Source organism: Anolis sagrei, chromosome 1, assembly GCF_037176765.1.
Source record: "Anolis sagrei isolate rAnoSag1 chromosome 1, rAnoSag1.mat, whole genome shotgun sequence".
NCBI classification, from domain to species: domain Eukaryota; kingdom Metazoa; phylum Chordata; class Lepidosauria; order Squamata; family Dactyloidae; genus Anolis; species Anolis sagrei.
The window spans coordinates 237,615,199-237,858,991 of NC_090021.1; the positions used below are offsets into that span (position 1 = coordinate 237,615,199).

At 41.1% G+C, this 243,793-nt stretch overlaps 10 protein-coding genes, 2 long non-coding RNA genes and 1 pseudogene across 20 annotated transcripts; 6 read left to right on the forward strand and 7 right to left on the reverse strand.

Annotated features, from left to right (window-relative positions):
• Positions 1 to 13,155: 13,155 nt before the first annotated feature.
• LOC132761890 (secretoglobin family 1D member 2-like) lies at positions 13,156 to 18,308 on the forward strand. Its single transcript, XM_060754936.2, has 3 exons — positions 13,156 to 13,263; positions 14,621 to 14,808; positions 18,056 to 18,308. Exons 1-3 carry the CDS (start codon positions 13,209 to 13,211, stop codon positions 18,104 to 18,106), a joined length of 294 nt encoding a protein of 97 aa, XP_060610919.2. The 5' UTR covers positions 13,156 to 13,208; the 3' UTR covers positions 18,107 to 18,308.
• An 11,455-nt stretch (positions 18,309 to 29,763) lies between these two features.
• Positions 29,764 to 33,554, forward strand: LOC137095951 (uteroglobin-like). The gene is made up of 3 exons (XM_067463224.1): positions 29,764 to 29,879; positions 31,462 to 31,652; positions 33,298 to 33,554. Exons 1-3 carry the CDS (start codon positions 29,825 to 29,827, stop codon positions 33,361 to 33,363), a joined length of 312 nt encoding a protein of 103 aa, XP_067319325.1. The 5' UTR covers positions 29,764 to 29,824; the 3' UTR covers positions 33,364 to 33,554.
• Positions 33,555 to 37,541: 3,987 nt separating this feature from the next.
• On the reverse strand, positions 37,542 to 52,432 carry LOC137096602 (golgin subfamily A member 6-like protein 7). The gene is given in 2 exon segments (XM_067466297.1): positions 37,542 to 39,118; positions 52,352 to 52,432. Coding segments are annotated over 2 exon segments (1,548 nt in total). The 3' UTR covers positions 37,542 to 37,651.
• Positions 52,433 to 77,652: 25,220 nt separating this feature from the next.
• On the forward strand, positions 77,653 to 82,116 carry LOC137095952 (uncharacterized). The gene is made up of 3 exons (XR_010909096.1): positions 77,653 to 77,740; positions 79,789 to 79,967; positions 81,925 to 82,116. It is a non-coding gene; the product is annotated as an uncharacterized lncRNA (long non-coding RNA).
• Positions 82,117 to 90,391: 8,275 nt separating this feature from the next.
• On the reverse strand, positions 90,392 to 94,210 carry LOC137095953 (uncharacterized). The gene is made up of 3 exons (XR_010909097.1): positions 94,118 to 94,210; positions 92,386 to 92,564; positions 90,392 to 90,608 (listed from the first exon to the last, which is right to left on the reverse strand). It is a non-coding gene; the product is annotated as an uncharacterized lncRNA (long non-coding RNA).
• A 24,336-nt stretch (positions 94,211 to 118,546) lies between these two features.
• CIMAP1A (ciliary microtubule associated protein 1A) lies at positions 118,547 to 133,194 on the forward strand. The gene is made up of 6 exons (XM_060754935.2): positions 118,547 to 118,655; positions 119,560 to 119,757; positions 121,535 to 121,636; positions 122,975 to 123,096; positions 129,555 to 129,692; positions 133,105 to 133,194. The coding sequence occupies exons 1-6, from the start codon at positions 118,547 to 118,549 to the stop codon at positions 133,192 to 133,194; spliced, it is 759 nt and encodes a 252-aa protein (XP_060610918.2).
• A 4,245-nt stretch (positions 133,195 to 137,439) lies between these two features.
• BET1L (Bet1 golgi vesicular membrane trafficking protein like) lies at positions 137,440 to 144,600 on the reverse strand. Its single transcript, XM_060770434.2, has 4 exons — positions 144,497 to 144,600; positions 141,150 to 141,241; positions 140,838 to 140,894; positions 137,440 to 139,810 (listed from the first exon to the last, which is right to left on the reverse strand). The coding sequence occupies exons 1-4, from the start codon at positions 144,513 to 144,515 to the stop codon at positions 139,643 to 139,645; spliced, it is 336 nt and encodes a 111-aa protein (XP_060626417.1). The 5' UTR covers positions 144,516 to 144,600; the 3' UTR covers positions 137,440 to 139,642.
• Positions 144,601 to 146,536: 1,936 nt separating this feature from the next.
• On the forward strand, positions 146,537 to 182,307 carry RIC8A (RIC8 guanine nucleotide exchange factor A). 3 transcript variants are annotated; one of them, XM_060770410.2, is made up of 11 exons: positions 146,537 to 146,637; positions 155,335 to 155,523; positions 160,120 to 160,167; positions 164,149 to 164,763; positions 166,521 to 166,615; positions 168,352 to 168,502; positions 170,705 to 170,800; positions 173,360 to 173,504; positions 178,684 to 178,828; positions 180,546 to 180,665; positions 181,052 to 182,307. In XM_060770410.2, the coding sequence occupies exons 2-11, from the start codon at positions 155,440 to 155,442 to the stop codon at positions 181,170 to 181,172; spliced, it is 1,620 nt and encodes a 539-aa protein (XP_060626393.2). In that variant the 5' UTR covers positions 146,537 to 146,637; positions 155,335 to 155,439; the 3' UTR covers positions 181,173 to 182,307. The 3 variants fall into 3 exon arrangements, with proteins under 3 accessions (XP_060626393.2, XP_060626403.2, XP_067318657.1); XM_060770420.2 differs by lacking the exon at positions 146,537 to 146,637 and adding an exon at positions 155,021 to 155,114; XM_067462556.1 differs by lacking the exon at positions 146,537 to 146,637 and having other exon boundaries at positions 155,130 to 155,523.
• Positions 182,308 to 183,933: 1,626 nt separating this feature from the next.
• On the reverse strand, positions 183,934 to 194,908 carry SIRT3 (sirtuin 3). 6 transcript variants are annotated; one of them, XM_060770340.2, is made up of 9 exons: positions 194,593 to 194,908; positions 192,133 to 192,228; positions 191,250 to 191,433; positions 189,818 to 190,015; positions 188,891 to 189,123; positions 188,605 to 188,705; positions 188,086 to 188,247; positions 186,472 to 186,681; positions 183,934 to 184,739 (listed from the first exon to the last, which is right to left on the reverse strand). In XM_060770340.2, the coding sequence occupies exons 2-9, from the start codon at positions 192,206 to 192,208 to the stop codon at positions 184,719 to 184,721; spliced, it is 1,185 nt and encodes a 394-aa protein (XP_060626323.2). In that variant the 5' UTR covers positions 192,209 to 192,228; positions 194,593 to 194,908; the 3' UTR covers positions 183,934 to 184,718. The 6 variants fall into 6 exon arrangements, 5 of the variants coding, with proteins under 5 accessions (XP_060626323.2, XP_060626332.2, XP_060626367.2 ...); XM_060770349.2 differs by lacking the exon at positions 194,593 to 194,908 and adding an exon at positions 194,481 to 194,585; XM_060770384.2 differs by lacking the exon at positions 194,593 to 194,908 and adding an exon at positions 192,422 to 192,499.
• A 57-nt stretch (positions 194,909 to 194,965) lies between these two features.
• PSMD13 (proteasome 26S subunit, non-ATPase 13) lies at positions 194,966 to 205,943 on the forward strand. The gene is made up of 13 exons (XM_060770396.2): positions 194,966 to 195,180; positions 198,281 to 198,359; positions 198,679 to 198,713; positions 198,810 to 198,865; positions 199,410 to 199,453; positions 199,694 to 199,780; positions 200,993 to 201,164; positions 202,118 to 202,197; positions 202,286 to 202,411; positions 203,025 to 203,087; positions 204,053 to 204,133; positions 204,430 to 204,546; positions 205,165 to 205,943. Exons 1-13 carry the CDS (start codon positions 195,086 to 195,088, stop codon positions 205,258 to 205,260), a joined length of 1,131 nt encoding a protein of 376 aa, XP_060626379.1. The 5' UTR covers positions 194,966 to 195,085; the 3' UTR covers positions 205,261 to 205,943.
• Positions 205,944 to 218,960: 13,017 nt separating this feature from the next.
• On the reverse strand, positions 218,961 to 233,454 carry LOC132771846 (veficolin-1-like). 2 transcript variants are annotated; one of them, XM_060770327.2, is made up of 8 exons: positions 231,828 to 233,454; positions 230,059 to 230,196; positions 227,605 to 227,667; positions 227,279 to 227,314; positions 224,006 to 224,139; positions 222,341 to 222,470; positions 219,756 to 219,890; positions 218,961 to 219,231 (listed from the first exon to the last, which is right to left on the reverse strand). In XM_060770327.2, exons 1-8 carry the CDS (start codon positions 231,928 to 231,930, stop codon positions 218,981 to 218,983), a joined length of 990 nt encoding a protein of 329 aa, XP_060626310.2. In that variant the 5' UTR covers positions 231,931 to 233,454; the 3' UTR covers positions 218,961 to 218,980. The 2 variants fall into 2 exon arrangements, with proteins under 2 accessions (XP_060626310.2, XP_067318659.1); XM_067462558.1 differs by having other exon boundaries at positions 219,150 to 219,231; positions 219,833 to 219,890.
• Positions 233,455 to 233,559: 105 nt separating this feature from the next.
• Positions 233,560 to 243,532, reverse strand: LOC132771838 (veficolin-1-like). Its single transcript, XM_067462557.1, has 8 exons — positions 243,371 to 243,532; positions 242,922 to 243,059; positions 242,241 to 242,303; positions 241,925 to 241,960; positions 240,156 to 240,289; positions 238,232 to 238,361; positions 237,595 to 237,729; positions 233,560 to 234,709 (listed from the first exon to the last, which is right to left on the reverse strand). The coding sequence occupies exons 1-8, from the start codon at positions 243,471 to 243,473 to the stop codon at positions 234,459 to 234,461; spliced, it is 990 nt and encodes a 329-aa protein (XP_067318658.1). The 5' UTR covers positions 243,474 to 243,532; the 3' UTR covers positions 233,560 to 234,458.
• Positions 234,716 to 237,035, reverse strand: LOC132771831 (prickle-like protein 1 pseudogene; annotated as a pseudogene).
• Positions 243,533 to 243,793: the final 261 nt, after the last annotated feature.

Consider the following 243,793-nt stretch of genomic DNA (forward strand, 5'->3'; position numbering starts at 1 on the left):
GTAATTGAATTAATGTTGCTGTGGTCTCAGGAAGTGAATGAAGGTACTGCAAGTCCCATCATCTATGGTCCATCCTCCTCCAAAGAGCACCAGGACGTAGAGTGGGCCTTGCGGGCTCTTTGTGTCAAGTTTGGTCTTGATCAGTCATTGGATGAGGTTCACAGAGGTCTCAGAAAGTGAGTGATGGTACTGCTAGCCCCATCATCCATGGTCCATCCTCCTCCAAACTGCTGTAGGATGTAGAGTGGGTCTTGCAGGTTCTGTGTGCCAAGTTTGGTCTGTATTGGTAATTTTCTGGCACAGCCTCAGCCCTTTTTCTCTCCTCTCTTGTTACCTTAGAATCTTGGAACTTTCAGGCTGGCCAATCAGAGACCATATGCAAATAGTACCACAGTGGCAGCCAATCAGAAAGCTGGCACATACACTGCCCTACGTCCGCCGCACTTCCGTCCGCCTCATACAAACACTGACTTTTATTATATACATAGATTTACTTCATTTCTATCCTGCTCTTCTCACCCTGCAGGATACTCAGAGCAGCGTACAACATACATCTAGGCAAAAATTCAATGCCTCATTACACAAACCAAATAAAACATAACATAAAATTACTAGAAACAATAGACATATGCAGTAGAGTCTTGCTTATCCAACCTTCGCTCATACAACATTCTGTATTATCCAACACAGTTGCCTCCCGTCCAGATCCACAGTTGTTTCAATACATTGCGATGTTTTGGTGCTAAATTCGTAAATACAGTATTTACATAATGTTACCGTGTATTGAACTGCTTTTTCTGACGATTTGTTGTAAAACATGATGTTTTGGTGCTTACTTTGTAAAATCATAACCTCTTCCTCCAAGCTCCCTGCTGCTGATGCTCTTTGACTCTCTTGGATGGTGCTGTGTCTCACTTGGATGGTGCTGTGTCTCACTACCTAAATTTTGTAGCATTTGCAATAACTCTATGGTGTTGTAGGATAAAGAAGTGCACCCTGGGGCTAGAGAGCCCAAGTTTAGGAAGGGTCTCCCATAGGATTTTAGATGAAACAAAGACCTTATTAGCAGGTTGATTTTTCATTGCTAGGAAAAAGGGTGGGTGCAGTAGGGAGGAGAGAGTCCAGTACTGGCTAGATTAGTAGAAGACATCCAATGCATTTAGTGGCAGTAGAATTTAAACAATATGAGATTTTAGCATTTTTAGAAACAACATGACCAGCAGATGGCCACGGTGGTACACGCTTTGGTCACATCCCGCCTCGACTACTGCAACGCTCTCTACGTGGGGCTGCCCTTGAAGACGGCCCGGAAGCTTCAGCTAGTCCAGCGCGCGGCAGCCATGTTGTTAACAGGAGCAGGGCGCAGGGAGCATACAACGCCCCTGCTGTCCCAGCTCCACTGGCTGCCGATTTGCTACCGGGCCCAATTTAAGGTGCTGGTGCTATCCTACAAAGCCCTAAACGGTTCCGGCCCAAAATACCTTGCAGACCGCATCTCGGCCTACGAGCCCACGAGGACCTTAAGATCATCCGGGGAGGCCCTTCTCTCGGTCCCGCCTGCCTCACAGGCACGCCTGGCGGGGACGAGGGAGCGGGCCTTCTCGGTGGTGGCCCCCCGGCTGTGGAACACCCTCCCTACTGAAGTTAGACAGGCGCCCTCCCTTATGGCCTTTCGTAGGAGCCTGAAAACATGGCTCTTCGAGCGGGCCTTCCATTGAGTGCTATATCATTGGAAATGATGACCGGAATGGACTATGACTATGAAATCGACTATGACCCCAGGATTTGACGAAGCGGATTTTTAACATAAGTATATGTTATGTAGTAGTAGATTGTCATGTACTGTTTTGACTCACTGTAAACCGTCTTTTCTATGTTGTTGTTCACCGCCACGAGTCGCCCTAGGGCTGAGAGTGGCAGTCAATAAGTGCAAGAAATAAATAAATAAATAAATAAATAATGGAGAATATCGGGGTTTAGGGGAGCTGCATAAAGCATAGTTACTATCAAATTTCAGCACTATGGCAACCAGCAGTGCTGCAGTCCCCCAAGGGTATGGAGAAGATCAAATCACCCTCTTTGATTATAGAAATGTGGAGACTGGAAAAAAATGATTTAAGGAAGCAGAATTCATATTAAGGGAACTGTGTTCTCATTTTGTCCTCTCTTAGTAGCCAGGACCCTGATTTTCATACTTGTCATGCCAACTCTACTTGCTTAAATTCCCTCTTCTGCACAAGCCTTAAAGGTAGAGGCATCTTGCTCTTTTTAGACTTGCAGTCTTATCTCTACCTCAGACTTGCTATGCCTACTTAAGGTTTAGACCAGACAGCACAAAGATCTAACGGAAAATCTGTCACTTGTTCAGCAACAATATTTTTAGAAGTGGCCCTGTGTCAGGCAGGAATGCAGCTTTATCTGGGTTTCTCATTGTATTCAGCTAGGCATGCTAAACACACCACTTCAAAGTTTCATGTTATGAAGGTCAAATGTTGAACTGGCACAGATAGGGACGTTGGCGAGGCAGGAAGGGGAATTATTGAATCTTAGAGCTGGAAGAGACCACAATGACCATCCCCTGCACTCATTCAACATCCGTTTAAAGACCTCCAACGATGAAGAGTCCACCACCTTCTGAAGCAGTCTATTCCACTGTCAAACACCTCTTATAATAAAAAGGTCTTCCTAATGTTTAGGTGGAATCTCTTTTCTTGTAATTGGATTCGCTTTCTTGTAATTGGATTCGTTTTCTTGTAATTGGATTCATTTTCTAGGCAGCATCAGAAAACAAGCTTGCTCCCTCTTCTAAAGCCAACTCAGGTGGTCATCATATCATCTGAGATTGTATTAACACCTCACCTTTCTTCCCTAACTCACACTTGTATGCATTATATGGAACATCTCAGGGGAGCCACAATTCCCCAATTTTTTCCCTCAACTTTAACATTAAAAAATCAAGAAGAGTTGAAAAGTGAATGGGTGTGACCTCTGAAGGTTTTTAAGATCAATTCAGGGATGCTGTGGTTTTGAACTTTCAATATGCTTGAATGGTTTTTAACTGTGAATTTTTAATACTGTACTGTTTATATTATTATTAATAATAATAATAACACTTTATTTATATTAAATTAAATTAATATTAAATTCTGGTTTAATGGGTTGTTGCAGGCTTTTTTGGGCTGTATGACCATGCTCTAGAAGCATTCTCTCCTGAGGTTTTGCCTGCATCTGTGGCAGCATCCTCAGAGGTTGTGAGGTTTGTTGGAACTAGGAAATTTGGGCTTATATATCTGTGGGAGAAAGAACTCTTGTTTGTTGGAACTAGGTGTGAATGTTTCAATTGGCCACTTTGATTAGCATTTCATGGCCTGACAGTTTTTAGGTGTGGTTTGTTCCTGCCTGGAGGAATTCTTTGTTGAGGGGTGATTAGCTGTCCCTGATTGTTTCTTGTCTGGAGTTCCCCTGTGTTTGAGTTTTGTTCTTTATTTACTGTTATAATTTTAGAGTTTTTAAATACTGGTAGACAGATTTTGTTCATTTTCATGGTTTCTTCCTTTCTGTTGAAATTGTCCACATGCTTATAGATTTCACTTGCTTCTCTGTGTAACCTGACATGGTTTAATGTTTGCATATTTGTATGTTTTAAATTGTATGCTAATGCTTTTATGTTAAGCCACTTTGAGTCCCCTACAAGAGAGATAACGTGAGGTATAAATACATATAACAATAATAATAATAGCAACAACAACAACAACATTTCAAGACGGTTTCTCAATGATTTTAACACATATGTTGTCCAGTAAATAAGGCATTTTATGTGTGGTGCTTTGTAAAAAGCAATGTAAAAAAGGAGATAAACAATTGTTTTTAGAATTTCCTTGTGAATTGTGAATTGTTTTGGAAGTTGGGCCTAACTCTGGGAGAAAGACAGCATATGAATGCAACAAACAAACAAACAAGGGGAATCATCAGTACTGGTGTAGGAATGTCTTCATAGCTTTTATGGATGGGTTCACTCACTGATGAGTATCAGCCCCTATATATGATTCAAGGATGGTTCCATAGAGTGCCTCTGACCACTTTCACAACAATTTGTATGCTCCCTTCCTTGGTGCCCCAAGTCAATTATTTCCAGAATCCTCTAAATGCCAAACCACATATTGAAAAACAGGCGTTTGAATGCTATTCTCCCTTTTTACATGTTGCCCATCCCATCACAGCAGGAGAGGGATGTTTCAGAATGTGCTTCTTCTATTTTTAATTCCCTCTTTGCCAATATCAGGAGCCCCCAGTGGCACAGTGGGTTAAACCACTGAGCTGCTAATCTTGTTGACCAAAAGGTCGTAGGTTCAAATCCGGGGAGCGACATGAGCTTCCACTGTTAGCCCCAGCTTCTGTCAACCTAGCAGTTCGAAAACATGCAATTGTGAGTAGATCAATAGGTACAGTTCCAGCGGGAAGATAACGGTGCTCCATGCAGTCATGCTGGCCACATGAGCTTGGAGGTGTCTACGGACAACGCCGGCTCTTCGGCTTAGAAATGAAGATGAGCACCACAACCCAGAGGTGGACATAATTGGACTTAATGTCAGGGGGAAACCTTTATCTTTACCTATGCCAGTATCAGGATCAATTCAAAGTGAGAGGATGGCACAGGAGAAATGGGTAGTCAATCTTTGCATTGCTATCATTGTGATGCGAAAGAAAAGTGAGGGAGGATGTTAGCCCAATTCTGTTGGTAGACTCTTATCTGAAGAACTGTGAGCTGCTACAATAAAGCTCTTTAGGTTTTGCGAGACATTGTCACCTCCATGTCCACTCATTCCATACACGTTGGAGGCTGTCTGTAGCAATTCCTTGGATCTGCATCCAGCCTTTTTTTAAGGAAAGTGATTTGAAAGGCTTGAAGTCTACAGTTCTGTCCTCCAAATTGTTTTTAGAGGCACAGAGTTACTCTTCAAAAGTTCACCTATGAACCATGCCATTATAACTCTTGAAAAGAAAGGAAGAGAAGAGAAGGGGGCATAATCTAATAAGAGTAATAATACTACCAGAAACACAACTCAAAGGTGAAAATAAAAAGTTGCCACTGCTGCCAGCAATGGCCAGAAAAGAGCCGTAGTCAGCAAAAGCCATCACTACATATTTATTTAAAACTCAAACACTGCAGTAATAAACACTAAATTCACTTGAAACATTTGCTCCAGCCAGAAGAAATATGGGCTTCTACATGTTGAAGACAAGAAGTCTGAAATGGAGGCTCATTGGGGACTCCCTGTATAGATGAAATGGCAACAACCATAATAATGGCAAAGTAGTCTTTTGAATAAATCTTAAACCAATAGGCAACAAGATAACAATGTGAATTATTATTGTTGTTGTTGTTAATAATTGGCCATACTAGCTAGAGTTAGTTGGTGTTTAACAATATTAGCTGGGCCCTATGAAGAAAACCCCACATATGTGATTGAGATGCATATTGGCTCATTGAGATCAGGGGTGCTTCCAGACAGCAGCAAATCACGGGTTTTAATCAGGAGCAAAAAATCCTGGGACTTCAGAAGAGGTTCACATACAGACCTGTTGGTCCTGGGATATCTGCCTCTGTCGTCCACACTTGCTGCTTCATTGCAGGATTTAGAAGCTCCCAAGATGGCTGCTGCCGGACATCTGTTTTTTAAAAAGAAACTCAAGATGTGAAGATGCAAATCGTTGTATAAATTCCATTCCTGGGTAATATAAGCTGCAGGGCTATCTGTGCAGACAGAGTGTTGTTCCTGGGTTATACATATCTGTTCCTGATTGCTCTTATTGTGGAAAAGATGTACAACATTGACGAGGGGGTCAGAACTTTGTCCTGGCCAGAGAAAATGTGTCCTCCACACATTTCATGAAGTTTCAGGCACACAAACAAAGTTTTTGCCTTCTACTCAACTGTCACCTTCTTTTTAGGAACCAACCAATCAGGAATAAACATCTAAAACATGGGGGGAAACCTAGATAAAAAATCCCGTGATTTCATAGAATCATAGAATCAAAGAGTTGGAAGAGACCTCATGGGCCATCCAGTCCAACCCCCTGCCAAGAAGCAGGAATATTGCATTCAGATCACCCCTGACAGATGGCCATCCAGCCTCTGTTTAAAAGCTTCCAAAGAAGGAGCCTCCACCACACTCTGGGGCAGAGAGTTCCACTGCTGAATGGCTCTCACAGTCAGGAAGTTCTTCCTCATGTTCAGATGGAATCTCCTCTCTTGTAGTTTGAAGCCATTGTTCCGTGTCCTAGTCTCCAGGGAAGCAGAAAACAAGCTTGCTCCCTCCTCCCTGTGGCTTCCTCTCACATATTTATACATGGCTATCATATCCCCTCTCAGCCTTCTGTTCTTCAGGCTAAACATGCCCAGCTCCTTAAGCCGCTCCTCATAGGGCTTGTTCTCCAGATCTTTTATCATTTTAGTCGCTCTCCTCTGGACACATTCCAGCTTGTCAATATCTCTCTTGAATTGTGGTGCCCAGAACTGGACACAATATTCCAGGTGTGGTCTAACCAAAACAGAATAGAGGGGTAGCATGACTTCCCTAGATCTAGACACTATGCTCCTATTGATGCAGGCCAAAATCCCATTGGCTTTTTTTGCCACCACATCACATTGTTGGCTCATGTTTAACTTGTTGTCCACGAGGACCCCAAGATCTTTTTCACACGTACTGCTCTTGAGCCAGGCGTCCCCCATTCTGTATCTTTGCATTTCATTTTTCCTGCCAAAGTGGAGTATCTTGCATTTGTCACTGTTGAACTTCATTTTGTTAGTTTTGGCCCATCTCTCTAATATGTCAAGATCGTTTTGAATCCTGCTCCTGTCCTCTGGAGTATTGGCTATCCCTCCCAATTCGGTGTTGTCTGCAAACTTGATGATCCTGCCTTCTAACCCTTCATCTAAGTCATTAATAAAGATGTTGAACAGGACCGGGCCCAGGACGGAACCCTGCGGCACTCCGCTCGTCACTTCTTTCCAAGATGAAGAGGAAGCATTGGTGAGCACCCTCTGGGTTCGTCCATTTAACCAATTACAGATCCACCTCACCGTAGTTTTGCCTAGCCCACACTGGACTAGTTTCCTTGCCAGAAGGTCATGGGGGACCTTGTCGAAGGCCTTACTGAAATCCAGGTACGCTACATCCACGGCATTCCCCACATCTACCCAGCTTGTAACTCTATCGAAAAAAGAGATCAGATTAGTCTGGCATGACTTGTTTTTGATAAATCCATGTTGACTATTAGCAATGACCACATTTGTTTCTAAGTGTTTGCAGACCACTTCCTTAATTTCTGAGTGCAGGGACATACAGACATTCGAAGATGGGGATTTTTGGCTCAGAACCGGGATATTCCTGCACCTGAAAATCTTGCGGTTTTTGCCATTTGTAGCTATTGCTTCCGCATTTAGAGGGAACAGCCTCTGGCCACCCTCCTGTTTGCTACGAAAGCTCCTGGGATAAAGGTACTGTCTGGATGGGCCCAAGTTTAGGGATGGAAAACATGGGGCTCAGCCATTGTTGTTAGACACCAACTAGCCCTAGCTAGTATGGCCAATGGCCCGGGGGAATAGTGTCACTAAATATTCAATAATAGGCAGGCTTCATTCAAATGAGACTTTGGACCTACCATCAATGGATACATTATGATTTTCCCTTCATACAAATAAAAACAACAACAAATTCCCAACAGTTTTTCATACATGTTTCACTTAAATTGCATATTTAGAAAATATACCTTCTTCAACAATCTGTTGATTGTATTTAAGCATACAATAATTTATATGTTAAAACTTAAATCCCTGGAGATGGATATCAGAGTATTCCTGTTGTTTTTATTTCTTCTTTGGTACTCTTGAGTGGCTGTAATATTTTAAAAGGGATCAGTTCTATCCTTTCAAGTAGTCCTTAAGATCCTGGATAAGTCTTTGCTGGCGGGTGGAGGGGGTTTGGGGACAGTCTATCAAGGATATGACAGGAGAAAAGTAGAGTGATGCAACTGACACCCCCTTGGCTGGATCATGTGATTTTCTAATCAAGCGATACATCCAACTCTTAGTAATGGCTCAAATAACAATATGGTTATATTAGCAAATTTTGGAGCTATGGGTCTCCTGAGCTAGATCGGAACAAGAAATATCAACCTAACCTGAAAGATTATTGACAGATTAAATTACTATGAACCAAGCTTTCACTCACCACAATTATGGCACTATGATTCCAGCCTTGGCTGGATCCTGGGTTTAGTCAGAGCCATAAAAAGAGCTCCTTGGCTTAGGATTTTGAAATTTGTTCAGAAATCTTAGGATTCCATAGTGTGTTGCCATGGATTTTTCCTAAGTAGTTCAAACCAGATTTGTGCATTTTGTAGACATGGGATCAATGACAACAGTATCCGCATCTGTTGGCACTCTTTACTAAAAACACAGACTAAGACTGTTATTTCCTTCCTATTCTGCATGTGGTGTTACATTTGAATCTGAGTATTGATATCATTGGCACCAACAATATTTGTTTTTAAACTTTATTTCATAACCATTGATGGGCCAAAGCTTGACAAGATGTTAATTATCAATTGCGTCAATGGCTTTTCAAAAATAAACAACAGGTGCGAAAGTCCTGATCTGGTCCTTTGTATGAACCTCATACTCACCAGGCCCCCTGGCAATCAAAAAGGCCCAAAATGGTGCTATGAGAGTAAGAGTAGATGAAGTCAGCGCGTCTTTTAATTTCTCTTGGGATGCATGAAGCTTTGGGTTAATTTTTTGAGTAAAATTTCTAGATTCATACACAAGTATATAATAATAATACACTTTATTTATATTCTGCTGTATCTCCCTGAGGGAACTTAGAGCGGATTATGGTTTACACATTTATAGGCAAAACACCAATGTGTTTTATACAGTATCTGGTATAGCAAAATTCCAATACAATTACAGGACAGGATGAAAGTCTACCTGGACATAATAACCACCTGTAATTAAGTAGACTGGGGACGGTTTCCCATCCGCATTATAGAAGAGGGTATCACCTGCCAATTGCTCTCTTATGCATGTAATTTTGGAGTAGAAGCTCACAAGCATCGCTTCTTGGCCAAGATACAAATAAATGTCTCTGTCCTATGCCTTTGCTTCACCGGTGAGTTTTTAATCTGGGACTTTGGCTATCAGTTATGGTTGGCATAAATGCTCACCAGGCTGTTCCCTCTCAATTTATTGTGGTCTAAATTCCATATCAATGGAAAGGTAAAGGTAAAGGTTTTCCCCTGACATTAAGTCCAGTCGTGTCTGACTCTGGGGTTGGTGCTCATCTCCATTTCTAAGCCAAAGAGCTAGCGTTGTCCATAGACACCTCCAAGGTCAAATGGCCAGCATGACTGTATGGAGCGCTGTTACTTTCAATTGATAGGAGTATCTATTTTGAGAACCTTTTTGGTTCTCACAGAGAACAGGAGTGAACGAATGTTCTCTTGGGAGGCAATGAGTAATTTTAGCTTTCCCCCTCTGTTGTCAGTTGTTGTCTATTCGTTCAGTTGCTTCCGATTCTTCATGACCTCATGGACCAGCCATGGACCAGCTCTCTCTCTCTGGAGGTCTTTTGAGCTCCCTGTTGGTCATCACCTCCCCCAGCTCCTTCAAAGTCAATCCAGTCACTTCAAGGATACCATCCATCCATCTTGCCCTTGGTCGGCCCCTCTTCCTTTTTCCTTCCATTTTCCCAGCATCATTGTCTTCTCTAAGCTTTCCTGTCTTCTCATGATTTGGCCAAAGTACTTCATCTTGGCCTCTAATATCCTCCCCCAAGTGAAAAATCAGGCTTTATTTCCTGAAGTATGGACTGGTTGGATCTTCTGGTGGTCCAAGGCACTCTCAGAACTTTCCTCCAACACCACAGTTCAAAAGCGTCTATTTTCCTTCACTCAGCCTTCCCTATGGTCCAGCTCTCACATCCGTAGCTTACTACGAGGAATACCATTGCTTTAACTATGTGGATCTTCGTTGCCAGTGTGATGTCTCTACTCATCACTATTTTATCGAGATTGGTCATTGCTCTCCTCTCAAGAAGTAAACGCCTTCTGATTTCCTGGCTGCAGTCTGCGTCTGCAGTCATCTTTGCACCTAGAAATACAAAGTCTGTCACTGCCTCCATGTTTTCTCCCTCTATTTGCAAGTTATCAATCAGTCTTGTTGCCATAATCTTGTTTTTTTAATGTTTAACTGCCACCCAGCCTTTGCACTTTCTCTGTTGTCAGAGAATCTATGAAAACTGCAGTTCTTGAATATTGTTTGCAATTTGGAGTTTATGCTGTGCAACATTTGTTCAGCTCAGAACTGAAACAAATGCTGGTCAGTTCCATCAAAGGCTACTTGGTAGTCTTTTAAAAAAAATGGTGGGAGGCAAATGAATTGGAGACAGACAAAGCAGATGGAAATGAAGTCCTTAAAATTGAAAGCTTGTTTGCATTTCAGGAAACTGCTATTTTGCCTGTGCCTAGCTTAGACATGATCTCCAACCAATCTTGGAGCTTTTTTGCTTACAAGAAAGATGTTAGGAAAGGGAGCAGAGTGTAGAGATAAAGTAAAAAAAAAAAAAAAAAGCAAACTGGTAGCATTATTATTTATTAGTTCTATAATTGGTATAATCCCATTGCTTGTTCTCTGTGTGTATTCATGTAAAATATGCAGGTGGAGGAATCTTTACAAATGACTCCTCTACATTCCTTGTGAGTTTCATGCAAATAGTGAGCTTCAAAAACACAAAACCAAGCACAGGTGCTAAGGCAGTAGAGATATAAGATGCTTCAAATTTCAAGTGATGGCTGTGAAACATAGCTTGGATATTACTCTCTGAATGATGGCAATCTTCAAAGGAACAGAGCGTATATTTCACTCAATGCTTTAAAAATAAAAATGTAAAAGTTATGAGTAGGATACAGGCAGGGGCAGCTCAACCATTACGCAAAGTAAGCATTTGCAGTATAGTTGATTTTGCCCAGGGGCGCTCTTGAGGTGCTCTTGGGGGAAAATAGTCCTTGACATATGCGAGTTGTAGTTCCTGGGATGTATAGTTCACCTACAATCAAAGAGCATTCTGAACTCCACCAATGATGGAATTGAACCAAATATGGCACACAGAACTCCCACGACGAACAGAAAATATATATCAGTGATTGGTTGGGGGGGGGCGCCAAAATTCTGTTTGCTTACCGTTGAAAATTACCTAGGGCCGCCTTTGGATACAGAGAAGCTGTAGTGGATTCAGAGAATGATAAGAAGTATGGAAACAAAACAAATGAGGAAAGGTTGGGGGATTTTCAGTCTAAGACCCAATTTTTGCTGACCATTTAATGGTTTCAAACCAGCATGGAAGAAAGTGGTTTCATTGTGCAGATGATTCCATAAGAAATCCTGAGGACTGTTTGAAACACAACCCATGGGACACTGGTGCACATTAAGGGGTTTATTTTGCACACTGTTTTGGGAGTTTGTTGTCTAGCTGTTACTGTTTGAAGTGTAGATGGGCTTAAGAATACATCTATACTGTAGAATTAATGCAGTTGGACACCACTTTAACTACTATGGTTCAATGACGTGGTATCATAGCAGTTGCCTTCTCTGCCAAAGAGTGCTGGTGTCTGACCAAATAACAACTGCTATAAGTCCATAGTATTGGGCTATGAAAATTAAAGTGGCGTTAAGCTGCAGTAATTCTACAGTGTAGATCAGGTCTGCACAGCATATGAGTAGTAAGGGGCTAAAATTGGATAGGCTATGCCTCTTGGGGCCACAAATCAGTTTTAAATGCCTCACTTTCTGGGGCAGGTATAATGAATTAGAATTGTTGTTTTTGTGTGCCTTCAAGTCTTTCCAGGTTTGGGGCAACCCTAAGGTGATCCTATCACAGAGTTTTCTTGTCAACATTTATACCAATGGCTTTTTATGGACAGCATGCAGCCTACATATGTATGTTATGCAGGCCTGGTACAGATGCATCTTAAGGCTGGATCTACACTGCCATATAACATAATCCAATTTCTGAATCCGGATTATCTGCTTTGAACGGGATTATATGAGTCTACAATGGCATCTAATCCAGTTTAAAGCAGATAATCTGGATTCAAAAACTGGATTATATGGTGGTGTAGATGGGGTCGATTTGGATAGAGGGGTGACACGATTGCATTCTTTAAATATATAAAGGACTGCCAGAGAGAAGAAGGTACAGGTCTATTCTCTACTGTTGCAGAATTAAACTACAGGAGAGAAAATTTCAGTTGAAAGAGCCAGTGTGGTGTGGTGGTTTAACTTCTTCATAGTAAAAACCATTCAGCAATGGAACCAGTTCCCTAAAGAGGTGGAAGAGTCTCTGGCAGTGTAGAATAATATAATCCAGTTCAAAGCAGATAATCTGGATTTTATATGGAAGTGTAGATGGGGCCTCTCTCTCTCTGGAGGTCTTTTGAAAAATGGCTACTTGCTGAGGATACTCAAGCTTCTGTTCTTGCATTGCGCAGGGGGTTGAACTTGCTGGCCTATGGGACCCCATCTAACTCTATGGTGTGTGATTCTAAATGTACTGTGTTTTCCCTAGTTGAAGAACGTGCCCCAGAAAGGGAGAAAAGAAGAATGGAAATTAATATCTGGGAATAACTGGGAAGAGAGGCAAAATGACAGCCAGTGCATCCAAGTTCTTCAGCTTCCTATCCATAATCTTGGAATCTCTTGCGTTATCCTGAAGGTTATACCCTGCAGCATCACTTGTTTCCCTGTAGACCAAAACGAAGAGGGCTTGACAAGTCTTGTCAAACTCTAAGTTACATTACAATTTGTGTGGCCCAAGGAGACAGCAATCAAGTGCAGCTGAGAGGACATATGACTTCCTTTGTTTGCAGATTATGTTGCAAAGAGACAACACTGAGTCTAAATTCTTTTGGCCACTCCATTCTTAAGGAAACAAGAACAAAAGGACATAGTCATAGATGTTTTGTTTTCTGTCTTGATAGCCATTTCATAGGAAGTACAACAAAAATACAGATTAGATTTCAGAAGATTTATGCAACAAAGTGAGCCAGTATAGACTCAGTTGGGCGGAACATCACAAGCACCCTCCTATATATAACAAACCTTAGTCGGTGAATTCTGAAAAGCGGGTCCACTACATATCATCTTCACCATGAAGCTGACAGTTGTCTTTCTGCTTGTCACCCTGATGGTGTGCTGCTATTCAGGTGAGTTGCCTACTACATTATATTTGGAAATATCACGTGGTTAGTATTATAGATGGACAAGATTTACATGTTTCACGGCTTGACAATGGCAAAGCTCTAGCATGAAAATGGAGGTCTTCTCTATGGTGTAGTTAGTGCATGGCCTCAAACCTTTTTAGCTTGACTGATGTAGTTACACAAGTTGCCTTCAATATTGTTTTCTGGCAAAACTCTGCTAAAACCAGATTTCAGTTTTTTAAAAGGCAATTTTGAAGTAATAAAGAAGCCTGAAATATCCACAAATGCAATCCACGTTCATGACGGCAGGTAGGTAAGATTGCAATTTGGGACATTAGCACCTGCTCTAAATATCTCTTGGGGAAGGAAGTCAGAAATGGGAATACAATTGTGTTACCTATAAAATTATCAAATTAATCTTTGCCTAAATGTTATAAATTTAAATTTTATGGTTATAATACAATGCAGACTATGGTACTGTTGTTAACTGCAGTCAATTGGTCTTCAATTGAGCCAGTATGATATAGTGGTCTGAGTATAGGGCTATGCATCTGGGGCTAGGATTCAAATCCCTGTTTGACTTGAAAACCCATTGGGTGACTTTGAGCAAGTCACAGAGGAAAGAAAGGCAAACTCCCCCGGAACAAATCTTGCCAAGAAAACATTGGACATAGAATTGCATTAAAGGTGGTTAAAGACACTCAAATGAATGAGGGATCTTTATGTTCTCTTTTTAAATAGCCCTGCTCAGCACGCCAAACTCAGGTTTGTACCTTTTTGAGACTTCCCACCATAATATGTACTTTCCCTATTGCCTTCTATTTTATCAAGCATGATGAGCCTGAGAGTAATATCCTTAGAATTGAGTGGAGTTTATTTGTGAGTAAATATGCATATAGTGGTCACTAGTATCTACCATGTTAGGTGCCAGGTGGATTCATTCTGGACCTTTATTCTATTTTTAAAAAGATTATGCAATGTGCAGAATCCTTTATAGAGACAGGGTTTAATACTGTGAATAATTCCATTACATTCAGACAAAAGAAGATCAGAGCAGTCATATCATTTGCTCAGGTTTATGTGTAGCCTCTGAGGGTTTTGTAAAGAAAAATGGTCGTTTGCAACATCTTGGCTTTGCGGCAAGATATTCCCCCTAATAAGTGCTTCCTCGTGGTACAACTAAATCGCCACCCACAAACTCACACATGAAAGTCGGTGTGATCTAGTGGTTTGTGTGTTGTATCAGGACTGGGAAACCTCTTCTGGCCAAGGCAATCTCACATTTCATTTAGCTTAATTTAGACTTGATTCGAAGAAACACAACAATAATGACCTCTTATTTTGAACCCTTGCATTCCAGATACTGCTGTAGAGGATTGTCATCTCAATGACATCTTCACCAAGTTCCTTACTGGCTCATCGGAGGACTACATGAAAGCGATTGCTCCTTTTTCATCCAGCGCTGATATGACTGAAGCAGCTTCACGGATGAAGCAATGTGCCCCTGAAACTCCAGAGCAAGAGCTGCTGGCAAGAAAGGAAGTGCTGGTAATTCTTTTCACAGTCACCTCACCACAAATGTGCTAGGGCAACACTTCCCTATTCACTGTTTTCGGATTTACAGATCTGGAGCTCCACCAAACTTCTGCTCATGCATTACAGCATTCGTGTTAGGTGGTCATTCATCTTCTAGCAAAGGAGAGTTAATAAACAACAGCAGTTCAGTTCCCATTGTTGGTCCCAATTTAGAAGGTAACCTCTGAGAGTGAGACCAGAAGAATCCTGTTGGCAGAAACCCAGACAAGTGATAAGTCTGAGCTGCCCCTTGTGAATCCCTACTGTGGCAAACATACAGATCAGCCCCGATTAGAATCAGCAGCAAAGTGAGAAGGGTGATTTCAGCCAAGGAAGGTTTTATTATCTGCAGATAAGATCCTAGCTTGTGATACATTCACAAAGTAGATAGAATAGCCAGAAAACAGAAATACAGCCTCTTTTATACACAATAATTTAAAATTTCCCACTGCAGCAACATCAGCTGTAGCGAAGCTCATTGGACAACTCTCCCAATTCTGACCAATCACAGAAAGGGGGCTTTGCTGAGCAGTTGGCATGTAAAGAGACAAAAGGCACTGAGTGGCAGTGAATGGGTTTCCCTTTATCTAACAGGAAAAATAATAAAAATGATAGAAGGCACTTGGCCCTACCCAGGAAAGTTTATTGTGTGCAGGATGGCCATGGCAGAACCCCACCGGGGGGGGGGGGGGGGGGCAGTGGTTCTGGATCACGGTAGCAAAAAGCAGGACATATTGACACATTCATGCAAATTGCAGAGGAGATGGGCATAGAAGAAAACAATCAGGTTTCTTTCGTGGTGAGGATCCCACACCCAAAGGTGCATTGTGAAGAGTAGCAACTTCCCCTGAGGCAGGCAGGAAAAAGGCAATGGGCCATCTTCCTGTCACTGGACTATTGTGTTACAGATGTCTAGATAATGTCCATAATATGGGTGAGACCAGGAACTGATTGAGAAATCCCCAGCTTGGAGTCTCTTCTCACAGGCTGTATGATCATATGGGATGCAAAGACTTCCTTTTGTGGTCAGGCATACAGTTTCCCATCCAGGGAAATGAACAGGAAATTTCAGACGCACAAAATATATTATTAACAAAACATATGAATACATAGCAAAGGGTACATGAGAGACAGATTTTTCCCAAGTACATACAGATATCCAAGCCAGACTCCCTTGTATGCAGATCAAGGCATGAGGAAGGGAAAATACATAGAAATAATACAATTCCATACTGGGGAAAAGGAAGTATGCAGAATGGGCTTTTAGGGGGACTTTGGAACAAAAAGGCAGGAAGATTACATATTGCAAGGATGGGAACAGATAAGGAAAACAACATTAGAACATATGATTATTCAGCAGGTAGAGTTCTTTTAACAGCAGTCCTGGGAGACATCGTTTCTCAGGTTTGGAAAACATAATCTGAGCGAGGGAAGGGTAAATGACCTTGAAGGGCCGTATCCGCCCCCCGGGCCGTAGTTTGAGGACGCCTGGCTTAAACTATCAAAGTTTTTCTAATGGGGGAACCAGCTACCTGGAAAGAGAAGAAAAGAGGAAAAATACATGATGGCTGGGAAAGGTACATTACAGCAAGGAAAGGGCAAGAGACGCACAGAGTTTAGGGTAACCAATTTATTGAGGGATCATAAGCAGTCTGTAGGTAGTTTCCTGATTGTCTGAACATGCACAGTGCCAAACAAGTATACTTTAAGTGTCTGCAGCCTTTGGAACTCTCTGCTGCAGGCACAAAGGGGACAAATAATAATTTTATACAACACCATGATTAGTTATTTTAATTCATAGTTATATATTACTGTTTGGTTATTATGATTTTTTTACATATTAATTTTTGCCATTAATATGTTGTGAACCGCCTTCAGCCCCCCCCTTCCCCCCCAAAGGGGTGAGAAGGGCAGTATATAAATACAGTAAATAAATATGAATTGCTATTAGGAAATGTCTCCTAATAGCCAACCTCTTTCGTAGGGTATATGTATGCAGTAGAAACAATGTAGTTTGGCACACTCTTTAATGGCTATGGCTCAGTGCTATGGTATCATGGGACTTTGTTGAAACTCCAGCATTCTTTGGCAGAGAAGGCAAAAAACCTTCTAAAGCTACAATTTCATAGCCCTGAGCCATGGTGGTTAACGTGGTGTCAAGCTGCATTAATTCTACAAGGTAGATTCATCCATAGAACTGAGATTTCCAACTATTCATTCAAGCCTTGCTCTCTAGAGTAACAAGGAACATGTCTGCTTTGTCCTTTGAGTAATGACCCATTAAACACAGCTTTCACATTTCCCTTTCCTAAGAGTAAAATGCAGGACTTTGTTTTGGATTTGATGCATTCATCAGAAAAATTCTAAAACTTTTTTGAAAATTTAAATCTCTTGCAAAGGGATCAGCGAAAGCACAGAACAATGATGTATGACAACTATCCAGCCAGTGGGGTCTCACCATTCAGCCACTGGGTCTCCTCCAGTTGGCCCTAACCAACAGCATCCCTGACATCATGTTACTTTTCAGGAGGAGAAATATGTCAGGTTCTCCTGTTGGTTCATGTCAGTAAAAAATGCATCAACTGCTTTTTGAAACCAACAAAGCCAGACATAAATTAATCTCCTAGATGTGGGAACTTTGTTCAAACATCTTCAGCATTTTGTATTTCTATTAGCCAAGACTTCAGAAGTGGATAACTGAAATTTTAAATGCAATAATGACGTTAATATTAAAATACAGTATTAAAATTATTTTAAATAAGGCAAGAATCAGAGGAGGTCTCGGGGGGGGGGGGGGGGCAATGTTTTGTAAAGAAACCACTCAAAGCCCTCAACCTAGATCGGCAGATTTATAATTTTACTTCTTCCCATGTTAAAATATATTGAAACTCATTTTTCTTCCATTGTGTTTGCAAAGAAATGTGTGAATGCTAGAACTTCTAATGGGGGAAATAATAAAAAATATTTTTATCTGACTTTGGGGTGAGAAAAACTCACCATTAACCTCCATGGGCCAATGTAGGATGAAACATTCCCCAGAGCCGAATGCCAGGAAGACTATCTGCCTTCAGAACAGATTGCTATAAATATATGTACCCAATTTACACAACAATGCGTTTATTGTGAAATATGACAGATCTATCCCAGCTGGAACTTTGTCCAGCCTTTCCCATTTACTGACACAATGAAACTCACAAATTATCAATATTCTTTGTTCCAGAAAAATATCCTGGCAAAGTGTGCAGAGATGCCAAAACTTCCTCTGGTCTGAATTTTTGAAGACTATGATGTGCATTGAAGTAGCAACTGGATGTGATTCCTTCTCACTAATTTTCATGATGCTGAAATCTAGAAGGGCCCTTTCTCTCCTTTAAAAAAAAAATAACAATAATATTTTTCATCGAAATCTGGAACTTCCAAATGCTTTCTCCATTTCACTTACTGTTTACTTAATAAACAAAAAGAGCATGTAATTGGTTTTTGTCTGATTCTTTTTCCTCATCGTCAGAACACAATAAATTGTTTAAAATAGCTAACCTCCATTAGTTTTAGTCAGAATTCGGAATATTACATTTTCAGACTGTAGTTTCCAAAGTGCAACAATGGCAACTTGTTGAATGCTTAAGGAGTTCTGGGAACTGTAGTTCAGAACAAAATAATTTCTAAGTTCTGGATGTAGCCAGGCTTTTACACTGTAGAATCAATGCAGTTTGACATCACTTTAACTGCTGTGGCTCAATGCTATGAAATACTGCGATTTGTAGTTCGTAAGTTGGTAGCACTTTTGGCAAAGAAGGCTAAAGACCTTGTAAAACTAGAACTCCAATGACTCGATAGCATTGAGCTGAAGTGGTGTCAAAATACATTAATTCTGTAGATATACCTCTTGTTACCTACCAGCTTTCAAGTGAAGGTTGTTTTCCTTCGTTTGCTTCAACATCCCCTATGCCTTGCCAGAGGGGATGTAGTAAAGAGAAATTCCTCCTTTCTCTTTACACCAAACAAGATCAGAGGCTCAATTGGAAATAGCAGCATTGTCACATTATTTTAATTTATGAGGGAAATAATTGCATCAGAAGGGAAATGTTACTAAGGGTGCTTCCAGACAGCACCAAAATCCAGGTTTAAAATCAGGGGATAAATAATCCTGGGACCTGACTGCAGGTTTCCATACAGATCTGTTACTCCTGGGACTGAGTGCTCCGCCATCCTCACGGGCTTCCTCTGTATCGGAACAAGATGTAGGGTGGACGAGGAACATCCGTCTGAAAGTTTTTTTTTTAAAAAAAAATCACACTGTTATGTGCTGGACCTCATATGCACACATACAGAAAGCAGAAAATAGTTTCATGGGTTCAGAAGGATCTTCCTTCATGTTTTATTTATGGGTAACATAAACGACAGGCAACATGAGACACTAACGTTGGTCTCAGGGCGTTTCCACACAGCCTTTTATCCCAGGAGCATCCACATTTAAAAAATGCATGATGTTCCTGGGCCCCTACTGGGACTAGCCAGGGAGAACATCTGGAGACCCTCCCCCCACCACCAAACCCCTTTTAAAAGTAAAGAAAACTTATCAGGCCTCCTTTACAGTGTTTCTGGAGCTCTCCTGGCGTGTAGAAATGATGTGCCAGGAGAGCAGGGGTAGGGAGGGAGAGGAAAATCATCCCTCTCCCCCCCCCCCCCCCCACACTCTCCTGGCGTATTATTTCTATGTGCTGGGAGAGCTCCGGCAACACTGTAATGGAGGCTGGGTAAGTTTTCCTGACTTTTAAAAGGGGGTTGGGAGCTTTGGGGGACTAATTTAGTCCTGAAAACTGTGGGAATGGTGTTTGGACTGCTGTCCAGACATTGGAAGTAGTGGGTTTATTCCACACCTTCCAAGAAGGCGCAGAATAAATCCTCTATCTAATTAATTCATCACAAACCAGGGTTTTCCTGGTTTGTGGGAGATTTATTGCGGGTTGGTTAGAATGTCAGGTGGGCAGTCCCCTTTTTGCTGTGGAAGTTTTTATTGTACAACTCCTGGGGGTTGTGTATGCCAAGTTTGGTTCAGTTCAATTGTTGGTGGAGCTCAGAATGCTCTTTGATGGCTGGTGAACTATAAATCTACACAACTGCAACTCCCAAATGTCAAGGTGTATTTTCCCCAAACCTCTCTAGTATTTTCTGTTTCTCCTGGGAGTTGTGTATGCCAAGTTTAGTTCCGTTCAATTGTTGGTGGAGCTCAGAATGCTCTTTTATTGCAAGTGAGCTATAAATCCACACAACTGCAACTCCCAAATATCAGGATCTATTTTCCCCAAACCTCTCCAGTATTTTCTGATGCTCCTGGGAGTTGTGTATGCCATGTTTGGTTCATTTCAATTGTTGGTGGAGCTCAGCATGCTCTTTGATGGCTGGTGAACTATAAATCCACACTACAGCAATTCCTATATGTCAGGTTCTATTTTCCCCAAACTCTACCAGTGTTCAAATTTGGACATATTGAGTATTTGTGTCAAGTTTGGTCCAGATCCATAGTTGTTTGGGTTCATAGTGCTCTTCGGATGTAGGTGAGCTACATCTCCTATAAATCATTGTCACTTTTTCCTAACTCACTCCAGTATTTTATGTTGGTCATGGGGGTTCTGTGTGCCAAGTTTGCTCCAGGTCGGTAATTTGTGGGGGGTCTCAGTGGTCTGTGGAAGTCAGAGCTGAATTGGTTGAAGGTACTGGCAATCCCAGTATCGGTTGTCCATACTCCCCCAAACATATTGCTTTTGTGATTAATCACTATGCTTTAAGTATGTTCAGTTTGTAACAATGAAAATGCATCCTGCATATCCGATATTTACATTATGATTCATAACAGTAGCAGATATGAAGTAGCAACAAAAATATGGTTGGGGGTCCCCACAACATGAGCAACTTTATTTAGGGGTCACGGCATTATAAAAGTTGAGAACCACTGCTGTAGAACATGGCCATATAGCCCTAAAAAACCTACAACAACCCAGTGATTCCAGCCATGAAAGCCTTCGACAATACAAGGCATTTTATTTATTTATTTATTTATTTATTTGCTATATTTATATACCGCCGTTTCTCAGCCTAGCCGGCGACTCAACGCGGTTTACAACATAATATAACAATCAACAGTAAAAAAGTTAAAAGCATAAAAAACATAAAAAACATAAAAACACAATTCATACATCAATACCAATCCAGTTCGACTCTTAACTAAAAACGTGATCCAGTTCGTCATCCATGTTGCCAGTCCTTTAGTCATTTTATATGTGGTGCTTTGTAAAAAGCAATGTGGAAAAGGTGAAAACAGGTTTTTTAAGAATTTCCTTGCAAATTGTGAATTGTTTTGGAAGTTGGGCCCAACTCTGGGAGAAAGACAGTATATGAATACAACAAACAAAGGGGAATTATTACCAGTGTAGGAATGTCTTCATAGTTTTCTGTGCTTATAGCCTGGTTCGCTCACTGATGAGTATCAGCCCCTATATATGATTCGAAAGGATGGTTCCATAGAGTGCCTCTGACCACTTTCACAACAATTTATATGCTTCCTTCCTTGGTGCCCCAAGTCAGGTATTTCCAAAACCCTCAAAATGCCAAACCACATATTGAAAAACAGACATTTGAATGCTATTCTCCCTCTTTATGTGTTGCCTGCCCCCATCACAGCAGGGGAGGGATGTTTCAGAGTTTGCTTCTTCTATTTTTAATTCCCTCTATGGCAGTATCAGGATTTATTTATTTATTTTATAAAATAAATAAATAAAATAAATAAGTATCAGGATCAATTCAAAGTGAGAGAATGGCACAAGAAAATGGGAAGTCAATCTTTCCCTTGCTGTCAAGGATTGACCTTGAAGGAGCTGGGGTGGTGACGGCCAACAGGGAGCTCTGGCGTAGACTGGTCCATGAGGTCACAAAGAGTCGGAAATGACTGAATGAATGAACAACAATATTATGATGCCAACAAGAAGTGACAGAAGGTCTATCATTGAGGGAGGATGCTAGCCCAATTCTGTCTGTAGACTCTTATCTGAAGAGTCTATAGCTCCTTAGGTTTTGTCAGCCATTTTCATCTCCATGTGCACTCATTCCATACATTTTGGAGACTGGAGCAATTCCTTGGATCTGCAGCCAGCCTTTTTTTTTTTTTTAAGGAAATTGATTTGAAAGGTTTGAACTCTACAGTTCTCCCCTCTGAATTGTTTTTAGAGGCATAGAGTTATTGTTCAAATGTTCACCGATGAACCATGTCATTATAACTCTTGAAAAGAAGAGAAGGGGAAGTATTCTAATAAAAATAATAAGACCGCCAACAACACAACTCAAAGGTGAAAATAACAAGGTGAAGCTGGTGCCAACAATGGCCACAAAACAGCCCTAGTCAACAAATACCATCACTACATATTTATTTAAAATTCAAGGACTACAGTAATAAACATTAAAACACTTGAAACATTTGTCCCAGTCAGAAGAAATATGCCTTTGATCCATTGGCCTCTACATGTTGAAGGCAAGAAGTCTGAAATGGAGGCTCACTGAGTGAGTTGGTACTGCAGAAAATCAGGATTCAGACTATTATCTTGAATGGGTAGAAGAGAAGGCAGAAGACAGTTTATTAACACAACACACTTTAGTAATGACCAAACAGAACTAGCAAAATGGATGAATTCATCTGGCATTAGAGTGCATTGTTTGAACCTATGCTGTAAATCAAATATAAATTCAGCTTAAGAACCAACCTACAGAACTTATCTTGTTCATAACTTGGGGACTGCCTATATACATGAAATGGCAACAACGATAATAATGGCAAAATAGCCTTTTGAATAAATCTTGAACCAATAGGCCACAAGATAACAATGTGAGTGGCCATACTAGTTAAGGCTAGTTGGTGTCTAAAATCCTGGAAAAGTCTTTGGGGGATGAAGGGGGTTTATTTATTTATTTTGGACATTTATATCCCGTCCTATCTTGACCTCCACTCAGGGCGGCTAACAAACCAGCACCCCATGATGCCCACAATGGGCAGTCTATCAAGGATATGACAGGAGAAAAGGGGGGTGATGCAACTGATACCCCCCTTGGCTGGATCATATGATTTTCTAATTTTCGTGGTACGATGTCATCTGTACGCGGATGATGTCCAACTCTGTCACTCCTTCCCACCTGCTACTAAGGAGGCTGTTCAGGTCCTGAACCGGTGCTTGGCCGCTGTAACGGTCTGGATGAGGATGAACAAATTGAAATTGAATCCAGACAAGACAGAGGTATTCCTGGTCAGTCACAAGGCCGAACAGGGCATAGGATTACAACCTGTGTTGGATGAGGTTACACTCCCCCTGAAGACGCAGGTTCACAGCTTAGGTGTGATCTTGGACTCATCGCTGAGCCTGGAACCCCAGGTTTCAGTGGTGACCAGGGGAGCATTTGTACAGTTAAAACTTGTGCGCCAGCTGTGCCCGTACCTTGGGAAGTCTGATTTGGCCACAGTAGTCCACGCTCTGGTTACATCCCGTATAGACTACTGCAATACTCTCTACGGGGGGTTGCCTTTGAAGACTGCTCGGAAGCTTCAAATGCTCCAACGTTCGGCAGCCAGGATACTAACAGGAGTGGCACTCAGGAGCATACAACTCCTCTGTTGTGCCAGCTCCACTGGCTACCAGTCTGCTACCGGGCACAATTCAAAGTGCTGGCATTAGCCTATACATCCAACACTTAATAATGGCTCATATAACAATATGTTTTATATTATAATTTTGAAACCATGGGTCTCCTGAGCTAGATCAGAACAGGAAATATCAATCTAAGCTGAAAGATTATTGACAGATTAAATTACTATGAACCAAGCCTTCACACACCACAATTATGGCACTGTGATTCCAGTTTAAATGCCTTGGCTAGCTCCTGGGTTTAGTCAGAGCCATAAAAAGAGCTCCTTGGCTTAGGATTTTGAAATCTGTTCGGAAACTACAAATTTTAGGATTTCATAGAGTGTTGCCATGGAATTTCTCTAAGTAGTTCAAACCAGATTTGTGCATTTTGTAGACATGAGATCAATTACAACAGTATACGCATCTGTTGGCACTCTTTACTAAAAACACAGACTAAGACTGTTATTTCCTTCCTATTCTGCATGTGGTGTTACATTTGAATCTGAGTATTGATATCATTGGCACCAGCAATATTTGTTTTTAAACTTTATTTCATAACCATTGATGGGCCAAAGCTTGACAAGATTTCAATTAGCAATTGCGTCAATGGCTTTTCAAAAATAAACAGCAGGTGCAAGAGTCCTGATCCAAAAATTTGGTCCTTTGTATGGACCTCATCCACACCAGCCCCCCTGGTGCTTACTGTGTTATTTCAAATCAAATGTAATTTTACCCCTTGAAATGGCAGGGGAGGGCTCTAGTATCTAGATCAGATCAAAACTGGCCTAGGGAATAGGAAGTGAGTAAAAGGGCTAAAGCCTCTTGTGCCCCTTTCCATGAATCAGCTGCGTCTGTTCTTTGCTTTTAATACTATGTGACCTTTTCACAAACATATGAAGTTGAAAGAGAGGAAAATGCCAATACCATCTCAAAGTGTTAGTAATCCTTGTTCACTACTGCCATTTCCCTGCCCATTCAAAAAGACCCAAAATGGTGCCATGGCAGTAAGAGTAAGATGCCAGTGCTTCTTTTAGTTTCTCTTGGGATACATGAAGTTTTTTGGTTAATTCTTTCACTAAATTTTCTAGATTTATACACAAGAATAATACACTTTATTTATATTCCGCTCTATCTCCCTGAGGGGACTTAGAGAAGATTACAGTATACACATTTATAGGCAAACAATCAATGCATTTTATACAGTATCTGGTATAGCAAAATTCCAATACAATTACAGGACAGGACAAAAGTCTACCTGGACATAATAACCACCTGTAATTAAGTAGACTGGGGGCGGTTTTCCATCCGCATTATAGAAGAGGGTATCACCTGCCAATTGCTCTCTTATGCATGTAATTTTGGAGCAGAAGCTCATAAGCATCGCTTCTTGGCCAAGATGCAAATAAACGTCTCTGTCCTATGCCTTTGCTTCACCGGTGAGTTTTTAATCTGGGACTTTGGTTATCAGTTATGGTTGGCATAAATGCTCACCAGGCTGTTCCCTCTCAATTTATTGTGGTCTAAATTCCATATCAATGGAAAGGTAAAGGTAAAGGTTTTCCCCTGACATTAAGTCCAGTCGTGTCTGACTCTGGGGTTGGTGCTCATCTCCATTTCCAAGGCGAAGAGCCAGCATTGTCCATAGACACCTCCAAGGTCAAGTGGCCAGCATGACTTCATGGAGTGCTGTTACTTTCAATGGAAAGTGGAGTCTATTTTGAGAACCTTTTTGATTCTCATAGAGAACAGGAGTGAACTAATATTCTCTTGGGAAGCAATGAGTAATTTTAGCTTTCCCCCCTCTGTTGTCAGAGAATCTATGAAAACTGCAGTTCTTGAATATTGTTTGCAATTTGGAGTTTATCTTGTGCAACATTTGTTAAGCTCAAAGAAACAGAATTATCAGAACTGAAAAAAATGCTGGTCAGTTCCATCAAAGGCTACTCGGTAGTCTTTTTTTAAAAAAAAAATGGTGGAAGGCAAATGAATTGGAGACAGACAAAGCAGATGGAAGAGAAATCCATAAAATTGAAAGCTTGTTTGTATTTCAGGAAACTGCTATTTTACCTGTGTCTAGCTTAGGCATGATCTCCAACCAATCTTGGAGCTTTTTCTCTTATAGGAAAGGTGATAGGAAAAGGAGCAGAGAGAGGATAAAGTAAATAAAAGCAAACTGGTAGCATTATTATTTATTAGTTCTATAATTGGTATAATCCTATTGCTTGTTCTCTGTGTGCATTCATGTAAAATATGCAGGTGGGTAAAATCTTTACAAACAGCTGCTCTACATTCTCTGTGAGTTTCATGCAAATGGTGAGCTTCAAAAACACAAAACCAAATGCAGGTGCTAAGGCAGTAGATATATATAATATAGTTCAAAATTCTTTTGGAGTCTGTTCAACATAGCTTGGATATTACTCTCTGAATGATGGCAATCTTCAAAGTAATAGGGGTGTATATTTCACCCAATGCTTTAAAAATAAAAAGGTAAAAGTTATGAGTAGGATACAGAGAAGCTGTAGTGGATTCAGAGAATGATAAGAAGTATGGAAAACAAAACAAATGAGGAAAGGTTGGGGGATTTTCAGTCTAAGGCTCAATTTTCGCTGACCATTTAATGGTTTCAAACCAGCATTGAAGAAAGTGGTTTCGTTGTGCAGATGAATTCCCTAAGAAATCCTGGGCTGTTGGAAATACAAACTACAGGAAACTGGTGCACATTAAGGAATTTATTTTGCACACTGTTTTGGGAGTTTGTTGTCTAGCTGTCACAGTTTAAGTGTAGATGGGGCTTAAGAGTACATCTATACTGTAGAATTGATGCAGTTGGACACCACTTTAACTGCTTTGACTCTATGATATGGAGTTATAGCAGTTGCCTTCTCTGCCAAAGAGTGCTGGTGTCTGACCAAACAACAACTGCTATAAGTCCATAGTATTGGGCCATGACAATTAAAGTGGTGTTAAGCTGCAGTAATTCTACAGTGTAGGTTAAGCGTGCACAGCATGTGAGTAGTAAGGGGCTAAAATTGGATAGGCTATGCCTCTTGGGGCCACAAATCGGTTTTTAACACCTCACTTTCTAAGTAATGATTAATTAGAATTGTTGTTTTTGTGTGCCTTCAAGTCAACCCTAAGGTGACCCTATCACAGAACTTTCTTGTCAACATTTATTCCAATGTCTTTTATGGACAGAATGCAGCCTATATATGTATGTTATGCAGGACTGGTACACATGCCTCCTAAGGCTGGATCTACACGTCCATATAACATAATCCAATTTCTGAATCCAGATTATCTACTTTGAACTGAATTATATGAGTCTACAGTGGCATCTAATCCAGTTTAAAGATAATCTGGATTCAGAACTGGTGGTGTAGATGGGGCCGATGTCAATACAGGGGTGATATGATTACATTATGTAAATATATAAAGGACTGCCAGAGGGGGGGGGGGGTGTTACAGGTTTATTCTCTATTGTTGGAGAATTAAATTACAGGGGAGAAAATTTCAATTAAAAGAGCCAAAGTGGTGTAATGGTTTAACTTCTTCATAGTAAAAACCATTCAGCAATGGAACCAATTCCCTAAAGAGGTGGTAGAGTCTCTGGCCACATCTTCACTGCCAGATAAAATCCAGATTATCATCTTTGAACTGGAATCTAAAGCAGTGTAGACTAATATAATCCAGTTCAAAGCAGATAATCTGGATTTTATATGGCAGTGTAGATGGGCCCTCTTTCTCTGGATGTCTTTTAAAAATCATTCGTTGCTAAGGATACTTAAGCTTGTGTTCTTGCGTTGCGCGGGGGGTTGAAATTGATGGCCTATGTGGCCCCTTCTAACTCTATGGTATGTTATTCTCAGTTTACTGTGTCTTCCCTAGCTGAAGTGCATGCCCCAGAAAGGGAGAGGAGAAGAATGGAAGTTTATAACTGGGGGCACTTCCACACAGCCTATAATTCAGGAGAGAACGGGTTAAAAGGGGGGAAGGCCAGATGATGTTTGTGCCAAATACATGCTCAGTCGCAACAATGGAGATAAAACCTATTTCAAAAAGGTCCTTCTTTATCCCATGAATATGTGGCCCTGCAGTCATGGAAAGTTTCGGATTTATCTCTTTACCTCCTGTAAAGACTGCTTTCTATCTATACCAGTTTTAAAATGCCCAAAACAGCTGATCAGCTTTTGGGCTCCCATGGAGACACAGCTGATTTCCAGCTGGTTTGAAGACAGAAGAAGTGAAGAGCCATTAGAAGTTTCTGAAAGTGTTTATTTTAGACTTTATAATATTAAATAGATTGTGAATAAACAATTGGGGAAAGAGGGAAATCCAGCAGCATTTTTTTAAAAAATCCTGCAATTATGCACTGATGCTTACATATGCACATAGGAATCTCTCCATATTTGTAGTAGGGTATTTGCATGTGTGCCTATAAGCATCAATGCATAATTGAGTGATTTTTTTTAAAAAAACTTCCAACGAATGACCCCCACCCATCCACCATTTTATCCAAGTCACAGAAGAGCTGTGAGTACTGCTGGGGAAGAAAGCCCGGGACCGGCAGGTCTGTGTGGGGGCCTGCTGTGAGGTCCAGAGTTTGTTTATCCCCCCTATTAATCCTGCATTTTGGCACTGCCTGGAAGCACGTTGGGTCTGAAGATGGTGCCGTTAGGAACAATTTGGCTTCTTGGATCATGGTCTGCGGTTTAATGAATGTGGATTTCTGGCAAGGGATATTGCACCTCTCAGCATTTGGCAGAAAGGTTTTTGCTAGCAGTATCTTAAGCGAGATCAGGAGGTCTTTAAACGGAATTATGTGGGAGAGGGCGACAGTATTCTTGAAGGCAGGAGTTCATCAGATGTTGGAGATAGTAACAGCAGTGGGAAGTCGGGGGGAGGGGGCTTAAATAGGAGCTAGGAGCAATGGTCCATGGTCTTTGGGATCTCTACACTAATGCACAGAGCATGGGAAATAAAACAAAGATGAACTCTTCATACAGTAAAGCAAATCTGATATAATAAGCATCATGGAAATCTAGTAGGATGCGTCGCATAACTGGAATGAATAATGGGTATAACCTCTTTCTGATAACTAGCTCAAACAGGAAAGGAGTAGAAATAGCATTAATTGTCAAGGATATTTACGCCTGTAAAGAGATCCATGATTTAATTCATACCTGGGTAAAAATTAAGGGAGAAATAAACAAAAAGAATATCATTTTGTGGGTCTATTACAGACCTCCAGACCACACTGAGGAGCCCAAATTTATCTTGCTTATTTCCCATGCTCTGTGCTTAGCATTGAGACATCTAAGACCATGGGTCATTCCTCCTAGCTGCATAGCAGTAGTACAAGAACCCAATTTTACTGTTGGGTTCTTGTACTACTAAACTATTTTTCTCTGTGATATCTCTAACATTTGATGAACTCCTGCCATGAAGAATACTGCCTCCCCTCAATAACTCAGTTTAAAGCCAGCCTGACTTTTAGCAAAAGGGTTTCTGCTAATGGCTATAAGGTACAATCCATTACTTGCCAGAAATCCATCTTTTTGAAAGTGCATGAAGTGAAATTGATCCCAGCAACACCATTTGCAGAGCTACTTGTTCATCTCCACCATTCTTATCTCCTTTTTTGATCATGTCCTTCAACTGGGAAGAGAGGCAAAATGACAACCTGCGCATCCAAGTTCTTAAGTTTCCTACCCAGAACCTTGGAATCCCTTGTATTATCCTGAAGGCTATACCCTGCAGTATCACTTGTTTCCCTGTAGACCAGTAATTCTCAACCTGTGGCCCCTCGGGTGTTTTGGCCTACAACTCCCAGAAATCCCAGCCAGTTTACCAGTTTAACAGCTGTTGAGATTTCTGGGAGTTGAAGGCCAAAACATCTGGGGACCCACAGGTTGAGAACCATTGCTTTAGACAAGTGTTAAGCCTTGATAAGCCTTGTCAGACTCTAAGTTAAATCACATTTGTTTGCCCCAAGAAGACAGCAATCAAGTGCAGCTGAGAATACATATTACTTCCTTTGTTTGCAGATTATGTTGCAAAGAGACAACACTGAGTATAACTTCTTTTGGCCACCCCATTCTTAAGGAAACAAGAACAAAGGGACATAGTCATAGATGTTTTCTTTTCTGTCTTGAGAGCCATTTCATAGGAAGCACAACAAAAATACGGATTTCAGAAGATTTACGCAACAAACTGAGCCAACATAGACTCCGTTGGGCGGAACACCACAAGCACCCTCCTATATATAACAAACCTTAGTCGGTGAATTCTGAAAAGCGGGTCCACTACATATCATCTTCACCATGAAGCTGACAGTTGTCTTTCTGCTCGTCACCCTGATGGTGTGCTGCTATTCAGGTGAGTTGCCTACTACATTACATTTGGAAATATCACTTGATTATAGATGGACAAGATTTACATGTTTCACGGCTTGACAATGGCAAAGATCTTGCATGAAAATGGAGGTATTCTCTATGGTGTAGTTAGTGCATGGCCTCAAACCTTTTTAGCTTGAGTGATGTAGTCACACAAGTTGCGTTCAATATTGTTTTCTGGCAAATCTCTGCTAAAACCGGATTCCAGTTTTTTAAACAGCAATTTTGAAGTCAGTGAAGGATCAAAGAAGACTGAAATATCCACAAATGAAATCCATGGTCATGACGGCAGGTAGGTCAGATTGCAATTTGGGACATTGGCACCTGTTCTAAATATCTTTTGGGGGAGGAAGTGAGAAATGGGAATACAATTATGTTACCTATGAAAATTTCAAATTAATCTTCGCATAAATGTTATAAATTTGATTTTTTTCTTACACATCTAAGTTTCCCTGCAATCATGCATATAGAAGACAGTGAGGTTTTTAAACACTCTACTGTGTGTGATCTCTACGTGATGCAAAAAGAGAAAGAAATGGGAAAAATTCTCTTATTTCCTGTTTCTTTATAATTTTTTAAGCTTGGAAAGATTCTGGACACCTCCTCTGACTTAAACAGGTGTACTAAAGGAGAAGACCACAGATGTCACAAAACACATAAATATCTAAAGTAAGGGGAATGGTTATAATACAATGCAGACTATGGTATTGTTGTTAACTGCAGTCAATTGGTCTTCAATTGAGCCAGTGTGATATAGTGGTCTGAGTCTGGGGCTAAGATTCAAATCCCTGTTTGGCTTAAAAACCTACTGGGTGACCTTGGGCAAGTCACAGAGGAAAGAAAAGGCAAACTCCTCCTGAACAAATCTTGCCAAAAAAATGTTTGACATAAATTTGCCTTAAAGACACACAAATGAATGAGTCCCTGTCATCAATAGCCCTGCTCAGCGCTCCAAACTCAGATTTGTACCTTTTTGAGACTTCCCATCATAATATGTACTTTCCTTGTTGCCTATATTTTATCAAGCATGATGGGCCTGAGAGTAATATCCTTTGAACTGAGTGGGGTTAATTTGTGAGTAAATATACATTCAATGGACACTAGTAACTGCCATGTTAAGTGCCAGGTGTATTCATTCTAGATTTTTAATTTTAAAAAAATGTAATGTGCAGAATCCCTTAAGGAGACAGGGTTTAATACTATGAACAGTTCTATTAACATTCAGACCAAAGCAGCCCAGAGCAGTCACATCATTTGCTCAGGTGTATGTGTAGCCCCTGAAGGTTTTGTAAACTAGAGGAAGAATGGTGGTTTGCAACATCAGGAGGTCACCTTGGCTTTGCTGCAAGATGTTCCCCCTAATAAGTGCTTCCTCGTGGTATAACTAAATCGCCACCCACAAACTCACACATGAAAGCCAGTGTGATCTAGTGGTTTGTGTGTTGTATCAGGACTGAGAAACCTCCTTTGGCCAAGGCAATCTCATATTTCATTTGGCTTATTTTAGACTTGACTTGCAGGGACACAACAATAATAACTTCTTATTTTGAACCCTTGCATTCCAGCTACTGCTGAAGATGTTTGTCTTCCTCTCATTGACATCATCACCAAGTGGCTTTTTGGCTCATCAGATGACTACATGAAAGCAATTGCTCCTTATTTAACCACTGCTGATATGACCGAAGCAGCTTCACGGTTGAAGCAATGTGCCCTTGAAGCTACAGAGCAAGACCTAATGGAAAAAGATAAACTGCTGGTAATTCTTTTCACGGTCACTTCACCACACATGTGCTAGGGTAACACTTCCCTATTCACTGTTTTAGGATTTACAGATCTGGAGCTCCACCAAACTTCTGCTCATGCATTACAGCATTCGTGTTTGGCAGTCATTCATCTTCTAGCAAAGGAGAGTTAATAAACAGCCGCAGTTCCGTTCCCATTGATTAATAATTTTAATTCATAGTTATATGCTGCTGTTTAGTTATTATGATTTTTTTAAACTTATTAATTTTTCTCCATTAATATGTTGTGAGCCACCTTCAGTACCCCCGTCCCGCCCCCTCCCCCCCAAGGGGTGAGAAGAGCAGTATATAAATACAGTAAATAAATATTAATTACTATTAGGAAATGTCTCCTAATAGCCAACCTCTTTCCTAGGATATATGTATGCAGTAGAAACAATGTAGTTTGACACACTCTTTAATGGCTATGGCTCAGTGCTATGGTATCATGGGACTTTGGTGAAACTCCAGCATTCTTTGGCAGAGAAGGCAAAAGACCTTCTAAAGCTACAATTTCATAGCCCTGAGCCATGGTGGTTAACGTGGTGTCAAGCTGCATTAATTCTACAAGGTAGATTCACCCATAGAACTGAGATTTCCAACTATTCATTCAAGCCTTGCTCTCTAGAGTAACAAGGAACATGTCTGCTTTGTCCTTTGAGTAATGACCCATTAAACACAGCTTTCACATTTGCCTTTCCTAAGAGTAAAATGCAGGACTTTGTTTTGGATTTGATGTATTCATCAGAAAAATTTCTAAAACTTTTTTGAAAATTTAAATCTCTTGCAAAGGGATCAGCGAAAGCACAGAACAATGATGTATGACAACTATCCAGCCAGTGGGGTCTCACCATTCAGCCACTGGGTCTCCTCCAGTTGGCCCTAACCAACAGCATCCCTGACATCATCTTACTCTTTAGTAGGAGAAATATGTCAGGCTCTCCTGTTGGTTCATGTCGGAAAAAATGCTTCAACTGCTTTTTGAAACCAACAAAGCCAGACGTAAATTAATCTCCTAGACATGGGGACTTTGTTCAAACATGTATTTCTATAATAAGTTGGTAGAAGGCATATGTGAAATGATAGTATTTATTTATTGCTTCTATTCGCCAAGAGTTCAGAAGTGGATAACTGAAATTTTAAATGCAATAATGAAGGTAATATTAAAATACAGTATTAAAATTATTTTAAATAAGGCAAGAATCAGAGGAGGTCTCCGGGGGACAATGTTTTGTAAAGAAACCACTCAAAGCCCTTAAGCTAGATGGGCAGATTTATAATTTTTCTTTTTCCCATGTTAAAATTGTGTTTGCAAAGAAATGTGTGAATGCTAGAACTTCTAATGGGGGAAACAATAAAATATATTTTTATCTGACTTTGGGGTGAGAAAAACTCACCATTAACCTCCATGGGCCAATGTAGGATGAAACATTCCCCAGAGCAGAATGCCAGGAAGACTATCTGCCTTCAGAACAGATTGCTATAAATATATGTACCCAATTTACACAACAATGCGTTTATTGTGAAATATGACAGATCTATCCCAGCTGGGACTTTGTCCAGCCTTTCCCATTTACTGACACAATGAAACTCACAAATTATCAATATTCTTCGTTCCAGAAAAATATCCTGGCAAACTGTGTAGAGATACCAACAGTTCCTCTGAATTCTGTTCTGAATTATTGAAGACCATGATGTGCATTGAAGTAGCAACTGGATGTGATTCCTTCTTACTAATTTTCATGATCCTGAAATCTAGAAGGGCCCTTTCTCTCCTTTAAAAAAATTACAATAATCTTGTTCATCGAAATCTGGAACTTCCAAATGCTTTCTCCATTTCACTTACTGTTTACTTAATAAACAAAAAGAGCATGTAATTGGTTTTTGTCTGATTCTTTTTTCTCATCGTCAGAACACAATAAATTGTTTAAAATAGCTAACCTCCATTAGTTTTAGTCAGAATTTGAAAAATTACATTTTCAGACTGTAGTTTCCAAAATGCAATAGTGGGAACTTGTTGAACGCTTAAGGAGTTCTGGGAGCTGTAATTCAGAACAAAACAATTTCTAAGTTCTGGATGTAGCCAGGCTTTTACACTGTAGAATCAATGCAGTTTGACATCACTTTAACTGCTGTGGCTCAATGCTATGGAATAGTGGGATTTGTAGTTCGTAAGGTAGTAGCACTTTTGGCAAAGAAGGCTAAAGACCTTATAAAACTAGAACTCCAATGACTCGATAGCATTGAGCGGAAGTGGTGTCAAACTACATTAATTCTGTAGATATACCTCTTGTTACCTACCAGCTTTCAAGTGAAGGTTGTTTTCCTTCGTTTGCTTCAACATCCCCTATGCCTTGCCACAGGGGACGTAGTAAAGAGAAATTCCTCCTTTTTCTTTACACCAAACAAGATCAGAGGCTCGATTGGAAGTAGCAGCATTGTCACTTTTTAAAAAATTTATGAGGAAAATAATTGCATCAGAAGGGAAATGTTACTAAGGGCACTTCCAGACAGCACCACAATCCAGGTTTAAAATTGGGGGGTAAATAATCCTGGGACCTGACCTCAGGTCTCCATACAGACCTGTTAGTCCTGGGACCGAGTGCTCTGCCATCCTCACAGGCTTCCTCTGTATCAAAACAAGATGTAGGGCGGATGGGGAACATCCGTCAGAAAGTTTTAAAAAAAAGAAATCACACCGTTACGTGCTGGACCTCATATGCACACATACAAATATCTGAATAGCACACAAGGACTCTTCTTATCTCTCTCTTTGCCGAATGCTTAATGCTATGTATAATATTATAAACTGTAAAATTAAGAATTTCAGAGAGTTCTAAGAGCGCTCAGTTTGTGCTTCTTTTAAATTAGCTGTGAGTCCGTTTGACAGCCCAATTAGTGCATCAGCTGTTTTGGGTTTTTTCAAAGCGAACATGTGCTAGAGCAGCCCCCACAGGGGAGAGGGAGGGAGGAACGAAAGGAAATCATGTGTTTTGCATGACTGCAGGGTTATAGCCATGCAAATATGTGCATTTTCTGGCCGAAATCGGGATATGAGGGGACCCTTTTATCATGTGATTTTCCTCTGTTAATGTGAATGAGCACTGGTGTCATTTAGACACCCTCTTTTTATCCCAGTAACTTCCACATTTTAGGTGTTGTGTATAAGGGCCCTAGAGTACCCAACAAGGGAGCAGAAAAACAGGGAACAAAGGAAGCCTCCTTACGCTGAGGCAGGTGATTGATCCATCTCAGGGTCTTTCTACACTTCCCTAAATCCTATAATTCTGAGAGCTATAGTTCAGAAAGTAATATTTCCAAACAGTGGTATATCTAGCCAAGAGACTTTCCTTTATAGAGGGCTAAACACAGATACATCTGCATTGTAAAATGGATGCAGCTTGACACTGGTGTTTGGTAGTGGAATATGCTACCTTGAAGCTCAATATCCCAGAATATCAAGGCAGAAAATCCCACAATATCTCCTTTGAATTGGATTATCTGAGCCCACACTCAGGTAATGTGGGATTTTCTGCCTTGATATTCTGGGATATAGGGCTGTCTGGAAGGGCACCTATATTTACAAGGCTTTTTTTTTGTGTTCTGCCAAAGAGTGCTGGTGCTCACCAAACTATAAACCCCAAACTACAGAGGAAGTGTAGTTCCTCTGTAGTTTGGGGTTTGGGGAAACTACAGACTGTAGTTTGTAGTTTGGGGAAACTACTGGCTGTGCTTCTTTTATATTTTGTCATATAAAAAGCCAAAGCAAACAGGAAAAAACATACCCATAAGAATAACAGAAAGCAGAAAATAGTCTCATGGGTTCAGATTATCTTCCTTCATGTTTGGTTTATGGGTAACATAGTGTCTCAGGCAACCTGAGACACTAATATTTGGTCTCAGGGCGTTTCCACACAGCCCTTTATCCTAGGAGCAGACACATTTTAAAAGTGCAGATGTTCCTGGGCCCCTACCCATACCCACTCTAGAAAGCACACAGTTTCTGTGGTGGGTGTCCAGATGTTCTTCTGGGACTGGCCCGAGAAAACATCTGGAGACCCTCCCTCCTCCCCGAAAGCCCTTTTAAAAGTAAGGAAAATTTATCCAGCCTCCATTACACTGTTGCTGGAGCTCTCTCAGCGTGTAGAAATGATGTGCCAGGAGAGCAGGGGGGGGGGGGAGGGGGGGGAAATTGCTCCCTCCCCCCACGCTTTCCTGGTGAATCATTTCTATGTGCTGGTAGAGCTCTGGAAACACTGTCATTGGAGGCCGGGTAAGTTTTCCTTACTTTTAAAAGGGCTTTGGGAGAGCGGTGGGATTTCCGAACGCATCTGCCGCTATGTCCCACCTCTTAAAATAAGATCATCTGGGGAGGTCCTGCTCTTGCTTCTGTCAATATTCCAAATGCGTCTGGCGGGGTTCCTACCTATGGAACGCACTCCCACATGAGATAAAGTCAACCCCATCTCGCCTGGCCTTCAGGAAGAAATTAAAATCCTGGTTTTGGGACCAGGCTTTCGGACAAGAGGCATAAGGAGCACTGTAGCTGGATATGGACTGGATTGATATTACGGCTCAGGATATTGTGATATTGTTTTTGTGGTTTTCACTAATGCTGTAGTTACTGTTTTAATGTTTGCTATTTGTATTTAACTGTGATTTTACTATTGTAATTCTTATGTAGCAGTTTTGTACCACTTCTAAATGTAAACCGTCTTGAGTCCCCCTTCGGGGGTAGAGAAGTGACGGGATAGAAATACCAGAAATAAAGGGTGTGTGGACTGCAGTCCAGACATTGGAAGTAGTGGATTTATCCCACGCCTTCCAAGAAGGGGCAGAATAAATCCACTATCTAATTAATTCACCACAAACCAGGTTTTTCCTGGTTATGGGTTGGCCAGAACGTCATCTGGACAGCCCCCTTTTTATTGTGGAAGTTTCCGCAATAAAGGGACTGTCTGGATGGGCCCTCAGACATATTTGAAAAAGGAGAGTTCTGGATTTGAGAGTTGGTAAAGCTTAGAAATGTTATTTTAGACTACCACTCCCATAAGTTTTCAGCTAACATATTAAAGTGATTCTATAGGGAGAATCTTACTAGTTGTCCCAACATATTTAGACTGCAATTAAATGAGAGTCCGGCCTGGCAAGCATTTCTGCTGACAAAGTACCAGATGTAAAACACATTCACCAGGGTCGAAGACAGAAACAGAGGCTTTTAGTTAATGTTCTGGCCAAGAATGGATGCAGTAGGCTCACATCCAAAAGTGCAAGCATAACCATATTGTGAAATGTAACAATTTTTATATTAAAGTTTCCATTTATTAACATTATAATCTAAATTAGATTTTTCCCTCTCTTGTGCCCAATTGGCTGAGTGTTGGGAGCTGGCTGGCACTGCCCGCACTCCTAATTGGTCAGGAAACTGACTCAAGCAAGGTGCCTTCCAGATTGGTGCAGACTCCAATGATGTGGCTGGGTCAGGTGGGGAAACACTGGGGCAGCTAATCTGTGGGCAAGGGTGTTTCCCTGGGAGGAGGGAAATCCCCATGAAGTATAGTCCATATTCGGAGACTTGTGGTATGATGAGTCAAAGCACAGTATGTTCAAATCAGGTGTGATAGGGTTGATATGCATCCTGTCAGAATTCAGTATGCATCCAGTCATTAAAAAATGCTGATATAAATGGAATATATACCAATGTGGTAAGAAAAGTAAAATATTCATTACTTTTTTGATATGCACAATTTTGTATGCCAGTTATAACAGGGAATAGCAGCTGGGATGCTTTTAATTATAATGACAAATACTGTAATTCGTTTTTCAAATACATAAAAAAAACCTCTTGTGAAGAATATAAAATGTGAAATCAACAGAATATTTTATTTATTAAGAAATCAATAAGGGAAACAAAGAAGCTGGTTCTGATTCTTGAGAACATAATGATGGATTCTTCAAAGCTTTATTATGGTTGCTATTGTTGCTGCTGCTGCTTCTATTGTTGCTGTCACTCCTGTTGTTGATGCTACTCCTGTTTTTGCTGCTCCTCCTGTTGTTGCTCCTGTTGCTGTCGTTGTTCCTCCTGTTGTTGTTGCTGCTGCTCCTGTTGCGGCTCCTGTTGCAGCTCCTGTTGTTGCTGCTGCTGCTGCTCCTGTTCCGTCTCCTGTTGCTGTTCCTGTTGTTGTTGTTGCTGTTGCGGCTCTTGTTGCTCCTGTTGCTCCTGCTCCTCCTGCTCCTGTTGCTGCTCCTGTTGTTGTTGTTGCTCCTGTTGTTGCTCCTCCTCCTCCTGTTGTTGCTCCTGTTGTTGCTGCTGCTCCTGTTGCGGCTCCTGTTGTTGCTGCTGCTGCTGCTCCTGTTCTGGCTCCTGTTGCTGTTCCTGTTGTTGTTGTTGTTGCTGTTGCGGCTCTTGTTGCTTCTGCTGCTCCTGCTCCTCCTGCTCCTGTTGCTGCTCCTGTTGCTGCTCCTGTTGTTGTTGCTGCTCCTGCTGTTGCGGCTTCTGTTGTTGCTCCTGTTGTTGCTGCTCCTCCTCCTGTTGTTGCTCCTGTTGTTGTTGCTGCTGCTCTTGTTGTTGCTCTTGTTGTTGCTGCTGCTGTTGCTGCTCATGTTGTTGTTGCTGCTCCTGCTGTTGCGGCTCCTGTTGTTGCTGCTGCTGTTCCTGTTGTTGTTGCTGCTGCTCCTGTTGTTGCTGCTGCTGCTCCTGTTGCTGCTGCTCCTGTTGTTGCTGCTGTTGCTCCTGTTGCTGCTGCTCCTGTTGTTGCTGCTGCTGCTCCTGTTGTTGTTGCTGCTGCTCCTGTTGTTGCTGCTGCTGTTCCTGTTGCTGCTGCTCCTGCTGTTGCTGCTGCTGCTCCTGTTGTTGTTGCTGCTGCTCCTGTTGCTGCTGCTCCTGTTGTTGCTGCTCCTGTTGTTGTTGCTGCTGCTCCTGTTGTTGCTGCTGCTGCTCCTGTTCCGGCTCCTGTTGCTGTTCCTGTTGTTGTTGCTGTTGCGGCTCTTGTTGCTCCTGCTGCTCCTGCTCCTGTTGCTCCTGCTGCCCCTGCTGTTGCGGCTTCTGTTGTTGCTGCTGCTCCTCCTGTTGTTGCTCCTGTTGTTGCTGCTGCTGCTCTTGTTGTTGCTCTTGTTGTTGTTGCTGCTCCTGCTGTTGCGGCTCCTGCTGTTGCGGCTCCTGCTGTTGCTGCTGCTGCTCCTGTTGCTGCTGCTCCTGTTGCTGCTGCTGCTCCTGTTGTTGCTGCTGCTGTTCCTGTTGTTGTTGCTGCTGCTCCTGTTGTTGTTGCTGCTGCTCCTGTTGTTGTTGCTGCTGCTCCTGTTGCTGCTGCTGCTGCTCCTGTTGTTGCTGCTGTTGCTCCTGTTGCTGCTGCTCCTGTTGCTGCTGCTCCTGTTGTTGCTGCTGCTGCTGCTCCTGTTGTTGTTGCTGCTGCTCCTGTTGTTGTTGTTGTTGCTGCTTTCCCTTTGCAAAACAACTTGCAAGATAATTTACCTTGATCAGAGATAAATGATATATAAATATTAGGCGATCAATGAAAAATGTTTCAAAACTCATTACAAAATTAGGGGCTGCTGAGGTTTTGTTTCCAAAGTGTTTTTAAAGTATTGTTAGTGGAAATTCTATTACTATAATGTGAGTAATGAAATTTCGTTACTTTTTTCTTATAGTAATTCTGCAAGTGGGGAAACTTCAAGATCTCCTCTCTCCCTCATTTTTACAGCTATTATGGGGAAACTTGTTACATTGGTAGAATCCATTTATCACTGTTAGCCCATAAAGTTTCAGAACATTTCACTTATCCATGAATATTTGGTGAATTTTCAAAAGTTTTTATAAATATATATTAAAAAGAACCTGAGTTATTTCCTTCAATTTTCTATACAATGACACAAGATAACAGGGGATCAGAAATATTCGTACATCTACTGGTTTTAGAGATTTAATTTTTTTTTGACAAAAACATTTTTTTAAAGCCACAACAGTTATCTCATTGAATGTCTCTCATATTAACCAATAGAACTTCCATTTACGGATTTATTCCTAACCCAGCACAGATATTTACTTACTAGAAGTATCAGTAAGTCCTCCTTTTGGCAGATTCAACAATTTATTGGAGCTCTGGCTGGCCGTTGCCACAGAGGGACAAAGCTCTCCCCTGTCCTAATAGGGGCTTTCTGGTGAGCAGAATTCTGGGAAATGTAATTTAGGGAAGGGCCTTCTGAATTCTCTGGCATAGGGCTCCTCATCTTCCCAAACTACATTTCCCAGAATTCTGTGCTTTCTCCGCTTTCTCCTGTTGCTTCCCTCTCCTACTGATGAGAGGCCATTAATTTAAAGAGGAATGGCAGTCTTCTTGGCTTTGCTTTGCTTATTTGTGCTGAAAGTGAAACTGACTTTGGGAGGCTTCCAAGGTTTACAAAATTCAAATGAAAAACTATTGGGTACATTTCAATTCTTAAGTTTTTGACATGGGCCATGCCCATGTGTTGAGTAGAATAGATATTCTCCCCATCCTGTCAGAAATCCATCAGAATATGTCTGCGAAACATAGCAGAAATGGTTATTTGCATATGGGATTCCAATCGTGTCTTTGGAAATACTACAGATTCTTCCATTGCTGAAGTGCTATAAGAAAATCAGGATGCATCCTGTCAGCAATTATATGAATTGTCATTGGGAAGCATGTCTGGGGTGGGGATCTAATGACCCCAGAATTTTTTTGATGGAAGCAGCAGCCATTTCTGTTTTGGATGCCAAAGAGGAAAGATCTCCAGGATTCAGGAAATCAGCCACTGCCACTGCCACTGCCACTTTCTCTCTCTCTCTCTCTCTCTCTCTCTCACCAGAATCTGTGCAAGTTCTTCCCTTCATTGTATTTGTATGTATAACAGAATGTTAGTGTGTAAATGTTACGTTATGTTTTGAGTCTTATTTTTGGTTTAAATATGGATCTGCAAGGGTTTTAGGTGGGTTATTTACGTATGTTTATGTTTATTTGTTTATGTATTTTCTTGACATTGAATGTTTGCTGACTTTGTTGTTCACCGTATAATAATAATAATAATAATAATAGCATAAGTAAAAGATTAGTTCAGCTGTACACTTGTCTTTTTATATCACAGAAAAACTTGGCAATGTAATAAAAATGTTTTAATACAGATATCATTGTTTCTTTTTGTTAATCAGCTATATTGCTACAAAAATCTCCCAAATTCCTTCTTCAGTTAGCATTGCCTTGGTGGTCTTTTACCATGTAAGGGCACCATTTGCATCAGTCATATAACCAGCAAAAACTTCCAAGTAGTATCTTTTATGACTTCTCACATGGAGAAGCAATGCTGATAAAAGTTTCTATTGCTTCTTAATTACCTCAATCACCTCAAGTTCAGCCTCATAAAATTGAATTACTAAATGAAGCAACAAATGAAGTGTGGTGGAGGCTCCTTCCTTGGAAGCTTTTAAGCAGAGGCTGGATGGCCATCTATCAGGGGTGATTTGAATGCAATATTCCTGCTTCTTGGCAGGGGGTTGGACTGGATGGCCCATGAGGTCTCCTCCAACTCTTTGATTCTATGATTCTATGATCAGCAAGAGATCTATTGTTTCACACAAAAAGGAAGCCACTAGGTGAACCTAGTCTTGCAAGAGTGGTAGTTTGAGATTTAGAGGCTATGCTACTGCGCAATCTTAGGGAAAGATTTCTTTTTTAAAAAAAAGGTCACAGAGTGACAAAGGGAGTCTTTCAAATGGATGGGGAGGAGATAGCCTTCCATAGTGTGATGTGTTAAAGCTCAGTATTTTCTGAAGGTAAGAATTGAGTATTTGGGTGTGATGGGAACAGTATGCATCCCATCTTAAAACAGTGTACATTCAGCCAAGAAAAAATATCGGATGCATACCAAGCATTTCTTAACGTGATTACCATTACTGCCATCTCTCATTTTTCCACTTGGGAATGCCTATATTGTACAATAGATGTCATTATAGGCATTCCCATTATAGGCATGTCAAAACATCTGGGCGTCCCTTGGGCAACATCCTTGCAGGCAACCAATTATCTCACACCATAAGCGACTTGCAGTTTCTCAGGTCGCTCCTGACATGACAAAAAAACAAACAAAAAAAACAATAGATGTCAAGCTGATATCTCCAGATTCTGCCTCAAAATGAGAGAAGGACAATTGCCTCCATCATGTATAAGCTCTGATAAGGAAATTTACAGGGCACGCATAACCTCCTGGACCCACCTACCAGCTTCAGGAATAGTTGGGATTGGGTTTATGCAGGCAACTTAAACTACTGAAACTTAATGGATTTTCTCAATCCCATTTGTAAAAGTCTCTCAGGAACAGAATTCGGTGTAGAGGACTTTTCAGGAATTTTCCCTTTCCCCCATCAATGCATTCTACCTTGTTTTTGAGGACTTGAAGCCCTTTAGGATAAAATGGTTCTAGTGCTGTAGAAGAAAGAAGAAATGGGGGTGGCAGTGAGTATCTCATGTCTCCAAGCTGCTACTGCAGGAGATCTATGACCATGGATGATGATGTCTGAATTCACTCCTATGTGTTTCCCTCATGTGAAGTAAATGTCATGTCCTGGCTGCTTCAGACATACCTAGTATCTGATTGATGGGGTCAATGTGGATAGGCACATTGACTTTTAGTTGTCTCATGGCTGTAATGGCAACTGGTGAATACACTCTGGGTTTTAGCATGAACTTCAAAAGCAAGTCAAGGTTCTCAACAGATTTTATAAATAGGATTAATCTCCTCTTTGTATAGCTCCTTTAAAATCTGGGTTAAAGTGAATACACTTCTGGGCTGCATACTGCACTACATTGGTAAAAAACCAACACACACACCATGCTGCTCTGTGAAGGCAATGCTTGATGCAGAAATAGAAAATCATGACAGTGACAAAGCAGACCTGCAATTCAATTAAACAAACAAACAAAAATCTTAAGAATTAGTGGAGTCAAGAAAATAAAATATTTACTTACAGCTGGAAGTTCTCACTGTCTGGTCACTGGAAGTTAAATGGCCACAGCTTGGGAATTGGAGTGAAGAAGAGATATGCCTGCTACTGCAGCAAGATTTACCCAATCTCACTGAAGCAGTGCTAATGACTTACTGGACAAATGTGAGTGTTGGAACAAAGTGCTTTCAGGAGGCTATTCATAGATTTCCTCCATACATTGAAAAGTACAACTAAACAACAGGAGCGGGGGCTGGGGGCTGGAATGCTACTGTTTTGAGATGACAATGCTATTAACAAGGCACCAGTGTGCACCCCAACACACATGCAATGAGCTCAATAGAAGGCCACTACTGCCACTACGTGTCTGGGGGATTACTTTCAACTATTTCCCAACAAAAAGTTGACTTACAAACAGTTTGAAATGTGCTGCTTCCAACCGAGGTGAAAGTCGATCCACACATTGCTTTATCTTAGATGCTGCTTTCTTCAACAGAGGAGTTGTTGCAAATGGAGCAATTGTCTTCATGTAGGACTTGTATGGAGCACCAAAGTAGTGGGAAAGAACATCAAGGAGGGCAGGGCAAACATCAATAGTGGTTTCAGTAGCTGGAAAGCAGAAGTTTAGAAGAAGTCCACATCAACATCTCTACACACACAACTTGGTTTTCTGCTGTTGAGGTTTGGACGATGAAATTCTCAAGTATAGCAGATTATCCACAGCTTTATTCACCCTGCCTTCAAGAAATTCTCCCATCTCAAAATAAAATAAAAATGACACCATCATCTGGAACATTATGGACATGGAAAAAATAAACAAAGCAGAGCAAGTATAAAGAAAATAGACATATCAAGAAGAAGGAAGCAAGAATAAACACCGGGCATAATGACAGATTGTGAGAGATGAGGAGGGCATTTTATTTGAGTCCCCAACAATCTAGAATTGTAGTAACTTGAAAACTTCAGTTAACCATTTAGAAATACAGTTCAGAGATCCAAAGTAATGGGGTGGACCAAGTTCACATGGGAATGAGAAAGAAGCAGACAGAGAGATCTATTTATAAACAATTCTCCCTCCTTTCCTTTTTCCCTTCCTCCCTTTCTCTGTGAAATGCTAGAAGTTTGATGATTGAGAGGTACCCGTATATACTCGAGTATAAGCCCACCCGAATATAAGCCGAGGCACCAAATTTTACCACCACCACCAAAAAAAAAAAACTGGGAAAACTTATTGACTCGAGTATAAACCAAGGGTGGGAAAGGCAGCAGCTACTGGTAAGTTTCAAAATAAAAAAAGATAAAATTACATGAATTGAGGCATCAGCAGGTTAAATGTTTTTGAATATTTACATAAAACTGTAATTTAAGATAAGACTGTCCAACTCTGATTAAATCACTATTCTAACCTTCTTCAATGTAAATGTGCTTGTGTAAAATCACCACAGCTTATTTTAACTCTACATTTTGGGGTAAAAGCTGTGTGTATATGAATAAGGAAAAGTGGGGGAAAATTGGCTTGGGAAGGGGGTGGGAAAGAAGGACTGGAAATGTAAAATGTAAAAAGATTGGAATGGGAAGGGGTGGTTGAAAAGTAGGAAAATGAGGTGGAAAGGGGGTAGCTGGAAAAGTAGGATAGATTGGGGTGGGAAGGGGACACAGCAAGAGGAGAGGAAGGCACATGAGAGAGGAGGACAGGAAGGCGCACAGCCTCTCCTCTCATGGCACAGTAACCAAGCTGGGTTGCTGTGTGAAGAGGTGAGGGTCCTGGTAGGAAGGTGTGGTGCTGAAAGATGGGCTTCTTTCAGCCCCACACCTTCCCACCAGGACTCTTACTCAAGTATAAGCTGAAGGGGGCTTTTTCAGCCTAAAAAGGGGGATGAAAAATTAAGCTTATATTCGAGTATATACAGTAATTTTATGTGAGGGTAGAATTCACAGTTACAGACACTGCCCTCATTTTATTCCCCACCCCACCAATCAGGTGAACACTTATTATACACACATAATACTGACCACTGGGGGGGGGGGGGTTGGCATCAGTTTAATCACATTGCTCCAAAACAGACAGTGGGCACTGTCCAGGAAGACAATGACCTGCATTTTGTTGGTTAGTCTCAAGTTAAGTAGACTGGTTGAATAAATTGTTCAAAAGGAGGTAGCATGTAGTTAACTTCCTTTGATAGAATGGGCCTGGTTTAGATGAACAGGATTCAGGCCAATAGCATTCATGTATTCACCATTCTGCATGTTGTCTGCATGTTGTCTTTCAATTATCTATCAGGCTAGGTTCAAGTGCCTAATTTTGCTAGCTCGTGTCTAGTATGGTTCCACTGTGATATTAGGCAACAAACCAGACACTTCTCCTTCATTTGGACATGTGAAGTTCTTTGTATGTGAACAATGACTTATATATCAAGGAAAGAATTTTGTGGAATCTTAACTTTTCATTACTACCTGAGCAGTATTTATGACCGAAATGTATCAATCTTAAGTGTGTAATAGAAAATTTGTCAATATAAAGTTGGCTACTTGCAGAAACTTCTAGGTCGAGGACACATATACATACAAGACTTGAATTACAAAGTGAGTCAAACTTATGCCATTGCAATTTATATTTTTTGTTGTTATTGTGGAAGTTGGGATTCTGTTCCAACTATGCAATAACCAAAATCTTTCCCAAACCCATATTTTAAGCAGCACATCCAATACTTACTAACACAATGATTTCCATGTTGCTGACAAACATGAGAATAAGTAAGGATGCATCTATTCCTTATTTTCTTGTCACCAGCAGGGACCTCCCAAGGCTGTTGGAGGTTTTTGTAGGTGCTTATCATTGCATATGCAACTGAAAGAAAATGGCTAGACACAATCCTGTTGATCCCCTCACCTTCCAACAACATGGGGAGGGGAGAACCTGCACTGCTTAAAGTTGAGGGTTTTTGAGGAGGGAGGCCATCAGGAATTGTAGCTATGGAGGCATAACTACATGTACATCTCCTGATGCATCATCATAGGACTTCACCACATTGAGATAATCACACCGGGGGACAGCGGGGGGTACCGTGGGGCAGCGGGACATATCCGGTGGGCAGCAGGGACAATCATTATCCTGCACCCTGCATCGTCCACATCACCTTCTTGCCCATTATCCTCCCCCTCCCCACTGTCTCTGGCTTACTTAATGAGAACATGGGAAACCTCCTGTGTTCCCAGGGCTCTGTCCTAGGATGTTTCCAGGATGGAGCTGTGTTGGAAGTAGCCCTGCACCATGTGATGGGCTCTGGCAGGCTCTGTCCTGGCTCCATCCTTGAAGCATCTTAGAACAGAGCTGGAACCCCATGTGATGAGGTTCTTAGCTAGATATGTATATCTCCACATATCCCTATGGGTGTACAGTGTAACATTTTTTGCTCAATGTACCCAGAAACTCACCTGAACAGCAACCAATCATCAGGGAAATTAGAAGAAATAGAGTTGCCAGCTTCATGGTGGAAATTGTTCTCTACTGTATATCAACTAGATGACAAGTCATATACTTGTTTGGAACCAAACAGACTCAATATATATAGGGCACCTCAGATCCGGTTCCTCCTGGCTGTATGTCATGTTGCAAAACTTTAGAAATGCAATGTTTGCTCATGGAATAGACACCAGGAAGGGAGAATGCAAATATAGGGTCACTTCCTTCCACTTTTATGAGGTTGTGAGTGGTCAAAGAATATAGGCACTTTCTTTTACTATTCTGCAGATATTTCCAATACATTTTTATGATAATGAGGCAACCTACGTAAAACAAAACTTTTATATGCATATTTATATTTTTATGATGTTTTGTAGATGGAATTAGGGGTGGAAACTATGAAACCTTCCAAATGATGTTGGGTAATAACTTCAAAAAGATCTAGTCATTGATGTAACGAGTTTATATTAGGTAGGACTACCAATTTATGGCAAAATAAATAATGAGCACTAAGCCAAACTGATCTATAAACCTAGAGAAACAGCATTTTCCCCAAATGTTCACCCCCAGTAATGATGATGATGATGAAAAAGAGAAAGAAGGGGACAGAGGAGGAAGAAGAGAATTTATATAGCACCTATTTAACCATGTAGCCTTTACTTCTTTTGCCATTTCCATTTTCAATAAAAACTCATACTTTTTACCAATTTAATGGTCATCATTAGCACATAATTGTAACTCAAAGTCAATTCTGTTTTGCTCAAAACCAAATAATTTAAAATCCATTTTATATGTACAATGAAACCTCGACTCTAAAGTACCCCAACTTAAGAGCATTTTTAATTAAGAGCCATAACTTGGTTGGGGTTTTGCTTTAACTCTTAATTCAAGGTATCACTGTATAAGCTGACTGGCACAACCTGGGGATCACAACCAGACACAGTGAAGACATCTGCCCTTGCGCTATGCTACTCTGCTGTTGAGTATGCATACCCAGTGTGGAACACATCTCAGCACGCTAAAACAGTGGATGTGGCTCTTAAGGAGACATGCCGCATTATCACGGGGTGTCTGCACCCTACACCACTGGAGAAATGACACTGTCTAGCCAGTATTGCACCACCTGACATTCACTGGGAAGGAGCGGCCAATAGTGAAAGGACCAAGGCAGTGACATCTCCAGCTCATCCGTTGTTTGGGTATCAGCCAGCACGTCAACGACTTAAATCAAGAAATAGTTTTCTGATATCTACAGAGACACTCGCTGGAACACCTCAGTACACGAGAGTCCAAAAGTGGCAGGCTCAAACCCAGAACCTCAATCCATGGGTGATACCAAATGAGAGACTCCCCCCTGGGCACACAGAAAACTGGGCGACTTGGAAGGCGCCGAACAGACTGTGCTCTGGCACCACGAGATGCAGAGCCAATCTTAAGAAATGGGGCTCAAAGTGGAATCCATGACATGCGAGTGTGGAGAAGAGCAAACCACTGACCACCTGCTGCAATGCAACCTGAGCCCTGCTACATGCACAATGGAGGACCTCCTTGCGGCAACACCAGAGGCACTCCAAGTGGCCAGATACTGGTCAAAGGACATTTAATCAACTACCAAGCTTGCAAATTTGTGTTTTGTCTGTTTGTTTTGTTTTGTTAAAAATGTAATACAACTGTCTGATTGCTCCTGACATGATAAATAAATACTGTATAATTGTCTGTACCAGTACCAGTTCATATTGCATCAGCTCATCCCTTGTTTTGAATTTTGTTTGGCCATTTTCACATTTCAATAGATTTTGCACAATCCACCAAATTGCCTTCAGAGTCTCCCAATGAATAAATAATAACCCAATGTTGTCAAGGTAAACCTCAGTCAGACCAGCACAGTCAGTTCTTTGACTGAGGATCCCAGGATTTGCTAGAATGGAGTCATGACAGTTAAAGTGGCATTGAAATTTGGAGATCCACAATGGGTGAGGAGAAGGTGGTAGGAGGAAGAGGAGGAGGAAGGCGAGACATAAATGTAAACAATACATATGTATTTATTTATTTATTATGTGGTACATGCTATCCTTTAGCACAAACTGTCACTGGAGAAAATCACAAAAACATAAATATGAAAAGTATATTTTCATTTGTGAATGAACAGCTGCAACAGAGCAGCAGTCGAAAGGCATAACAAAATGGGATAAATGTGATTCAACACGAGGAATGAGAGTCAGAACATGCTCTGGGAAGTGAAGGCCATTTTTGACAGTAGTCCCGCGTTGAGCAGGGTTGTATTTTTACCACTTGATACAGTGCCTGCTATGTTATAAAAATTGGTTGGCACTGCATTATTATATCTATAGTGGACTAATTCCAATATTGACCTCTTCAAAACTATGGAAAATTGTTAGTCATCTCTTGCATATCCCATCTGTTTGAATGGCTCTACTAGTTAGAACACTAACTGGTTTGGGTCATTTATCTCTGTAAGTTCTATCTTTTAAAAAAGGTTTCCTTTTAAATGTGTTCTACCCAACATAAAGCTGATCTGCTTTCTATATGATTGGGAACCAGTTAGGACTGCATTTTTACTTATTTCTTTTTCCTGTTTCATCCATAAAAATCTCGTGATATCTTGGTTTTGTATATCTTGCAAACAGGTGTCCCTGCATTCTTTGGACTCCTCCAATTCTGATTTTTTTTCCTGATTCTGGTGGCATTTTATCTGAGGGAATCCAGTTCATGAGAAAAATCTAGTTTGCACTGCATTTCTAAAGAATTTGTGCAACGTGTTATAACTCTGCTAGATGGAACACATGCACAAGCCCATCCAATATATATTCACATTTGTTTTGTGAGGTTTCAAAGCAAGTCAACTGCCAGAATAGACAAACACATCCATCATGAAGTTTGCGGCTGTTCTTCTGTTAGTTACCCTGACAATCTGCTGTGACTCAGGTGAGTTATTCACAACATTATAAGAAAAGTTGCTTTCTGAAGTCATTAGATGAAATGATGATACAACTTGTTACTGTGTGTCTTCCAATCAGCTCTGATTTATCATGGTCCTATATGCCACCTGGCAAGATGTGTTCAGTTGAAACCTCTGTAGGTTTCCATGGCTGGGCTGTTTTCACAACTCAATTAACAGCATTTGGATTCTACTGTCAATGTCATGGCTGCATCCTATAATTTTCAAGGGTTTGTAGTTTGGTCACAGGCAACAGAGGTTTGCTATGGCTAAAAATTCTCAAAACCCCTCTCTAAACATCAGACCCTGACTCCAAAGGATGGAGCAAGGGCTGTTAAAGTGGGAGCTTAGCACTCAAATGGACCTCTTGTTTCTTGTACCCCAACACACAAACCACTACACCACGCGGGCTCCATAAGTCTACACCCCTCCATATAAGGCTGTTTAACATTTTTGACAAATTATTCTTTGATTCCCCTGGCATATATCTGTGTCTTGTGTTTGTAGATGATAAGTTCCACACAACTCTGATTAGGGCACAATAATTATTTGAAACTACCAAGGAATGTACTCCACATGACAGACAATATAACATTCTTTTGAAGGTTTCCCCTGACATTAAGTCTAGTCATGTCCAACTCTGGGGGGTGGTGCTCATCTCCATTTCTAATCCGAATAGCCAGTGTTGCCCATAGACACCTCCAAGGTCATGCGGCTGGTATGACTGCATGGTGTGAGCTCACCCAACTCCCCAGATTCAAACTGCCAAACTTTCAGTCAGCAAGTTTAGCAGCTCAGTGGTTTAACCCACTGCACCACCGGGGACTCCAGACAATATATACTTTCATAAATTTCATTACTTGTAGCTTTTCATGTGCCCTAACCCCAATGAATTTGGAGGGATGACTGTAATTGTTTAATATATCACAATGCAGTCTTATTAGCAAATCTCAACCGAATGTATATTTGATACAGGCCTACAATGTCCTATTTATTTCAGCTGAAAAATTATAAACATGCACAATTACATATTCAAATGGGACCTAAAATGCTTACTACTGTTTGATTATGGCACATCAACAGTTTTAAAAAGACGACAAGTGACCTAAATATAACAAGTGATTCATCAATTTGGTGACACTTTTATCCGGGGGAATGAAATGCTATTAGTGGGTGGAGTATGAGTGTGGTCTTGTTCCTTTGGAAAGCATGGGGGTGCTTTTCAAATACAAAGTTTTCCTGTGTTACAACCCACTACACTGATATCACAGCATTAATGGGACCATGTATGCTAGAATGTGTGGCACAATGTAAAATAAACCACATGTAGTTCAAGTTTGAACAGCCCACACACTGCTTTGCCGGAGAAAGAAAATATGCCATGCAGATAAACAATAAAGAACAAGTAGTTTACTCTTTGTAGTTCAGAACAACGTATGTACAATGTGATCAGTTGCATCAACTCACATAATGTCATCTTATGAGAGATTTAAAATAGTTTTTGTTTTGTCCATGTGGATATAGAATGTCCAATAGAGTGATCAGTGGATACATTCCTACTCCAAACTCTCTTTCTCTCTGCTTCTCTCTTCAAAATGTCTCTTTGTGCACCTGCACAGCTCAAGCCTGAACAAAAATGTAAATATCCAAAAGTCCCAGGCTCAGCCTGCTCCCCGGGCATTGTCCGAACAATCAGCTTCATGCATCTTATTTTACAGATGACACACGCACATTAACGGATTTTTTGCATGCTCCAATAGAATGATCAGTGGCCTCAAATACCTTTTTGGGACTGTTGGAATTAAATCTATTCTCTCTTTCTTCCTTATAAATATGCACCATGGTGTTAGTGTGCATGTATGAATTTGGATATCCTTGATTCACCTCTGCTACCGCTCCTGCTTGTTCTCTTGTTATGGGAATATATATATATATAATATACACCCCACGGGGAATATGAGAGTTTTAAAATTATTTTTATTGGCTAACATTTGTTTTATACCCTGCAATCTAAATCAGCTTTACAGTGTCTGTTCCAAACAATTGTATTCCAGCTGCAGCTGTTGATCCATGCATTTCAATAGATGCTATGATGGCCACCGCTCTTTTTGGCACACATGATGAGTATGTGAAGGCAGTCACTCCCTTTGCAACCACTTCTGCTATGATAGGAGCTGCTTCAAAGCTGAAAAAATGCCTACAGAAAGTTCCACTGGTGTATCGAAAAGCTAAAGCCAAAATAATGGTAATTATTTTCACATACATGCATCTCAACACACTTTAGGTTTAACTCATGTGAATTCACACACACATATTCATGAAGATGGGATTTATCATATCAAACTTCTTTGCTCAGTTATACCTATAAAAAACCATTTGACCTGTATTTGGCAGTGTACCATACCTCTGATATCTTTGTGCTGTAATGGTATGATTTGCACAGTTTTTTCATCTGCATAGATGTTATAATCATACAGCCACTGCATTTGCCTTGCCTTGTGCTTCATAATTGTTTTGCTTACACAAACACACACACATATAGAATCATAGAATCAAAGAGTTGGAAGAGACCTCATGGGCCATCCAGTCCAACCCCCTGCCAAGAAGCAGGAACACCGCATTCAAATCACCCCTGACAGATGGCCATCCAGCCTCTGCTTAAAAGCTTCCAAGGAAGGAGCCTCCACCACACTCCGGGGCAGGCCCGTAGTCAGAAAAAATGGGGAGGGGGGGTTTAAAACTTATTTTAGCTATCATACTTTTGCTCACTGGGTTGTTGCAAGTTTTTTCAGGTTATATGGCCATGTTCTAGAAGCGTTCTCTCCTGACGTTTTGCCTGCATCTGTGGCAGGCATCCTCAGAGGTTATAAATCTCACAACCTCTGAGGATGCTTGCCACAGATGCAAGTGAAATGTCAGGAGAGAATGCTTCTAGAACATGGCATACAGCCTGAAAAACCTGCAACAGCCCAGTGGGCAAAAGTGTGATAGCTGGGACCCTATGAACCCTATGCGAGTTGTGCAACACGCATCAGAATGAATGAACGGAAGTTTGCTTGGACTGCTCCCAGCTGCTGGGGCTGCTTTCTTCGAAGGGCGGAAAGTGTGCTGGTGGCCTGGGAAGGTTTTTCCAAGGCCCTAGTGCGAACAGAGCGGCAGAAACCGGATCCCCCATTCCCCTTTTCTTCTGCTTTCCCCCGGACGCTTTCTAACTGTGGAGGAGCCAGGGTTCTGGGAGGGCAGGATGTGTGAGCCGTAGACCCTTTCCTCCTCCCTCCATTGCAGCTGTGTCTCTTACTTGCTGCTCTGTTTCGCCCACATCTTCCCTTCGTGAATTCAGACCCACCATGCGCAACCAGCGTAGGGTCCCAGCTATCATACTTTTGACATCCAGTGATTCCAGCCATGAAAGCCTTCGACAATATATTAAGAGTTTATTCTAAATGTCAAGAGCAAAAACTGCCCAAATTGTAGGGTGAATCCCTGAGGCAAAGGCATAGCAATGGGAACCCTACTGTCCACTGGAAAAGGGGAGGTGAAGGAGCCAGGAGGGAAAGGCCTAATCTTTCATTAGGAATTTGCCTCCTACCTCAAGCTGAAGCAAAGAGCACAGCAGTAGGGTAGAGCACCCTTAAATAGCCTGTAGTTCTGCCCCTGTCAACTTCCCCCACCAAGTCTGGCCACTTTCATGACTTAGGCTTTGTCTCCCAATTATGAGTGGGCCAACTTGGTTGCTTCCACTATATCAGCTATTGCTGCTATTGCTATGTACTTCTCATATACTTAGCATGGGAATTTAGTTAACCAGTTAAAATTCATGAATAAACCAGTTTTTTTCTGGTTTATTTTTCTGGTTTATAGGGGGGAAGGAAAAGGAGGTTGACCCCCCCCCCCCAAATATATCTGAGAGGATATATTGATTTACAGTGGTGGTGCTGGGGTTTCTACCTAGCATTCTTTCGTTTACTGAAACTCATGCACATTTATTGGCAATCTATTTGCAGGAAAATGTCAACAAGAAGTGTTTAGAATGACTCCGGGTTCAGCAAAGTTGAATCACCAAGGAATTTATGATGACAATTAAAAATGCCGATCTTCATATCGCTGGAATATTTTGTACTTCGTGTCCTTTACTCCAAAGAAAATTAAGATAATTCTATTCTTCATGATCTGGGACTTTCAGATGCTTATTTTAATTAACTTACGGGGTTGATGTTTTTTTAAAAAAAACAAAAATACACAATGGCGAACAAAAATTATCTCAATGCTTACATTGTATGATATTGCTAAAGCACTTTAATATGTTGAGTAAAATCTGAATAATAATGAAGAAAAGGCTCAAATCTTCAAAATGCGACACAAGATCAAATGGAGTGGGGAAGGGGAAGATGTGCATAATGGAGAGATGAGAGAGCAAAAACTAGGATATTTCAAAAAAAGAGTTTGGATGCAAAAAGAAGAATATCCAGGTAAAACAAAAACAAAAACAATTGGAAAGTTTCAACATGTTCTTCCTTTTAATTTAAGCCCATAGAATGTTTGCTCATGTACAGAATGGCTATTGTATTGGTCATAATTATTCACAAAACACTAATTTTCTAAAAGACCAAGCGATGAGGTGTAAAGGAACAAGGAAAGAAGACCCTAAGGTTTTTGTCACATACAAACTGTCCTTCTGGCTAATTTGGGTGAACAACAGCAGATAAGAAAGGTATTACAGATACTGCTGCCAACTTGCGCTGCAATTGTCTTGCTGGAAAACATTGTTCAAAGCCACCATTGTCTTCTTCCATTTGCTATTGAGCCACGAGGGCTTCAAGCAGCATTAGGTATCTCTATTGTTCACCACCTCTCTTAAACTTTATCCATTTGCTTAGTTATAGATTGTAAGGTATGGTCATCAATAATATAACTAGAATATCCATTGAGACCTCAGGAAGTCTTTAGATGTCTCCTTTCTATTTATTTTGGCCCCAAGGTGATGTTCATAATTCTTCCCCTACCCAAAACATCTCTCAGTGAGTTAGGATTTAGGTGATCCATACACAAATTCAGAATGCATGGTGAAATGCAGTTAGTAAATATTTCAGCGGTATGCTAGTAACTTACATAAATTATGCATGTTTGCCTTATATTTACTGAAGGGCACTTCCAGACAGGCCCTATATCCCAGGATCTGATCCCAGGTTTTCTGTTTATCCCAGATTATCTGGCTGTGGGGACATAATATAATTCCGTTTAATGCAGAAAACTTGGAACCAGATCCTGGGATATAGGGCCTATCTGTGATGTTGAGCATGAATTTGGAGAGCCCTGCCGAGGCAGACGTCAGCGAGACCCAGAAGGAGGATCCGCCACAACAAGCACCAGAAAAAGATTTTCTCCTTCTTTTCCCAAATAAAGTCTCAACAAGTTGAAGCAAGGCTACCAAGGTTTTATTTCTATTCCAGCTGGAATGGATGATGACTGCAGTAATCTGCCCAGGAGCTGACATGCCAGTTGGGCAGAGAAACACAACATTTATAGAACTGTCAAATTAAAATTTCCCATGCCCGCCTCCTGGACCAGCTTTTTATTGGTTGGCTGTGCTGTAAGTGGGCTGGGAGGAGCGGCCAGGGAAGGATGTGTCTCCTCCAATCAGAGTGCAAGCCCCGCTTTGGTCTCTCAGCCAATGAGCGGAGGGGAGGCGGGCAGAAGAGAAAACAATAAATGAATGAGTACATGATAGGATTAAGCATGGTCCTTTCCACACCTGTTATGATAAGCAATCAAGGTGATTGCCTGAGCCTTCCAGCCTCAATCCAGGCTATTGTTCTGAGACTTTTGAAACAGCATTTCTGTCTGGCCCCGAAGAGACAGTTCCATTGTCACAAAGTTCTGTAATATTGACTTGTTGATGAGTTTAGAGATTTTTTTTTTGGGTGGAGGAAATTGCACAATGGGGAGAAGCGGTGACAACCCTCTGGTCCTTGTGGTTGGGGAAGTGTCCTTTGTGATGAGTGGTTGGTATGTCCATGGGCCCCTTGCCCCAGGTGGTCTAATCAAAAGAGACCCTCTGAAGCCCAGGAAGAGGCGTTACTGTTTATTGTTCATGCTAAAGGGTTTCTGCCAATTCCTTTGTCAAGGGATAATCAACCCCGGAAGTCTTTCAATACCTGGGCCATGAGTTGCTGGGCATAGTTCATGTAAAGGTTGCCTTGCTCAATATTTTACACATATACATACATTTAATAGTGGGGGATGTGGGACATATACAGAGTTCATAAAGGAAGAGGGGGCATGCAAGAATTAGGGAAAGACTGATCCTGGTCAAATAGAGTTCATAAAAGTTCATAAAAGTTGATAAAAATCCATAAAAGCACTGAGCAGCTGAAGACCATTTATAAAACAGGAGGCTCATTCATGAAAAAAAAAAAGGATCCAATTCATAAAAATAACCAAATTGGCCTGATGCTGGCCAGGGTTCCAGGGTGTGACACTTGAGAGATTTACCAGGATCAGCAGACTCCAGATAGGGGCAATGTGCACAAGAAGAAGGAACACAAACATTGTTGCCATGTGAAGCCATGGGACCATGGGGAAAGGTCTTAGGCTTATTACATGGGGCTGTGGACTGAAGAAGTGGATCTGAAGGACGTAGGAATCCGTTCAGCAGAAAGTGAGATGGCAGTTCGCCTTAGAATTTGACAGGGAGAAAGATGGCACCATTTTGGAGCAGATTGGTTCACCCGCAGATACCAGGACCATGTGGGTCTCCGTATCCACAGTTTAAAGGAACACAGTTTGGCCTCCCCGGGATGCTGCAGGAGCATCCCAGCCAAGCCAATGGGGTTCCGTGGCTCGGAGGAGGGAAAGTTCATAATTGCAGTAGAGTTAGAGTAGTAAAGGACACTATGTATCACTTCAGAGAGGGAAAAGTTGAGGGAAAAGATACTTTTCATTGGGGGAGTGTTATAAGGAGGCTGAGGGAGGTTAGCAGGGAGGGAAAAGGAGAGCTCTTTGTTGAGGCTGTTGCCAGTGCCATGGTCCTGTAGGTGCTTGGAAAACTCAGGATTCTGGGAACTGTGGAACTCTCTGCTGCAGTCAGAACAATTTGAAGGCAGGGACCTCAGCACCCATTGTCATCTGGAAGGTCCCAAAGTCACTCTCAGAGTGATACCTAAGGGCATTTATTTGCCAATTCTATATCTGGAGTGTGTGTTTATATATGAGAAGGAAATTGGCTAGCTCTGGTTCTATACCCAAATGCAGATATCTTTTGCAGAGATCTTGGCCAATGATGTCTTCAGCCTGCACACACAGTGACAGACATTCACAATGACAAAAAAAAAAGACACATGCATGCATAAGGGGACTTATACATGTGTCTGCCACAAACAAAATGTCGCCCTTCGTGTGTTACATTTCACATACAGCTGTGTGGTGGAGGTTTTGTAGTAGATGACACTGGTGAGATTTTTAAAATAAAAAACCCCTCATAACTCACAGTTATTAAAATAAATAGTGCCACTTTTGATCTTTCCAGAAGTGAGCAATGCTATCAAGCAGAAATTGTATTTTCCTTCTGCTTGAAGGAGGTACGTTCCTTAAAGTAAATGCTAGGCACTGAGAAAGCAGGGTGGGGGGACTGGATAGTGCAGTGTTACAAAACTGTTCACTGCCCTGGCATTTGTTCTACACCAAGGTTCATACTGATGGGAGCTCTGAATTTCCCAAGGCTTTTTGCTTTTGCCACAGAATAGATTTGAAATGGTAACACAACGTGGGAGAAAAGTTATAATTCTCCACCTTCATGTCCACCATCCTAAGCAAAATGCTTCTAATGCTGTCTTTCTCCTCAGTATAGAGGAAACCCATAGTCAGCAGAATCACCAAGAAGCAATGAAATATTTAGAAATAGCTCACACCAACACAAGTGATCTATGTGAACATAGAATCCACAAAGAGCCATACAGACTTCAAAATTTACAGTCATTTTAGAAAATCTGGAGTAATTTCATGGATATGTTTCAAAAGTGTGAAGTACGTTATATTTCCAGAAAAATGGAGGATTTGTTCGTGTAGATGACTATCCAGAAGCCTGCACTGATAGATAATTTTGTGCATTTGTGAAACCTGAGTATTATGTAAATTCTCATGAGTCCACACATTGTCCCACCTTTCTTAAGAAGCTCCTCTTGAAATGTAGAATTGGGGTTGCAGCTTCAAGGTCTCAGTTGATGTTCCAGGATGAACACAATTGTTCACCTTGGGGCAGGCATGTAGCCGGGGGGGGGGGGGGGGGGGGCTTTGGGGGGCTTCAGCCCCCCCCCCCCAAATTCTCATGGTGGTCTGCGAAAAGGCCTTACTGGTACATTATTAAGACTGTTATGTTTATTCATATCATGATCTGATCACCATGTTCAATATAACTCATATGCATGGGGGTATTGGGGTAACAATACAAAAGGTTTGCTAGGGTAGACCCTCTTTCACTCAGACTCAGCCCCCCCCCCCGAATCAAACTCAGCGCCCCCCCCCCCCCGAATCAAAATCCTGGCTACGGGCCTGCCTTAGGGTCACCATAAATCTGAAATGATATGAAGTGTTTGAATGCAGTGTGGTCCTACTGTACATAGAGAGTGGGAGAAAGAGAGGGGTGTGGCCAGATCAAAATACAGAGATGGGTGAGGAGGGATATAAATAATGTATATGTGCCTTCAACTCCCCTATTGACTTATGGCAACCTCATACATTTCAAAGGACTTCCTTATGCAAGGAATAGTCCTGTGTGATTCCCCTAGTTCCTTATATTGGTTGTTTTGCCATCCAAATACTAAACAGGGTTGATTCTGCTAAGTTTCCCAGATCAGATGTAATGTGCTGCCTTGTGGTATAGCACTGACTTTCTCAACCTAAGGGTCAAAAGGGGGGTTTCAAAAGGGTCACCAAAGACCATCAGAAAATACATATTTCTGATCGTCTTAGGAACCCTTTTGGCAGAGAAGGTTGAAGATCTCTTTACTTTTCCTTCTCTTCATTTTTGGTGAACTATAATGCCCAGAGTTAACTCCCCCCCCCCCCCACACACACACAGACCACCAGTACTCAATGTAGGCCATCTAGGTAGTATTCCAAGTTTGGTTATGTCAGGCACCCCCCCCCCCCAAATAAGGGATAGTGACTTATAGTTCTGCAAAGGGCAAAGGCACCAGACTACACAACAAGGTTTAAGTCTTGGTCACATTGCCAAGGCACTGACAACAACAAGGACCCCACGAGGCTTTTTGGGAGGCCAGGATCTTTGGACTTCTGCCCTTTTGTGAGAGTTGTAGTTTCCCAAGGGCCAAAGTGTGAATCAGTTGCAGCACAGCTGGGGTTTCATCTGCCAGACTTCCCAAATGATCGTGGACTCTCTGCCTGCATGTCTTAGACTTCAGTACATACTATCTCCCTTCATGAACTTTCCTCAAAGACCTTTAAAAACATTGGACTTCAGGCTTCTTCATGAACATTAATTCTCTTATTAAATATACTTGGGATGTGGGACAAAGATGGGGTTTTTTTGCTAATGAAATGCTTATGATTTGAATGTATGTATCTTGCTATGAAATATTGCCTATCCCCTTTGCCCTAGAAAATGTGACCCAGGACTGTTGAAATGCTTGAGGGAGAGCCACCATCTCCCTTTCTTATTTTTGATTAACTCATCTGCATGAAACAATAACCATGTCTTCTTTATCTCATTTTCTGAGCATGTCTGGTGAGAGAAGGAAGTTCATGAGGACAAGGAAAAAAATAATTGAAATTACAAAGGAGCAGCGTTGACCCCCTGGAGGTCCGCCGCCCCGATCCTGTTTGTTTTTCTCCCAAAACTCATCAGGGACAGGAAAGCCTTTCAGATGAAGATTGTGCCTTGCCAACCCAAAACAAAGCCTCACATTCCAGCTGGCTGGCAAATCTATAATCCCATCATTTCCCCATTGTGCGCGATCGTCCTGCCTCCTCGCTTCTGATTCGTCCATCTACAGGAGCGAGAGAAGCTTGCTGATTGGCCCAGAGCAAGACGGGCTGCCAAGCCTCCTCCCAGCTGATCGTGCTGTCACCCAATCAGTGCGAAGCCAGCTGGCAGGGGGTGGGCAGGAGATTTGAATTGTTTTCCTTTGTATTTTGTCTATAAATATGCTTGTAAAATGCCTAGCAGTATGCTTGTGGTGGAATGATTCCTGCAAAGCATCCGATCTCAGTTGAATCACTAATAAAACACCCCGGTCGCTTGAAACTTCTTCCGCTTTTGGTGAGGATTTATTATTTTAAATATTTTATCATTGAAATTGGCTTCGCCTGGCCTCACCAAGGTTTAAGGACTCTCTTTGGTGCAGTCCTCAGGGATCTCCTCCGCTGGGGAGACCCTCTTAAAAGCAGCTCGATATCATGGTGCAGATCCATTCAGAGTGCTCCTTGATTGTAGGTGAACTATAAATTCAGAAATTACAACTCCCTAATGTCAAGGTCTATTTTCCCCAAACTCTACCAGTGTTCACATTTGGGCATATTGGGTATTCATGTCAAGTTTGGTCCAGATCCATCATAGTTTGAGTCCACAGTGCTCTCTGGAGGTAAGTGAATTACAACTCCAAAACTCAAGGTCAATGCCCATCAAACCCTTCCACTATTTTCTGTTAGTCATGGGAGTTCTGTGTGCCAAATTTGGTTCAATTTCATCATTGGTCAAGTTTAGAATGCTCTTTGATTGTAGGTGAACTATAAATCCCAGCAACTACAACTCCCAAATCAAAATCAACCACCACCCCCAACCCCCCAATTCAAATTTGGGCATATTGGGTATTTGTGCCAAATTTGGTCCAGTGAATGAAAATACATCCTGCATTTCAGAAATTTACCATTCACAACAGTAGCGAAAGTACAGCTATGAAGTAGCAATGAAAATAATTTTATAGTTGGGAGTCACCACAACTTGAGGAACCGTATTAAGGGGTGCGTCATTAGGAAGGTTGGGAAACACCGGTATAGCAAATATTAAATTAATGAAAATATTTGTCTTCTAGAGGCCATATGTAATGAATCCCTTACCTTGACAGGCTAGCTTAGGCCTAAGAGAGTGGGCCTGGTGAAGCCACGGCATCCATTTTAGAGAAGGGAAACAGGGGGATGCCATCTTAGGTTAGGTTTGCCTTAAGGGGGCGTGTTCTAGTCTTGGAGGGAAAATCAGAAGGCTAGGATTGGTTAGAAAGATGGGGGCAGAACCTAAGTGGTCTGAAGGAAAAAAGCGACTTTTAAACTGAGGCTTGAGTTCCCAGATTGCCAGTTGCAGCTTGGAAAGGGTTGAGAGAAGAAGGGTGTTAGCAAGAGCAGTTTGGGTTTTGAAGAAACAATTTGGGGACAGTGTTTTGTAGAGTATTTAGGAATAGCTATGGAGAAATATAGCTAGAATACTGTGTGGAACAGCACCTCGTTAGTTGTCTGTTCTTCTCCCAAGGAAGGCTAGTTCAGGTATTTGACTTGATTCCTAAGGGGGATTTGGGGAGTTACTTTCAGAGATTCATTTCTTGAAGTAATTTTCTGTGTTGTAACTTTTAAGACTTGAAACCCAGAACTTTTAAAGAAATTTTCTCAAACGTAACCTCAAACTTTGTATGCCAGATTTTTACTGAAACCATCAAGCATTTGTACCTGAAATATTCAAGCCTGTTCAATAAATGTTCTTGTTATTTTTATTAACTTACACAAGCTTCGGTGTGAATAACTTTGTGGTCAAAGCATTGTTCAAGTCAGCTTTCAGCAGCCTCTAAGAAAACTATAGTAATACTGAACTATAGTGTTACTGAACAACCTCTCAATGATACCTCAGCCTGGTTATTGTTAATATGGTGGCAGCGTAAATCGTTTGAAGGATCATTTTAAGTCTCTCAGTTCCAGTGGTCCCCAGTTCCTAGCTTTTAAATATACAGTTGGTCTATCAACCATCATACTCCCTCTACCTTTTGTGAGCTCGATATTTTGGAGAGCTAGTCTGTAAGGAGGTGTCATCGTTGTAATTTGACCAAGCAGCAGTTGGGATTATTATGTAGGGGTGTGTGTGTGTGTGTGTGTGTGTGTGTATATATATATATATCTGTCAAAGAATGTAATTTAATTTAAAATCTCTCTCCAGTGTCTCCTACATCGCTGCTTTCGTTATAATTTGGTTGAGCAGGGGTGTGATTGTTATACCATATAGGAGTTGAAAACTAACAATATATAGGTAAGTTGGTATAGCCCTAGCAGACCTCCTAATATTGATTAGATCAATCAACTTGTAATGTTTCATCAGTTAATAACATTGGGTTACAATACACAATGAAAATTTATATGCGTTCTCTTATTTCATCTCCAAAATCATGGGTGTATAGCAGAGTAACTTGCTAGAGGTGTCACTTCACAAAATCATGACTTTTTCTTCAGATTATTGGTAATAGTATCAATTGTCTCAAAAGGAGAGGTGTTGAAATGCCTCCATTGTGAAGCCCTATTATTTCACCAGTGTTACTGAGAAAATGATTTTAATACTAGAAAGTTAGACTATAAAACAAAAAATACTAATATCTGTGTGAGTAGACTATAGGAAGGTGCAATTACTTAATCAACTTCTTTTGATTTATATTCTTACCAACTGAAATAGGACATCATTTTCCGGATAGGTCTGTAAGAGAAGATGATGCTCATCTTTACACTAGTTTTACTTTCATCTCTGGTGAACAGATAAACCATAGTCTGTAAAACTAAATTATGCTGAGAACAAAACTCTCAGGTATCACCAACTATGCAGCATCACGTGTAAACTGAAAAAGGAATTGACAGAGGCTACTTGCAACCAAATGTGATATCTGTTTTCCTGGAATTTATTAAGGAAGCTGATAGAACATATGTCATTCATGGAGACATGAGACAATCCGTGAATTTAATGAATCAAAGAGTAGGAATGATTCACATATTTTGTAGGAGGCTTCCCTCAGTAATGTCTTCTATAGGAAGATGAGGGTGAATGCAGGAAGTGAATGGATGTGTCACTCAGACAGCATTATCTGCCAGCTTCCGCAGATCAGCAAGCCATCCATGCTTTTGCCTAAAATGAAATGAACAGAGAAAAAAAATCAGCATGAAGCACAAGAATCCCTCTAAACTATCAATATTTGTTTAGAATCCCACTTTTCTTGCAGCAAGGATTCAAGGCAATGATACAGGTTCAGGTCACAAGACTGTGGACAGGGATTCCAAATTTAATTCCTAGCCTACTATTCTGCCTGCCTGGATATGGATACACTCTTCATGGGTTATGCCTTGCAATCTCATGGCTATTTGCTGAAGAGCTGTCTGGCATGAATGTGATGTCCTTGAACTTAGTCTGTTGTGCTCTGTATGTGTTCTGTTTAGGGCTCTTCAGATATTACTAAGTCAGTGCTCAGCAGTAACTCATTTTCCTGTTACATCATTGCTTCCATGTAGAATAAGGCAAAACAGTATTTAGTAGTCTATCACTTAACAATAGTGCCAACGTAGTGGTGCCAGCAGAAGATTGGAGGATACGGAGGAGGCTGCTGCCATAACCCAGAGATATGCTGACATTGCTGTTTCATTGTCATTAATGAAAGCATCCAAACTGAGGCATTCATCCTGACTCTTGCTCCCTTTGGGATCCTGAATCTGCCTTCTCTGCCTATCCCACAATATTTAACAGAATGTTTGTGAATGAGGAAAAGTTAAAAGACTCGTCTCCAACCTTGTCTGACCACACAGAAGCCCATGTGTGCATATCCAAAGCTCCCAGCAACATTTAATGCAGCACTTGGGGAACAAAGGCTTGTAAATCCCTTTTTCTGGCAGCTAGAAGACATGTTTTCAATTCATTGGGATGCTAAAATCTGTTTTCCTTATTCAGTAATACTTGCTTTAACATGTTAGAAGAAGTGATTTGTGATTCAAGTTCTTTTGAGGGAAAAGACAGAGAAACAAACAAACAGAGAAAAAAGACATTACCACTGCGGTCAACAGAGCCATTTTATCCAAGAATGGTAATGAATTCATACAGCCCTTTGTCTTAACTGCAGCATTCAAGGCATCGGGGTCAGATGAGTAAACGGAAAGTGCTTTTTTCAGTGCATCATTTGATTGAAACAGAATTATATTTTTAAACTTGTCGATAACTTCGCAGGCAAGTGCACCTGGATTAAGATAAGAAAAGGACAGGGAGACATAAAAAGTGAGTATATTACACAGAACATATTTTATATTTTCAAAACAATGACAATAATAGTTATTAAAAGAATGTAAGTTAATTGATCAAATAATACTTATTGACAGCAGTACTTGGATTTACTATAGGAACGCTTTGAACTAAAAGGAGTTCAGATGCAACCACTATTTTCCTGCATTGGATTCTGGGGACTCTTTTAGTCTGATACTCAGATTACCCACCGGATCATTGCTACATTACACTGTTCTATCTATACATGTACCATTGTATTGTATTTTATTCTACTAAAATACCGTGATATATTTTATTTGGAATGTCTTCCTGCAGTTGTACAGAATATAAAATGATACAAACACTTTGTTGTTATTAGGTGCCTTCATGCCATTTGTGTCTTATAGCAACCCCAGGGCAAACCTATCATGAGGTTTTCCTGGCAAGATTTCTTCAGAGGAGATTTGCTGTTGCTTTTTTCTGAGGTTGAGAGCATGTGTTTCTGTGGCCAAACAGAATTTGAACTCTGATCTTCTGGGTCCTGGTCTAGTCCTTGAACCACTAGAATCACGCTGGTTCATATAATCACTACAGCCAATTAAAAATTATACGACCTTATGAAATCCACTTGTTTTGGTACTTACTTCACCTGCATCTCTTTTAATTTTGGGACCTTGTTCTATGTCACCTGTGTCAAACTCAAGCCTCACCATCTCATTTTAGTATGTGGCCCTCCAGATGCCGTATTCCTCATCATTAAACATTATTACTGGAGCTGATGGGAGTTATGAGACAGTAACTGCTGCAAGGCTGCAGTTTGTTCTGTTCAGTCAGGATAGTGGGGTTTGAATTTAGATACAAGGCTTCTGGATAGGATGTCTGACCTTTAAAATGTCCTTTAACCTTTCCCCAACCTCAGACCCACAAGTGCAATCCCACTTATCCCCAGTTCACATGGTAGATAATCAAAAGTGAAGGGAGTTGTCATTCAACAACAATTGGATAAAAAGTAAAGAGCACCGACAACTATTAAAAAAATGTCGGTCCACTGTAGCCATGGATTCTCTATCCATGGATTCAATGGTGCTTTGAATGCAGCCATAAGGCTGTTTGGCCCTCAATGAAATCAAATCTGACACCATAGTTCTAAGTCATATCTCATCTGCATGACAGTGATGGAATTGGTAGAATTACACCAGGAAGAATTGAGATCCCTATTGGGACATTCGGTTAATTGGTTTAACTGTTCAATGAGGAAACATGGGGCATTATTGAAGAAGCCTTCTACACTGCCAGTTTCTTTCTCTCATCTAAATACACCCCCTCCAAGGAAATGAGCAGTTGGGGAGAAGGAGGAACTCTTTTAATGAGTACTACTGCTGCTCCAGGACTTGACCCAATGCATTTTTATTACAAGGAAGAAGATTCCACCTAACACAAGGAAGAACTTCTCCAAAGACCTGTTTGGCAGTGGCATGGATTGCCTTGGAAGGTGGAGGGCTCCCCTTCTTTGGGAGCCATTAAACAGAAATGGGATGGGTGTCTTCAGAAATGCTGTAGCTGTGTGTGCCTGGCTGGCAGGGGATTGGACCAGATGATCCTTGTGCTTCCTTCCAGCTCTAGGATTCTATGAATCTATGACTGTGTACTTTGATTGAAATCAGAGCCTTGTATGGCTGCAATGAAGAAAAAACAAAACTGCAAAGACTCAGATTCAGATCTTCCACAGAATGCATTTGGCCCCCATCTACTTCTGGGCTTCTGAGGCTCCATCTGCACAGCCATATAATGCAGCTTCAGAATGCAGATTAGATGGGGCCTGAGAAAAGCAGATCTTAAATATTGGCTTTCCTATAGTTTTAGATCATATCCACATGCACTTAGGAGATGAATGTATTTCCAATGGCAAATACACCAGGTGAACACAAGCCTAGAATTGGAGCATTCAACTGATAATACAAAAACAAAAAAGCATAACTCGTCACCTTCTTTTTGAATCCAATTGATGACTTGGATGTTTGGACAAGGTCTTGCAAGTTTCTCACCCCAATGATCCACAGTTATGCTAGAGCTCTGCACTTTCCTCCCATGCCCTAGTCCAGGGGTCCTCAAACTTTTAAAACAGAGGGCCAGGTCATAGTCCCTCAAACTGTTGGAGGGCCGGATTATAATTTGAAAAAAACTGAATTAATTCCTATGCACACTGCACATATTTTATTTGTAGTGCAAAAAACACTTTAAAACAATACAATAATTAAAATGAAGAACAATTTAAACAAATATAAACTTATTAGTATTTCAGTTGGAAGTGTGGACTTGTTTTTGGCTGATGAGATAAGATTGTTGTTGTTTTGTGCTTTCAAGTCATTTCAGACTTAGGTTGACCCTGAGTGACGGCCGGGTAAATCACCTTGGAGGGCTGTATCCGGCACTCGGGCCTTAGTTTGAGGACTCCTGCCCTAGTCCATCAGCTACAACTTGCACAATCCGATCCCCCTGTTCCTGGTTACAGTTGGCCATATTTTGTGACATTTCTCACCAGGGGTTATTGGGTGCTGTTTTGAGTTTAAATCATTGTTTTATATTGCTAGTGGTTTTGTCTTTATTGTATTCTGTGTTTATTTTATGTGTTGTCCCAGGCACATTGTGCTGTATGTAAGCTGCCCCGCGTCCCTTCGGGGAGATAGAGGCAGGTTACAAAAATAAAGTTATTATTATTATTATTATTATTATTATTATTAATATTCATTGGTAACTTGATTTCTTTTAATATCTTTCTACTTCTGCTAATAAGCCTGTTTGACAGACTGATTGATTGATTGACAGACCAATCTGTTGTACCCCTAATCCACCCTCCCCAAGTATCTACTCGAGATGTCTCCCAGAATGGCTTTGATCCCAAACTAAATTGAAATTGTTTCAATTGTATTCTACCATCTTTTTTAGGCTAAAGGATCAGGAGCAACAGTAGTAGCACCAATACTTACCAGAGTAACAGTAAGTTGCCAGAACAAGAACCAGAACAATCAGCGTTGACTTCATGTCTGTCAGGAGAAATGCTCCCTGTCTTCTTACAGCAAGAAAAGGCTTGGAGATTTTTTTGGACTCTCAGGCACACGGCCCCAATATATACAGAAGACAGAAAAGCTGACTCCTCCCTCCACTGGAATTAGCAGGTCAGGTGGCTTCCTTTGCCTATGTCTCCATGGACTCCTTCTTAAGGGAGAATACCACACAAATGCCACCTCCACCAGCCCTTTTTGTGTGGTGCAAGTATCTTTTCTGCTGTGTGAAAATGGGGGAAATGGTTTTCAAGGGCACAGATTTATCTTAAGGGTTTGTGTCTGAACTGGAAAGAAATATGCAGCACAGACCTTAGAAAAGGTGCCTATGTAGAATATAACTCACCAAATTCCTCCTAGGAAAATCTGGGAGGCGGGTTTCTTTTTTCCTCCTTCTGCATGGCCATACAATAGAAGACACTCTTGAGGACTGAAACCAACTACAGTTTGTTTCATTTAAATCAAGAACTGTGGTTAGTTTAGTTTAAAGAAAGAAACCAAGATCAGAAAACCTGTTTCAGCCTTGGCTTGTTTCTACAAAAGTGTAGTACACTTTATCGCACTAGAGAAAAAAAATCCACTTAAAATCTGGTGTCTTCTTCCTGCAGAATTCTGGGGTGTGTAGTTTATTGAGGTTGTTAAAGGCTCCTCCCTAAACTACAAACCCCAGAATTCTGCAGGAGGCAGAAACCAGATTTTATGTGGATTTTTTCTCTAGTGTGACCAGGCTGGACTGTGATTATGTTCTCATCTAAGAACAAATTAAGGTAATGTTCCATTTTCCGAGCGAAGAACACAAGGGGGCGATAGAGAGAGAAAGCTAGTCCATTTTACAGGGGGAGGGAGTTGAAGGAAGCAAACCATTTCCCACATTTTCATTGGTTATTCCCCTCCCCTTCCCATATCATAAATGAAGGTTGTTTCCATCACGGGGACATGGGTGGGGGAAATAACAGGAAAACAGGGGGAAATGGTTTTATTCCTCCTTCAACCCACCCTCCACTCCCATAAAATGAATTGTCCATCTCTCTCTATTGCCCCCTTGTGACCTCTGCCCGGATAATAGAACAGTACCTAAATTACTATACCAGTGGTTCTCAACCTTCCTAATGCCGCGACCCCTAAATACAGTTCCTCATGTCGTGGTGACCCCTAACCATAACATTATTTTTGTTGTTAATTCATAACTGTCATTTTGCTACTGTCCCTTTTAAATGGTCTTTTAACTTATGACAATGTTTTAGTTAATGTTTATCTGACTTTTTTATTATTGTTGTTGGCATCTAATGGTTACCGGTTATAAGCCTGAGTCCCATCCCCCCACCCCCACCCCCCACCCGGGATGAGAAGGACGGGATATAAATGTCCTAAACAAACAAACAAACAAACAAACAAACAAATACTGTTATGAATTGTAATGTAAGACCCCCACGAAACTTGGCACACAGGTTGGCCATGACAAACAGAAAATACTTGAGGGGTTTGGGCGGAATTCACAGGGATTTAGGGGAGATGTAGTTCACCTACATCCCGGAGAGCGCTGTGAACCCAAACCACTATGGATCTGGACCAAACTTGGCACAAATACTCAGTATGCCCAAATTTGAACACTGATGGAGTTTGGGGAAAATAGACCTTGACATTTAGGAGTTGTAGTGCTTGGATTGATAGTTCACCTACAATCAGAGCATTCTGAACTCCACCAATGATTGAACTGAACCGAACTTGGCACACAGAACTCCCATGAACAACAGAAAATACTGGAAGGGTTTTTTGTTTTTGTTTTTTGGTCTTACAGTCACTCCAGGAGACTATTATTATTATTATTATTATTATTATTATTATTATAAAACTCAGTTGGAAGGAAACCCCAAATCCAGCCCCCATCTTTCTGCCAGGCAGGAAGATAGAATTACTATTCTATTATTATACATAATCATCTTCTTCATCATCATCATCATTATACATTACACAGGATACAAATATGTGAAATTAATAAATTAATTAATTATGTGCATGTGTTTTGAACTAGGAGTCTGGATTCTTGGATTCTAATAAATGGCAATGGAGTGCCACTGGATGACCTTGAGAAAGACACACTTTCTCAACCTCAAAGAAGGCAAAGGCAGCCTCCTTCTGAAAACATCTTGCCAAGAAAATCCAGTGCTAGGTTCATCCTGGGGGCCTTCCAGATGGGCCCTATATCCCAGGATCTGATCCCAGGTTATCTGTTTTGAACTGGATTATATGAGTCCACACTGCCAGATAATCTGGGATAAACAGAAAACCTGGGATCAGATCTTGGAATATAGGGCCTGTTTGGAAGGGCCCCTAGACCCCTTCTACACTGTCCTTATATCCCAAGATCTGATCCCAGGTTATCTGCTTTGAACTGGATTATATGAGTCTGCACTGCCAGGTAATCTGGGATAAATAGAAAACTTGGGATCAGATCTTGGGATGTAAGACTTGTCTAGAAGGGTCCCAAGGCTCCTTCTTCTTCATCACCATCACCATCACCATCATCATCAGACTAAGGCAGTTGGAAGGGAACCCCAAAGGTGATCTAGTCCTGCCCCCTTCTTTCTGCCAGGCAGGAAGATCGAATTATTATTATATTATTATACATTATTATGGTTTTTATTATTATTATTGTAAGACTCAGACAGGTGGAAGGGAATCCCAAAGAACATCCAGCCCAGCCTCCTTCTTTCTGCCACACAGGGAGATAGAATTACTGCAGGAGCGAAAACAATAATGATAATGATAATAACAGTAAAGCTTATGATAGGCTCGCCCATCCGTTCTGCTCCAAATAATAATACTAATACTACTAATAATAGTAGTAGTCTCCTGGAGTCACTGGATGGGTTTGGTGGGCATTGACCAGAGTTTTAGAGCTGAAGTTCACTTATATCCAGAGAGAACTGTGGACTCAAACAATGAGGGATCTGGACCAAATTTGTTATAAATACCTGATGCCCCGAAATTGGAGAACTGGTGGGGTCAGGAGGCGCTTGGACGTAGAGGGAACAGGCACGTGCTGCCCTCGTGGGTGAAGAGGGCCAGCGAGGAGGGGAGGTCTGAATGGAGGGAGGGGCCAGCCAGACGCACAGGCCCCTGGGAGGGAGGGAGGGAGGGAGGGAGGAAGGAAGGAAGGAAGGAAGGAAAGAGAGGGAGGGAGGGAGGGAGGGAGGGAGGGAAAAGAAGGAAGGAAGAGGCAGAGAGATGGGGGGGGGTCGCCTCCAGGGATAAGCTTTTCACGTGCTGAAGGGCCGAGAGGAGGAAGAAGAAGAGGATGAATTGCATTGATAATTGTTTTGTGTGGCTCTTTTTGACCGGAGGCTCCAGATAAGCCAGTCAGCCATTGGGGGGGGGGGGGGCAAAGGAGGAGGGGGCGACCCCTCAGAAATGGCCTAACGACCCCCCTAGGGGTCGAGACCCCCAGGTTGAGAAACACTGTACTATACATTAGGAAAATGATTTGTTTTGTGGGTCATTTTTATTATCCTGGCCCTCTGAGAGGTAGGGCAGGATAGAAATATTTTAATAAATTAATTAATTATGTCCTCACTCTCATGCAGCTCTTTAAGTCTGGCAGATTCGGTTAATTTGTTTGGAAGTTGGCTTTCTAATATGCTTTTACTGAATATAGTTCATTTCCCACAGTGGGGAGTGGAATATGTATTCTCTGGAACATTCAGGGATCATAGCATCCATCTATCTATTTCTTGAAAGTTTAAATCAGGTTATTAGGGTTTTGTTTTTTAAGTTGCCATTCTGGCAAGCTTTTGGGAAGAATGGTGTATTGTTTCAAGAGTTAAACTACAATTTTGGAGAACAGGATTCAATCCCCTGTTTGGCCAAAGAAACCCATTGGGTGAGGTCCGGAAAGCTCTATAGGCCCCATTTCCAAAATAATGTGGTGGTGGTGGTGGGGGGGGGGGGGGGCTAGAGAAAGCATAGTCCAAATGCGTGCTGCAACTCACATCCACATGAAACGCATGTGTTTAAAAACATGAGGAGAAAGTCCAAAATCAGCGATAAAATACAGTGTAGCTGATCAATATATAGAGGTTGCAGAACAGAAATTCAGGAGGAACATGTGCAAAACTTGTGCAAATAGTGCCACCTCTAGAATATTCACATAGTGGAACTCAACATTGCACTCTCAGGAAGATAAACAAACACCTTTTTCCTCACCAAGAAGAAATCACTTCCACCTTTTTGTTTTGCGGTTGGATGATGAGCTCCATTGCTGATTCCCATGTGCTCAGTTGCTACAGTTCTGCATATTTCTCTCAACGGGGTAAGAAAAACAATGCCATTCTGTTGGATCAGTTCAATATGAGGGGAGCATTGTGGGCATGGTAAGAGCTGTTTCATGGTTGTCAGAGTGCTTGCAGAGACACTCCAGAGTAGAAATGGATTTCTTTAATCCACATTCTGATCCGGATTATGTGGCTGTGTAGAAGCAGCTATAAGACCAACATAAGTGGGGAACAACTTGAAGGCACATCACAGTAACATTTGTGGGGGACTGTTTATTTCCAGAATAGCCATCAAACCATGGCTTTGTAGAAATGTTGCACTTACTGCAGGAATTCCACATATTTCTTTGTGGTTCAATTTGTTTGGAAAGCTAGAACATGGACATTTCAAATCATTTCCCTCTCCTGGAATATTATGGATTGATTGGAAGTGATACAAGCATGTCAGTTTCCTGGAATTTTCCTATGTAAATATGAATATGAATTTGTCCATGTGTCATGTTTTATGACCAGTCATTTCAATCTACCATTTTCTTAAATTTGCAGTTTGATCAGAAATGGAATTAATACAATGTTGAAAATAAATATTCATTTCTGAGATATCTCTTTGGTATTGACACGTCCCAGTCTTTTGCAATAAAGAAATACATATCTATGAAATACCTGTATTGTGTCTTCCCTGTTCGAATCTGTGTTTGAACAAAGAAGTCTTTTCAAAAAGAAAAATCCCACTTGTCTAGTTTTTCAAGGTATTATCCATACTTTTATTTATTTTTCAAATTATCTATCTTCAAACTCTTTAAATTTCTTCCTTTTCCTCATGGTTCAAGGATATTCATATGTTTCAGGCATTTATTAGATATTGTTTATCCTTTGTCGGTAGAACAAATTAGATATCTGGCGATCTTGTGCATATGTTCAATGTATAAACTTATGAATACTTCAATAAACAAGGGACAGTGATGCTAACTTCCCCCAAGAAAATTCCCCGCGAGAGCTACGTGCCTCGTAACCTTACTTTCCAGATAACCCTCGTAGGATTTTTAAAAATCTTAAACCGTGGGGGGTGAGGTGGGATAATATCTTTAAAAGATTTGCCTCTGTTATCTTTCCAGGGCATTTGGCCCTTATATTTGTTGAAGCATTCATAGCACACCCTATATCTGAGGAATCCAGAATGGCAAGCTATGGCAAACAGCTCCATGGGGTGATTTCCTCTTTATGGCTATGATTAGATATCTGGAGATCTTGTGCATATGTTCAGTGTATAAACCCTACATTAATAGGAGTATAGTATTTACATCAAAGGGAGTCATAGTCCCACTCTATATTGCTTTGGTCAGTTCTATCTGGAAGACTATGTCCAGTTCTGAGCAGTTTAAGAAGGATATTGACAAGCTGGAACATCCAGTGAAAGACAACCAAAATGGTCAAAGGTTTGGAAGCTAAGCCGCATGAAGAGCAGCTTAGGGAGCTGCTGAGTATGTTTAGATTGGGAAAAAGATGTGCTGAGAAGGGACATGAGAGCTATGTTTTAGTATTTAAAGCAGGGATCCTCAAACTAAGACCCGGGTGCCAAATAAGGCCCTCCAAGGTCATTTACCTGGACCTCGCTCAGTCTGCAACGACTTGAAAGCACACAACAACAACAACAATCCTTTATCATCAGCCAAAAGCAGGCCAACACTTCCCATTGAAATATTTATTAAAATTGTTCTTCATTTTAATTATTTATTGTTTTAAAGTGTTTTTGCACTACAAATAAGATATTTATTTATTTATTTATTTATTTACAGTATTTGTATACCACTTTTCTCACCCCGAGGGGGACTCCAAGATATGTGAAGTGTGCATAGGAATTCATTCATGTTTTTTTTTCAAATTATAATCTGGCCCTCCAACAGTTTGAGGGACTGTGACCCGTCCCTCTGTTTAAAAAGTTTGAGAACCCCTGATTTAAAGGGATGTAAAACTTAGAAGAAGCAGGCTTGTTTTCTACTGCTCAAGAAACTTTATTCCTTATCTCATGGCCACTGGAAACACTGGACGTAGTCGGAGGGTGTAGGGAACCCAGCACCCCACATCACTCAGCTCCAGTTGAGGTCAATCACATGGGGAGAAGCATCGATCGTGTGACTTCCCCCCATGGAGTCCAGTGGCAACACAGGAAGCCTCCCTTGTTGCCGTAGCAGGGCCATGTGCTGGTTCTGCCCTTCTTTACCCATGGAGCCCTGCCAGCGTCATTTGATGGGAGCCAGCGGGCTCCATGGGCAAAGTAGGGCGGAGCTGGCTTTTGCCACTTTGTGATTAGATCCTAGGGCCCAGAGCAATGAATCCAATTGCAGGAAAAGAGATGTTACCTAAACATTAGGAAGAACTTCTTGATGATAAGAGTTGTTCAGCAGAGGAATATGCTGCCTCGGAGCATAGTAGTTTCATTCTCTGGAGATTTTGAAAGCAGGGGCTAAATGACAATCTGTCGGGGTGTATTCATTGTGAGTTTCTGCATAGCAGGGGGTTGGAAAGGAGCAGTGTTATGCAAACAGAAAGGTTCTGCATGAAGTAGGAACTCATGCTTGCAAGCACCCTAATGGTTTCCTTGAAATATGATGAATGTAACCAGTTAAATCTTTTCATGACTAATTTTAATGATATGTCATCAGTCTCTCAGCATCCACTCTCGGTTTATTCACAATTCCCTAGGCCTTACATGGATTAATCGCCTTCTCCCATACAATCTGCCCAAGACGCTTAGGTCCTCTGGTGGCATCTGATCCAGCCAGCCAGAACTCAACTGGTGACCAACACCCAAAGGACCTTTTCATTGGCTGCCCAAAGACTGTGGAATGACCTGCTGGAAGAGCACCCACTGCTAAATGAGCTATCATTGTTTTCGGGTGGAATCACTGAGTTCTCGACCACTGTTGCTCTAGTCCCTGACTTGTGCATTTCATAGTGAACCAAAGGGGCTGGTTGAGCTCCACTTCATGAGAAGGAACACTTTGGAGCAATTGTGTCAACCTAGTCACCAGTCTACCTGTTTTCCTGAAAAAAATGATTCAAAGCTTAGAAAGAGATTATGAAATAAGAAGTACTAACATCTGTATGAATAAACTACAGGGACAAAGAATTAAATAAAATGTTGTTGATTCCTATCTTTACCAGCTGAACCTACATATACTGGTTAGCTTTCACAAGACAGATCTGTAGGAGAGGTTGCTGCTCATTTTAACACTCAGTTTACTTTAATCGCTGGTCAATAATGCAATGCATTCTTAGTACACCAAGAAATAATTAAGAAAGAAAGAAGACAATTGAAGAAATATAATGATGCAGCAGAGGAAAGATGAAGACTTTTCAAAATCGATGATGACACAGCTTAAAATTGTATCAGGAAATATAGGTAAAATTAACAAAAGACTGGATGGACTTAAGAACATTTCCACTGACATTTCAAATAATATAGCAGGCTTTACAAATATATTTGACCATTTAAATGCCTCATATCATGAAATGTAAAAAGAAATGAGTGAAGTGAAATTAATGGCAGAGGGAATGAAAGCAAAACAAGACCAACATTAAAAATTAAAGGAACTAGAAGGAAAACAACAACAGTATGAGAACAACTTCTAGATGAAGTCAACCAGATACAATATCTGGACTATCTGCAAAGACAATATTCATTTAAAACCAAGAGGCATCCCAGAAGAGATAGAAAATTAAACATTGGCAGTACTAGAAGCATTTGCAAAATTGCTCACCACATAGCCCCAAGAAATTGAGAAACATCCGGTTTATGTTCACAGAATTAACTCTAATTATGCCAGAAATGTCCAAAACCTACTAACCTACTAACAATCTAAACAAAAATTGTAGACCTTTCTTTGTAGATATTAATAATAAATAATTTAAGAAAAGATTTAATGTGAAATGATCTGTTATGAAGAGTTAAGACCAATTTCCCTTGAAGAAGAACTGGAAAAGAATATGTGAAGACCAGGAGATAATGTGAGAAGACATAAGAAGATAGGTCGGCTCCATCCCTCCTCTCTTTTAGAAAGAAGGTCAAAACATGGTTTTGGGACCAGGACTTTGGACAGTAGGTTTGGCAGTAATCTTAATGTTGGAAATGTGACTGTGACAGGTTTTGTACTGGGTTGTCAGTTGCTAAATCAGACTTTGATTTGACTACAAGATAATAATGATGATGATGATGTTTTAAATGTATCTTAATCTATTGTTTTATCTTTTGTATAATGTTGTATGTAATGTGTTCTATGTTGTCGGCATCGAATTTCTGCTGTTGTAAGCCACCCTGTGTTCTCCTTCGGGAGCTGAGAAGAACAGGGTAGAAAGGTTGGAAATAAATAAATAAATAAATACAACCAATGGACTTAAAATTAAAATTGTTAGAATCCTTAATATTTTGTTAAATGTGTGTTAAAGAAATAGAGACAAAGACTTAGTTGTAACAATGATAGTTTTGTAAAAGAACTCCCCATACCTCAACAACCCTCACCCTCTTTGTTTTATTGTTGCGACATATTAGACATTTATAAAGATGAAACTAACCAATAAGTAATCTATTATTCCCAAATTTTTCCTTTTCCTTCAGTTATCCTCTCCTACATTCACTCTCCTAGTAAATGTTTCATTAAAAACAACACTGCCATCACGGAGTCCCTCCAGAAGTAACCGTGCATCATGTGGTGGGTTCCGGGGGGGCTCTGTGCCAGCATCACACAGAAGATGCTTCTCTGCCTTCACCTTATGAGGTTGCATGTTGACATATTGTAGCTGTGGTTGCTGTGAAACTTGCAGCAAAGCAATGCCAAATTGTTAATTTTAACCAAGAAAATCACTCCTGTCTGTTGGGCAATTAATCTACCTCTTGGATTTTCTTTTACATGTTGGAGATGTAAGTAAAGCAAAATAATGCAGCTAGTCGAAACTGTAGGTGTAGCCAGCCATAAAGAGGAAATCACCCCATGCAGCTGTTTGTCATTCTGGATTCCTCAGATATAGTGTGTGTTTGAATACTTCAATAAATAAAGGGCCAAATGCCCTGGAAAGATAACAGAGGCAAATCTTTTAAAGATATTATCCCACCTCACCCCCCACAGTTTAAGATTTTTAAAAATCTTACAAGGGTTATCTGGAAAGTAAGGTTACGAGGCACATAGCTCTCACAGGGAATTTTATTGGGGGAAGTGAGCACCCCGGCCCCTTATTTATTGAGGTATTCATAAGTTTATACACAACATATGCACAAAATCGCCAGATATCTAATCTGTTCTACTGACAAAGGGTAAATAATATCTAATAAATGCCTGAAACATATGAATATCCTTGAACCATGAGGAAAAGGAAGACATTTAAAGAGTTTGAAGATAGATAATTTGAAAAATAAAAATAAAAATATGGAGAATGGCTTGAAAAACTAGACAAGTGGAATTTTTCTTTTTGAAAAGACTTCTTTGTTCAAACACAGATTCGAACAAGGAAGACAGAGATATTTCATAGATATGTATCTCTTCATTGCAAAAGACTGGGACGTGTCAATACCAAAGAGATATCTCAGAAATGAACATTTATTTTCAACATTGTATTAATTCAATTTCTGGTCAAACAGCAAATTTAAGAAAATGATAGATTGAAATGACTGGTCATAAACATGATACATGGACAAATTCATATTCATATTTACATAAGAAAATTCCAGGAAATTAATATGCTGGTAACAGTTCCAATCAATGCACAATATTCCTGAAGAGGGGAATTATTTGAAATGTCCATGTTCTGGCTATTAAAAAAAAAAACTGAACCACAAAGAAATATGTGGAATTTCTGCAGTAAGTGCAACATTTCTACAGAGCCATGGTTTGATAGCTGTTCTGGAAATAAACAGTCCCCCACAAAAGTTAATGTGGTGTGCCTTCAAGTTGTTCCCCACATATGGTGACCCTATGGTTGCTCCTACACAGCCATACAATCCGGATCAGAATGTGGATTAAAGAAACCGAGTTCCACTCTGGAGTGTCTCTACAAGCACCCTTCGAACCATGAAACAGCTCTTGCCGTGCCCACAAAGCTCCCCTCATATTGAATTGATCCAAAAGAATGACATTGTTTTTCTTACCCCATTGAGAGAAATATGCAGAACTGTAGCAACCAATCAGATGAGAATCAGCAATGGAGCTCATCTTCCAACCACAAAACAAGAAGGTAGAAGCAATTTCTTCTTGGGCAGGAAAAAGCTGTTTGTTTATCTTCCTGAGAGTGTCATATTGAATTCCTTTATGTGAATATTCTAGAGGTGGCACTATTTGCACAAGTTCTACACATGTTCCTCCGGTATATCCATTCTGCAACCTCTATGCATTGATCAGCTACACTACATTTTATCTGACATCCAAATGACTCATAGTTAAGAATGGGGGTGAGACAACAGGAAGTGGAAAAAAATATACCCTTGGGAAGCGAAATGCACTCTTGGAGGAGTTATCACGGGGGGGGGGGGGGGGTCTCAGTTGAAGCTTTATCACCGATCTTTGTTTCCACAACAAACCAAACTTTTCAGAATCCAAGTGTCACAGGGACAGAAAGGGAGGTGAAATTTTCTGCACAGGGGCACAGACAGCAAAATAAACACCATAGGCGTGTTAGCCCCTGTGCTATCCAAAGTGTGTGTGTACGTATGGCTGGAGTTACACTTAAAAATGTACCTGTTTCGACTTACAAATACATTCAACTTCAGAGCAAACCTGCAGAATCCATCTTGTTCGTAACTTGGGGACTGCCTCTACTTTTGTAATAAATGTCATCAGTCTTCACACTCTTCAGATTATATTCTAAGATGCTTAAAGTTTCACAAGCTCATAGATTCCTGTCATGTGCTTGTCCCTTGTTTCAAAATATATGGGAGAAAAATAACTGTCCAGATGGTGATGTGTCCTCCCATGTCATAGTGTGGGTGGAGCAGTTCTCCTGCCCACGTATATATATCTTTCCTGCTGCTTAGTTAAGCATCTCAGCACTTACTCTGATTGCATCTTGTGAGTCACTCTCCTTCACCATGAAGCTGACACTTGTTCTTCTACTTATTACCCTGGCATGTTTCTCTTCTTCAGGTAAGCCTCATCGACATCCTCATGGGGTCAAGACAGACCAAGGAAGCACCAATTCAATCATTCTCTATAATTTGAGAGCTGAACTAGGACTCCAGGAGATGAGGGTTCAATTCACCATTCAAATCTAGCAATTCTGAATGGGTAACCGTAGGCACAGCAAACCTACTCAGTCTTAGAGAATACTAATAGCAAATTTCCTCATCTGCATCTTATTCTAGTTCCTATCACTCTCTCTCTCTCTTTCAGTCCTTTGTTGTCACTAATCCTTACAACTTGTTGCTCTGTTACAGGGGTGGTCTGTAGTTTTGTATCATTTTCACAGCTTTTAAAAAGCAGTTTTAAAGTAATTGTTCCAAGATTCCTAGTTTCATTACAATTTTAAAGTAACAATTTATTTCCCTAGTTCTCAATGCTGAGTAAAACAATTCCTTTAAAGTTTATATCGCAAGGCAAGCAAATTGCAATTGCAGCAGAACTTATAACATGGAGTTGATCCCTGGACCAACTCTGTTGTGGAAGGACACTAAAGGTGCATCTGCACTATAGAGAATTAATATAGTTTGGCTATAATCGTGTACTTCAGCTGAAGCCGAAAATGGATTTGCAATGCTAGACTACTTTTTAGAGCCTCATATGATAATGTCCTGAATGTAGTAGCACAAGGCATACCATGTTTGAACAATTTGATTTTCCTTCCTCTGTTAAGGGAGGTTGCACTCTTGTAACTGTAAAAACTATCAAAACAATAAAGTACATTTACATTGAAAAATAGGGTGACATTCTCTGTTACAATGGGAATATAATATAGCCATGAGCCTTATCTACACTGACAAGGCATGTAGCGGGGGGGGGGGGGGGCTTGAGGGGCTTCAGCCCCTCCCAAAATTCTCAGGGTGTCCGCAAGAAGGCCTTACTGGTACATTATTTAAACTGTTATGTTTTTTCATATCATGATCTGATCACCATGCTCAATATATCCCATATGCACGGGGCTATTGGGATAACAATACAAAATGTTTGCTAGGTTAGATCCTCACCCCCCCCCCGAATAAAACTCAGCGCCCCCCCCCCCCCCAAAATCAAAATCCTGGCTACGGGCCTGACACCGACCATTATTGCAGTTTAAAGCTTAATTTGTATCAGTGCTCTGTAGTTTGTGCAGTCATCATCTGAGACTCAAACTGGTTCCAGGATTTGCACAGTGAAACCACTGTCAGTGTAGATGGAGCCATTGCTTCATTACTGGAGGAAAAGAACTAATTACAAATCACATTTTATAACTAGTTAGTAGTTACTTTCAAGCTGTGAATGATAAATACTGTCTTAGCCATAAGTCAACACATATGAGGCCTCAGGAAAGCCTCCCCTACCCTCTTTTCTTTGGGCTACTGTTCCACAGATGCAGCGAAACGAAGGTTTCGTATGATATCCATAGTTTCCAGCAAGTGGAGTACTTGTTACTGGCATGCTAACTTAGAAAAATAATATTTTTAGACCACACACTGCAACACCAACATGGCAAAGGCATCCTGAGATGAGATTTTATGGACTGCAATTTGGACTGATTTGGAGGATGTTTTAAACATGGCAAACTGTTTTTAATGCATATTTATAATTATTTTTATGTATTTGTGTATTTTATTGGTGTTTTATATTGTATCAGCATCAAATTGTTGCTTGCTGGAAGCTGCCCTGAGTCCCTCCTCGGAAGTCGGGAAAGGATGGGATATAAATGTTCTAAAGAAAAAAAAGAAAGAAATCCTCTGCAGTCTTCTTCTGGAGTCTATGACATCCAAACTGGGTCAAAGCCAAAGCATTCTTGGGTGAATCATATTGTTTCCAGCCCCCAATTGAATAAATACTTTAAGATATTTACATAAAATGGCCACAACACAATTTCTACTAACAAAAATTGACCCATTGAACCAAATAAATGTTGACCTGTTATTCAACAAACGATTCAGCAATCTTTAGTTAGATTTTTGTAAGCTATAAAGGTCAAAGCATATTTTTAATCCTCTCTGCATTTTTATTTTTATTTCTCCTAGTTTCAGCTGTGTGTCCTAATGTTGAAGTACTTGGAAGAGCAGTGCTTTTTGGCACAGATGCAGATGTGGAGAATGTTTTTCATGATCAGTCAACAATTGTAAAAAGGGCTATACGCCAAGTAAAAAGTTGTACTAGCACATTTTCACAGAATGAGAAAGATGGCCTGCTTAAACTGACGGTAATTATGAGTCTTTTTTGCAGTTGAGAACTTTAATGAGATTCCCAAATAATATATCTCCTCTCTCCCATCAAAGGTTATTTATATATAGTATGTTCGATACAAACAAGTAATTCAATTGGGATTCAGATACTTCGCTTAGCCATCCACTTCTGATACACCAATGCACATTGATCGTACGCATATCGATGATATCATTAGGGAATTCTGATATCTATACTACAACTACCCAACATTTGCACAACTTCTGCCAATGAATCAAATATATAACCCAAAAAAATGATAAAGAGGCAAAATGCACATTACTGCTAGCTTGCTCTTAGGACATATGACAGCATAACACTGGTGTATATCTTTTTTGGATTGCTGCCTTGAGAAAAAAATTACTACCTGCTTTATACATAAATCATCCTATCCCACTTGATACCTCTGGCTATTTATCAGCTGAAGGAGAGTTGCAGTGGAGAAAGCCTAGCCATGTGCTTACAACTAGGTGCACATTTTTGAAATATCAAGAGCAATTTTCCAATGATTAATCAAAAAATATTGAAATCTTGAGAGTTTGTGGGTTTTGGAACATCGAGGTACCCATGTAGGGATCTCCTGAAGTAGCACAATTTCTAATGCAAATGTAAAATAAAATTTTAAAATACTTTCCAAAGCAAGGATTAAGTGGCTAGATTTTGGGAGACTACCAAGGCACCACTGCTTTGTAGGACACATGCAATAAGAATGGCCATTCATTCACATCACCAAATCAATTCAACGCGGGCGAATCTGGCAGATCCCATCCCACATGTTTTTCACTGTTTTCTCCTGTTTCATAGCAATTCCTGAGCATAGGAGACAATTTCTTCTGGTTTTCTCCTCCCTTCCTCTGTTTCAAAACACTTCAGAAGTGGAGCATGACAGATGTAGGGGGAGTCTCCCTGTATCATGTGATGGGCTTCAATCAACTACGTTTTTCAAATGTCTTAGAAGTGTTAAGAAACTGGGGTGTGTGGGATAAAATCCTAGGACTCAGAGCAATGGGTCCAAATTATAGGAAAAGAGATTCCACCTGGACATTAGTGAGAACTTCTTGACCATAAGTGCTGTTCAACAGTGGAAGCTCCTTCTTTGGAGGCTTTTAAACAGATGGTCATTTGTCAGGGGTGCTTTGATTGTACCTTTCCTGCATTTGTGGCTGGGGAGGTGGGATTTGAAATCTGTGTGGTCTCTTCCAACTCTATGAATATATGATTCTTAATTTCATTTATTATGTTTTGAAGCAAAGAATCAGCAGCAGTGACATACGTAAGCAAAAGGTGTGCTATGCATACTGAGGAGCTTTGGGAGGGGGCGCACACATTACATCAAGTAGCATTTGAATGTGCCTTGCCTCAATGCCTTGTCTTGGTGCACTGCACATCACATTTTTACAATGGGTTGTCAGCCATGTGCATTATTAATTCACTTGCATTGTGTTACTCACTGATATTTAGTGCAGGGATTGTTTAACATAACTCTTCTGGTGAATACTTACATTATGCTGAAAAATGCATGATCTCTGCTATAGTAGGCAAGAATTAGGGACACATTTAGAAAACTCCTGGAATTGGTCACAAATATTTGCCTCTCATTGCTCACAAGGCATGACTGATAATGGAAATAGATGTTTTAAAATAAGAAAAAAATGTACACCAAATGCAACACCTTCTTTCCTTATGCTCTCTTGACAAGGACATGACTGCACTTCAGAAATGCTGGAGAATGTTTAACCTTGAAGCACTCCTGTCGAGCAGTAGCACTGGCTTTCCCATCCGTTGATATCTAACACACAATTCCCTTTCAGTAATCTCATTGTACATGGTGAGATTTACTTTTAAACAAACACACAGAGAAAATAGTGCTGTGACTCTCTGCTCTTCCTTCCCTTCAGCAGCTTGTACTGACCATTATTTCTATTTCATTTCAGGAAACAGTACTGAAGGATTGCTGAGCAGCCCATGAACTTGGGTTTGTCGAGGAACCCAAGCTAATGCTACTGACCACCAATTGTGCTTGCATGAAATAATGGTGCTTGTGGAGCCATGCTGTTTGGCCACTTGTACCGTGATTTGGAAGCTTTAGCCTCATACCTACAAAATAAAGGGTGTGTTTCAAAAAACTTTAGCCTCATATGAGCAAAATAAGAGTGTATGTTATGGGTATTGGTGCCAAGAGTAGGAAATACTCTTCTCTGTTTGTACCCTGCTAGTGAAAGAGAACCCTTTTCCTCCCAAGATGGGATGTCTTCCTACCAAACATCAATTAAACTGAGGACTTTCCCCCCTAACTTTTAGACAAAATCTTTTTGCATTCCTTGTAGATCTGTCTCCATTTAAAATTCAGACTAAAATTTGTAGTTGATTCACTGCTCCAATGAGACTGAAGCCACACATTGCTAAACACACCATGCATTATCTTCCATGAGGAGCTGCTGATGTGGTGATTTTATTTCCCTCTGCCTGTATTATAAAAATGCCGCTGAAGCATTTTGACCTTCTCACAGATAGGGCCCTTCCACACAGCCTTATATCACAGAATATCAAGGCTGGAAATCCCACAATATCTGCTTTGAACTGGGTTATCTGAGTCCACACTCAAATAATGTGAAGTTTTCAGTTGTCCTGTTTTGCTCTCAAAAAACAGCCTCAATACAAAATTGAAAGTAAAATAAAAATGCTTTAGTCCAGCAAACAAAATAAGCAAATGCATTTGAAAAGGAAAACAAGGAAGTCTTACTACAGACACCAATGAAAGTCTTTTGCAAAAGTCCCAGCAAAGTCAGCAGACAATAAAGCACAGATCATGAAGTCCTTAACACAAAGCAGGTTCCGGCAGTAACAGAGTTGTTGTTAGCAGCGAAAAGCTAAGTTATCTTGCTTCTGATTTATACCCCAAGCAGGAGGGCTTAGGGTGTCACCCAATTAACTCATTAATCTTTTAGCAGCTAATCGAGTTGACCGCCGCCTGTTCTCTGACTTCCTCCATCTTTCTAAAAAAGTAGGCACCTGCAAAGCCTCATTGTCAGATTTTTCTTCCTCTCTCTCCAAGACCTGAGCACCTCCCTGCTCCCCTTCCTCCTCCAACAATGAGGATTCCCCAACATTTGTCTTGATATTCTGGGATATAGGGCTATGTGGAAGGGCCCCTAGTTTTTCTTGATCCAGCCAAAATGGAGGGTTTGTTCAAGATTTATCCACTGCAAATTCCACAAATTCAGCAAGAAATGCAAGAATCCTCCTCAAATAACCATATAGATCAAGTACAAACATCCATGGAAGATTATTCTGAATGTAATCTATAGTGGGATTGTATTCAGAATATTGTGCTTCCCTCAGTGGAGGAACAGAGAATCTTCACGCCTTTTCTCCATATGGTGAATGTCAAGATAGGTGCACACCTATATTGGCTAGAGCAGAGTTCTGCAGGTAGTGGATCTCTACTACAGCTTCCTACCTCCACGCATACTCAGGGTCAAACTAGACATGCCTCTGTATATGTGACTGTAATTCATCTAAAGTGGTGGTGGTGAAGTTGTGGTGTCTGGTGGTTCCGATGTCAAAAAAATGATAAATCTGCTCTGGGCTTTAACCTGAACTTTCCAGGAGCTATCCAAAGTAATGTGACTAGTGTTTAGTTCTTTGGATAGCTCTTTTGTGTTGCATCTAATAACCAAAGTAGATTTATTGTAGGGCATTGATATTTTTCCTTATTGCGATCCCAGTCAAGATCCTCATTCCAACCTAGGTGTTGCTGTTTGCCAGAGGACCAAATTTGCCATTTGTGTAACAGCAGCTTTCTTCCATGGGCCAATTTTATTAGGCAGTGAAATTAACCTGATTTTTACATATGGAGTGGGACCTGTCCTACCATGAAAATCAGGAGCCAGATTTTGGGCGAAGAGTAGAATTCCTGCTGTGTTGGAAAGCTACCACTATGCACTGCTATTTGATGCTGCCAAGTTCTTGAAGAATCATAGAATCATAGAATCAAAAAGTTGGAAGAGACCTCGTGGGCCATCCAGTCCAACCCCCTGCCAAGAAGCAGGAATATTGCATTCAAATCATCCCTGACAGATGGCCATCCAGCCTCTGCTTAAAAGCCTCCAAAGAAGGAGCCTCCACCACACTCCGGGGCAGAGAGTTCCACTGCTGAACGGCTCTCACAGTCAGGAAGTTCTTCCTCATGTTCAGATGTAATCTCCTCTCTTGCAGTTTGAAGCCATTGTTCCGCGTCCTAGTCTCCAAGCAAGCAGAAAACAAGCTTGCTCCCTCCTCCCTGTGGCTTCCTCTCACATATTTATACATGGCTATCATATCCCCTCTCAGCCTTCTCTTCTTCAGGCTAAACATGCCCAGCTCCTTAAGCCGCTCCTCATAGGGCTTGTTCTCCAGATCTTTTATCATTTTAGTCGCTCTCCTCTGGACACATTCCAGCTTGTCAATATCTCTCTTGAATTGTGGTGCCCAGAACTGGACACAATATTCCAGATGTGGTCTAACCAAAACAGAATAGAGGGGTAGCATTACTTCCCTAGATCTAGACACTATGCTCCTATTGATGCAGGCCAAAATCCCATTGGCTTTTTTTGCCGCCACATCACATTGTTGGCTCATGTTTAACTTGTTGTCCACGAGGACTCCAAGATCTTTTTCACACGTACTGCTCTCGAGCCAGGCGTCCCCCATTCTGTATCTTTGCATTTCGTTTTTCCTGCCAAAGTGGAGTATCTTGCATTTGTCACTGTTGAACTTCATTTTGTTAGTTTTGGCCCATCTCTCTAATCTGTCAAGCTCTTATCTTGATGTTGTGGGGAGCCATCACTGTATACTGACGGAAAAGGAGGCTGCCAGGACCTGCCTCCCTGCCCACCCATTTCCTTCCCTTCCCTATAGTGTGGGTGGGAAATTGCAAAATGAGAGGGGTGCAGCCATAGCAGCCATGCAGGAGCAGCAGTAGTTATGGTCTTCTTATTCCCCCTCCTACAGTGGGAGAGGCTGCAGAGGCACTCCTGCTACCTCTTTCAACCTTCTTCCTCTGTCAGGGATGGTTGGGTGATGGTGGGGTGGACATCCTCAGGTAGTGGTTGAGCTTTCACTTGCTACACTAACACTTGGTATAATTTTTCAGCTGGAGTTGGACCAGAGAGTCTTTCAAATAGAACATGTCTTCATATACGCAGATTGTTCTCATTTTTAAATGAGGCTGCCCAATGTAAAGTAGTACATGGCCCAACCATAGCTCAATGAGAGGTGTTTTTAAGAAATTCTTCTTTAGCTATAACCAAGAGACAGCATTCTTGATACCCATCACTCACTGAGAACACCTGGATATGTGGTACTGCATTTATTGCTTGTTCTCTCTGCCTGTTGGTTTCTAAACAAGTGATCAGGGATGGGTAATGCAGAAAAAACAGCTTAACCTTGATTTACCTTGGTCACTTCTGGGCAGCTATGTGGATTGGACTCAAAGACAGAAAGCAGGCAAATGTGGTACAGTCGACAGATTGTAGACTCGCTGAGGCCATCAGTCTGAAGGGTCTCTCCTCCAAGAAATCTGGAGTCACCTGGTACTGTCCATGAATGCAATGCACACAGCTTTTAAGTCATCTTTTGCTGTCTCATCCAAAGTGATGGGCTTCAGTATATTTCATGCTCTCCATTACCCTGCATAACTGGCAAATAGAATACTGCTCTGTACTGAATTAATAATGTCTTGTTGGCAGAGGCGGCCCTAGGTAATTTTCAATGGTAAGCAAACAGTATTTTGGCGCCCGCCCCCCAACCAATCATTGATATATGTTTTCTGTTTGTCAAGGGAGTTCTGTGTGCCATATTTGGTTCAATTCCATCATTGGTGGAGTTCAGAATGCTCTTTGATTGTAGGTGAACTATACATCCCAGTAACTACACTTGCCGCACTTGCTCCCTTGCCTGGCCCGCTTTGGGTCCGGAAGCCTCTTCTCCTGACTTTCTCTTCAGCCATTGGGACCAAGAGACAGAGACAGAGGTGGAGATTTCCACCTTTCCTGAAGGTAGGCGCAAAAACAAAGGAGGGAGCGGAGGTGGGAGATACCTCCAGCCGGAGGGGCTCTCTCTCTCTCTCTCTCTCTCTCTCTCTCTCTCTCTTGGTCCCAATGGCTGAAGAGAAAGTCAGGAGAAGAGGCGACTTTTGGTGTGCACGCTGGGGTCTTCAGACACGCCTCTGGACCCAAAGTGGGCCAGGCACGGTGGCTCTGCCCCTTGGCCCACCCACGGATTGGGGAGAGGAGAGGAGGCGGGTGGAGCGCCAGGGGATCAGGAAAGGGAGCTGGTCATGGGGAAGGGATAGAACGCGGAGAACGATTGAGCGTCGGCTCTGCTCTCACACCCGGTGGCCAGGTGGAGCAGGAACGAGAGGGGCTAGGCGAGGCTCAAGGGCCCGGCCCCTTTGGGAAGAGGATCGCCCGGCAGCGAGGCAAGAAAGCCGAGGCTCCCCCCAGACTGCTAGGGCTGTTGTGAGCTGAGGGGGCGCTCCTCAAGTGGCAGTCGAGGGGCATTTACAGAGGCGCCTCTGCGCACCTGGCAAAAAAAGTGTTCTTCGACCACTTACTTTGCGTAATGGACGAGCTGCCCCTGCTTAGAATCATAGAATCATAGAATCATAGAATCAAAGAGTTGGAAGAGGCCTCATGGGCCATCCAGTCCAACCCCCTGCCAAGAAGCAGGAATATTGCATTCAAATCACCCCTGACAGATGGTCATCCAGCCCCTGTTTAAAAGCTTCCACAGAAGGAGCCTCCACCACACTCCGAGGCAGAGAATTCCACTGCTGAATGGCTCTCACAGTCAGGAAATTCTTCATGTTCAGATGGAATCTCCTCTCTTGTAGTTTGAAGCCATTGTTCCGCGTCCTAGTCTCCAAGGAAGCAGAAAACAAGCTTGCTCCCTCCTCCCTGTGGCTTCCTCTCACATATTTATACATGGCTATCATATCTCCTCTCAGCCTTCTCTTCTTCAGGCTAAACATGCCCAGCTCCTTAAGCCACTCCTCATAGGGCTTGTTCTCCAGACCCTTTATCATTTTAGTCGCCCTTCTCTGGACACATTCCAGCTTGTCAATATCTCTCTTGAATTGTGGTGCCCAGAATTGGACACAATATTCCAGGTGTGGTCTAACCAAAGCAGAATAGAGGGGTAGCATTACTTCCCTAGATCTAGACACTATGCTCCTATTAATGTAGGCCAAAATCCCATTGGCTTTTTTTGCCGCCACATCACATTGTTGGCTCATGTTTAACTTGTTGTCCACGAGGACTCCAAGATCTTTTTCACACTCGAGCCAGGCATCCCCCATTCTATATCTTTGCATTTCGTTTTTCCTGCCAAAGTGGAGTATCTTGCATGTGTCACTGTTGAACTTCATTTTGTTAGTTTTGGCCCATCTCTCTAATCTGTCAAGATCGTTTTGAATCCTGCTCCTGTCCTCTGGAGTATTGGCTATCCCTCCCAATTCGGTGTCGTCTGCAAACTTGATGATCCTGCCTTTTAACCCTTCATCTAAGTCATTAATAAAGATGTTGAACAGGACCGGGACCAGGACGCAACCCTGCGGCACTCCGCTCGTCACTTCTTTCCAAGATGAAGAGGAAGCATTAGTGAGCACCCTCTGGGTTCGTCCATTTAACCAATTACAGATCCACCTCACCATAGTTTTGCCTAGCCCACATTGGACTAGTTTCCTTGCCAGAAGGTCGTGGGGGACCTTGTCGAAGGCCTTACTGAAATCCAGGTATGCTACATCCACGGCATTCCCCGCATCTACCCAGCTTGTAACTCTATCGAAAAAAGAGATCAGATTAATCTGGCATGACTTGTTTTTGATAAATCCATGTTGACTATTAGCGATGACCGCATTTGTTTCTAAGTGTTTGCAGACCACTTCCTTAACAATATTTTCCAGAATCTTGCCTGGTATTGATGTGAGGTTGACCGGACGGTAGTTGTTTGGGTCATCCTTTTTTCCTTTCTTGAAGATTGGGACCACATTGGCCCTCCTCCAATCTGCTGGAACTTCTCCCGTTCTCCAAGAACTCTCAAAGATGGTTGCCAATGGTTTTGAAATGACTTCTGCTAGTTCCTTCAATACTCTTGGGTGTAGTTGATCTGGCCCTGGGGACTTGAACTCATTTAGAGCAGCCAGGTATTCCTGGACGACTTGTTTCCCAATTTGGGGTTGGATGTCCTCTAATCCCTCACCCACTCCATCTTGCTGAGGTTGAAGATGACTTTCTCTTTGTGAGAAGACCGAGGCAACGAAGGTATTAAATAGTTCTGCCTTTTCCCTATCCCCTGTCAGCACTACCCCATCTTCTCCTCGAAGAGGCCCTATCGCCTCCTTGTTTTTCCTTTTTCTACTGACATAAGAAAAGAATCCCTTTTTATTGTTTTTAATGTCCCTGGCAAGCCTGAGATCGTTTTGTGCTTTAGCCTTGCGGACCTTTTCCCTACAGGTGTTGGCTGTTTGTTTGAATTCTTCTTTGGTGATTTCTCCCTTTTTCCACTTCTTGTGCATGTCTCTTTTGTGTCTTAGCACAGTCAGAAGTTCTTTGGACATCCATTCTGGCTTCTTTGCACTTGTCCTATTTTTTCTCTTTGTTGGCACGGATTGCAATTGCGCCTTGAGTATTTCACTCTTGAGAAACTCCCATCCATCCATAACTCCCTTGTCTTTTAGTATCTGTGTCCATGGAATGCTGCTCAGTGTTTCCTTCATTTTTTGGAAATCAGCTCTCCTAAAGTCCAAAATGCAGGTTTGACTTGTCTTAGTTTCGGCCTTCCTTTGTACCTCAAATTGCAGGAGCACGTGGTCACTTGCCCCTAAGGATCCTACCACTTCGACCGCATTGATCAGGTCCTCCGCATTTGTTAGGATGAGATCAATAGTAGCCAATCCCCTTGTTGCCTCTTCTACCTTCTGGACCATGAAATTGTCTGCAAGGCAAGCGAGGAATTTGTTGGACTTTGTACTCTTGGCCGAGTTTGTTTTCCAGCAAATATCGGGATAGTTGAAATCGCCCATGACTACTACATCTCTTCTCTGTGCCTGTTTGGTCAACTGTTGGCAGAAGACTTCATCAAGTTCTTCCTCCTGGCTTGGAGGTCTTTCAAGCTGGTTTCCCGGATTGCTGTCTTGCATCTCTTCTGTAGCATAACAGCTTTTGACATATCAGGCTACTCCGCCTCCTCTCCACTTTGTTGGGCCCTAGCCAAAGCTCATTCAATCAACGAAGTAAAATGCGTCCCATACCTGTGTCATATACAGCTCCACCACACAGCTGTATGTAAAATGTAACATGAAGGCCAACATTTTGTTGGTGACAGACACATGTACAAGTCCTCTTATGCATGTGTTTGGGGTTTTTTTTGTCATTGTGGATGTCTGTCACTGTGTGTGCAGGCAGATGACATAATTGGCCAAAATCTCAGCAAAAGATATCCTCATCTGGGTATAGGAACAGAGCCAACCCTTCTCCAATTCCTTTCTCATACATAAACACACACTCCAGATATAGAAGGACCATTCAAGAGCCCTACCACAGAAAAATTGTTGTCTCAGTAGTGTAGGTAGGAAGCTGTAATAGAGATCCACTACCTGCAGAACTCTACTCTGGCCAATATAGGTTTTCAGCCATACAGTGTGCACCTACCTTGACATTCACCATATAGAGAAAGAGCATGGTGATTCTCTGACAAGCACAATAGTCTGAATACAATCCCATTATAGATTACATTCAGAATGATCTTCCATGGACTTTTGTACTTGATCTACATAGTTATTTGAGGAGGATTCCTGCATTTCTTGCTGAATTTGTGATTTGTGGAATTTGCAGTGGATAAATCTTGAACAAACCCTCCATTTTGGCTGGATCCAGGAAAACTAGGGGCCCTTCCACACAGCCCTGTATCCCAGAATATCAAGACAGAAAACCCCACAGTTCAAAGCAAATATTGTGGGATTTCCTGCCTTGATATTCTGTGATATAAGGCTGTGTGGAAGGGCCCTATCTGCGAGAAGGTCAAAATGTTTCAGCTGCATCTTTATAAAACAGGCAGAGGGAAATAAAATCACCACATAAGCAGCTCCTCATGGAAGATAATGCATGGTGTGTTTAGCAATGTGTGGCTTCAGTCTCATTGGAGCAGTGAATCAATTGCAAGTTTTAGTCTGAACTTTAAATGGAGACCGATCTACAAGGAATGCAAAGGGATTTTGACTAAATGTTAGGGGAAAAGGTCCTCAGCTTAATTGATGTTTGGTAGGAAGACATCCCATCTTGGGAGGAAAAGGGTTCTCTTTCACTAGCAGGGTACAAACAGAGAAGAGTATTTCCTACTCTTGGCATCAATAGCCATAATATACACTCTTGTTTTGCTGATATGAGGCTAAAGTTTTTTGAAACACACCCTTTATTTTGTAGATATGAGGCTAAAGCTTCCCAATCACAGTACAAACAGCATGGCTCCATGAGCTCCATGATTTCATGCAAGCACGGTTGGTGGTCAGTAGTATTAGCTTTGGTTCCTCGACAAACCCAAGTTCATGGGCTGCTCAGCATTCCTTCAGTACTGTTTCCTGAAATGAAATAGAAATAATGGTCAGTGCAAACTGCTGAAGGGAAGGAAGAGCAGAGACTTACAGCACTATTTTCTCTGTGTGTTTGTTTAAAAGTAAATCTCACTATGTACAATGGGATTACTGACAGGGAATTGAGTGTTAGATATCAACGGATGGGAAAGCCAGTGCTACTGCTCGACAGGAGTGCTTCAAGGTTAAACATTCTTCAGCATTTCTGAAGTGCAGCCATGCCCTTGTCAAGAGAGCATAAGGAAAGAAGGTGTTGCATTTGGTGTAACAACCACAACAACAACAACAACAACAACAACAACAACAACAACATTTTTATTATGGTCCAAAGAGCCTTATTATTTATTTATTTATTTATTTATTTATTTATTACATTTCTATCCTGCCCTTCTCCCTACAAGGGGACCCAGGGTGGCCTTACATAAGCATCCAATGATGCAATCCACATATATACCAATAAAATTACAATTAAAATAATAAAATCCATTTAAAACAATAAATTCATTAACAATAAACTAGCATGCCAGTGCACCAAAGCCAAGCTGTGAGAGGCCAGTGTTTTTATTATACTGTAGCATACAAATTATACAGGTAATGGGATTGTTGTTGTTGGTGGTGTGCATTTTTTCTTATTTCAAAGCATCTATTTCCATTATCAGTCATGCCTTGTGAGCAATGAGAGGCAAACATTTGTGACCAATTCCAGGACTTATCTAAATGTGTCCCTAATAGTTGCCTACTATGGCAGAGATCATACATTTTTTAGCATAATGTTAGTATTTATTATTTAATTATTTATTTCAGACATTTATATCCCGTTCTATCTTGACCTCCGCAAAGGGACTCAGGGTGGCTAACAACAAAAGCATAAATATACATATTAAGTAAAAACAGTATAAAACATTATAAAAACATCATAAAAACATTAAAACAATTGCTTTAAATTGCCAGTATTCACCAGAAGAATATTACACAATCCCTGCACTAAATATCAGTGTGACACAATGCAAGTGGATTAATAATGCACATGGCTGACAACCCATTGTGAAAATGGGATATGCAGTGCACCAAGACAAGGGATAGAGGCAAGGCACATTCAAATGTGCAAAGAACAACTTTTGCCTACGTATGTCACTGCTGCTCATCCTTTGCTCCACAACATCTTAAAACAAATTAAGAATCATATAATCATAGAATTAGAAGAGACCACACAGATTTCAAATCCCCCTCCCCCACCACAAATGCAGGAAAGGTACAATCAAAGCACCCCTGACAAATGGCCATCCAGTCTCTTTTTGAAAGCCTCCAAAGAAAGAGCTTCCACTGTTGAAAAGCTCTTACGGTCAAAACATTCTTCCTAATGTCCAGGTGGAATCTCTTTCCCTATAATTTGACTCATAGTTCTGAGTTCTAGGATGTTATACATACCCACACACCCCAGTTTATTAACACTTCTTAAACACTTGAAAAACACAGTTGATTGATTCAGGGAGACTCCCCCTACATTCGTCATGGTGTTGCGGGAATGTTGGGTAGTTGTGTTATAGATATCAGAATTCCCTAATGATTTCATATGTATGCGTACTCTCAATGTGCATTGGTGTTATAAGAAGTGGATGTCTAAGCAAAGTATCTGAATCCCAATTAAATTACTTGTTTGTATCGAACATACTATAAATAACATTTGATGGGGAGAGGATATTTTTTTTGGGAATCTCATTAAAGTTCTCAATTCCAAAAAAAAAAAAAAAGGACTCATATTTACCGCCAGTTTAAGCAGGCCATCTTTCTCATTCTGTGAAAATTTGCTAGAACAGCTTTTCACTCGGAGAACAGCCTTTTTTACAGTTGTTGACTGATCATGAAAAAGTTTCTCCACCTCTGCATCTGAGCCAAAAAGGATTGCTTTTCCAACTACTCCAACATCAGGACACGCAGCAGAAACTAGGAGAAATAAAAATAAAAAAGCAGAGAGGATTAAAAATATACTTTGACCTTTATGGCTTACAGAAATCCAACTAAAGAGACTCACTGGATCATTAGCTGAATAACAGGTCAACATTTATTTGGTTCAATGGGTCAACTTTTGTTAGGAGTAGAAATTGTGTTGTGGCAACTTTATGTAAAAACATTGAAGTATTTACTTAATTGGGGACTGGAAACAATATGATTCACCAGATAATGCTCTGGTTTTGACCCAGTTTTGATATCATAGACTCCACAAGAAGATTGCACAGGATGCTTTTGTCATGCTGGCATTACAGTGTGTGGTGTAAAATCTTATTTAACTAAGTTAGCATGCCAGTAACAAGTACCTCACTTTCTGGAAACTATGGATATCATACAAAACCTTCAAGTGTTAAGCTGCATCTGTGGAACAGTAGCCCAAAGAAAAGAGGGTAGGGGAGGCTTTCCTGAGGCCTCACATGTGTAGACTTATAGCTAAGACAGTATTTATCATTCGCAGCTTGGAAGGAACTATTAACTAGTTATAAAACGTGATTTGTAATTAGTTCCTTTTCTCCAATAATGAAGCAATGGCTCCATCTACACTGACAATAGTTTCACTGTGCAAATCCTGGAACCAGTTTGAGTCTCAGATGATGACTACACAAACTACAGAGCACTGATACAAATAAAGCTTCAAACTGCAGTAATGGTCGGTGTAGATAAGGCTCATGGCTACACTATATTCCCATTGTAACATAGAATTTCACCCTTTTTTCAATGTATATGTTAGTACTTTATTTTTTGGTAGTTTTTATAGTTACCAGAGTGCAACCTCCCTTAATAGAGGAAGGAAAATCAAGTTGTTCAAGCATAGCATGCCTTGTGCTACTACATTCAGGACATTATCACATGAGGCTCTAAAAAGTGGTCTAGCATTGCAAGATAATTTTGGGTTTTCGCTGAAGCATACCAGAATAGCCACTCTTTTTATGCACTAATCAATTCTGCAAATTGCATTATTTTTGTAAAATAAAAGTTTCCAATGAACTCCCCACCACCACTGAACAACAGAACAACATAAGAAGTCAACTCCAATTAAAGTAATGTCAGACTATATTAATTCTATAGTGCAGATGCACCTTTAGTGTCCTTCCACAGCAGTATTACAATTGGTCCAGGGATCAACTCCATGTGATAAGTTCTGCTGCAATTGCAATTTGCTTGCCTTGTCATATAAACTTTAAAAGAATTGTTTTACTCAGCATTGAGGAACAGGAAAATAAATTGTTACTTTAAAATTGTAATGAAACCAGTAATCTTGGAACGATTACTTGAAAAACTGTTTTTTAAGAGCTGTGAAAATGATATCCTCTAAGACTGAGTGGATTTGGTGTGTCTACGGCTACCCATTCAGAATTGCTAGATTCGAATGGTGACTTGAACCCTCATCTCCTGAAGTCCTAGTTTAGCTCTCAAATTATAAAGAATGGTTTAATTTGTGCTTCTTTGGTCTGTCTTGACACCGTGAGGATGTCAATGAGGCTTACCTGAAGAAGAGTAACATGCCAGGGTAATAAGTAGAAGAGCAAGTATCCGCTTCATGATGAAGGTGAGTGACTCACAAGATACAATCAGAGTAAGTGCTGAGATGCTTAACTAAGCAGCAGGAAAGATATATATACATGGGCAGGAGAATTGCTCCACCCACACTATGACATGGGAGGACACATCACCATCTGGACAGTTATTTTTCTCCCTTATATTTTGAAATAAGGGACAAGCACATGACAGGAATCTATGTGCTTGTGAAACATTATGCATCTGAGAATAGAATTTGAAGATCGTGAAGACTGATGTCATTATTTCAAAAGTAGAGGCAGTCCTCAAGTTACGAACAAGATAGATTCTGCAGGTTTGTTCTGAAGTGAATGTATTTGTAAATTGAAACAGGTACATTTTAAAGTGTAACTCCAGCCATACACGCTTTCTGTCCGTGTGACACTTGGATTCTGAAAAGTTTGGTTTGTTGTGGAAACAAAGATTGGTGATAAAGCTTCAACTGAGACCACCACCCCCCCCCCCCCCCCCCCGGTGATAACTCCTCCAGGAGTGCATTTCCCTTCCCAAGGGTATATTTTTTCCACTTCCTGTTGTCTCACCCCCGTTCTTAACTATGAGTCATTTGGAAGTCAGATGTTTGTAGCTCACAGTGAAGGTTAGCACAGTTTATCCTACAAGAAATATCCTTGAGAAATAAAAATATATAATTGGGTAAATGAACTGCTGGAACTAGAACCCACCTGAGTTCTCTGTTGGCATGTATGCAAAAGGTACATTAGAGTTTCAGAGGAATGGAGAGAGATAATGGGGTATCTCGGTGTGTGTAAAGTACAAATGTGTGTGAATGGAGTTGACAGTGGAAGCAGCCATGTCCACTCTTTGTTTCAGCTTCAGCCATAGTTGGACTGTAGCTTCCCACAATCTTCCAAGGAGCCTTGGGCAATGGCAGGCAGCCAGAGAAAAGAAAAGTGAGAGAAAAAAGAGAGCAGAAAGAGCCTCATAAATAACAATACACAAAATGCAGCACACGAACACTCTAGGGCACAAGGGAGCAAATGCAGTGTATCTATGAGTGGCATTGCCAAAACACCATGATGGGGAAAAAGAAATACGAGGGTTATCCAAAAAGTAAGGTTACAACTTACATGGATTGTGGCATAGATATTACATTATTTTTCCACATAATCACCACTCAATTCAATACATTTTTGTCATCTGTGGGATGTGTCATAAAAGTTTCCCTCTGCCTGTTTCAGCCAGTGTGTCACTTCGATTTTCAACTCGTCATCAACAGAAAAGTGTTTTCCACCAAGGTGTTCCTTCAGCTTTTAGTGAACAGATGATAGTCACTAGGTGTGATATCGGGCTGTGAGAGGGGTGGCTTGAAACATGCCAACAAAATGAAGTCAATAACTCTTATGTTGCATGAGCATTTTCATGAAGGAGACAGACTCCCTCTGTCAGCATCCCACTACATTTGTTTTGGATGGTTCTGCCAAGTTTCTTCATGGCCTCACAATATATTCCATACTTATTTTGTCACATGGTGCCTTGACATTACATCCTCTCCATAAACTAACACAATTTCACAATGAATTGCAGCAGCTTTCATGCCATTAGCATTTAGGTAGCGTATTACAGCGTGAACTTCACACTTGGAGGGAAACGGAATGAGGATGTTCATCTCTAATCTTCACCACAATGCCAGTTGATGAGCTACTGACAACTGGCACCCAATGGGTGAGGCCCAGAAAGCTCTATGATGGGTTCACCATGAGCCTCACTTGAACATACTGTAAAATCCAGAATGATCTGGATTGGGGGGAGGGTGGCACTAGAAAACACATACCCCAAATGCATGCTGCAACTGACATCCACATGGGAAGCACATGTTTAAAAATATCAGGAGAAAGCTCGAAATCGGTGATAAAAGGCAGTGTAGCTGATCAATACATAAAGGTTGCAGAGCAGAACTTCAGAAGGAACATGTGCAGAACTTGTGCAAATAGTGCCACCTCTAGAATATTCACATAAAGGAATTCAATATGGCACTCTCAGGAAGATAAACAAACACCTTTTTCCTACCGAAGAAGAAATCACTTCCACCTTTTTGTTTTGTGGTTGGAAGATGAGCTCCATTGCTGATTCGCATCTGATCGGTTGCTACAGTTCTGCATATTTCTCTCAACGGGATAAGAAAAATGATGTCATTCTGTTGGATCAACTCAACATGAGGGGAGCTTTGTGGGCACAGTAAGAGCTGTTTCATGGTTCTCAGGGTGCTTGCAGAGTGGAACTCTGTTTCTTTAATTCACATTCTGCTCCAGATTTTATGGCTGTGTAGAAGCAACCAAAGGGTCACCATATGTGGAGAACAACTTGAAGGCACACCTCTGTAACATTTGTGGGGTACTGTATATTTCCAGAACAGCTATCAAACCATGGCTTTGTAGAAATGTTGCACTAACTGCAGAAATTCCACATGTCTCTTTGTGGTTCCTTTTGTTTGGATAGCCAGAACATGGACATTTCAAATCATTTCCCTCTCCTGGAATATTGCTCATTGTTTGGAACTGATACCACCATATCAATTTCCTGGAATTTTCTTATGTAAATATGAATAGGAATTTGTCCATGTGTCATGTTTCATGACCAATCATTTCAATTTATCCTTTTCTTAAATTTGCTGTTTGACCAGAAATAGAATTAATACAATGTTGAAAATAAATGTTCATTTCTGAGATATCTCTTTGTTATTGGCACTCTCCCTGTCTTTTGCAATAAAGAATACATATCTATGAAATATCTCTGTCTTCCCTGTTCGAATTTGTGTTTGAACAAAGAAGTCTTTTCAAAAAGAAAAATCTCACTTGTCTAGTTTTTCAAGGCATTATCCATATTTTTATTTTTCAAATTATCTATCTTCAAACTCTTTAAATGTCTTCCCTTTCCTCATGGTTCAAGGATATTCATGTTTCAGGCATTTATTAGCTATTATTTACCCTTTGTCAGTAGAACAAATTAGATATCTGGCAATCTTGTGCATATGTTCAATGTATTAACTTATGAATACTTCAATAAACAAGGGACAGTGATGCTAACTTCCCCCAAGAAAATTCCCCGCGAGAGCTACGTGCCTCGTAACCTTACTTTCCAGATAACCCTCGTAGGATTTTTAAAAATCTTAAACCGTGGGGGGTGAGGTGGGATAATATCTTTAAAAGATTTGCCTCTGTTATCTTTCCAGGGCATTTGGCCCTTATATTTGTTGAAGCATTCATAGCACACCCTATATCTGAGGAATCCAGAATGGCAAGCTATGGCAAACAGCTCCATGGGGTGATTTCCTCTTTATGGCTATGATTAGATATCTGGAGATCTTGTGCATATGTTCAGTGTATAAACCCTACATTAATAGGAGTATAGTATTTACATCAAAGGGAGTCATAGTCCCACTCTATATTGCTTTGGTCAGTTCTATCTGGAATCCAGAATGGCAAGCTATGGCAAACAGCTCCATGGGGTGATTTCCTCTTTATGGCTACACCAGGGGCGGCTCAACCCATTATGCAAAGTATGCATTTGCAGTATAGAATTAAGATTGCCGCATTCTGCACACTGCACTTACTTATAATCGGGCATACCTCCTGCCACATCAGCACTTTTAATCTTGTACCCATTATAATAATATAGTTGATTTTGCCCAGGGCGCTCTTGAGGCACTCTTGGGGAAAAAAAGACTTTGCCTTATGCGAGTTGTAGTTACTGGGATGTATAGTTCACCTAAAATCAATGAGCATTCTGAACTCCACCAATGATGGAATTGTACCAAATATGGCACACAGAACTCCCATGACAAACAGAAAATATATATCAGTGATTGGTTGGGGGGGGGGGGCGCCAAAATACTGTTTGCTTACCATTGAAAATTACCTAGGGTCGCCTCTGGGCTACACCTACAGTTTCTGCTAGTTGCATTATTTTGGAGCCATAGAGAAGAAGAACTAAACAGGTTCCTGGGCCATCTTAACAGTATCCACTCAAACATCCAATTCACCATGGAAAAAGGAAATGAAGGAAGACTGCCTTTTCTAGATGTCCTAGTCATCCATAAACTAGATCAACAATTGGGTCACACCGTTTACAGAAAACCCACATACACAGATAGATATATACATAAAACCTCCAACCATCACCCAAGTCAAAAAAGAAGCACCATTAAAACCTTGGCAGACCGTGCAAAAAGAATCTGCGAACCCCACCTCCTCCAAGATGAACTGAACCACCTCAACTGGGCTCTACAGGCCAATGGATACTCCGCCTCAGACACCAGAAGAGCTGCAAGACCAAGAACAAGCCACAAGAGTAATGACGAAGATCCACCCAGAGGAAAAGTGCCATACATCAAGGGAACCACTGACCGCATAGGGAAGCTGATGAGGAAACACAACATACAAACTATCTACAGACCCACCAAGAAAATCCAACAAATGCTACGTTCAGCAAAGGACAAGAGGGATCCTCTCACTTCTGCAGGAGTCTACCGTATACCATGCAGTTGTGGACAAGTCTACATAGGGACCACCAAACGCAGCATTGCCCAAACACAAGTCAAGGAACATGAAAAGCACTGCGGACTACTTCACCCAGAGAAGTCAGTCAGAGCAGAACACCTGATGAACCAACTTAGACACAGCATATTATTGGAGAACACAGAAATGCTGGACGACTCTAACAGCCACCATGTCAGACTACACAGAGAAGCCATTGAAATCCACAAGCATGTGGACAATTTCAACAGAAAGGAGGAAACCATGAAAATGAACAAAATCTGGCTACCAGTATTAAAAAAAACTCTAAAATTACAACAGTAAAACAACAGAGAGGTAACAATCAAGGACATCTAATCACCTCTCAACAAAAGATTCCCCCAGGCACTGCCATTCCATCAAATACTAATCAGGGTGGTCAGCTGAAACATTCACACCTAGCTCCAACAGACAAAATCTCTTTGTCCCACCCTGGTCATTCCACAGATATATAAACCCATTTTCCTACAGACCTCACTACCTCTGAGGATGTTTGCCATAGATGCAGGCGAAACATCAGGAGAGAATGCCTCAACATGGCCATATAGCCCGAAAAAACCTACAACAACCCTGCATTATTTTGCTTTACTTACATCTCCAACATGTAAAAGAAAATACAAGAGGGAGATTAAATGTCCAACAGACAGGAGTGATTTTCTTTGTTTTCTTTGACATTGCTTTGCTATGAGTTTTACAATACATCCTGCAACCTCATAAGATGAAAGCAGAGAAACATTTCCTCCCCGCTTCTGTGTGATGCTGGCACAGAGCACCTCCCCCCCGCCCACCATATGATGAATGGTTACTTCTGGAGGGACTCTGTGGGGCTACATGCTGGCAGCATTGTTTTTAGCTGTCTCCTGCCATGCATTGCTGTATCCCAGTCTGTGTATATGTGTTTTGGGTGTGTGTGTGTGTGTGGTTTTGCACATGCGGTGTAATGTATTATTTATTTTTTGGAATTTTAAGTCTCTTCTGCTGTGTTTTTCGGTTTTATGAGTGATGGTCACTCTTGGCCTGATAGGTGTATTGTGTCCAAATTTGGTGTCAATTTGTCCTATGGTTTTTGAATTATGTTAATCCCACAAACTAACATTACATTTTTATTTATATAGATTTATTATACTAGGGGAGCTGGGGGGACAAGGGAAGATTTGGGGATAATAGATTAGTTATTGGTTAGTTGCATCTTTACAAATGTCTAATATGTCGCAATGAGAAAACAAAGAGGGTGAGGGTTGTTGTGGTATGGGGAATTCTTTTATAAAATGATCATTGTTACAACTAAGTATTCCTTTCTATTTCTTTAACACATATTTAATAAAATATTGAGGATTCTAACAATTTTAATTTTAAGTCCATTGCTTGTATCTTCTTATGTCGTCTCACATTGTGTCCTGATTTTCACATATTCTTTTCCTGTTCTTCTTCAGTGGAAACTGATTTTCATTTTTCATAACAGATAATTTCACATTAAATATATTCTTAAATTATTTATTATTAATATCTACAAAGGAAGTTCTACAATTTTCATTTAGATTGTTAGTAGGTTAATATTTATATCATTTTATCATCATCATGCTGTCTCTCTGTATTACATCAAATATATTTTCTTTCTACATCTCTTCTGGTTTAACCATAATCGGTATGATAATATTCTGATAGTGCATTTTAAGAACTTTCCCTCATAGCTCCTGAGGGCCCTATCTCCCAAACTTCTCTTTCTCAAGGTTTTGTTCCCACTAGCCCATTCAGCATTTGCCTCCAGAATCTTTCACAGGTGTTTCTCCACTTCTGGTTCCTGTTCTTCATTTCTGCAATCCTAATCCACACCTTTCCCAGATTTTGGACATTTCTGGAATAATTAGAATTAATTCTGTGAACATAAACCAGATGTTTCTCAATTTCTTGGGGCTATGTGGTAAGCAATTCTGCAAATGCTTCTACTACTGGCAATGTTCAATTTTCTATCTCTTCTGGGTTGCCTCTCGGTTTCATTGCATATTGTCTTTGCAGATAGTCCAGATGTTGTATTTGGTTTATTTCATCTAGAAGTTGCTCTCATACTGTTGTTGTTTTCCTTCTGCTTCCTTTAATTTTTAATGTTGGTCTTGTTTTGCTTTCCATTCCCTCTGCCATTAATTTCACTTCACTCATTTCTTTTTACGTTTCATGATGTGAGGCATTCAAATGGTCAAATGTATTTGTAAGACCTGCTAGGTTATTTGAAATGTCAGTTGAAATGTTCTCAAGTCCATCCAATATTTTGTTAGTTTTGCCTATATTTTCTGATATAATTTTCAGTTGTGTCATCATTGATTTTGTAAAGTCTTCGTCTTTCCTCTGTTGCATCATCATATTTCTTCAATTGTCTTATTTCTTTCTTAATTCTTTCTTGCTGTGCTATTTATGTATTTATTTATTTAGAGCATTTGTATCCCATCCTTCTCAATCCCTGAAGGGAGACTCAGGATGGCTTACAATTGGCAGTCCTTAGATGCCGACAAAGAAACAGAGCACAACAACTAACATGAACAAATCAACAGCAATAAAAATACATTAAAAAATATTGGCCCTTAACATATTAACACAACCAAGTCTGAGTCTGCAAATCTAAATCATAGTCCAGAGTTTCAGTCCAAGGTCTCTTAATTAACAATTCTCATGAGTCATTACAGATGTTGCTCAGCCAGCTGCCCAAATGCTTGGTCCCAAAGCCAGGACTTGAGTTTCTTCCTGAAGGAGAGGAGAGAAGAAGTCGCCCTGATTTCACTGGGGAGTGCATTCCACAGATGGGGGGGGGGGGCGCAACTGAGAAGGCCCTGTCTCTCATCCTCACCAATCACGCTTGCAAGGGATTGAGAGCAGAGCCTCCCCCGACGATTGTAAACTCTAAGGTGGATCATAGAGGGAGATATGTTCGCACAAATACTAAGAATGCATTGCATCATTGACCAGAGATTAAAGTAAATTGAGTGTTAAAATGAGTAGCAAACTCTCCTACAGATCTGTCTGGTGAAAGGTAACTAGTGTCTCTGGGTTCAGCTGGTAAAGATAGAAATCAACAAAATTGTATTTAATTCTATTCATACAGATGTTATTACTTCTTATTTCATAATCTCACTTTCTAAGATTCGAATAATTTCTTTCAGGAAAAGTGGTGGATTGATGACCCGGACAGTTGACATGATTGCTCCAAAGTGTTCCTTCTCATGAAGTGGAGCTAAACCAGCCCCTTTGGTTCACTATGAAATGCATGAGACAGGGACTAGAGCAACAGTGGTCGAGAACTCAGAGTGATTCCACCCGAAAACAATGATAGCTCATTTAGCAGTGGGAGCTCTTCCAGCAGGTCATTCCACAGTCTTTGGGCAGCCAATGAAAAGGCCCTTTGGGTGTTGGTCACCAGTTGAGTTCTGGCTGGCTGGATCAGATGCCACATCAGGCGGATTGTATGGGAAAAGGCGATCAAACCATGTAAAGCCTAAGGAATTGTGAATAAACTGAGAGTGGATGCTGAGAGACTGATGACATATCATTAAACTTAGTCATGAAAATATTTAACTGGTTACATTCATCATATTTCAAGGCACCCATTAGGGAGCTTGCAAACATGGGTTCCTACTTCATGCAGAACTTTTCTGTTTGCATAACAGTGTTCCTGTCCAACCCCCTGATATGCAGAAACGCGCAATGAATACACCCCGACAGATTGTCATTTAGCCTCTGCTTTCAAAATCTCCAGAGAATGAGACTCTACTATGCTCCGAGGCAGCATATTCCACTGCTGAACAGCTCTTATCATCAAGAAGTTCTTCCTAATGTTTAAGTAGCATCTCTTTTCCTGCAATTTGATTCATTGTTCTGTGTCCTAGGATCTCATCACAAAGGGCAGATTTCCGTGGCATATACCAGTTCCACCCTACTTCGCCCATGGAGTCCACTGGCTCCCCTCAGATGACACGGGCGGGCTCCGTGGGTGAAGTAGGGCAGAGCTGGTGCATGCCACTGCCACGGCAACAGGGAAGCCTTTCTGTGTTGCCAATGGAATCCATGGGGGGAAGTCACCCAATCGATGCTTCTCCCCATGTGATTGTCCTCAACTGGAGCTGGGCGATGTGGGGGCTGGGATCCTTATGCCCTCCAAAGACATCCAATGTTTCCAGTGGCTGTGTGACAAGGTATAAAGTTTCTTGAACAGTAGAAAACAAGCCTACTTCATCTAAGTTTTACATCCTTTTAAATATTGAGACATAGTTCTCATGTCCCTTCTCAGCTCTTCCTTTTCTCCAATCTAAACATACCCAGCTCTCCTAAGTTGCTCTTCATACGGCTTAGCTTCCAAACCTTTGACCATTTTGGTTGCCCTTTTCTAGATGTTCCAGCTTGTCAATATTCTTCTTGAACTGCTCAGAAATGGACATAGTCTTCCAGATGAGAACTGACCAAAGCAATATACAGTGGGACTATGATTCCCTTTGATGTAAATACTATACTCCTATTGATGCAGGGTTTATACACTGAACATATGCACAAGATCACCAGGTATCCAATCTGTTCTATCAACAAAGGGTAAACAATATCTAATAAATGCCTGTAACATATAAATGTCCTTGAACTATGAGGAAAAGGAAAACATTTAAAGAGTTTTAAGAAAGATAATTTGAAAAAAAATTAAAAGTATAGATAATGGCTTGAAAAACTAGACAAGTGGGATTTTTCTTTTTGAAAAGACTTCTTTGTTCAAATACAGATTTGAACAGGGAAGACAGAGATATTTCATAGATATGTATTTCTTTATTGCAAAAGACAGGGACGTGTCAATACCAAAGAGATATCTCAGAAATGAACATTAATTTTCCAGATTGTATTAATTCAAATTTTGATCAAACTGCAAATTTAAGAAAAGGATAAATTGAAATGACTGGTCATAAAACATGACACATGGAAAAATTCCTATTCATATTAAAGAAGAAAATTCCAGGATATTGATATGCTTGTATCAGTTCCAAACAATGGCCAATATTCAAGGAGAGGGAAATGGTATGGCATGTCCATGTTCTGGCTTTCCAAACAAATGGAACCACAAAGAAATATGTGGAATTTCTGTAGTAAGTGCAACATTTCTACAATGCATGGTTTAATAGCTATTCTGGAAATAAACAGTCCCCCACAAATGTTACTGTGGTGTGCCTCAAGTAGTTCCCCACTTATGGTGACCCTATGGTTGCTTCTACACAGCCATGAAATCTGGATCAAAATGTGGATTACAGAAATCGAGTTCCACTCCGGAGTGTCTCTACAAGCACCCTGAAAATCATGAAACAGCTCTTGCCATGCCCACAAACTCCCCTCATGTTGAATTGATCCAACAGAATGACATCATTTTTCTTATCCCGTTGAGAGAAATATGCAGAACTGTAGCAACCGATCAGATGAGAATCAGCAATGGAGCTCATCTTCCCACCACAAAACAAAAAAGGTGGAAGCAATTTCTTCTTGGGCAGGAAAAATGTGTTTGTTTATCTTCCTGAGAGTGCCATATTGAGTTCCTTTATGTGAATATTCTAGAGGTGGCACTAGTTCTGGACATGTTCCTCCTGAATTTCTACTCTGCAACTTCTATGCATTGATCAGGTACACTGCATATTACTGCTGATTTCAGACTTTCTCCTGATGTTTTTAAACACATGCTTTTTGTGTGAATGTGAGTTACAGCATGCATTTGGAGTATGCGTTCTTTAGCCCGCCCCCCCCCCCCCAATCCACATTATTCTGGATTTTACATCATGTGCAAATGGGGCCCATAGAGCTTTCTAGGCCTAATCCATTGGGTTCCTGTTTTCCTGTTAATTTCCCCACCCATGTCCCCGTGATGGAAACAACTTCATTTATGATATGGGAAGGGGGGGGGGGGGAATAACCAATGAAAATGGGGAAATGGTTTTCTTCCTTTAATTCCCTTCTCTCTCTATCGCCCCCTTGTGGCCTTCACCCAGATAATGGAACATTACCTTAATTTGTTCATAGATGTGAACCTAATCACAGTCCAGCTTGATCACACTAGAGAAAAAATCCACTTAAAATCTGGTTTCTGCCTCCTTCAGAATTCTGGGGTTTGTAGTTTAGAGAGGGGCCTTTAACAGCCTCACTAAACTACACACCCCAGAATTCTGCAAGAAGAAGACACCAGATTTTGAGTGGATTTTTTTCTCTAGCGTGATAAAGTGTACTACATTTTTATTGAAACAAGCCAAGACTGAAACAGGGTTTCTGATCTTGGTCTTTCTTTAAACTAAACCAACCACAGTTCTTGATTTAAATGAAACAAACTGTAATTGGTTTCAGTCCTCAAGAGTGTCTTCTATCTTATGGCCATGCAGAAGGAGGAAAAGAGAAACCCACCTCCCAGATTTTCCTAGGAGGAATTCCATAAGTCACATTTCACAAAGGTACCTTTTCCAAGGTCTGCACAGCAATTTTTTTCAGTTCAAACTCAAGCCTTTAAGATAAATCTGTGTTCTTGAGGGTAACACTTTCACATAACAGAAAAGATACTTGAACAACACAAAAGGGGGCAATGGAGGTGGCATTTGTGTGGTATTCTCCCTTAAGAAGGAGTCCAGGGAGACAGATGCAAAGGAAGCTACCCGACCTGTTAGTTCCAGTGGAGGGAGGAGTCAGCTTTTCTGTCCCCTGTATATATTGGGGCCGTGTGCCTGAGAGTCCAAAGAAATCTCCAAGCCTTTTCTTGCTGTAAGAAGATAGGGAGCATTTCGCCTGACAGACATGAAGTCAACACTGATTGTTCTGCTTCTTGTTCTGGCAACTTACTATAACTCTGGTAAGTATTGATGCTGCTACTGTTGCTCCTGCTCCTTTAGCCTAAAAAAGATGGTAGAATAAAATTGAAACAAATCAGTTTAGTTTGGGATCAAAGCCACTCTGGGAGAAATCTAGAGTAGATATAGTACTTGGGGAGGGTGAATCCTAGGGACACAACAGACTTGTCTGTTGAACAACCTCATTAGCAGAAGTAGAAAGATATTCAAATAAATCAAGTTACCAATGTATTATTATTATTATTATTATTATTATTATTATTATTTTGTACCCCACCTCCGCCTCCATCTCCCCGAAGGGACTTGGGGTGGCTTACATACAGCACAATGTGCCTGGGACAATGCATAAAATCACTAGCAATATAAATCAATGATTTAAACAAAACAGCCTCCAATAACCTCTGGTGAGAACTATCGCAGAAACAGGGGAATTGGATTGTGCAGGTTGTAGCTCATGGACTAGGGCATGGGAGGAAAGTGCAGTGCTTATTTATTTATTTAGGGCTTTTATATCCCGTCCTTTCTCAACCTCTGCAGAGAGACTCAGGACGGCTAACAAAGTGGCACCCCATGGTACCCACATCATAAATATACAATTAACAACAATGTAATAATAACAATATAAAACGGTATAAACTGTATAAAACCAAATGAATAATATAAAAACAATATAAAAACAGACAACAAATAGTCAGCGATCACCGATTTAAATCATTATCCAAGGGCAGTTCATCAGTTCTAAATAAGTCAACACGTCAGTAGGTCAACCTATTCTCCAAAAGCCTGATCCCATAGCCAGGATTTTACTTGTTTCTGGAAAGTCAAGAGGGATGCAACAGATCTAATTTCACTCAGGAGGGAGTTCCATACCCGGGGGCTACCACAGAAAAGTCCCTGTCCCTTGTCCCTGCCAGATGCGATTGTGACAATGGGGGGGGGGGCAATGAGTAGCGTCTCTTCAGATGATCTTAGGGCCCTAGGTGGATCATAGCGGGAGATACATTCGGACAAGTAAACCGGGCCAGAACCGTTAAGGGCTTTATAGGTCAAAGCCAACACTTTGAATTGTGCTTGGAAGATGATAGGCAGCCAGCAGAGCTGGCGTAACAAGGGTGTTGTGTGCTCCCTGTACCCAGCCCCAGTGAGCAGCCTGGCTGCCGAACATTGGACTAGTTGAAGCTTCCGGGCAGTCTTCAGAGGCAACCCCACGTATAGTGTGTTGCAGTAGTCTATTCAGGATGTAATAAGAGCATGGGCCACCATGGCCAAGTCAGGCTTCCCAAGGTATGGACGCAGTTGGCACATAAGTTTTAACTGCGCAAAACCTCTCCCAGCCACCACCGAGACCTGGAGTTCCAGGCTCAGCGATGAGTCCAGGATCACTCCCACTGTGAACCTATGCCTTCAGGGGGAATGTAACCCAGTCAAGCATAGGCTGTAGCTCTATGCCCTGTTTGGCCTTGAGACTGACCAGTAGGACCTCTGTCTTGTCTGGATTAAGTTTCAATTTATTCGCTCTCATCCAGTCCGTTACAGCTGCCAAGCACTAGTTCAGGACATGAGCAGCCTCCTTAGTAGCAGGTGGAAAGGAGTGACAGAGCTGGATATCATCTGTGTACAGATGACACCGCACCCTGAAACTCTAGCTGATCTCCCCCAGCAGCTTCATATAGATGTTAAACAACATAGGGGACAATACTGAACCCTGCAGGACTCCACAGTACAATGGCCGTGGGGTCGAGCAGGTGTCCCCTAGCAACACCTTCTGAGAGTGACCCTGGAGGAAAGACTGGAGCCACTGTAAAACAGTACCCCCAAGGCCCATTCCTGCGAGGCATCCCAGGAGGATACAATGGTCGACGGTATCGAAGGCCGCTGAGAGGTCCAGCAGAACCAACAGGGACACACTCCCCCTGCCGAGCTCCTGCCATAGATCATCCACTAAGGCAACCAAGGCTGTCTCAGTACCATATCCCAGCCTAAAGCCAGACTGCACCGGATCTAGATAAGTCTTCCAAGAATACTTAGATTTGTGAGGCCACCACACATTCCAGGACTTTGCTCAAGAAGGGGAAATTGGAAACAGGCTGAAAGTTGTCAAATTGAGTGGGGTCCAGTGGTGGTTTTATTATACCTTGTTTTAAGCTCGCTGGAATCTTGCCTTCCCGCAGGGAGGCATTAACCACCACCTTCCCCCACTCAGCCAATCCCCCTCTGGCCTCCTTTAGAAGCCAGGATGGGCAGGGGTCTAGGATGCATGTGGTTGCTCTCGCTCCTCCAAGAATCCTGTCAACATCCTCAAGCTGAACCAATTGAAATGAATCCATCAAAACTGGACAAGCAGGTGCTCTCATTACATCCTGAGACTGCAGTTAACATGGTGTCACAGCCTGAGTGGATCGAAGCAACTTTGTCTGCAAAGAACTGAGCAAATGCTTCACAGCGCACTGCTGAGTTGACAGGGCACCCGTCTTGTGAAGCGGGGTTCAACAACCCTCTGACCAGAGTGTCAACAGGATCACCTACTGAGGTGGCGGGAAATTCCCCAAGAGCCACCAGGAATCCATCTGGATCCATAAGCCTCCTGGAGTGGACCATCTTAATGGGTCCTCCACCCCTGAAGAGGTTAGGGGGTGCAGTGAGTCTAAACCTGATCAGGTGGTGGTCAGTCCATGGCAATGGAGCGATCGTCAGCTCCTTGACACTGCCACCTTCATCCCATTCCTGGCAGAAAACCAAGTCTAATGTGTGTCCAGCACTGTGGGTAGGACCAGTTACTAGTTGGGACAGCCCCATAATAATAATAATAATAATAATAATAATAATAATAATAATAACTTTATTTCTATACTGCCCTATCTCCCTGAGGGGACTCAGGGCGGTTTACAACAGAAAATTGGCAAACATTCAGTGCCAGCATAACATAACAAACAAATTAAATAATAAACAATAAAATAAACAACATCAGGTGTACTTATAGAACAACTAAAAAATAACAAACTTAGACATTTAAATATATAAATCAAGCATTTAGAACATGTTTACTACTAGATGTAATAATAGCAGACACTCATAACATTAAAAGTAAAAGGGCATTTACAAGTCAACAGGGCTGAGGTGGTGTCCAAGTCAGAGTGATTAAGGTGCTGGCTGAAGAAAATTATTATAGTACCTATAGGGGTCTAGTTACCATCCCCCCCCCCACACACACACACCCACCTCCCCATAATATCCACCCCCATTCTTTATGCCCTCCCAGAAATTCCCAGATCCTCACAATTAAGGAGTCCTCTGAATACTGTTTAAGGACAGGATTGCAACCCAGCTCTTCATGGGGGGGGGGGGGGGGGGAGGTATAAACTGTGGTATGAGGTTCTTTGGGAGGCAGATGGGCGGGGGGGGGGGGAGGGTGTTTTCCTCGTGATGTCTCTATCCATGTTGGTAAAAGTCCTATAGTGCCAAGACCTTATTGGTTGGCTTAACATAATTGGATTGCAAAGCAGGCTCTGGGTCTAGTGCTGGCTGTTTTATCTGAGGCTGGTGTCAGGTGAGATGGCACAACTGTGGGGGCCACTCCCAGTATGTTTGGCCCCAGGCAGGAGTTCTAATGTAGAATTCTTACCCTCTGGCCGTTTCTGCCTCTCAGCAAAGCAGGTTCACTAAAAGAGTTCCTCCTTCTTCCCAACTGCTCTAAATCAGCTCTCATTCCCTTGGAGGGTGTATTTAGATGAAAGAAAGAAACTAACAGTGTAGAAGACTTCTTCTTCAATAATGTCCCATGTTTCCTCATTGAACAGTTAACCCAGTTAACCAAATGTCCCAATAGGGATCTGCAGTCTTGGTGTAATTCTACCACTTCAATCACTGTCATGCAGATGAGATATGGCATAGAACTATGACCTCAAATTTGCTTTCATTGAGGGCCAAACAGCCTTATGGCTGCATTCAAAGCACCACTTAACTCATGGACAGAGAATCCATGGCTACGTGGGGTTTTTTTTCATAGTTGTCGGTGCTCTTTACTTTTTATCCAATTGTTATTGAATGACAACTCCCTTCACTTTTGATTATCTACCATGTGAACTGGGGATAAGTGGGATTGCACTTGTGGGTCTGAGGTTGGGGAAAGGTTAAAGGACATTTTAAAGGTCAGACATCCTATCCAGAAGCCTTGTATCTAAATTCAAACCCCACTATCCTGACTGAACAGAACAAACTGCAGCCTTGCAGCAGTTACTGTCTCATAACTCCCATCAGCTCCAGTAATAATGTTTAATGATGAGGAATACGGCATCTGGAGGGCCACATACTAAAATGAGATGGTGAGGCTTGAGTTTGACACAGGTGACATAGAACAAGGTCCCAAAATTAAAAGAGATGCAGGTGAAGTAAGTACCAAAACAAGTGGATTTCATAAGGTCGTATAATTTTTAATTGGCTGTAGTGATTATATGAACCAGCGTGATTCTAGTGGTTCAAGGACTAGACCAGGACCCAGAAGATCAGAGTTCAAATTCTGTTTGGCCACAGAAACACATGCTCTCAACCTCAGAAAAAAGCAACAGCAAATCTCCTCTGAAGAAATCTTGCCAGGAAAACCTCATGATAGGTTTGCCCTGGGGTTGCTATAAGACACAAATGGCATGAAGGCACCTAATAACAACAAAGTGTTTGTATCATTTTATATTCTGTACAACTGCAGGAAGACATTCCAAATAAAATATATCACGGTATTTTAGTAGAATAAAATACAATACAATGGTACATGTATAGATAGAACAGTGTAATGTAGCAATGATCCGGTGGGTAATCTGAGTATCAGACTAAAAGAGTCCCCAGAATCCAATGCAGGAAAATAGTGGTTGCATCTGAACTCCTTTTAGTTCAAAGCGTTCCTATAGTAAATCCAAGTACTGCTGTCAATAAGTATTATTTGATCAATTAACTTACATTCTTTTAATAACTATTATTGTCATTGTTTTGAAAATATAAAATATGTTCTGTGTAATATACTCACTTTTTATGTCTCCCTGTCCTTTTCTTATCTTAATCCAGGTGCACTTGCCTGCGAAGTTATCGACAAGTTTAAAAATATAATTCTGTTTCAATCAAATGATGCACTGAAAAAAGCACTTTCCGTTTACTCATCTGACCCCGATGCCTTGAATGCTGCAGTTAAGACAAAGGGCTGTATGAATTCATTACCATTCTTGGATAAAATGGCTCTGTTGACCGCAGTGGTAATGTCTTTTTTCTCTGTTTGTTTGTTTCTCTGTCTTTTCCCTCAAAAGAACTTGAATCACAAATCACTTCTTCTAACATGTTAAAGCAAGTATTACTGAATAAGGAAAACAGATTTTAGCATCCCAATGAATTGAAAACATGTCTTCTAGCTGCCAGAAAAAGGGATTTACAAGCCTTTGTTCCCCAAGTGCTGCATTAAATGTTGCTGGGAGCTTTGGATATGCACACATGGGCTTCTGTGTGGTCAGACAAGGTTGGAGACGAGTCTTTTAACTTTTCCTCATTCACAAACATTCTGTTAAATATTGTGGGATAGGCAGAGAAGGCAGATTCAGGATCCCAAAGGGAGCAAGAGTCAGGATGAATGCCTCAGTTTGGATGCTTTCATTAATGACAATGAAACAGCAATGTCAGCATATCTCTGGGTTATGGCAGCAGCCTCCTCCGTATCCTCCAATCTTCTGCTGGCACCACTACGTTGGCACTATTGTTAAGTGATAGACTACTAAATACTGTTTTGCCTTATTCTACATGGAAGCAATGATGTAACAGGAAAATGAGTTACTGCTGAGCACTGACTTAGTAATATCTGAAGAGCCCTAAACAGAACACATACAGAGCACAACAGACTAAGTTCAAGGACATCACATTCATGCCAGACAGCTCTTCAGCAAATAGCCATGAGATTGCAAGGCATAACCCATGAAGAGTGTATCCATATCCAGGCAGGCAGAATAGTAGGCTAGGAATTAAATTTGGAATCCCTGTCCACAGTCTTGTGACCTGAACCTGTATCATTGCCTTGAATCCTTGCTGCAAGAAAAGTGGGATTCTAAACAAATATTGATAGTTTAGAGGGATTCTTGTGCTTCATGCTGATTTTTTCTCTCTGTTCATTTCATTTTAGGCAAAAGCATGGATGGCTTGCTGATCTGCGGAAGCTGGCAGATAATGCTGTCTGAGTGACACATCCATTCACTTCCTGCGTTCACCCTCATCTTCCTATAGAAGACATTACTGAGGGAAGCCTCCTACAAAATATGTGAATCATTCCTACTCTTTGATTCATTAAATTTACTGATTGTCTCATGTCTCCATGAATGACATATGTTCTATCAGCTTTCTTAATACATTCCAGGAAAACAGATATCACATTTGGTTGCAAGTAGCCTCTGTCAATTCCTTTTCAGTTTACACGTGATGCTACATAGTTGGTGATACCTGAGAGTTTTGTTCTCAGCATAATTTAGTTTTACAGACTATGGTTTATCTGTTCACCAGAGATGAAAGTAAAACTAGTGTAAAGATGAGCATCATCTTCTCTTACAGACCTATCCGGAAAATGAGGTCGTATTTCAGTTGGTAAAGAATTTGATTAAGTAATTGCACCTTCCTATAGTCTACTCACATAGATATTAGTATTTCTTGTTTTATAGTCTAACTTTCTAGTATTAAAATCATTTTCTCAGTAACACTGGTGATATAATAGGGCTTCACAATGGAGGCATTTCAACACCTCTCCTTTTGAGGCAATTGATACTATTACCAAAAATCCAAAGAGAAAGTCATGATTTTGTGAAGTGACACCTCTAGCAAGTTACTCTGCTATACACCCATGATTCTGGAGATGAAATAGAAGAAAACATATAAATGTTCACTGTGTATTGTAATCCAGTGTTATGAACTCATCAAACATTACAAGTTGATTGATTTAATCAACATTAGGAAATCTGCTAGGGTTATACCAATTGACCTATTTATTGTTAGTTTTCAACCCCTATATGGCTTCTAGAACACAAATATTTTCACTAATTTAATATTTGCTATACCAGTGTTTCTCAACCTTCCTAATGATGCAACCCCTTAATACGGTTCCTCAAGTTGTGGTGACTCCCAACTATAAAATTATTTTCATTGCTACTTCATAACTGTACTTTCGCTACTGTTGTGAATTGTAAATTTCTGATATGCAGGATGTATTTTCATTCACTGGACCAAATTTGGAACAAATACCCAATACATCCAAATATGAATACTGGTGGGTTTGGGGAGGGGTTGATTTTGTCATTTGGGAATTGTAGTTGCTGGGATGTATAGTTCACCTAAAATCAAAGAGCATTCTGAACTCCACCAATGATGGAATTGAACCAAACTTGTCACACAGAACTCCCATGACTAACAGAAAATAATGGAAGGGCTTTGTGGGCATTGACTTTGAGTTTTGGAGTTGTAGTTTACCTATCTCCAGAGAGCACTGTGGACTCAAACAATGATGGATCTGGACCAAACTGGATATGAATACTCAATATGCCCAAATATGAACACTGGTGGAGTTTGGAGAAAATAGACCTTGACATTTGGGAGTTATTTATTTATTTATTTACGGCATTTATATGCCGCTCTTCTCACCCCGAAGGGGACTCAGAGCGGCTTACAATATATATTTTCATACAGTATATTATATTATTAGCATAGTACAATATCAGTATATATTACTATATTACACTATACCATTATATTGTAATATTATATGTAATTAAATTTATATATATATATATATATATATATATATATATATATATATATATATTCTGGGATTTATAGATCACCTACAATCAAAGAGCACTCTGACGCCTGCCCACAGTGTATCTGCACCAAACTTGGAACACTACCTACATGGCCTGCATTGAATACTGGTGGGGTTGAGGGTGGGGATATTTTTGAATTCTGGGTATTGTACTTCACCAACACCAAAATTGAAGAGAAGGTGGGTTGATCTTCAACCTTCTCTGCCAAATGGGTTCCTAAGACCATCAGAAATATGTTTTCTGATGGTCTTTGGTGATCCTTCTGAAACCCCCCTTGCGACCCCTCCAGGGGTCTTGACCCCTAGGTTGAGAAAGTCTGTGCTATACAGTGCATTTTATCTGACCTGGGAAACTTAGCATGATCAACCCTGTGTAGTACTTGGATGGGAAAAACAACAAATATAAGGAACTAGGAAAACCACCCAGGAATATACCTAGCTTAAGAAAGTCCTTTGAAATGTATGAGCTTGCCATAAGTCAATAGGGGAGTTGAAGACACACATACAGAATTCATATCCCTCCTCTCCCATTTCTGTATTTTGATCTGGCTACACCCCTCTCTTTCTCCCCCTCTCTATGTACAATAGGACCACGCTACATTCAAGCACTTCATGTCATTTCAGATTTATGGTGACCCCAAGGCGAACAATTGTGTTCATCTTGGAACATCAACTGAGACCTTGAAGCTGCAACCCCAACTCAGGTTTCACAAATGCACAAAACTATCTATCAGTGCAGGCTTCTGGATAGTCATCTACATGCACCAATTTTTAATTTTTCTGGAAATATAATGTTTTTCACAAGGAATTAATCACGTTTGAAACATACCCATATAATTAATTTAGATTATCTAAAATGACCTTAGATTAAGAAGTCTGTATGACTCTTTGTGGATTCTATGTTCACATTGATTGCTTGTGTAGGTGTGAACTATTTCTAAACAGGGCTGTAGCCAGAAAAAAATTTCGGGAGGGGTTGAAATTTGGGGGTGGGGTTGAAAATTTCACGCGGGGTGGGGGGGGGTTGAAACCTGCCTCCTAGCTCACGCTGAAGCAAAGAGCACAGCAGGGGGCAGAGCAGCCTTCAATAGCCTGCAGCTCCGCCCTTGTCAACCACTTCCACCAAGTCTGGCTTCCTTAATGAGAGCATTCAACATCCACCCCCCCCCCCCCAACTTGGTTGCTTCACTACTGTTCTGTCGCGCGCTGGGCCTGTAAATAATTGTCTTTAGAACAGGATGTGCAACCTTTGCCCAGCGGGAAGCCAGGGGGCCTAAAGAGAAGTTCTCAGAGGTTTCCACCACAAACAGTCTTTAGATGGCTTGAGAAGTACAACAAAGTCTTTTATTAATGAACAATCAAACAGAAACTTCTCTTGTCTTCAGTAAAGTTAAGCAAATGATTCCAAGTTTTTAGGCAACTGGTGAATTCCTAATCTTGCCCACGAAGGACAGGCAACTGTCTTCAATAACTTCTTCTTTAAAGGAAAATCCCCTTTTAAACTTCTCCCAGGCTGACTGTAATCTAACCCTTACTGATGTGGGTCGAACTGCGTCTCGAACTCCGAGTGGACCTACCAGCAAGGCAGTAGATGTTCTCCAGCTGGAGTTCTTTGGTCTTTAGGGCTATTTTCCTGGAAATTCTTTGGAGACTCTTAAGACCTTTCTCCCCGTAAGGTCTTAAGGGTTTAAGCTTTTGAACAGGGGAAGCTTGCACACATCCTATACATAAGCTTACCTTGCTGAGACTAACTAAAAATGGCTCCCTTCCCTTCCCAATTACCCTGAGCAAGGGGTGGAACCAAAACTTAATAATGATGGACAGGTGACTTGCCCTATGACTGCAACAAAAGAAGCTACCTATCTGCAGAGTCCCTGAAACCTAGGATTGCAAGCAAACATTTAATACAAAGCAAATAAAGTTGGAGCTCCTGGTACAGCTGTACCAGAACAACTACATCGGCTATTGCTGCAAGTAATGACAGTGTGAATAAATTGCTAATATTTGCTTGAGATAGTGCTTGCAGTTCTGGAGGGACTCTTGATTTTTTGCATCTCATAGACTTAGCATGGGGATTTGGTTAACCAGTTAAAATTCATGAGTAAACCAGGTTTTTAAAAAAAATCTGAAACATTTGGGGGGGGGGGGTTGAACCCCTAACCCCCCCCCCTCGCTACAGGCCTGTTTCTAAATATTTCATTGGTTCTTGGTGATTCTGTTGACTGTGGTTTCCTCTCTTCCAAGGGGACAGACAGCATTAGGAACATTTTGCTTAGGATGATGGACATGAAGGTGGAAGATTATAACCTTTCTCCAATGTTGTGTTACCATTTCAAATCTATTCTGTGGCTACTTTTAACAAAAGCAAAAAGCCTTGGGAAACTCAGTTACAGAGCTCCCATCAGTATGAATCTGACTCCACCTCCTGACATGGAGCTCAGGGCTTCCTAATCAGACTTTGTGTTCTAGAACATCAGGAAGGACTATAGTGGGCAATTGTTTGTTTCTATGACAATTCCATGAAGATTCTTCTCAACCCCATTGGTGCAAATAGAGCTAGATTCTGCTTCACCTTCATTTCATCTTCTTCTCTAATCTTCAGCAGCCCTGTTGAAGAGAGTCGAAGAAGGCGTCGTCAGACAACAAAGTTGTTCACATAGAGTGAATTGACAAAGACAGAATAAGGTGTATTACCTCTCAGTCATTAAAAACAATCCTACCAACAGGTTAGTGGTAGAAAAAGAAAAGGAAAACTGAAAAAAGCTACAGGTAAGAAGTCTTGGTGTAGTTCTTACTATTGCGCACAAATGCCAGGTCAGTGAATGTCCTCCTGAACAATTTCGTAACACTGCACGATCGAGCCCTCTCACCCTGCTTTCTCAGTGCCTAGCATTTACTTTAAGGAATGTACCCCCTTCAAGCAGAAGGAAAATACAATTTCTGCTTGATATCATTGCTCACTTCTGGAAGAATCAAAAGTGGCACTGTTATTTTAATAACTGTGAGTTAGCCTCTTAATTCTAATTTTAAGCTTTATACCCTAATCTAATCAAAGAGGGCATGGAAAATATCTCTGCTTTCCCTTCCATGTCAGATCACAAAATATGAGGGTTTTTAAAAAAACAAACAAACAAACAAAAATCTCACCAGTGTCGTCTACTACAAAAAAAGAAAAAAAAAAGAAGGCTATTTATTTTGGAAATAAGTGTCAAGGTCCGTGCAACCTAATTTTTGTTCAAATCAAAATCTCACTGTTTTGCAAATGATACTTTATTTGTACAAACAGAAAAACAAACTACACATTGCAGTTAGTGTCAGGATCTACAGTTCCAATTCAATTGAATTTGAGTAGACCTTTAAATGTAACCAAGGGTTTTTCAGTTGTTGTCAGTCTGTGGCGGGCATCATAGAAGTAAGAGTTTGGCAACATCTTGAGGACCATAAGTTTCCTGTATTCGATTCACAGGATTGCTGATGACTAATTTGTTTACTCAACCTATTTCAGTCAACAGAGATTGAAGGCTCCCTCAGATACTTCCTGGGGATCTGTGAAGTCTTTTCCCCATTACAATGATTATAAACCTAAATTTAACTCCATTTAACTCCATTACTCACCACCATCACCTTCCCTTCTCTTATTTTCCATTACCTGCATGCCTGGCAGGAGAAAACTCTAAGAAGTCCATTTAGCTCTCCAGAGGGAGCTTTGCACTCTTCTGGTGAATTTTTTTCAATATAATGCACAAATTCACTTCATCTACAGTCCTTTGCACTTTTAACTGCCTAATTATTTAATTATACAAATCAAAAAGCACTGTGGAAATACAATATTTCCCCTCCATAGCAGATTTCCTTTGGGATGTTTTTCAAAAATTTGGAATTATTTTGAAAAAAAAGTTTGGACCAGAGCATGGAAGTTACATTTTAGTGGGAATACAACCTTAAAGAGAACCATCATGGTGTTATGGTTTGACTGTTAGAGTAAAGCTCTAAGGGCAGATCTAGACAGCCCCTTTATTGCGGAAACTTCTGCAATAAAAATAGGGCTATCCAGACAACACTCTGGACAATCCCGAATTAATTTGCCACAAACCAGGGTGAATGTTGAAGAATCTCTTCTCCATTTCTCAAGCATTGGAATATAAGCTCCCATCACGAGTAATGAAAAATGGGTGGGAACTAGGAGACCTCAACGTCCCTGGTTTGTGGCAAATTTATTTGTGGCAAATTAATTTGATATAGGGTTTATTCCATGACTTCTTGGAAGGCGTGGGATAAACCCACTACTTCTGGTGTCTGGACTGCAGTCCAGACACCATTCCCACAGTTTTCTGGGCTAAATTAGGACAGAAAACTGTGGGAATCCCAACTCCCTCCCCAAAAGCCCCAACCCCCCTTTTAAAAATAATACTTATCCAGCCTCCATTGGAAGGGGGGGGGGAGGAAAATTGCTCCTCCCCTCCCTCTTTGCCACAGCTGTCCAACGGAGGCTGGGTAAGTAATTTTATTTTTAAAAGGGTGTTTTAGGGCTTTTGGGGAGAGGGGTAGAGTCTCCAGGTGTTCTCCCACGTGCTTTCTGGGGTGTGTGTGGACAGGGCCCCAGGAACATCCATGTTTTTTAAACACAGATGCTCCTGGGATAAAGCACTGTCTAGAAAGCCCTAAGAGACCAGGATTCATATCCTCACTTGGCAGTAGAAATCTATTGGATGGCCTTCAACAAGTCATACCTTCTCAGTCTTAGGAGAAGGATGTGGCATTCCTACTTTGAAAAAATCTGTCCAAGAAAAAATTATGAGGGTCACCATAAATTGAAGTAATGTCAAGGATGCATAACATCAGCAAAGAACTCCAGAATGCAGTGGCCAGCAATTGCCCTGTAGTTTCCTGCAACCCTAGCCAGCATTGACGACCAATTGTGGAGTATATGGAGAACTGTGGCCCAACAATCTCTGGAGAGTCATTCATACTTGATCAGAATCCCTCTTACATTAAGAGCCAGACATGGGATTCTTCTCTCATGCATTATTCATGATATTTTTGTTATATAGCATGATCTAGCATGTTTAATGAATTACTTAGAAGAACACGTGCTATTTGCTTGTTGAAGAATCTCTTCTTCATTTCTCAGGCATTGGAATATAAGCTGCCATCATGAGTAATGAAAAATGGGTGGGAACTTGGAGGCCTCATCGTCCAAGAGGCCCAATCCTGGCCCAATTCACAAGCCCTGGGCCGAAATACTACATACAAGGAGCAACAGGTAAACAAAATAAAACAAAGAAAAAAGGTAATATTGTGGTTTTAGAAATTAATCCAGTCTTCCTTTAAAATACAAATTCAAATGAAATACATCCATGTCAGAAACAACCTTCTGAGTTAACTTCCTGCATACGTTCAATTGAGATAAGTAGAAAAGATCTTATGCAGCTCCCACTCATTTCAATGAGAGTTGTTCATCAAAAAATCGCTGACTGATTTCCGTGATTTCCACTCTTATATTTGGTGCCATTGTATTGCTAATTCTCATTGTGCACAGCTACTTCTGTTTGTGTTTGCTTGTTCAGATACACAATGGAGGACCTTTTCATTGGTTGTTCCCAGGCTGTGGAACATCCTCCCAAGTGACGCCAGATGTCACTTCCATAATTTTTTGCCAATAAAAATATTTTTATTCAGGCACACTTTTCACATGTTTGGGGGAAGTTGCATGGAAGTCTTTAAGAGGAGTTTGGTGCATATTCATGCATGGCAAAGGGTTGGATTCGATGGCCCTTGTGGCCCCTTCCAATTCTAAGGGCCCTTCCACGCAGCCATATAACCCAGAATATCAAGGCAGATAATCCACATTATCTGCTTTGAACTGAGTTATCTGAGTCCACACCGCCATATAACCTAGTTCAAAGCAGATAATGTGGGATGAAAGCTGTATGGAAGGGGTCTAAGTTTCTATAATTCAATCAAGAAAACACCTTGGACATAGGACACCCCATTTCCTCAGTTTTTCATCTGAAAGGAGCTTCGGAAATCTTTTGCACTGAGATTCGGAGCACTGAGGCCAGCCAAAAAATATGCTGAAATTAAACTGATCAGTGATCTGAAATTGTATGATATATTTTTATACCAAAACGATTTGCATGATCTATATCTGTGTTGTTTTCTTCTAGGTCATGTATCACACATACCGACCAAAAGGAAAGCCCCAGCCTACAGTATGCATGGCTCAAGGCCTTCCCTCAGAAAAGACTGCTCGCCAGGTCCCTATCCTGTGCAGGGCTCTATGACAAATAGAGGGAGAAAATCGGCTCCAGCTTATTCAATGGGTAGTCGACCCAGGGTGAGAGTGGAGATAACCCCAGGTCCTGGTAAGGTGCATTCTTCTATCCAAAGTTTATGTGCATGATTTGGTTCTGTTCATACAACACAGACAGAACATCTGAATGCAGTTTTGAAGGATTCTATACAAGCATACATTAAGAAAAACCACACTGGTTACTTAATGACCAAACTGGTGACTTTCTGTGATTTCACTTTGTGAGATTGTTTTGAATCAACATTAATGATTTCTTTAAAATGCAAATAGATGTTTGTGAAAAGTGGCTGGAAATCTTGTCTCTGTTGCCACGTGTCTAAAAAACTGAACTAGTTGCAATTGGCAAGTCATTTACAACAAGTTATTCCAGCTTCTGTGTTTTGTTTGTTTGTTTGTTTGTTTATTGTTGTTCGAAGGAGTCAAGCACTGATTTAAAAAATACAGGGAATGTTCTCCCAAAAACACTGAATAGTGTTCAAAACGATCAATCACTGTCTATAGCAAAAAAAAAAATCCCTTCTATACAGAATGGATTCTTTTTGTGGTCACATGTATCTAGGAAAGGGCAGGAAACTCCAGTTGGTACAGATTTATTTATCGTGTCATCAGCAACCATTGTATTACAATTCTAACAGAGCAAGACAAACACAGAGATTAAAAGGAAAAAGAAAAAAAAGAAAGAAAAAAAACCACACAGATTTTGCATATTTGGTATTTGGTTAAATGTCCTTTGACCAGTATCTGGCCACTTGGAGTGCCTCTGGGGTTGCCGCAAGAAGGTCCTCCATCGTGCATGTGGCAGGGCTCAGGGTGCATTGCAGCAGGTGGTCAGTGGTTTGTTCTTCTCCGCACTCGCATGCCGAGGATTCCACCCTGTAGCCCCATTTCTTAAGATTGGCTCTGCATCTCGTGGTGCCAGAGCGCAATCTGTTCAGCGCCTTCCAAGTCGCCCAGTCTTCTGAGTGCCCAGGGGGGAGTCTCTCATCTGGTATCACCCATGAATTGAGGTGCTGGGTTTGGGCCTGCCACTTTTGGACTCTCGCTTGCTGGGGTGTTCCAGCGAGTGTCTCTGTAGATCTAAGAAAACTATGTCTTGATTTAAGTCGTTGACGTGCTGGCTGATACCCAAACAGGGGATGAGCTGGAGATGTCTCTGCCTTGGTCCTTTCACTATTGGCTGCTACTTCCCGGCGGATGTCAGGTGGTGCAATACCGGCTAAGCAGTGTAATTTCTCCAGTGGTGTGGGTCGCAGACACCCTGTGATAATGCAGCATGTCTCATTAAGAGCCACATCTACTGTTTTAGTGTGGTGAGATGTGTTCCACACTGGGCATGCATACTCAGCAGCAGAGTAGCATAGTGCAAGGGCAGATGTCTTCACTGTGTCTTGTTGGTACAGATAATTTTTTGTCTGTGGGATCCTCCAAAGCTTCACAGATTGTCAGAAATGCAAAAAAACAAAAAACAAAACAAAAAACAATGCTATAACTAGACACAGTTTTGGAGAACACTTATGTTTTCATATTAAGCAGAGTGAGGGCACTATCTGCTGCCTGTTTAAAAGGAGAATGATCAATCCTGGTGACTTCCAGGATAAGCGACTCACTCCAGGAAGCCTGGAGAGTTGAGCACTCTGCTCCAAAACCCAGCCTTCGAGAAATGCATACCTAATAGATTTAAAGCCCTTTTCTCCTACCTTCCCATATACACAAACCTGTCTTTTCCTTTTGGGGTAGGTTCTCTTTTGTGTTGTATTCACAATTCACCTCTGCTCATGAAATTTTTTCTCTTTAATCTCACTACAACCATTGCTTTTGATCTTTCCTAGCCTCTTACTCACCAGAGAAGTCTAACAGAATTATCTACAAAAACGTACCAGCACATACCATGTCATTCAGGACTCAAGGTTCAAGAGTAGACAGTACACCTGGTAAGTCATATCCTGGGCAAATGGAAACTTGGTAAGTTACTTTTAAAATAATAATAATGAAGAGTTACTTTTATAATTTCAAGATTCATTGAAGGAGTTACTTAATGCCATGGCCTCCGAATTTAAAAACAATTCTTTACTTCCTTGTTTTTCAAACATAATTACTTTTAAAACATCTGAATACTGTGCTACTAAATACTGTCTTTCCACTCCCATTTTAATAACCTCAGCAAAGCACAAGATTTTTTTTTTGTATTTGTTAGCAGTGTGAAGTATAGTTCAAGACAGAACACAAGACGTTTAGTGAGGCAGTACCCTTATCTATGACTATAAAAGTAATTGAAAGATATAGTTGTTGACACGGTACCCCCAGTGGCACACTGGGTTAAAGCACTGAGCTGCTGAACTTGTTGACCGAAAGGTCACAGGTTCGAATCTGAGAAGCGGTGTGAGCTCCCACTGTCAGCCCTTGCTTCTGCCAACCTAGCAGTTCAAAAACATGCAAATGTGAGTAGATCAATAGGTACCGTTCTGACGGGAAGATAACGGCGCTCCATGCAGTCATGCTGGCCACATGACCTTGGAGGTGTTTACGGACAACGCTGGCTCTTCAGCTTAGAAATGGAGATGAGCACCAACCCCCAGAGTTGGGATATAGCTGAACTTCACGTCAGAGGAAAATCTTTATCTTTACCTTATAGAAGGCTAGAAAGTTTAGTCCCAATATCAACCAAAAAATCTTGGGTCGACTTATCTGTGGATCAGTGTTAATATTTGCAACTCTTAGCTGTTATCAAAAGAGAAACCATCTCTCAATAGAGTGGTGACAGGCTAAAGCTTATTCTATCCCAAAGGACCCAAAAGAGCCACCAACTCCCTTTCTTCTTTACACCATGATATCACTTCTGGCCTTATTTGAAAACCTGGCTAGGAAAATGGTAGTGGCAACCAGGAGCAGCTGACCTCTGAGGTCTAGCTGGCACTTTCTCTTCTCTGTGAGAGGACCCTTGACTTATCCAGGAGTCACAATTAGCCATTATTTTAGAACTCAATCCTGCCCCCAACACGAGGTCAACTTACACATGAGTATATACATTAATTGCAGTTGGCTAATTTGCAATTAGTTACTCCAAGCTCTGTGTTTTTGTTTATTATTGTTAGAAGGAGCTGAGTACTGATTGCATTAAGTAATTCTAGCCACTGAATCCAACACAGAAATAGTCAAACATCCCCTCTGGTTTTTCTGAGCTCACAGTACTATGGTGAACACCAGCTATCATCTGTCTATTCCCTGGACTTTTCAGCACTCTTCCTATTGCTCATATTTTCCTTTTCCAGGTCCCAATGCTTACATGATCCCGAGGGTATTTGGACCCCACACAGTATACAAGGCTTCTAGTCCTTCTTATTCCATGGTAGGAAAAACTATGCGTGGGTGTTTTCATGAAGACCTTCATAAGGTAGGCTCATGAATTCACTTCATTTCTTTCTTTTTTCTGTTGATTGCCAAGAGTAATATGCCTGGATAAAATTTTGGTGCAGACTTTTTTGTTCTTTAACCAGCATGTTGCTAGTGAGTAGTATAGTCAACAGCTAATAAGTCCTGGTCCCTTTTGATTACAGCATCTGAATATATCTATCTATCTATCTATCTATCTATCTATCTATCTATCTATCTATCTCAGAATCAAGCATCAACTTAATCATAATATTATTTAGTTCAAGCAAAGATTAAATGTTGTGATATTGTTGTATCTTCCTCAGTTCTGTTATTCTCTTCTTCTTCCAACTATATTTCAATATACTACTGAGGCCATTGGAAGTTGTAATTTTCATTTCACCCTCACCTAAGACACAGTCCTTCTCATGCATGGATACAGTTTATACTTTCAGCTGCAAAACACTAATACTCAGTAATTAACTACTAAAAAAATCCTCATGTCCACACACATGTAAAACTGGTTTTAAATCTTCATTAATTTCCAGTCTGATGCATTTGCTTGTATATTGAACTCTGGGAGATCAGGGTTCAGATCCCAAAGTGCCCTTGGGAATACATTGGGTGATCTTGGGCAAGTCACAGTCATATCAACCTCAGAGAAAGTCAATAGCAGCAATCTCATCTGAAGAAATATTTCTAAAAAAGCCCGTGATACAGTTACATTAAGGTTGCTGAAACTGGAAATGACTTGAAAGCACATAAAAACAACAAAGTCCTCAGCAGCTAAACCACTTTGTACTCAATGAAACATACATCTGAATAGTCTCACCACTGCTAAAGGAAACAATTATAAATGGATTACAACAGGGTTAGCCAACCATTGATTATCTACCAGGTTTTTTTAGCATGGCCAAGGATGTGGGATTCTGTGAGCTGAAGTCCCAAATATCTAGAAGTTCAAAGGCTGGGAAAGGCCTTTGAGCCTTTCTCCTGGACTAGAAGATCAGGGGTGGGGATAAAACAAGAAAGAGCTTTGTCAAAATGAGGCTGATAATGGGATTTGAGAGAACAAAACCATGTTTCAGGTATTTCAGAGCAACATAGGGCCCTTCCACATAGCCCTATATCCCAGAATATCAAGGCAGGAGAGCCACATTATCTGTGTGTGGACTCAGATAACCCAGTTCAAAGCAGATAGTGTGGGATTTTCTGACTTGATATTCTGAGATATAGAGCTGTGTGGAAGGCCCATAGTTTTCTTATAGAACTTCCGGTTCTGGCGACTGCTAACAGCTAACCTCCCGTCCGGGTAAGGCGATTGCTCTTAATCCGAGCTTAATCTGATCCATCCGCCCCTATTCTGAACTCCTGTCATCGGCTCCTGAACCGGCATCTCCTCAGGACCCCGGAGGGGGGCTTGAGGGGAGCAGAGGAGGAAAAACCAAGGAGGGAAGAAGAAGGGAGAGGAAGGAGGTAGAGCGAAGGCCGCTACTATCGATACGGCCTAGCACGCTCCCTCCCAGCCCGTTTGCTCGGTCTAACCTGGCCTGGAACATCTAACCCACCAGCTGCCAATTACCACCCGCTGTGTTGACTACCGGAGGGAGGTCGGAGCGGCCGCCCTTGGAGCTCGGCAGTGTGCGCCGTGTTGCCTGTGTTGCTGTGCTCGGACTCATCCGCGGCTTGGATTAAACTGCGGACCGGAGCGGAGGCCTGGGCTGGTTGGAGTGGATTGTGGGGCTGCCGAGGGACTACCGAGCCGGAGAGAGTTGCTGGGGCAGCTGGCTGTCGCTCCGAGCGCTGCGGTGCCAGCGAATTGCCGTTCTGCATTGTCCATCTCCACCCACGGCTCGATCTGGCCCTGACTTTCATCTGAGCCCTCGGCCTGTGTCCCCAGCGTGGCTCCGCTCCCCGCTCCCCGGATTCTGTGCCGATCCTTCCGCGCCAAGCCTGAACTCCTCTGCACTCGGAGGTGTGATTCCTCCGCGACTCCAACTGAGACAGGCCTCGTACTCCAACTTTCTCCGAGGCCTGGAGGCGTCCCGGCTGCTTCTCCCATGCCCCGATACCGCTGGGGCAAGCTCGACAGGGTGAGCCGGCGGTGACTCGGCGCCTCCCTGGGAGAGCCTGACCAACGCCGCGCGGTGACTCAGCGTTTTTTAAGCTCTCTTGCGGCGATCGTGATCTCTAGCCTGCAACGCTCTTAACCAGCAACACTAACCTCACGACTGCTAGGCTGCCTCCTGGGTTGGTTGGAACTATATATATTGCTACATAGCTGCTGTTACATGCTTTGTGATCAACCGCCATTACTGTAACGCCACCCACCGCGTTACTGCCTCCATTTCCGGAATTATCCAGCTCATCAGCAGTTCCGGTGGCCATCTTAGCGATCCGTCACTCTGCTGCAAGGCCCCAGTCACCCGACCCTGACACTGATGGTGGGAGGGGGAGGAGGGAGACCAACTGGACTTTACATCTACCAATAGGACTGAGGACTAATCGATCAACTTGCACATTCATTGCGCTAGTAAATTGTTGTCTGAGCCAACGCTGATACCTGCCAACTGCCAGCACTTTATATGAGCCAACGCTATTAAGTCTTCCAATTACCAGCACTTTATTTGATCTATTGCTGCCAAATTTTACAACTGTTAGCACTTAGAGGGGCCAATTGCTGCTAAGGTATACAACGGTCAGCACTTCATCCAACAACTTGCACTTTAACCCTGTATAAGTAAGGTTATTAAGTGACCACCATAGCAGTCAGTCTCTGATAACGCGTTATTGTATGCACTTAACAGCTTTCTATGCACTTTAACAGCTTAAACTAAATCTTTAGCACTTTAAGACCTAGCAATTTAAAATCTACTACTACTTGAACCTAATATCCTACCTCAACCCTGTATCAACTCTGTTCCCCAATGTCAGCATTCCTCCCTTGGGGTCTGCTTATTGTGTTACTGGTGGACTGGGAGGACAATAGAGGGTGGAACGGGTGGGGGGATCCTGGAATTAACACACCAGGAATAGGAAAGAATTGGACTGAGACTGAGTGGCAAAAGTATATAATCTGGTACAAGTCATGGGTTGAAACTACGAATTCTAAGTGCAATATGGTAGAAGAAGGGTATTCCACTGGCCGGGGGGCCCCCATAGAGCCCGTGACGGGGAGGGGGAGATACGGGAAAGGGAGACCACCAATTCGGCTAATTCGGCCTAGAAATAGTAAAAATTTTACAGCCCAAATTCGGCCTAGGGAAAGAAGGAAAAAAAACTTAATTACTTGTAATCGGTCTCCTGACTTGGTAAGTGGGTGTACCCAGGTTGGCAGTCCCTCTGGGTTGAAGATGGTGCTGCTGAACGCCAGATCTGTCAATGGCAAAACATCTTTCATCCAAGATCTAATCTTGGAGGAACGGGCAGATCTGGCGTGCATTACAGAGACCTGGCTGGATGAAGCTGGAGGAGTTAATTTGACCCAGCTTTGTCCGCCAGGATTCTCTGTACAGCACCAGTCGAGACCTGGAGGGCGGGGAGGCGGAGTTGCGGTGGTCTATAAAAATTCTATCCCTCTGACCAGAGGCCCCATTCCACAGTCAACCAATTTCGAGTGTGTCCACCTGAGGGTGGGCGACCGGGACAGAATAGGGATTCTGTTAGCGTACCGCCCACCTCGCTGCACTACGGTCTCCCTACCTGAGCTAGCGGGGGTGGTCTCGAGCCTGGCATTGGAGTCTCAACGGCTTCTTGTGCTGGGGGACTTCAATGTACATGCCGAGACTTCCCTAGGAGGAGCGGCTCAGGACTTCATGTCATCCATGGCAACCATGGGGCTGTCCCAACAAGTATCTGGCCCCACCCACTGTGCGGGACACACATTAGATTTGGTTTTCTGTCAGGGATGGGAGCAAGGTGGCGGTGTTGAGGAGTTATCCACCTCTCCGTTGCCATGGACCGACCACTATCTGGTCAGATTTAGACTCACCACACCTTCCAACCTCTGCAGAGGTGGGGGACCCATTAAGATGGTCCGCCCCAGGAGGCTTATGGATCCGAACGGATTCCTGACGGCTCTTGGGGATTTTCCTGCCACCTCGGTTGGTGATTCTGTTGAAGCCCTGGTGTCTCTCTGGAATGGGGAGATGACTAGGGCCATAAACACGATTGCTCCGGAACGTCCCCTCTCAAGTAGCCGAGCTAAACCAGCACCTTGGTTCAACGAGGAGCTGGCAGCGATGAAGCGAAGGAAGAGGAGACTAGAGCGCGTGTGGCGTTCGGACCCGAGCGAGTTAAATCGAACACGGTTTGTTGCCCTATTAAGGGCATATGCCGTGGCAATAAAGGCGGCAAAGAAAGCTTTCTTTGCGGCCAATATTGCGTCCGCAAAGAACCGTCCGGCGGAGTTGTTTCGAGTTGTCAGAGGGCTATTGAACCCCACCACTCCGGATGGGAACCCTGACAACTCGACGGCCCGCTGTGAAGCATTTGCTCGGTTCTTTGCGGACAAAGTCGCTTTGATCCGCTCTGGCCTGGATACCACGTTAACGGCAGTCTCTGAGGATGTAACACGAGCATCTGCTTGTCCGATTTTGATGGATTCATTTCAATTGGTGAAACCCGAGGATGTGGACAAGATACTTGGAGGAATGAGAGCTACCACATGCATCCTAGACCCCTGCCCATCCTGGCTTCTAAAGGAGGCCAGAGGGGGATTGGCCGAGTGGGTGGAGGTGGTGGTTAATGCCTCCCTTCGGGAAGGCAATATTCCAGCCAGCTTAAAACAAGCTGTAATAAAACCGCTGTTGAAAAAACCATCACTAGACCCCACTCAATTCGTCAACTATCGGCCTGTTTCCAATCTTCCCTTTTTGAGCAAAGTCCTGGAACGTGTGGTGGCCTCACAACTCCAGGTATTCTTGGTAGACACTGATTATCTGGATCCGGCACAGTCTGGCTTTAGGCCGGGACATGGTACCGAGACAGCCCTGGTCGCCTTAGTGGATGATCTCCGCAGAGAGCTCGACAGGGGGAGTGTGTCCCTGTTGGTCCTGCTGGATCTCTCAGCGGCCTTCGATACCGTCGACCACGGTATCCTTCTGGGACGCCTCGCGGGAATGGGCCTTGGTGGCACTGTTTTACAGTGGCTCGGGTCCTTCCTAGAGGGTCGTACCCAGAAGGTGTTGATGGGGGACAGCTGCTCGTCCTCACAACCTTTGTCTTGTGGGGTCCCGCAGGGTTCAATACTGTCCCCCATGTTGTTTAACATCTACATGAAGCCGTTGGGAGAGATCATCCGGAGTTTCGGGGTGCGGTGTTATCTGTACGCAGATGATGTCCAACTCTGTCACTCCTTTCCACCTACTTCTAAGGAGGCTGTTCAGGTCCTGAACCGGTGCTTGGCTGCTGTGTCGGACTGGATGAGGGTGAACAAATTGAAGTTGAATCCAGACAAGACAGAGGCACTCCTGGTCAGTCGAAAGGCCGAACGGGGCATAGGGTTACAGCCTGTGTTGGACGGGGTTACACTCCCCCTGAAGACGCAGGTTCGCAGCTTGGGTGTGACCCTGGATTCATCGCTGAGCCTGGAGCCTCAGGTCTCAGCGGTGGCCAGGGGAGCATTTGCACAGCTTCGGCTCGTGCGCCAGCTGCGCCCGTACCTCGGGAAGTCGGACTTGGCCACGGTAGTCCACGCTCTGGTCACATCCCGCATAGATTACTGCAACGCGCTCTACGTGGGGCTGCCCTTGAAGACTGCCCGGAAGCTCCAGATGGTCCAGCGCTCGGCAGCCAGGTTGCTAACAGGAGCAGCTCTCAGGGAGCATACCACTCCTCTGTTGAGCCAGCTCCACTGGCTGCCAATTCCCTACCGGGCACAATTCAAGGTGCTGGCATTAGCCTACAAAGCCCTAAACGGTTCCGGCCCCACCTACCTCTCCGAACGCATCTCCTCCTATGAACCGACACGGACATTAAGATCGTCCGGGGAGGCCCTGCTCTCGGTTCCGCCTGCGTCACAGGCACGGTTGGCGGGAACGAGAGACAGGGCCTTCTCGGTGGTGGCCCCTCGGTTATGGAATGCCCTACCAAGCGACATCAGACAGGCCCCTTCGTTGCTGGCATTTAGGAAGAAGCTCAAAACCTGGCTTTTTGAGCAAGCGTTTGGCTAATCAGCGCAATTGTACACAGAATGACGGTAAACTGAACATAGGAACGGTATAAGGATATGAGACTGGATCTTGGTTGCGATCGAGGCACTGTATGAATGGTTGTGTGTTTGTTATTGGGTATGCTGTGTTTTAATTGTTATTGTTGTGGTAATTAATATTGTGTAAACCGCATTGAGTCACCTATTATAGGTTGAGAAACGCGGTATAGAAATAAAGCAAATAAATAAATAAATAAATAAATAAATATAGAGAAGCTGGCTATGAATTGCTTACTATTCCTAGTAATCTTTCTGCTTCCAACTTATAGACCCCTGGTCCTGCAGCTTATCATGAACCACATACAGAGGTCTATAAAAAGAGAGCACCAAAATATTCTATGGGTATGAAAAATGCAGCATTACGAAGTGGGAAAATACCTGGACCTGCAGACTATGAAGTAGGAAAGGTGAGAGAAAACTATTCTGTTGTTTTGGTATCAGTGTAGTCATGTTAAAGAAATCACATGAAATCTCTGGCAACAGAGCCTGAGGCTTGCCAGGAAAAAGCAGCTGGGGAAGACTATTTCTTTTGCCCTGTTATAGGGACAAGAGACACAAGGAATTGTAGCAACAATATTTTTATATAGAAATCTGAAAGTAAATACATTGGGATTTACCTATGATGCATTTATCAATGGCATTTTCTTTCTCAATTGCTCTATTTAAGACATAAATAGATTCAGATGTTACACATTTGTTCAAATGATGGGACCAAGAAATGAACTTGAATGGTCTCTCCTTTCTTTGTGAACACACTTGCTTCCTTAAATCGCAATTTACTGTTATATTTAAACTGAAATACTGGTTTAACCAGCACCACCATTTACTGGTTTGGATATCAAATCTATTTGTTATTTACTTTCTCAGAAAACTTTCTCTGCAACAATATAAATGGTGAAGATGTTCTCCTGTAGGCATTAATACTAATGTTGACTTGGTAATAGTTAGCAATGTGATACCTGGTAGACACATTTTTAATAGTTCTCCTGTGGGGAACTGTAGTCCCAAAATCATTATGCTTAAAAGGAATCTTCCTCCTGGGAAAGGATCCAATTTATGTAGTTCTGTGAGTTGAATTTCATTCATTTCATGCTCCACTCATGGAAAGGAAGGTATATAGACATGCTGCTTATCTACTTGTGAAGAAGGAGGCCAATCACAAGAAATTGAAGTTGCTGAAGATTATTTATTTGAACCTATAATTCCACATAGTGGAAATAGGCAGCATGTCTATTTTAATTAAAGCAGTAAAGAACCATGTTTTGTGATGAATTCCCTCAAACGTACATTGTTACTATCTTTGGGGAAAATAAATCCTAGCCTCTACTCAGAATTGGCTACATTGTCTTCTGCTCCATGCACAGAACCAAACGTGTCTGTAGTTTCAAGCAAACTGCATCTATCCAAACAATTATGTGGAACATATAAACTATTTGGTATCTGAACTTAGTTCCAGAAACACTTACGTTGTAGGATTAGTTTTCACAGAGTCAGTACTCCTACCTTTCTAGAATTACCGGCTAATAACAATTGGAGGATTTCTAGCCTCCAGAAAACCTTAAAGCTCAATAAATGTTCATGTAAGTCTCCACTCCATTGAACTGGGAGGACCTGGGATTTGTATTCTTGCTCAGGAGTGTTAACTTATGCAAAGGGGTAGTTTGTCCTCTTCACCACCACCCCTCTTGCCTTATCTTGGCAGAGGGCCCATAAGCGATTGTGGAGACCTATTCTAGATCTGAATGGTCTTTCACAATGGGGAAATAGATTTCCACACAGAAGACAGTCATGACAAGGGTTTGCTTGATGTACCTTCCTCTTAGCACATTTCTCCCTTTTGCCCTCTATTCGTGCCTCTTCGAAATTCATAGCACTGTTGGTAACAGCTGACTTTCAGTTAGAAAGCTCGAGGACCAGGGTTTCCAAGTTCTCTGTATTTATTCCACATTGGTTAGCTTTAAGTCCATATTTGAATCTCTTTTTCTGTCCAGCAACATTCTGTTTTCCATGTTTTCGGAAGCAATGATCGGGCATTTGAACAACATGGCCAATCCAGTGAAGTTGATAGTGGAGGATCATCACTTCAATGGTGGTGGTCATTACTTCTTCCAGAACGCTGACATTTGTCTGCCTGTCTTCCCAAGAGATTTGCAGGATTTTTCAAAGACAACAATGCTGACATCATTCTAGAAGTCGAGAGTGATGTTCGTAGATGGCCCATTTTTCACAGGCATACAATAGAGTTGGAATGACAGCAGCTTTATAAACACGTATCTTGGTATCCCTATGAATGTCCCCAATCCACACACACTCTCTGTTTCGTCTTTTTAAAATGCTGCTCTTGCAGAACTCAGACGGTATTGTATTTCAGCATCAAAGTCAATTTTTGTGGAGAGGTGGTAGTGGAAAAGGTCAGCATTTTCTAGGATTACACTATTAAGCTTTATTTCAGGCATTGCAGAGGAAATGGTTGGTGCCTTCTGGTTGAGAAATTTGACTTTCTCAATGTTCAGTGAGAGGTCAAGCTTTTATATGCTTCTTCAAAAGTGTTTAGAGTGGCTTGTGGGTCTTCTTCTGAATGAGCAGAGATTACATTATCATCAGCATATTGGAGTTCTATAACAGAAGTTGTTGTGACCTTAGTTTTGGCTTTCAGCCTGCTGGAGTTAAAGGGCTTGCCATCTGTTTGATAAGTGATTTCCACACTGGTGAGAAACTTCCCTTCAATAAGGTATAGAATCATAGAGATGAATATAGACAATAATGTTGGGGCAATGATGTATCTCTGTTTCACACCTGATTCCACCTTAAATGGGTTACTTTGGGATCCATTGCTGTCCAAGACTGTTGCCATCATGTCATAATGGGGAGAGGCACGGCATCCAATTTTCAGGAGGATGGTTCAGAGAGCATTATGATTCAGTGTGTTTAAGGCCTTTCCAAGGTTGACGAATGCCACGTACAGGGGTTGATTTTGTTGCCTGTATTTTTCTTGGAGCTCTCTTGCAGTGAAAATCATATCCACTGTTCCTCTGGACGGACAGAAGTCATTCTGGGTTTCAGGGAGGGTGTCTTCTGAAAGAGATAGAAGGCAGTTTGCGAGGATTCTTGCGAGATTTTTTCCAGCAGACGTTAAAAGGGAGATTCTGCAATAGTTTCCACAATCTGTTCTTTTTTCCTTTTTGAAAAGGGCAATGATAATCTCATCCACAAAGTCCACTGGAATCTTCTCAGTGACAGTTACCCACACTTTTTCAATAAGCTTGTGTCAGCCTACTTTCTTTTGAGCACGTGTCCCATCAGGTCCACTGACTTTGTTATTTTTTAACTGGTTGATGGTTTCACTAACTTCCTCCAAATGGGATAGTGCTGCAAGCTCATTCCTAGTTTGTTGTTGAGAGATTTGAGAGAACCTCTTCAACCACATTGACACTGCAGTTAAGGAGGTCATAGTAGTGTCTTTCCAACATAGTGCAATGGATTTTTGACCTTCAGAAGTTTGGTTTCATCTGTCGAATATAGAGAGTGTATGTAATGATTTGTTGGACCATAAATGACCTTTGTGGCTTAAAAATATACCCATGCATTGTGAACATCTGCAAAGTGTTGGGTGTTCTTGAGCTTTTGCACTAGTGTAGAACTTTTTCTTAGCATTACATTTGATGTCTCTTTGTCATATTTGGAAGGCTTTCCTTTTCTTATTGGTTATATGATGGATCTCATTAAGAAGATAGGAATCAGAGGTGGGGGGGGGGGAAGCATAACTGTTTGTAATTCAGTGGAAGACTAATCTGTTTATATATTTTCTCATCCTTCTAGGTATGTATGATCAAATCTTGTGCTCCAGTTGTCACCTTTGGGATCAAACATTCAGATTATACAACACCTATGATTGTGGATGTCTGCTGAGGTTGTCCTCCACCACTGAAATCCGACTGATTTTTTCTACTGATAGTTCTATATCATGTTCATGTTTTAAAGATGCCTGCTTCCATAGTTTCTAAATTAACTAGCAGCTGTTGACTTGTGTTTTTAAAAACAAATACCAGCACTGAAGGACCATTTCAAATATTCAGAAGCTGGTTATTGTTGAAGATTGAAGTACTAAACTCAGAAGAAGGAACGTGCCAGTCCCTTCGTGTGACGAGGACACATTGCAAACTTGCCTTAATGCTTTGAACCTGCTGAAACACACATCTACATTCTGAGTACAGAATCTAAGTATTTGTGTACATAATTTGGGGGGGGGGGGGTTGGGAGTTGATGTACAGAGAAATATATATTTGTTAGTTAGTTTAGTTTAGTTATTTAGTTAGTTAGTTTTTTGGTTTGGTTGTTTTGCTCCTATAAATCTATTTTTGTATATTTGTTTTACTGTTTTTAGCTGTGAAATCTGTTTGAGAATAAATAAATTAAGAAAGCAATTCTTAGTGGATGTTTTATCTTGTTTGCGAAGTCTGATGATCTTTGAAGAAACACTATAGAAACTGTAAAGACAGAGCTATCCTTAAAATAAGAATAGTTAGGTTTTCATAGAAATGGCAGCAAGGATTTACCCATTATCTCCCAATTGAATAACATTGAGAGAAGAGCTGAAATCATTAACACTAGAGTAACAATTGTCACCAATTCATCAAAATGATTTGATGAAGGGAAGCAAATTCCATGCAAATCCCCTTTTGTTGCTGTTTGCCTAATGCCCTCGGATTTGAACTCTGAGCAACAGAGTCATAGCCCAATGCTCCAACTATACACCATGTTGGCTCTTATGCTAGCATCCTTTATATTATTACAATCATGTTTATAGCAACTCTGTGGGCAAGATCATTTTATGGATCAATATCTAAGAATTTATTTTCCTCAAAGCCACACAATGAATCTATAGTGGTGAAATCTGAAAATAATAATGATAATAATAATAATAATAGCTTTATTTATACCCTGCTACCATCTCCCCATGGGACTCGGTGCGGCTTATGTGAGGCCGAGCCCAAACACAACAATACAAGCAATAATAACAATACAAGCAATTAAAATCAAACATAGACAATAAAACAATAACGTAAGCATTAACAATAAGACAACACACTATTAAAAACTATGGGAAGGACAAATGTAAATTGAAATTAAAAATAATGCTGGACATGGGTGAAAAAAAGTGATGGGGCGTTTGTGCAAAACATACAAGCAGACCTAAAAGAATGTAAAGTGCTTTGGAGGAAAACACATTTAAAGTCTGTGCAAGTCAACATCTACTGTTGCACAAGTATTCCATCTGAACATTAGGAAGAACTTCCTGACTCTGAGATCTGTTCAGCAGTGGAACTCTCTGCCCCGGAGTGTGGTGGAGTCTCCTTCTTTGGAAGCTTTGAATCAGAGGCTGGATGGTTATCTGTCGGGGGTGCTTTGAATGCAATTTTCCTGCTTCCTTGCAGGGGGTTGGATTGGATGGCCCACAAGGTCTCTTCCAATTCTATGTTTCTACCCATATTTTACTCAAGTCTAACACACCATCAAATTTAATGTGCACCTCAATTTTCAAAACTCTGAAACCAAAAAAAGTACAGTATTTGCTGCGGAGTGTAATACGCAATGGCAAAAAATACCAAAAGTACAAAGTACCATTGTAATACGCAATGGCAAAAAGTACCTTGGGAAGCCTGACTTGGCCACGGTAGTCCATGCTCTATTCACATCCCGTTTAGACTACTGCAACGCTCTCTACGTGGCAGCCAGGATGCTAACAGGAGCGGCACTCAGGGAGCACACCACTCCACTGCTGCGCCAGCTCCACTGGCTGCCAATTTGCTACCGGGCACAATTCAAAGTGCTGGCTTTAGCCTTTAAAGCCCTAAACGGTTCTGGCCCGACCTACCTATCCGAACGTGTCTCCTCCTATGAACCAGTTAGGACATTAAGATCATCTGGGGAGGCCCTGCTCTCGATCCCGCCGGCTTCACAAGCATGCCTGGTGGGGACGAGAGACAGGGCCTTCTCAGTGGTGGCCCCTCGGCTGTGGAACGCCCTTCCTGCAGATATTAGATCGACCCCCCTCCTTGCTGGCATTCCGGAGGAAAGTAAAGACCTGGCTGTTTGAACAGGCATTCGACTAAGCAGTGTGATTGATTGACTATCGGAACACGGAATATCGGATGAGTTTGGATTCTGATTTCATTGACGAGACCGGATAGATTTGTTATATTGATGTAGTGATGTATTGATATTGATGTTTAATGATTTGTGATGCTATTGCTTTTAAATGCTTAATGATTTTGTATTGTGTATACCTAAATTGTTGTAAACCGCTCTGAGTCGCCTAAGGGCTGAGAAGAGTGGTATACAAATAAAGTAAATAAATAATAAATGAGTGTATTACTATTGCTAACTGCTTAGGATTCCTTCTTTAAAACAAAAGTGTTAAAACACCAAAGCTTCCAGCAGTGGAAAGGAAAATCATGGGATGCATCTATGCTGTAGAATGAATCCACTTTAATTGCCTTAGTTCAATGTTATGGAATCCTGGGGATTGTAGATTTATAAGGCCTTGGGCCTTCTCAGCCAGGGTGCTGGTGCCTCATCAAACTACAAATCCCAGGATCGCATAGTATTGAGCCCTGGCCATTTAATTAGAGATGATGCCCCTCAAAGAGGAGCTCCAGGTACAGCTTCTGAAGCAATCTCCCCTTTGGCTTTGGTGCAGAACTAAGATAACTGTATGACACGACTCTAATGCACAACCCAATTTTGTCAAGGCCATTTAGTCAAAAAAAGTGAGCATTAGATTTGAGTAAATATAGTAAATGTTTAATATCCCTCTGCCCTATCCCTGAAACTAACCCAAGAATGTACATTAAATACGGACTCCCATCTTTCTGAGGGAAAAAAAGGAGAGCACAGAAATCCACTCCTATAATTTTTTCAATAGACGAGTGTTCTGCTTCAAGTATATTTACAAAAAACATAAATCCCTATTCTGTGTTTACCATCCAAAAGCATCCCAGGATGAATATGCATATTATATAGCAGAGCTAGGCAACAAGTTAGACGTTTAGAGAGATGTTTATGATCTACAACTCCCATTACCCTTAGCCTGTATTGCCAATGGTGAGAGATTATAGAAACTGCTGTGCAAAACGATCTAGCAGCAATTGTTTGTCCTCGCCAGATCACTCAATCATCACAATCTTAAAAACAACCATCAGTAACGGTGTGTGATTGAACCTCTTCTCTGAACAATAAACTATTAGCCCCCCAAATAGATGGATGACATTTCTCTTTATTAAGGCAAGTAGAACTAGAAGAAAATATTTTCAGCACACAGGGAACAAAATAGTGTAATAACTTTTGCAGTGTTGGAGTGATAACTTATTGATTTATCTAATTACTTCTTCTAGTATCACTCCTGATGGCACAATGGGTTAAACCCTTGTGCCGACAGGACAGAAGACCGACAGGTCAGTGGTTTGAATCTGGGGAGAGCATGGATGAGCTCCCTCTGTCATTTTCAGCTCCTCATGTAGGGACATGAGAGAAGCCTCCCACAAGGATGGTAAAACATCAAAACATCCGGGAGTCCCCTGGGCAACGTCCTTACAGACAGCCAATTCTCTCACACCAGAAGCGACTTGCAGTTTCTCAAATTGTTCCTGACACACACACACAAACCAACAAAAACCCAGACCTCCCAGATGACATTAGATATCCAGTCTGTCTTAAGATATTTTTGTTTAGGTATTCATGCAGTCTAGAGAGACATGTGTTACTGTTGTTTTATTGCATTGTAATTTAAGAATGTTTACACTTTTACTTCATGTTACGTGTTGCTGGCTACGATATATTCCAGTTCTGGAAGAAGGGTAGGACAGGGTTTTTTTTAAAGGTATGGCAACATTGCTCTTCTTTCTATAGATGCAAGAATTGTGGACAGCAAAAATCCAAAGGACATAAAACCATGACATTACCAATAAAATGGCATATAGCGGAATAACACACTTCTCAGAATGTGAGTCAGAAGCCGAGTACATCTTTAAACAAAATGGATAATTAGGATATCACCATGGGAAATGCTTTCCCCATGCGCTCTGTGACATCTTACAGCTATTTTAAAGTGTGGATTAGTAGTAAGGCATGACACAAAATGGTCTAATTTCACAGTTAGCTGCAGATGACCCATCTTTATTGCCTTACTGGTATCACACATGATCAGAGATTCATAATGATTTTAATGTATAGTTTGGGATGGGACACCTCTACAATGGTCTCAAAGCCATTTCACACACTGCTGTGGGTGTACATATAGGGGTGTAATGTAAAAATAGATTTTAAACAATATATGCAATATAGGTAAAGCTTACTGAGAGTACAGGTATTTAAGTACAGTAAATCTATAGTGGCCAATCTGATTTTAATTCTCAGTAGATTCCAAAGGCTGAGGTACAGAAGACTGAAAAGATGAATTACTCAATTATATGTTAATAAATAATCCTACAAAATAAAGTTGCTTGTCCCTTAATATCTAGCAGAGAACACTACATGCTATGCTCCAAATGGCTTTTACAGTTGCAGCATCAATTGTCTTATTTAATCTGCTTGCAGTCATATTAAAATGTCCTTGCTTTTTAACATAATAGCCTTAAAACAGCTACAGAAGTCTTAAATACTATCTGCAGTATTGCAGGACAGATACTTGGAATATAAGCATATCTGTTAACAAAGCCTCTGACGAAGAAGCTTTTTACAAAGTCTTTCTATGCCTTGGTAGGCTGTATTTCACATCCATACTTGCCTAGAAGTCATAATGAATGCAATGCAACTTTGTTTCGTGTACTTAGATCCAATTTTGCTATTAAATCCTTGTGGGTACTTCAGGTGCCAAAACTGGGTTAAAAATGTAAGCTAAGGAGTTGTGGCCCCATGGTGGCGCAGCAGATTAAACTGCTAAGCTGTTGAACTTGCTGACTGAAAGGCTGGTGGTTCGAATTCGGGGAGCGGGGTGAACTTTCACTGTTAGGCCCAGCTTCTGCCAACCTAGCAGTTCGAAAACATGCAAATGTGAGTAGATCAATAGGTACCGCTTCAGTGGGAAGGTAACAGCGCTCTATGCAGTCATGCCAGCCACATGACCTTGGAGGTGTCTATAGACAACGCTGACTCTTCAGCTTAGAAATGGAGATGAGAATCACCCCCCAGAGTTGGACCCAACTAGACTTAATGTCAGGGAAAACCTTTACCTTTACCTTAAGGAACTGTGAAGTAAAACATATTTGCTTCCAAATATGTGCATAATTGTGGTGAGGGCTCCTTCTTTGGAGGCTTTTAATCAGAGGCTGGATGGCCATCTGTTGGGAATGCTTTGACTTCGATTTTCCATCTTCTTGGCAAGGGGTTGGACTGGATGGCCCATGAAGTTTCCTCCAACTCTATGATTCTATGAAACAATCTGTTATGAAACAAGACAGCTACAGAAATTATAGTGTGCTCCTATACCTAACCACTCATAAGTAAGTTTCACTAAGTTCAATGAAACTTACTCCCAGGCAAATGTGTATGACAGAATCCTTAATCAGTGGATCATTAATACACATTTAATAGGTGAATCTTCACAAATTCTTAAAAATAAAAATGCATTAATATCTTATAGGGCTTTATATCACCAGGGATAAATATAAAGTATGTATTAGAAGTTTGACAAGAATGAAAACCAAAAACAAAAACAAAGATGAAATGGCAACAATTGTGTAAGTTCTCATGCTTTCTTCTTTCTGGAATATTCCAAGCTCTGCAAGTCCTTCAGCATAACATGCAAAGAGGATTGTGAACATATTTATAAGTGCTGGCATATCCAGGAACAGAGAATACAACAGCTGTTTTTTTTTTCTTGAAACAAGCTGTATAGTAGCGAAATTTGTTTCCAGGACACTAATGTCCGAATATCAGTACCCCACTGACAGCCCTGAATTTTCACTGAATTTGAGTGCTAGGACATTTCTGCTATGATATGGATTGCAATCAAGATGTGGATCAGGATTTTCCTGCTGAAGCCAACATCATCAGTATGTTTCCCCTCCCGCCGGCAGAAAGAGAAAACCAATTTAAGAATGCTTCTTTCCAATATGGAAGTGAAGTTTGCTAAATTTATGCTTTCAGAAGTAGAATGGCACAATAACCTTACCCTTATTAAAGACAAAGAAAAGTTAGTCTACAGAAATGAGTTCATAGAGAATTCTCTGGATCACGGTGAAATCTGGAAAACTCCTTAACAGGAAATCTTCTAAAGCTCTCCCCTTCCCTCCTGTTGTAAGATTTTGTTCCATTGTATTACACATAAGTATCCAAGTATAATTTTTGGTGATGCTTCTCAAGTTCGTGCCCTTGCCACCAAATAATAGAGGATGAAGAATACAGCGACAAGTCCGGCAGAGATGTAACAAAGAAGTTTGCGATTGTCCCTTCCTGAACGGGTCATGGTGGAGAAACGCTTCACACTCCCAGTCAAAAGGCCTGTAACACTCATGAAATCAGAGTCCTAAAGCAAAGAGAAAGTAAAAACTGATATGGAGAAATCATGACTTATATATATACACTCCTATATTGCCATGCAGCAAAGGGAATTGCACTGTAAGCCCATAATCCACATGACTAATTTCTCTCCATTCAATGCCTATTTCTGATTAAAATTGAGTCAAGCCAAATTCTAAGTTACAAAATTCCAGTTACAAAATTGTTTGTTTTCGTCACAATAATTAAATGAGAGAAAAATCTTAGTTGCCCTGGAGCCACTAAGGCCCTTCCACACAACTGAATAAAATTCCATATTATCTGCTTTGAACTGAAATATATGGCAGTGTCCTCAGATAACCCAGTTCAAAGCAGATATTGTGGGATTTTCTGCCTTGATATTCTGGGTTATATGACTGTATGGAGGGGTCCTGAGTGAACTTTATGACTGAACACAAGGTAGAATCCAGGTTACCAGACTCAGTGCAATGGATAGAATGAAAATGAAAAAGGCACAGGTCATTACATATAATTGTACAGCCATATATTTTACTGCATTACATGGGTGACAGGAAGTTATAGCAGCCTGCGGCTTCTCAGAATGTGCACATTCAGCAAAAAATTACAAATCATCATTATATATCTTGATTGCAAATCATCTTGATTGCAAATCATCATTATATATCAGCAGTGGAACTCTTGTCTCAGAGTGTGGCAGAAGTGCCTTCTTTCGAGGCTTTTAAACTGGATGGCTATTTGCCGGGGGTGCTTTGACTGTGTTTTACTGAATGGCAAGGTGTTGGACTAGATGGCCCTTGTGGTCTCTTCCAATTTTGTGATTCTTTGTATCATAGAAACAGTAACAGCTAATAAAGATGGTAAATTTTTATTATTTTGCACGCAACTAAGTATTACATGAGTAGGGAACTCTAAATATTTGGAACTAGGAATCCAATATCACATTGACCTTATTCCTAACTAATACTGTTTCACAAAATTCTTCATCAGTATATAAACAACTTGGTTTCATTGATTTTGTGAATGGAATGGCTTACCATGCCATCTAGGTAGTGATTTTGATCCTCAGCATCTTTGTCAATGTCCAGTGCAAGCTATTCAAAACACAGGAGACAAGTATTATCTAATCATGTATTTTGTTAAATGCCACATACAAAGCTTCCAGTAATGAGATGTTTTTAAGGTAGGATGATCAAGAAAACGCAAACAAAATCTTAAAGTGCTCCTTTCCACATTTCCAAGATTAAAAAATATACAGCAAGGAACAGGCTGCAAAAATCCCAAATGCAGAACTCATTCTAAAAAAATTGAGTAAGAGGCAAAACCTGCTAAGTAGATGATCTACTGACCGATTTTAGCCGGGTGACTTTAGAAGACAGGTTTTCGGTCATACGCTTGTTTTCTTCATCTAGCATATCATCCACAGCACTAGTATTCTGACCTGCAACAAAGAAAAAGAGCATCGCCATTTGCTCCGAGTACAGTTAAAACTCACCTCCGGTGATACAGATAATATCTGCATTTTTATGGGCCTTCTGGGTAGCTTTTCGCAAGATGTGGCGCCCCCTTTCCAAGGAAGCTAGTCTGGTCCTCTCCATATTGTCATTTTTAAAAAATATCTTTTCAATCCAGGCATATTTTGGAAATGGATTGTTGTGAAAAGGGCTGTTAATAGACTAGTGCTATATTTTTTAATTCAATGCACTTTAACATTATAATTTGGTTAATTGTGTTTTAATGTTATAACTTCTCCATTCTTTTTAATCTTGTGAGCCATCATGAGACCCAGTTTCAGAAGCAAAGTGCCATACTTTGCAGTATTTTTACAGGAATAAGGAAATTCACAATAGATGAAGTCAAAGGACCACATGCAGCAGAAACCACCAGCAAGACCTGAGTACAACTCCATCTCACAAGCCCCAGCGATGGACACACGGCAACCCAAAGTAGCAGCCATTGATGGCTCCTCCCTCTTTGAATATATGGAAACCCTCTTTCAAGCCATTCCAGTAGCAGCCATGTCTACATCATGTTGCAGTGAGTTTCAAAGTTTAACTGTGAAACTCACTGCAACATGATGTAGACATGGCTGCTACTGCTAATGGATTCATGCTCTGTATAGACATGGTGCATGTGCTAATGGATTCTTGCTCTGTATTCACAGCCACAGAACACAGCATTTTCCCCAGTATGTGGAAAAATTCCCATTGCCGTCATAGAAAGTCATGCTGGTAGTTTACATGCATTTCAATAAAAACAGTGTCTCATATAACCATTTTATATTCTTTAATGCCACACTCTTTTTCTACTGCTGTCCAGCCAGGATCCATAATTGGAGAACTTTGCTTAACCCCATGTAACCACCATTATTACTATTACTATTATTATTGCTCTTCTTCTTCTTCTCCTCCTCCTCCTCCTCCTCCTCCTCCTCCTCCTCACCAATACCCCGCTTTATCTCTCCCAAAGGAGACTCAAAGTGGCTTACATTAAAAGTATGACCACATAATTTTAAATATAAAAATATGCAAATATTAAAACAGAATTAAATGTAACAGTATTAAAAAAAATCAGTTTCCACACATAACCACCCAAAATGAAAGCAGAACAAATGGAGAAACCAATAATGGAAATACAGGGTTGGAATATCCCTTATTCATAAATCCCCAAATCCAATCTCAGCACAATGGCTGAGAAAGTAACATCTTTGTTTTTTCTAAGGGTTCAATATGTCCAACCTGGTTTCACGCACAAAATTATTTTAAAAAAAATCTTTGTATATAAAACAACCTTGAGGCTATATATGCATGTATGAATCATAAATGAATGTTGTGGGTGTCACATCTCCATGATGTCTCATTACTGATAGGCAAGGATTTTAGAATCTGAAAAAATCCAAAACACAGCCATCCCAAACATTTTGGGGAAGGACAGAAGTCCACTGAAATAAGAAAGTAGCAAGACATTTGCTTTCTGATGGATCAGTATATACGAACTTTGCTGCATGCCTGAAATTCTTTAAAACTGTTTATGAAAGGACTCTTAGGCTATGTAAAGTTATTCTTAACTTGTAGCCTTCCTTTTGATTGTAAGGATAGGAATAAACAATAAATAAATAAGCCAGTGACTCAACAAATTAAGCAAAGTTTTTGAATACTGTTTATATTTAATCCTGTTTTAATGTTTGTATATTTGTAAATGTTTATGCTGATGCTTTTATATTGAGTTGCTTTGAGCTGCCTTCAAGGGAGATAAAGCAGGGTATAAACAAACATAACCACAATAATAATAATAATACTAATTGTATATTTGTAAAAGATTATGCTGATGCTTTTATGTCAAGCTGCTTTTAGTCACCTTTGGGGAGATAAAGTAATAATATATTATAAGTAACAAGTAATAATATAAGTAATATAAGTAATAATAGCAACAACAACAATACTTGTATATTTTAAATGGTTATGCTGATGTGTTAATGTCAAGCCACTTTTAGTTGCCTTCGGAGAGATAAAATGGGGTATAAATAAACATGATTTTTTTTTGTCGTGTCAGGAGCAAGTACCTTCTGTTGTGAGAGAATTGGCTGTCTGCAAGGATGTTGCCCAGGGGATGCCTGGATGATTTTGATGTTTTTATCATCCTTGTGGGAGGCTTCTCTCATGTCCCCGCATGAGGAGCTAGAGCTGACAGAGGGAGCTCATCCGCCTCTCCCCAGATTCGAACCTGCGACCTGTCGGTCTTCAGTCCTGCCGGCACGGGGAGGGGGGGTTTAACCCACTGCGCCACCGGGGGCTCCTTAATGATGATGATGATGATGATGATGATGATGATGATGATAATGTATCATAAATGAATGCAAAGACTCTGGCACAAGCCAGTAAAGGTGGTCCCAGTGGTGATCGGCACACTGGGTACAGTGCCTAAATACCTTGGCCTGCACTTAAAAACAGTCGGCGCCTACAATATTACCATTTGTCAGTTGCAATAGGCCACCCTACCTGGTTCTGCATACATTATTTCCTAATACATCACACAGATACTTGGGATGTGTCTGAAGTGTAATCAAATACAAAAGCCAGCACAGCGTTCTTGCTTGCTGTGCACTAATCTTTTTGTGTATCAAATAATAATGTATAATAACATATATACACATATATACAAATGAAGCAAATGAATGTCCTGTTTAGCTTTTGAGTCCTATCTCTAGGATACCTAATTTAATATAGGTGAATATGCCACAATCCAAAATACTTCTGGTCTCAAGAATTTCCGGCATGAATAATTCCTTTTCTTTTTATTCAGTGGGTCTACACTTGTGAACTAATGCAGTTTGAAACAGATTCAACTGCCATGACTCAATGCTATGGAGTTAAGATGGGCAATACTGTGCCTGACTCACTATTTCAGCTGTCAAAGGGCATTTCTGTGAAAGAAAACAAAGGAGACGTGGGGGGAGAACCATTTAAAGCAGGCCTGGGCCACCTTCGGCCCTACAGGCTGTTAGGAATGGTGGGAGTTGAAGCCCAAAACACCTGGAGGGCCCAAGTTTGCCCAGGCCTGCTTCAACGGGAAGGAGGGCCCTCTCCCCAAAACAAAGGGAAGGCTTAACTAGGGCAGAACGAAGGGCGCCCACTCTCCTCCTCCCTCCGAGGCCTACCGCCTCCCCTCAGACACCGCTCCCTCCCTCCCTTCCTACCTCGGCCCCAATCCGCCATGGCTGCCTCTTGCCTCCGTGTCCCATCCGGAGCCAAGGCGAGAGGCGGTGCCAAGGAGGGCAATCGATCTGCAAACGAACCAATCAGGGAAGAGGGCAAGGAGGCCGTGGGGCGGGGATTGGATAAGCGCCTCCCCCGAGAGCGGAAGAGTGCGGCTTAGACCGCCATTTTTCCAGAGGGCATGCTCCCTGAGTGGGAATGGGCCGCCATGTTTCTTGAGGGCAGGAACAGGAAGTGGCTGCCCTTTGGATTCTCCGCCTCGGGCATCCAAGAGCATTGGCCCCGCCCCTGTTTGTGACGTAGGTTGCTGCCTCTGTAAGGTTTACAGAATGATAGAGCTGGAAGGGAACCCTAGAGGCTATCCAGTCCAGCCCCATTCTTGGCAAATTAATTACAAAAAAAATAAACTATAAAAAGGGGGAACCAAGTTTCTTGGTTTCTCTTCTGTCCTTACACAAATCTGGTTTCTTCCCCCCCCCCCTCTAAATATCTTCTGTCCTGCCTGTCTTGGAGTGCATCTACCAGGCATGGGCCAACTTGGGCCCTCCAGGTGTTTTGGACTTCAACTCCCACAATTCCTAACAGTACCTAACAAAATCAGCACTGTAAATGAAGAACAACACTCAAAAACAGGGGAGTTTCTTGTCTGGAGACAAGAAACAATCAGGACCAGCTAATCACCTCCCAACAAAGGATTCCCCCAGGCAGTATGAAGCCAGACCTTGAAACAGCTAGGCCACTGAATACTAACCAAGGTAGTCCATTGAAACATTGAAACGTTTTTTCTCCCACTTTGGACATTCCACATAAACCCCATTTTCCTAGTTTCCTCTTGTCTGTTTGAGCCAAGTGTGAATGTTGCAATTGGCCAGCTCGATTAGCATCAAATAGCCTTGCAGTTTCAAAGCCTAGCTGCTTTGCCTCACGCAGACAAGAGTTCTTTCTCCCACCCTGGACATTCCACAGAAACCCCATTTTCCTAGTTTCCTCTTGTCCATTTGAGGCAAGTGTGAATGTTGCAATTGGCCAGCTTGATTAGCATCGAATAGCCTTGCAGCTTCAAAGCCTGGCTGCTTTGCCTCACACAAAGCAGACAAGAGTTCTTTCTCCCACCTTCCACCCTGGATATTCCACAGAAACCCCATTTTCCTAGTTTCCTCTTATCTGTTTGAGGCAAGGGTGAATGTTGCAATTGGCCATCTTCATTAGCATTGAATAGCCTTGTAGCTTCAAAGCCTAGCTGCTTTGCTTCACACATGCCTCAAGCAGACAAGAGTTCTTTCTCCCACTTTGGACATCCCACAGAAACCTCATTTTTCTAGTTTCCTCTTGTCTGTTTGAGGCAAGGGTGAATGTTGCAATTGGCCATCTTGATTAGCATCGAATAGTCTTGCAGCTTCAAAGCCTGGCTGCTTTGCCTCACACTTGCCCCAAGCAGACAAGAGTTCTTTCTCACACCTTGGACATACCACAGAAACTCAATTTTCCTAGTTTCCTCTTGTCCGTTTGAGGCAAGTGTGAGTGTTGCAATTGGCCAGCTTGTTTAGCATCAAATAGCCTTGCAGCTTCAAAGCCTGGCTGCTTTGCCTCACACTTGCCCCAAGCAGACAAGAGTTCTTTCTCCCACCTTGGACATTCCACAGAAACCCTATTTTCCTAGTTTCCTCTCGTTTTTTGATGCAAGTGTGAATGTTGCAATTGGCCAGCTTGATTAGCATCGAATAGCCTTGCAGCTTCAAAGCCTGGCTGCTTTGCCTCACGCAGACAAGAGTTCTTTCTCTCACTCTGGAGTATCCACAGATATATAAACCCCATTTTCCTAATTTCCAGCAGACCCCACAACCCTTGAGGATGCCTGCCATAGATGCAGAGGGAACGTCAGGAGAGAATGCTGCTGGAACATGGGTCCTACAGCCCGGAAAACTCACAGCAACCCAGACTTTAGCATCCTCTGCCAAAGAGTGCTGGTGTCCTCCGGCAACTGGCGCCCCCTCTTGGCTGCCTTTCCTTCCTTTTGGCTTCCCTTTCTTGTCCTGGGGGAAGGAAGGAAGGAGGAGGCAGCAGCAGGGAATGAGGCGAAGAGACTGACTTCCCACCACAAGCAGCTCGGCTGCAAAGGAAGGTACAAGCCGCCCTTCCCCTTCCTGGGGTTCCCTTGGGTTCCCCAATAAATGGGGTGGCTGGGCTTGCTGGGAGGAGGGTTGCATACTGATATGATCCCAATCACGATGATCATAATATGTCACTTTGTATCTTGGATTAAGGAAACCAGATTGGGAAATGTTTCCTAACCACTCCCCTTTTGTAAAGGTAGGTAGATATCTGGGCAAGACTGGAATCCAATGGGTTTTTGGAGGATGTAAACAAGGCTTGGCTAAATGAAACCTTGGATGCGCGTACACTTTAGAAGAAATCCAGCTTGACACCACCTTAAATGCCATCACTCAATGCTCTGGAACATGAGAGTTGTAGTTTGATGAGGCACCAGCACTCCCAGGCAGAGGAAGCCTTATAAAACTACAGCTAAAGTGGTGTCAAACTGCATTATTTCTACGGTGTAGATGTTATGGATGGCGTGATTTTAATGCTGAATGTAATTTTTTAAATTTTTAAATTATGTATTCATTTTAATTCAGTGGATTTTAAGCTTAATGTTTGTATGTCTCCTATGCTATGCTAATAATGTAATATAATGTAACATATTGTATATACATATAATATTTATAATATTATAATGTAATGCAATATAATACTACTATTAATAATATGATATTATAATTATATATTTATATTACATGTAACATTACTAATAATATTACAATATAATGGTATAGTACAATATAGTAATATTTTAATATTGTATATACATATAATATTTATAATATTATAATGTATTGCAATATAATACTAATAATAATATATTATAATTATATATTTATATTACATGTAATATTACTAATCATATTACAGTATAATGGTATAGTACAATAAAGTAATATTTAATATTGATATTGTACTTTGCTAATAATACAATATATTTTATGTATATATATCTTGTAAGTGGCTCTGAGTCCCCTTTGCAAATAAATAAATAATATGTGTTTAAAGCATTGAATAATTACCATATGTTGGCTGCCTTCAATCCCCCTTGGGGTAGAGAAAGATGATATAAATAGGGTAAATAATTAAATACATTATTGATTCTTGTGAATTCTTTGTGATGCCAGAGTTATATTTTCATATTAGATATAATTTAAATTAATTTTAAGTGAGTTGTTTGTTTAATTTGATATGTGGTTGTAAACTTGATTTATGTGCATTTTAAAGTGATATACATTCACTTTTTTGGGATTTGGGCGGTTTGTTAATGCATTTGTATTTGTTATTCTTATTGTATAGGCATTAAATGTTTTGTTTTCCTTCTGTTGTTGGAATCTGCCCTGAGTTCTCTAGGAATACAAATAAAGCTATTATTGTTGTTGTTGTTGTTGTTGTTGTTGTTGTATTGTTGAAGGCTTTCATGGCTGGAATCACTGGGTTGTTGTAGGTTTTTCAGCTGTATGGCCATGTTTTAGAAGCATTCCCTCCTGACGTTTTGCCTGCATCTGTGGCAAGCATCCTTAACCTCACAGCCCAAAAAACCTACAACAGCCCATTATTATTATTATTATTATTATTATTATTATTATTATTGTCATCCCAGGTCTGATTCCAGACCTACATTTTTGTTCATAACAAGTCCAGGCTTGACTTGTGTAAAATATTAAATAATTTCTGAATATCTGTTTCTGCTAGTGCACTCAACAATGTTTATATTGACCCCTATAGGGGAAATACACCTGCTGAGTTGCATCTCTTACCTGAAATTCTGAAATACTCCAAATTTGAAAATAGATGGCCAAGAGACTGGCATCTCTGCTTTTTGGTAGTTCAATGCACACAGACTTCAAACAGATTTAAAATATGTGTGACATTATCTTCAAGCTATGTTTATAAGGCAGGCATGGGCAATCTTCAGCCCTTCAGGTGTTTTGGATTTCAATTCCTACAATTCCTAGCAGCTGGTAGGCTGTTAGGAATTGTGGGAGTTGAAGTCCAAAATACCTGGAGTGCTGGAGTTGGCCCATGCCTGCTATAAAGTATAAATGAATTAGGTGTTTAGATTTTGGGCCCATCTTAATATATGTCTTAATCAAATGTATATGCAAATATCCCAAAATCTGGGGGGGGGGGGGGGGGATCCAAAACACTGTAGCCTCAGACATTTTGGATAAGGGAAGCTCAGTCTATTACCAAATTACAGAATATGTACCAATTTATGCAAAAGTGTTGATCATAGAATCATAGAATGATTGAGTTGGAAGAGACCTCGTGGGCCATCTAGACCAACCCCCTGCCAAGTAGCAGGAAAATCACATTCAAAGCATCTCAACAGATGACCCATTCTTCTTGAAAGCCTCCAAAGAGGGAGCCTTCACCATACACCGGGGCAGAGAGTTCCACTGCTGAACAGCTCTCACAGCTAGGAAATTCTTCCTAATGTTCAGATGGAATCTCCTTTCCTGTAATTTGAAGCCATTGTTCCACATCCTATTTATTTATTTATTTATTTCACAGTTTTGTATACCAAGCTTCTCAACCTCGTTGAGGGACTCAGCCCGGTTTACAGCCATAAAAACATATACATTCATTAAAATATCATATATCACAATTACAAAAAACTTTAAAATAACACTATGTCTAAAACTACTGTGGTCAGTCGTCCTATTAAGATGGATCTACATCAACTTCCATCCAGGGTCCTATGGTGTTGTCTCATTCCTCGAAGGCCTGACTCCACAGCCACGTCTTCACCCATTTCCTAAATGTTAGGCTGGATGGGGCGGTTCTGGCCCATCCTAGTCTCCAGGGCAGCAGAAAACAACCCTGCTCCCTCTTCCCTATGACTTCCCCTCACTTATTTATACATGTCCCTCATCATGTCTCCTCTCAGCTTTCTCTTCTGCAGGTTAAACATGCCTAACTCTTTAAGCCGCTCCTCATAGGGCTTGTTTTCCAGACCCTTGATCATTTCAGTCACCCTCCTCTGGACACATTCCAGCATAGAGTCAATATCTCCCTTGCAGTGCCCAGAATTGGACACAGTGTGATTCCAGGTGTGGTTTGATGAAGGCAGAATAGAAGGGTAGCATGACTTCCCTGGATTTAGACAATAGACTCCTATTTATGCAGGGCAAAATCCCATTGGCTTTTTTAGCTGCCCCATGACATTGTTGGCTCATGTTTAACTTGTTGTCCATCAGTACCTGTAAATATAGTGGCAGGTATTGTTGCCAAATACTCCTTTTTTCAAGGGAACTAGCATTATTTTACAGACTTTCTTCTTATTTCTAACTATTATGGTCCAGGTAACAAAAAAGACCTAGCACTCACCCATACTACAGAAATTTAGCACAATGATTCTGCTTGACTGGCCATGTCTCCGTCCTATAGAATCGTAGGATTCCAACTTTAGGGAGAAGGTTTTACAATTATCAGCCAAAGTGCTTCAGGGCCACACCAGACTACAAAACCCAGGTTGCAGCGAAAGTAGAACAAAAGGGCTACAATTCTCTGTTGTGAATGGGCCACTTGTTTCCCAAACCATCACAAGCCAATTCAACACAACCAGCTGAGACTCAGGCCTTATGGTTTGATAAACTATCACTTGTTGATAATGTTTTTTCCCCATAAATGGGAGTTTCAAGAAGACCCAGGAAAAACTCATTCCAGTAGAAAGAAGCTTTTAATAAAAACTGATGTTTGTGTAGTATCAGCTGTTATAGCAAAAATGGGCATGGGCACATCCTTGCTTCCTATTCTAAAATTGTTGTTTTACATCAGGGGTCCTCAAACTAAGGCCCGGGGGCCAGATGTGGCCCGCCAAGGTCATTTACCCGGCCCTCACTCAGGGTCAACCTAAGACTGGATCAACTTGAAAGCACACAACAACAACAACAATCCCATCTCATCAGCCAAAAGCAGGCCCACACTTCCCATTGAAATACTAATAAGTTTATATTTGTTAAAATTGTTCTTCATTTTAATTATTGTATTCTTTTAAGTTTTTTTTGTACTACAAATAAGATGTGCATAGGAATTCATTCATTTTTCCAAATTATAATCCAGCCCTCCAACAGTTTGATGGACTGTGACCTGGCCCTCTGTTTAAAAAGTTTGAGGACCCCTGTTTTATATTATCTATACCTCCTTTCCTCTAGGCTGAAAAAGGTGGTTTATTGCAGTGTATTCATATCTGAGTTATCCCACTTTAATAATAATAATAATAATAATAATAATAATAATAATACTTTATTTATACCCCGCTCCATCTCCCCCAGGGGAACTTGGTGCGGCTTACATGAGGCCACGCCCATCAGTACAGTAAACACAATATAACGCTTTGCATACTGAATAGAAAAATAGTTTCTATTTTACATTTAAGGGCCATTTCAGGCAATCATACCTTATTTTGCTGTTCAGTCCAGTGGCAAATGAATAATTCAAATCATCTGCTGAACACTGAAGGCAGCTCACAAATCGATGAGAAATTTTCATAATGTGAGTTGAAGAATAATGTGCCAAGTTCCACTTTAAAGAGAGGAAAATAGGATATAAATAAATATAATTTTATTTATTTATTTCACATATTTGTATCCTGTCCTTCTCACTCCCGGAGGGGGACTCAGGGCAGCTTCACAACAGGCATTCATTCAATGCCAACAACAGTAATAAATGATAAAAGCAAGTAAAACAATTTGTTAATGCTTCAAAATTACTAAAACATTGTTTAAATCATGTGGTTTTGAAATCATAGTCCAGGTCAGTCCAAATTGGATCTCATTCTAAATTGCTGCCTCTACTGTTCAAATACTTGGTCCCATTACCACATTTTGAGTTTCATTCTAAAGGACAAGAGGGAGGGGGCCAATCTAATGTCACTGGGTAGAGTTCCACAGGCGAGAGGCCACCACTGAGAAGGCTCCGTCTCTCGTCTCTACCAGTCACGTTTGCAAGGATGGTGGGACCGAGAGCAGGGCCTCTCCGGTTGATCTTTGATTTTGCGATGGGTCATAGCAAGAGATACGTTCAGACAAGTAAACAGTGCCAGAACCATTATTAATAATAATAATAATAATAATAATAATAATAATACTATTTTCACCTGCAACCAAACACTCCTGCTGATCCATCAGCCAATGAATCTGGTCCACATCATGAGATGGAACTGCCGGGTAGCAGTAGTAAAAAAGGAAGTGCTACCCTGAATGTGGTCTCACATGGGATCCTTATAGTTTTGTAGGTACAATTCACACTTCATACATCACCTTCAACAGACATCCTCTTTCCCATGCTTATTTCTTTTCATTTTCCCATCTGGCACTTTGATCAGCTGTTTGTCCAAACAGTTTAACGATTTCCGCAATTGCAATCATTCAATATACCCTTTTCCTTCCTTTGAGGCACTCATTTGATCCAATCCATCAAACACTATTTTGTTTGAACTGTCTTACATCTAAGACTTATTATCTGTGTGAGTTCTTCAGCTTGACATTCCCAGACCTTCAATTGATTCCCTTTGGCATATCTAAAGAAGGAGATGTTTATTTTTGCCATTTAGTAATGTTTGTGACCAACCGTTCTTATTAATCTCTTCTATCTTAAATTGATTTTTAAAACTATTTATTTAACCAAACTCTTATTCTTACTATTGCTATGTATTAATCAAATGAAACCAAGTCTTTGTCCCTTGTCCCCTTCACACACATACAAACAGTGATAGTGTGGATGAACAGATAAACATAATTAAACTTTATTTCTAGTAGATTCAATTCGATACCATAAGAGGCATTATAAAAATCCCATGAGCCCCTGTTTCTCAGACAATCCCAACTAACTGGTGATGCAGCTACACTGTGGAATTAATACCATATGATGTCCACTTTAACAGCCATGCTGTGGAATCCTGGGATCTGAAGTTTGGGAAGGTGCCCACACTCTTGGCAAAAGACACTAAGGTAAAGGTTTCCCCTTGACATTAAGTCTCGTTGTGTCCGACTCTGGGGGTGGGTGCTCATCTCCATTTCTAAGTCTGTCTGTAGACACCTCCATGATCATGTGGCCAGCATGACTGCATGGAGTGCCATTACCTTCCTGCCGGAGTGATACCTATTGATCTACTCACATTTGCATGTTTTCGAACTGCTAGGTTGGTAGAAGCTGGGACTAACAACGGGAGCTCATTCCTCTCCCGTAATTCAAACCTTTCACTCAGCAAGTTCAGCGGTTTAATCCACTACGCCATCAAGGGGCCCCACTAAAGACCTTGTAAAACTACAATTTTCCTGATTCAATAGCATTGTGCTCTGGCAGTTAAAGTGGTGTCAAACTGCATGAATTCTACAGTGTAGATGCCCCCTGAGATTACAAATAACAGCAACAACAACAACAACATTTCAGAAATATTTTAGGATGGATCAGGTGTGTCAGAGCAAGAATAAATACAGGTATTGATCCCCAGAATGTCTTTTAAAAAAAATCATGCCAGATTTTAATGCCCAGAAGCAATGGGGATGCTAATCTTTTTACAAAACAAAGCCAAGCAGTAGAAAGGATAGGTCCTGGTCACCTTACTCTGGTAAAGTAACACAATTTGAATATTAGTAAATGTGACTTAGTTAGGTGGGTGTCATGATGTTTCTTCTTACCCTATATGTTCACAGGGGATCTAGGGCTAGAACTGAACTGTGATTCAGGTCTAGTTGCACGTAATCATTTGCAGTTAACAGTGTCTTGGGAAGGGGGAGTGGATTTGTTTTGTGCATAGAAGGAGGCTGTTCATTACCATATACTATATTTTTAGAACTGATTATACTTTCAAACTCCTTCCTCTCCTTTCTGAAGGCAGCTTGAATTTATTTTAAAAGGGAGGTGAATGCTAATGAAGGGTGCCCTTTAGAATCCACCCAATGGACCGAATGTTGGTGATACTTTACCAGAATTGAGAATATCTGCACCAAAGAAATACCTATTTGGACTCATGGCATATTATTTCTCACCCTGCTCTCATTATTTAGATATTGTTTGAGATCTCCTCTGTCCTAGTTTGCAAAGAATGGCAAGCATTGAAATTTGTCCATATAAACCTGTAGTCACCAAAATATTCTCTAAAGGTACCCAATCCTATCTGACCTTGGAAGCAAAGCAGGGCCAACTCTGGATAATAGTTGGATGGGAGACCATTAATGAAAACCAGGTGTTTTAGGGTATATTTCAGAGGGAGGGAGGAAATGGCAAAACCATGCCTAAAAACAGCCTGTAAAATTCACAAGGATGACATTAATTGGCAGATAATTTGAAGACATATATGCACACACAAGTAATGCATGTAATTACATGAAGAGCTACTTCATAATTCATACAGAGCCATTTTCCTTAATATGCATGGTGGCGCAGCGGGTTAAGCCGCTGAGCTGCTGAACTTGCTGACGGAAAGTTTGGCAGTTCGAATCCGGAGAGCAGGTTGAGCTCCTGCTGTTAGCCCCAGCTTCTGCCAACAAGCAGTTTAAAAACATGCAAATGTGAGTACCACTTCTGTGGGAAGGTAACGCCGCTTCATGCAGTTATGCGGCCCCATGACCTAGGAGGCATCTATGGACAATGCCGGCTCATTGGCATAGAAATGGAGATGAGCACCACCCCCCAGAATTGGTCAAGACTAGACTTAATGTCAGGGGAAACCTTTACCTTTACCTATCTATGTAAAGTGCAAAGGGCAAGCACTCTATAAAGTTAGAATTGTCTCTTAGTAGAAGTATTTTGGAAATGTTACCATGTTTTAATATATTTTGGCTTGTGCACAGCTTGGAAGTCTAGGAGAATGTGTATTGTGTCCAAGCCTTTCCCAGTTACAAAGGCCAAGGCAGTTCTATATAGGGAATGCTCTAAATTATAAGGGCAAGTGGCCAGGATGTGGACTGAGTCAAGGATGGACTTTTGAATTACCTTTTTCTAGTCTGTGTGCTTTCAGTTTGTTAGTTCCCCATTCCTGTAACCCTAGATTTCATATGTGACAATTACGCTGGCTACTAGAGGGAAAGAAACATCCCCCCTGTTTTGAACAGCTGCCTACAGATAGCTTTGTGGTGACATATTTTGAATAAACATGACATGTTTTAATGTTGTAGTGTAGGGGACAAAATAATAACATTAGCTAAATTCAGGGCTAGAGGTGGCCAAAATGGTCTCCTCCCAGTGTTGTGTAAACAGGTACAGATATGTGGATCTGAGATGTATGTCCTTCTGATAAATTTAGACTTGTAGCCACACTTGAATTGTGCAATTACCTCCCCCTTTTGCCTCTTTTCTGTCTCAAAAAGCATTTATCGCTGCATTCAACAGAGCCTCAATGTACATGTTTGCCTGTTTTGTGCATGTCATGTTTTTGAGCTCTCTGGGCATTTCTAGGTGTTTCTGTGCAGTGGTAAAAATCAGGACAGTGGGTGGAGGAGAGGAGAGGCTATTTGAGGGAGCTGCAGCATGTCCATAATCTGTTTGGAGGTAATCCTCAGACTGGGGGAGAGGGAGGGTTTGCTAGGTGCTTTGCCGGGAGGGCATTTATTAAATGCTAAAAAGCTCAGAGAGGATTAGTGTGTGTGTGAGCGAGAGAGAGGGAGAAGGAGCTCCTGGCTGGCTTTACTAGAAACATCCATCTGTTCTGTGCTTTGGTGTGCCGGAGCCTGCAGCCTCACTGGTTTGCCTGTTTTTCCTTCCTGCTCAGCTGCTCGGCGACAAACCCTCTGTGTTCCTATAATTACCCAGCTGGACTACAAAGCCCCCTTGCCAGGCTCTCTCGTGTTTCGGACCACCGCCATTCTCTGGAGCAATGGCAGTCCAGGCTGTGCTGGAGACAATAGAAAATGGGGAGCAAGATACAGTCCTCAAGGTGCTACAGATCTACAACCAGGAGGTGAGTGTCCCTTGAGAGCAGTTTGCCGGACGTCCCTGCAATGGGCCTGTCAGAGAACCCACATCCGGCAGGTATTCTGGTGCTGCCCTTTTGGCCCACTCCTTTCAGTTCCATCTGTCCGTGTTTTCCTTCCATCAAATGTTGTTAACCTCTAGAAGCAAGGTTCTGTTTTTGCCAAGAGAATAGTAGGCCTTTTGTGTGTGTGTGTTACTAATTATGCCTGCTCCTTTTCCCTTTCTTGCTGAAAATTAGATGCAAATATCTAATGGTTGTGCTGTTTCAACTGATAAAATATTACAGGCGAAATTAGCCATGAAGACTGATTTCAGACAGCAGAAGGGAAAGGAGGAGTTTTATATGGTGAGCAGATGTGTGATACTAACAAACATGTGGTCCCAGGAGATGTTGTACATGGAGGAGATTTCTTGTGGGGCATCTAATTTCAAATAATTTTAATATGATCTCACCCAACTGATAACAACAGTCTGAACCCTGAACCAGAAGTCCACATTTTTGTTATAGGCTCTGGGAATTGCACTTTTGTCTTTATGCAAAATACATATTTTATTACCCAAATCTTCTGTTTTGAATAACAAGGGAGAGTTTAAACTCAGGGCCCTTCCACACAGCCATATCACCCAGAATATCAAGGCTGAATAACCCACAATATCTGCTTTGAATTGGGGCCCCTTCCACACAGCTTAATAAAATCCTGCATTTTCCGAACTGGAATATATGGCAGTGTGGACTCAGATAACCCAGTTCAAAGTAGATATTGTGGGATTTTCTGCCTTGATATTCTGGGTTATATGGCTGTGTAGAAGGTTATATGAATCCACACTGCCATATATCCCAGTTCAAAGCAGATAATGTGGGATTTTATTCGGCTGTTTAGAAGGGGCCTCAGGACCCTTCCACACAGCTCTATATCCCAGAATATCAAGGCAGAAAATCCTACAATAACTGCTTTGAACTGGGTTATCTGAGCCCACACTCAGATAATGTGGGATTTCCTGCCTTGATATTCTGGAATATAGGGCTGTGTGGAAGGGCCCTCAGTGAAAGTTTCAGGTATAGTAAGCACAGAAAGGCTAGATTGGATGAAATATTAATTCATCTACATTTTAGAACTACAGGAAATTATTTCACATAATATGGGATATTTTATTATATATGTATGAAGGCAGATAGATAAGATCATTGTGTGGGTAGGTATGCCATCCAACCTAGGCATTTACAAAGCAAATTAAGAACTTTGTTAATAAGGAGACCATTCTTTAGTGTTTCTCCATCATTACTTTATAGATATGAGTATTGTTCTTAGACTACATGCAATAATTATCCCTTCTTTTTGTTGTTTCTTGTGCAGAACAGAAAAAAGCATTTAAAGATAAAATGTTCATAAATTATTCAGGACTTTCTTTTCATGTGGAAAGAGAATACAGAAATGTTCTGTAAATACAGAAAAGCTTGCAACCTGTAGGTTATGGAATGCAAACTTAGATATTGCCTGAAAAAGAAAGGTTTACAAACTGCAAAGCAGGATGGGAAAGCCTGGGCATATACTTAAAATCTTTCTCAATTGGCAGATCAGTAATAATAGAGAAACTTCCCTGAAAGATGGTTTCCATCACTTCTAAATATTCCATGGAATATGCAGTTATAGGTCAGGGCAAAGTTGTTTGGATGCATATTCTTAACTTATTTATTCATATTGGACCACTAAGCCTAGGCAGTGAACTATTTGAACTGCCTTGAAATATACGTCAGAATCTCTTGCAGCATATACAGTAATTCCTTAGTAAACAAGGAAAGCCTTTCATGGAGCCAAAAGATTTGTCATATCCTAATCAGGATGTCTACTCAGGAAGTATAAACCAATCATGGTATCTTCTTCACTCACTATCTTAGCAAACGATAAGGTGCATAATATATTCTAGCTGTTTATCTGCTGTATTTATCAGCATGATTCCTTAATAAGTTGTTATATGTTGTTGTCTTACAATTGTGTGAATGAAATAATAGAAACCTTCCCTCATACTGACATAAAATGTACTTTGATATGCTCCAGATTAAAATCTATTAAGATAGTAGCAATTTTAGGGTGACAGGTAGAAGGACGTCCTTTAGTTTGTATTTTTATTTATTTGTTTCATAATGGAAAGACAGTATAATTCTATTAATAAAAATTCTTTACAGAATTCCAGGGGTTTTGTACAGGAATTCAGATGCTTCTCAAGTGCAGGCTGTATGGCCTATCTATTTATCCAATAAGTCCAGAGACACAGAAAATCCACAAAAGTGAAAAAACGCAAACAAAAATGCTATTGTATCTGAGAGAACATCTTTATAGGATTTTCTGTGTCCTCCAGCATGACTCTGGTCATCTTCTAGTGAACATTGACTGTAGAGCCACATGGAGGACCCAGAAATCTCTAGAGAGAACATTTTAATCAGATGTTTGAATAATCAAACACGCAAAAGTCAAACCAACAAATGTGGAGGGCTGATTGTAGTATCTCATGTCAAGCTTTAAATGTATTTATTTATTTACTTAATTTCTACCTCGCCTTTCTTGACCCCGGAGGGGACTCAAGGTGTCTTACAAATCCAGCAAAAATTCAATGCCACACAGGTAAATAATAAAACACATCTCATCAAAATATAATAATCTAAACATAAATATATGAAAAGGATATCTCTGACCAGGTGGCCCACCATTTCAGGTGCTGAGTTGTGATTGTATATAGGGCAGTGGCTTTTCAAGCAGTGCCATACAAGAGTTGTTGATCCCTTGGAAGCTTATCAAGGAATTGTTTTGGTTATTTGTTTTGTACTCTGAAATTCACCAGAGCCACCAACATAGATCATAGTGGATCCATGAGGGGTAGAAGGAGGTGAGGATGGGATGAGAACCAAAGAATTGATTGGGAAGATCAGTAAAGAGGGTTATGTGTTCCTATATTACTGATTTTCCACTACAGTATAATATGTAGTTGTAAAAATGAAACGTATTCTAGGCTGCGTGCTCAGTCCATGAGGCAATTATGAAGCCAAACAGACTTATGGGGCTACCTAGTATTTATACCAGAATACTCTGCAATATGTTTAGGATTTTACAGCAAATATGAATCCTTCCCCTAACATAAATTTCTTGGATAGTTCTACGCAAGCTTCCTATTCCTTCTCAACCTGTAGCCTCCCCAATCTGTCATATGTGGGATAATAATACTTGTCTTAAAGCAGTGGTTCTCAACCTGTGGGTCCCCAGGTGTTTTGGCCTTCAACTCCCAGAAATCTCAGCCAGTGTACCAGCTTGTTAGGATTTCTGGAAGTTGAAGGCGAAAACATCTGGGGGCCCACAGGTTGAGAACCACTGTCTTAAAGGATTGTAATAAAGATCACACATATGAGGAATCCTGAAGACTCAAAATGATTAAAATATTATTAAATATTGTGGAGTGTTGCATCCATCTGGACCATGTTTTGAGAAGAAGATGAGGTTATCTTTTCTGAATGATAAAGCTTCTTTCACCAGAGCAAGTTTTAGAAGATGCAAGAGGATACGGCTGTTTCTCCCCATTATAGCTGAGCTCCAAGATTTCATAGAGATTAGGGTTTAAACCAGGGGTCCTCAAACTAAGGCCCGTGGGCCATATGTGGCCCTCCAAGGTTATTTACATGGCCCCTACTCTAAACATTAGACTTAGGGTTGCCCTAAGTTTGAAGCGACTTGAAGGCACACAATGACAATGAGCCTAAATAACTTAACTATTTCATCAGCCAAAAGCAGGTTCATGCTTCCCGTTAAAATATTGGTACATATTGGTTAAATTTGTTTTTCATTTCAAATATTGTATTGTTCTTTCATTATTTTTTGTTCTACAAATAAGATGTGTTCAGTGTGCATATAAATTCGTTTCTGGTTTTTTTCCTTCAAACAATAGTCCAGGTGCCTAACTGTCTGAAGGTCTGTGATCTGGCCCTCTGCTTAAAATATCTGAGGACCACTGGTTTTAACACACACTTGGATCTGCTGGAAGTGGTCATCCATTTATGCTGACAACACCAAGGCTTATGAGCCTAGTTGGGCATTATGTGGGAGATTTGTGATTGGCACTCCCAATGTCCTTTTCTTTTACTTAAAATACTGTGGAGTTTAATTTACATTACATTGCAAAGTGTGGGAGAGAAGGTGTTACATCCCCACCTCTTGACAGTTTTCCACTAAAAATCAACCCACTGCTTAAGCTCATCTTATTATAAAAACAAACTCAGCTCTATGTGCACATTATTTTTCCATTATGGCTACTTGTTTCCTTTAGAAACTGGCCAGTTATAGTAGCCTCATACCATGGCCTTATAATGGTCCAACAGTGACTAACCTGTTTTGAAGTTGTCAGCATGAGAAACCTTTTCTATGTTTTAACTTGTGTGCCTGACTGCAGTTTTCAGAGAGTATTTCCTAGTGCATCTCTGCTGGCTGAGTGTTAAGAAAAAAACTTGTAATCATCATTGCTCTTTTCAAAATTTTCTGTACATTTAAAACATATTTATTTTCTCAGTTTGTTTCAGTCTTGTGTTTTGCTTTCCCAGAAATCACAGTGTTTCATCTTTGAAGATGAGGAACAAGAAGAAAGGAAGGTAAGTTTACTTTTATTCTGGTTCATCAGTCAGGAACAGGGATGCTGATAATTATAACTTCCTTGTGGACACTGACTAGGAAGAAGGGATAAATAACAATGCCTTGACTTTGTGTAACAGATTTTCCTTCCAAGCCAAGATTGCGATTTTGAGCATTCAAAAAAACCCCATTTTGAGTATGGTTGGTTTTAAAAGGTACTTAACATAATATGTGATTGAGCCTTTTGCAAAGTTAAAGTGGCAACAGCTAGAGTGAGGGTGAGATTCACTTAGTGGTATTGAATCAATTATAGAGAAAAGCATTGGGTAAGAAATGCAATATGTATTGTTATCCCAACATCAAACATCTGTTTCAGTTCAGAAACATTTCTTGTTATAATTTTCCTCTATCATACCGTTGCCTTATATAGCTGAGTGCAATTTTTGGTCCATGGAGCCCAGTATTATTTACTCCCAAATACTATGGCTCTCAAGATGTCTGATGGAGATCCTTTGCCCTTGCTTTGCTATTTGGTAGCCTTTGTAATTGGAGAATATTGCTATTGTTGTGTGCTTTTGAGTTGTTTCTGATTTATGGTAACAGTAAGGCAAGCCCTCTCACAGGCTTCTGTGGGACCTGCCCAAGGTCACCCAGTGGGTTTTCATGGCAGTGTGCATATTCAAACTTTGGTTTTCAGAGTCATAGTCCAATACTCAAGCCATTACTCCACACAGGAGGACTGAATTTCATATCTTTTCTCTCTCCCTATGGTGCAAATATACTCTGTTACAGAGCTAGGTCATCTTCATTTATTCTCAGAAAATCTTCATGTAGTCCAGACCATCAAAACCTTTGCTATTTGAATTATCAGTTGTGATCACGTAGACGTCTTGGCAACATTCATAGACCTGGCATGGTGATCAGTGGTAATCATGGGCGAGCATGGGTTTGTTGTTTTCTTTGGCTTCTCTGGTTGGTAGCCTCTAATTGCAGGCATTTTCCTTTGGGTATTCATCATCTGTTTATACTTCTGGCTGTTGCAGTATCTTTGGCAAAGGTTCCATAAATTAAGTGCTATTGTCTTGAGTATTTTTTACTTTGTCTAAACATCTTGATTCTAGATTAGAAACGGCCAGTTTTTCTCTTGTATATCATACAAATAAATATTTGAAACATCTGGATCCAGTTGTGGCACCTTTTATTCTGGTGCATTACTGTTCCTTTATCCAACCTCTGGTTTTTTTCTGCGGCTGAAACAAGGATTCCAATTTTGCTCTGCAGCTGGAAAGAGAAGGCGGATGCCAAGGGAACGATAGGGCAGCATATGTAGCTTTCAGTTCTGCTCCACATTTACATATAGGCACTCTTCCTAAACTTGGGAATGCTACTGTCAGTTTAAGTAGCTGAGCAACAGGGATGTTGGAAATTACTTAGGAGTCCTCTCCTCTAGGTCCAATTTGTAGCAGATTTGCAACCACATCACCAGAATAGGCTACAGCAGGCATGGGCTAGCTTTGGCCCTCCAGGTGTTTTGGACTTCAACTCCCACAATTCCTAACAGCTGATAGGAGCTCCAATAGGCTGTTAGGAATTCATTCCTCTAATCGGCGCTGGAATGAACAGCCACAACCTGTACCTAATATTATTGTTGCCTGCCATAGCATTGCACTTAATTCCCGGGCCCCCTAGAATTTTTGGGCTTGCACAAATCTTGGCCCGGCCTTTTAAATTTTTAAATTGCCTTGAACAGGCAGGATTACTTTTAATATATGTGTGTTATGGCGACAGATTTTATGCTTATATTGTTTTGTTAATCTTATGGTTATGTTCAATGTATTGTTGAAGGCTTATGTTGTTTTACTTTGTATGTTTTGTGATGTTACCTGGGAACTGCTCTGAGTCCCCTCGGGGAGATAGAGCGGTATATAAATAATAATTTTTATTATTATTATTATTATTATTATTATTATTATTATTGAAGTCCAAAGAACCTGAAGGGCCAAAGTTTGCCCATGCCTGGGCTACAGTCTATCGCTCCCACTTTTTTCCTCCCCATCTGATTGATTGATTGATTGATTGATTGATAGGCCTTAACCAGGAGAGTAGTCCTACTGGCTGACTGCTTTGTCAGCAGATCTCTTGAGATCATCCAGCAAAATAAGGTTCTGCCAGGAGAAGAGGATTTCCTTCAAGAGAAGAGGCTTGTATCTAATCCTTAAACCCTTACAGCCAGAGCATCTTTGACTGAAGATTGGACTTTAATTTATGTATCTGTTTTGGAGAATTTATGTGTATATGGAAGCAATCTAAGATCATCACTTCTGAAGTTGTTACTTGTATAATTGATAAAGTTTACACAAGTGTTACGTTATGCCTCCTAACTTCCACGAGTAGCTCCCAAGATCTGTGCAAATGTTCTAGGGAAAGCGAGACAAAATGTAGGAAGAGGTCATTGATAGCAAATTGTGTACTTGAGGATGATGTGATAGAGGCCTGCCGTCAGAGAAATAACAATAATAAGAGGATTTAGCTTTGTCATTAGGCAGTAGCACTAAGCCAATTACAGTGAGCTACCGTAAGCCCTGTAAATCAATGGAGTTTGTGATCCTTTGATACTACAGATCTACTGACATGTGCCTACCAAAATGTATCCCTAGCCGAGTTAACCAGCCATTATAGAAAAAAATGTGTTAATAGAAATTTAAATATTATAATTAGTTATTGAAAAGCTTATTTATTTTGGATATATAACTACTTTCTAGTGCCCCCTGTGGTGCAGTAGGTTAAACCACTGAGCTGCTGAACTTGCTGACTGAAAGGTTGGCAGTTCAAATCCAGGGAGTGGAGTGAGCTCCCACTGTTAGGCTCAGCTTTTGCCAACCTAAAAGTTCGAAAACATGCAAATGTGAGTAGATCAATAGGTACCACCTTGGCGGGAAGGTAAGGGCGCTCCATACAGTCATGCTGACCACATGACCTTGGAGTTGACTACAGACATTGCCAGTTCTTCGGCTTAGAAATGGAGATGAGCAACAACCCCCAGAATTAGACACGACTGTCTAACTCTAGGAAAACCTTTATCTTTACCTTAACTACTTTCCATGTAATAAGGCAGTTTTAATTATAGATTTTTCATAAACTATAATAATAATAACAGTCATCATCATCATCCATCTACAGTATATAATAAAAGTTTGTTTATTTGTATGTATCTTATGTATGGGAGTTGTAGTTCACCTACACTCAGAGAGCCCTGTCAACCCATCCGGTGACAGATCTGGACCAATCTTGGCATGCATACCCAACACAGCCAGCATTGAATACCGGTGGGGTTTGGGGGGGGGGGGCAGGGGAAGACCCACAATTTTGGGAATTGTAGTTCAGTCAATCAACTTTCTTGTTTTAGGCCTGGTAAAGCAGATTAGTTTAATCTTATACTTAAAATTATTATTGTGTTATGTTAGGTTTTTATGTATGTGAGGCACTGAATTTTGCCGTATATATGTTGGAAACCGGGTTGAGAAAAGCAATATACAAATGAAGTAAATAAATAAATAATACATAAACTTGGGCTGGTAATGTAAATTGCCATTCCTACCCCTTAACTGTAATAGTGGATTATTTTATCATTTGAGTTTAGAATTTCACACCTGGATTTTTATCTACATGGTCAGTTTGCTCCAAATGAACGAAAGTAAATGAGATGTTGGTCAAAACTAGTGGGACTTGCAGTGAAGTGTTACAGTTCAGAGTGCCACTTCATGTCCTCTAATTTTCTATTCCCCCTTCAGATTTTGGAAATTATGCTTCATATTATCGCTATCCACAAGTGAATGTGTGGCTGACAAAAGGTGGATTTTGATCATATGAAGCACAATAAATTTCACCGAAGGGCTTCAGCCCACCAGTACAGTTATAGATTAATCTTTTCTCACATGGAAGCATATTGCTTTGTTTATTAGATTTCTTATACTTCCTATTTTTGCCTTCTCATGTTGTAGAAAATGGCCCTGCTCCTGATCAAGTTCTTGGAGAGGGAGCTGCAGCCATCCTGCCAGGTTGTATGTTTGGAAAGCATCCGGATCCTGTCCCGGGATAAAACCTGCCTTCAACCTTTTGCCACTTTGGAAGGCTTGAAGACCCTCGCCAGACATGCTGGAATTGATTACACAGAGGAGCGTATTGTAGAAGTCCCAGACCTGGATGTGATCCTGGAGGCCCTTAAATGCCTCTGCAACATTGTCTTCAGCAGCCGAGATGCGCAGGAACGTTCCTCTGAGGCCCAGATAGTGGTGGGGCTCACAGACCGCATCAAACTTTATAATGAGAGAAACTTCCCCCACGATATCCAATTTTTTGACTTGCGTCTTCTCTTCTTGCTGACGGCACTCAGGCTGGACATCCGGCAGCAGCTTGCGCAGGAGCTCCGAGGGATCAGTCTGATGGCAGATACCCTGGAGCTTACCCTGGGGGTCAAGTGGATCGACCCTCATGAGGTCACTGCTGTGGAGAACCCTTCCCTGCCTTTACCTCGGCAGGAGGCTGAGCGTGCCATGGAGATCCTGAAGGTGCTCTTCAATATCACCTTTGATACCAACAAGAGGGAAGTGGATGAGGTAAGGCACCCTTGCTTCCTTTCAGCTTTGATTCCTTTGGATGTATTCTGTGAGAGTGCTTACATACTTAGTCAACCCACCACTTTCCTGCATTGACTGACTCATAAACATGTTTGTTAGGTACACAAAGGCACAAATCTGTTTTAACAACAGAAGAGAATGACTCACTGGTAACAACGTCTCTATTTCTAAAATTGTGTGGCAACACATTTGCTTCTTTTGCTCTAAGATGGGGAGGCAACCAGTGTCCTTTAAATAGTTTGAACTAGATTCTCCTTAGAGCTGATGAACGACATCTGGGGAAGAGAAACAGATTGCCAAACCCACTCTAAAAAGTGGTAAACTTCAATATGTTACAATCTGGTGGAATGTGTTTATCAGTAGTATATAGTTGCAAGGGAGGAGCCCCCGGTGGCGCAGTGGGTTAAATGCTTGTGCTGGCAGGACTGAAGACCAACAGGTTGCAGGTTCAAATCTGGGGAGAGTGCAGCTGAGCTCCCTCTGTCAGCTCCAGCTCCCCATGCGGGGACATGAGAGAAGCCTCCCACAAAGATGGTAAATACCAAAACATCCAGACGTCCCCTGGGCAACATCCTTGCAGACGGCCAGTTCTCTCACACCAGAAGCAACTTGCAGTTTCTCAAGTCATTCCTGACATAAAAAAAAAAGCTGCAAGGGAAAGGAAAATTAAATGCTTGTTAAATATATGTGTAGCCACAGTTAGGATAAGGCCCCTTTTCTACCTATTTTAGTAATTGAATTGAGAGCATAACAATTGATTATGTGGATTACAGTATATGTGGGACCTGTAACTATGATTTCATTGCTCTATATCTGACAAAATGGGTCCTCTTCAGGCATTTTCTAGTGTGACTCTATGGTATTCTTTGGCTGGAAGGGTTTTATTTCAATAGAGTGCTATTATCTGCAGTATCACATATCCAAGCAAAGACTAGGTATGTATTCCCCATGAATATAGGGGTCTTACTGTACATCATAGGAGTCCTTGAAGTGCAATGGATTAAACCCTTTTGCTGGCAAGACTGCTGACGGCCAATTTTCTCATACCAGAAATGACTTGCAGTTTCTCAAGTTGCTTCTGACATGAAAAAAAACAAACAAAAACAAATCTGTGCATCATAAGAAACTGAAATTGCTTTCACTTTGTGAATAAACAATTAATTGCTATGGAAGATTTATTTGTGAAAGAGGGTAAAGTGTAGCATAGAGTCACGTGAGAGTTAAGAACTTGCTAGAGAGGGTTTTCATCATTTGCATTTATTTTTATTTTTTATGATTAAGACTGATTTTTGCATAAACAGGTTGGAATCTGTGTTGAAAATTAGTCTTTTTGCTATCTAGCTTTAATGTTGCATTTTTGTTCAGTTTGATATATGATAGAGACAGATGGAAAGAAGGGACAAGGTAAAAGAAACCAGCCGTCTCCAACTAATCCATTCAGACATTTTGTTGCTGTGCTTGCATGTTTTTCACAAAAGTGAAAAGCATGCAAGCACGAGGGGGGGGGGGGGAGGAGCTCTAAATTCTGTGCAGAGATTTGTATTTTGTGGCATAGTATCTCAATGATGGCGATTCTGAGGTTTCTTATTTGAATTTTTTATTGATCCAAATGTCCAGAAACACATTCTGTTTTGAGTCATGTGAGTATATCTCTCTCGTTGCACCCAACAAACTGTGCAAAAGAGTTGTGTGTTTCAATTGCATAATCGGTCTCTTTCATTATGTTTTGGGGCTAGGAAGACGCAGCTCTATACCGACACCTCGGTGCCCTCCTACGTCATTGCCTGATGATTTCAGCAGATGGGGAGGACAGGACAGAAGAATTTCACAGGTAATTATTAATCATGGACCTGGTATCTGTATCATCCGTTGAATTAGCGTTTCTGTTTTGTTACGTCCATTCGGATGGCATGATACGAAAACCCCTCCTGGAACGAAAATAAACTTGATACGAAAGGTAGGCAGGAGCGGGTACTGGCTGCAAGCCTGCTTTTCAGCATCATAGTTATAAAGAGAAGAGAGATTGCACTGAGGTCTCTTCATCGGAGATCCTTGGCACAGGACTGGCGGCTTGCCAGTTGCCAAGGCTTGCCCTCCACCGCTCAGCAACCGTGAAGGCCCAGAAAGACCCTGGCAGGCCCATGTGATTTGAGCCTACATGCACAGGCCTGCAGCCAAGCACCAGGTAAGGAGTGTTGCTTATTTTGCGCTCAGCTGCAGGCCTTGCATGGTTGCTGAGCGGTGGAGGGTAAGCCCTGGGAACCAGTAAGGAGTGCCCCTTACTCGGTGCTTGGTTGCAGGCCTGCATGCATGGGCCCAAAGTGCGTGAACCTGCCAGAGCCATTCTGGGCCTGCATGGTTGCTGAGCAGTGGAGGGCAAGCCGCAGTTTCCAAGTGGTAGATGGCAAGCCCTGGTAACTGGTAAGAAGTGCTCCTTACTTGGCTCTTGGCTGCAGGCCCACTTGCATAGACCCAATGTGTGTGGGCCTGCCAGGGCCATTCTGGGCCTGCATGGTTGCTGAGCAGTGGAGGGCAAGCCGCAGCAACCGACAAGCTGCCAGTCCCCTGGCCAAGGATCTCTGATGAAGAGACCTCAGCAGCAGTGGCACAAGGTAGGTTTCCCAATTGAAGTGGGAAACATCAGGAGCACTAAAACTATGGGGAAGGGGAGCATTTGTATAGGATCACCTGGCCATTGCTGCCAATGGGATGAAAATATTCGCTTTGACAGCACTTTGGAGGTTGAACTGGACTGGAAATGGTTATATGGCTGATAGTAATGTTTTAAATTGTTTTAACTTACTGTTTTATTTACTGTTTTAAATTGTTGTTATATCTGTTATAATTGTTTTGTACATTGTGACATCGAATTGTTGCCAGTGTAAGCCTTTCTGAGTCCCCCCGCCCCCTGGGGTCTGAGAAGGGCGGGGTGGAAATGTTGGAAATAAATAAATAAATATTTTCAGATGTGGGACAAAAAAGGTCACTGGGAAAGGCACCGTTTTCAGAAGTGGCATTCAAAAACAAAAATGGGGCCATACAGATTAAACAAACTGAAACGGATCGTGATCTTATACAAATGCACAATATTAGTTATCTTTCTAAAAGAGACATTTCTTAGAGTGTTAAAGTTACTTGAACATGAAAAATCATTATGAGTTAACAGTCATTTGTGAAGTTTGCAGTCATTTGATTACGGGCTTTACTTAATACAAAGTTTTTAAAAGATAAAAATAATTTTCTATATACATGGCACTTCTCAAACAATAAGTCTGACAGAAATCTAAAATTGGCAAAGTGTCTGTTTTTGAAATCTAAAAATGGACACAGGGCAAACAACAGAAGAAAAGAAGATGGAAAATAGGACACTGAACAATACACTGTTATTAGATGGTCTGAATAGTGTTTAAGGCATAATCACAATGCCAGGAAAGAACAGTTTAGGGACTTATTCTTGTTTTGTTAGAACTCGAAAATTACTGGATACTTGGTAAGTCTGAGAAAATCCGCTCTTTCTGTGTAATTCTGATAATTATTCTTTGCTTTGTCTTGCGTTGTTCTGTTCAGTCACACAGTCAACCTCTTGGGCAATCTGCCTCTCAAATGTCTGGATGTCTTGCTGGCCCCGAAGGTACATCCAGGCTCACTTGAGTACATGGGAGTCAACATGGATGCTGTCAATGTTCTCCTGGATTTCCTTGACCGACGTCTTGACAGGGTGCGTGAAACAGATAGTTTTCAGATTTTCCAATTGATCAACAGTGGTTTTAATTTCAATAGCATCTGTGCTCATCTGTGCTCAGAGTTAGACAACTTTTGGGATCCTGATCAGATGTTGTGACTTGATCATTCTGTGTTCATTATAGGTCTCTCTGTAACTTACTGCTCTCTCAGAAAGCTGTGATAATAGCAATAAACAGCGGTAGTGAAGAGGCAGCAACACCATATGCTAAAGGATGTTATGTGATGTTATGAGTAGGATGTGAGGTGATTCACATGGTGAATAGAGAACATTTTGTGATCAGATGAATGATTTGAGGGATTAAAAAGTTAACTGTTTGATTGGTTGTTGAGGCATTTGATAGGCTTGGATTTGATTGAATAATTCATTGAAATGTTAAACACTTTTTACTTCTCCTTTTTTTGAGACAGGAAGGTGACATTTTAAAAATGGGCAGATCAGCTCTCTGCCTTTCAGCCTACGTTCCTGCATAACTATCTGCTCCCTAGTTTTTCTCCATTGACACACACACTTGTTTTCCCATAGCCAAGTGTGTTCTTAGCTTTCCTCTTTCCTTTTGGAGTCTCAAGAGTGATAATAGGATTCTGCAAAGTCCCCAGAACAGAAGTTGACTAAAAGAATTGGTCAAGGCTGCTTAGAAAGTTATCAGACAGAATTCTCTCAGAATGATACATAATACAGCTGGCCCTCCACATTTGCGGATTTGACATTTGCAGATTTGGTTATTCGCTGATTTGTTTAAAATGTTATCTTTAGAAATCTCTAGGTTTTCTAGTGTGGCTTTATAGTTAGCTTCAGCCGGAAGTTGATCATATAGTCATACTGGAAGACTAAGAGATTCCTAGATCCTTGGGAAAGTCACTCTTTCTCAGCTTCAGTGAAAGGCAGTGGTTGATCCCCTCTGAACAAATATTGGCAAGAAAATCCTAGAACAGGACTCCCACTAATTCAAAGTTGAATAATAATAACAGTAATTTATATAAATAAAAATGTAATGTTTCGTTCGTGGGATTAACATTAACAAAACCACTTGGCGAATTGACACTAAATTTGGACACAATACCCCTATCAGGCCAACAAGTGACCATCACTCATAAAAACACTGAAAAACACAACAGAAGAGACTTTAAAAGCCCCATAATAAGAAAAATACATTACAATGCATGCACAAAACCACATATATACACATATACACAAATATACATACATAAAACACATATCACAGACTAGGCCACAGCAGGGGATGGCTTGTAATAATATTAGTTTATTTCTACCCCACCCTATCTCCCTTGGGGAACTCAGGGTGGTTTCCAATAAAAAAGGCAAACATTCAGTGTCAATAAAACACAAACATCAGATAGGTTTAAAACACATTTAAAGGCATATTACAGCAACAGATGATACTGAAGATTATTTTAATTATTAATACTGAATTAAGAGGAACTAGGATTTGCTATAATATTGACAGATGTGCACTTAGTCCATATTGCATTTAGTGCTATCAATTATTTCAGAAATAAAATTCTTAGTAGTACTGAGGATCTGCTAAAAATGACTTGGAGGGCTGCATGCAGCCTGCAAACTAGACTTTGCCTACTAATCTAGAGTTACAGAGAGAAGTGGAGCTCCTGGTAGCACAACGGGTTAAACCCTTGTGCCAGCAGGACTGCTGACCGAGAGGTCAGCGATTCAAATCCAGGGAGAGCAGGATGAGCTCCCTCTGTCAGCTCCAGCTCCCCATGCAAGAGAAACCTCCTACAAGGATGGTAAAACATCAAACATCTGGGCATCGCCTGTGTAACATCCTTGCAGACTATCAATTCTCTCACACCAGAAGCTACTTGCAGTTTCTCAAGTGGCTCTTGACACACACACAAAAGAGAGAGAAAAAGGTGGAACTTTATACAGATACACCCTTTTGTAGAAGTTCTTCATATGACAATGTCTTTCAGTTAAACTTTATTATGAGATTAAAATGAAACCTATCTATCTTGCCTACCATCCTCAATGTAATTTTCTCAATGGCTAGCCCGCCAATATCTTTACCATGTCAGAGCTCTGGGGCTAGAATATTTGGTTTGCATATTATAAAAATTGTTAGTTCTATGAGTATGTACATGTATTAGATTTGTGCATAAGAGAACAAGGGCTTAATGCATCATTTGGCCTCTTTCACAGGGTCATAAGCTTAAAGAAAGCCTGACTCCTGTGCTGAACTTGCTGACGGAAAGTGCCCGGGCCCATCGGCAGACAAGGAAGTTTCTCAAAGCTAAGGTACTGTATTTTGACCGTGTTGCATCCATCAAGCAAAGTTTCCATTGAGCAAGCAAAAGCATATGGCAAGTGTCACCTATTTCATGAATTTGGAAAATTACTTGGAGTTGCTGTGAAATTGTCTTCCACAGATAGTAAGATGATACACAGTTTTAGTTTTTCCTCCTATAAGAGAAATTCTTTGACATATCCTAAGAAAGAAATGTCTTCTTCTCCTAATGCTACTACTGCTATATAAATTGTTTTCATTGAGTATGTGATATAATTATCATCATCTTTTTCTTCTTATTTGCTATCTGCCTCTTCTCACAGCTGAAGGCAAGGTACAACATAGTTAAAACACAAGACCATTAAAATACATATATTAAAAACATAGAACAAAGGAGTACTCAAGGAGCACAGCCGGTGAAATATGGCTTGGCTACTTAACTGCATGGTCATTCTGATGTGGTAGCTCTGGTGTAACTCGTTTATTGTCATGTTAGATTTAATCAAAATCGGATTGGTTTTGCATATTAAATGACTATGCCATTCAGATCATGCTTCAAGATTAGTTTAATAACTTGCATTGTTTAACTGATTGCACATTCGCATTTTATAGCATTACTGGTGTGATGACTTACTTTGTAATGGGAACTAATCTACACTGGATGGCAACCAATAACAGGGATTAGGCAAACAGTGGCTTTGCTCTTGTAAGTTTTTCAAGGTCTAAAGAGGAATATATCAACCATTTACTGGCAGATGTACTCCTGTACTTATTAAGTGGCTATTTTTATTTTTATTTTTCCTCTTAAAATTTTTTCCTCTTAAAATTAGACGGCTATATCTGCCCTAAATCTGGCAAAAATACAGCTGGCAGTTTTCATGTGTGCTGTTTTGTTGCATGTTGTAGCCACTGCTTTGCGTTTTTAACGTGTTTTTTAAAGTGTCCTTTTAGCAACTCTGTATCTTTATTGCAGCATTTCTCAACCTGGGGGTCAGGACCTGTGGGGGGGGGGGCACAAGGGGGTGTCAGAGGGGTTGCCAAAGACCATCAGAAAACACAGTATTTTCTGTTGGTCATGGGGGTTTTGTGTGGGAAGTCTGGCCCAATTCTATCGGTGGGGTTCAGAATTCTCTTTGATTGTATGCGAACTATAAATTCCAGCAACTACAACTTCCAAATGTCAAGGTCTATTTTGCCCAAACTCCACCAGTGCTCACCCTTGGGCATATTGAGTATTCACGCCATTGTTTGAGTCCACAGTTCTCTCTGGATGTAGGTGAACTATAACTCCAAAACTCAAGGTCAATGCCCACCAAACACTTTCATTATTTTCTGTTAGTCATGGAAGATCTGTGTGTTAAGTTTGGTTCAATTCCATTGTTCGTGGAGTACAGAATGCTCTTTGATTTTAGGTGAACTGTAAATCCCAGCAACGACAACTCCCAAATGACAACATCAATCCCCCCCCCCCACCAGTATTCAAATGTGGGCATATCGAGTATTCGTGCCAAATTTGGTCCAGTGAATGAAAATACATCCTGCATATCAGATATTTACATTATGATTCAAAACAGTAGCAAAATGACAGTTCTGAAGTAGTAACAAAAATAATTTTATAGTTGGGGGTCACCAGAACATGAGGAACTGTGTTAAGGGGTTGTGGCATTAGGAACCTTGAGAACCGCTGCTTTATTGTTTTATGTTTCGACTTGGCATTACAACCTCAAACTTACTCTCAGTGACTTTGCTTGACCCTGGCAAAATCTTATCTCTTGCCTGCCCTTTGCACACAGGCAGGGCATGTGGACATCCATTTCTATGTCTTATATTACAGTGAGCCCGTAGAGTTTTCTCAAAAAAGTTCCCGCTGTAATATAAGATATTGGGAATGCTGAATGAAAATTGAAACATACTACCATTTTTGGTCCTAAGATTTTGTAGATCTAATTAAAAGAAAATCCATTGCAAAGCAATAAGCAGCTGCTTCATTGCATGCCTCAGTAGCTTCACAGCCATTCTTTGTTCATTTTTGATTATGTGATGAACTGTCTCAGAATCTCTCTGTATTCATCCATTTGTGGAGAACTGAAGTAATCACATTTCACTTATGCAATCATCGATGGGCCTTTCTGTATGATCAGTTGATTAAATGGCAAGTGTGCAGTGTATGACACGTTTACTGCCTGGTTTCCATTTGTCTTGTCCATGTTGTGCTGCCTCCAATTCTGGAAACAGCTTTCTTTCTTCTGTACTCCATGTGTGATAGGATAGGAACATTAAATTTTATTCTTTTCTCTCCCCAGAGAGAGGTTTTACTGCTGTTGTGATTGCTGCATGAGTCAAAGTGTTGTGGCTTCCCATTGTGTATTTTTGCAACATTTTGGGGATTATATATTAGTCTATAGGTCTATTTATTTGTGTGTTAAGTGTGTTCTACAAGTCTAGTAAGTGACAAATCTGACACTGAGAGGTTGTGAAGGTGAATGTTGTTGTGCTAAGGCCTTATGAGAGTTAGTTAACAAGACTCTCTCCTTTCTCCCCCTGACTCTTCCCTTTCTCTGGTGTCATAGGTACTTCCTCCACTGCGGGATGTAAAGAACAGGCCAGAGGTGGGAAACTTGCTGAGAAATAAACTGGTGCGCCTCATGACTCACATTGACACGGATGTGAAGCACTGTGCAGCAGAATTCCTCTTTGTTCTCTGCAAAGAGAGCGGTGAGTGTCACCTTTTTCACTCCCTTACTGCAGCCTGACTCAAAACCCTATGAGAAAGGAATTTGATAGATTAACTCATCAATCTAGTTTTCTTACTTCTGTAATATGCTTAGTGCCAGGGGAGAAGGAGTGCAAAGTGAATTAAAAAGTCAAACTCATGAGTCATAAGACAAACTTAAATTTCATGGAACAAATGAGGAAAATGTGAATAAGGTATCTTAAGCACAGATCTGAGGGCTCAGAACAAAAATGGGGTGGGGGTCTTTTCCTAACCTATTTTCTCAAAAAATAAATAAAAATAAAATTGGTCTAAAAGAGGCTAATGGACAGTGTGCTCATATATTTACTCCCACAACTTTATTTCTTTATTTCTAAAAATTATGTAAGATGAAAAGTATCAGACTAGCTATAGGTTTTTTTGTGTGTGTAAGTGTGTCAGGAACGACTTGAGAAACTGCAAGTCGCTTCTGGTGTGAGAGAATTGTCCATCTGCAAAGATGTTGCCCAGGGGATGCCTGGATATTTTTACATCCTGTGGGAGGCTTCTCCCATGTCCACGCATGAGAAGCTGGAGCTGACAGATGGAAGCTCACCTTCACCCCAGATTTGAACCACCGATCTTGCATTCAGCAGTCCTGCTGGCACAAGGGTTTAATCCATTGTGCCACAGGGGGCTCCAGACTATGTATAGTATAAGATCACTTAGCCAAAAGGTTGGACTAGATGGCCCATAAGGCTTTAGCTTTATGAGTCTATGACTCTTATTATACTACTTAATCTCAGTCTTTTTTAATGAGAATTGGTTTTATGTTTGTTTGGCATTATGAAAAAATAGTAGAGACCCTTCCTTTTTCCTTCTTTCCTTCTTTCCTTCTTTCCTTCTTTCCTTCTTTCCTTCTTTCCTTCTTTCCTTCTTTCCTTCTTTCCTTCTTTCCTTCTTTCCTTCTTTCCTTCTTTCCTTCTTTCCTTCTTTCCTTCTTTCCTTCCTTCCTTCCTTCCTTCCTTCCTTCCTTCCTTCTTCTGAGTCCCCCTTGGGGTTGAGATGGATGGAATATAAATATGGCAAATAAATAAATAAATAAATAAATAATCCCTCCCTTCCTTCCTTTTTTCCTTTTCTGCTGTTACTACTATTTTTTTGCTTGCTTCTAATAAACTGGAAAAATCAAGGAGTTTCCTTAGAGTTAAGAGGCTCCTTAGCATTCAGGAGCATGTTATTATTTTAAAATTAAATCCAATTTGCAATTATACTTTGAGTATATCAAATATGGTAATTTTGTGTCAAGCAAAATTATACACAATACAGTTTGTGTTCCATAAAGTAACAAGAGTGACTTTTTGTCTGTAAGTGGTGCCAATACATAATTTTAATGTTTTTCCTGAACATTTCAGTTTGCTTGTTCATCTTTAGCATCAACATTTTTGCAAAGCTCTATTAGTCAACAAATCACTGGCAGTTTTCCTATAACAGGCAAGGGCCCCATCTACACTGCTATATAATGCAGTCTCCATTTATTTCTATGGACATTATGCCAGAGGAAGCAGTTTGTTTTTTCTTCTCTATCATGGCCTCCAGACCTTTGATCATTTTAGTTGCCCTCCTCTGGACACCTTCCAGCTTCTCAATATCTCTTTTGTACTGTGGTACCAAGAACTGGACACAGTATTCCATGTGTGGTCTAACCAAAGCAGAATACAAAGGCATGAAGGCTTCCTTGCTCTAAACACTATATAGTGTTCCCTTGCTACTTCGCATTTTGCTTTTTGCGGACTTGCTGTTTTGCGCGTTTTTGCCTCTTGGCAATGATGGAGTGTGGAAGGGGGTTTCATCCCCCCCCCCCTCGGGAGAGAGGCAGCCAATCATAAAAAAGAGAGAGAGGAGATACAAAGTAGTATGTAAATCACGGCCTTATAGCCCCTTCCTTATAGCTAGCAAAAAAAAAAAAAAGTGTGCGGTGCCTTTTGATCTCTCCTCTCTTCGGCCTCACCCTCAGAATCACCCGCTATAAGTGAGGGAACACTGTAATCCTTTTGATGCAGCCCAAAATCCCATTGGCTTTTTTAGCTGCTACATCACACTGTTGTGTCGTTTTCAACTTGTTGTTCACAAAGACTCCAAGATCTTTCTCACATGGATTGTTGCCTCCTTAAATGCCATCCCTAAAAGACTCACTAAGAGATCAAGTTTATATTTATTTATTTATTTATTATTTAAACTTATATGCCGCCACTCCCCTGGGGCTCAGAGCGGCTTACAAGACTAGCTAAAATCTAACAAAATTTAAAAGCAATTTAAAACAATTTAAAAACAACACTATCAAACATTAAAAGCCTGTCGAAACAGGTATGTCTTACATGCCCTGCGGAAAGCTGGTAAGTCCCGCAAGGCACGGACTTCAGGTGGCAGAGTATTCCAGAGTGATGGTGCCACTGCTGTGAAGGCTCTGCGTCTGGTTGCCGTTAGACGCAAGGTCTTGACACTGGGGACTTCCAATAGATCTTGGTCCTCAGAACGGAGGGATCTGTGGGGTTGGTAGGGGGTGAGGCGGTCCCTCAGATACATCGGCCCCAGACCATGCAAGGCCTTAAAGGTGAGTACCATCACTTTGAAAGTGATCCGGTGCTCAATTGGTAACCAATGCAGCTGCAGTAAGATTGGGGTTATGTGGCATCTCATCGGAATTCCCGCAAGAAGCCGAGCAGCTGCATTTTGTACCAACTTGAGCTTCCGGATCACCGACAGAGGAAGGCCAATGTAGAGGGCGTTACAGTAGTCCAGTCTTGAGATGGCCATGGCCTGGATCACCGTAGCTAGGTCATCTCTGGACAGGTAGGGAGCCAGCCGTCTAGTCTGCGGCAGATGAAAGAAGGCGGTTCTGCTAACGGCGGAGACCTGGGCTTCCATTGTCAGCAGAGGGTCCAAATGGACTCCCAGACTCTTTACCAGTGATGACGGGCGTAGTGACTCGCCATCCAGGGTAGACAGCTGGATGTCCCCACTGCCCGGTCGACCCAGCCATAGGATCTCCGTCTTTGCTGGATTCACCCTCAACCTGCTGGCACGCAGCCATCCAGTAACGGCCTCGAGGCACTGATGGAAACAATCGGGTACAGAGTCCGGTCGGCCTTCCATCTTCAGCACCAGCTGAGTGTCATCGGCATACTGATAACACTCAAGCCCAAAACCTCGAACCAGCTGAGCAAGTGGTTGCATATAGATGTTAAACAACAGAGGGGAGAGAATGGCCCCCTGAGGAACCCCACAAGATAGAGGGGACCTCTCAGAGACCAGGCCTCCCCTCTCCACTCGCTGTCCACGGTTGTGAAGAAAGGAGGACAGCCAGTTTAAAGCTGTCCCCCTGATTCCAGCAACAGCAAGGCGGTGGGTCAAGAGATTGTGGTCGACTGTGTCAAATGCTGCTGTGAGATCCAATAGCACAAGCAGCGCTGACCCACCCTGGTCAAGCTGGCATCGAAGGTGATCCGTGATGGAGACCAGCACAGTCTCTGTCCCGTGCCCCACACGGAAGCCGGACTGGAAGGGATCTAGTCCGGCTGTGTCGTCTAGGAATTGCTGCAACTGCTCCACTGCTGCCCTCTCAATCACCTTGCCCAGGAACGAGAGATTCGAAACTGGGCGGTAACTGGAGGGAACCGAAGGATCTAAATCTGGTTTCTTCAGCAGGGGAGAGACCACCGCCTCTTTTAAACCCTCTGGAAAAACTCCTTGCTCAAGGGAGCTGTTTATAATCTTCAACAGAGGGTCGCGTAATCCCTCCGAGCAGGATTTCACCAGCCAAGAGGGACACGGATTGAGGGAGCATGTGGTCGGTCTGGCTGCAGCTATGAGCCTATCGACAGCCCCTGCGTCCAGTGGGATGAACCGGTCGAGGATGGGTCCCGCAAGTGGCCACGGAGTCTCAAGTTCTCTCACTGTATCAATTGTAGCGGGGAGGTCCCGGCGAAGTAGCGAGATCTTGTCTGCAAAGTAGCTCTGAAAAACCTCGGCTGAAGGGGCCTGATCACTACTTTTTGGGACGGTAGGAACCGTAGTTAGAGATTGAATTATTTTGAACAATTTTGCCGGGCGTGAGCTAGCAGACACTATCAAAGAAGCATAATATACTTGCTTTGCCTCGGTGATAGCATGCTCATAGGACTCCCTAAATGCCTCATAAGCTGATCTCGATGCTCCGTCATGGAGTTCTCGCCACACGCCCTCCAGCCGTCTCTTTTCCCACTCCATCAGTCGAAATTCGGTGAACCAAGGAGACCGATTTTGGCGGGGTCTGAGAGGGCGTCTAGGGGCGATCTCGTCGAGTGCATTGGATAGCCTGATGTTCCATGTGTCCACCTGCACATCGATCGAGTCGCTGGCAGGCTCCAGATCCCTCAGAGCATTCCGGAACCTACTGGGTTCCATAAGTCTCCTTGGGCGAGCCCAAATTGGCTCGGCGCCCTTGCAGCGTGGGTAGGCATGCTCCAACCGGACTCTCAGGGCACAGTGATCCAACCATGGAACCTCTATTGTGGAGGCTTGGGTCACTTGAATTCCTGCACTGAAAATCAAATCTAGCGTGTGTCCTGCCCGATGCTGTCCCTGCTACAAAGCGAGAGTCCTAGTGTCTCCATGGTAGACACTAGGTCCACAGCCGCTAATGAACAAGAGTCTGCATCAGCGTGGACATTATGTTGGTTCTAAGCATGCTGTCAGAACATGTTCCTCTGCTGCAGCCACTCAGAGTCCAGATCAATTGCTCGTTTCCACCTGAACCTAGAGGGAGACATGAGAAGCCCTGTTCAACCAGAGGGTTTAGAATCAATAAATTAATAAATAAATATTACCTGATTTTGAGAGCTACTTCTAGTCACCTCTTTCCATCCTGCCTCTAGAGTTCCTTCCAGGGTTTATGTACCACTAGAGAGAAAATGAGATTTTGCAGTTCCTATTTCCTGCAATTCCTGTTTCCAGTTCAGACCTGACCGTGTTGAGCTGAAGTTGTATTGTTAGACTTCATCAGGAAGTATCTCAGTATTTCATGTTAGAAGTTTCTGAAAAGTTTCAACCATCTGTTTCCTGGAAAGTTGCCCTAATAAGAGAGGGCCATACCATCTTTTGAATTCAACGGTTGTCTTCATTTGCTTTATTGATCCCTTCTGTTTTGATTTGTCTCAACAGTGTCTCGGTTTGTGAAGTACACAGGATATGGGAATGCGGCTGGGCTGCTGGCAGCACGAGGCCTCATGGCTGGAGGTAGGACTGAAGGAGAATACTCTGAGGATGAAGACACCGATACAGAAGAATACAAAGAAGCAAAACCCAAGTATGATCTGTTTGTATGTTTGTGCTTCTCCTTTGGGTGCACACCACATTACGTAACAAAATTTGAAAAAAAAACTGTTCCTAGTTTGAAAGTGTTATTTCCTGTTTAATTGTATGGTGCTTACTTTGAAAGTAGTTGTTATACTCCAGAAACCTCATTTTTGTGGCTGCCACAAACATATGTTAAATTGGTTGAGACTCCATGAGCTATTCTTTGAAAAACTATAGCAAAACGTGCTGCAGGATGTCCCACAAAACCAAGTTTTTGCAGTTTAATATCATTTTTTGTGTTTTTATAATAGAACCAATTAGGAAATGACATTTATAACCCAGGAACAAAAAATGTGTTATGTATAGTGCTATTTTCCTAGTGTTTTGTTCAATTCCTCAGTCATTCATTCTCCTTTAGGATACACTATTTGTGCGATTAATACCCTGTTTGTCTGGTTCCATTGTCAAATGGCCTTAGTCGTTGCTTGCCAGATTGTCTTCAAGATGGTAGATGAAGCAGTTTTCTTTGTGATCACCCATAAAGAATCATACAAAGATGTGGCACATTTGGAAGCACATTCTACCATTTGCCACTGTTTTGTACTCCAGTGATCACATAAAAGCCTCTATATCAGTGGTTCTCAACCTGGGGTCCCCAGATGTTTTTGGCCTTCAACTCTCAGAAAGCCTAACAGCTGGTAAACTGGCTGGGATTTCTGGGAGTTGCAGGCCAAAAACATCTGGTTACCCGAGGTTGAGAACCACTGCTCTATTATTATGGAAGAGACTATTAGCAGTGAATGAGGCAGTTTTACTATCTGTCCTTTGCACCATCCCTTCATTATTAGAAGATCCTGACCAATCACCCTTAAAATATGTACATAATTATTCACTGCTATAGGCATCCTGCAATTGTTTTACCAGCAGCCACTTCACAATTACATCTCAAGGTGCTCTGTTAACCTTCCTCCACCAACTCTTCTCCATTTTCCATAAATATTCTCAGCACTTCAACACACAAATACGTATATACTTCCATTTAATTCTAGGAGGAAAATTAGTCATGGGCAATTACTCATGGCTCAGTATGATTGTCTTCCAAAGAGAGTCTTGGCAGTGGGTCCATAAATGACTGTGAAAACCTATTCTGGATCAACATGGTCTTTCTCGTTGAGGACATAGATTTCCAGATGGAAGGCTGTCACAATAAGGGTTTCATGCGCCTTTCTTTCAGCACGCTTCTCCATTTTGGAAGATTACTATATGCGTAGATAAGGAGAAGCACTGAACAGATAGATAGGTGAAATACATTCTGTTCTGCATTTAGGGATAGATTCAAAATTGTTACCTTCCTCCTCCACTGTTGCTCTTGTTTACATGTGATATTAAAGGTGTGCCTCCAATAGTCAATTATAGCAATTGATTTGCCGACTAGAATCCTCCTGCCTCTATTTAAAAGCTAGTCCATATGGCAAGAATGGGAATTTGTTTTGTCAGTAGGAAGATAATCATTTATCCTCTCAAATCCCTGGCACCATTTTGATTTTTACAGAGGTGAGGAAATGAGACTTCACAATAGCCCATAGAAAACACAGTTTGAAGAATGTTGGCTATATTCCCGGTGAAGTCAAAAGATACACCAGTAAATACATTATACCTGTAATTAATATCTCTGCCTACTTTTAAATTCTTCCCCTTTTGTTTTTTTACCATTTCTGTCTGTATAGCATTAACCCTATAACTGGACGTGTGGAAGAGAAACTTCCCAATCCAATGGAAGGGATGACAGATGAGCAGAAGGAACACGAAGCAATGAAACTGGTGAATATGTTTGACAAACTCTCCAGGTATGACAAGCTCTAGGAAGAAACATAAACCCTAATGAGGCTAGTTGTATATTCCCTTCTACTAATGAGACAGATGGTATTTGTGGGTGTTCACAGGAAACTGGGAGTCTGGACCGCTTTGTCCAGTCTATGGAAAAGCTTCCTTAGAAATGCTGAGGCAGACTGAACCTCCCCTACCAAAATGTCTCTCACTTGTAAGCATCTGGAAGAGTTCACACTTCACCCAAACTGGTTATCCTGATTGGACAATTGTGGGGGAGCTCAGAAGGGGCAACCAATGGGATTGAGCCTTCATTAAAGACAAGGAAAAGTTTCTCTTTGTTCCTTAGCAGAGACACATTAAATATCTCCCATTAAAATATGATTTCTCCCTTTTTCTATTACAGGAAGCAGGTAATCCAACCAATGGCAATGGATCCTGATGGCAATTTAACCACTCTGGAAGATACCATTCCTCAGATGGTTGAGGAAACGCCATCATCTGACTCTGACTTGGAATTGGACTAAACTCGCCACTTCCTCAAAACCTGGGGATTTTCTATTCCCCCTCCATAAGAGGTACTGTATCAGAAGATCAGTCCCAAGAAAGGATTTCCAATGGGCTGGAATCCTATGCTCAAGCTGCTGAAATTCCTGCTTCTTCTCTAGCCCTCCTACCTTTGAGAGCTTTTTACACCCAGAGACTCTATTGCTCTCTTTTTCTCTCGGTATTCCTAAGAGTTTTGTATTCGTTCCATGGATTTTCCAGCATATTTTATGAAGGAGGGAGAAGAGAAGGCACTTTTCATTGTAATCAGAGGATGCAGTAGCACATAAAGTACACTGAGTGCGTGTGCCCAGCTACTGCTGTACCAAGAAAGTGTGGTATACACACACATTTGTGTGTTTGCAGCAAGGGTATGTATTGATACTTGTGCCAAGCACATAATGTAGCAACCATACAATGTTGTGGTGTTTAAGAAAGCATGATTACTCTCAATAGCTGTGAACATATACTTGCAAACAGTTTGACAGAGAAATGTGTAAACAAAGATGAACTTTATTTTTCCCCCCAATATGCGATACTATGTCTTTTTAACTGTAGAAGGCATATTTGGAACAAATTTGTGATTGAAACCCATTTTAGGCAGCTCTCTTTATGATACTTTAGAGCTGGCTGCAGGAAAGGGGGTGTACAGTGTTAAAACTGTATGTATGTATGTATGTATGTATGGGATAGATAGCAGGATGCTTGTTTATTAGGAAGGTGAGGGATGGAATCTTTGGAGACATTTTCGGCTTATATTGTTATACATGTTGACATTTCCAGATTATAGAGGGCCAAAAGTTCTCTGATCCCTATGTGGTCTGACACTGTATTGTGTTCTTTAGTCTTCTGAACTAATACACATGTTGTGCTCTTCAAATAAAAAGCAGTGATTAGTTTCTTGACTGCACTCTAAATATATACTTCAGTTTCCATATTTCCATAGTGTTCAACAGATTGCTCTCAGGCATCTCCATCCTTTACACTGATCTTAAACATTTCCGTTTATTAGAAAGGAAAGTCCTTTCAGCTTGTTTCCACTTTACCAGCAGTTTCTGAACTTAGCACAATTGTAAATTCAAGGTTTTCACTAGAATAAATATAACCTGCAAGAAACCATGTGTGTGCATCTGATTCTTGGGATGTTATTTCTCTGAGCACTTACAAGACTGACGGAAATAAGGAACAAAGACAAACTGGAATGAGTAGAGCTAAAGCAGTATTATACTCAAGCACAGTGCTGTATGGATGAGTCAGTGGTAAACTCTTCTGTACATACAATACATTGTAAGCCAATACGGAGATTGTAAACGATATGGTTCAGTCTGATTATAAGAGTAGAGAATCCCATTTAGTAAAGGGCACTCGAAATAATCTTTCAGCATTTGCTATTTCTGAATCAGTGAACACTATACATTTTTAAATGTTGGAAACTTTTGACATAAACTGCCTTCACAATTGTGTTCCTGATATGTGTCCTAGTCCATCTGTATAATGCAGGTTAAAGACTTAAGCTATTAATTATCATATATTTCAAAATAATGAAATAACTTGCTCACAAAAAAGCCCCGCTGGATGAGATCAGTGACCAACGAAGGGCAAGAGAAAACAGACCACTCCCAGTCACATCAGGGACTGTAATGCTCCTGAGGACAGGGTCCCAGCCCTCTGCTCAAATTCACATCTATGGTCCACAATAAAGATGTTGTGCCCATCTTCGTGAATTAGCTGGTTCACTACAGTGTATAGTAAGAAACGCATCTGGTTTTCACTGGGTTGGTGATTCAGATGTCTTATTTGAATGGCTTACCCTATACTCAAAAGCTTTCCAATACAGTATTTGAATAACACATTCTGATATACAAATCTGTTTCTTTGAATGTGCAATCAGGATCTCATTGCAAAAAATCCTTTCTGCAAATACAGCTTTATAGAATTTAAAAAAGTAGCTGCTGAAAGCTACTTGGAAAGAATATACAAGCTTTGCAACTGTGAGAATATACAAACTTTGCAACCAGGGAAATTTTCAAAGTGTGGAAGAACCAGCTGCTGTGAACTCCTGAGAGAAAGAGAAAAAAAAAACAGATGGACTGTTCTTGAGAATGCACTTCTATCTCTCCCTTCCCCTCCCCCTCATCTAACAGACTTTTTTTAATGGTTTGAATCACCTTCCGGATTGGGAGTATTGACTGCTACTGAGCAGGAGGAATATGCAGGATTTTATGTGCAGAGCTTCATGCACGTAGATACTATTGCCAATGTACCCTGCACCTCCCTCCCTTCAAACCGTTCATCAGAACTAGTAAGTGATCAAGGCCTCCATGTACGTAGGTATCGCTACTGTATAATGTGAAAGCTGGGTCAAATTCTTCCTGTTACCTAATAGTATATCAATCCATGTTGTACAGAACTGGCAGTGATAAGAGGGATGCACTGGTGATTTTGAAGTTCATAACACAGCAATACTGGAATAGCAGGTTGACTGTGTCCAAGTATATCACTGAACAGTAGGAGATGGTACTCTCTAAGTCTCTTTTCCAAATTACATTTGAATAATGAAAGAAAACATCTTGGAGCTCACACCAGGAGCATCTGTGCTAAAGGAATGGTGAGCATACAGAAGACTCACATTCAAGAATCTGATATACTCTGCAAAAAATCACAACTTACATGTTAAGTTGTGGGATTAATAAAACCTTATGCTACACATTTCTATTTAGGAAGCAGTAAATTAGAAACAGGTCATTGAAAGGTGCTTTTATTCGGAATAATTACTGCTGTTTGGATGAATATTTTTCCTAATTCACAAAGCAACTTCATGAAAGTTTATTCCAATTTAGACAGAAGTTATAACATTTTTTGTGTGCTATTTCTCATTAAAAATGTCAATGTACAATTATCAATATATCTGCATGTAACAAAGTATGCACTACAAATTAATATACATCACATTATTTCCAGATTGATCTTCATAGGAACTACAGCAGCAGATGAGATTCAGTAGGCAGACTTCCATCACTTCTAATGAAAACTGGAGTGCCATTTGACTTCACCTGCATGCTACCGCAAGCACACAGGATGTTAGACATTTAGCCAGACCAAGTGATAAAAGGCAAATCCAGTTAAGGCAACAATTGAAACTATCTGTCATGCTGTATCAAGCACTCCAAGAATCCAAACAGAAAATGTCTAAATGAAAGACAAAAATCTATGAGGTGAACTTTACTGTGAGGTAGCTTCTATGTTGAACCTTCTCTCTTCATCTAAGTCTCCTTTTGTAGAAGTCAGTTCTGTAATCTCAATCGTCATTTTCCAAGTGTCTTTAGAAAAAGTTCTTAGTTGATGCCTTGAAGAAGTTCAGCTAGCTCTCCAAATAATTCTTATTTCTTCTGATCAATTAGTTTCTATTAAAAGTGGCAGGAACATTTCCTCCAAACAACTGCTCATCACTGTAACCTTCAGCTGTGGTGAAACTCAGTCCTTTAGGAGGTAAACAACACTTTCAGCAGCAGCAGAAGTCAGAATTTCTATTTGTCTTTTGCATCCAGCTAAAAACAAAAAGAACAGGCATTACTTGTTTATGCAATTTGCTTTTGTTTCAAAAGCTGTCACTTCAACTGTCGATCATGACAAAATGATAATGCAAGAATACAGAGAGAAGGAAATGGCAGTATCTACAGTTAAAAGATTTGCCACTGAGAGGTAAGAAGAGAAACACCTCAGAATGAACCACTGAGTCCAGATCATTCCAAGAAAGAAGAAGCCAGAAATAATTCCTTGGTGCAGTGATTTCCTCAGGTTGTTTTTACAGAAGCAAATGAGTTTTATACTCTGAAAGACAATAGGAATACTTTTTATGTATAGTGCTCCCCTATGGATTTCTAACACCACTCTTTCTCAAAGGAAACATCTGCTTCATAAATAAGGCAATTTACCTATTAACTAGAGTAAAATCTTTCTTGCATTGTCTGATTTAACTAGTTACTCTGCAAATAGTCTGAGTAGTTATACTACACTAACTAGGTAAGAGTAGGAGAAACATATATTTGAGAAGACGGTATTTACAACTGAAGGGTTTTTATATACAATCACACTGTTTCACTTTATACAAAAAAAAAAAGATTGGGAATACACTCCTCGCATGCCTTTATGTATCCATATGGTGGAACAAATACTATGATGCCTGATGATTTACAATAACCTTTTCACTTTTTTAAAAAATTATTTATATACTAGCTTGGGGACCTGGCGATGCCCGGGTTATTTGAAAAATGCATTGTTTGTATTGGGGTATTAGGTCATATCAGTTAGATAATTTGTAGTTCTATTTTTATTTGCTATGTGCCATAGGAAAGAGTTAAGGGGAGGCAGTTGGCGGACTCATGCAAATTCCATACCCATGGAGAGAAAAAGGAACCCTGGGATGTCAATTCTGGAGGAAAAACAGAACATCTAGGATGAAATTGTTCCCCAATTAAAGCCTTCACTTGGATGGTGGGCAGTGTGGCGTATGGGGAGGACATTGGCAGGGGTTGGGAGACATGTTCATGGTGCCCATTGTAACCTGAAATGTCCTTGGAGGGAGTGCTTTTGGTGGCTTCCCAGCACTGTGGGTTATAGCTGTTTGTGGAGGCGGGAGGCTGTCTGTGGAAGTGGACACCTCTACCACATACACATATACACATTTTCACTTTTATGTGTATAGAAGATTTATTAAAATAGGCATACAATATATATGTTCATTGCATACAATGTTATATTTTCATGCTATTGACAAATCATTAACATTTACTAACATTCCTCATTCATTTTAACTGTTTAGCTTCTACTGTTAAGTAGCCTATGTTATTTCTCAATCTAAAACTGGAAACATTGGAATTTCATGGTAAGACAGCAGGAGAACAGAAAAAGATAATTTTTGCATATTTTCCGATACGTTTTGACATAGTTTCTGGTTAAATGATTACACTGCTCCGCTTGCAAACATAATAAATTTCAACTATTTTAATTCTGTTGAACTGCAATTATACATAGAAACATTGAAACATTACAAAATTATATACTCTCCAGTCATGCATGCATATCCATCTAGGCTCAAACATAGCAATAAATTCAGAAATGGAAAACTGAACACAAGGATGTACATATTTATGAATAAATTATACAGACGGTATTACATAGCAATTGGTGATTAATTCTGTTTTGACTCATACTCATTAAAGATTTTACGAAAAATCATGAATGAAGAACAGCAAGTCTTGTAAGACAAATTTTTCTTACCTTTTCTTTTTCTTTTTTCATCAGTTCTTGCAACTCTGCCTTCCAGCCTAAGAGTTCCACCACTCTTTCCACTCCACTAATGACATCCCCCAGTTCAGCCACGTCATTATGTTGCGGCTGATATGCAAATGGCCCCACCAAGTCCCGATTGATGAGCACACGGGGAACGGAAGCACGGACTGTGCCTGACAGACTAGCAAAGGGTTCCACCTAAAATTCCAACATCAAGAGGAAAAGGCTATTATCAGTCCCAGATCAAAGGTCACAGCACCAAAGAATTTGACAGCACTTTGCTACTTGGTCTCTTGTCAGAAATCAATGGCAAGGCCTCAAATGATAAACTACAGTATGGTGTCCCTCTCATTGCCTACTCAAATACTTTTAAAGTAACATAGATGGTGTGATAAACTAGTCTGCTGACATAAAGAACACTATGTCCCAGAAGCACTTTATTAGAGCTTAAGACTCTGCACATTGCACTTGCCCAGAATCCCAACATATCACCTCTTACACCCAGCACTTTTTTAACCTGTACCCTTCATTGGCCCAGCCCTGGTTTTTTTGCATAATAGTGTAATGTTTTGTTTTTGTTATTGCTTTTTAATTTGCTTGCATTGTATTGTTATTGTCTGTTGTTTGAGGCCTTGGCCTTTGTAAGCTGCATCGAGTCCTTCGGGAGATGCTAGCGGGGTACAAATAATAATAATAATAATAATAATAATAATAATAATAATAATAATCTGTATGTCACAGTTCAGCCAGTGCTTTGAGATAGTGGCTGGTTTAAGACAACTGTTAATATGAGTTTATAGCTGAGCTAATAATAATTCCGGTTTTACTGCCTCATAGGTCACTCTCTTTACAATACACCGGGCACACATTCATTTCATTCATTCATTCAAAGAGAGTTGTAAAGTTCTTGTTTAGAGAACTGAATATTCTTATTCAGATCATCTGATTCTTACTGCTCATGTATGCAAGAACTATATTGCTCCCCTCCCCACTTGTACCTGACAGAATCTGTATAGGATGGAGAAAATATGGCTTTCCAGTGTTATTTCAAGCAACAGTGTCTCAGGCCCCTTCCACACAGCCCTATATCCCAGAAATTCAAAACAGAAAATGCCACATTATCTGAGTTTGGACTCAGATAATCCAGTGAAAAGTAGATATTGTGGGATTTTCTGCCTTGATATTCTGGGATATAGGGCTGTGTGGAAAGGCCCCCAGAGGAAATATTTTGAGAACCTCCTATTTTTTTTTCTTTTGTGCATATCTAATTGTTATCGGATATCAACCTTATTTCTGGAATCACCTAGTGACTACCAGATTCATCTTTTCCAGCTCAGAATTTGTTAGAAGTTGTTCATCTTTTCTTCATTACTCGATAGTTAAGAATCCTTTCTTAGGAATTCAATCCATGCTTACCAAGCTCTTTTATAACTTGTCTCTCACATGTCCTAAAATACATTGGGGTTTGTTGGTTTCTTTAACAGCCACTGTGTCTCTCTTTTTGCATTCTCATTGTTTACTCTATACATTTCAGAGTCCCTGAACCAATCTGTCTCGACAACCCAGCTTTCATTCTCTTCCCATGTTTCTGACAGCCCAGACCTCAAGAGAGGTTCCAATGATAAATAGCAGGTCTGCCATAGGGAAATCGGTCACATGCAAGAAGAACCGATGAGGGAGCTCTTCCCCAAAGAACACTATGTCTGGCTTGATTATTCCAGTGCAGATGGGGCATTTGGGAATCTTCTCTGCCATCACATCCCCCTGAAACAAAAGAACAAGTAAAAGAATATAAACATATATAAGACACTATGACACACTGTGACATCATATTCCCTGAAAAGACAATCCACACTCTGTACGTGCCAAGCTCTGATGAAACCAAAAGCAACCCTGAAAGAGCTTCAAAAGTAAATTCCAGGGATTTAAGACCAGTGTAATCTCCTTTTTAATATTGATTTATTTACTTCATTTCTACCCCACCTTTCTCAACCCTGGAGGGGACTAAAGGTGGCTTGCAAATCTGGCAAAAATTCAATGCCCCACAGGTAAACAATAAAACAATATTAGAAATATGCTTCTGCTAGTCCTGAAGGGGGTGTATGTTGTATTTTCTCTTACCCTGAAATCCTCACCAGGATATGATCTTCGACAGACTGTACATGTTGCTGTAGCATATGTGCCATGAGCCTCAACTAGTTTATCTGGAGGAATTCCTGCAACTAGAACACAAAAGGCAGAGAGAAGAAGATCAGTTGAGCCAAACTCTTCCATCAACCACAGTTACAGTTCAGTAAAGTGGATGACACTACCAATCCCACAACCCAAAATCTCATTGCTACAGACTGACAGGGCCTCCATGTTGGCTTTTGTCTAAGACTCTAGTGCGTGTCTGTCTCCAGCTTACCTCTTTCCAGTCCATCAATGTTTTGGGTGTATAAGCGCAGCAGGATCCCTTTGTCATACAAAAGACGGAGGAAGTAGTGGGCATAATTAGGCCTGTAATTGCCTGGGTACAATTCCTTACTTAACAAGAAGAAAGGCTTAGGATTGTGAAAAAAGTAGTTAAGTTCAAAGATGGCTTCTGGATATGGAATATTATACTGCTGGAGATTACTATATAGCCCACTCCCAGGGGACCTGCAAAAAGGGAAAAAAACGGGGAGAGGGTTAAAATGGGATGTGGAATATGTTAGGGAAGTAAGCCCCTGAAAGGTATCATCTCTCTCTGTGAGAGTGAGTGGGTGAGTAGGATCAAGGCCCTTTACACTGATCTAATGTAATACCCTAGAAAGACCAGTATCCACTAATTGCAGTAATACAAAAGTATCTAAATACATAGACATTCAGTGTATACATACAATACAAATGTAAGTAAAACATAGGATTGTTACATTCACATTAAATAAAAAAGTTGTACCCTGCCAAGAAAGGAAACTACCCTTAATAATTTTTAAAAGCACCCAAGTCTCCTTTTTCTGCCTATGCTCTGCTCCTCATGTGACTAATGTGAAGGCTGCTGACAATATCTTTTACAGATAAAGACCCAACATGGTCCCCATCTACACTGACCAGATTCAAACTGCAGTGGCCAGACAACAAACTCCCACAGAAGCGTGCAAAAGAAAACCTTAATGCACATCAATGCTTTGTGGTATGTAATCATCATCTGGGCTTCAGACCAGTTCCAGTGTTTCTACATATCCATCTACATAGTAAAACCACTTTCTTCAATATCAGTTTGAAACAACATTAACTGGGGCCTAGGTGGTAGCCATGGGGCAATGCTCGTGCAGTTAAGAGGGCAAGGCCTCCATTTCAGCTTTTGTGTTACCGGAAATCAGGGATGCCACTGGGAGTGCTGAGCCCTGCTCCAACCATTACCACTATTCTGTGGCATTCTTTCTTTCGAATTAATTCTGTCACATCTTTCAGGGTGAGCTTCTCTTTTCCACTGTTGTCTCCCCCTTTGCCAGCTCCAAAGAACAGCATTGGTGAAGTGGATAGGGAAAAGTGCCTGACTCCTTGGATCCTGCCAGCAATATAATAAATATGCAAGAGATTACAAAAGAACACTGTTCACCAAAATGGAATTACTGAAGCTAGGATAAAACAGTCTGAGCAAGTATTAGGGAAATTAAAAACTGGTCTTGCAAACTTGCTTTATACATGGGGATACAAATCAATTTGTCTTTCTGACAATGCTTATCCTTTCAGATGTAATCAGAAGTATATTTTATAGAGTCTTTCTCACATACTTTTTTGAGTTTGGAATGCCATTGATGGATTCCATTCTTCCAGGGCAACAAGGATAGCAATTGCCTGCTTGTTTCCAATGCCTGTAGGTCCAACTTACACATTGGGGTGGAATTCGAAAGTGTTGGACAGGGGGAAGAAGATGGCAGTAACAACAGTTGCTTTACTCATTATATCTCTTCATAGCATTAGGCTGAGAATGCCAGCTGGTTGGTACCAGGACTATTATCTACCTCCTCTGGTGTCCATTATTAACTGTCCCCTGGTAAGGTCAAAAGTGGTGGTGCTTCTGGAAAGCACTTTCCTCAAAGCCTTGTTCAATCTGAAATCAGCTTTGGAAGTACTTAATCCAGCTGTACTCTACAGAAACACAGATCTTGTGCATTCTGAATCACAATTAGTATTTTCCAGGGTTCATACTCTCAGCACTGTTTTAGAATGAGTGGCAATAACAATGGCAAATTTGACAGGTCCAGGATACTGGTGGAGTGTGCTTGGCAATATAAAGAAGCAAGAGGAGCTGGATCTGATGGTTTTTGCACTAAGCAGGGACACGATTCTCATGACTGAAGCAGGAAGGACAAAGATAAGAGAAATAACAGCTGCTATTTGGAAGCATATGTCTTGGAATTTGCACATATTTCTTTTTCCTAAGCAATCCCATAAGCCCTTAGGTAAACTTCTAAGTGATCATGTTGTGTCTTTCTGCTTCTTCAGCTGCAAATCCCACAACCAATGATGTGTGTTGCAGTGTAGAATCGGAAGGGCTTCAAGTTCTCCAACCCTGATTATAAAGAAATTCTTTTAGACTGGTATAAGTTGACCTGAGCTCATCGGCTTGCAGAGTTCTCAAACTGAGACTGGAAACATAAGACTAGCCTAGATTATCAGATTCAGCATGGACATTTAATATGCATCAGGAATTACTATAATTCAGCAAGTTAACAGGAAACATGCCAGAATGAAAACCCATAGTAGAAAGAGTACAAAAAGCAAACATGAGTTCATACCTGTCTTCAAACATGCTTGACATTTTGCTAATGTTATCTCCTGGAATCCTCTGCAGTAAGACATGTCCATTTGGAGGAGAAAAGTTTGGTCTTAATGAAATGAGGGTCATATTTTTGTGTGCTATAGAAATAAAGGAGTTCCTGTAATGGGACTGCTGAGCACATATCCAGAAATACCTCCAACCTTTTAAAAACAAACAAACAAACAATTATTTTCAAATGCAGAATGTGAAATGTTACGCAGAAGGAAAAACCACTCAGTTAATTCAAACTTTATATAGCTGACTGTTTTCTGGAATATACATTACTATTGTCTACGATGTGTTTGCTACTGGGCAGGCAAAGAAATAGGATTTTGCCCCAAGTACGAGCTCACTAATCTATGCATGCTAAGAGAAAAGATAAAGAAAAATACAAAGGTGGGGAGGGGTCTTACATTTTAATTCTCCTTTTACTGTTGAGATAATAGTAGAATTACAAATCATTCTGCTTACCAAAACTTCTGTTAACAAGCATAAATGTAATGCAGTTTCAATTCTGAACTAGGGTTAAGTAGTATATGCTTTGAATGAAGAAATGTATAAATTCAGGTTGTGACATTGCTAATTTTAAAATTTCAGGCTGCAGCAGGGTCAAGAAAGACTTCTTTCTTCCAGAGATCCTGAAGAGATGCAATTAAAGCAGTCACTACTTTGTACAGAGGAAGTTGGACCAATGGTCTCATTCACCATAACACTGCATTCACTTTTCTTCGTTTAATACTAAAAAAGATTTTACATACACATATGTGGGATTTTCCATTCCAGCTCTTCATATTCCTCCCAATATTCAGGGTGCCCTTTTTAGATAACATACTGTTCCCTTGAATTAGTCTTCTACTCACCCATTAACCTCTCAAAACTTGCAGCACGAAGTACATGCTTTGCTACTGAGACTCTGAAATGTAATCGCCAGTTCATTCCCTGTTCACTGCTGGGTCCTGTACAAGAAATAAGAAATGCAAGAGAAAGTTGTCTGATATGTTTCTGAATGCCTTTCCTTCTACTGCTTCTGAAAAAATTAATGGTTCCACCAACACAGCTGGACAGGACCCTGTTCGTCTTCCTCCTCCCCCTTGTTGTATCAGTGATGTGAAGGTTGTGGGAGATTTTCTAGAGCATAGAGCAAACCACCTTTCTGTTTGCTTTTAGTGATCTTCAGCCAGGAAGAACAGCTGAACAGCTCTTTACCGTAATGTTCCTAATAGGAGAACCTAAATTAGCTTATGCTTTGTAATAGCTTAGCCTTTTAAAGGTTATCCAAGAGGAAGAAAGCAGATACTAGGAAATTACAATTACTTTATCTCATCAGATCTTTCAATGTTGTAATTTCCCAAGGAGGCTCGCATATTTTAGTTCAAAAATCTCAGTATTAAAGCACAGGCAATTAAAACCTTTGCCTGTTTTTTGCACTATTAAGTGCATCGAGATTTTTTGCAGATCTCAGAACAGCACTACTTTTCCAGAAGACCTTGTCTTATCTTATTTCAAATAAACACTGATACCGTTAATTTTTAATTATACAATCTATAGTTATGAAAAGGTGGCTCATGTTGCTGGACTGAGCAAGACAGCCAAACAAGCAAGATTCCTGGTGACCAACACATGCTGCTGAAAATCATAAAATCCATACAATTGAGTCTTCTGCCTTGATGCAGCTATATTCACATCACCTCTCCAAAGATCAAATAAGATCACAGCATGCTACTGTGGATGAAACTCGTCACAGAAAATCATATTAGACCTTAGAGAGTTAGAAATTATTCAGTGCATTATCTCATTCCATAAATGTTTTGAATAATCCTCTTTTCTTTCACAACTGTGATTTTTTTTTGTCAAGGCTAACAATGCTGATCAGTTGTTAGGTAGTGGGCATACAGTCAGCACACAAATATGCTTCCTCCTAGGATGAATACAACCAAAACTGAAATTGAAGTCCCTCTTACAGATTGCCTTGCTAGCGTGGTATGCCCAGTACAAATTTAGCTGTTAAATACTGTGGTTTTGAGAATGTTAGGACAATGAATCAATGAAATAATGCTAAGTAGGAAAATGCTATGAGAAGTCAGAAATGCTGTCATGACTGTGCATAGCTTGATGACAATTTTGGCAATGTTGAACTGCTGAAGAAAAATACTATATATACATAGAAAAAGCAAAACCAAAAGTACAAATAATGTTGCAAATACATAGAATTACCGTGTGTGTGTGGGTGTTGGGGGGGGGGCTCTCAAAATAAGAATCATGATTACAATTTCTCCACTGTTAATTTATTACCCTCTCCTATCTCAATTACAGTATACGTTTGTGAGGAACTTGCAATTTGTTTAATCATGCTTTTGCTGTTGTTTCCTGTGGATGTTTGACAAGGTGTTTTTAGTTTGGTATGAACCACTGTGTGTACAGTACATTGCATCCCTTCTACAGATTAAATAAAGCCTTTGTTGTTTGCCTTCAGCTGGAGGGTCCTGATCTTTCCAGAATATTATTTAGAAGATCTTGCCAGGCGACAGGCCCTCATTATCCGCAGCACTTAGAAAATCAAATTTCAAACCCGAATATATGAAATGGTGCTTTAAATTTCCAATGTTCTGCAGTTATTACCTTTTGTATTTTTGAATTGGGAAAAGGATATTTATTTATTTTTACATTTTTCTTACCCAAACCTCTTTCCCAAACGTTTAGTTTTTCTCCCAAGGTGGCTCCTACTGGGCCAGGAGCTTGCCTTCCTTATTCTCTGAAGGCCTGCTCCCAAAGGTTTTGGGGACCATGGATTCTGGGATGTGAAGTCCAAAACCTGTGTTACTCTACTTCATCTTCAAGGATACATTTTCGCTACCGCCTTCAAAATGTTGTAACAGCGCAGATAATTTCGACAGCCCTCAACACTGAACTTGCTTATCCTGAGACAGGGGCGGCTCAACCCATTACACAAAGTAAGCTTTTGCAGTATAGTTAATTTTGCCCAGGGGCACTCTTGGAGGAAAGTAGACCTTGACATATGCGAGTTGTAGTTACTGGGATGTATAGTTCACCTAAAATCAAAGAGCATTCTGAATTCCACCAATGATGGAATTGAACCAAATATGGCACACACAGAACTCCCACGACAAACAGAAAATATATATCAGTGACTGGCTGGGGGGGGGGGGGGGGGGCGCCAAAATAGTGTTTGCTTAAAGTTGAAAATTACCTAGGGCCACCTCTGTCCTGAGAGAGGCACTGTCGCAAGCGAAACACGTGTGCTGTGTGCTAATGCCACCCAACAGGCCTATATGGGGGGCGGAAAGGGGCTTCTTACTTACTTAGAGAAGCTCTACTGTTCTAAGTAAGGCGCAGGCCTATGTTGTCATGGGGACCGATTCCCCCCCCCCTTCCCAGCCTGGTCTCTCTCCCCTCACGCGGGGTCGGCCAAATGAAATTAAGCTTCGACCCCATCGGAAAGCGCCGGCTCCGGTGGAGGAGTCTAGGCCGCCGTTGCCTTGGCAACCAGTCCTTCTCTGTGGGACTGGCATTGTGAATGGATGCGGAGGCCCTATACGAATGTGCAGGCCTCGACAGAGGCGACTAGGCCTCTGTTACCATGGTGACCAGCCCCGCCCTCCCTTCCTCCCTCCTCCAGCACTGCTGCGGCGGCGGCGGCTATGCGGGGCCATACGGTACCCAGCATGCCCTGCGCGGCCACTGCCGGAAGTGAGTGTGCATTTCCGGCGGCAGGCAGGGCGGCCCGGCCTCCTGCTTGTGCGGCTTCTTGGGGTCACTCACTGTTCTGTCGTCGCTCCCGCTGCCGGCGCCGCCATGAAGGACGTCCCGGGTTACCTGCAGCAGAGCCAGAGCTCGGGGCCTGGCCAGGCCGCCGTGTGGCACCGCCTGGAGGAGCTCTACAACAAAAAGTGAGCGGGGAAAAGGGCGGCCCAGGCCGGCAGGCGGGCGGGCGCGTGTGGCCTTTGGAAGCCGTGGGGCTGCTCGGTGTGTTTCCTCCGAGGCGCCTCACTCAGGAGGTGTTTAGGTCTTGGACATCCTGATGCTGGATTTCCACACCCCCCCTCCCCCCCAAATTAATGCAGTTTGATGAGGAACCATCACTCTGGCAGAAGATGCTAAAAGATCTTGTAAAACTACATCTCCCGTGATGCCATGGTATTGAGCCATGACAGTTAAAAGTGATGTCAAACCATTCATTATACAGTGTGGATGCATCTATATCAGACATGGGTAAACTTGGGCCCTCCAGGTGTTTTGGACTCCAACTCCCACAATTCCTGACAGCCTCAGGCCCTTTACTTATGCTTAAGCGGCTGAGGGGGAAAAGTAAAGGGCCTGAGGCTGTCAGGAATTGTGGGAGTTGGAGTCCAAAACACCTGGAGGGCCCAAGTTTACCCATGTCTGACCTATAATGTGCTTAATACAGCTCTGATTTTCCTCTTCCCTTTCTCTTCCTATTTGGTCTTGCTCACTCCCGTTTCTCAGCCTTGACAAATCTTTTTATGTATTGTCGAAGGCTTTCATGGCCGGAATCACTGGGTTGTTGTAGGTTTTTTTCGGGCTATATGGCCATGTTCTAGAGGCATTCTCTCCTGACGTTTCGCCTGCATCTAAGCATGCCATAGATGCAGGCAAAATGTCAAGAGAGAATGCCTCTAGAACATGGCCATATAGCCCGAAAAAAACCTACAACCCAAATCTTTTTATGCTATTAAAAGCTATCTCTACCCAGATTATGCAGTTTTCCTGCCCCTTTCTGTAGAAGCGTGCACTACAGATGGTGTTTCCTGTATCTGAAATGTGTTGAGACCAGAAGTGTTTCAGGGCTGGATATTTTTTTTTTTTTGGTATTTTCAAATACCTGTATTCACATGTATGTATATGTTGGAGACGAAATCCAATTATGTTTCATATTTAACTTATACATGGCCTGCAGGGAATTTTATGCAATATTTTGAAATATTTTTGCGCATGAAACAAATTTTGTGTACATTGAACCATCAGGAAGCAAAGGCCTCACTATCTTTGCCACTAACATGTTTGCCATGTTTAATGTTTTAGAGTCTACTGGTTTTAATCTATTGTTATATGCTATTTTAGTTATGTGTTGTATTTTATATTTTGTGAGGCATTGAATTTTGCCATTTGCCTTGTTGTGAACCGCTTTGAGTCCCCTCAGAGCAGTGGTTCTCAACCTTCTTAATGTCACGACCCCTTAATACAGTTCCTCATGTTGTGGTGACCCCCAAGCAAAAAAATATTGTTATTGCTACTTCATATCTGCAACTTTGCTACTGTTATTATGTAAATATCTGATATGCAGGATGTATTTTCATCACTGGACCAAATTTGAATACTGGTGGGGTTGGGGGGATTAATTTTGTCATTTGGGAGTTGTAGTTGCTGAGATTTATAGTTCATCTACAATCAAGAGAATTATGAACTGCACCAATGATAGAATTGGGTGAAACGTCCCACACAGAACCCCCATGACCAACAGAAAATGTTGTGTTTTCTGATGGTTTTTAGCGACCCTTCTAAAAACCCCTCGCGACCCCTCCAGGGGTCCCGACCCCCAGGTTGAGAACCATTGCCTCAGAGACAGAGAAAACTGGTATATAAATGAAAGAAAGAAAGGAATAATAAATGCATGCACAATTTCAGATTTTGGAACATCATTTTGGATAAGATATGCTCAGTTGTGCACTTGAAAGGTAATTCCTCCTAGATTACCTTAAGTGGTTTTCCCGCCCCTTACTCTGGAGACCTATAGGTGGACTTTATTATCTTTGTAAACACAAGTTTTGAAGATGGTTGCATCCTTCAATGAATTTTTATACTGACATGTTTCACCTTGTTCTCCTATGGTTGGTGGTGCATTAACAGTTTGCTCTTTTGATCAGACGTACACTGCTGAGTATTTTCGGCTCACTGGCTGCAGTATATACCCCATTTTGGTCTGTTCACAACTGAAGATTTTCCTTTCCTTCTTTATCGCGAGAGCAAAATATCACCTAGTATAGGGTTACCATGAGTGATTCCAGCCATGAAAGCCTTTGAAAATACATTTCTCTAGTATAGCTTCACAAAAACATGTTAACTGTGGGGCTCCAGTATATGACAAAGACTTTAAACTAACATCAACAAATGAGAAAATTATTTTGTTTGTTTCATTGAAAAGTGGCAGTGTGGGTGTTCTGCCATAAAATGTTTGCATAAAATGTATATATAATATGTAATAATTAAAGTGTGACCGTGAGTATATGAAATGCTCTATAATGAGTCAAGGCTTTGATTTATCTAGCCTAGTATTTATAATGCCTAGCAGCAACTTTCCAGATCTCATTAAAGGGTCGTGTTTGGGGGTTTTTTTGCTCAGTCACCTAAAATTACAAAAGTAGAATCCCTAGGCTGACTACACATCAGGGATCCTATATCTGTAATAGTTAGATCTGGAGCAGATAAAGCACAAATACTGGATCTTCCCTCATCCTCCCTACATTGATTTGCTGTGTTCACTTCCAAGCAATTTTCAGTGCTATACATCCAACTATAGAAACAAACACATTCATGTTTCTTCCACTGCTTCCACCTGCTTTGCAGAAGCCAGTAAATTATCACGTTGATGGAGCAATGCAGTAGCTAAATAGTGGATTCTGAAGAACATAAAGGATGATGCGTTGCTTAGTTCTGTCTGTCAGAGCTTTATACAAAATTTTCTGATCCAGAAACCTTTAACTAAAAATAGACAAACCATATTTAATTGTACTCAACCTGGCAGCCTGATAAAGTATCAGGGTTTTTTTTCATGCTCTCCTGAGAAATTAATTTGGTTTTTAGTCTTTGTTTCAACCCTACTCAAATTAGATTTTTAATTCACAAGTACGTTTATCTTTGACAGATAACAAAATTTGTGCCTCTACAGATAGCCAGAATACCCAGTTTTACAAGTAGCTACTGCTATATTAGCATTTTCCGTTCCCATCAGTACCTCTCTCTATTTTACAGACTCTGGCACCAGCTGACTCTCCAGGTTTTGGATTTTGTACAGGATCCCTGCTTTGCCCAAGGAGATGGACTCATCAAGGTAAAGTTCCTAGTATTATAGTAAATTGTAATGATATTGGGTTATATTATGAATATTTTCACTTCTTAGATGCCTTGAAATTGTTAAGTAAACTTGAATTTTTAGTAAAACAGAAACACAATCTGTTTCCTCAGTATTTGAGAAGAGGAAGTAAACTTAGTATCCATGGGGGATACGTTTCTGGACTTACTATAGTGAAAATAATGAATAATAGCAAACTTAAGTGTCACCAACATGAAGAGTTTGGAAATACCTGTCTTAGATAGTTGTGACCAACAAATATAATATTATGCTAAAATTGATTATTTTTTATTTATAGTTATATGAGAACTTCATCAGTGAATTTGAACACAGGTAAAACTTCCAACATTCATTTAAAATGAAAATAACCTATATTTTTGTATTTACTGTTCATGACTTCATTTGTGCATATTCTTTCTTTTACTCTAGGGTGAACCCCTTGTCCCTTGTAGAAATTATTCTTCATGTAGTGCGGCAGATGACAGGTAAAACCATTCTCTTTTTCGTTTTGGTGTGTTTTCCAAAGTGGAATAGTTCATAATGCAGACATGTCAACAGATTTTTAAGAAAATCTGACAACAGTTGTCTCTTGGGTGAGGAGAACAAATCATACTTTTAGATTTCTATTGATAGCAACTATTAAACGTATGGGCTTTTAAGGTCAATATATTATTTCATAGTGAGAAGATATTAATGGAGATGTTGAGTGTCTGTCCCTAGGGGTGTTCCAGACCTTAGGAAATTTACAGCCCAGAAATAAATTAAACAATTACTGGGTGAATATTTGGATAAGAGTGTCCAATCTCTGACTTTGAGCATTAAACCAGAAGCTCATTTAGACCAAAGGTCTGAGTAAATGTTTGATGATTCACTTTTGCTGGGAATGAAGGGAGGAAGATGACCTGAGCACCATCAAATTTACCCCAGGGAAAACACAGTGAAAACAGACTCTCAGTACTAAGAATTTTAGTGAAAGACTAAGATGAAATATTGTGAACCTTAATGTGATTTCCACTTACACCTTTTTAGATCCTAATGTGGCCCTTACTTTTCTGGAAAAGACCCGAGAAAAGGCAAGTATGATTGTATGAAAGGCCTATCAGCCATACATGCAACTATTCTTGTACATCTGCAAACTACCCTACAAACTAGATTTGCTAAGAAATGACCAAAACAGGAATAAAGTCAGTTTTTGAACCCAGTGAAAATGATACTGCTAGTGATAAATTGCCTTGAGCAATTTTTTAGGGAGAAAATAAAGTTAACAGAGCTTTTAACTGATGTTTAGATGTATTTCTATGTTGTGGCTCCAGGTGAAAAGCAGTGATGAAGCTGTGATTCTTTGTAAAACAGCCATTGGGGCCCTGAAATTAAATATTGGTGACCTGCAAGTCACAAAGGTAAGACAGTATTTATATTTTAGTGTTAATGTGTCTTGTCTAGATATGTAATGTCACATGATTGGCAAATTTTGTGCAATGCTTAGTTCTCAGTGTTTCTGTCTTTTGGTATATGTTGGTCTTTTAGTTACTGAATTCTTTGGAAAAGATTAGGGTCTGTCCAATCCTTGTGCTCAGTTTTGATGTGTATTACTGCAAATATCACACCACAGGTTGAGTATCCTTGTCCAAAATACTTGGAACAGAAGTGTTTTGGAGTTCAGATTTTTTTAAAATATTGAAATATTTACATTTGCATATGAATCCATAATGAGATATATTGGCGATAAGATCCAGGTTTGGACACAACATTTCATATACACCTTCTGCACATAGCCTGAAAGTAATTTTATGCACAATATTTCTAAGACTTATATTCATGAAACAAAGTTTGTGCACATGGAATCATTAGAAAGCAAAAGATGTCACTATGTCAGCAATCAATCTGAACAATCTTTCATTTTGGGTGTCAGATTTCTGGATAAGGAATTCTCAATCTGCACTGAAAATTGTAATGTGAGTTTTTCTAACAAGTGTATGTTACTAAGGATGTAATAATTAGGTATAACTAATGATATAAGTTCTCCTTAAGTGGCTAGAGATTATAACTTTTGATATTTAATTGATTCTTTCTGCTGTTATCATCTATGTATATTCTATATATAATCACTATAATCCTACACTACAATCCATAACAGAGTGTAACCATTTCACATTTGTCTGAGAGGCACATCTTTCAGTGCATTCATTCTTTGTAGAAATTAAGGCTAGCATTGAATTTGCCACAAACAAACTTGAAAGGTTTCTGTACCTGTGAGTTCTCTGTCTTTGATTAGTTGGGACACAATATATTGCATAAATAAAAGACTGTATGTATCCTGCATTTTGAATGAATCAGATTTATGCCACTGTTTATAGCTGCAGCGTTTTCTTCCTATTTTAAAATATTATTGTTTCTTGTCATCCTTACTATTTGAGAATTTTCTGCAATTTCCTTGTGATATTAAGAGATTGAAATGTGACAAGACTGGTCATACGCTGGTGTATAAAGACTTTCTGTATATGTTTCAGATTTCGATATTAATGTCAAAAATATATAGTATGATTTTACATAGGATTTGTGCTACATTGGAGATCAACATGAAGAGACAATATCCCATCTATTTCCATTAGGAAACCATAGAGGAAGTTGAGGAGATGCTGAATAATCTGCCTGGTGTGACATCTGTTCATAGCCGCTTTTATGACCTCTCCAGCAAATACTATCAGACAATCGGAAATCATGCATCTTACTATAAGGATGCTCTAAGGTTTCTGGGATGTATAGATGTCAGAGATCTACCAGGTAATGTTCCTTTTTTCTGTTCTTAAACATATTGCAATTGTACTCATGGATATTTGTATCAAGTGGAAGCTTGTATGGTGGTGGTTGGAGTGTGGAGGGATGTGTGTTGGTTTTTGTGATGTGTGCTGGGGAAAGCATTTAATTTTGTTGTGCAATGTACAATGGCAATAAAGTTATTCTATTATATTCTTGAGAGTATTGCTTGCCCTCTGAGTCTCAGAACATGAAGCTTAGAACAGGGAAGAAAATTACTTGATCATGGTAATTTGTTTATTGAATCAGTTATACGATGATATTTAGTATTTCAGAAGCAGGGGTCTAAGTATTATAGCTTTCTAGTTTTAGTTGGCTAGAAAAACTTTGTATTCTGTGTCTGGAGCCACTTAGGGCAAAAGTTATTAGAATAAGACCTCTGTAGGATTTTTAGAAATACTCCTTATTTTAAAATAGTGGAGGCTTCGTCTTTGAAGGCTTTTAAACAGAGGCTAGATAGCCATCTGTCAGGGGTATTTTAAATGAGCTTTTCCTGCATGGTAGGAAGTTGGACTGATGCCCATGTGGTCCCTTTCAACTTATGATTCCTTTTTTTTTTTTTTACAATTGCACCCTCTCCACAACTAAACTAACAAAGTTTTGAGGGTTCTCTTTGTCCTTCATGCAGAAAAACCCATCTCAGTTGGTTTTCATTTTTTTTTTAAAGATCCTTTAGTACATAGGAATTTGGCATTGTGTGTGCATGTATAGATTTGTTTTGCTTTTAGGGGAAATCTACATTTAAATTAAATAATATACAGATGTGCTGATGGAAAATATTGGTGATCCAACTTCTATTTCAAAATGATATAGATGCCACTTACTGGAATCTATCAACTACTGTGAGCTTGGGAAATCTTTAGATACTAAAAGGCTGGACTGTAGAACTTTTGTTTGACCGAGGACATTTTTCCTCCCAGTGGCAGACCAACAGGAGAGAGCTTTTACATTGGGGCTGGCAGGACTCCTTGGTGAAGGAGTCTATAACTTTGGAGAACTGGTAAGTAGCAGAACTTTACTGTTTAAATTGTTGTGGTAGAGGAAGCTGGCTGCTATATTTCAGCATCTTGCCTCTTTTCCATTCTCAGCTTATGCATCCAGTGCTGGAGTCTTTGAGGGACACTGACAGACAGTGGCTGATTGATACTCTTTATGCCTTCAACAGCGGCAATGTGGAGAAATTCCAGGCTTTGAAGTCAGCATGGGGCCAGCAGGTAAGTACCTGGTACAAGGACAGTAGTGAGCAACTAATAGGTGAACAGGTATTTCTGCAGCCTGTGAGGGACTAGAAAAATATGAAAGTACTGTACATGACCATTAACATGTCTTCTAATTAAACATAAGTTGAAAGCCCATTTCTAATTTCAGTTTGAGGTTTTCCCATTACATTGGGCATTATCTAAATACTTTGGGAGGAGTGCGAGAGTAAATCATTTTACTTGTGGCTTTATGAAAAGGTTTTAAGGGATTCATCTGGACATCCCTTAAACATTGAAAGCTTTTTTTTAATGTCAGGAGCAACTTGAGAAACTAAGTTGCTTCTGGAGTGAGAGTATTGGCTGTCTGTAAGTACGTTGCCCAGGGGACACCCAGATGTTTTACCATCCTGTAGGAGGCTTCTCTCATGTCCCTGCATAGGAAGCTGGACGGGAGCTCCCCCCGCTCTCTGGATTCAAACTGCTGACCTTTCAGTCAGCACCAGGGGGCTCCTATCCTTAGCAATGAAATGACAAGGATTGTGGGATTGGCTTGGGGCATACATCTTGCTGCATTATAGCCAGGAAGGTTTTTGGATTAACTTAAGTTCTGAACTATCATGTTTTATAGCCAGACCTGGCTGCAAATGAAGCTCTTCTCCTGCAAAAGATCCAGTTGCTTTGCCTCATGGAGGTGAGTCTGTACCAGAGAGATTTGTCTTTATTTGTGCTAAATAGTCCTTTTTACCCCAAATCTTTCTATGTATTATGTTTTTTAGTTATATATTTTTATTTAGTCTTCTTGTACATAATTTTTCTTTAGGTATGTGACAGTCTCCTAGGGCAACATGTGACTTTTGTGTTGTATTAAATCTGGATGATACTTAAGAATCCTGGAAATAACTGGTCATACTAGATTGTTGTTCTGCAGGTATCTCTCCATTATTGTTATGAACCATCAGTCTTGCAAAGCTAAAGGAAGGGACCGCCATCATCAGTAGTACCCCACTTTTCTCTCTGGATTGTGGTTCACAACCTTAAAAACAATACAAATTTAAACCTACAAAATATAAATATAAAAATAGGATTCTACAATTATCAAAACAAGTCAGTTTAAATCACATTAAAACAAATAAGCAAAAAAACCCCTTTTAAAATAGATTGAAACACCATTGTGGTTGAAGTAACTAAAGAGTTTGCCAAATTATAAGGCCCCACATCTGTGTAAATGAAATATCTCAATATTTTGTGCATCTGTTCATTTACCCAGTTTCAATCATTTCAAAAGGATACCCTTGTTGTTCATCTGTTGTGAGGGAAATAATAAACATGTTGAATCTTACAGCCATAACAAATTTATTGGCCCATAAGCTATGGGCTGTAATCCATTGAAGTTCATGCTATATTAAATGTATTAGGTAAAAATACAGAATCCTTAAGAACAAGTGGCAAGTGTTTGTAACAGCTTGGCCTCCTTTAAATTTTTTCAGATCCATATCCTTTTATTGTGTCCATTTTAATTGCAGGCTCTTTTCTTTAATATTTATGTTATAAATGAAACTATTGACCAAGTATGATTGTAAATAAATAAGGAACTTTTGCACAGTTATGCCCTTTCTTTTTAGTCAATCTAGTTTTAAATCCTTTATTCCTCTGCAGATGACCTTCACCCGACCAGCAAACCACCGGCAACTCACTTTTGAGGAGATTGCTAAAAGTGCCAAAGTCACTGTAAATGAGGTGAGTCACATTTGGTTCTAAAACAGAAGGAATGTAGATATTCTTGACCCTTACTTGAGCAGAACAATTCACTGATCAAACCCATATGCAATGTGCCTGCTTCAGTTTTATTCCAGGTTTTCATTTTAAATAGTTAATATTAAATTTTTATTGCATCTCCACAAATTACCTTTGTGGTCCTTTTTGGGGGCATGTTTTTGTAAGAAGTGATCAAGCGGGTGTGCTGTGCAGTGACTTGTCTGGGAACAACCTGAAATTTCAGTTGAAGCAAACAAAATGTTTTTGTCTTTATGCAGGTAGAGCTGCTAGTGATGAAAGCACTTTCAGTTGGTTTGGTAAAAGGCAGTATTGATGAAGTGGATAAAAAGGTTCACATGACTTGGGTCCAACCACGGGTGCTGGATTTACAACAGGTAAAAAACAGCTTTCTTGGAGGAAAGCAGAAAATGTTGTTAATGGGCTGAACGTACTTAATCATCATTGTGCTTTTCTGAATGTCTTAAAATCCTAAAACAGGTGAATTTATTTTTTAGCCTGCAAAATAATAAAATCCATTCAGTTGGATGCACAGTAGGTCATATTTCTGGCACATTCCACATTAACACTACAGCTTGAGAAAAGTGGAAAAGCACTGGGAGACTAATTGCATTTTAATACCTCTAAAAATTAATCAACAACAGAGTGGTATTTCTTTAACCCAGTGGCTCTCAACCTATGGGTTCCTGGGTGTTTTGGCCTACAACTCCCAGAAATCACGGTCAGTTTTACCAGCTGTTAGGATTTCTGGGAGTTGAAGGCCAAAACATCTGGTGACCCAAAGTCTACCAAGACAGGAAGTATATTCCCCTTTAGCTTTCATCCCTCCCCTCCCCTCCCCCTTTTTTCATTAGTGATGCTGGTTGGGTGGGTGGATTAAATCCTGCATCAGCTTCAAGCTACTGTAAGTGAGAAACTCAGTTTTGTAGGAGACTGGTATATAATTGTCTCATGTGTCTCTTTTACAAGATCTTCCATTTATGTTTGTTTCCTAGATAAAGGGCATGAAAGACCGCCTGGAGTTCTGGTGCACAGATGTCAAGAGCATGGAGATGTTGGTGGAGCACCAAGCCCATGATATCCTAACATAAAGGACTTTGCACTGGCTGAGGGAATATCTTGTGCTGTTGCTGAAAGTGGCAGTGCCTGACCACTGACTCTGTACTGAATTCTATTAAAAGGGGGGCTAGGGGAGGAGGGGGAAGAACTACTTTTCTGATGCTTGTACAGAGGACTAAGTGGCCTTTGCTGTATAACCCTTTGGTGCTTGGAGTCGGGAATTCCCTCTTACGCACTATCATTTTATTAGTGCTCTCCCATCCTGTTGTCACCAAAGGGGGGAGCTAAGGACTCCATAAAGATGGATTAATCAGTCTTGGTGTGATGTTGTTACAGTGGAGGATGCTGGGGGGACTATGTGCTAAGGGGGTGGAGGGCATTGGCTCAGCAGTGGGAGGGCAGCAAGTCTTCCATTTTGCATTAATTGTGCAGGAAGGAAAGGCCACCATTGACAGATATGGGGAAGAGCGTGACCTTCCTCCTGCCAGCCCAAAGGCAGCATAGCTGAGAAGACACACCTCTTTCCCCTAGCCTCCCATTTTTTTCAGTAGAAGCTGCTCAATCCCATCAATGAGTTTTCCAAGAATAAAGTCATACTTAATGGATTTGTTTTTATATTATACCTGGGTTTGCTCTTGTCTTTTATGAACATTTAACCAGAAGTGTGATGCAGGAAAAAAGCAACTGCTGGAATAAACTTCTGCCTTCCCTCTTGTGTAGTTCTGTTGGTGTGGTTTTACAATGACTTGAACTGAGCAATATTCCAACCTCAGGAAGGGATGAAGTAGTGTGGACTACCCCTGCCAGCAATAATGGACTATTTTGCATTTAAAAGGAATGGGAATAAGGACTCTTTTGCAAATGCATACATTTAAAACAATTCATTTTCTGATAAAAAATTGTGGGTTTTTAGTAAGTTAGGATATATTTTAAAAGCCGTGGGTATACTTTGTAGATCACACTTCTGACTATACAGCAATTAGTAAAATAAGCACTTGTTTTCAGATCACATGTTCCTCCAGTGGGCGTGGGGTAGAATTATGCATAATGTGCTTAAAAGAATTCTTAGTGTGATATAAACATTCCCAAAAGGGAAGGCACCAGATATATTCTTTTTGAATTGGGTTCATATGAATTGTGATGGTCATGATGTAGATTACATCTTCAGACATTATTAAGAATTATAAAGGTGCTAAGTGGATTGTCCCTTATAAAATCAGCACTTTAGTATACAGCATCTCTGTCATTGCTCATTTGCCAAGAAGGAAAACAGGTTAACTAAGCAATGTTGTCCATTATTCAAGCAAATAAGCTGTATAGTTCAGTACATAGTATGGAGAAATATCATTAGCCAATTACTTTGAGGTTATTGTCAGTTGATGACATATAGGTCTGTAACCTTAGTAAGAACTAAATGTTTCTCAGCAGTGTTAAACATGTGTGGCCATTTTTCTGGAGGCTGGATTTTCATGTGCAGTGAATTTGTAAAGAACTTATCACCTACAGTTTTGGATGGCACAGACTAGCCTGGAGGCCTCTTTACTTGGTGAGCACTAGGTTAATTTATTGCTGCCTTGATGTTCAGTGAAAAACTTCTGTTTGAAGACAGAGATTCCATCTGGATAATGGGAAGAAGTCGCCTGAGGGCTGAGAAGGGCGGTATACAAATACAGTAAATAAATAATAAATAAATAAGAACTTTCTACAGCCAGAGCTGTTACAGTGGAATGTGTTGCCTTGGAGGATGGTGGAGTCTCCTTCTCCGGAGGTTTTAAGAAGAAGCTGGATTGCCATTTGTCAGGAGTGCTTTGATTGGGTGTTCCTGCATGGCAGAATGGAGTTGAACTGGATGGCTCTTGTCGTCTCTTCCAACTCTGTGATTCTACGAACTTGGTCCATTTGGGAACACTGAATGCATTCTGAACAGAGTGCCAAGTTGTGACATCTAGGGGACTGTTTACTCATCTGCAGTCTGTTCTATCAGTGTAACATCACTGGGTTGCTTCTGGTGGTTTTGGAGTTTCAAAACATGCTAGAAGAGACATCCGGCTTAATTTGTACCAGGAGCTCCCTTTATAATAATATTCCAAATAGCTGAGTGCTTTTCCTTCACTTGAAATGTCATGGATTGGCTGGTCTAAAACAAGAGGCTGGTGTTTCAATTTCACCACTAATGTCTCTTCCTAGAGAGGAACTAGTGCTGTGCCTTATTTTCACTTTCATTAAATTATTCTGAGAGCTTGCTCCCTCACTAGTTCCTCTGTTATATACTTTCTTTTTTCCTTAGTTCTTTTCAGTTATAGGTAGCTAACGGTACCAGTTATTATCAAGGTAATATTACATTTTTTACAAATCTGAGATATAGATGCCCATTTCACAGGTTACGTACATATAGAATTTAGCATTTTCAGAATCTTGCTCCATCTTTTTTTAAGATGGATTTTCTAGGTCTTCGATGTAGTGACAAAAGAGTTAAATAAATCATATTGTCACACATCCACTCCCACCTTCCAATTGCATCTGGGAAATACAGGTTGAGAGTGACGTGCCAAAGATTATGGAAACTCTCATTCTTAGATCCGGATCTGGACTACATGGTAAGCCAACTGAATATATATTTCCAGCTTCTTCAATATTACCTTTTAGCACAGAATATACATTTCTTTGTGTATAGAAGAGAGAGTTGAATATCCTGTTCTTTCTCTAGCAAAACATGAGCTTCTTTCATGCTAAAGTGTGTAATACGAACTCCAGACATAGAGCTTGTGCCTACATGGGGAAGGTGGAAGAAAGATTACATGGGTTCTGCAGCAGTTGAGGCAATTTCCTTAGCATTCACTGGTCACACAAGTCATGAATGCATTCCTTTCCCTCTGTCAGGGTTTTGAAACTGCAAATACAAATCACTGCTTTGTGTTTCCTAGATTATGGAAACCACAATGAAGTAGATTTTATTGAGAATATGTATAGAAAACTGAATGGGTTAAATTGGCTTTGCCTTATATCATTCTTTTAAACTAGAGCACTAACTGATCTAGTATATCTTTGAAGCATTAGCAGTGTACTTTTTTCTCTTTTCAAAGAAAATCTATTTGGCGGCTGTGATTTTAAAATTATTTTTTAATCATGAAAACCTCCAGAGACAGCTTTATGTGAAACAGGATACAATTTTCTTTTTGGTACTGCCTTTTTTGTAATTATATTCATAGCAGAAGCCTTTTGCTTGCCCTTCACTCTCTGGAATGGTTCTTGTAGTCCTCCAGATGGCTCAAAACCCAGCCCGACGGGATCAAGAAAGTTGCAAACATCACACTCAGGCCTATAGCTTGCTCCTGCAAATAAAAAAGAAGGATACGATTGATATATGTAGCAGGTTGCTTTGGGTTATCCTGGGTTCATGACTGTTCATAAATAGACAGAAACAGGACTACCATATAATGTTGGATTTCCACTTCTTTCAGCTCCAGCTAGCATGGCAGCAGTAACGAATAATGGTTTGGCTAATCTAGCAATACCTGAAGGCCTGCAGCTACTCTACCCTTTCTCTAACAAGTTAGGTGTTTTCAGACCAGTTGGGAATAGAAGTTAAGGTTGGACTGGGAGTTAAGTGATGAAAGTTCTGGTATCCAGTGGGATATGAAATTCACTGTGACCTTGAGACACACTGTGTGATCTATGCCATTAGGCTTGAGAAAATTAAATGTTGCTTTGAGCTCGCTGGATAAAATAGGATATAAATAAAGTAAATAGCTTGTTAATTATAAGGAAAGCTTGTGCCATGTATCGTTTGCCATATATAGTTGGCCACTTTTTCCACACTGAGGAGTGAAGTCTTCATGCTGCATACAGAGTGGTCATCGTGGTCTGAAAAGGTTCCCAGTTTCAATAGTACAACCACTAGGTGCCAGAAAACCTAAAGTTTATTTAAAGCATTGCTTATTAAGCCATGAGTCCTGACTCCAAATGGAGTCCCCTTAGCTCAAAGTTGGGGCCACAAAATTTGTCAGGAGTAAAAGATTTCTGAATACCATTCATGTACACAAATCTGTTAGCAGCAACATACAGTATTTATCACGGACTCTCCAGAAAATGTTGCAGGTGTGCCGTACAAAAAGAAAAATCAACCTATTTAGCAAGCTGTGCAAAGGCGAAATGTTTGATTTTATACATATTTTGTATACCTGGAGTCACATAAAACTTTCTTGAGTGGAAGGGGGTCCTGACCAGAAAAAAGTTTTAAGAAGCCCCGATTTAAAGGACTGCTTCTGTAAATGTCTATGTTTTAACAACAGTTTCTCAGAAAGAACCTAGCTCGCATCACCAACAAATGGCACATGCATTCATACACAACCTGTTTCTCTCTCTCTCTATATATATATCTATATCTATCTATCTGTCTATCTATCTATCTATCTATAAAGTGTACGGTATATATTTGGCCACTGAAAACCACATTTGATACTGACTTGAAGATAAATCATGCATATGCATGGCAATGAGAATGAAATAGTTCTTGGTTTGATTTTCCTACTGAAAGGATGGAGGTGATTTTCACTCCTTAATTTACCTGTCACAACTAAACTGAGTAAAAATTCACTTGATCGAGGAATGAAGAAAAAAATCCACTCTAAAATGTCTGAGTAGTGTTTGGAAGGCTTATATGGATGAGCAGTATTTTGAAATGGAGGTGATGAAATGAAAAGTTACTATTTTAAAAGATAATAATAATAATAATAATAATAATCTTTATTTGTATCCCAACAAGGGCCTCAGAGTGGCTTACAGACCTAAACATAATAAATAAACAATCCAATTAATAACATAACCAATTACACAATCAAAATTAACACAAGATCACCATATAATCGTGACATATTAATTGCCAAAGGACATTACTCACCCAGCTCTACCTATATTGAAATTTTGCACTTTCCCTTAGCCCTATCCAGAAACTATTGCACAACCTCTGAGTCCTCTGAACAGAGCATTTATTACTGTTCAGCCATTGGGTTGTTTTGATGTTATTTTTTGTTACTGTGATGTGTTAATTTTATCTTTTGTTGGGTTTTATTTTATTTTATTGTGCTATGTTTTAATCTGTGGTTTTTGGGCTTGTCCCTTTGTAAGCTGCCCAAGCCCCTTCAGGGAGATGGAGGTGGGGTATAAAAATAAAGTTATTATTATTATTATTATTACTACTACTACTACTACTACTACTAGCCACTATAATAAAACCATAAACAATTTCAACAATTAGACAATAAAACCAATTTAAATTGCTGTTAATGTTTATATATACCTAACTGATTAACTTTCATGCAACCCTTGTTGAAATTCATAATCTTGCAAAGTTGCAAAATTATTATGCCTAACGATCTCTTGTCTTAGTATAGCTCATTTGACTTGTGCTTTTCTTTCTAAAACAAAAAACAAAAAAACCCCTAAACATGCCAAACACCAATGTAAATCTTAATTTCTGTTTCCTGGTACGTGTGGCAGATCTTGGGAACAATGGCTTCAACCAGGCAAATTGCCAACGTTCCTGATACTTTTCAGTTGTCAACAGTAAGAAGGTGAAATGTGGAATTATGTTGGTGTGTGTTTTTAACGAGTATATTTGGTGGTTAAGAGAGAGGAAATGATAATACCAGTAGTCTCTCTCTGTGTGCAACTGTAGTTAGTGTGTGTTTGTGGGGAGGAGATTTCATGTAATTCCTAAAACTGCAGGGTTTTTCTTTTTCCTCCTCTATACTTCCTGGACTTTTGTGATTGATTACATAGCAACTCAGTCACCTTTAGGGGAAGGCACTTAAAAATACTTCCAGATCAGGGTGGTTCTCTCTTTATGTACATGAGTGTTTCCTTTGCTGAAGTGGGGATGGCAATAGAAAATATACAAACACATTTTAAAGCATCTTTGGTCCTAATATTCTCAGATACGTTAATGAAAAACAGTGGTATAAGGTGGGGTTTTGCATGTTGAGTGAAATATGGACCTACACTTGTAAGTTCCTGCTTTGGATGACTTGAAGTGGAGACTGTGGTGAGAAACCAGTTCTGATACTGTATTTTCTCAAGTCTAATGCACACCATTTGGGAGCTAAATTACTTTGCCAAAATTAGGGTGCACATTAGATTCACGTGATACGGTAAATTTAGTGCTAAGCAAAATGAGAAGCTGCTTCAAGAGACCACCTGGAGTTTCTATTTGAGGAATGTAATCTCTAATTTAATGGCCAGCGCTCAATGCTATGCCATCCTGGGATTTGTAGTTTGCTGCATTCTTTGTCAGAGAACACTCAAGACCTTGTGAAACTACATTCCCCATGATTCCATAGCACAGAGTCAAAGCAGTTAAAGTGGTGTCAAGCTGCGTTCATTGTACAGCATTGATGCACCCAAGGTTTTCCTTTTCATTGCTGGAAGCTTTGGTGTTCTTACACTTTTGTTGTCAAAGATGGGGCTGTAAGCATACAGCAAATTACAAAGAGTGCATCTTTTGCCACTGCGCATTACATTCACTAGCAAATACTTTTTGAGGGTTCCGGGTTTTGAAAATGGTGTGCATTAGATTTAATGGCTCATTAGACTCAAATAAATACAATAAATATTTATGCTACAGTTTAATCAAGCTTTATATCCAGTCAACAACTGCACATTAAAAAAGGAACTGGCTGAAACCACTTAACGTTATTGTGGTTTTTATTGATTCATTGATGGATGGCACCTTTGGGAACACAATGTAGGGGAATGAAAGGTGCAATGCCCTCACCTTTCGATTTCTGAAGGAGGGCCTATGACATCCCAGATACTTAGAAATCAGTTATGTGCTTTGGTTGAATGCCACAATACATTAAGTTTATTAATTTCAGCACCACCTTAACAAAAAACCAAGCAGTGGCTGGCTCAGAAACTCCAACCCTGTCTGCCTGCTTCTCATCAAATTTATTTGCTACCACTGCCTCCTCCCTACATTAGGCATTCAAATGGCAAGAGTGTTTTTTAAATAGGAAGGCATTGTGAAAGGAGAATTAATTTATTCATGCCCCTAAGAATGTTGCTGTGAAAGAGGAAATCCTAAATATGAAGAGGGCCAGCATGATGTAGTTGTTCTGAGGATTGAACTAGCACTTGGGAGATCATGATTCAAATCCTCACTCAAGCATTGGGAACCCCCTGGGGATCCTTGGGCAAGTCATGTTCTTTCAGCCTCAGAGGAGGAGTCCCTGGTGATGCAATGGGTTAACCCAGGCATCCTCAGACTGTGGCCCTCCAGCTGTTTAGGCCTCCAACTCCCAGAAGCCCTAATGAGTTTGTTCAATTGTCAGGAATTCTGGGAGTTGAAGGACCAAACAGTTGGAGGGCCGCGGTTTGAGGATGTCTGGGTTAAACCCTTGTGTCAGCAAGGCTGGTCAATCAACAGGTTGGTGGTTCAAATCAGGGGAGTGGGGTAAGCTCCTGTCGAGCTCTAGCTTCTCATGTGGAGACATGAGAGAAGCCTCCCACAAGGATGGTAAAATATCAATCATCCGGGGCATCCCCTGGGCAACGTCCTTGCAGACGGCCATGTCTCTCACACCAGAAGCAACTTGCAGTTCCTCAAGTCACTCCACACACACACACAAAGCCTCAGAGGAAGGCAATGGCAAACCTCTGGATAAATCTCGCTGAGAAAAGTCTAAAGCAGGCATCCTCAAACTGTGGCCCTCCAGCTGTTTGGGCCTTCAACTCCCAGAATTCCTGACAATTGAACAAGCTTGTTAGGGCTTCTGGGAATTGGAGGCCCAAACAGCTGGAGGGCCACAGTTTGAGGATGCCTGGTCTAAAGCGAGGCTCTCCACCTTAGTGATAACCCAGGGCACTGTAGTGGTTGAGCGTTGGATTACAACTCTAAAAACCAGTCTTGGAGTTCCTGCTCTGCCATGGGAACCCATTGGTTAACCTTAGGGAAGCCGCACTCTCTCAGCCTCAGAGGAATGCAAACCCTCTCTGAACAACCCCCACTCCCCCCCCCCCCCAAGAAAACCCCATGGTAGTTTCACTTTAGGGTTGCCACAAGTCAGGAAGGGCACTCGACAAGGGGAACGTCCTGCAAATGTCACCCACCAGCGCCCATTTCAGTAAGTAAACAGCGATACGATTTCATTTTGCAGTGTCAGCGAGTGAAGTAGACAGCAAGGTGACCTCTCTCCTGTTGTTTTTTTTAATTGGTAACAGTTCACAAGTTCACAGCCTCGGGCCCTTTCCTTTTCCCCCCTCCATCGCTTGAGCGGAAAGGAAGGGGCCGGAGGCTGTTAGGAATAGTGGGAGTTGGAAGTCCAAGTCCAAGTTTGCCCAGGGCTGCTCTACAGGATTTTGGGAGTTGGAACCCAAAGAGTAGGAGGGCCGCAGTGTGAGGATGCCTGCCCTACACCGTGGAATTAAGACTGTTTGCCAAGTGGTGCCAAATTGCATGAATCCCACAGCGTGGACGGGAAAACAAGCCCAGTTTGGCCCAAGAAGGAAGTACTCACGGCCGGGGTCATGGGGTCCTTGGGCGGCTTGGCCACAATGTTGGCCTTGGGGACGACTTGGAAGCCCCTCGCCGCCGCGCTCAGGAGCCTGGAGGCCTTTTGGAAAGCCAGCATGCTTTCGTTTTTGGACGGGGGACCCGCTTCTTTCAGCGCCAAAGGGGAAAAGCGGGGGAGATCCTGGCACCGCTGGGGAGGCTGCCCTTGTGCCCCGGCTGCAGCTGTCGCTGTCTGTAGGCTGGCCCGAGAGAGAGAGAGAGAGAGAGAGAGAGGGGGGGGGGCCGAGGTGGACTGGCTCCCGCCTCCGCTCTGGACGCCTTTGCGACAAGTGGCTCTCGCCCCGTGGGTCTGCTGCTCGCAGAGAAGCCACAGAGGGAGCGCAGCTCGTGAGAAGGGGGCGGGGCCCACAAGGCAGTGACATTCAATGCTCTTAAAAGGAAGTGGCTGCTTCACCTATGGGATCCCACTGCAATGAACACTTTTACTTTCACAACAACTACACCTATTCAGAAGCTACCTATTCAGAAACTCTCGCAAAAATTTTATTTTATTTTACAAAAAAGGTTTATATTAATTTCAAGTTGCTTCTGGTGTGAGAGACTCAACTTGGAATTAGTATAAACTCCAGCCCATCCCCTGTTTGGCTACCAGCCATCACGCCTTGAGTCAAGAAATAGTTTTCTAAGATCTACATAGATACTCAGAGGAACACCTCAGCAAGCAAGAGTCCAAAAGTGGCAGGCTAAAACTCAGGACCTCAACCCATGGCTTTTTTTTTTTGTCGTGTCAGGAGTGACTCCTGGTGTGAGAGAATTGGCCATCTGCAAGGACGTTGCCCAGGGGACACCTGGATGATTTGATGTTTTTATCATCCTTGTGGGAGGCTTCTCTCATGTCCCCACATGAGGAGCTGGAGCTGATAGAGGGATGGGAGCTCATCCGTTTCTCCCCGGATTCGAACCTGCAACCTGTCGGTCTTCAGTCCTGCTGGCACAGGGGTTTAACCCACTGCGCCACCGTGGGCTCCAACCCATGGCTGATACCAAATGAGAGATTCCCCCCTGGGTACACAGAAGACCAGGTAACTTGTAAGAAGCAGAACAGACTGCACTCTGGCACCATGAGATGTAGAGCCAACCTTAAGAAATGGGGCCACAAAGTGGATATAAGTGTGTATATCTATCTATATAAATAAAAATGTAATGTTTGTTTGTGGGATTAACATAACTCAAAAGCCACTGGGTTCATTGGCACCATATTTGGACACAATACACCTATCAGGCCAATGAGTGACCATCACTCATAAAAACCTTGAAAAACACAGTGGAAGAGACTTTAAAAGCCCCCCCCCCCAAAAAAAACCACATTACAATGCATGTGCAAATCCACATATATATATGCAAACACACATATACACACACAAAACACATATACACAGACTGGGCCACAGCAACGTGCAGCAGGGGAAGCTAGTATGTGTGTGTATTTTTATTATAATGAATACGTACTACAAACACATTTGCTAACAATTACAATCAAATGAGACATACTTAGTTTTGCAGTATTTACAATGATTGCAACATTTACATTTACAAAGTGGAATCCACAACATACAGGTGTGGAGAAGGGCAAACCACAGACTACCTGCTACAATGCAGCCTGAGCCCTGCCACATGCACAATGGAGGACCTTCTTATAGCAACATCAGAGGCACGCCAACTAGCTGGCTACTGTAATGTACAAAGGACATTTAGTATAATGCCAAGTTTTTAATCTTTGTTTGTGTTCTTAAATACATTAGAACTGTACCCTCGGTTTGCTTCTGGTACAATAAATAAATAAATACTAATTTCAAGACATTTCACACCATAGTGTTGTCTTGTGACATAATGTATTCCTGGATATAAACTCCCCTCACCCCCACCCCCGTCATTCACATGCTGCTCTGTACAATACAGCTCTGCCAGTTCCATACTACAACTTATTCTAGTTATATGGCAGTTGAAATGCAAAGATACAGAATGGGGGACGATGCCTGGCTCAGCAGCAGTACATGTGAAAAAGATCTTGGAGTCCTTGTGAACAACAAGTTAAACATGAGCCAGGAATGTCATGCAGCAGCCAAAAAAGCCTATGGGATTTTGGCCTGTATAAATCCAGAGAAGTCATGCCACCCCTCTATTCTGCTTTGGTCAGACCACATCTGGACTCACACTGTGTCCAATTCTGGGCACCACAATTGAAGGGAGATGTTGACAAGCTGGAATGTGTCCATAGGAGGGTGACTAAAATGATCAAGGGTCTGGAAAAAAAAGCCCCATGAGGAGTGGCTTAAAGAGCTGGGCGTGTTTAGCCTGCAGAAGAGACGCCTGAGAGGAGACATGATGACAATGTATAAATGTGTAAGGGGAAGTCATAGGGAGGGGGGAGCAGGCTTGTTTTCTGAACATGGAACAATGGCTTCAAACTGCAAGAGAGGAGGTTCCATCTGAACATATGGAAGAACTTCTTGACTGTGAGAGCTGTTTAGCAGTGGAACTCTCTGCCCTGGAGTGTGGTGGAGGTTCCTTCTTTGGAGGCTTTTAAGCTGAGGCTTAGGGGTGCTTTGAATGCCTTCTATTTGGGGTGAGCCCAGAATTTTGACTAGTGTAAACAAGGCTAGTCTTTTTCTGATTTCTTAATAATACCCTCTATTTTGATTAATAACTGAGCCAAAGTATGGAAAATATTTTTAAATACTTCAGTCTAGTCCGCATCCACTTTAAATCTTACACATTTTAAGTGGTTACTATTTTTATTTTCTTAATGGATAATTTCAGTCCTCGTTTTGTACTTTCTTCTTTAATTTTCACCAGCAGCCATTCCATATCTTTGCTATTTTCTGCTAGTAATATGTGGTGTTTTGTATCTTAAATTATTGATGTTTTTCTCCTCCAGTTTCTCCTCCCTTACTCTGAATCTATTCCCACACCATGTATAACATTTGTACACAACCTAAATAATAATAAACTTTATTTATATACCGTCCTCTCCTTGAAGGGATTCAGGGTGGTAAACAACAAAATCAGCAAACATTCAATGCCATAAATATGCTCCTTCTGTCCTTGCAGGTTACTGCAGAGTTTGTTTGCTTTGTAGGCTTCCACTTTTCTTTTTCTCTTCCTTATATCTGGTAGGTGTGGCTAGGTTACTTGTTTTTACAGGTGTATTACTACAGGAACATTTGAGGAGAGGAATCTGGAAAGTAGATATGAAGTGACTATTTGTAGGTGTGCAAATAACTGGTCAAGGCTTTATAATGATACTATACTGGGAGACATGGCTATCCATTAGCACTTTAAAAGCACATGGTATTTAGAATTTCTGACTAAGTCATTTTTTAAAAATTCCCCAAATGCTGTAAAGAGAACTGTGAGGTTTACCAAACTTATGATCTTGCAACCTTGGTGATGCTCCTGCAGGAAGGAGGCACTGTTTCAGAGAGAGAGAGAGAAATCTTTTTGCCTTTTTGGTAATGGAAGTGTGTGAAGCCATTGAGGGTGGAGGGCTAGAGATTGACCAGGATTTGTTGATTGTTAATAGCACCAGAATTTAGTTGTTCAAAGTCATGACTACCTTGGTTCACAATCAGGACATCAGTGTTAAGATATGCATCCTTCTGTGGGTGCATCAGCACTGTAGAACTATTGCGGATAGACACCACTTTGACTAGCCTGGCTCATTGCTGTGGAATCCTGGGAGTTGTAATTCTACAAGGTATTTAATCTCTGCCAAAGAGTGCTGTGCTACAATTCCTGGTATCATTTAGTTAAAGTGATGTCAAATTGTATCATTGAGTCATGGCAGTTAAAGTGGTGTCAAATTGTATCAATTCTATGGCTATTCTATGCACCATCCATCTGTACCATAAAATGCAACTTCCTCAGATTGTTAATATGTCTCTCCCATTCCACAATCTTCAATCCAAGTTTATATGTGTGTGATGTAAGAAATGTTGTTTTAATGGATCCTTCTTCTGCAGAATTAGATATTCCGATATTAGGAATGAGGAAAATTTAGAAGAATCATATAATTTATATCATTTTCAAGAGCTGTTACACGAATCCAGCAATTAATTTTGAAGTAGTCGTCCTACCCCATAGTAGTGGTGAGTATGTGTGATGTTTCTCCTTTGTGTCAAGACCCTTTGAGTATCCTTTCAAGAGATAAAGTGGGGTAATAATAATAATAATAATAATAATAATAATAATAATAATGTGTTGTTGAAGGCTTTCATGGTTGGAATCGCTGGACTGCTGTGAGTTTTCTGGGCTGTATGGCCATGTTCCAGAAACATTCTTTCCTAGACATTCCACAGATATATGATCTCCACTTGCTTAGTTTCCAACACACCTCACAACCTTTGAGGATGCCTGCCATAGATGTGGGAAAAATGTCAGGAGAGTATGCTTCTGGAACATGGCCATATAGCCTGGAAAACTCACAGCAACCTAACAACAACAACAACAACAACACCTTGGCCTGCACTTAAACACAATCGGCACTGACAAGATTATCATCTGCCAGCTGCAAAAGGCCACCTTACTGGGATCTGCACGCAGTATTTGCCAATACATCAGGTGAGAAATTCACTGTTGGTGAATTTCTCAAGTCAAAAGTTGAGCTTTTTTTGAACGTTTTTCAATAATATGAGTGAGTGTCTGTATATATTCTTACAAACTTGATATAACAAATTGTTCAATTGCATTTATGAATTCATGATATGTGTTGTTTGTAGACCCAACCGCCTGATGAAGGCTCTTGTGAGTTGAAACCGGTTGCAGGTTGGAGTCAACTCATACTACTGGAGTCTACTCATATGTAATAAAGAACAGGACATTTACTCACATAAGACTTTGCTTTATACTTCAACAAAAGAACTAGTTGTTTCTACTCAATGTGAATGTGGCAGTCCTGTTTTTTGATATGTGTATTTGTAACATATAAATTGAATTAATTTAGTTATTTTCACATTACCACAATCAGTGTATTTTGGTCTCCACAGTTTTAGGAGAACCCATTTTTCTTTTTAGTATTACTCAACTACATACTGACCTTACACCCAGTATTTAAAATGCTCAGCATTCAAGGTTTGCTCTGCCAGGTGCACATGTAATAAAAAAATCTTCCTGTAAATTTAAGGCAGATTTTAAAAAGAATTAAGGTGTGGACATAGAACAGCCTGAAGAGAAAGAGATTTCATTTACTGAGGTCGAATTTTCATATCTGCATATTTGTAAGAATAATGGTGCCCCTTTCCAGCAACCCAGTTGATGCCATTGGCATAAGAAGTATGTTCCCCTCTGAGGTACAGGCCATTCAGGTTGGATGTGTGGCATTGGCTATACCACCAGCCTCCCTTATACAGCACAGCACAGCTTCCTGATTCATGGCCATCATTGTCCCTGTCTCGTGTGGAGAATGCAAAGCCATTGTGCCCTGAAAATGAATCACCTGAAAGAGAATGAAAAAAAGGAAAAGCAGATATAAACTCTTGGACAGTTAAGAATCAACTTAGTATGTGCTCTCTGTGTGATGAAAATGCAAATTCATTGCTAGAAAATATTAAGGAAGTGATCAAACCAAAAGGAAATTGTTTGCATGCAGAAGGAGGTTCAGTTCCTGTTTCTCCATATAAGTTTGGGAAAGGCCCCCTTTCTTGGACCAGAAAGATTAACTGCCACTTGATAACTCTTTCGGGGGTGAATGTTCTTTCTTAAAGGTAGATTTCTGTCACTTCCTGTTGTCTCATCCCATTTCTTAACTATGAGTCATTTGTAAATCACATGTTTGTAATTTGGGGACTGCCTGTATATGCAAACTCTTTAAAATCCCTACTATGCATGGTGTTTTAATAAAGGCTCAGGCAAATTTTAAGCCAGATTGGACACATCCATCAAGGGCAATTTGCACACTTCTTCCCATATCCTTACTGATAGTTGTTTTACAGATCCTCCATGTTCAAAAGTGTAACTCACCCATGTTGCCACCTATATAAGAGCTCACAAACAGTGTGTAATTTTCTTCCTCACTTGAGATTTTGAAATTAGCGTACATTGCATAAGTTGTAGTGTCACTCATGTCCTTCAAATCAATCCGCAACTGCTGTGTTCCTGGTAAGAGATATCACAGAGGAAGTATTAGGCTTGGAGACTGAATTCTCTGTTCAGCCTTCACATTTGGTTAACATGTAATTTCAATTCAAAAATATGGGGAATTAAAGTTTAAGGTAGTGAGTTTCTTCAGAGAGTGTTTCTACTGATGCATTTCCATGAAGCAGAGGAATAAATCAAGACTCTTAGCGGCATGGCATGCGTGAAGGAAGCCAAGGGTGCAACTGCATTATATAATTAAAGCAGTTTTATTCCACTTTAACTGTTATAATTGCATCCTATGGGCTCCTGGGATCTGTAGTTTCATGGAGTGTTCAGAATTTCCCATTAGAGAGCTCTAATGAACTCCCTTGAACTACGTTTTCCCAACTATGTTTCCCTAATTTCCCAGGGATAAGGATTAAATCAAGGCATCTGGAGACCTCTATCGCAGAAGAGAATGGTCTGGAGCCCTTTAGCAGATAATTCCAAGTATCTGACCAATCTATAAATCCATGATGCTTAGAGTGACATTATAATGTTATAATCAAGTATGGACAAACGTTGGCTCTTGGACTTCAACTCTCACAATTTCTAACAGCCCATTCCTGGTTATAATAATAGAAAGTGGGTGCACAATATGACCAATGAGAGCTCAATTTCTGTGGTATCAAGATCTTTCTGTTCTTGATTCAATGCCCCTGTAGAGCAGTCTTGTAGAGGGTCTTGTAATATAAACGTAAGAAATGTGTGTTCCTACTGATACTGTTGGCCTGGAACTTCCACCAGCTGGATGACATAATCAATGGTGAAGGATGATAGAGGCTGCAGTCCAACAATATCTGGAGCCATAGAAACTTCATCCTTGTTTTAGAGGAATATTAAAAAGTAGCATGCATAAGAAGCAATATTTCCCCCTACGAAATAGTTAATATAAATCTGTTCTGCCCTCACAAGCTGTTTACATGGAGGTGTGTGGATGTTACTGGGAAGAGTTGATATACTCAGAGGAACAGTTGATAAAGACTTTAATAAAATAATAGCAAGTTTCAAATCCCAACTCTTCCTGATCTAACTGGCAAAATCTCTTAAAACGTTGTGGATTTGCTCTAACAGTGATTTTTGCCTACTTGTCTGTTGGAGCCCCTGGTAGCGCGATGGGTTAAACCCTTGTGCCAGCAGGACTGCTGACCAATAGGAGAGATGTAGTGCATGTGTCAGGAAAGATGTAGTGATTGGTGTTTTCTCTCTCTCTTTGAAACCTTAGAAGAGATGGGTGTTGGAGTAGCTCAGACCCAGTTCTTGATTATTGAGAAATGCAGTTATTTCTTATTATTGTAAATAAATCTTTGTTGACATTAAAAAATTGGACTCTGCATCTTTGCCTGCCTATGCTCTTAATTCTTTATAACCATATCACAGGGCACTTCATGCTCTGCTCGCTAATGAGCTGAATGCTCAACTTTAAGTGTCCTGTTTGTTTTTGGATGATTTACTGTTAGGGTAGTTTTATGTTAGGGTAGTTTTCCTGACACACACACACACAAAACAAAAAACCTTGTCCTTTCCCTTTTCTCATTTGTTCTCTGTGTCTTCAACAAAGCCACTTTGCTCACAGAACCAACTGTTCAACTGTTTAATTGTTTTGCTTCTGTAGATCAATCATTGTCTTTCAACCTTGCTGTGGAATATTTTTAGCATCTTCACTCCTCTGATACCTTCTGGTCTAATGGTTGAATTCCAGAGATGCAGTTGAGTCCAGCTGAGAGGCTCCATCCCTGGGGAAGTTTTTGAAAGGGGAGGGGGAAAGGGATATCTTAAAGGGAAGGGGCTAACTCTGGATCTCTTAAAAACCTTAAAAACTGTGGATTGACACCAAGAACTGGGAAGCCCTGGCCCTCGAGCACTCTAGCTGGAGGTCAGCTGTGACCAAGTGTGCTGTAGAATTTGAAGAGGCATGAATGGAGGGGTGGAAGAGAGAAACATGCCAAGAGGAAGGTGCATCAAGCCAACCCTGACCAGGACCACCTTCCACCTGGAAACTGTTCTCACTGTGGGAGAACATGCAGGTCAAGAACAGGGCTTCACAGTCACCTACGGACCCACCGCCAGGACACCGAACTTGGAGGACAATCTTACTTGGATAATGAGGGATCGCCTAAGTAAGTAAACTCTGGATCCTTACCATAATGGTTATTTACAATATGTAGGCTAACCTCTCCTAACTAAGGGGGAAAACAGAGGAGGTTTCTGTGGGGGCACGACAAAACCAGTCCTAAAATCCTTCATATTCCAGATTTATAATCTCATACTGATAGATTCTGTGTGGAAATATATGTTCTAACCACCTAGTTCAGTAAACCACATAGTCACACTTTTCTCCATAATTAACTAGAAATCCACATTTTGTTTTTCAACAATGATTAATATTGTTCTATCTGCAACAAGCAGATAGAACAATATGGGTTTACCTGAGTTTGTGAGTAGATGGATTTTATCATTGCCCAGCCAGAATTCAGATGCTTGGTTTCCAAACCCATTTTTGTAGGACTGCCAGTCACGGTAGAAATCCACTGATCCATCCTGTCGCCTCTGGAAAACCTAGGAGTAGACAGAGAGGAATTTTATTTTAGTGTTCCCACTATGAGTCAAGCTGTTTTCTGGAACGGTGTTGGATGGGTTCTCTTATGCTGGTCTAATGGGTTTGAAGAAGCCTCTCCTACTACAAGGAGGTGTAATAACACAAGGGCCATGCAGTGTGGTGGTTAGAGAGAACTGCTCAATGGATGACCTGAACAAGTCACTTTCACAGACTAATTCATATAACACATTGGTTGTCATGATCCAAGGAGTAGAGGATCGAATCTTGTTTGTTACCATCAATGAACAGAAGAATAAAAACAAAATAAGGTCTTGATGCGAACACAGACAGAACCTGCATACCAACCAGGACACAAATGGTGATACTGGATTACTCCAGATCAGTGTCATCATGGTCTGCATCGTGAGCAGCTGAGCAAGATTAGCGACTAGATGGTGACCACACTGCATGCCCCCAAGCTGGCCTGGTGGCTGGATGATTAATGCTGCTGGACCACCACCTTACCTTTCCTCATTATTCTGAGCATTAGGGTGCCCACCAGACATGAAAATAGTAGTGATAAATGCTCAGCAACAAAGCAATGCAGGAGGGGAAAAGAAGAAATTTCTCAATTCTTTCAGCCATCCCTTCTCTGATTGCCTTGTTGCTTGAGCTAGCATCACTTTAGGCACCAAACAACAAACACTATCACTTTTTTGTCTGCTGGAGCTATGCAATCCAGAATGACAGGGCAAGGTAGATTCTATCACTTGTCCCCAGACTGCCTGACCCCATGGAAAGTGGGGTGGCTGTGTAAAAAAACACAGCTGTTCTTGATTGGAACCTCAGGGAAACTTTAGAGTAGCTCACATAATTCAAATATGTGTTAACTCAAATAAGCTTCATATGGCATGTGACCACCATAGAACTGATTTGCCCCAATTTTGGGTCCATGTAAATAGGTTCTGTGTCACAAATCGAGTATAATACTGATGCTTTGAAAAGATCTGCTTACTGACTGGCACTGTGTTCCAGGAGGCAAGTGTGCAAGGTGTGAAAAGTTTGAACCACTGGCACAATACGACTGGCGAGACTGTTTTTATTATTTATTGTTTTAATGATTGCTTATGTACTGTCTAATTATGATTTATGTTTAATTGTGGTTTTATTATTGTGGTTGTTATGGATTGGCATCGCGTCAGTGTCCAATGTATGGCATTGAAGTTTTGCCAGTTATGTGTAAACCGCTTTGAGTCCCCCTAGGGGTGAGAAAAGCGGTAAACTGTAAATAATAAATAAATAAATAATAAATAGTTGTGTGAGCATAATGGTCCAATGGCAATGATTTTAAAAGGATTGTAAAGGAGAGATTTGCTCATATCCTCATTACTCCCTTCTTTTCACCCACATGATCATTGATTCAGATTAATAATTCTGGTGCTCTGTCAGTATCCACCATGTTTCCTTAGGGAAACTTCGGTAACTTTCCCTCCACATTTCATGGTTCTTAGTGCAGACTGTGGGCTCATATCTTGCACCATTTCTTAAAGCTTACCAGCCAGCCTCCTCCATCAGTCTCCATGTCACAGAAGACGACTATTGCTTTCCCCGTGGCAGGGTAGATTGTATACCAACCACTCAGCATCTCTCCACGCCCCAGAAGCTCTTTGCAGTCTTTGGCTCTTGCCTCTACATGACATATCAAGGAGGAATGTGTTAACCGATAAATGCAGTCTCCATTCTGGTAATATAATATGTGTGAGGAGGGAAACAGGCTTATGTATATAACCCTTTATTGCAAAAGTGAACAATTTCTAGAAGTGGTGTAGCCTCACAGATTCCCTGTCTGAACTACTGGGGGCAGCACCATCTCTAGAAACACGCCTGTTTCTCTGATCATCTCCGCACTCTCTACCAGCCATGGAAAGGCTGCTGAGGACAGGGCTGTGGTGGTATTGAAGCAACATAGTGAGTCCTGGGGATGGCCACAGGGAAGCTGTAATAGAGTCCCACATGCAGAACTCTTAATGCTACACACATCCATGTAAAATCTCATCTTACATGTGAATTAGGTGCATGCACAAACAGTTCAATGCAATATTTTTTGAAACTGATATAGGGTGTTTCCAGATAGCAATTTACTGTGGGCGAAAACAGGTTAAAGTAACTTGTTTTCACCCGTGAAGAAACATGGGCACCCAAAAGAAGCGGGCTTTCCATTGGAATTGGGACAACCCAAAATCCTCCCCCCCCCCCCCCGCCAAACCTTTAAAATAAAAGAAAAACTTACTGGGCCACAATTATACCTCTCTGCATGCTTCCTGGTGCACACCATTGTTGAGCCAGGAGGGGAGGAGGCAGGAGTGATTTACCCCCTCTGCCTCCTAGTGCAACATTGATACATGTCAGGAAGCATGCAGAGAGGCATAATGGCAGGCCGGTAAGTTTTTCTTTTATTTTAAAGGTTTTAGGGGGGGATTTGTGGAGAGAATGGGTTCCCTTTTTCGCTTCTCCGGGCCCACGGGGCCCAAAGAAGCAAATTGGGCTGTGAAGACAGACAACCAGGTAGTCCCCACAGGGCCCATACACCATTAGACCCAGCTCTTTCAGAAAGACCCTAGTCTAATGGAGTATCAAAATAATTCATGAGAAAGCAGGGTTTTCCTGTTTTCTTACAAATTCTTCCTCTTTCACCTGAGGTGTTGTGACTCAGCTGGAATCAGAGAGTGTTTCTGACGAGGATGATGGGACTCAGGTTCACAGTTTGGTTCAAAATGTCTCTGCTATAGACAGTGAAGAAGAAGTGCAGTTTCCCACAGCAAGGCATGAGAGTGTTGATACTGAAAATAGCCAGGTGCAGATTGACTCCAAGAAAGAAGATAGCTCTTTGCCTGGTTCTCAGCCTGATAATGAAAAACAGGCTGACGCTAACAAGCAGATTGACCTTGATGATATGGCAACTTTAGATCAGGCTGATCGGTTGAAATTCTGTGTTCAAAGGAGTGAGAGGATAGCAAACAAGAGGGAGGCCAGAGGCCAGAGAAGCGCCTTCATGTTTTGCAAAGGGTATTAAACAGCGTGTTTGAGACCAGATCTTTTGTCAAAACAACTTTGCGTTTACCTAAGGACCTTGCATGGGCTAGGCTGGATTATCTTGCAGTCTTTGTGTTCATGGTTTCTAGGACTTTGTCAAGTTCTCCTGGGTCTTGCTTTGCTGATGCCTATTGGATTATGCTTCAAGTGCTATGTTATTTTGATATTTTGGAACATTAACCTTTGCTTTTATGAACTCTTTACCTTTTATTTTTAATAAACCATAAAGACTTCTGCTGTGTGCAGTGCGGTGTTTTTCAGCAAGGTGAATCTACTCTGAGGTGCAACATGAGGTGTCTTTTGGATGTCTTAGGTAAAAGTCCAGGGCCCACATTTTGGGTCCTGTCTGGATGAGCCCAGAATGATCTATCTTGTTTCTTCTTTGAAAAAAAAAAGCAATGGTGACTTCACTGAAAAGTAACAGTGTATAAGGTAATGAGTGCATCTGTATCAGCCCAGTATTTGCAGCATTTCCACTTTAGTGTCCCCAGGTGGAAAGAGCAAGAGGCAAAGGTCTGGTTGATGCAAACCTGACACTGAAAATCTATGACTCCCAGGTACCTCAGACAGCTTTCAAAAAACTATCTGCACATTTGATTTTCAGAGCCTAATGGTTAGCTTTAAGTCATAGCTGTTCTGCTAACATTTCTGGCTTTGCCTATAACCCCCAGGGTTATTTTATAACATTATAATTTTACTCTAGAGTATCATATTCCTCCATGAGGTGGCAGGCTTCTCTAGCCTGCCCTAAGGAAGCGGAAATCAGATCTAAGAAATACATTTCATCAGACAGCCTCTGGGTTGCTTTCCAGGGCATTATAATCCTCCCTCTTTTGCTCCTTAATACTTCAGTAAATTGCATGTGTGAGAGAGAGAAGAGAGAAAAAGGGAGAAGAATGAACAGAGACAAAGACTGAATAAGCATTGGGATGAAGAATGAAAAGAAAGGGAAGGAAGGAAGGGGAATAGAAGGGGGGGGGGAAACAAGAGTTGACATGGTAACTTAGGGACTTCTGTTTCATTTTACATTAATTGTTAGTTGTATTGAGTACCTATATTCAGGGCCATAGCCAGAAAAAAATTTCGGGGAGGGTTGAAAATTTCAGGGGGGTGGGTTTGAAACCTGCCTCATAGCTCACGCTGAAGCAAAGAGCACAGCAGGGGGCAGAGCAGCCTTCAATAGCCTGCAGCTCTGCCCCTGTCAACCACCTCCACCAAGTCTGGCCTCCTTAATGAGAGCATTCAACACCACTTGGTTGCTTTGTTACATCGGCTGTTGCTGCAAGTAATGACAGTGTGATTAAACTGTCAATATCTGCTTGAGATAGTGCTTGCAGTTCTGGAGGGACTCTTAATTTTTTGCGTCTCATAGACTTAGCATGGGGATTTGGTAAACCAATTAAAATTCATGAGTAAACCAAGTTTTTTTTAACCTGAAAAATTTCAGGGGGGGAGGTGAACCCCTACACCCCCCCCCCCCCCGGCTACAGGCCTGCCTATATTGGTGAGATATAAAAGTTAACAATCCTTTCCACATGAAGTTTCAGATCTATCTTGTCTATGTGTGCATATGCTTGATCATTTAATACATTTTGATAGATATTTCCTAACGAGACTCATTTTCATTGACCATGCCTGATTATTAAGCCTTGCTTAAGGGGAACTCAACCATACTATGACCCCCTGACCCCAGTTTTGGATCCGTGCTGAAGATGGTATTGGTGATAAGACATACCTTGGTGCTGACATCTAGCAAGACTGCATGCCTCTCCTGTAGAAAGAGAAAACCCGTTTCTGAAGTCAGCAAAGCTTATCCCCACATCATAATTAAAACGAGAATAAGAGCAGTTTCGGGGGCAATGTCTATTGGAACTACAAAAAAAAATACAAATTTATTTTACCTGGGGAAGTAGAATTATGCAAAGAGTCTTCCACTCTGGCCCTATTTTTGCAGACAAACGTAATAAGCTGAAGGAGAGTGCAGCTTGCAATGTTTGTGTGGGCTACGTTTCAGCTGTGATCCTGCTTCAGTTTCTTCAAATGAGGTTGTAGGGAACTTACCGTGGTCTCCTTTCTCTCCCCTGGGTCCAGCTTTCCCAGGTGCCCCATCAGGGCCTCTGTCACCTGAGGGGAAGAGATCAGTGACTTTTCAGAAAACATTGGTTTCAAGCAATCCAATGTATTGGTAAAATGTAGAAATCAATAGAGACCAGCCTGAGAGATTGGAATTGATTGGTTTTCAGAACCTGGATTAAATTTCAGCTTGACTCTAACGTTCCTATTTACTTCTATAGGAAGGAATCTACACCTACAACCAGAGTTTAGAAAAGTTGCTTTTTGGATAAAAAGAAAAATTAGGGATTGTGTGTGTGTGTGTGTGGACTATGCCTTTTTAAAAAACACAGCTGGCTGTGCTTAATGGGGGATTGTATGATTTATAGTTCAAACATTGCACAGAGCTGATCCAAGGTAACATGAGACAAGGACACCTTAATGTGGCCTTGCTCCCATGTTAACCAAACTCAGGGGATTTGGACTATAGCCTGGCTTTGGTATGTCTGAACAGTTGGGCTGACTCCACAGTGGAACCAGCTTCAACCAGGCATGTAGCCGGGGGGGGGGGGGGGCGCTCGGGGGGCTTCAGCCCCCCCCCCCCGAAATTCTCATGGTGGTTCGCGAAAAGGCCTTACTGGTGCATTATTTAAACTGTTATGTTTATTCATATCATGATCTGATCACCATACTCAATATATCCCATATGCATGGGGGTATTGGGGTAATGATACAAAAGGTTTGCTAGGCTAGACCCTCTTTCACTCAGACTCAGCCCCCCCGAAACTCAGCCCCCCAACGCCCTTGAAAAAAATTCACCCCCCCCCCCCCCGAAACGAAATCCTGGCTACGGGCCTGGCTTCAACTGTTCCTTCTTCCATCTTGTATTTCTCATCTTGTATTTCTCATCCAGGGCCCTGGGATGGCAGTCACCATCCCCTCCTGCCCTCTGTGTCATGGCGGTCTCTGGCCATGACACATGTCCTAATGTCCGTCATTACCAGCAGTGACATTAGATGAAGTGAGGAAGCATTCTCAGAAAGGAGGGGGAGAGAAGATGCCACTGCAGATGACAGAGGACAGGAAGTACCCATGTTGCCACTGGAGACCACTGCAACATGGAAAATGGGAAGGGGTGATTAGGATGGCTGCTGGAAAGTTGGAATTCCCTCCCCACTTTACAGTGGGTGAGGGAATCTGTGTGTGACCCAAACAGAGGCTGATTCGACATGGCATATGTCAGATTGCTGCCTGATTATCAGTCAGTATAAATTCTCCCTGTGGTCCTTTTGTAGTCGGTGCTCTCTCTCTCTCTCTCTCTCTCACACACACACACACTCACACACACACAACACACACATACTCCTGCTGCATCTGTCCTTTTAATAACTGCGGAACAGTAAGAACAAACAGGGAACACACCACAATTCTAGCAAGATGATGCCAACTGCTTTAACTGTGTGTTAAAGTACACTTGGTTCAGGAAGGGAAGTGCAGAAGAGGAGCACACATGTTTTGCTGATTTGGATGCAATAATGTGGAATGGAAACAAGGTGGAAATGAGTTTTGAGAAGGTGAATGACAAGTCAGAAATTCCACACTACCTTTTGTGGAGGACTTTTTGGCAGTCCATTTTATGGTACAGATTCTACGATTTAGCTTTTCTCCCCAAGAGAGTGCTTTCCCTTCAATCCCAGTTAATCATTTGCTTATTTCTCCCTTTTGCCCCAAAACAAATGTGTGCATTTTCGGTGATGTGTTTTGTCTTTTCACTTGTTTAATTAAACATTTCATTTACATATTTCCTTCCCAAATGTGTAATATTCAAACTTGCCTCTGAACTCAATTATTTGATTTTGCAGCTTGCTTTTTTTAAAGAAAAGTCCACAAAATTCTGATGAAACATAACTGCACATGGACTTTGAGCTGGGAGGGGAGCAAGAAAGAACTTCAGACTTTGGTTGCCTACTGCGAACAAACATGGGAAATCCCCCACCCTTTTATTTTTATGTGTACCGTAAATTAAGTATTGGGGAAATTATGTTCTGTAGAGGAAATGGAATGTACTGAATTTTGCGCAAAACCTGGAGGAAAAAATAGTACAACTTGGTGAGCATTCTGGTGTTGAGCTTCTTCATCTTCTTAGACATGCATTTCTTTTTCTAGAAAGGGGTCTTTGAAGGACTGTGTGTTTTTGTCCATGGCTACAGGAAGCTGCTCCAATCTTTCTGGTAGAGGAAATGGAAAAGGCAGCCATGTCTTGCTCTTCTATTTTATGTGTTGCAAACAAAACACAATTTTAATTGTAATTTACATTTTAATCAGATAAAGTTAATAACAGTGCCCCTCCAGAAGTGGCTTTTGTCAGATGATAATTTTAATCTATTATGGATGAAAGACAGAGAAGAAAACTACTGGCTCTGGTTTGCAACATATCTGTGGTCCAGGCAGGCCTTATCTCACCTGGGGGGCCCTGGAGTCCGAGGTCTCCTTTCACTCCGGGCAACCCGTTTGTTCCTGGAATGCCAGGAATTCCTGGGATGCCTGCCTGGCCTTGGAGAAAGATCTTGTCCGTTCCACACTGCGATAAGCCCTTCAGCTCTGCAACGAGATGGGAAAGCACAAACAAAATGGTAGATCATAAACCTAAGTAAGTCATCACAGTGCAGCAAACAATACTGGGTTTGCACTAGCTCTACACTACCCATTTCTTACATGTAATGTAGGAATGGAATTGGATGCAGAAGAAGTTCAGCCAGCATCTCTTGTGAAATTGCTACAACAATGCGAGCATTGCCCAAATTCTCTTTCTGTACATACTTTAAGGTCCTTCTCATGGTCCCACCACCCTCACAAGCGCGGTTGGTGGTGAAAGGGGGAAAGGGCCTTCTCAGTGGTGGTTTCCTGGCTCTGGAATGCACTCCCTAAATAAATTAGACAGGCTCCCTCCCTAACTTCCGTTAAGAAAAAATTAAAAACATTGACATGGAAGAAGGCTGCAACAAACAACACAAAGATGGAAGACTGAAGGGATGGAGGGACAAAAGGTAAGGTCTGGCCCAAGGAGAGGCCGTAGCGGAACCAGAGTGCACACACCCTCACACAAGGCCAGAAAGTGGAAAACTACCAGTGTATATTAATTATTTCCTTGCTGCTACCAAAGATTTATTTAAAGGTTTCTTTTGCTGCCACCAATTTATTATTTCATAGGCCGCCTCCTTCACTGGAATGTTTAAAAAGTGAAGTGTTCAGTTGAAATAAAACAAGAATTATGTTGTTTATTTTGTCCTGGAACAGTAAATAAGATTAACAGTCTTTATTTTTTGTCAGAGAATGGTCTTATAACTTAAGTTTCTTAAGCCAAGTTCCCCACACAGGAATACAAACAGTATCTTTTGAACCTTTTGAACCTTCCTTTCACACTAGCACTCTAATCACTATAGAGGCCTAACTATTTTCCTCAAAGAGGTATCTTTAAACTACAAACAGTTCCCAAAACTCTTCCTTCCTTCCCTTCAAAATCCCTAACCATTCTTCAGACTCCAAACTCCCAACTGACTTAAAATGGCTGCCTTAGTTTCTCTTTTCCTCTGGCTCTGCCCATCTCCAGTTACTCAGCGTTTCCCTCCAATTTCATCAGCTAATCAGACTGCACCTCTGGCTATGAGGCTGCTTGATGGCTCCACCCTTCAGCTCTCCTTAGCTTTGGCCAGCCAGGCCTGTTTACTGCATTTTACACCAACTCTTCAAGGTAGGCCAATCCATTACGCAGACATTTGAAAATGATTGTTTTATAATTCTATTGTATGTGGTTTATAGCTGCACTAATGTCAACTGGCTTGAACTGGTTTTGCCTCTGGTAGATAACAAATTTTAAACTCACATTACTTTCTATTTTGCTATTGTTATGTCAGTCTGTTAGGTTTTTGATATTGCTGTTATGTATTATCTGTGTTTTTGATTTTGCTTTGTTTTTTGTATTGTGTTTTTATTTTCTGTTAGGTTTTTGATATTATTGTTTATGTATCATGTTTTATTTCTGTGTTTTTGCACTGTGTTTTACTCTCTGTAAGCCCACCTCAAGTCCTGTTTAGAGAGGGGGTGGTATATAATAATAATAATAATAATAATAATAATAATAATTGAAAGGCACAGGAGCCCTTTCTTCCAGTAACCTGGGTCCTGCCAGAGAGAAACAAATACCATTTGTCCTTCCCTCCCGGTTGACTCACGTGCACAGCAGCCAGCTTCTGTCTCTTCTCCAAAGCTTCCTCTCTCCATAGACATGACAGTAAAGCAGGTCACAGCCAGGTGAAAGCCCATCTGGCCAGCCATCTTGCCTCATAGGTTACCTTCCTGGCTTTGTCTATGAATGAATGTCCTAGTACCCTTTATATAGAGAGCAAGTCATTCTGTAAATAATGGCACGTGGAAATGACTGAGGAGGGCTATACTGAAATATTCTGTTTTGAAATGGCTGCTTTCACAAGAGTTGGCATACCTGACATTTTATATTCCCTTTTTACAGCAAACATTTGAAACCTCCAAATTGTGCAACCCCTTATTTAGCAAGTATTTCCTCCTGTTGAATAGCACCCACCTTTGAGCTTTGATCCATTTGCTGAGTTGTAGAAGTTTCTTTTCCTTTGTCTCATTGCTGTATTAGATAGAAGTGCTTCTTCCTGAAGCCTATATATCGTTGTTCACTCTTACTCACTTTTTGTCTGTGTCTTGTTTGCCTGAGTCATAATGATGAGTGAAGCAACCTATACTGGATTTTATAATTCTTTGTTAGTGTTTCCCCCGTAGTTATACTTCTCCACTCCTAAGTATTATCTATCATTATACTGGAAAATCGTTTTGGTCACATATCTCTTATTCACATAGATAACTATCTGCTTCTTTTCTTCTTCATCAAAGTTGAGAAATATAGCCTCAGTTTCAAATTAAAAGGCAATCTCTCACTTTTTTTAATGTGTGTATTTTGTAGGCACATCTTGTTTCCTATTTTTCCAAGTAGTGGAATGTCTGCCTCCATTTATGGGACTCATTTAACCCATGGACATTCCAGTTCAATAATTTCATATCTATCATTTTGCTTTATCTGTTTGTATCTATTTCACCTTGTCCACGTGAGCCTGTGTCTTCTTTGTCATCCCTTGCCTTTTCTTTTCCACAAGCTTTATCCTCCTGTTTTTTCTCTCTTTTCCATTCATATGGACCAACTATCTCCGTATGTAAAAGTGCCACTCATGAAAAATGCCCATCCAATCTCTGTTTAAAGACCTTCAAAGATGGGGAGTCTACTCCACTACTGCATAGGTCATACAGTAAAAAGAAATCTTAACAGAGCAATTAGGGTTTTGGTGCACATGCAAGGTCCAGATCCTGTTGAGGGGAGATGGAGCCCTGTGGCCATCAGACACAGTTTGGAATCCCCTTTTGGGACATTGAGGTCATGGGAAACCAGGGTTTTGATCAATTTGGGGGCATGCGGTCCATATTCAGGTGGCAAAGGAACCACTAAATTTGGCCATTACCCATATGGAATTCTCTATCCATCAACCCAGATTTACCCAGCAAGAGGCCTGGATGAGTTGGTTGCCATTGATCATCAGTCAAATTGACTCAAACCTGGATGCAGAACCATGATGGCCCCAACCCATTAAAATGGTTTGTTTTACACAAATGACTGTAATACGTGTCCATTTCCAATGAGACCTCACTTGCAGCTGATTTAAGAAAGGACACAGAGAATATTTTTAACCTCAAGCAGACTAAATAAATTGGATAGAGTGGATTTTGCTTCTTGTTTTACTATTTCTCTTTCTCTATCCCCAGCCCCGTGTTGTGAGCCTATAATCTGAACCTTGCTGCAAGAAATAGTCCTTGCTAGAAGGGCAGAAACCCATTTGCCACTTTGGCAGTGCAGTTGCCCAGACTAGTGTCAATAGGAGGCTAGGGAATAGTCACTTTGGATAGCATTTATTAATTTAATTCCATTTCTTGTCCTCTACCTAGAAATCTCAAAGAAATGTACATTAAAAATAATTCAACAATTTGTAAACACTTGAAATTAAAAAAGGCTACAGAATATTAAAATATTAAGGAATTAAAAAGACAAATTGAAACAAGTTAAAAGACCCAGAAATGGTTAACTGCCAGGCCATCCTGAGCTCACTTGATGATCAGGGTAGCCTTGTTAAGAGAGAGGTCCTTCAGCAAAACACATCTTTCCCCACGTTTCCAATCCAAAATTGACAAAATGATAACAAAATGATTCAAATACAAATGTACATATATTCAAACTTAATTACCAATTCAAACTTATCTTTGTATGCTTTCACAATGTTTCCTTAATTTAAGCTTTAGACCCAATCATACCCTTGCTTCTCCTGCCATAACTTAAAGAATGAGATTTTTGAAAAATGGATTTTTTTTGTTTTTTTAAAAAAGCAGTTGTCCCAATTCTGTATAATTTTTGTTTCTGAGGTCACTACAGTATTGATGTGTGTGTTCTAAACAAGTGGCCAACTCTAACTCATTGGAAGTGCAGGCAGCATCTCAAGCTGGGCAAAATGAAACCCAACACAAGGTACAACTGAGCAAACATCATCACCAAATTACCCTTTTCCAATCAAACTACAGTTGACCCTCTGTCTCATATAGAGATTCCATGTACAAGTTAAAAAGAGAGTGCTCACCTATATTCTCACTGTATGGGGACATTAGAGGCTTTGCATCCAATATTTTAAGTGGCAGGATTCAACGTTTTTCTGTTAGGCACACACACACAAAAACAAAATCTACCAGCAAATTAAAGACTATGTGTATAGAATAGTCTGAAGAGAGAGATATTTCATTTACTGAGGTCGAATTTTCATGTCCACATATTGGTAAGAATAGTGGTATCCCTTTCCAGCGACCCAGTTGATGCCATCACCAAAAGTGGCGTGTTCCCCTCTGAGGTACAGGCCATTCAGATTGGAAGCGTGGCAATCACCATACCACCAGCTTCCCTTATACGCCACAGCACAGTTTTTTGTATAATGGCTATCATTGTCCCTGTCTCGTGTGGAGAATGGACGCCCCCCGTGTGCTGAAAGTGAATCACCTAAAAGGGAATGAAAAAGGGAAAATCAAATACAATCCCGCAGACTGCTTAGAATTTTATCCTTTATTTCAACCTAATGGAGATGAAGATAGACATACATTCAATATTTGATTCCTCCTAAGCTTTCTGAGGGCCCTGTCCCTATTTTTGTTACTAGGGTGGCTATTCAGTTATATCCTGCTCTTCTCCTGACAAAGGAGCCTTGGGACCAAACCCCATAGGTATAGAAGGCTCACACTATATATAGGAGTTGAAGGGAGCTGATAGACAATCCTTCTCATGGAGATGCTAAATAAACTTTATTTTGTGCATCTGTGTTTTCTTTGTGACCCATCACATGAGGGCAAGTATGGAATTTTCCACTTGTAGCATCATGTCTGGGCTCAGATTGTGGAATATTTCAGTTTTTCAAACAAGGGACGATCATCCTATGATATTGTATATCCAGATTATGATATTGTAAATATTGAAAAGGATGCCATGCAATGTGTATTCATAAAGCTATTGATTCTGGCCACTAGGTCTTCTTACAATGGGTTACACACTGGAGTGAAATAACAAAAGGACCAAATAAAGCACTGTCTTAAAACATTAGAACTTGAGAGTCACCTGATCATTGAGTTGTTGTAGGTTTTTCGGGCTGTATGGCCATGTTCTAGAAGCATTCTCTCCTAATGTTTTGCCTGTATCTATGGCAGGCATCCTCAGAAGTTGTGAGATCTGTTGGAAACTAGGAAAATTGGGTTTATATATCTGTGGAAAATCCAGGGTGTGAGAAAGAACTCTTGTCTGTTGGAGGTAGGTGTGAATGTTTCAACTGAATGCCATTTTCCTGCTTCTTGGCAGGGGGTTGGACTGGATGGCCCAAGAGTTCTTTCTCCCACCCTGGACTTTCCACAGATATAAACCCAATTTTCCTAGTTCCCCACAAGTTTCACAATATTCTACATAGAGAGATTCAAAACAGCCACAGCAGAATGGACGCCCATCCTTCATTATGTATCTCTGTCCTCCAAGTATGGTTTCACACTCAAGGCAACAGAAGTGTTTCATGTGCCAATGACGACCTTCTGCTTCTGTGCATTCATCAGCAAAAATGATCTCATCACACGCAGAACATCGTGGCTTGAGTAGTTCAGCATGGTGTCTGCCACAATGGATTTTCCCATCTTAGTAGAAATAGATTAAGTCAACAAGGAGTTCATTGCATGTAAAGCACACAAAACAGGATGGATGCCAGCAAACTCCAGGTCCAGCTCTTGAAGCAAATACTGCAACTTCACCTCCATTTATCTTTGTACCATACTGTTCACAAAGAGCATGTATAACTGCTCGAGGAAGTAATTTGACTGTGCCTCGTCCCAGTGCTTCCTTCTTTCTTTGGGAACTAAATATCTGAAGTTCCTTCTTCTCTTCTTCACTTAAAGATTGACAGTATCTCACCTCATTATCATGGGGTGGTAGCTGATAAAGAAGCTGTTTAATTCGATGTTTCTCTCCCGGACTGTTAACATAAGGAATCTTCTCCTCTGACAGACAAGCAAAGTACAGTTGTACCTGTTCTGGTCTAAGACCTGGAGGAACCCATGAATATTCTTCTAAGGCACATCCAGAGTCATCATCTGACGCCAAGCTTAGCTGGAAGCCAAATGTAAGGTTGCCAACTTTTGGCTCCATTTCCAATAGTCACAAGTCAGCAGGACAGTGTCAAGATATTCAGTTCCAGTTCATCAATTAAAGGCTCCTGGTGAGAGAAGGAAGGGCTGGGGCACCTCAAGCAGCTCCTAAGGCAACTCCCAGGGATGAAGGCTCACCATGGAAGGGGAAAGGAGTCTTTTGGGGGGAGGGGGATCACAGCCAGCCCGAGCCATGCATGTCCAGAGTGGAGGGGCACCAAATCGAGACGAAGGCTCTCCTCCACATCCGAAGAGCAGACGCTCCCCACCACCGGACTCTTCTTTCCCCCGAATGGCACTCCAGCGCTGGAGAGCCCCCCGCTACAGCTAGTTTCCAACAGACCTCACAACTCTGAGGATGCTTGCCATAGATGCAAGCGAAACATCAGGAGGGGATGCTTCTAGAACATGGCCATACAACACAAAAACTACAATAACCCAGTGATTTCAGCCATGAAAGCCTTCGACAATACATTTTCACCTGATCACATCAGCTGAATAGCAGTAGTCAGTGATTTCTAAGTAAGTGAGTGGTGAAACCACTTCAGATGGTGTTCTTATAATAAAAACCCAATTGTTATATGCCCTGGCACTCTGTTGGAGGCACATCTGGGCACCAGATTGTTTTCTTCGGCACAGCCAGAGGATAGACTTACAAGATCAATCTCCAGACATTGTAATTCTACTGTTATCAGGGCACAACCTGAGAAGGTTCTCCAGGGGAGCTTCTAAAGTCAGGTCGTGTCCTCAGCGGGCACTCTTCTCAATACGATTGCATCTAAAAACAAACTTTACAGTATGTTATTATGCATGAGCTAGTCAACTCTCACTAATGGTAAAGCCATTGTAGAGTTTTCCCCACAAGATCTGATAAGAGGAGAGTAGATATTGCCTTCCTCTTAGGCTGGGAGTGTGACTTGGCCAAGATCATCCAGTGAGTTTCCACAAGGATCCAAATCCTGATCTCCCAAAATCCTAATACAACATTCAAACCATGAAACCACACTGACACATATTTCCATATGCAAAATATAATGATTGAATTCACTATACATGATATTTTAAGAAATATTTTTGCAAATTTACGCTGGATAGGACACATTTATCAAGGGCAACAACACATGAAGTTGACTAAAATTACAGCCGTCTCTCCACATTGCTATTGTTATCTGCTATACAGACCCTCTACGTTCCAAAAGTGTAACTTACCCATATTGCCATCTACATAAGAGACCATTGAAAGTTTATACTTTTCTTCCTCGCTTGAGATTTTGAAACCACTGTATGTTACATAAGTTCTGGTGTTATTGAAGTCCTTTGCATCAATCCGCAGCTGCTGTCTTCCTGATGAAACATGACATAGAGTAAGTATTGTTTGCAAGAGAAACTCGTTGACTTATTTACAATCATGTTAGAGATAGAGTATTCTCTAAGTGACCAAGCAAGATGGTGGACTGTGGGCTTCTCCTCTGACAAGCATCGGAGGGTGAACTCACCACCTATGGAAAACCACCAGTTCTGAGACATCGTAAGAGCAGTGGAGACACCCCCACCCCACACAAGGGGGAAGCAGAGGCTTTCAAAAGACCCAGTTCTATTTCTAATGCTTTGTTAAGACACTTGTTTTCCCTTGGTAATGAAGAGACGGTTGCTCTTTTTTTCATGAACCAGAGGAACAAAGCAAAAACCTAGCGGCATGGCAAGGATGAAGGAAGCCCTGGGTGAAGCTGCATCACATAATTGGAGCGGTTTGATCCCACTTCAACCGCTACACCTGCATCCTATGTTTTGCAGCAGTCTAGGAATACTGTTGTATCTGCAACAAGCAGCAGCAACATGGGATTACCTGAGTTTGTGAGAAGATGGATTTTATCATTGCCCAACCAAAATTCTGATGCTTGGTTTCCAAACCCATTTTTGTAAGACTGCCAGTCACGGTAGAAATCCACTGATCCATCCTGCCTCCTTTGGAAAACCTATATGTGGGCAGAGAGGAGTGATATTTCAGTGTTTCTACTGAGAGGCAATCTGTTTTCTGATTCACTGCTAAATGGACGCTTTTAGGCTGGCCTAATGCTCTGAAGAGGCATCTCCTGGTACAAGGAGGCATTAGGCACACTATCTAGGACAGGGATCCCCAAACGAAAGCCCACAGGCCAGATGAGACCCTCTTCGGTCACTTACTAGCCCCTGTCCTAAACTTAGGGCAACCCTAAGTCTGAAATGACTTGAAGACACACAACAGCAACAATCCTAATTAGTGTGACTATCTCATCAGCCAAAACCTGGTCCACACTTCCCATTGAAATGCCAGTAAGTTTATGTTGGTTAAAATTGTTCTTCATTTTAAATATTGTATAGTTCTGTACACTATACAATATGAACAGTGTACTTAGTAATTTGTTCATTTTTTCCAAACTATTATCTGCCCCCCCCCCAGCAGTCTGAGAGACCATGAAGTGACCCTCTGCTTTAAAAGTTTGAGGATCCCTGGTCTAGGAGAAAAAGCCATGTGGTATAATTATTAGAATGTTCTTCAGTAGGTGATTGATGAGAACATTCCTCTATTTGACACTTAGGACACTTTTACACAGGCCACAAATGGTAATGCTGGGGTACTCTGTATGGACAGCTGTCTATATGGACGGCCACTAAAAAGGCTGAAAGATTGTATGGAAGCTGCACAAGCATGCCTCCAAGCTTGCCTGGTGGCTGGATGGTGTTCACTGTCCAGCAGTGCCAGAATTGGTTCAGCACTGCTGGACTGCCACCTTACCTTGCTCCAACATTCTGGATTTTAGAGTGCCCATCAGGCACAAAAATGGTGTTCATCACTTGGTGCCTGGAATGGTGATAAATGAAGCAAGTAAGCAACACGAGAGAGGGGAGGAGGAACTGAAGTATTGCTTTCTCCTTTTGACCTTTCCTACTCTGATGGTATCGTTGTTGCAGCCACTCCTTGTCCAAAGCAACATAAACTGCCACTTTTCTGCTAGGTGGGCATTACAAAGTCCAAACTAGATGCCATTCTTGTCCAAGGAAAGTTGGAAGATGGCATAAAAAGCCACAGCAGCTTCCCGGACAGAAGTGGTCTAAAAAATGGAACAAGTGATGGAGTATCACATGCCTTTAATTAATGAGGTTCAAGACTACATTAATCCAAATCAACTCCATACATCATACAGTCACCACAAAGCTGATTTGCAACCCCTTCAGGATAAAGGGTCCCTTGTAGATGTTCCCTATGTCTAAGGCCATGCTGTCTGCTTACTGAGTAACACTGGTTGCCAGGAGGGTGGCAGCAGCCAGCAGCAGCCAAAATAATGGTGGCAGGATCTTCTGGTATCCCCAGAGCAGGCTGGGTGCTTCTGGTGTCCTGCTCTGCATCAATGATTGCTTCTCTTGTCTCCTGCTGTATGTGTAGGGTGGTAGAAGAAGTGCTTCTTATCAACTTGAAGAGTAGGGCAAGTGTGCAAGGTGTAAGAAGATTAAATTACTGGCACAACTGTCAATTATGTGAGCATAATGATCCAATTGGCAATGATTTTAAAAGGATTACAAAAGAGAGATTTGCACATACCTTCATGGCTCCCTTCTTCTCATTCACATGACCATTGATTCAGGTGAGTAGTTCTGGGATTCAAGCAGTAAGTACCATGTTTTCCTTTGGCAAAGTTCAGTGATTTTCCCTTCATTTTACATGGTTGCCAGTTCAGATCATGGGCATATCTATGACACACAGCAGTTTTGCATCATTTGTTAAAGCTTACCAGCCAGCCTCCTCCATCAGTCTCCATGTCACAGAAGACGCTCATTGCTTTCTCCGTGGCAAGGTAGATTGTATACCAACCACTCAGTGTCTCTCCACGCTCCAGAAGGTCTTTGCAGTCTTTGGCTCTTTCCTCTAGATGAAACACCAAAGAGGAAAGTCTGAACTGGTCAATGCAATCTGTCTTCTGATAGTATAGTATGCATGAGAAGGGTGGAGAGTAGAGGCTTATGCACATAACCCTCTACTGCAGGGATGGACAATTTCTAGAAGTGGTGGGGATGCACCGTCTCTGATGCTTCACCACTCTCTACCTGCCATAGAAAGGCTCTTGGGTGGGGTGCAGCCGGTTCTATTGCAGCAATATAGTAAGTCCTGGGGCTGGCCACAGGATTGTTCTAACAAAGATTCACATGCTGAAAATTTAGTGTTCTGCCCAGCCATGTGAATTTGGTGCATGCATAAACAATTAAAAAAAGCAATGATGATTCCATTGAAAAGTGACAGTGGGTAAACATGTATATCAGTCAGTTGTGACCCATTGACCCATTGGCCCTCCTTTCACTTCCACCATTGTCACAAGCACGGTCGGTGGGGACGAGAGAGAGGGCCTTCTGGGTGGTCACCCCCTGCCTCTGGAATTCCCTTCCTAGAGAAATAAGACTGGCTCCATCCCTCCTCTCCTTTCGTAAGAACTTGAAGACCTAGTGGTTTAAACAAGCCTTTGATAACGACTAGTTCTAGCTCAGCTCCAGATATTGTTGAATAAGGCCATATCTTTTTCTACCAATTACCCAGGTCACTTCCTCCTATTAGGCCCTGGAAATGAACAGCCATGGACTATACCTATTATTGTTGCAGCCTCCCATAGCATTGCACCCAATTTCCTGGGCCTTTTAGAAATGGCACTTGCCTCGGCCCAACCCCTTGGGGGGGGGGGGGGGATAGAGCAGTATATAAATAAAATTTTGTTGTTGTTGTTAGTCCTCGAATTACCCCTGTGTGAGACCCCATAGACCCAATGCCCCATTAGACCAGGGCCTTTCAGGAAGGCCTGGACCTAATTGGGTATCAAATTAATTCGGGACAAGCGGGGTTTACCTGCTTTGTCCTGAATTAATTCACTTTTACCTGGGGCATTGTTTGGATGCTTTAGGTAGTCTGACAGGCCCTGCATTTTGGGACCAGTCCAGAAGGGCCCTGAGAGTCTACTATAGTAACAGTAATAGTAATACTAATATTCCATGATAAGTTGCAGATCTGTTTTGTGTATGTGTATGCTTCATCATTTAATGCATTTTTAATTTATAAGTCCTTGGACCTCTTCACATGACCCAAAATTTGGTGGTAGCAACAGGCATTTGGTGGTAGCAACAGGCTCCCACCACACCCTGGAAAACTACTTTTGTGGTGGCTCCATGGAGTAACTGTTGGCCAAACCCTGTTGCCACTGAAAAAAGGCTTCCTGTCTTTCGATGGCAATTTATGGGAACAGCTGGCTTCTTCATGTTTCCCTCCTTTTGATGAGGTAGGGGGAAGCTGGGACAGTGTGGGGCATGGGGCGACAGCTCCCCACACTCCCTGGGTGGCCACCACTGAGATCACAGCAATCTATGGTGATTCCAGCAGCACGCATGGCAAGGTCCCTAATGAGTCTCAGCTACTTTGACTTTGATGGTGCAATATATCTGATTATTTGGATAAGAGGATCACACCATTGTTGAAAAAGGGCTCAACCACATTGTCTGTGGTAGTGATGACAAGACGTACCATGATGCTGACACTTAGCAAGAGTGCATTCCTCTCCTGTAGAAAGAAAAAACAAATTTCTGAATTCAACAAAGATGGTGTCCATGTCAGAATTAAAATGAGGATGAGAAAAGCTTTGGCAGCCCTGTATATTGACACTGCATTTTTAAAAAATATGAATTTATTTTATCTAGCAAATCAAAAATTAGCAAAACGTCTTCCACTCTAGCCCCATTTTTGCACACATCTAATCAGCTAAATCATAAAGTCTAGTGCAGCTTGTGATGTTTGCTTGGGCTAGGCTTCACCTGCAATCCCCTGCTATAGGGGAACTTACCTGGCTCTCCTTTCTCTCCCTTGGGTCCAGCTTTCCCAGGTGCCCCAGGAGAGCTTCTCTCACCTGAGGGAAAGAGATCAGACAACATTTGAAACTTCTCAAGACACCATATCTTCAAGGCGTCCAATCTAATGGTAAAATGCAGGTATCAGTAGAGATCAGCCTGAACGATGAACAAGGCATTGGATTTGGTTGGTATTCAGAACCTGGATTAGGGGCCTCATCACAGTGAGATTGTAATTCATTGGGCAGTGATTGGATTTGCCATCAACATGGTGAATCCATGGGAGAAACTGTTGCCCCACAAACTGCATTGCCTGCTGCACCCCATGGGGGGAAGCGTCACTGCCTGGCTTCCTCCCGTTGTTGTCTATGGAACACGGGAAGCCTCTTGTGTTCCGAGGGAAGTGTCCTACCATGCTGTCAGGATGCTTTGTCCACAGAGCCTCACTGGAAGTTTGTGTGATGACAACTATATATCCTATTCTGTTACATTGTGCATGTGTCAAACACAATTCCAATTGTAATTTACATTTTAAACAATTATGCTAATAACCCCCCCCCCTTCCAGATGCACCTGTCATTTGATGATAATATTGATCTGTTAGAGATGAAACACCAAAAGAAAACTGTTGCCTCTGGTTCTCAACAGATTTGCAGATCAGAAGGCCCTTATCTCACCTGGGGGGCCCTGGAATCCAGGGTCTCCCTTCATTCCGGGCAACCCATTTGTTCCTGGGATGCCAGGTATTCCTGCGGTGCCTGGCTGGCCTTGGAAAAAGACCTTGTCCGTTCCACACTGTGATAAGCCCTTCAGCTCTGCAAAGAGATAGGAAAGCAAAAACAAAATGATAGATCATAAACCTAAGTGAGTCATTACAGTGCAGCAAACAATACTGGGTTTGCACCAGCCCTACACTACCCATTTCATACATGTAATCTAGGAATGGAGTTGGATGCAGAAGAAGTTCAGCCAGCTTCTCTTGTGAAATTGCTACAGCAATGTGAGCAATGCTCAAATTCTCTTTCTGTACATACTTGAAAGGCACAGGAGTCCTCTCCTCCCAATGACCTGGGTCCTGCCCAGGAGAAACAAATACCATTTGTCCTTCCCTCCCAGTTTGACTCACGTTCACAGCAGTTGGTGTCTGTCTCTTCTCCAAAGATTCCTTTCTCCAGAGATATGACAGCAAAGCAGGTCACAGCTAGGTAAAACCCCAGCCAGCCAGCCATCTTACCTGTGGAACTGACCAGGTTAACTCCCTGGATTTGTCTCCAAATGCCCTAGTACCCCCTTTTATAGAGAGCAAATAGTTCGGTAAATAATGGCATGTGTAAATGTTTATAAATTTTGTCTGATGAGGGCTGGACTGAAATACTCTGTTTTGAAATGGCTGCTTTCACAAGAGTTGGCATACCTGACATTTCATTTAAATATATTCCCTTTCTACAGCAAACATTTGAAACCTCTGAATTGTGCAACCCCCTTATTTAGCAAACATTTCCTCCAGTTGAATAACACCTGCCTTTGAGCTTTGATCCTTTTGCAGAGT

Excerpts from the sequence above, each read along its gene's own strand:
- LOC132761890 (XM_060754936.2), top strand. The coding sequence starts at position 13,209 with ATGAAGCTGACAGTTGTCTTTCTGCTTGTCACCCTGATGGTGTGCTGC. Across the intron at positions 13,264-14,620 it reads GATGGTGTGCTGCTATTCAG|ATACTGCTGTAGAGGATTGT; the intron begins GTGAGTTGCCTA and ends CTTGCATTCCAG. Across the intron at positions 14,809-18,055 it reads TGGCAAGAAAGGAAGTGCTG|AAAAATATCCTGGCAAAGTG; the intron begins GTAATTCTTTTC and ends TCTTTGTTCCAG.
- LOC137095951 (XM_067463224.1), top strand. The coding sequence starts at position 29,825 with ATGAAGCTGACAGTTGTCTTTCTGCTCGTCACCCTGATGGTGTGCTGC. Across the intron at positions 29,880-31,461 it reads GATGGTGTGCTGCTATTCAG|CTACTGCTGAAGATGTTTGT; the intron begins GTGAGTTGCCTA and ends CTTGCATTCCAG. Across the intron at positions 31,653-33,297 it reads TGGAAAAAGATAAACTGCTG|AAAAATATCCTGGCAAACTG; the intron begins GTAATTCTTTTC and ends TCTTCGTTCCAG.
- CIMAP1A (XM_060754935.2), top strand. The coding sequence starts at position 118,547 with ATGAGTAATGAAAAATGGGTGGGAACTTGGAGGCCTCATCGTCCAAGA. Across the intron at positions 121,637-122,974 it reads AAGAGTAGACAGTACACCTG|GTCCCAATGCTTACATGATC; the intron begins GTAAGTCATATC and ends TTCCTTTTCCAG. Across the intron at positions 123,097-129,554 it reads TTCATGAAGACCTTCATAAG|ACCCCTGGTCCTGCAGCTTA; the intron begins GTAGGCTCATGA and ends TCCAACTTATAG.
- BET1L (XM_060770434.2), bottom strand. Across the intron at positions 140,895-141,149 it reads AAGTCACCCGGCTAAAATCG|CTTGCACTGGACATTGACAA; the intron begins GTCAGTAGATCA and ends TGTTTTGAATAG. Across the intron at positions 139,811-140,837 it reads ATCACTACCTAGATGGCATG|GACTCTGATTTCATGAGTGT; the intron begins GTAAGCCATTCC and ends TCTTTGCTTTAG.
- RIC8A (XM_060770410.2), top strand. The coding sequence starts at position 155,440 with ATGGCAGTCCAGGCTGTGCTGGAGACAATAGAAAATGGGGAGCAAGAT. Across the intron at positions 160,168-164,148 it reads AGGAACAAGAAGAAAGGAAG|AAAATGGCCCTGCTCCTGAT; the intron begins GTAAGTTTACTT and ends CTCATGTTGTAG. Across the intron at positions 166,616-168,351 it reads AGGACAGAAGAATTTCACAG|TCACACAGTCAACCTCTTGG; the intron begins GTAATTATTAAT and ends TGTTCTGTTCAG.
- SIRT3 (XM_060770340.2), bottom strand. The coding sequence starts at position 192,208 with ATGAACTGGCGATTACATTTCAGAGTCTCAGTAGCAAAGCATGTACTT. Across the intron at positions 191,434-192,132 it reads AAGTTTTGAGAGGTTAATGG|GTTGGAGGTATTTCTGGATA; the intron begins GTGAGTAGAAGA and ends TGTTTTTAAAAG. Across the intron at positions 188,248-188,604 it reads ATCCTGGTGAGGATTTCAGG|GGGGATGTGATGGCAGAGAA; the intron begins GTAAGAGAAAAT and ends CTTTTGTTTCAG.
- PSMD13 (XM_060770396.2), top strand. The coding sequence starts at position 195,086 with ATGAAGGACGTCCCGGGTTACCTGCAGCAGAGCCAGAGCTCGGGGCCT. Across the intron at positions 202,412-203,024 it reads AGTCAGCATGGGGCCAGCAG|CCAGACCTGGCTGCAAATGA; the intron begins GTAAGTACCTGG and ends CATGTTTTATAG. Across the intron at positions 204,134-204,429 it reads CCAAAGTCACTGTAAATGAG|GTAGAGCTGCTAGTGATGAA; the intron begins GTGAGTCACATT and ends GTCTTTATGCAG.
- LOC132771846 (XM_060770327.2), bottom strand. The coding sequence starts at position 231,930 with ATGGCTGGCCAGATGGGCTTTCACCTGGCTGTGACCTGCTTTACTGTC. Across the intron at positions 227,315-227,604 it reads GGGAGAGAAAGGAGACCACG|GAGAGGCATGCAGTCTTGCT; the intron begins GTAAGTTCCCTA and ends CTCTTTCTACAG. Across the intron at positions 219,891-222,340 it reads CCATCTACTCACAAACTCAG|GAACACAGCAGTTGCGGATT; the intron begins GTAAACCCATAT and ends ATCTCTTACCAG.
- LOC132771838 (XM_067462557.1), bottom strand. The coding sequence starts at position 243,473 with ATGGCTGGCTGGCTGGGGTTTTACCTAGCTGTGACCTGCTTTGCTGTC. Across the intron at positions 242,304-242,921 it reads TGGATTCCAGGGCCCCCCAG|GTGAGAGAAGCTCTCCTGGG; the intron begins GTGAGATAAGGG and ends TCTTTCCCTCAG. Across the intron at positions 237,730-238,231 it reads CCATCTTCTCACAAACTCAG|GAAGACAGCAGCTGCGGATT; the intron begins GTAATCCCATGT and ends ATGTTTCATCAG.